This window comes from Copidosoma floridanum, unplaced genomic scaffold (genome assembly GCF_036245765.1).
Source record: "Copidosoma floridanum isolate Cflo_tuat_1 unplaced genomic scaffold, Cflo_Japanese_pri ptg000001l, whole genome shotgun sequence".
NCBI classification, from domain to species: domain Eukaryota; kingdom Metazoa; phylum Arthropoda; class Insecta; order Hymenoptera; family Encyrtidae; genus Copidosoma; species Copidosoma floridanum.
In genome coordinates, this window is record NW_028321878.1 from 13,212,177 (window position 1) to 13,500,534 (window position 288,358).

Consider the following 288,358-nt stretch of genomic DNA (forward strand, 5'->3'; position numbering starts at 1 on the left):
TAATAAACTAGAGTAAGAAAACTGGTCACGTACTGAATGATTATCTGATGAGGGTCAAAGACGAAAAACTAGCTGCTAAGGTAAAAAAAAATTATTTATTTCTATAACTAAAAAATTTTAAAACTTATTTAAAAAATGATTTCTTAGGTCAATCAGTTTTCTCATTACTTGTTACATACAACAATTAAGTTTTCTGTTTTCGATTTATTTTTATTGGATAAATCTTTATTACTGTCTATTGCTCAATCCATTGCCACGTATCTAGTAATACTTTTTCAATTCAAATCATAATATTCAAATATTGCAATAACGCTAAGTTTTAAAACTTTATTCGATTTGAATTTAAGTCCATGTTTTCTAATGTTTATACAAGGCTCTCTGTGTACTCTGCTTGTCAACCCCTGCAATTGTAATTGAAGAAATAATAAACGAATTTTTAACTGATTGGTTTTTATTGATTTTTTCCTGTGTACGGTTGTTTAAAAAATCAATGTGTGAACATTGATCTATTTATTTAATAACAACATTTATCTTGTTGTGAGTATCACTATTTTTATCTCGTATTTTCATGGTTATATCGTGTCTTTATTTCTGTATCTTTTATACCTCCATCCTTTATCTTCACTCTTTTATTACATTTGCTTAAGTATTTTCTTAACTTATATATGTGTACCTACATCTCTGAATTTATTTCACTGTTTCGATATTAATTTCTGTGTGTTTATTACTGCATTTGAGCTAGTGTCTATAATTCTGACTGAAATTTCCGGCTTTGCTTTTTTATATGGTATTTATAAATGCATACACTAAATACATGTATTTGAAAGATTTAACTCCTGATTTTTGTGATTTCTCTTTATATTCCCAATAATTTTCTGCAATCGTTACCTATTTTGTTGAAATAATAAATAATGTAAAACAAAAGTGACGGGTTAATTAGTAATGAATCAATACTAAAAAAAGACTTTAACATTTAAGAATTTTTACTGTCGAGTTTTGTTTATTTATTTCATACAATATTTTTGCGTGAAACAAACTTTTTCTAGATTTTTTTATCTTTAAATTAATTAACTAATTTAGTCTATAAAACGTGGGATTAATTATAGTTTACATTATTGCTAAGTATAAAACATAATATCTCTTAAATTTAACCGAGAATAAATAATAATATAATAAATACTGATGGCTTACGTGCGATTTTATGTTTAATTACCCTAGAGTTCGGTTGAAGTACGATAACACTTCTCCTCGAAATTAATATGAAAGTAATACACAATATTATACAAATTGCAAATCTGCGACGTTTTCAAACTTAGATGCATACAACAATGCTTGTTTTTCATTGGACACACGATTCGCCTTTTATTTATTTGATGTTATACTATTTCTAAGAGATAAATTAAATGCAAAAGAACAGTACGATAGATTATTTTAATTCTCAATGGTCTGACTTGCTGTACTATAATAATAAACACGAAAAAAATTTGTTTTTATTTTAAGCCTATTATGTCACTTGTCTAGCCTTAATATATTATTATGTCGCGAATAAAAAAGGTTTTAAAAGATAAAAGTTTAATTACAGTCATTTTTAATGTACATCGCGATCATCTCTGATAATATATTATTTTTAAACTAGCTACGCTTCAAAACGAGATCCTTTTGATTGTGAGACTTTATCTTCATCATCAATTGGACTACACTAGTTATAAATTTTTTTTTTGTTTAATTATAATATGGCAGTTTGTTAGCATCTTTTGGCTTTGATAAATCTTTAAATTTTACACATTTTTAATTTTTTGTGTTCATTGAACTGGACACGAATTCAAATGAATGTTGTAGAGCTCGTACATATCAGTCCAATCGCGTCGTTCGCCACCAATCTGGACGTTACGCAGACATCCGTTAAAATAATCCCGCGTCATTAAAGTTCCTTTAGGCGCAGAATCTGAAAACAGACGAGAAATTAACATTTTTTACAATACAAATGTGAATTTTTGTAAGTACTTCTAAGATACAACAAATCCTGTACCTGGTATTCCACCGATGTAGAGAGCATTTGTGATAACAGATCCAATGAAGTGACTGCTGACTTCAGTTGGCAATCCATACTTTTGTTCTAACTCGTCGACCTTAAGGGTGAGCTCTTCGTCGTTGTAAATAGCTTGAATCCTGTGCCACCGGTTGTCGCATACTGTGTACGGGTTCTTGAATTCTTGTTCTACGTGCAATACTTGATTGTATCCAAAGTCGCTGGACATTAAGATTTTCCCGTTGTACAACTCTAGAGATAATGAAGGCGTGCCTTCGGAACTCGTTATGGACAGCAATACACCTGTCAACTCCGAGGTGCGAAACTCCAACTGTAACTCCAGGATGGGTCCGAGTTCAAAGTTTTTTTCTAAACAAGGACATTAGCATTAGAGAGTGGTTTAATAATTTTACAAGTTTGTTGAAATATATTTGCTTATCACAAGTCCAAACTGCACATTTTTTTTGTTATTAAGAATTTGAGATACGTTTAACTTACTGTAAACGGCATATGCTTCGTCTTGAAAATAAGCGCCGCTCTCGACATTTGGAAAGCATTGGCCAACATTAACTGGCCTGCTGGTGGAGCCTACCATGTCATAAATGTTGCCATTGACTTTCAAGCCTCGTATGCATCCTTTGAGAGTTTCTAGCTTAGAGACAATCTGTTCCGGCAACGGAGTTCCACTTTCTGGTATACCACCGATGTACATGACGTTGGTTAAACCAATTTTCTTCGGCACTCTTACAGACATTGGCGTTTGCGTGTCGACGATCATCGACAGTTTCTTGCCATCGTGACCGATCGTCACGTGATGCCAGTTGCCATCGTTGAACGGAGTTTTAAATAGCATTTCCTTCTTTTGTTTACTCTTGATTATCAAAAGCAGTTGGCTGTCTCGGATCATCACTACCAAATAGTTTTTAATACGAATTCCCTGAAATTGAAGATAAAAGCCACCAATGAAGCAAATCGAACGAGATTTGTACCAATGAATAGTAATCGATGCCCATTTCTTCTTCTTTGTTTCACTTACCGGAGTAATAAAAAGCAGACCGTTAGGGTAGTAAGTTCTAAAATCGAACTCTATCACTTTCTTCTGATTCCAGAAATTTTCGAAATTTAAGTACAATTGGGTGTGACTTTGAGGTTTGTCCCCAAATTTAAGCGCACCGGGTTCCAAAGAATAGTAAGGGATCTTTTGACAACCCTCGGGTTGAGTAGACAATCCTCTGGACAGAGATGCCGATGATGAGTATGCTGGAGAATCCTTGCCCATCAGTGGACCCGCACGACCAATGTACGCGTGTTCGAATCTCAAAGCCTCATCGAAACTTACGATTTTACTGAAAGATTCAAAAACACACTCATTAGTGTGAAAATTTTAGTTTTACCGTAATTATTTTGTAAGGAAAACACTTACTCTTCATCAAAAATGATGTCTTTGATCGCACCAATCAGTGGCGCATTCGTAAATACCATTTTTGTATTGTTGATAAGGTGTGGGAGCCCGCCAATGTACAGACCACCGGATTCCGGTGCCTTGACCGCCGCACTCGTGGGTAGTCTTCGATTCACTTGATAAGCGTCATCTATCCTAAGTTCAACGTCTTTTCTTCTCTTTGTCACGGTTACCATATGATATTTACCGTCGTCAAATGTTCCGTTGGACAACAGGATCAGCTCACCTCTACCTCCGTTTATTCTAAATTGCACGTGACCGTCGACTACAGCTACAGAGTAATAATTGTCCTTCTGCAGAAGACAATCAAGTATGTGTTATTTGCCAGTTGAAAGTGCACATAGAAGTTTTTGTAGTATTAATTTATTTATATTATTTACATTAGTATTATTAGAACTATCAGTATCCATAAGTAAATCTTGATCAGGATCGGGAATGCCAAAAAGTTTCTCCTCAGGTCCCTGGAACGTCGACAACAAAAGCATGGCATTGCTTTGCAACGTTCTAAACGAAAAGCTGATGGAAGAAAATTTTTTACGAAGCTGATGGCCAGGAAGTTCCAAGTAACCATCTCCATAAAAACCAACGGTATTCATTCGCTGCGAGAAAATTAAAGACCATTTTAGTAGTGCACCTCGTTAGGTTTATTTCATGATTAACTTTCTATTTGTGATTAGTTTGATGAATATTAAACTCTTTAAGACCAACCTTACGCCTGCAGCCAGGCTCAACGCCGTAATAATGCTCAGCCATAGGATCGTATCCTTCTTGCACAACAATGTTAGACATGCATCCGAGGAAGGGGAAGTGCGTTGGCAGAGAAAATCCATCGATGCGAAAACTGGGTGGTACACCACCGAAAAAGTATTTAGCATTCGATAAATCAGGTATATCTTCCTGTCGGGGTTGAGGTGTCGGGGCTCCGATCTTTTTGTCGTACTCCCCGTCGACGCTAAAACTGCACTTTTCGGTGTTCTTACGTGACTGGAATTGTCGAAAGGCATCCACTTTCGTCCAATTTCCAGTGTTGTAGCGGGACGACGATGTCATTTCCATACTGATATTGTTACCATAAACTATGTGAAGGACTACGCGACCGTCCCTCAAAAATATCATGACATGACCATTGGGCTGGTGAAAACAATATATATTTTTTTAATGAAACCGATGTACGCCAAATGTTATAAGCTACAGAAAAAAGTAACTTCATTCTTACATTATCGGGATCAATGGCTAAGAAGAGTATGGCATTCTCATCGTACGTCTTAAAGTTAATGGAGACTCCAAAAATATATTTGTTGTAAGGACCAGATATCACTCGTGATCTTACCGCGTAGCCTTCGCCATTGAAACTATATGCAAGATCATTACCTATGTTTTCAACCCTACAAAGAGATGTACGTGTATAATTACATCAGCTCAATCATACAAGTATATTTTACGAGAAGATGTTATAAAACTGTTAGCAAAATAGTAACACATCAACAATTATATGAAGATTTGACTTTTGATACCAAAGTACATTGTATTACCCTTCAACACAAGGCCGGCAAGCATCGTCTGGCTCGTTGCTAATAAAATTCCACAGACCGATCTGTTTTCCATTGAGTAGAAGTTGGTGAACACATCCTGGCAAGCCGTTTGAAGCCAGCAATTCCGGTGGTTTCATCTGCAGTTCTGGAAGACCGCCAAGCCACACACGATCCATGCTTGTGACATCGAAGAGTCCGAATTCCGAGCTGGTTTCGTTGATGACTGCAGAATACTTGCTTGTTTTGGTCAACTGCTTTATCACACTTAACTTGCCAATGTGCCTAATCCTGAAACGACAATTTGTGTGATGTTTCGAAATAAAGGTGCATTTAATGAATCATATAAATGATATACCTTTCGGCTTCGATGCGATACCACAATGAATCGTTTTCAGGACTCCCAGTTTCCAGAACTTCAGGATGAATGATCATTCCAACGCCCCCACCAACGTTCCATACGAATCTTATTTTTCGGTTAAACATTTCCAAAGCCATAAAATCATCCTGAAAAACAGATTTAAAAATTTGCAGGTTTTAATACAGTTCAATCCAACGTATCATTTGCTTTAGAACTTCAATAGTTTTCTTTTACATTTATACTGCTTGCAAGATAAAATAATATTCCTTCTTTTCGATTGTGAGGAATGGCGAACGTCATACTGATCGTTGTGGTAGACGACGGTTGCAAATTCCTTACTCTATAAGACCTAGTGCATCTTTTACCCTCAGCGGATTTTATGGAAACTCGAATCTGAAAAGTTATTCTAGTACACCAACAATTCTCTCGCAACAATTAAAACCTTTGTTTTTTTTTAAAATCTTTTTTCAACAACGCATCTTTAAGTTTGAAATTCTAAGATGGTAGGAAGTACATTTTTAAAGATAATTTTTAACTTACTCCATCTGCCGTATTTCTTGCTTCAGCAATCTTATCCTTCAGAATTTGCAGTTTATTGGCCAACGTTCCGTTCCACTTATCAAACTCTTCTTGCCGTTTTATGGCAGCTATCGTCATACTTGTCAGCTTGGCATCAGCTTTCTTGATATTGCTCTGAGCTTCGGCGACTACGGTTGCAAATGTATAAATTAATATACTTTTACTGCCTAAATGATTCACCACTATCTAATACTCTAAGTATATGAACTTACGTTTTTCACTAGCAAGGCTTATTTTAGAATCCCCTTCGCGTTTCAAATCCTGCAATTTTGGATTGAGCACGTCGATAATACCTTGTTGATAATCCGAAATCAGCTGTCTCGTTTGGACAATGGACGCAGCTGTTTCCTGATTTTCTTTCAATATATCATTTAATCTTTCTTGTACTAAAAACAAATTAATGAATCGAATGAATTTCACTATTAGCTTTTCAGTTGTTTCATAACTTACTCCTTCGACTATCGCTCTGTAATTCACGTAGTTTGAGGTTGATTTGATTATCTTTCGTGCCCGAGCTGTTAAGGGATATTTTCAAGTCCGAAACAGCCTGTTTCTGATTTTCCAATTGTCCTCTTGCTTGAAAAATTGGTTGATAGTGATTTCGAGTCCTTTCCACTTGTTCTGTTGATCGTGCTGCTACATCCAGAGCATTATCCAACAACGTATCGGAATCTGGACCACGAAGATATACCTTCGTGTAGACGAATCAAACATTATTTCAAATACAATAATTAATTACGCGAGTAGTTGCAAAAATAATGGTTGCACCTTTCGATGAACGTTGTCAAGTATATCGTTAGCATCGTATGCTGCTTGTTCAGCTTCCATCAGCCCATCAACTATATTTTTGTAAGCTTGACTTGCTTTCAAAGGATTGGCTGCTTGAGCCCTTGTTTCGGAGAATAACCTGTGCAAAAGAGTTTTTTTTTTTAAACAGTTTTCTCACAATACTATATTTATATTACAATATTTCTGAGAGCATAATTTACCCCACATATTGATCAACGTAGTTGGAAAGATTTTGAGCGTGAGATGTTGCTGGTATCACGTACTTATTTTTATATTCGTAATTCAACCTGTATAGGATTTGTTCTTTAGTAGAAAGGTTGGTCGTAGCTTCTGATAGTTTATTTTTTATTTCTGGTATATCCTACGATGAAATTATGGTAAAATATTGAAATAACATTATTGTTGTAGTAGCACGCTAGGAGTTTCCAAAAGTTACCTGTATGTTATTTTCGCTATCGACGACACATCCTTTGGCCTCGACAATGAGATTTTGTCCTTTGTTAAGTGACCCATTGATTTCTGAACTTTTGTCACTGATTTCTTCTTGTTGGTACGACAGTACTTTGTAAGTCATATTAATTTCATTGTACAATGTATCGTAGCTGAACATAGTTTCCATCGTATTCTCCATTATTTTCATCATATCCTTCATTTTTACCGAAAAATCATGAGCTTTCTCTTTCGCACTGTCCAACGGTTCGATCAAAGCAAGCAAGCTATCCAGCCAGTCAATGTACTCGGTGCACTCGCTATTATTTACAAACAAAAATTTTGGTAATTCTGTTGTGTCGTACGTAAGAAAAAAAAAAGCGTTACGAATCTCAAACTTACTTGGTTAAAACCTCGAATACTTTGGTTTGCTTCGGCAAATCGAGAAGTTTTATTTCATTCAAAATCTGCTTCGCTTCCTTAACAACCTTTTTAATCTCAACCTTTTTATCATCGTTCCCGTAGTAAACCACTTCGAAAATCGTATCTGAAAAAAAAGACACGTATACATCATCCCCAACCATCCATTTTTTTCTCTCGCAGCATCCTTACCGTTAATATCTTTTTTCAATCCCTCGATCTCCATCTTCAAACTGTAGGCGTTATTCTGAATGTCACCGCTCTGCGACTTTATTATCCTGGCGTCGTTGACCTTCTCAATTACCTTCCGACACACGTGACAATGTTGTCATACATAATAATATAATCACGATATTTACCGAGTTAAAAATTGACAAGGAAACTTACTTTACTCAACAGAGATTCAGCCCGTTTCGCCATGAGCTTGTAATTGTCCCAGGGAATACTCCTCACTTCGTCCTCGATTTGCCTCCTGGCTTTTATCTCCCCGTACAAGCTCGTCACATTGTCGTCCATGTAAGCCAACTCTTCCCAAGGCGGTGCTATGTAACCGGCCGAAATGTGGGTCGTCGCGTTTATCAGCTCGTACTTCAGGTCATCCAAATCGTCCAAGAGCAAACCGGTGCAGTTGTCGTTGCATGCTATTTTTGGATGAAAATAAAAGTAGACATGTTATTTTTACGTTCGGGCACTGCTGTTGGGTAAAAGATGCAAAATCTTGTCTTGACGTGGGAACTCACAAACGCAGTTCGGGCCAACGAAGACGTGACGCTCGGCAGTGCATTGGGAGCAATCGCGCCCAGTCGATCCGGGCCTGCAGTTGCACTGGCCGGTCTCGGTATCGCACTCGTCGCTGGCGCTGCCCGCTTCGTTGCAATTGCACGGCTCGCAGCGTCCGCCCGGTGTACTCGGGTAGCCGTAGTGTCCATACGAGCAACGCTCGCAACGTGCCCCTGCGTACCCTGCGTTTGACGGAACAAGGATGCTTTGTTTTATTTTATTTTTTTAAATTAGGTTTGGTTGCTCATTTGGGATATTGGAATTGTATAGCGTTGAGGCCATGAGGGAAAATAACTGATGATCTCACTTTCTAAATTGTGAAATAGTACTGTTTCAAAATTAGTGGAACTTTACTACTTTATCTTATCGCTATACTTAGTTTACGCTGACCAATACAGTTAGCCTTCTCAAGTGGATTGTCAGATTTAAAGTCATTCTACAAGATAATAGTTAAAAAAGTATTTTCGGTATTACTAAAACATTCAAAAGCATTATCAAACAACTTGTACATCGTTTACAGAATTAAAAAAAAAAAAAAAAGGGTGAAAACCTGTCCTTACTACTTGTAACTATAGGAAATAGCGATTATTCACTGTTTCATATTTAGAGTTTACTTAAATTTATGACGTCTCGTGATTTCTCTAGAACATATATTTCAAGAAGGTGATAATGAAAAAAAAGTTAGTTTTAATTGATTTTCATATAGATTTATTTATTTCGTTTGGAATATCGTTATCACCTTTTCATTACGGACTTTCAAGTAAACACCAATTCGATTGATTACATTTATTTCGTTACGAACCTGGTTTGCAGACACAAACAACCTCGTTGTCCGGTCGCAGGACACAAGTGTTGGAGAACTTTTTATCGGTTTGGGGACACGGGCACTCCTTGCAACCACCAAAGTTTGGATCGCCGTAAAAGCTTTCAGCGCAGATCTCGCAGTTGGGGCCCGACGTGTTTTCCCCGCATCCCTGTTGCAATAAAATTCTTCGATAAGTCACAAAAAGTAAAAAAAAATAACCCATAACGATTCCATTGTGCGAGAAGATTATGAGCGTCATACACACCAGACAGTGTCCAGTCTCGGGATCGCAGAGCTCGGACCTGCCGTTGCACTCGCAAGCCCTGGCACGTCCGACGAGCTCGATGTAGCCATCGTAGGAGCCGCTTATGACACTGGTCACGTTGACCTCGACCCATCTGTAGTAGCCCTGGCTCGGGTCCTGGCAAGAGGTGCCGTTGTAGTCGGTCGGACAGTCGCACTGCTCTATACCATTGGCAAGGGGTTGCGAGAACGCTGTCGGCACTGCCGTGTCGATCGAAGCCTCTAGAAGGCTGTTGGTGATTCGGTGATTCAGAATTTTTGTTTTAATTGAAGAAAGGTAGTGAAAAAATACTCGTAAGTAAAAACACGCGGTAGTTTTGTACAGAGACTGTGGGGGTGTGCTTACGTTGCTCTGGAAAAGTCCGTGAAGTCGGATGTCTTGACGAAAATGCGTTGAACATTTTGAAGGGCCACCATGAGGATCTCCCGCGTGACCTGTACATCCGCCCTGTTTTTCAATCGCCACGACGACTCGTGTAACCTAATGGCAAAAAATCGGTATCAAGAATCGCTGCCAGTTCTTGTGGAACTTCATTTTCTTACAAAGTACAATTTCAAATTTTTGTTTTTAATCCAATTGTCCATGATCAAGCGTAAAGTTTTATCAAAATTGTTAAAAGACACGACAACGGTTGGTAGTTTCGTGTTTCGATTTTATAAAAGCAACTCCATAGCTGACATTGATGGCCGAAAAAAAAAGATTCATTAATATCCCTATCGAAATTTATAGCTGTCAATCTATGGACAGCATGGATTTTCACATAGATCAAATGTGTTTTCCAAGAACACGTTCCTTTGTGAGAATAGTCATCGTGTTCGCAATTTGCAGCACTTGTATAAAATTCATAGCAACATCAAAATAAAAGGACTTGGGAGGACCCTTTTAACGTAATACAAAAACCCTAGACATATCCTAAGAAAGTTTCCGAAACAGTTGACAACCAAACTTGTGAAATAGCCAAAAATGAGCAAAAAATCATCAACACCCACTTTATATTTATTAGAGATGTATAAAAGCTCATTACCTCACGGCGTGACCATTGTCGTTGCTCGAGTTGGCCGGAAAGTGTTCGAGCACTATCCCGTTGCCCTGCAATTGAACGAGCGGAAACCGATGGCTCGATCGCAATACGTATCCACCGTCGGTTATCGTAGTGAACCGAAGGAATCCACCGTACGACGTGACCTTTGAGGGGCAAATTAATCATTATTTTCGTTGATACTTCTTGACGTGATTAAAACGAGGTAAAAAAGTGTCCATGTGTACTACCTTGTCCTTCAAAAAGAAATCCGGCAGTTGCCAGTAGATGGGACACTCGCGGTAAAAGTTGACGGGCAGGGTGACGTCTCCATCTGTACCGGGCACGACGTACAGGCCACTCGTTTTGTTCAAGCCGCTGTTGAAGTACGGCAGAACCAGGGACGAGCCGTAACTTGTGATCTGTACACCCAAAGGGGTACGTATATTATTCTCAAAGGCTTCCCCCGAAACGATGATCGTTATCGCGTGGCTTCACGCACGATTCATCCACACCATGCATTTTCATTCATACGCGCGGCTATCGATCATCACACACATATTTACATTCGCGAGTGTATGCATACGATGTCGAGTTGTATTTTTCAAGGGAAAAGCAGAAGAAGAAGAAGAAGAAGCAGTCTGGAAATGACGAAGGAGGAGGAGGAGGAGGAGGAAGATCATGTATATGCATCGGGACGCGCTTTATGAGCCCCAGGAGAGCGAGACAGGAGTAGCGAGGGTGGAGGGGGGGGGGAGAAAGGAGATATAAATCAAGTAAGGGCTGATGGCTTACAACGACTTCGTTAACGGTATCGTTGACGTAGAGGACCCGAGGCCGGGGCAGCCGGCGTTGGCCCCAGCTGAGGCTCGCCTGGCGGCACTCGCTCGTCCGGCCGAAGCAGAAACACTCGGTGCAGCCATCCGGGTTGTCGGCCGACAGGCCAAAGGTACCCTCCGAGCACTCGTTGCAACGTCGCCCGACCGCGTTCGTCTGGTGCACAAATCGTCGTGTTGTAGTTCAATTTTGCTATTCAATTAGTTTTTGGAACAATGTGCCTATCGTTTAACTCTTCGAAGCATCGGGAGTTTGAGTATTAAAAAATAGCTTCCACTGACAAAATCGTTAAATTTTTTACTGATTTGGCTGGATTCAACAATTTTATTTCAAAACAGCTGCACTTAAACGGTACCTATGTAGGAAAACATTGAAAAACCTGGACTGTTTGAATCGAATCAGTGAAAAACGTATTGATAATGTCAGCGAACGCAATATTGACTGGAGAATTTATTTCAGCCGACTGTCACAGAATCACCAGCCAACACCAGTTAAATAAGGATAATCACCGATTCTACCACTTGATTATCATTGACGGTTAGTTGTGGCGATGGCAGCATCGAATTCCATAAAAAAAAAACAAAAAAAAAAAAAAATCGGCGCTGAAACATCAAGCCGTTGGAGGCTCACCTTGCAGGGACACTGCCCAAGTCCGTCGCACTGTCCCACCGTGCCCTGTGGATCACACCCGCAGGGCCGGCAGTGCGGATAGTCGTAGTGCCCTGGGGCACACCTGTCGCACCCACGGCCCTCGAAGCCTTCCCTGCACGGGCACTGCCCATCCACCTGGGCGCACTGTTGCCTCTGCGACCCCGCCAAGCTGCAACCGCAACTCCGACAACCCAGCCCAGGACGTAGGTCGTAGCTCCCGGGTCTGCACCTGTCGCAGCGCTCCCCGGTGCTTAGGGCCGGGCACGAGCACCTCCCGTTGCTCTGGTCGCAGATGTGACCCGGACGATCGCACGGCTCGCACGCTGTTTTAAAACAAATTTCTTTTTTAACCTTTGGTCCGCGAAACAAAGGGGGAATATGGTATATAATATCTTCGGAGCTTACGCTGGCAACCGTCTTGAGAGAAACCATAGTAGCCGGGTAGGCACGAGTCGCAGCGCAGTCTGCCTATTCCGGGTTTGCAGTGGCACTGTCCGTTGGCATCGTGGCACGTCGCGTTGTGAGAGCCCACGGGGTCGCACTCACAAGGCGAGCAACCGGCGCCTGTCACGAGACCCCAGTGGTTTGCCTAAAAGAGGTCGTGTATACACTTGCAGGGGGAGGACAGTTTGACTATTTACTGCTCGAACACATTGTTTTACTGGATTCGGGCACATAACAGCTTACGTTAATGCATACGCGGCTCGTACTTTACCATCAAATTGTACATTTGAGATTACCAGGGTATTTTTAATGAATAAAGAAAATACATATCTAACCAACGGTTTCATTCAGATACCATGGTAATCCATGATGGGTAAATGCCACAAATAAGAATTACCAATAGGATTTTTGTTTTCCAAGGTGCTCCGTGAAAACATTTATTTTCAATGGCAATTTTCTCTTTCGTGTGATTTTTCAGAGACATGAATTGACATAAAATTTAAAAGTTTGTACAGGCTTTTGAAATGACCAATCTTACCAAACAGCTCGAGCATTGTCTGCCAATTACGTTCTTTTTACACTGGCACTGTCCTGAGACGATATCACAGTGGGTTGTAACCGATCCGAGTGAGTTGCAGTTGCAATCTGTAATGAATAAATAAAAAAAACAATAATTTTTTTTTTTTTTTTAACTCAATAGTAAAACAAAATTTGCTAAAAATAGAACTAGACATATTGGACGTACTTTGTACGTTGTAACGTACATTTCGATAAATAATCATTTAAAATTTGTGTATATATTGCATCTATCTAAATTCATTTATAAAACCATCTAATTTTTATTTTGATCATCGTGTAAAGCACGAGAGAAGAGAACGTGCGCCCTTACAATAGAAAATGTATGTTACGTTTCAGAAATAGCTTATATTAAAATAAAGAAAATACAACAGGTATAGTCTGTTCAAGGGTGGAGTTGGATCATTTGACAGTTTGCTAGTCACAGAGACAACGTTTTTCTATGAGATAGAGGGTGAATAAAGATATTTAACGAGATAACTACAATGAGAGTAATAAAATGTTGTTGGGAGATTTATTTTTGTGACGAAAACATTTGATGCAAAACAAAAACCGAACATCAAATTTTTTTCCACATACTCCTATTCAGCTGAAAAAAATTGTGTAGCAAGTTCAAGCGATCATACATAATAAAGTTTAATAGTTAAGTGTTAAAAAATTTAGAAAAAATATTGAAAGTGGTTGAAAAAACAATTACATTAAACAATAAAAATTTGATCAACGAAGCTGTAACTCTACCACTGTGCCACCATGACGGTATAAACCCGTTTATAATTAAGACAAAAAAAAATTGATAATTTCAGCCCTTCAAAATCTGTAAATGAAATAAAAAATTTTATTTACCCAAAAAATTGTGTGCTTACATAATTTAAATGAATAAAAAAAAGACCAATGTCACCACAGTTTGATAAAGGGTGATCTTACCTATACATCTACATAATGAGAATATTGTAAACATACTTCAATTTCAGTAAGTTGTGCGCCTTACGAGTATAGCATGATGAAAATAAAAATTGCACCATGTAGATAATAATAATCACAAAAACAGACATAATACATAAAGTTTTTCGAATTTATTAATCAAGTACGATGAATATAAAAACATTAATTCGTTCCTTTATTTCTTCATTCGCATTTTGAACAGCAAACGTGAACTATATTATTTGAAAAAAAAGGAAAAGTTTTCAATGCATAAATATTAATTTTTCTGAGCTCTGTATACACTAATAAAATAATAAAAAACAAAAACGTTAGCTACACGAATATTAATATTTTCGCATCCCCTGCTCTAAATAAAAAATTAAATTAATGAAAAAAAAAAAAAAATAATAATAATAATGACAATAATAATAACGATAGTAATAATCTAGGTTGTAAAAGGAAAAAAACAGCTTCTATAATCAAGATTTATTTATAATTTTGATTACACACACATGTACCTAACAGAAAAACAATAAGATCGTGTAGAGCGAGCGTGCCACAAACAAAGATTAAAAATGACACTAGCAATCTATTTGTTGTCTATACATAGCCCCTTTATCATTTGTTTTTTTCAATAATACGATGCAACAAAGCATTTCATATAATTTGGAAATTATAATTTAGTAAAATAATGTGGAATACCATTTCACAGATGTGACAATATGAGCGATTGTAAGATTAGTATCTTGTTACTTGTAACTTGTTACTCATACGTTATACTAATGACGCCAAAATATGTACTTCACTTAATTTATTTCGTACTTTGTTGTAAGGGAGTCAGAAATTTATTGAGGTATAGTAAAATAAATCAATAAACATTCTCTATTATTTTTTTCTATTTACCTAATAGTAATGAGGACATTCGTTGAACATCACAAAAAAAAATTTCAGTTGATTTCTTTATCAAATAAAGTAAATAGAAAAAACCTATGACTTATGTTAATCTTTTGGAATACTTTTTATAAACAGTCTGCTTTGGAGCTTCGAACAGGTTAGATCTCGATGTAATATTTAGACTCAATAAAATAACATTACACACTCCCTTAACTTTTGTTGGAATCAAAATTCTTCGTATTAGTCAGATATTTATTATTTATGAAAATGATCTTATTTTAGATATTGTATCGGATTTTACATGAAAAAAATTTTTTTGTTCTGTTTTTGAAAAATTACTTCGTTTCTTTCAGCCCACAATTTTTGCTGTTACGATGTTCCAAAAATTAGGAAAAAGGAGCAGATCGAAAAATTTCTCGTTTTTAAAAAAGTTATCATTTGTAAAACTGCTTTACTTCTATAATCGAATAATTGGATCCATAACTTTTAATTTTAAAGAAATTTCAATTAGAAACAATAGTTTTAATCGATGGTTATTTACATTTTCTTATACAGGAATAATTTATAACGTTTGTCTATTAACATTCCGACTCGTAACTCAATATTTGTACCTAAGGACTTTTGTTGAAGTATTTAATGTATACCCAAACCTAGTCACTCGGGTGTTTGCATATATTTATAATATAGTCTTTTTTTTATCAGTTAATTCAATTTTGGTTCAAAGTATTTTTAATCAAAATACGCTCATAACTGTTTTAAATAAATTCAATTCCGTGAAAGAAGCAGTAGGAGAATTTAATGGGAATATGTATGATAAGAAATGGATTTTACAAATGAAGATAAAATATACAGATTTAATATTTTTAAAACTTATTCGTTACGTAATTGTATCGGTATATTTTAAGTTAAATTTTGAACATTCAGTGAGACCAATGTTACTACTAATAAGAGTAACAAACTTAATGATCATAGATGGAGTAGTGTTTCAATACATATTCTTTACCATCTTAGTTAAGGTTTTATTTAAAATGATATGTTGTCAACTGCAAAATATTTTTGAACAGTCTCCTAATGTGGCACGTATTGATTATAATCTCGTCAGAGAACAAGACAAACTACTGTTCACATTGAAACTGCGGAAAATATTCATACCATTGATTGAAATAGCTCAAGATGTATTAAATTTGTACTCTACCGCGATATTTTTATGTATTCTTACGTATTTTGTGAGTATATTGCGTTATGGTCAAGTTGTTATTAATTTTTTTATTCATGAAAATATTGAATCTCCCAAGTCAAAATCAATTCCCTACATAACAATGATCTTCGATCACCTAATCATGATTTTTGTATTAACTGAGTCTGCTGAATCTGCTATTGAACAGGTAGTAAATTTTGAATACTTGCAATTTCATTACTTATTTCCAGTATGAAAATTTCATAACACTATTATAATTTACTTAGACAAAAAGTGTAAATACTACTTTGATCCAGTGCATGATGAATAATGACAGCATAAAAATCAATAGCACCACATATCAAGTAAGATATAAAGCTGATGATGAGTAAAACAAGGAATTACAAAGTTGGAATAAATATGTTACGTTCCAGCTTCTGCTGTTTTCACATCATTGCAAGACTACGGATCTCCAATTCCAAGCCTTAAATGTTTTTTCACTAAAAAGAGCATTATTTTTATCGGTAAGTTTTTATTTAATTTTTTAAAGCTATGTCCTAAAACTTACAATATTTAATGTACGTAAGGAGGTAATTTCGTATTAAATTATCTAAAGTTGGTGTATTTAATTTTTCAGATAATGAGTGTAATTTCAACTTATTTAATAATCTTATTCCAACTCCAGCAACCGTACGATAAAAAAGACATTTGAAATAATTGTTAGCTGTTTAGTGTCTATGTGTTCTTTGAACTGATGTTATATATCTTTAACAACTCATGATTATAAATAACTATTTTCTTAAATCTGGGATATTCGCATAAATATGTAGCTACAGTCAGGCCTTCTTTTATCACAAGAGAATCACTGTAGTATCACCTTGTTAACTATTTATCTGCAATCTATGCGCAATAATAGGCAACTTTTTTTGTTAAAAAAAACTGTTATGTAGTTTACAGTTTTGATGTAATCGCATTAGTATTTAAAAAATATTTAGGACACCGAAGTTTATCTTCATTGATTTTGCATGAGTATAAAGAGTAGCAAGGTGGAATTTTTAGTTCGATATTATTATTTCTGCTATGAGTAACGTATAGGAAACTTTACATGATATCGTTATTATTGCGACCTCTTCATCAGAGGAACCTATTATAGTTGCGTTATTGCTAACTTATTTGAATTATTTTATTAATTCTGAAGTTTTTTTTGATGCAAATCTACAATAAAACATGAGTTTTATAGTAAAATTATCTAATTTTTAAATAATTATCGTATTTATTATTACATTACATTGTGCACCTATGTGTATATTATGAGTACTACAGCTTACATGCAAAAGTATTGGAAACGTAGTAAAAAGAAGAAATTTAAAGGAAAGAAATTAGTCTTATGTATTAATGCGTTCGTATGAAACGTGTAGTACATAAGTGTGGATACATAAAAATTAAAAAAAAAAAAAAAAAAAAAAAAAAAAACAATAATTAACGTGTAATTACTCACAGAACAGATTATATACTTTAACAAAGAGAATTCCAGTAGATAAAGATAATCACTAAAGTTTTCTTATTTGGCAAAGATTAATTTAGTATTTTGTTATTATTATAAACAGAAAAACAATGAGACAACGTAAAGGCTTAACTGTTGGTAAAAAAAAAATTAAAATAACATTTCTTTTACATGTTGCCATTTCTTGGTACACAATTTCCCCTTCTCACCCTTCTAATTAAAAAAATCATGTTTCCCTACAACAAAAGATGTGGAACAATAATTTTTAATTAATGATTTTACTTTCAATAAACATTTTATACTCTATTTTTGATTACCTAACATAATTTATCCAAACAGTAACAGTTACTGAATGTTTAAAAATATTTAAAAATTAGTTTTGTATGTTGTCGTGTATCATCTCCGGTCCAGTGACTCCGACTATTGCCAGTGGTGGCGTTCTTTCAAACGGTCGCTTGGTTCGAATGTTTGTAGAAGAAGTTTTCAGGACATAAACATTAATTGTACAGAGCTCTATGTACACTATTAAAATAATAAGAAATAAAAACGATAGCTCTACAAATATTGATGTATCTGTATCGAAGTAACGAAAAAAAAAAAAAAATAAATAAATAAAAAGAAATCTTGCTTACAAGAAAAAAATATAAGATTATTTTAGAATTTTGATTATAAATATTTTTATAACTGAAAAACAAAATGACTGCGTGGAGCGAGTATGACACTAGCAAAAATTAAAATTGACGCTAGCAATCCATTTATTGTCTATGTCATACACATTTGTGTTACTTTGTTCATTGTCCAGATATCTTGTTCACAAACTTTGTATATGAAGTATATCGAGTTTGTGTACAAGAGGAATTAAATTTAGTCTATTCTTGACAAAAAATGAATAAAATAATGTAAAATAATTATAACTAATAATATAATTTTTATTATACAATTAAATAAGTTTCTTTCGAAATACTGATTATCTTAAAATCAAATGTATAGTTAAAATAAAAAAAACAACGAAACCATGTAGAGGATTACATACCAGTAACTAGAAGAAGAAAATAGCAATTTCATTACATATTGTCTATAGCCTCTTTCTCATTTCTTCCTTTCAATAATACGATGCAGCAAAGCATTCCATAAAATAATTTGGTATACCATTTCATCAAAGTGAAAACATGAGGGGTTAACAAATGGGTGTCTTTGACTCGTAACTTGCTACACATGTGTTTCACTAATGAAGTCTAAATTAATATGTACTTCACTTAATTTGTTTTGTACTTTGTTTTTGGAACACGTGACGGGCTCCGAAATTTATTTATCTATATTAAAAAAAAACAACCACAAATATAACTTTATTACTTTTTACTGTTTACTTAACGTCAATGAGTACATTCGTTGAACATCACCGAAAACCATCGGTGGATTCCTTTATCAAATAAAGTAAATAGACTTTTGTCAATCTTTTGGAATACTTTTCATAAACAGTCTGCTTTGGAGCTTCGAACAGGTTAGATCTCGATGTAATATTTAGACTCAATAAGTTAACATTACATACTTCCTTAACTTTTGATGGAACTAAAATTCTAAGTATTGGTGGGATATTTTTTATTATTAAAAATGATCGTATTTTAAAAAGTTTTCTTGTTCTCTTTTTACAAATTTACATTCATTTATTTCAGCCCACAACTTTTGCAGTTACGATGTTCCAAAAATTAGGAAAAAGGAGCAGATCGAAAAATTTCTCGTTTGTAAAAAAGTTATCATTTGTAAAACTGTTTTTCTTTTATAATCGAATACTTGGATCCATAACCTTTAATTTCAAAGAGATTTCAATTAGAAACAATAGTTTTAATCGATGGTCTTTTACATTTTCTTATGCGGGAATAATTTATAACGTTTGTTTATTAACATTTCTACTCGTAACTCAATATTTGTACCTAAGGACTTTTGTTGAAGTATTTGATGTACACCCAAACCTAGTCTCTCGGGTGTTTGCATATATTTATAATATAGTCTTTTTTTTATCAGTCAATTCAATTTTGGTTCAAAGTATTTTTAATCAAAATACGCTCATAACTGTTTTAAATAAATTCAATTCCGTGAAAGAAGCAGTAGGAGAATTTAATGGGAATATGTATGGTGACAAATATATTTCACAAACAAACATAAAATATATTTTTTATATATTTTTGAAAATTATTTATTATAGAATCATTACGTTACTTTTTTATTTACTTTTCGAAAATTCATGGAAACCAATTTTAACTTTAATAAGAATAACAAACTTAATGATCATAGATGGAGTAGTGTTTCAATACATATTCTTTATCATCTCAGTTAAGGTTTTATTTATAATGATATGTTGTCAACTGCAAAATATTTTTGAACAGTCTCCTAATGTGGCACGTATTGATTATAATCTCGTCAGAGAACAAGACAAACTACTGTTCACATTAAAGTTACGGAAAATATTCATACCATTGATTGAAATAGCTCAAGATGTATTAAATTTGTACTCTACCGCGATATTTTCATGTATTCTTACGTATTTTGTGAGGATATTGCGTTATGGTCAAGTTGTTCTTAATTTTTTTATTGATGAAAACATTGAATTTCCCAAGTCAAAATCAATTCTCTACATAACAATGATCTTCGATCACCTAATCATGATTTTTGTATTAACTGAGTCTGCCGAATCTGCTATTAAACAGGTAGTAAATTTTGAATACTTGCAATTTCATTACTTATTTCCAGTATGAAAATTTCATAACACTATTATAATTTACTTAGACAAAAAGTGTAAATACTACTTTGATCCAGTGCATGATGAATAATGATAGCATAAAAATCAATAGCACCACATATCAAGTAAGATATAAAGCTGATGATGAGTAAAACAAGGAATAACAAAGTTGGAATAAATATGTTACGTTTCAGCTTCTGCTGTTTTCACATCATAGCAAGACTACCGATCTCCAATTCCAAGCCTTAAATGTTTTTTCACTAAAAAGAGCATTATTTTTATCGGTAAGTTTTTATTTAATTTTTCGAAGCTATGTCCTAAAACTTACAATATTTAATGTGCGTAAGGAGGTAATTTCGTATTAAATTATCTGAAGTTGGTGTATTTAATTTTTCAGATAATGAGTGTAATTTCAACTTATTTAATAATCTTATTCCAACTCCAGCAACCGTACGATAAAAAAGACATTTGAAATAATTGTTAGCTGTTTAGTGTCTATGTGTTCTTTGAACTGATGTTATATATCTTTAACAACTTATGATTATAAATAACTATTTTCTTAAATCTGGGATATTCTTATAAATATGTAGCCACAGTCAGGCCTTCGTTAATCACAGTAAAATCACTATAGTATCACCTTGTTAACCATTTATCTGCAATCTATGCGCAATAAGAGGCAACTTTTTCAGTTAACTGTAATGTAGTTTGCAAGTAATTGCAATAGTAATTTTTCCATGTAATTAAACAATTAAGTGAGAAATTTCTACGAACATTGGATGTCTCACAATCAGTATTAGTAATAGTTTTAAATAGCAATTACTGACAAATATAACGATTTATACTATTGTAATTGCACTTTGCAAGTGATATCTTACAAGGTTGTTTTATTTTATTTAATTATTTTAATCTTTTTGGAGCCACTTGTATGTATAAAGAAATGAATAAATAAATAAAATTAATCAGAACTTTAATATCTTACATTTAGACTTTCATTAATCCTTGAAACTAACATAATTTGTATATTACCGTCCGAAACATCATATGTGTCCTCATAAATTACATTAATGTACCATAAAACCGTATTCAAAAAATATAGTTGTAACAACGAATTATATCACATTGTTTATACATAAGTATTCAGAGTATGTAGATGTAATTTGGTTTAGTATCATGGTTATGTGTTCTATTAATTACGTAAGAGAAACTTTGCAAGATTAAGTTATTATTGTTACTACTGTGTCGGAGGAATCTTTCACAGTGTGTTATTGAAAATAATTATTTGAATTATTTAATTAATTTTTTTGCATTTTCTTGATGCTATCCTGCAGTATGACACGGATTCAAAAGTGGAACTATTCGTGTTTTATCATTTACATTTTTATAATACTTTATGTAATATGTGTATATGTGTACTACATCTTACATGGCAAGCGCTTTGAAAAGTTAGAAAAAAGAAGGATTGTACAATATAAGGGAAAAGGATTCAGCTCACTTTTTAACACGTGTGCATGTAAGGAGTTGTACCCGTAAAACTTATCATAAATACATACACACACACGTGTGATAATTATTATTTCCATGTCACATGGTATACAATAACAAAGAGATTATCAGAGTGTGTCTAATGGACTCGTATGGATTTTTGTGTTCAAATATGAAGGAAGTTAGATAATTAATTTAGATAATAAATTAATTAAAACTAAAAAAATAATTTTTATAATAAAAGTAAAAAATGTTTTATGGTAATACTGATTATTTGAGAACTGAATGTATATTTAAACTAAAAAAAAAAAATAATAATGAGACCACGTAGAACGAGGATTACATACAAGTAAATAAAAGATTAATATAGAAATTCCTTTACATATTGTCTATAGCCTTTATATCATGTCTTTCTTTCAATAATACTATTTCACAGAAGTGAAAATATCAGGGCTTGCAAGATCAGTATCTTGTTACTTGTAACTTGTTACTCATACTTTTCACTAATGAAGTCTAAATTAATATGTACTTCACTTTATTTGTTTCGTACTTTGATTGTGGAACACGTGACGGGCTGAGATATTTATTGATGTACAGTGACAAAAAATCAATAAATATTCCCTTATTACTTTCTACTGTTGACTTAATAGCAAAGAATACATTCATTGAACATCACTATAATAAATATCAGTTGATTTTTTGTTGGGGTAAAGGATCTTTCTGTTAGTGAGATAGTGTCACTATAAAACTTACATTTTATTACAAATCAAATCGAATTGAAAAAAAGGTTAGTTTTTTTTATCAGTTATTTTTATTTGTTTCAGTTCAAATCACTTGATCGTTATCATGATCAATAAAACATTGAAACGAAGAAGACCAAAGAAGATATCGTTTATGAAAAAACCATCGTTCATAAAGCTTTTTTACTTCTACAATAGAATATTTGGGACCATAACTATGAATTTTAAAGAAATTTCAGTAACGAACAATAATTTTAAACAATGGTCTTTTAAATATTCTTAAAAAGGAATAATCTACAACAATTGTTTACTAATACTATTAATCACTTCTCAATGTTTTTACCTACAACATTTTCTGAAAATGTTATGTAAAATTAAACACCCAATCTTCCAAGTGTATGCATGCATTTATAATATAGTTTTTTTTTTTCGGTCAATTTTATCTTGATTCAATCTATTGTTAAACAAAAAAAGTACGTTGCTGTTTAAAAAAAATTAAATTGTATAAAAACTTCAGTTAAAGGATTAGAAAACAATGAAATTATAATAAAACAATTTTTCACAGAATTATAAAATATGTTTGCTATATTCTTTTTAAGTATACTTCATACGTGGTTGTGGTAATCTTTTGTTTTTTGTATTATGATGATTTAAAAAAACCAGTGTTAATTTTAATAAAAGAAATTGATCTTATCATTATAAATTCAATAGTATTTCAGTATATATTTTTTATTATTTTAATAAGAGTTTTATTCCAAATTATTGATCATTATTTAAAAAATATTTTTAAACAGTCTATTAATATGGCAAGCATTGATTACAACCTCGTTAGTAAACGCGAAAAATATGCAATCACATTAAAACTACGAAAATTGTTTGTACCATTGATTGAAATATCAAAAGATGTATCAGATTTGTACTCAACATTATTATTTTTATGTATCGTTGCATACATCGCGGCACTTTTGCGTTATTGTCAAGACATTTCAATTTTTTTATTAATGAAAGTAATAATACTACCGTCTTCACTTCAGTAGTATCGTTATTAGCAATATTTGGCATCTTAGTTATGATCTTATTACTAACTGAGTCTGCTGAATCAGCCACTCCACAGATAATAGATTAATAATTGAAAATTTTCTTATCTTTATTGCAATTTTTAATATTATGTTTATTATTATAATTTTCCAATACTTTTATGTTCGATACAGATTAAAAAGATAAACTCTACCTTGATTAAATGCACGATGTATAACGGTAACATTATATTTGATAGCTTGACATATTAAGTAAGATTTAAAGCTCATAATCTGAAAACTGAAAATTATGTTATAAAAATAATAAAACTATGTTTAAGCTCTTATTATTTCCGCACCATTGCAAGACTGCAGATCTCCAATTTCAAGTCTTTAATGTTTTTTCACTCAAAAGATCATTATTCGTGTCTGTAAGTATTTTTATCAATACACGAAAATTATCATATCCTAAATAAATCATAATTCATTATATTAATTAATTATTATGTTTTCTAAATAATAAGTTCAATTGCAACGTATTCCATTATTTTATTCAAATTACGGCAGTTATAATACAGTAGTAAAATGTAAAAATAATATCCAGCTGATTACTGTTAACATAACTTGCAATTAATTTCAAATCTCTCAACCACGATGATTATAATTAGTTTTTTAATTATAAAATACCTGAATTGTAAATGGTTGTAATGTTTTTCATTAATATATATATAAAAATGTTTCTGTTATCCCAATAAAAGGAAAAAAAATGACAAGTATGCTTACAATTTGACGAAGTATGAACTAATTTATACATATACAAAATAAGAATATTGTGAGCATTCTTTAATCGTAGTATGATGTGTGCTATATGTAAGTATAAAACAATGAAAATTGAAAATGGGATTGTGTAGATGTTAATAATTACAAAAACAAGGCTGCGTAAAGAGCTTCAGACAGATAACGAAGTAGATTAAAAAAGAATATTTCAATGACTTTATTTATTTTCTACAGCTCTCCTTAACATAATTTGATGTACAGTTTCACAAAAGTGACAATGCAAGAAATTACAAGGTTGGTATTTTCTATCACATCACTCGTGCGTTTTACCAGTAGAACTCAAACATACTTCACTTAATTTATTTTATTTTTGAAATCCAATAAGCTTTTGATAAAGAGAATAAGTTAAAAAAAAAATAAGTAAAGGTATGTATGTATATGCTAGAAAAGCAACGTGGCTTAGTGAGATCTTCGAGGTAAACCTACCATCACAACAAAAATGTGTTTTTGTATTATTTTTTCATTTATAACGCAAGTCCTCATCATTTTGAAGTCCAATATTGTTTTTAAAAATTTCTGTTGTGGATACAATTTTCTTCAATATTTGACACAATAGCGAGGAAGCTTATAGCCAACTAGAATGGAAGGAATTATGATTTTAGTTTATGAGTTTTTACGAGCTTGTACAGATAGCAGGAAAAATTTATCTGTAATGCAGTAAATTATAAAAAAATGTTTTCTTAAAACACACCTATTATAAGATCATAATCATTAAAGCTTTAGACACCTGGTGTTGTTTACTATCTCAAATATATCTATTAACGAAAAAAACACAATAGAACGAGCATTGAATAAAAGTCAGATACTGCTTAAATCCAAACTATGATTTTTTGGCACTGAATATGTACGAAAAAATTCTCATTATTTTCTTGACCTGTCAAAATACCAGATATCAGGATAAAAGTAGTAGTTAGTTCTAATATTTCGGACTCCACTCTACTACTAGTGCAAAGAACGTAGGACAGTAATGCAACTAATTATACATTGGAGCCAAATAGTAGTCATGGGCCGTTTTTTACGATTTTCTGCTCGTGAAAACATATCTACGGCTATGCATTGCTTGAGCAGTACACCATTAGCATTGGTATTTGGACTCTATATTTTAATAAGAACTACAGCAGAAAAAAGAAATTTATTCTATGAGCTCATAAGCTTTCATTAAATAATAATTTATTTTTATAAAAAATGTATTGAATTTTTACGAAAATTAACGTCACCAGAAGTTTAACAGTAAATTTTTTTCCAAAACTTTTCTTTAAATGAGTTTCTACTTTTCTTTGCATACTAGGTATAAAAAGAGTTTTCTAAGATTAAAAAAGCTAAAAAAAATTTGAAACTATTGTTTACAAAGTTCAAAATTATTGTAAACAATCTGGTGCTGGAACATCTATTTCACTATTGGTATGGTGTTACTTGTCGAATAATTGGCATATGGTACTTATAGCCAAGTTGTACAGATTGTGAAAGAGAAGGGCCAATTGTCAAAACAGCCCTTCAGATAAAAAACGTGACTAAAAATACGATCGAAAAATACCAAGTACGTAAGAATATCTCAAAACTGTATGCCGATTCAAATATAAATTTAATACAAACTTGTTATACTATTTTGTATAAAATTAAATTACTTTTTAGTTAGAACATATGGATTTACTTTAAATTATTTTTACTTTAGCCACTAAGTAATAGCAAAAAAAATTGTACATCAAAAAAAAAAATTTTTTTTTTTCATTCTCTTTTTTAATACCGTTAAGATTTGTGTAATGAATTAATCTCAAATAATGTTTAAAAAGTACGTTTTTCGCTCTAAATTTTATGGTATACAGTCATTAATTAAGAGCCTCAAGTACAAATTATCTTGCTTATATTAGTATAGTAAAAATCAAATGTAGATAAAAGGTAATTATGAATTTGAAATACCTATATTCGTATTATAATAAAACCTCATGAATTGAGTAGCAACTGTTTTAAATGTTGAAATAATAGTGATGTTTCAAAGGTTCATACGCAAGAAATTTGTTTTATTGAATAGTTACAAATAATAACCACAAATTCAATTGTGTTAAAACTGCATTAACAGATTATTCAAACAGAGGCATTTTTAAATGCTTGTTAAACCATACTTGAATTGATTACCAATATATTTATAACAATTATAAAAAAAAAAGTTTTTTTAAATATTAAATTGAAGAAAAACTTAGAACCAGCTTTGTCCGAGATATTAAGTAGAATTTATCAATCGAACACGACCAAAAATTGATTTTCGAATCTCTTAAAATTTGAGAGACGACAAAAACACGCTGTGTACTTTCTTTTGCATTCTTTAGATGCATAAGTTATATGATCCACGAGTGCAAAATGAGTCAGTGCGTTAACACGATAATAAACACACGCGCCCTTACGTACAACAGTACAGTAACCCAATGATACTTGAAGGAAAAAAAAACTCGCCGTGAATCCACGTTCGCAGGCCCAAAGCGATAAGATCACGTCGCGCGCATTGATTAAAAGAAAGTAATAACAGCAATGAAACCTAGAAAATTAATCTGTGGGCGTTTATCTATGAATTTCTGCATCCTGCTCGAGCTGTCTAGCACTGCACTGGATAAAGTTGCACGCACGGCTAACATATATTAAGCACGCGCGTCTGCGTATGAGATGCTGCGCGAGTTCCCGAGCGATAAGTCCCCTATGTGAAATTTCGTGCATGGAAGAGGAGGAGGAGAAGGATCGCTTTCTTAATAGCAGCGCGGGAGACGGAGATAGGGCTCTCGTTTGCCAACACGGAATCACCCGTGGGTCCGAACGAGATAAAATTCTTGGCGCATGTACTTACGGCGTACATGTGTACACGTGTTGAGTGTGTACGTACAATATTCAAGAAGCGCGAGAACGCGCTTACCTCTTCAAGCACTTAGTTTTCTTCCCTGTTTCACGTTTTTTTTTCTTTTCTTATTTTTTTTTTTTTTACTTTTTGTTCTTCTACTTACGTGGCTTGCCTACAGAGATACTCGAAACGTGAAATCTTTCCACTTAACTTACTTTGAGCTTTGTCGATTAGCTTTTTTCCGCTTGGGGGTGGCGGCGTTCTCTGTGTGTACATCCGCACGTACGTTATACGTGGGAAGCCTGTATCCGTTTGACAATGAAAACTATAGACATTGTTTAAAACGATAGTAAATTCTTATAAGAGTAACAAATGTTTGTATCTTTAATAACGGAATATAGTGCCGTACAAGTCATAAACTTGTTTATTTGAAAAACTTTATTTAACGTTCTCCTTTATGGTAGTGTCCACAAATTTAGAATGTAAGAAAATTTTTAATAAATTACAATTTGTGTTCCCATTTGTAAATAACTGTCTCATTGAAGCGTGAAACAAAGTTCACCACTAATAGTTTGAGTTTTTTATATATCATATAAAAAAAAGTTGTAAACAAACTAAATAAAGTAGATAGAAAAAATACTCTTTCATGATATCCCAGTTGTTGGATAGGATTATTATTGAAGAAGGTAATGTTGGACCGTCGGAACCAGTTTTTGGACACACATTTAAAATAAACGAATGTCCAATGATTGGGTAATGACAAAGCAAATGGAGGTGATTTTGTACACCTGTTATGTAAAAAAAAAAAAAAAAAAACAGGAATCGTATAACAATTATATAACACATGTTGTATATCCATAAAAATAATCATGCTTCTCACACTGTAAAAGTGTCCAACTATAGGATCTGTACAGTCAAATAAAAAGGAGGTAATTATGGATACAAGATTATGCAGTGCAGGAGAATACTTTTTTCTGATGGTGCATTGAGAATATCAACACATAACTTGATTTATTATGCACTTATGATCCTAGGTAATGTAAATAGATTTGTTTCTGACTATTTTTGTACCATGATTTCTTTGGGATATTATTATTCTCTTACTGCCCAAGAATTGGTCCTGACGATGCCTGTGTCCATAACTTGGATACTTTACCTTACAGGCATTCATAGGTAAATAGTTACTCCAGATATTTTGAAGTTTAACGCGATTTTAAAAAACCTCTTTTAGAAACTGTTTTATATCATCTTGAATTTCATGGTAATATTTTAATTTATTTAATAAATTTTAAGTGTAAATCTCTGCAGTGTAATCAAACATTAATTTTATGTAATTAATTATAAGTATGTAACAATTTTATAGTAATTAATATGTAACAATTTTTTTTATTCGATTTTTTCAGGAACATAATATGTTTTGTTTTTTCTTTATTTAATTAAGAAATGTTCATTATTTTTACTTTTTATGGAGAGTGTAAAAAAATTTTCTTTAATCTTTATCAGAGTAGTGTAAAAATTATTATTAAGGTACTATTACTAAGAATTATTATTAAGGTTCGGGTGAGACATTGATTCGTAAAAAACCTTTTTTCATTCTTACATGGTTAGAAGATTAATATATGTAATATACATAAGAACTAGACGAGTGATTGCTGAATTTTATTATGGCTATAAAAAACCATAAAATAATGTCACACGATTATCTACTTGATGACTTCAACTTTCATAGAGAAAAAATAAAATGTTTTCAATTATTAGATTTACTAATTACTCAATTCAAATTTAATTATTTTACGCTAGTTTTTACCCCAAAAAAATTCCTGTTAGTGATTTTTAACTTCGACAAAATATTTTTTAATAAAATTTTTTAAATACAGATTGAGTATCTAACAAATTTTTTGATATTGAAAGTTTCAAATAAGTAACGAATTTATTTAAATGTTTGAGAAAACTTCACATTTCTCCTTTCAACTGACAGTAGATATTCAGCGTTAATAAGGCAGAAATTGGTCTCCTTACACATAGCTAAGTTACTAATTCTATGGGCTCTGTGCATAAAAACCCCCCAGTGCCAACTTGTGGCTGGATGGCGAGTCCACGTGGTTACGAGAATACACGGAGAAATGTAGTTGCCTAAAGTCAATAATTCTTTCATTATTATAAAGATATTTCATAGTGGACAGGGTGGCGCAACGGTAGAATTGCAGTTCCGTCGATCTCCGAGGTTAATCTGCATTTGGTGCAGTTAGTACTCGGATGGGTGACCGTCTGGTGACCATTCAGGTCTCGCCGTTTCGCATGTGCTCTTAATTCTCGAGGGTCGATTAACTGATTCTCTGACGCTCCGTCTACGTTATCATAGGTGTGACTAAGTTGGTCCAAATGTTAATATACCTATGTAAACCCCTGAGCATAACTCAGGTGCACCAATGGCTAATTAACACTATGCTTGTGTAAAAGAATGCCATGTCTGAGTCTACGGGCGATAATGAATAAATTAAAAAAAAAAGATATTTCATAATAGCTTAATCATCTCAAATAGAATCCCTAACTCCTTAACTTTACGATGATATTTTTTTCAGCATGAGATTTTGCTTAAATAAGTTGTAAATAAGATATACATGGCTTTGTTGTTGTACGTGTGAGCTGTATTGCATGTGTCAGTAAAGTATGTGAGAGAGATAGAGAACACTTAGTAGTACAAACACATGCAATGTGCTGTTGGACGATAGTAACTCTGTAACTAAGACAATATAGTAACAGCGCAAAGTTGGCCGCGCGGTCTGAGCGACTCGTCTGCATGGCTGCTAAACCACCCGCGTCGAGGTTCGATCCTCCTTTCGTGCTCGCATGGATGGAATGGCCTAACACCTGCGGTGTGAAAGGACTCTCAGATAGAATTTTTTTACCTTTTTTTTTTTTTTTATTTTTTTAACTGTTTTTTTTATTCATCATTTTATTTTTTACTATATTCATTACTTTATTTTTTACTATTTTATGTTTTCATTTTTTTACTATTTTTTTATTTTTTATTTCATTTTTGCACTTCTTTTTTTTTTATTTTATTACTAATTTGTTTTATTTTTTGGATATTTTTTTAAAAATTTAGTTTGTTTTTTTACAATTTTTCTCATTTTTTTGAACTTTATTTTTTAACAGTTTTTTTTAATTTTTGATTTTATTTTTTTACTATTATATCTTACTTTTTATTTTATTTTTTTACGATATTCATTATTTTATTTTTTTACTATATTTTTTTCTTTATTTTTTTACTATTCTATGTTTTTTTTTAACTATATTTTTTACTTTATTATTTTCCTATTTAATGTTTTTTTTAACTTTTTATTTTATTCTTTATTTTTTTTTTTTAACTACTTTTTAAATTTTATTTTATTACTAATTTGTTTATTTTTTGTTTTATTTTTTGACTATTATTTTCTACTTTTTATTTATTTATTTTCACTTCTTTTTAAAATTTAATTTAATTGTTTTTTTTTATCAGGCTGTACTACAAATTTAACAATCCACATACAGCTTTATGCTTGCATCACAATTGCTTTCATTAGCTTTCCCAAATGTGGGCGATTTTGATCCATGGCCATTTAAACCATGGAACACGTAGCTCTACAACAATTTTTTTATTAATTTAATGTAGAAATTACTTTATCTTTAAACTCATGAGTATTTTTTTAATTTTTAAATAAATTTTGAGTATCGTAACCCACAGAGTATAAAACGTGAGTGTTTGTCAACCCAAGTCCTAATATTTTAGCTTAGGTACGCAGTTTTCTTGTTAGAGACCCTGGAGGTGAGTTTCGTCATTTATCCATTTTCAGATGTCATGATGGATATTTTTTATTTCTTAGCTTATGTGTATTACTTGCTTACTGAAACTTAAAAAAAATGAGCGTTGGTTACTTCAGTAGAAAGGCTTTTTTAATCTCTTGTTATGAGGAAGTAAACGATTTTGAGTTTTAAACTCATCGAGTGTCTTTGGCCAATCTGGTAATTTTTGGAATATGGTGTCACTTATTATGATGCAAATACAATTTATAAGGCAGATACTTTGTATTAAAAAACGACCTTGGTAACGGATAGGCATTTGGTTTTAATCTTTGATATCACATCCATTCAGTTCATAGGATAGGCATTTGGTTCTAATCTTTGATGATACATCCATTTAGTTCACCAGTCGATACCATAAAATGTTGTATACGAGGTAAATGTCCTGTTTCTATGCGAAAGCTGGGTTTATCAATAGATGTTGAAAGTTATATTATAAATTTAATATTTAATACTACTTTTGTGGATTTGATTGTGTAAATGATATGTGGAAAATTATTATGTCATCTTTATTCTTGCTGTGTACATTAGTAAATGATTTTCATGTACTGTATACATTGTGTCTGGTTTAAATGTCGTTTAATTTTGGATGATGATGTTTTGCTGTTGCGTAAGACCAAAAAAGGTTGAGGGCATAGTTTAATTGCAAATCATTTTTTATATTCTTTGCTCTATTCTATATATTTTTGTGCTCCATGTCACGTAGGTACGGGTTTTTTAAATTGTAGAGTTTTTTTATGTTGAAATCTTTAGTTCACACGCACAAAAATATGCATTATAATACTATTAGTATTTTTCTTATCGTATACTCGATTATAAAAATATCCAATCTCTTAGATTCACTTCCATTTATGACTTTAAGTTGTGAATGTCTGTTATTTTATCAGCAACACGTTAATTCGGCCGTCAAAATTTGTGCAGTTATATTGGAAGAGCGTACTACGTAGACTCGTGTGTGGAGATATGTTTCTTAAATAAAAGTAAAAGGTAAGCAGTTCAAGTAAGAACCAAATTTTGAAGTTGTGACACGAGGTGATATCGATTATTTATCGACTAGTTGAATTTAATAAACTATTAATTATCAAAAAAACAAGGAAAATATTTATATAGAAGATTACGAAATAAAAATAATAATGTTATCATGTCACTGAAAAATTAAGGTACTGTTTTTTTTTAAATTTTCAAACGTTTTTTATAACGTTGTCTTTTTTTTTAATGGAGTTACAGTAGGAGTAGCAGTATAAAAAAGTTTTTTAATAACCGTAAGTTAATTGGCTCACGGAATAGCCATAATTGACTAACAAAAAATTTTTTACAAATTGACAATTATGAAATGACAATTACTCATGATAAGTTTGTAAGCGAATTCAGGGCACAATCAATGCATAATGACTGTTAGTATAACTTGCTATTTATTATTCTTTTTTCATCAACAGATACCAGACAATTAAACGAGTATCCTTTTGATAACATCGTCACGTTAACCAACTTCTCCCTTTGAAAATATTAACAACCCGAAGTCTATCAAGTCGCTGTTGGTTTACATCCGTGGCACATGATTAGCCAGTTCAAGGTTGGAAGATGCCTTTTAGTTGTAAAGACAGAAAACTCAACAACTGTCGGTACTGCTCAAATTCTTTCTCCAACAAAAGGGATGTTAAGAAGCATGTCAACACCTACCATTCGTACTGCTGTATTATGTGCTCAAAAACTTTCGTCCAAAGCACCGAACTTATAAACATCAATTATGTACCCTGCTCTGGGCACACCTCACGTGATTACATTTTTAAAATATGTTTGCTATGTGACTACCATTGCAACTTCTCATAAATAACCTTGGGTGTTAGCAGAGCTATGTGAAAAGATGATAGTCTAGTATTTTCTAATTCGATTAAGATGCTGCTGATTTCAAGAGCATCTAAGTACGTTCTCTAACTGCTAGTGGTCATAATGGTCAATAAAGCTAATTGAATATTTCTCTTAATGCTCAAAGATTAAAGAATCAACTATAGAAAAATGTTGTATCGTGATTATCATTGTGTATTCACTGTTGTGTATTCCTAATGTTTAATCTTTAAATATCCAAATTGATATGAATTAGGAATAAAAACTTAAGAGAAAAGAACTTGTCTAATAAACGTTACTAAATCTTTTTTTATTGAATTTCTGAGTGCATGACTTCAAAACAAATGTTTTTGGACTAGATAAATATTTATATGAATTTATTTTGTATGTAACCTAAAATTGTAACGATTGTTACTTATAAAGAAGTATTATCAACGCATGAATCTTATTATTCAACTTAATCTTTATTTTCTTTAAAAAAACTACTTTCTTATTGTAATTTGAAATTGCAAATTATAAAAGACGGATTTTTGTAAGACAGTCATTCTATTTTACTAGTCAATTCGAAGGAATATGCAAATATCATTATACGTATTTAACTGTACGACTTGATATTTATCTAGTGATTGGCGTCTTGGTAAACTTTTAACTAAGACTTAAAGAATTATTTTTTGTGGGATGTGTGATAAGAATATTTATTTAATAATGGATTCAACAATTTAAACTTAGACAACGTTCAAATAGTTTTTTTGATCAATACATACATAATATAGTACATACGTACATATATCGAGGTAAGTTTGAGAAAGCAGACGAAGCCTTGGCGACCGTGCTACTATTAACTTTAGATTTGCATACTCGAATTTTTGAATACTGAAAAGTAAGTATATTTGCCGGTATGCCTGATGTATTTATGTATTTTGTATTTATGTATTTATGTATTTTGGTTTAATTAAGTCTCCTTAATTCTAGTCTACAACTGTACCAAAAAATATAGGTCAAAAAGGCGTAAGAACAACGAAAACGAGACATGTGTATCTCGAAATAGTCGGAACAAGATTTTTTCATACAAAATGTATGCTGCACAAAAAAAACTTAACCGTGTTTATATCTTGATTTCAAAACTTGTTAAGGCTACACATTCATTAGGAAGAATACTATTCATAGCCAGTGTGTATGAAGGTTCAGAAATTCCTTATGAAATATGAACTCAATACATTAAACTTACCTAACGTTTAAGGTTTGTAAAAAACTATTTTTACGGGAATATCATAACTTTTCAGGAATAGTAATATACATACGTACTAGACGAGTGATTGCTGAATTTTATTACGACTATAAAAAACCATAAAATAATGTTACATGATTATCTACTTGATGACTTCAACTTTCATAAAGAAAAAATGAAACGTTTTCAATTATTAGATTTACTAATCACTCAATTAATATTTAATTATTTTACGCTAGTTTTTACCCCAAAAAAATTCCTGTTAGTGATTTTTAACTTCGACAAAATATTTTTTAATAAAATTTTTTAAATATAGATTGAGTATCTAACAAATTTTTTGATATTGAAAATTTCAAATTAGTAACGAATTTATTTAAATGTTTGAGAAAACTTCACATTTCTTCTTTCAACTGACAGTAGATATTCAGCGATGATAAGGCAGAAATTGGTCTCCTTACACATAGCTAAGTTACTTATTCTATGGGCTTTGTGCATAAAAACCCCCCAGTGCCAACTTGTGGCTGCACGGAAAGACCGAGATTATTGAAAATTCCCTACTACAATAAGGTAAATGTACGTATTATGAAACAAACGCAAAAGCTGTACATAATATGAAACAAGTATGTAAATATGCCTTTTTTTTGTACATAGTCACTAAATGACGTTAAATAAAAATACCCTAAAAATAACTAAAATACGCACTTTTCGGAAAAATGAAAATAAAAATCATTGCATACACATTAATATTAAAAATAATGCAAACCTTCTGTCCCTTACCAAAATCACTCGAAATCGACGAAAATTACGAATGATGACGGCAGGAACAAGGCAGTTTTTGTTATTGTTGTATTCGTATTTCAAAGTCACTAAAGGTGATAAAATTTATTTGTTACTATAAAATAGTGTCCCTAAAGTATTTATTTCCTGAAATTTAGTTTAATAAACGAATAGTAAAGTTAATAACATACGTGTTTCAAATTGTGTACCATATTTTTAGTGTGTGCCATATCTTGAAATGACCGCTTCTATGCGTTTCATATTATGGTCATCTTACTAATATATAAAGCAAAGTCGCTAAAACCGTTGTAATCGCTAACCGCGAAAACTACTGAACCGATTTTGCTGAAATTTTGCACACTGATTTATGATACTTTCTAGATGGTTTTAGTATAGTTTTTATCTTTAAAAAATTAATAACAATAGCAATAAATGAGCTCAAAGTTTTTCAAAAATACGCCAGCTTTTCACTTTAGTTCAGTAAAATCCGCTAGGTGGCGTCGACATAAAATCAAAGCTACCTGCAACATAATTAAATAAGTGTGGTTATAATAGGCCGGAGCGTATCGATAGCTGTACAGTCGAGCTTCGGCAGCTCATCAAGCTGTTCAGAGGATGCTGGTGATAGTCCTGCAGCTGGGTATCCCGGTTACGGACGACACTCTTCTCCAAGGGGGAAGGGACCTAAGTGTTCCTTCACCCTGAATCTCGACGAGTGTGATTAAAGAATAATAAATTACTTCCAACCGATGCCGTCTCTGCCAGAATACCAGGAGACATATTTAGCCAGAGCACAATCTGCACCATTTCTTCAGAGTTGTGTGGCAGTCCCACCATCCCACCTGTTGTAGTTAGAGAATTTGTGGCTACAAATGTAAGCAAGGAAAAACAGCTCTGAGGGTCACGGGAACCACAACGGCTTTCTTCTTGGTCGTCGCGTCCCCAACGCGCTTACCCACATGTTCCCGTCTAAAGATGAGCAATTGAGCAGTTGGTTATCCGGGGAACGACCCGAGACGAGATATTCTTTGGTCAGCGGCGTATCTCCCTCCATCACAGTCTCTGTACATCGAGACTCCCAGGGTAAGAATCAAGCAACCCGTAGCCAGCTCTTCATCATCAGGAATAATAATGAAGAATAGCCTGGAAGTTTCACCACTGGCGCTTTTTAGGGCCATTATAAGTATTTACGTTCCCTACTTAACCATTAATTTCATCGGTTCTTTTTAGGGGCCACCTAAGTCTAAACTACCTTGCCAACTAATACATTTTTATTACCATTTCCGGAAGCGATTCGTCGACTAAATGACTATATTAACTAAAGATGGGCACTATTAAACCAAGTCAGCTATTCACTGGCAGACGTCACCTGCGGAGTTGTTCTTTGCAAGGCTGGAAAGCCAGAGAAGATCACCCTGAGGTATCCAGGTCACAATTTCTGTTAACTGCAGTCAAGAAAGAGTTAACTTAAGAAGCTCACCGGTCTTTTTTAGGGCCATCGGACGTCGAACTACCTTGCCAACAAATGTATTAAAATTAACAAAGTTGACTGAAAATAGCCTTTAGGGGTCATAAAAGTCGTAAGCATGCCAATAGTCGCAAAAGGGTATATTGGAAAGAAAACTTCAAATGTATCTAATAAATACAATTTGAGGCGTCAAGAAACTGACGCAGAAAATTCATCGAGATTGAAACAGCAGCGTCAAAATCGACAACTTAAGAGTCCATTACGTGAGAGATCAGCTTTCCATTGTACCCTTACAGCAATCTCTGAAATCTTTAAAGATCCTACTTCAGATTTTTAAATAAGTAGGAAATGTATTTCTGTTTTTGTGGCAATAAAAATGTTGGGTTAAAGGTCCAGGACTTTGTTGCTCTGGTAATAAAATAGTGAGATATGAGAAAAAACAATTTTTTTTTAATATAAATTTTTTGGGGGTTTAAAATCTTAACAGCTTTAAAAAATAGCCCTTTTCGAAAATTACACAGAAGAAACTAAATCAACAACTTCTTATAGCCATCGATTATTTTATGGCATAAATTTTCAGCATAATTATTTTTTTGAATTTTCACACCTTATTATTTGACCAAATAAACTATATGGATTCCGAAAAAATATTTTTTAATAAGAAGATTTTTGTTTTAAGATGTATCGGGAGTATGTGTAAAATTTTCTAACTAAAAATGTTTCACATTACATGTCAACACACTACGGTGTTTTATTTAGTAAGTCTCGGGCGAAGCCGAGACGGGGGGGCTGCTAGTGATATATGTATGCTCTGGTTGTGTTGTGATTGGTGCTTATGTCATAAAATTTATTATATTAATTATAAAAGCGAACCGTAAGTGCCCCAGGTTGTGTAATTATTGGCACTTGTGTTATTTTATTTATCATATTAATTAACAAAGTGACCAGAAAGCGCCCTGGGTTGTGTGGTAATTGGCGCTTGTGTCTTTGAATTCATTTTATTAAGTAATAATGGAACCAGTAATCGCTCCTGGTTGTGTGGTGATTGGTGCTTGTGTCATAAAATTTATTATATTAATTATAAAAGCGCACCGTAAGTGCCCCAGGTTGTGTAATTATTGGCACTTGTGTTATTTTATTTATCATATTAATTAACAAAGTGACCAGAAAGCGCCCTGGGTTGTGTGGTAATTGGCGCTTGTGTCTTTGAATTCATTTTATTAAGTAATAATGGAACCAGTAATCGCTCCTGGTTGTGTGGTGATTGGTGCTTGTGTCATAAAATTTATTATATGAATTATTAAAGCAAACAGTAAGGGCCCCAGATTGTGTGGTCATTGGCGCTTGTGTTATTTTATTTATCATATTAATTAGAAAACTGTCCAGTCAGCGCCCCTGGTTGTGTGGTGATTGGCGCTTGTGTTATTTTATTTATCATATTAATTAAAAAAGTGTCCAGTCAGCGCCCCTGGTTGTGTGGTAATTGGCGCTTGTGTTATTTTATTTATTATAATGTTTAACAAAGTGACCAGTCAGCGCCCCGGGTTGAGTGGTGATTGGCGCTTGTGTCTTTGAATTCATTTTATTAAGTAATAAAGCGACCAGTGAGCGCCTCGGGTTGTGTGGTTATTATTGCTCGTGTTATTTTATTTATCATATTAATTAACAAAGCGACCAGTAAGCGCCCCGGGTTGTGTGGCACCAAGAAAAAAAGAAGAACAAGCAGCAGAAAAAAAAAAATTACAAGAAGAAAAATAACAGCTTACTGAGCAAATGAAAAACTTGAATAGTAAAATACGAAATATTAAAAAACAGAAACTTTAAATAGATATGGTTTAAAAATTTCTTTTTCAACTTAACTTTTTGTTAATAGTACATTTAAATCTCATTTTATATGACAAAAACAATAATTTTCGTGTTTTCCAAAGAGTATTCTTTAGAAATATTCTTCGTTGTATCAATATTTTAGCAATAAAATCTTTTAATTTTGTATTTCACACTTTATTTTTATTCCTGTAACATTTTCACCTCATTATTTCATGCGTATTTATGTTTTTTGACATTTTACTACTTATTTTTGCATTGTTTCATAATATGGACTTTCATTATGAAACACCCGGACAATGATAAAATAAGTGTTCCATACTATGTACATAAAGGCATCGTTGAAATTATTTAATTATAGTCAATAGAATTATTCAGTTAAATTCTAATTTTAAGCATTTACTAAATCGAAAATTTCCCTGTCAAATAGTACTCATTTTATTTCTCCACGCGTAATTATTAAAAAGATAAGAGCTATTACAATAATAGTAACAAAATTTGTATTCATAATACGTACTTTGACCTTATTTGCTCGTAAGAAATACTACACCAACGTTATATTTGTTGCTTACTAACACAAGAATTTTTAGTGTCACCTTAAGTGGTCTTGAATTTCGTGCCATGTATATAGGTTTTAAGATATCAGTACAAGTATTTAGTGACGGTGGTACGATTTTTTCCCTTATCAACTGTAGCTATGAAAAAAAGATGTATTTAGTAGATGTTAACGACGTACAATAGTGCGCAGAGCATTTTTTTTTTCTTGAGGTATGCATTTTTAATGTACCTGTAGGTACATTAAAAATTATCCATATTTATTGTGATATTATTTTTATCATAATAAATGTATGTACCAGCGTTAAAAAAATAAGTAACAGTTAATTAGGATACTGGTGCAGTGATGAATTGTTAATGTTGTTACTATAAATATCAAAAGTAACCTAACAGTGGATCATGGATGACTTTGTTAAAAATATTTTAGTGAGTTGGAAATTACAATGTCTCACTTATATTTTTTTATGAGAGTAGAATTATTGAATTACTTATTTATTTACATGAGATAATACCGTACTTAGTGTTCATATAAACTTATACCTAACGCAGTAGAAGGAGATTTAACATAACATACTTGAGCGTAGGTTTTAGACAGACGTAGTACGGGGAAAAACCGTACCAAGCTATGAAAAACTCATAACTAAGTATAGTAAAGGATTTTTAATGAACTCGGTCATTCCGTGTGGATGGCGAGTCCACGTAGTTACGAGAATACACGGAAAATATGGTTGCCTAAAGTCAATAATTTTTTCATTAATATCAAGATATTTCCTCATAGCCTGATCATCTCAATTAGAATCCCTAACTTCTTAACTTTACGATGATATTTTTTTCAACATAAGATTTTGCTTAAATAAGTTGTAAATAAGATATACATTGCTTTGTTGTTGTACATGTGAGCTGTATTGCATGTGTCAGTAAAGTGTGTGAGAGAGATAGAGAACACTTAGTAGTACAAACACATGCAATGTGCTGTTGGACGATAGTAACTCCGTAACTAAGACAATATAGTAACAGCGCAAAGTTGGCCGCGCGGTCTGAGCGACTCGTCTGCATGGCTGCTAAACCACCCGCGTCGAGGTTCGATCCTCCTTTCGTGCTCGCATGGATGGAATGGCCTAACACCTGCGGTGTGAAAGGACTCTCAGATAGAATTTTTTTACTTTTTTATTTTATTTTATTTTTTTAACTATTTTTTTTATTTATCATTTAATTTTTTTACTATATTCATTACTTTATTTTTTACTATTTTATGTTTTCATTTTTTTACTTTTTTTTCATTTTTTATTTTATTTTTTCACTTTCGCTTTCCCAAATGTGGACGAGTTTGATCTATGGCCATTTAAACCATGGAACACGTAGCCCTACTACAATTTTTTTATTAATTTAATGTAAAAATTACTTTATCTTTAAACTCATAAGTATTTTTTTAATTTTTAAATAAATTTTGAGTATCGTAACCCACAGAGTATAAAACGTGAGTGTAATTCAACCCAAGTCCCGATATTTTAGCTTAGGTACGCAGTTTCCTTGTTAGAGACCCTGGAGGTGAGTTTAGTAATTTATCCATTTTCAGATGTCATGATGGATATATTTTATTTCTTAGCTTATGTGTGTTACTTGCTTACTGAAACTTGAACAAAATGAGCGTTGGTTACTTCAGTAGAAAGGCTTTTTTGATCTCTTGTTATGATGAAGTAAACGATTTTGAGTTTTAAACTCATCGAGTGTCTTTGGCCAATCTGGTAATTTTTGGATTATGGTGTTACTTATCATGATGCAAATACAATTTATAAGGCAGATACTTTGTATTAAAAAACGACCTTGGTAACGGATAGGCATTTGGTTTTAATCTTTGATATCACATCCATTCAGTTCATAGGATAGGCATTTGATTTTAATCTTTGATGATACATCCATTTAGTTTACCAGTCGATACCATAAAATGTTGTATACGAGGTAAATGTCCTGTTTCTATGCGAAAGCTGGGTTTATCAATAGATGTTGAAAGTTATATTATAAATTTAATATTTAATACTACTTTTGTAGATTTGATTGTGTAAATGATATGTGGAAAATTATTATGCCATCTTTATTCTTGCTGTGTACATTAGTAAATGATTTTCATGTACTGTATACATTGTGTCTGGTTTAAATGTCGTTTAATTTTGGATGATGATGTTTTGCTGTTGCGTAAGACCAAAAAAGATTGAGGGCATAGTTTGATTGCAAATCATTTTTTATATTCTTTGCTCTATTCTATATATTTTTGTGCTGCATGTCACGTAGGTACGGGTTTTTTAAATTGTAGTGTTTTTTTATGTTGAAATCTTTAGTCCACACGCACAAAAATATGCATTATAATACTATTAGTATTTTTCTTATCGTATACTCGATTATAAAAATATCCAATCTTTTAGATTCACTTCCATTTATGACTTTAAGTTGTGAAAGTCTGTTATTTTATCAGCAACAAGTCAATTCGGCCGTCAAAATTTGTGCAGTTATATTGGAAGAGCGTACTACGTAGACTCGTGTGTGGAGATATGTTCCTTAAATAAGAGTAAAAGGTAAGCAGTTCAAGTAAGAACCAATTTTTTAAGTTGTGACACGAGGTGATATCGATTATTTATCGACTAGTTGAATTTAATAAACTATCAAACATCAAAAAAACAAGGAAAATATTCATATAGAAGATTACGAAATTGAAATAATAATGTTATCATGTCACTGAAAAATTAAGGTACTGTTTTTTTTTAAATTTTCAAACGTTTTTTATAACGTTGTCTTTTTTTTTATTGGAGTTACAGTAGGAGTATCAGTATAAAAAAGTTTTTTAATAACCGTAAGTTAATTGGCTTACGGAATAGCCATAATTGACTAACAAAAAATTTTTTACAAATTGACAATTATAAAATGACAATTACTCATGATAAGTTTGTAAGCGAATTCAGGGCACAATTAATGCATAATGACTGTAAGTATAACTTGCAATTTATTATTTTTTTTTCATCAACAGATACCAGACAATTAAACGAGTATCCATTTGATAACATCGTCACGTTAACTCCCTTCTCCCTTTGAAAATATTAACAATCCGAAGTCTATCAAGTCGCTGTTGGTTTACATCGGTGGCACATGATTAGCCAGTTCAAGGTTGAAAGATGCCTTTTAGATGTAAAGACAGAAAACTCAACAACTGTCCGTACTGCTCAAATTCTTTCTCCAACAAAAGGGATGTTAAGAAGCATGTCAACACCTACCATTCGTACTGCTGTATTATGTGCTCAAAAACTTTCGTCCAAAGCACCGAACTTATAAACATCAATTATGTACCCTGCTCTGGGCACACCTCACGTGATTACATTTTTAAAATATGTTTGCTATGTGACTACCATTGCACATTCTCATAAATAACCTTGGGTGTTAGCAGAGCTATGTGAAACGATGATAGTCTAGTATTTTCTAATTCGATTAAGATGCTGCTGATTTCAAGAGCATCTAAGTACGTTCTCTAACTGCTAGTAGTCGTAATGGTCAATAAAGCTAATTAATTATTTCTCTTAATGCTCAAAGATTAAAGAATCAACTATGGAAAAATATTGTATCGTTATTATCATTGTGTATTCACTGTTGTGTATTCCTAATGTGTAATCTTTAAATATCCAAATTGATATGAATTAAGAATAAAAACTTAAGAGAAAAGAACTTGTCTAATAAACGTTACTAAATCTTTTTTTATTGAATTCCTGAGTGCATGACTTCAAAACAAATGTTTTTGGACTAGATAAATATTTACATGAATTTATTTTGTATGTAACCTAAAATTGTAACGATTGTTACTTATAAAGAAGTATTATCAACGCATGAATCTTATTATTCAACTTAATCTTTATTTTCTTTAAAAAAACTACTTTCTTATTGTAATTTGAAATTGCAAATTATAAAAGACGGATTTTTGAAAGACAGTCATTCTATTTGACTAGTCAATTCGAAGGAATATGCAAATATCATTATACGTATTTAACTGTACGACTTGATATTTATCTAGTGATTGGCGTCTTGGTAAACTTTTAACTGAGACTTAAAGGATCATTTTTTGCGGGATAGGTGATAAGAATATTTATTTAATAATGGATTCAACAATTTAAACTCAGACAACGTTCAAATAGTTTTTTTGATCAATACATACATAATAAAGTACATACGTACATATATCGAGGTAAGTTTGAGAAAGCAGACGAAGCCTTGGCGACCGTGCTTCTATTAACTTTAGATTTGCATACTCGAATTTTTAAATACTGAAAAGTAAGTATATTTGCCGGTATGCCTGATGTATTTATGTATTTTGTATTTATGTATTTATGTATTTTGGTTTAATTAAGTCTCCTTAATTCTAGTCTACAACTGTACTAAAAAATATAGGTCAAAAAGGCGTAAGAACAACGAAAACGAGACATGTGTATCTCGAAATAGTCGGAACAAGATTTTTTCATACAAAATGTATGCTGCGCAGAAAAAACTTAACTGTGTTTATATCTTGATTTCAGAACTTGTTAAGGCTACACATTCATTAGGAAGAATACTATTCATAGCCAGTGTGTATGAAGGTTCAGAAATTCCTTACGAAATATGAACTCAATACATTAAACTTACCTAAAATTTAAGGTTTGTAAAAAACTATTTTTAAGGGGATATCATAATTTTTCAGGAATAGTAATATACATACGTACTAGACGAGTGATTGCTGAATTTTATTATGACTATAAAAAACCATAAAATAATGTCACACGATTATCTACTTGATGACTTCAACTTTCATAGAGAAAAAATAAAATGTTTTCAATTATTAGATTTACTAATTACTCAATTTATGTTTAATTATTTTACGCTAGTTTTTACCCCAAAAAAATTCCTGTTAGTGATTTTTAACTTCGACAAAATATTTTTTTATAAAATTTTTAAAATATAGATTGAGTATCTAACAAATTTTTTGATATTGAAAATTTCAATTTAGTAACGAATTTATTTAAATGTTTGAGAAAACTTCACATTTCTTCTTTCAACTGACAGTAGATATTCAGCGATGATAAGGCAGAAATTGGTCTCCTTACACATAGCTAAGTTACTAATTCTATGGGCTTTGTGCATAAAAACCCCCCAGTGCCAACTTGTGGCTGCACGGAAAGACCGAGATTATTGAAAATCCCCTACTACAATAAGGTAAATGTACGTATTATGAAACAAACGCAAAATCTGTCTATAATATGAAACAAGTATGTAAATATGCCTTTTTTTTGTACATAGTCACTAAATGACGTTAAATAAAAATACCCTAAAAATAACTAAAATACGCACTTTTCGGAAAAATGAAAATAAAAATCATTGCATACACATTAATATTAAAAATAATGCAAACCTTCTGTCCCTTACCAAAATCACTCGAAATCGACGAAAATCACGAATGATGATGGCAGGAACAAGGCAGTTTTTGTTATTGTTGTATTCGTATTTCAAAGTCGCTAATGGTGATAAAATTTATTTGTTATTATAAAATAGTGTCCCTAAAGTATTTATTTCCTGAAATTTAGTTCAATAAACGAATAGTAAAGTTAATTACAACCGTGTTTCAAATTGTGTACCATATTTTTAGTGTGTGCCATATCTTGAAATGACCGCTTCTATGCGTTTCATATTATGGTCATGATATATATATGCTCTGGTTGTGTTGTGATTGGCGCTTATGTCATAAAATTTATTATATTAATTATTAAAGCGAACCGTAAGTGCCCCAGGTTGTGTAATGATTGGCACTTGTGTTATTTTATTTATCATATTAATTAACAAAGTGACCAGAAAGCGCCCCGGGTTGTGTGGTGATTGGCGCTTGTGTTATTTTATTTATTATAATGTTTAACAAAGTGACCAGTCAGCGCCCCGGGTTGTGTGGTGATTGGCGCTTGTGTTATTTTATTTATTATATTAATTGAAAAAGTGTCCAGTCAGCGCCCCTGGTTGTGTGGTGATTGGCGCTTGTGTTATTTTATTTATTATAATGTTTAGCAAAGTGACCAGTCAGCGCCCCGGGTTGTGTGGTGATTGGCGCTTGTGTCTTAGAATTCATTTTATTAAGTAATAAAGCGACCTGTAAGCGCCTCGGGTTGTGTGGTTATTATCGCTCGTGTTGTTTTATTTATCATATTAATTAACAAAGCGACCAGTAAGCGGCTCGGGTTGTGTGGCATTAAGCAAAAAAGAAGAACAAGCAGCAGAAAAAAAAAATTACAAGAAGAAAAAAAACAGCTTACTGAGCAAACGAAAAACTTGAATAGTAAAATTCGAAATATTAAAAAAGAGAAACCTTAAATAGATATGGTTTAAAAATTTCTTTTTTAACTTTACTTTTTGTTAATAGTACATTTAAATCTCATTTTATATGACAAAAACATAAATTTTCGTGTTTTCCAAAGGGTATTCTTTAAAGATATTCTTCGTTGTATCAATATTTTAGCAATAAAATTTTTTAATTTTGTATTTCACACTTTATTTTTATTCCTGTAACATTTTTACCTCATTATTTCATGCGTATTTATGTTTTTTGACATTTTACTACGTATTTTATCATTGTTTCATAATATGGACTTTCATTATGAAACACCCGGACAATGATAAAATAAGTGTTCCATACTATGTACATAAAGGCATCGTTGAAATTATTTAATTATAGTCAATAGAATTATTCAGTTAAATTCTAATTTTAAGCATTTACTAAATCGAAAAGTTCCTCGTCAAATAGTACTCATTTTATTTCTCCACGCGTAATTATTAAAAAGATAAGAGCTATTACAATAATAGTAACAAAATTTGTATTCATAAAACGTACTTTTACCTTATTTGCTCGTAAGAATTACTACACCAACGTTATATTTGTTGCTTACTAACACAAGAATTTTTAGTGTCACCTTAAGTGGTCTCGAATTTCGTGCCATGTATATGAGTTTTAAGATATCAGTCCAAGTATTTAGTGACGGTGGTACGATTTTTTCCCTTACCAACTGTAGCTATGAAAAAAAGATGTATCCAGTAGATGTTAACGACGTACAATAGTGCGCAGAGCAGTTTTTTTTTTCTTGAGGTATGCATTTTTAATATACCTGTAGGTACATTAAAAATTATCCATATTCATTGTAATATTATTTTTATCATAATAAATGTATGTACCAGCGTTAAAAAAATAAGTAACAGTTAATTAGGATACTGGTGCAGTGATGAATTGTTAATGTTGTTACTATAAATATTAAAAGTAACCTAACAGTGGATCATGGTTGACTTTGTTAAAAATATTTTAGTGAGTTGGAAATTACAATGTCTCACTAATATTTTTTTATGAGAGTAGAATTATTGAATTAATTATTTATTTACATGAGATAATACCGTACTTAGTGTTCATATAAACTTATACCTAACGCAGTAGAAGGAGATTTAACATAACATACTTAAGCGTAGGTTTTAGACAGACGTAGTACGAGGAAAAACCGTACCAAGCTATGAAAAACTCATAACTAAGTATAATAGAGGATTTTCAATAAACTCGGTCTTTCCGTGTGGATGGCGAGTCCACGTAGTTACGAAAATACACGGAAAATATGGTTGCCTAAAGTCAATAATTTTTTCATTAATAACAAGATATTTCCTAATAGCCTGATCATCTCAATTAGAATCCCTAACTCCTTAACTTTACGATGATATTTTTTTCAGCATGAGATTTTGCTTAAATAAGTTGTAAATAAGATATATATGGCTTTATTGTTGTACGTGTGAGCTGTATTGCATGTGTCAGTAAAGTATGTGAGAGAGATAGAGAACACTTAGTAGTACAAACACATGCAATGTGCTGTTGGACGATAGTAACTCCGTAACTAAGACGATGTAGTAACAGCGCAAAGTTGGCCGCGCGGTCTGAGCGACTCGTCTGCATGGCTGCTAAACCACCCGCGTCGAGCTTCGATCCTCCTTTCGTGCTCGCATGGATGGAATGGCCTAACACCTGCGGTGTGAAAGGACTCTCAGATAGAATTTTTTTACTTTTTTATTTTATTTTATTTTTTTAACTATTTTTTTTATTTATCATTTTATTTATTTACTATATTCATTACTTTATTTTTTACAATTTTATGTTTTTTTTTTTTTACTATTTTTTTTTTTTTTTTTTTTTTTTTTCACTTCTTTTTTTTTTATTTTATTAGTAACTTTTTTATTTTTTGTTTTTTTTTTCTTACTACTATTTTTTACTTTTTATTTATTTATTTTCACTTCTTCTTAAAATTTAATTTAATTTTTTTTTTTTATCAGGCTGTACTACAAATTTAACAATTCACATACAGCTTTATGCTTGCATCACAATTGCTTTCATTAGCTTTCCCAAATGTGGACGATTTTGATCCATGGCCATTTAAACCATGGAACACGTAGCCCTACAACAATTTTTTTATTAATTTAATGTAGAAATTACTTTATCTTTAAACTCATGAGTATTTTTTTAATTTTTAAATAAATTTTGAGTATCGTAACCCACAGAGTATAAAACGTGAGTGTTTGTCAACCCAAGTCCTAATATCTTAGCTTAGGTACGCAGTTTCCTTGTTAGAGACTCTGGAGTAGAGTTTCGTAATTTATTCATTTTCAGATGTCATGATGGATATTTTTTATTTCTTAGCTTATGTGTATTACTTGCTTACTGAAACTTAGAAAAAATGAGCGTTGGTTACTTCAGTAGAAAGGCTTTTTTGATCTCTTGTTATGAGGAAGTAAACGATTTTGAGTTTCAAACCCAACGAGTGTCTTTAGCCAGTCTGGTAATTTTTAAAATATGGTGTCACTTATCATGATGCAAATACAATTTATGAGGCTGCTACTTTGTATCAAAAAACGACCTTGGTAACGGATAGGCATTTGGTTTTAATCTTTGATATCACATCCATTTAAATCATAGGATAGACATTTGGTTTTAATCTTTGATGATACATCCATTTAGTTCACCAGTCGATACCATAAAATGTTGTATACGAGGTAAATGTCCTGTTTCTATGCGAAAGCTGGGTTTATCAATAGAACTATTAAAAAATGTGGGTTTCAGTTTATTTCAGTAACTGATGTTGAAAGTTATATTATTAATCTAAAATTTAATACTACTTTTGTAGATTTGATTGTGTAAATGATATGTGGAAATTTATTATGTCATATTTATCTCGTTGTGTACTCTAGTAAATGATTTTTATGTACAGTACATATTGTGTTTGGTTTGAATGATGTTTAATTTTTGAAGATGCCTTTTAATTGTAAAGACAGAAAACTCAACAACTGTCCGTACTTCTCAAATTCTTTCTCCAACAAAAGGGATGTTAAGAAGCATGTCAACACCTACCATTCGTACTGCTGTATTATGTGCTCAAAAACTTTCGTCCAAAGCACCGAACTTATAAACATCAATTATGTACCCTGCTCTGGGCACACCTCACGTGATTACATTTTTAAAATATGTTTGCTATGTGACTACCATTGCACATTCTCATAAATAACCTTGGGTGTTAGCAGAGCTATGTGAAAAGATGATAGTCTAGTATTTTCTAATTCGATTAAGATGCTGCTGATTTCAAGAGCATCTAAGTACGTTCTCTAACTGCTAGTAGTCGTAATGGTCAATAAAGCTAATTAATTATTACTCTCAACGCTCAAAGATTAAAGAATCAACTATGGAAAAATGTTGTATCGTTATTATCATTGTGTATTCACTGTTGTGTATTCCTAATGTGTAATCTTTAAATATCCAAATTGATATAAATTAAGAATAAAAACTTAAGAGAAAAAAACTTGTCTAATAAACGTTACTAAATCTTTTTTTATTGAATTCCTGAGTGCATGACTTTAAAACAAATGTTTTTGGACTAGATAAATATTTACATGAATTTATTTTGTATGTAACCTAAAATTGTAACGATTGTTACTTATAAAGAAGTATTATCAACGCATGAATCTTATTATTCAACTTTATCTTTATTTTCTTTAAAAAAACTACTTTCTTATTGTAATTTGAAATTGCAAATTATAAAAGACGGATTTTTGAAAGAGTCATTCTATTTCACTAGTCAATTCGAAGGAATATGCAAATATCATTATACGTTTTTAACTCTACGACTTGATATTTATCTAGTGATTGGCGTCTTGGTAAACTTTTAACTAAGACTTAAAGGATCATTTTTTGCGGGATAGGTGATAAGAATATTTATTTAATAATGGATTCAACAATTTAAGCTCAGACAACGTTCAAATAGTTTTTTTGATCAATACATACATAATAAAGTACATACGTACATATATCGAGGTAAGTTTGAGAAAGCAGACGAAGCCTTGGCGACCGTGCTTCTATTAACTTTAGATTTGCATACTCGAATTTTTAAATACTGAAAAGTAAGTATATTTGCCGGTATGCCTGATGTATTTATGTATTTTGTATTTATGTATTTATGTATTTTGGTTTAATTAAGTCTCCTTAATTCTAGTCTACAACTGTACTAAAAAATATAGGTCAAAAAGGCGTAAGAACAACAAAAACGAGACATGTGTATCTCGAAATAGTCGGAACAAGATTTTTTCATACAAAATGTATGCTGCGCAGAAAAAACTTAACCGTGTTTATATCTTGATTTCAGAACTTGTTAAGGCTACACATTCATTAGGAAGAATACTATTCATAGCCAGTGTGTATGAAGGTTCAGAAATTCCTTACGAAATATGAACTCAATACATTAAACTTACCTAAAATTTAAGGTTTGTAAAAAACTATTTTTAAGGGGATATCATAATTTTTCAGGAATAGTAATATACATACGTACTAGACGAGTGATTGCTGAATTTTATTATGACTATAAAAAACCATAAAATAATGTCACACGATTATCTACTTGATGACTTCATCTTTCATAGAGAAAAAATAAAATGTTTTCAATTATTAGATTTACTAATTACTCAATTTATGTTTAATTATTTTACGCTAGTTTTTACCCCAAAAAAATTCCTGTTAGTGATTTTTAACTTCGACAAAATATTTTTTTATAAAATTTTTAAAATATAGATTGAGTATCTAACAAATTTTTTGATATTGAAAATTTCAATTTAGTAACGAATTTATTTAAATGTTTGAGAAAACTTCACATTTCTTCTTTCAACTGACAGTAGATATTCAGCGATGATAAGGCAGAAATTGGTCTCCTTACACATAGCTAAGTTACTAATTCTATGGGCTTTGTGCATAAAAACCCCCCAGTGCCAACTTGTGGCTGCACGGAAAGACCGAGATTATTGAAAATCCCCTACTACAATAAGGTAAATGTACGTATTATGAAACAAACGCAAAAGCTGTCCATAATATGAAACAAGTATGTAAATATGCCTTTTTTTTTGTACATAGTCACTTAATGACGTTAAATAAAAATACCCTAAAAATAACTAAAATACGCACTTTTCGGAAAAATGAAAATAAAAATCATTGCATACACATTAATATTAAAAATAATGCAAACCTTCTGTCCCTTACCAAAATCACTCGAAATCGACGAAAATCACGAATGATGATGGCAGGAACAAGGCAGTTTTTGTTATTGTTGTATTCGTATTTCAAAGTCGCTAAAGGTGATAAAATTTATTTGTTATTATAAAATAGTGTCCCTAAAGTATTTATTTCCTGAAATTTAGTTCAACAAACGAATAGTAAAGTTAATTACAACCGTGTTTCAAATTGTGTACCATATTTTTAGTGTGTGCCATATCTTGAAATGACCGCTTCTATGCGTTTCATATTATGGTCATGATATATATATGCTCTGGTTGTGTTGTGATTGGCGCTTATGTCATAAAATTTATTATATTAATTATTAAAGCGAACCGTAAGTGCCCCAGGTTGTGTAATGATTGGCACTTGTGTTATTTTATTTATCATATTAATTAACAAAGTGACCAGAAAGCGCCCCGGGTTGTGTGGTAATTGGCGCTTGTGTCTTTGAATTCATTTTATAAAGTGATAATGGGACCAGTAATCGCTTCTGGTTGTGTGGTGATTGGTGCTTGTGTCATAAAATTTATTATATGAATTATTAAAGCAAACAGTAAGGGCCCCAGGTTGTGTGGTCATTGGCGCTTGTGTTATTTTATTTATCATATTAATTAAAAAACTGTCCAGTCAGCGCCCCTGGTTGTGTGGTGATTGGCGCTTGTGTTATTTTATTTATTATATTAATTAAAAAAGTGTCCAGTCAGCGCCCCTGGTTGTGTGGTGATTGGCGCTTGTGTCTTAGAATTCATTTTATTAAGTAATAAAGCGACCTGTGAGCGCCTCGGGTTGTGTGGTTATTATCGCTCGTGTTGTTTTATTTATCATATTAATTAACAAAGCGACCAGTAAGCGGCTCGGGTTGTGTGGCACCAAGCAAAAAAGAAGAACAAGCAGCAGAAAAAAAAAATTACAAGAAGAAAAAAAACAGCTTACTGAGCAAACGAAAAACTTGAATAGGAAAATACGAAATATTAAAAAAGAGAAACCTTAAATAGATATGGTTTAAAAATTTCTTTTTCAACTTTACTTTTTGTTAATAGTACATTTAAATCTCATTTTAAATGACAAAAACAATAATTTTCGTGTTTTCCAAAGGGTATTCTTTAAAGATATTCTTCGTTGTATCAATATTTTAGCAATAAAATTTTTTAATTTTGTATTTTACACTTTATTTTTATTCCTGTAACATTTTCACCTCATTATTTCATGCGTATTTATGTTTTTTGACATTTTACTACGTATTTTATCATTGTTTCATAATATGGACTTTCATTATGAAACACCCGGACAATGATAAAATAAGTGTTCCATACTATGTACATAAAGGCATCGTTGAAATTATTTAATTATAGTCAATAGAATTATTCAGTTAAATTCTAATTTTAAGCATTTACTAAATCGAAAGTTTCCCCGTCAAATAGTACTCATTTTATTTCTCCACGCGTAATTATTAAAAAGATAAGAGCTATTACAATAATAGTAACAAAATTTGTATTCATAATACGTACTTTTACCTTATTTGCTCGTAAGAATTACTACACCAACGTTATATTTGTTGCTTACTAACACAAGAATTTTTAGTGTCACCTTAAGTGGTCTTGAATTTCGTGCCATGTATATGAGTTTTAAGATATCAGTACAAGTATTTAGTGACGGTGGTACGATTTTTTCCCTTACCAACTGTAGCTATAAAAAAAAGATGTATCCAGTAGATGTTAACGACGTACAATAGTGCGCAGAGCAGTTTTTTTTTTTCTTGAGGTATGCATTTTTAATATACCTGTAGGTACATTAAAAATTATCCATATTCATTGTAATATTATTTTTATCATAATAAATGTATGTACCAGCGTTAAAAAAATAAGTAACAGTTAATTAGGATACTGGTGCAGTGATGAATTGTTAATGTTGTTACTATAAATATTAAAAGTAACCTAACAGTGCATCATGGATGACTTTGTTAAAAATATTTTAGTGAGTTGGAAATTACAATGTCTCACTAATATTTTTTTATGAGAGTAGAATTATTCAATTACTTATTTATTTACATGAGATAATACCGTACTTAGTGTTCATATAAACTTATACCTAACGCAGTAGAAGGAGATTCAACATAACATACTTGAGCGTAGGTTTTAGACAGACGTAGTACGGGGAAAAACCGTACCAAGCTATGAAAAACTCATAACTAAGTATAATAGAGGATTTTCAATGAACTCGGTCTTTCCGTGTGGATGGCGAGTCCACGTAGTTACGAGAATACACGGAAAATATGGTTGCCTAAAGTCAATAATTTTTTTATTAATATCAAGATATTTCCTAATAGCCTGATCATCTCAATTAGAATCCCTAACTCCTTAACTTTACGATGATATTTTTTTCAGCATGAGATTTTGCTTAAATAAGTTGTAAATAAGATATACATGGCTTTATTGTTGTACGTGTGAGCTGTATTGCATGTGTCAGTAAAGTATGTGAGAGAGATAGAGAACACTTAGTAGTACAAACACATGCAATGTGCTGTTGGACGATAGTAACTCCGTAACTAAGACGATGTAGTAACAGCGCAAAGTTGGCCGCGCGGTCTGAGCGACTCGTCTGCATGGCTGCTAAACCACCCGCGTCGAGGTTCGATCCTCCTTTCGTGCTCGCATGGATGGAATGGCCTAACACCTGCGGTGTGAAAGGACTCTCAGATAGAATTTTTTTACTTTTTTATTTTATTCTATTTTTTTAACTATTTTTTTTATTCATCATTTTATTTATTTACTATATTCATTACTTTATTTTTTACAATTTTATGTTTTTATTTTTTTACTATTTTTTTTTTTTTTTTTTTTTTTCTTTACTTCTTTTTTTTTTATTTTATTAGTAACTTTTTATTTTTTGTTTTTTTTTTTTACTACTATTTTTTACTTTTTATTTATTTATTTTCACTTCTTTTTAAAATTTAATTTAATTTTTTTTTTTTATCAGGCTGTACCACAAATTTATTAATTCACATACAGCTTTATGCTTGCATCACAATTGCTTTCATTAGCTTTCCCAAATGTGGACGATTTTGATCCATGGCCATTTAAACCATGGAACACGTAGCCCTACAACAATTTTTTTATTAATTTAATGTAGAAATTACTTTATCTTTAAACTCATGAGTATTTTTTTAATTTTTAAATAAATTTTGAGTATCGTAACCCACAGAGTATAAAACGTGAGTGTTTGTCAACCCAAGTCCTAATATCTTAGCTTAGGTACGCAGTTTCCTTGTTAGAGACTCTGGAGGTGAGTTTCGTAATTTATTCATTTTCAGATGTCATGATGGATATTTTTTATTTCTTAGCTTATGTGTATTACTTGCTTACTGAAACTTAGAAAAAATGAGCGTTGGTTACTTCAGTAGAAAGGCTTTTTTGATCTCTTGTTATGAGGAAGTAAACGATTTTGAGTTTCAAACCCAACGAGTGTCTTTAGAAAATCTGGTAATTTTTAAAATATGGTGTCACTTATCATGATGCAAATACAATTTATGAGGCGGATACTTTGTATTAAAAAACGACCTTGGTAACGGATAGGCATTTGGTTTTAATCTTTGATATCACATCCATTTAAATCATAGGATAGGCATTTGGTTTTAATCTTTGATGATACATCCATTTAGTTCACCAGTCGATACCATAAAATGTTGTATACGAGGTAAATGTCCTGTTTCTATGCGAAAGCTGGGTTTATCAATAGAACTATTAAAAAATGTTGGTTTCAGTTTATTTCAGTAACTGATGTTGAAAATTATATTATTAATCTAAAATTTAATCCTACTTTTGTAGATTTGATTGTGTAAATGATATGTGGAAATTTATTATGTCATATTTATCTCGTTGTGTACTCTAGTAAATGATTTTTATGTACAGTACATATTGTGTTTGGTTTGAATGATGTTTAATTTTTGAAGATGCCTTTCAATTGTAAAGACAGAAAACTCAACAACTGTCCGTACTGCTCAAATTCTTTCTCCAACAAAAGGGATGTTAAGAAGCATGTCAACACCTACCATTCGTACTGCTGTATTATGTGCTCAAAAACTTTCGTCCAAAGCACCGAACTTATAAACATCAATTATGTACCCTGCTCTGGGCACACCTCACGTGATGACATTTTTAAAATATGTTTGCTATGTGACTACCATTGCAACTTCTCATAAATAACCTTGGGTGTTAGCAGAGCTATGTGAAAAGATGATAGTCTAGTATTTTCTAATTCGATTAAGATGCTAATGATTTCAAGAGCATCTAAGTACGTTCTGTAACTGCTAGTAGTCGTAATGGTCAATAAAGCTAATTAATTATTTCTCTCAATGCTCAAAGATTAAAGAATCAACTATGGAAAAATGTTGTATCGTGATTATCATTGTGTATTCACTGTTGTGTATTCCTAATGTGTAATTTTTAAATATCCAAACTGATATAAATTAAGAATAAAAACTTAAGAGAAAAGAACTTGTGTAATAAACGTTACTAAATCTTTTTTTATTGAATTCCTGAGTGCATGACTTTAAAACAAATGTTTTTGGACTAGATAAATATTTACATGAGTTTATTTTGTATGTAACCTAAAATTGTAACGATTATTACTTATTAATAAGTATTATGAACGCATGAATCTTATCATTGAACTTAATCTTCATTTTCTCTTAAAATACTACTTTTTTATTGTAATTTGTAATTGCAAATTATAAAAGACGGATTTTTGAAAGACAGTCATTTTATTACACTAGTCAATTCGAAGGAATGTTCAAATATTATTATACGTATTTAACTGTACGACTTGATATTTATCTAGTGATTGGCGTCTTGGTAAACTTTTAACTAAGACTTAAAGGATCATTTTTTGCGGGATAGGTGATAAGAATATTTATTTAATAATGGATTTAACAATCCAAACTCAGACAACGTTCAATTAATTTTTATCATCAAACTCATCATTTCCTTAAAAAAATGATGGCTACTTTAATACAACGCTACTCTACTTTACATGTACATATTTTAGCAATTATTAAACTATTAGTGGTATCTCTCTTACCGTAGACAAGAAATATCAAAACCTCTCTCTTCAATGCATTGATACTACAAAATTTTAACTGTTAGGACCGTGGTTCTTTGCTTAAACTCAAAGAGTAAGTAATTGGAAGATCAGTTACAAGATCTTTGTTAAAATTATTTGATATACACTGATACACACACGTACAGGAATATAAATACATCTATTGGATTTAAGTAAAAGGTAAGTCGTATAAGTCAAGATTCTTAAGCTGTTACAAATAACAAGTTTATAATATATTTGACCAGAAAATTAAAAAAAATCTGTTTTTTCAAGATATTAAACTTTCTCAATTTTTAAGAACTATAAGAATTATAGTTTGAGCACTAGTAACTTTTTCTTCGTGACGAAACTTGTCTTATTCAAAAAAATTAGGCTGCGTTGTAAATTTAATTAAAAATTAATCGTTAGAAGGGAAGCCTCATTAGATATTCACTTTAGAGATACAGTGCATGCTCGTGAACATTTCTTCATTTACATATGGAAATGTCTAATTACGAATATCAAATTCATGTCATGCTGCAATTAAATTTTTAATATTTAGTCGTGCAGGTACAGTCGTACCTGAGTATGACAATGGGAGGATGTCTTAAAAAAATTTAAACCTGTTCCTAATATTCTAAAGTATTATGTAATCTAGTTTAATACTGTCGTTAAAAAACCAAGTAGTTCTAAATAAATTAGCCTGATTAAAGCTGTATTAACCATCAAACAATTTTCATAGGTAGTAGTTGATTGTAGAAAAGAAATAAAAAGTTTGTTTACCAAACTATCGTTTGCATGATAAGGAAAGTTTTACAAGAATAATAATCATTCAGGTATTTAACAAATAAACATCTAAAATATAGTTTAGTTTTTTGATTGTTCAATGAATTCTTCGGTAAACTTAAATTTTCTTTCTTCCATTGTCAACAGATAAACATTTTGGATTAAATTATCTCTTCTTCAAGTGACATAACCACTACAGCAAAAGTAATCACGTAGAACCATAGCTGAATCATAACTTCTACGACACCAGAAATATGTTTTCAAGAAGTGGAAGCCGTAGGCAAGAATACAACTCAACAGGTGGAAAGCTTAACCACTGCCCATACTGTTCGAACTCTTTCTGTCGCAAAGAGGATATTCTGAGGCACGTAGACACCTACCACCCTTACCACTGTAACGCGTGTCCGGAAACATTTTCTCGAAGTGAACAATTGGATGCTCATATGGCCACTGAGCACACTTTTCAGTGCCCCAACTGCTTGTCAGTATTTGTTAGCCAGGACTGTATTGCAAGTCACTATTGTATTAAGAACGAATACTCATGTACTTAAAGTCTTAATAGAAAATTATCATAAAAAAAATTACATCTGTAATTTATGTTTTTCACGGTATTATGCATAACAAGAAACTATTATTTCATCACTTATTCTACGATATACGATAGTTATGTTGTTTCTTTGTCATTGTTTTACTTGTGTTTTATATCAGTTAAGTAGAATATGTTCTCTAAAGATTTAAACATTAAATTTGTGCAGTTGAGAAATATACTAAGGACAACATGTTACAAGCTACATTCGTGCTATGTTATACTTTATTATATGTTTGATGATTACCTTTACTATATAAGTTAACTTGCAATTCATTTATATTGTTGCAAAATTTTGGCAGAAAATTTTTCACAAAAATTATTTGAAATTCGCATAACTCGCAGAGAGGGGGTCAGTTTTATACGAGCCACTTCTACATAAACATTTTGTACACCTATATGACATCATGATAAAGATGTAGAAGGGGATCAGGTAGAACTGAACTCCTTTTAAATTGAACAAGCAGAACAATAATATATTGTTCAAAATAAATTGTAAAATATTTTTATATTTAACCAAAAGGGATTACAATAATAACAATAAAATACAATCGTATATTATACGCAATAGCGAAACAATGTAATAAAATATAATACATACATTTCTCTTTTAAAAGAATTTCCCTAACTATGGTGTTGCTGTAGCTAACTGTTTAATATTATACAAAATTGTCGCAGTGTCCACATCATTGTAAACGTAGATAGTTTTGAAGCTGTACTAATTTATATGATAAAAAAATACAAATGATTTAAGTAAAAAAATTACAACTTTATGTTACGACTTTAATATTTTTCCACTAATACCGTATACCTGTATACTATGTATATAAAATAGTATATCACTATGTATGTTTAATAGATTTGATATAAAATTTAATTAAATGTTTAAAGCAATCATTGATATTTTTACACATTAAGTGTTAAGAATATAATTAACGAAATTGCAGGATAAAAATAATGTTGACTAAAATGATGATTTTAAATTATTACTAGAACAAACCAAGTTACGGTATTAAATTTGGACTAGTATAGTGAATCTACTATACTATAAATAAGAAAAAATTATGAAAACTGTAAGGAATTCATTTACGATGTATGAAAGGTGATGCAACAGCAAGGCGTAATATGATTTTACTTAAAGCTATTATGGTGTTTCTAAGCTTCTTATAATGAGATAGCTTAATGGAAATTCTTTGGCATGTGCCTCATTCGAAGTAATGAGGATTACTCTATTTAATTTGGGATATCAATACTTTAGCTTAAAGTTTATGGAATGAAGGGTGGGTAGCCAAGATGCTGGGAGACTCAATGATTTGTGCGATCTTGACTTGTGGAAAAATTTTGTGGACACTCAGGACATTTGAAGGTATGCACAATTCGTTTGTGGGCTAAAAGATGGCTGATTTGGGTGAAATGTGTTTTTGAACAATGTTTATTAACTGTACACTCAGTGCATACTTGATCGTGTGGGAGGCTCATGTGATTTAATAAATCGGAGTACCGGATGAAAATTGTTAAACGATGTGGGCAGTGAAAGGTATGTTGGGATTTCCGATGTGTTATATAATTGTTGAAACCGGTAAAATTTTTTGTACAATAAGGACAACGAATGCTATGCTGGGAGACCATATGATTAACAAGATCATTGCCATACGCAAAAGTCTCTAAACACTCTGTACATTTCTCTAAAAGTATCCCAGTATCCTTTTTGCTGTGATTGGAATTTTTTTGGCGACGTTTGAATATATTAAATAATGGCATGCTGTAGAAAATTCAATCCAGCTAAAATTTTATGGGCTACGTTCGTTGATATTAGTTATTTTATAATCGTGCTAGAGTTGATATATATTCCATACGAGGGTAACTTGTCAATCTGTAGTTATCTGTTGGCAAAGTAAATAAACAATGTTAAAAATGTTGAGTAAATAATACATTTTCAAAAAGATATTTATACAATATCTTTATCTAAATTGATTGTTTATCAGTATAAGTAATCCTTCGTTAACTACGTGGTTCATGCACAAATGGTTACATCATATGATTTAGTGAATCACATAAAAAAACATCGATAATAGACATGAGTTTACAGAAAAAATAATAACAACAATAGTAACAATAATAAATAAATGACAACAACCATATTAGACAAAAGTTCATCATAGACAAAGTACTTTTGATTTATTCAGAATAATAGAAGACCAAACGGCTACTAGGTGGACAATAAAAGAAAATCTTCTACCTATTCAATAGGAATTGGTAATGACAGAAAGATCGCTGGAAAACAGAAAAATTTATGAACTCAGTGGCATACTTACCGATGGAACTATGAAGATGTCTGCAGCAAGATACCGCAATAGTTATCAAACATCTACAACACACATCTTCGAAAAAAGATATTTTTCACCTTGGGAAATAATGCACATCAGATCTTAATGAATTAAAGTGAAGATAGTGTAACTTTCCAACAGTACACAGACTAATTTGTAGCAATATATAAAAAAAAGATATTTGACAAGACTTTAAGAAATTCTATTACATTGACAATACAAAACGTTGCAAACTTACCTGAAAAGCAGTAGAGATAATAGAGTCAACAGTAAAGGTTTAGTAGCTGTAACGGTCCTTGACAACAGGAATATGTACTGTTGTGTGAAATATTTAGTTCTGGTCAATTTTCGATGAAAAAAATGCGTTCAGTTGAGTCAAATGTAAGGATATACTACACATTTTCGAAAATACATCCTTCCACCATACTATTTTTTGCATATACTGAGAGCTTTTCCACGAGACTGATACTTGAAGTATAATTTGAAACAATTTGCAGGAAAAGCAGAAAAAATCTACAACTGAGTTATTTCAGGAATATATACGAAGATCTAATTAGATAAAAAACTAAATTTTAAAAAAATGTATGGAAAGAGAAAAACTCAGTTACCTTGTGTTTTTAGATTGTCATACAACCATTGTATTAAATAATGGTTATGCTTGATTACATAATGCTGAATTAATTTTGCTTCTAACTGTTTTGTAATAATTGTCTGACTTTTACTAAAATTATATAAGGGCTAATATTGCTCACTTTTCACTCAAATCCAATAAAATACTAACATATGTGTAGTTTAATAGTTTTAATTTTATATCAATTCAAACATCTTGTCAGGAATGCCTCAAAATCCATTTACTGAAGATAAGTAAAAACTGTGGAATGCAGTGTTCGTATGTATTAATGAGATAGAGAGACAGAGAAAGATAATATAGCCGATGGCAAAAGATTAAATATAACTAGTGAAATCAACTACGCAATAATAATAATAATAATAATAATAATAATAATAATAATAATAAGTTATACTTAGTCGAATCGGGAATTCTATAATTTTGATACGGATTACTACATGCAGAAGAAACACAGCTCAAGTTTCTCATTTCAAGATCATATTGTTAGAAATAAAAATGTAAATACGCTATAAAGAAGTACTTAACCACGAAACAGATGGCTTGAAAAAATTATTATGGTTTGAAATACCGTGATACACGTAAATGTTTTTCAGATTAAAATATGTTACTGTAAGAAGATTGGTAGTGCATGAAACTGAAAAATTATTGTTTCGATAAAAGTAATGATTTACTTTTTTAGCTGCAACTAAGTTGAGTATGGTAAGAAAATAGTTTGAAAATATTAAAAAAACGTTTGTTTTAATTATTTTTAAGGTTGAATATTTTTAGGGCAGTCTGAACGTTTTGAAAGCTCTCTACCTTACTGATCGCGTTGTTTTGATATGATTTATATTATAAAAGCATTAATTAGAAAAATAACTATTTTATCTAGAGTTGATGATGATTTAATCTTAAAATTGGATTTATTTATTGAAAAGTGGAATAAAAACGGGAAATGCAATTATAGATGAGTAATAAAAAATACGAGTTCCTGTTTTTTTTTCTCCACAAGTTTTTAATCGATCATTCAAACTTGATTTATTCGTTGAAATGCACATAGAATCGTCGTCAAATATTCTTTTATAATGAAAGTAGCTATTTTTTGAATTAATATTTTTATAAGACAAGACGAAACTATGCGATCGATAAAGAAGGAAGCTTTGATCAAATGAGTTACAAGTACTGAAGTTTCTCATGATAAAACTTTTTTAAATGAAATTTATCATGTTCTACACGGAAAAAATTTTTTTTTTTAATCAGACGAATAATTTATGAAATTACGTTAATACATAATTTTTATTTGAGCTAAATTAATATATATTTGAACCAAATTAGATTTTAATTTACTTTGTATTTATTTTGTTTATTCAAAAAATTGTATTTCTTTGCCATTCATATAAGTTTTGTGTTTAATAAACGTATATTAAAACCTAAAATGCTTTCACTTACATATAGGTGGATAAAATTTGTTCGTTGTTCAACAGGAGTTATTATTTATTAATTAATAGTTTTCAATTTTGCATAAACATTTATTGACATTTGTAATTAAATTTAATTGGATATCCAAAAACTTTACTTCTTTGGATTTAATGTATATTAAAATGCAAAAACAGTTTTTTCTAAAAATGAATACAATAAATTACTGAGTAAGAAATGATTTTCAAATAATAAAAAATTTGTTTATTTAAAATCAAACAAAATAAAATATTGTAAAATAAGTATTAAAATATAAACAAAATCTGCAGTCAGACTGTATTTTACGTTGCATTTATTATTATTACAACATAATTTACTGAAAACAAATACATTTTTTTCCTTACACCTCCGCCGAAAGTTCGTTCCATCTGACCCGATTTTGAGCTAGAAAAAGCCTCATATCAGTCCTGCCATATATGCGCAGAACGAAGTGCGCAGATATATATAGTTAAATATTCAGCACCGAGAAGCAGCAGTAGTTATACAATACATATATACATATACGGCTAACGGAGTTATAACCTTTATAGTTTATACAACACAGAAAATCATTGGATATTTATTTACATAAATTATTGGATGTATATATATATATATTTTTTGCACAATTTACATGTATATATAAATTTATTAATTTTATATGAACAGAGTACACAACACAAAATTAAAACTACCAAATTAATGTTTTTTGATCAGTTACTTTCACTTTAATGATTTATTTAGTATATAAATGTAGTATATACATGTCATATTACAAAAATAAACTATGAAATCTTTTATTTAATCGAATTATGCTTATCACAATTATAATAGTTATTGATAATAACCTGATTTATTTTGCACTTACGGATATAAACATTAGGATTTTTAAAATGATCTTTATAGGATCCATGATTCGAATTTAAACGGATTTCTCTTCCTCTCGTTTTGCCAGCACGACCAACCTGCACAAATCCTCGGCCCAATCTGATTCTATATAGTATACTACAGTCTCGGCGAGCGTATATATATAGGTATACCTATACACATGTACACTCATCTACGTGCATTTAAGTGGTATTGTTTGAGCAACCGATCGATCAACAATAATGCATAATGCAATAAATCTTTGACTGGATCTTTAAACCATTATTTTTAACAAAATTAAAACCGTGGTGACGAACTTTCGGCGGAGGTCTAAGGAAAAAAAGTATACGTACCACGGCCAAAAAGTGGGGCTACATCTGACCGCGCATTACCGGCCTCGCCTTCGGCTCGGCCGATAATATAGCGCGGTCAGTAATAGCCCCACTTTCTGGCCTAGGTACGTAATATACTATTTTTTTTAACATATTCATATAAATACTACGTTTGTTGCGAATAAATCGTGTATTTTATTGCTGTGTACTAATAAACATTTTCATTACCAAATAAATGTTTTTTGACATGAAGAATGTCAGTAACTTCATGATTTGTTTAATATATTTGAATAAATATATCATCTAATTAGGTAAGAATTTATTTAATTTAAATAAATAAGACTCAAATAAATGTATTTATTAGTATTGACTAAATTTTTTTTTTAGTGTATTATAAGTACTAAGTTGTGTTCTTAATTGGATGTAGGTTATTATATCTTTTTTTTGTGTACATAAAAAATGTTCATGCATGAATAGTCTATAAAAATTAACTAGTGAATTCCATACAATTAATTTATAATGCGGTCATGTGCACATGGTTTAAATACGATAATCTTTTGCCAAGAAAAATGAGTTAAAATAAAACACGTATCCTATTTCAATTTCCGGCATTGCGAAACGATTTATGTTACTACATGTCGTTACTGCATGTGCGCAAAAATGGGTGTATATAATTAACTGGCGTAAGGTTACTTCTGTGCAGTCAGTAAGCTAATTGAATTTGATAGGTGCTGCGTCTTTATACTTAAGTAAAGGTACGTATATGTATATGTTAGAAAAGAAACGTGGCTATAGGCGAGATCTTGGAGATAAATCTACTGTCAAAGCAAAAATTTGTTTTACTATTATTTTTTCATTCATAACCCTTCATTTCGAAGTCAATTGTTATTTTAAAAATTTTTTTGTAGACACAATTTTCCTTTTTCAGTACTTGGCACAATTGCAAGGAAGCTTGTAGCCAACTAGAGTGGAAGTATTATGATTTCCGTTTGTAAGTTCTGACGAGCTTTTACAAATACCAAGAAAAATGTATCTATAATGCAGTAAATGGTAAAAATAAGTTTGTTTTTAAATAGATCATAATCATTAAAGCATTGGACACTTGGTGTTTACTATTTCTAAAAAACACAATCATTGCATATTCTAAAAGTCAGATACTGTTTAAATTTAAAATATCATGTTATTGGCTTCTAAATGTACAAAAAAAATTATCTCATTACTTTATTGTCCCGATAATATCTCAGATATTAGGATGAAAGTATTAGTAAATACTAATATTTCTGACTCCACTCAGTAAACTCAAACGAATCGTTGACAACTTTATTCTGAACTGATTCCCCCACTTAGCGAAGAACGTAGGACAGCAATGCAATTAATTATACATTGGAGCCAAATAGTAGTCAAGGGCCGTTTTTAACGTTTTTCTGCTCGTGCAAATGTGTCTACGGCTATGCATTGCTTGAGCAGTACACCATTAGCACTGGTATGGAAAATTTCCGGGATTTTACCGCTTCCGCGTGTAATTGTTTATGCATTATTTTTATCTCGAGCTCAATGAGCATTATTTGTTTTTAATATTCGATGTTCAAATAAACAAATTCCGTTACTCGATACACTTACATACGTTTAAGACTTCTAGGAATTTTCACGTCAAAACAAATACCCGACTATGGTCTACATTCTTTTTTCGATTCTCCACATTGTGAGTACATAAGTCAGTGACGCGTCTCATACTCGAGACTTGGAAAAAAATCAAGTACAACTTGAAATAATGTGCAAAAAATCCGAAAGTTATCACGAAGCCAAAAGTATGAAGAAAGAGCCCAAAAAATTTTCAAGATCTCAAGCGACGAGTCCAGCAATTTTGTGTACCGATATAAGTACTAAGTGGAAGTGCTGGTTTGACGCCTGTGCCCACACTCTTAAATTGTATGGTTTAGATAGTCGCTCAATTTTGGCAATTTGCAGGCGAGAAAAAAAAAGGCAGGAAGAAAGAAGAGGAGGAGAGAGGGAGACAATCGATAATCGGTACAAAAGGAGTAACAAGTTCGGAGCATCGTGTCAGCAGCTCGTACGGTTTGATATAAGAAAGAAATAAGGGCCCAATCTTGTTAGCCCTTCCACGCGATTTATCGCTTTGAAATTTAATCGCGGCGCAAGCTGGTCAACTCTGTTGGACACCATTATTTCGTCACCAGAATAATCAACCAAATAATAAACTTTTCTATACGTGTTAACAAAAATGTGAGTTTAAAGGAAGCTGCGTTTTGTTTGTGATTACTTTTTTTGAGATAATTTTCAAAAAAAATGGTGATGTACACCTTCTTAAATGCTTTGGAGTGATATTTATTAACAACTTGATGGAAAAATATTTTAAAAGGATGTGTGCTACCATAGGGATTTTCTATTAAGATCCATGAACCCCCTCGTACGAATTTTTCTCATTACGGAGTCCAGCCCCGAGATTTACAACTACCATGTCATCGTCTGTCATAATATTTCTCAGGACTATTTTCTCTCTTTTTCCTTATCTCTTTATCTTGCAAACATTACGTGTAATCAGCCGTACTCGGCGTGTACACGTGCACCAGTCAAAAGGCACTGCGCCTTCGACTCTCCGAAACAAATCTCCCGCTTCTATCTACATCTGTAAATCTTCCCTCTGCGCTGGGCACTGCTCGCCTGCATGATATCCCGTGGCCGGGGCAGATTAAAATCGCTGGCTGCGAAAACTCTTCGGACTAATGCCCGGCGCGTTTCTTAACACTCGGCAATTTGTCCTCTCGGTGGGCCCATCAGAAATACAAATTGACTCCGCATAAATGCTTTGACTCCTCTTTCCTTCCACGTATACTCGCTCTTTCACACAGTCTCCTTACAGTTGGCGCGTGTGAATTCTCAAAGCGGAATTGATAAATTTCATTCGTACTTTTATATACGCATGTACGGTACACAGTGTATAAATCAACGTGTGTGTAAGCACGTATGGGGTGAAAAAAACCTTGGCTTTAGGAAGCTCAAACAGATCTTTTGTCAATTTCGTTTACGCTTACGGTTCTTATTTGGTCAGATTCTAGTTTGAAATGTTCTTGTACATTGGGTATTCAAAAAAGTTTACGAGAGATGAATTTCAGTTTTTAAAAATATTTTTATGTTCTTTTTGTAAATTAGAGGAGCGGTAGTTGACTTGATGGCTCGTACATTAAAAGTTTCCAGATTTTCCCAGTTGACTAATATACTTTTACGTATTTTTTCCGATCCCATGTAATAAACTAGGGTCACCAAACCTATATGGAGCATGGATGAACCCAATAAAACCCCGTCACAGAAATTCATCCGTAAAAGGTCTGGTGGGCTTTGGGTAAAAAAAAATTTTGGTTCTACATTCAAGCCTCAAATGTAGGTGAAGCTTTCCAAGGAAAAGCCCTGCGTATCGTTAGTTCTGAATAAAACAGGACAACAGAAACAGTTTCTTGGTGGTGACCACCCACCTAATTACAAATGGGATGGTGGGTGTGGGTTTAGCCTTGAAATCCAAACCTATACGTAATTCGAAATATTAAGAAAGAAGATAAATCAATCAATCGAATCACTCGAGGGTTACCCCAAAATTTCTTCCAATGGATTTTACTGCGGTCTCGCTGACCCAACCTTGGCGAAACCCTGGGTGAAAAGTAAGCTGTGCGGATTAGTTGGATGGGGAATATCAAAAAGTAAAAAAATGAAAACAAAAATAAATAAAATCTTCATGCCACTTGGCACATTACATGTTAATCAACAATTCGGCCCACGTGATAACTCGATCGCTGCCGATCAACTACCGTACACATATTACGTGGTACATTAATACAAGACGTGACGATGAAAGAGGGCGAGGAGGAGGAAAAGAAGCGCAATCGCTTGTGTATGTATATATGGATGAAAAATAAAGAGAAGAATCAAGGAGAGAGTCGATTGGATGCCGACACGCTCAAGTTATTCCAGTTTGCACTCGCTTGCACGTCTTAACACACTCTGTCGCAGGAACCGGTCGTTTCGCCGGGTCGCTCTTTCATTCATGCGCCTGAGGTGTATGTATACTTGTATAAACGCGCGCGCGTGTGTGTGCCCCTTACGCTTGTACATTTGGTTATGCTATATATAAGCACTCGCTTGGCTTGCTGTTCTTCTTTGTTATCACAGGAGCTTTTGCGTGTGTCTACCGTACAATGTATCCTGATGGGCACACTTGCAGGAGGGAACTACGATTTCGAAAAGTGTTATCGATTCACATCTTCTCGGACATAAACTTGATATGTCCTGTGGATGTGTCGTTGCTTTTTAATTCGTTTGCTCCACAAAACACACTTTTTTATCCTCAGCAATGATACGGAAGTACGGGTGGTATAAAAACCAGAATTTTTAGTTGCTTGGGACAATCTGTTTGAAAATCAGTGGGAAGCTCTTGCAATTAGTTTTAATTGGAGCACTTATGGAGTTGACAATGTTTATTAGCAATACTGTACTATTTTTTATTAGCAATCTCTACTGTACTAGACAAAAACTTTCTTATCACAGAACTTATACATACGAAAAAAAATATTTGCCATGCAAATCTCAATTCCTCTGTAAAATTTAATACCTCACCAAGCTCTCCCAACAAAGTTACAGCAGCACGTTACATCTAAACTCACGAGCTCGCATACCATGTATAAGCGCGTCGTAAATCACCGCCGACTCTTTGGGAAAAAACGACACAACGACATCCCCGATCCCGATGATTTTTTAATTACAAAACTTAATCGGCAAATTTATTGTCCACAACGCGCCAACATGCGGGTCCCTATACCCTTTTGGAATTTCATTACGCGACCGATAATTTCCGCGCGCCCCCCCCCCCCCCCGAAATTAAATTACACACGCTCGGTCGCTCAAAATTGCACCCATCCACCGAAATAATTAATCGCCGTAACTCGGTTTTCTAGCCTCCTACCTCCTGCGGGCGAGTGGGTGCGTGTGTGTGAAATGTATATTCGCGATCGGGAAAAGAGAGACAAAAAATAAGGTCTTAACCGTAGGTAACATGTGAATACAGATCGCGAGAGGGGCTTCGTTGTTGTATTGTTGCGATGTATATATACTCTCGAGGGCTCACTCGCTCGAGTGCGGAGGCCTGATTTTTCACATCCGCGAGAGATACCGCGTAATATACAAACGATGTGGGCGGCGGCGAGTGGGTAAGAGAGGCTCCGGAGCCTTCTGGGCCGTAATGGTACAAGACGGGGCTCGGACGTTGAGTTGCGACGCGAACGAATAGAGCGGCATAACGATTTCTCGATGCGCCTTAATTTACATCTAGCCCCGGTGCTGTATACATGCATAACTATACACACGTGCTTTTGATAGCTCTGCTCGATGTGACGTAAAAATCTTTTTGCATACGCGCACGTGTACGTTGTACCCGTCCATTGTTGTGTAGTCCGCGCTGCGGGCAATTTGTAATGCAAAAAGGTATTTCATATCGGTTGGTTTTCGAATGACATTTAGATGGGCGTGGTCCAAACAGTATTGAAATTCTTTTTTTTATAGTTGTCATTATTATTAACTATTTCAAAAAAGTTGTTACAACGTTTATACAACTGTTTCATAATAGTATTCAAGTTTTGCGTTTTAACAATTTAAAAAAAAACCTTTGATGTTACCAATTATGTAATAATTGTAGCAGTTTTCCTACCAATTCACGTTTAATTTTTCGAATTTCAGTTGACCAAAACACCGTCTCACGTGACGTATTCATTCGCACGTTTGTATAATAGTTTAAAAATCATATACGTAGGTATAAAAAAAAACAAAGAATAATACTATGCTCGATATCTCGATGCAACGAATCTGAAAACACAAAAGACGATTGTACGCGGTAGTGGAAAAAAAAGTTTCAATTATTCGAAATTGTAGTCGGGCACGAGGGATCCTGATCGCATGTACCGTTAAAATGGCAAGTGGAGAGATCTTGCCTTTTGATAATCAAGTTGGGTTTCCTCGCCAAATTGTCCGTAGATATGTACACACAAGTAAATGTATGATGCTGATACCGATGTACCTATCCGAAATAAGACTGGGATGTATAATTGTCGGGTACTACTATTGCCGAGTTTATGGATTGTAAAAGCACATTTTTTCGTCGTTTCATGCACTGTTGGGCCATTTAATAAATTAGGCGTGTCGTTCTTTGCTCACTTGCCGAGACGAGGATGATAATTCATCGGATGCAGATGCGGCAAGCACAATATTATGCATACACGGGACGTCGTTGTGACCTCATTTTGCGTTATTCGGACTTTTCTGGAGAACAAGCTGGCTTCTTGAGTTTGTGATGTCTCACAGAAACGTATCATGCACGGTAGTGGGCTTGGAAAAAATTTACGGGCATTTAAATTTTACACGTTTCCCTTAAGCCAGTGTTGCCTTAGGATAATATTTTATTTATAATAAATATTCAATCCGTGCTAGAATCGTTATCAATATTGTATCCCCAAGACCGGTGCTGAATCGTCACAAAGAACAGGTTTTGTAAACAAGGATATGCAAGTCAAACAAATGGAGAACTTTTCGCGGTTACTAGTACCTCAAGTGTAACTTATTTTTTATAAAGTTTATAATGTTTGTGAAACGTCTAGTATAACTTATTATTCTAGTCCTTATGGGTAATGTTGTAAAATTGGTAGGCTATTTTTTATTCAAAGTAATTATTAGTAAATTAGTGTAATAGATATAATGACTATTTACTTGGTCATTACAGATTTCGTTACTACTTATTGGTTGTATTATCTAAAATTTTTTTTGCCCATACATTGCTGTTTTATACTCCTGGATAGAGAATATCTATATCCTTTACTGTCATAGTTGTTATTTTTTTATTATTTAACCTAATCAAATACTAAAAATTTCCATTGAAGTTTAACTTTAAAAGTCTTTAAAATTCAAAGAAATCAACGCTACTAAAACAATGACAGACGAAATATATAACTATGTTCTGTATGGTATGCAAGAAACTCCAATTTTGTGTATAGTTTAGATGTTTGTTCCACTTCCGTCAATCTAAAAAGTGACTGTATACGCTGTTAACACTCTGACAACTATTCAAAGCGATGGACATGGAACGTTTACCTGTTGTGCGACTTACTTAAGGACACTTGGCATTCTGTAACATTATATTTATTCGTTCGGTGTAAATGAGCTACTTATACATACACCGTAAATATGTTAAATGTTTACCTCACGCGATCCTCCCAAGAAATACCCGTTATTCTATGAGCTTCCGTTACGAGATTATCATTATTACTGTTATTAAAGCTACAACTTTATAGCGAGAAAGAAACATCCTTGTTAGATTGACAGCTGTTATTTCGATATTGAGTACAGTGGATATTTACCAAGATGGGTTTGTTTTCAAGTGGATACTTTATTTTTTAATTTTTTTATTTTGAAAAAGTTGCTTTGATGCTGTGTTCTATGTGCGGGGAAATTTTTTTGTTATACGTAATGCTTTTACGTTTATGTCCAGAGAATATAATATGAAATACATTACATTAGTAGTGTCAATAGTTGTTTTGAAACATCTTGAATTGGTAGTACAACTCTTTTTAACGCATTTTCTTTCGAGATAAGTCTTTACACGGAAAAACCCTTAAAAAAAAAAAAAACCCAAAGACTATCACATAATTTTTGTATGGACCTCCTTCTCACCATTTTTACTTGGCTGATGTTTCATCTATATATTATGTATTTAGCAAAAATGTACCTCCCAACATCTTGTTAGTCTTAAAAATGATCTGGAAAGCTTAGTATTTCTTCCCGCGCGTTCGATATCAGCATTTACACGCCAATTGATTTTCATACGCTGTTTCCTTCTCTCTTTATCCTCCTCCGACATAATATCAAGAGAAATTCGAGTCACAAATAATCCTCGACCAACTCGCAACGTTAAGAGATTTTCAGTCGATAGCACGCGTAGAACATGGTTTTCGCGAACGGAGAAAGAAAAAAAAAAAAAAAAAAAAAAAAAAAAAAGGAAACGAACACAGCCAACTGCAGATGTAGATTAGTGAAATCGAATAACTTGCAGTCGACGTAGGATCAACGCTTAAATCACTTTGTTTATTAACTCTTCTGGTGAATGGTAATTCCAAATGAAGCCGTGGTACGCAAGTTAAATTTTTACCGTCAGTCAGAGCAAACGTTTGGAAAATCACGAGGCTGTCGGTGGATACCTGGCTGGTAGTAACGTTTGCAATATAACAGAGTGTTTATCTAGCTATGTGTGCTGGCCGCGCTCGATTGCCAGAGAGCCAACTGGGAGAGTTTAGTGGAGGACATGTAAGATGTTTTTATTCGATGTCCAAAAGTAAATGTTCGTTTTTTCTGGTGTGTACGTGTACTTAATTATCATGTAACCCACAATTGTTCCTTGTTTGTGGCAATGAAACGAGTCATTGTGGGTTTGACCCCTCGTGTTTATTTTACGTGCCCACAGTGCTTGTCTTGGCAGGGGTTCCCGTATGTTTGTATAGGGACAGGGATTTCAAGTGAACGAGTGATGTAATGTTATTCAAGCGTATACTAACAGACTTGGGCCCAATTATTTTATGGATTTTAACACATTTCACTTCATGACTCAAGTAAATTTTTTGCCAAAGAATTTAGTTCTTTCTGGCAGGTAGGTGCATTACATTAAATAAAATAAATTATATTTCAAAATATTTTATGTCAAATATTTAAATAATTTTAATCTCTTTTTTTTCCAACTTTCGTTTTTTCTCTCAAATTGTGTTTCATTGTTTTTATTACCAAAAAGAATTATTTTTAATCACTGTATTTAAAAGAAGTAACTATTTTAAAGCATAAATGTAACGCATTACACTTTTAACGAAAAATATCAAACTAATTGAAAAAATATCCGTGCTCAAGTCTGGATAATGTAACGTATGGGAGTACCACTCGAACATGTAAAACGAGAAAAAAAGTTTAAGCTTCGAGATGTATATTGGAAGAAAAAACAGAGATAAAAAAAAAACAAAATTTGAAAGCTTCGCGTACAGAAGGGAAAGCACTGTATACACATGTACGGAAGTGTGACCACGGATATTCAAAGCTGGTAACTGCTTTGGATGTTGGGTAAAGGATTGATTTTTCACGCGTCTCGATCGAAACTTTTGAGCTTCGGTTGACCTCAGGATTATCGGTAGTAACGGATCGGATGCACTCGGTTAAACGCAACCGGTGCCGAGTGCGGCCAAAACTTTTACTTGCGGTGAATTCCTGATTGGTAATTCGACGCCTCGCCGCGATTTCACGTATCGAGTTGTGCTCGCGGACATGAACAAATACCGCATATTTATTTTTGCACGATCCTATTATTATCAATATACCGTCACTGAGAAAAGTATAGAAGAAAAAAAAAACTTCTGAAAAGAAGTTACGATAGAAGTAAAACTTCAATAGGTGAATGGTAACTCTTTTGTTCCAACCATTTATACATAATGGCTTTTTCACAAATTTATGTATCACACTCTCTTAGTCTACTACACTACCCTCATCCAAAATTTTGTCTATTACGCCTTACAGACAAGAGTTGTGAAGAGATGTGATGAATTTAGAAATCACAAGGAAAATACCGTACATAATGAAATTAAGAGAACAAACAATTTAATAAAACAGTTATGATTTTAAAATAGTAAATATAACACCTTAAGCTATACTTCACGCTTGAAATATAATATGGAAAAGCTCGCATGGTATTCGATAGAAATTCTTAGAAGTAACGTATGCCAATCCTCAAATAACGTAAAGAATCATATATAAATGACGAAAAATCAAAGATTTGCTCAATATCTCCTGTATGCTTATAATCACAGACGCAAACACCTGCATTTTTCCTCAATTAACTTTAACTTCGAGCGTCTTAAAAAACGCCCACGCATTAGGTACACGTTTATTCCCGATGCAGCGTACGCGCAACATTGCGGAATGTATATATACGCGTTAAAAGGAAGAGGATAAAACGGCCCAACGCCTGGATTAGAGGCTCGTTTCCCGCATCGGCAACGCAGTTTCGCAAAGCTCACGGGACGAGAAACGGCAATTCCTTCGCTTATCATTCTTCCAAAAGCTGCTACGTGCGCCCGTAAAAATTTCAGTACTCCTGTAATACTTATTCCGCTTGTGTATCTCCTTGGATTATATTATAACTCGAGAGAGCAAAAGGGGCAAGCTCTCGTGTGTGCACTTAACGTGTGCACGTATAAAGCCCAACCAATTAAATGGCCATCGACGAATGCAAGCGCGTCGTGTTTAACTAGCCGAGCTGTCTATCTCCCAGTGCTCGTGGCGTGCGGTATATTATATTGGTGCCTACCTATCCTCCTCTCGTTTAACGAAGGTAGAATGCGCGCAAGAGACGGAAAATAATTTTCGTTCTCAAGGAGTGGTAGTGGTAAGCAATGTTTGCTCATTCGGTGAACGTACTCTGCTTACTTGTGTAATTTTTAACTCAGTTCTGTTTTAACTAATAAATTTTTTTCCAGATGGTAAGAAATTAGTCGTATTGTTACCTTCACAGAGTAACTTCCTCGTGGACAACACAACGTCAACTTTTTTTCGATGTCTTAGCATTAGTTTTCTATTTTAACTATTACTGCTTCACTTTCCAGCAGATGACACAGTGTCAGTTCCATCGTAGTTATACAATAGAGGCACTTCTTTGTCGACGGTAGAGCATCAGTTCGACAATAGCAGATGTAGTTCCACTATTATGTATTTTCATCATTTTTTCATGAACAATGCAGCATCATATTAATTTCAGTTATTATCACGTAACTTTATAATGGACAACATTGCATTCATTGTATCATAGCTGTTACATATTATGTACTTTTTCATGGGCTGTTGCCAGTGTCAGTAACATTGTGACTTTGCTGTAAATTGTAGAACGCCAGTCTTATTATACAGCTATTGTAAGGTCACTGTCACGTGGAAAACACAACGTTAGTTCTATTGTAATTATTACAGTGTTACTTTTTCATGGACCATACAGAGTATGATCTATTTTAATTATTGTTGCACCACTTTCTTACGGACAATCTATAATTAATTCCACTGGTACTATTACAACGTCACTTTTTCGTGGGCAATACAAGTGGATTTTCAATTATCAGATTATCACTTTGATGTAAATGGTAAAACATCAGTCTCATTGTAGTTACTACAATGCCACTTTGTCATTGGTAACACAATAAAGATTCTAATGGAATTATTACAGTACTACTTTTTCGCGGACAACATAATTTCAGTTCTTATTTTACTGTTACAAAATTATATCTTAATTTCATGGTGAACCTTCACAAATATTTGTTACTCATAGAACTCATTTAATAAAACAACGAGAAAATCTTCAATGAGAAAAAAGTGATACAGTGCATGGATATTCAATGATACGAAGCTCTTATCGTCGATCCATTGGTACATTGTAAGCACCAAAATGTACACAGTGTACGCGAGAAGCTTATGACTCATTTGTGGTAGACCAACGGCGTATGCTTATGATTATGCGATGATAAGACCCTCCGGTAGTTTTTACAACCTGGATTCGATAAGAGACCACATACCATGTTGTATCGTTTCTCCAATGGGAAAAAAAGAGAGAGGTCTGGAGGTAAAGCTAACTCAATCGAATCATTGTAGTAGAAACTGTTTTTTTTTTTTTTTTTTTCCCTGGCCGAGTTTCAGGAAGACAGACGCCCCTGGGGAAAAGAGAGCGAAAAAGAAGAATAAGAAGAAGAAGAAGAAACAGCAGTGTCCGCGGTACAAGTTCCGCGAAAGTCGCCCACTACTCTTGTGTACACGTACCGCGACTCCTGTTGCATAAGACCGCAAAAGCGATACGCGACTCCGCGCACACGTACACATGCGAAAGCGCAGTGGCTTCTCCTCTGATATTACCCTGGCGAATCTACATGTATATATAAAACGGACGTGCACCACCACGAGGATACACACCAGAGAAAAAGGTCAGAAGCGGGCGAGCAAGTACGTATATAGGAAGAAGAGCATCAGCACAGGAAGGAAGTGCAGGGCAGCCAGCGGGGGGAGGCATATTGCAAGCGCGTATATGGAGCGCCTCTCTCAGATATATATATATATATGTATACGTATGTGTGCTTAAACACAGAGAACCGCCGCCGCCGCTGCTCCTCTCGTTTCGTTCTTGCTGTATCTTTTTGCCTCAAAGGACGCCGCTCTCGGAGCCCGCGGGCGCTCCACGCGCTCAAGAATTTCGAGCGCTCGGTTGATCGTCCTTTGGCTTTTGTGCCGATTTTTTTTCACCTATTTTCGGCTCTTTTCCCTCCAGGTGTACGTGTGTAACCTCGTCGATGAGCGCCGTCCATCGGCTCGTCCCAACATGGGAAAATAGAGGCTCTTTTTTTTTTTTTTTTTTTTTTGTTTGCAACTACCCGCACAGTATATACATTTATGTGTGTTGGAGAGGATTGCGAGCTCCGATTCCGGGATTGGTTTTTTCGCTTTTGCCTGGATTTTCTCTCGTTCTCGTGACCGCATTGTTCGCAAGGGAGTCCGCTTGTTTTGCTCCAGTTTTTTTTTGCTTCCACGTTACACAGAGCTGACACAGAGCTGGGAAACGTGATTATCAGTCTTGGGTGAAAAATGTAAGAGAGTGACAACTATTTTTTTTTTTTTTTTTTAAACATATAAAGGATTATAGTGTGCTTTGCAAAATATGCCATTTGACGAGAAATTATTAATAATGTTATGGTACATGGTTAAAAGACTACAAGATTCACTATGTTATTATGCAGTACGCATTGTAAAAGCTCGTGGTGGCTCGTTAGGAGTAAATGATACTTTGATTTCAGGAGAAGAAGATTGATATCAGAATTTTTAAATTGTTTTTTAAGTGTACACGTTTTTTCTCGAAGAATCGAGTTGCTTCTTTCTTCCAAAAAATTTTAAGTGCTACCTTCTTCGCTTCGCAAAGCCGAGCTAATCAACCCCTTTTCAATGGAGAACCGTGTCATTATTTCGTTCCTTCCAAGCGACAACGCATGAATTTTCTTGTTGTATTGCAATAGTTCGTCACTCTCTTAAAAATTAAAAAAATTTAGCCGCGTATTTCAATGGCTATAAATTATGTAAATTATTTTTTTTTATCTGTGTGGAAAACAACTACCTCACGGGATATTATACTTTTGTTCTCATCGAGTACATGGGTCGTACACAAAAAGAAGGCAGAGAAGTAGACCGGGTGTTTTTCTGAAGTATGCGAGGATTACGAAAATTGTCGAGGATGAACACGTCAATCAGATGGGGGCAATGGATTAAACCAGTTTGGAGTTGCTTAACAGAGGCAGTCATAGTAGGAGTATAGGGTGTGCTGGAAATCAATGAAAAACGGGAGGACAGTGACTTCTTTTAATTCTTTTTAATAATTTGCCAACAAGTTAATTGAGGTTTCGAATAAGTTATAAATACATGCATATATACTTTAATATTTACTTTTCAGTAAAGAAAGCAATTTAATCTAGTCATTATTCGTTAATAGATATTTTAATCACCGTTTTTTCGGCTTTTCCCATATAAATGCATGGTTCAAAATAATACATTAAAAATATTTCGACGTAGGTATGACGATTCGAATTCATTAATCCGGTAGATAATAAATTAATATTTTTTTTTTTAAATCCTTATGCAGATAAATAAATTTTACGTTTATAAAAAAACTACATAAAAGTAAATAATAACAAAAAGTCTTTGTCACAACAAAAATCTCACAATCTTTTTATGCGACAATCAGCTGCTTCAACATGAAAAAAAAAATCCTTTCACTCGACGAGCTCGACAAACCAAAAAAAAAAAAAAAAAGAGTTGACACGCGGTTGCATGTTCAGCTGTGATTCTCGGACGATACAACAGTGCTTAGAAGAGCTTGTATAATATCCTTCAAGTATGAGCTAACACTCGAGTTTCACCAAGACGAAGAAATCAGATGAGAGAACCGGTAAACACACATATACAAATACGAGATTTATCGCTACATCTTCCGCTAATGTACTGAATCCATTTCTCGCGAACGGCCTTGGATGATATCCAGAACGACCGGAGCTGAAATCATTTAGCACAAGGGAAGGGGATGGAAATCTTGAGCTTTTTTTTTTCTTTGTACTTGCGAGAGGAAAACAAATTTTTAATGCGATTAAATAAAATTTTTTGCCCTTTGCATTGTGAATGTGAAAACTCAACTCATCAGTAGAATGAATTAAAACAAAAACCACTTGGCTTGAAGTGGAAGGAGCTCTTTAGCACAGGTTTTCATTTAAATTAATTGACACCCAGAAATGCAAAAGACTTGCTTCAAAACCTTTTATTTTTTCCCCATTACTTATCTCACTTCAATTTGTACCACATTATGTGACTTTTTTTCTTCTTTATTTATCGAGTTAACTCGTAGTTTGTCCTTTTTGAAATGCAGCCGAGCAAGACTCGAGCTGCTTTCATTTTTAATTAAGAAATATCTCACTTGTTCCGTTAAAAGGATTGCATCATCGAACGAGAAACTTCAAAAGAGTTTTCTTATATTTTTAAGATTAAGTTCTCAAGGAAGTACAAAGCGATCTACTTTAAGTACCAACAAACTTCATATAAATTAACTTTCTGAGAAATGTCCAAAAACTGCATGCCGATTTTCTTAAAAAATAAATAATAATTATCTTTTTTTTAATTGAAAAATATTTTTTTATGTTACAAATATTTTATAATCATTGAATTTCGTTTTCTATTTTAACAAATGTATAAATTTTTAATCCATTTAATTTTTTGTACTTACACGTAATTATAAAAATATATAAATGTATTTAGTATAAATCTAAATGTATTCAAGAAAAAAAACGTTTGCTTGTATTTACACATTTTATATTACAACGTATTTTAAAATACGTAAACACAATACTAAACATTAAAGAATGTCTTAATAAGTAAGAAATGTTTTTAGTTAAAATTCCTAAATAACTTTTGAAAAGTAATAAATACATCGATCTAAAAATAAAAAACAAAAAAATCTGCACAACAGAGAGCTCTGTCCGATGTCTCGGTGCGTCTCTAAAATTTATTTGGCGAAAGCCACGTGTGCTACGTACATAAGAGTGTGCCGAGCGCGTGTAAGGCATACATACGCGCGATATAAAGGGAATACCTATACCGAAGGCCCGATCGGTTTGTTTTCTATTGGAAGCTATGAACGACGGCACGCAACGAGTGTGTCCGCGCTCGTACACTAAAGAACGAGCCGATAACCGCGTGTGGACGTATTTTTAGAACCACGTTTTCGCGTCCTTTTTTCTCCTTTCGCTGTACGAGCATCTGAATTTTCGCTCTCCTATTTTCCCTTCTGCTCCAAAGCCTTCCGTTCGGGACTGAGGCGCGTCGATGATGGTTTAACCGATCGGATTTAGCGGTCACGTCGATTTACCATGCACGTACGATTATTTGAGGCGTGGATGTTTTTTTTTTTTTTTTTTTTTTTTGTTACAAGTAGCATGTTTTAGGTGTGGATGATGCGTTCAAGGAAAGTGGCTGGATTGATGTCGGAACGTAAAATATTTTCTTTTCTCTCGTCTCCATACTAGTGGTGTACTCTACGGTTGGTTCAATATTTTTTTTTCAATGCTCAAATGAGTCATGGGTCACTGGGCGAATACTCGACATGTAAAAAAAAATCAAGGGGTGATGGGCTCCTTCGACATACGATACACCTATGCTTGTTTATTTCTCCAAGTCATGTCGAGTACAATAATACTCGTTCGTGGCTCACATTTATACAAATCAGACGGTCGTGAATCAGAGTCCATTCAGAGTGTTCTGATAGAATTCAACTTTAGCACAAATTGACATGGACAGAATTTATTATAAATTGAAAAACATTTTTTTAATGATATAGTGCACTATTTTTGTTCTTTATATGTAATTTCAGAAATTTTGGATTTTTTATGTCATAGTATGTTTTATGAATATTTTGTATGGTGAATGATGCATAAATAAATAAATAAAAATAATGCCATATATGTGTGATAAGAATTTTTGTTATAAAATTTTTAGAAAGTATTAAAATAAATAATTAAAATCAATAATAACAATGAATATTAATGAATAATAGTTATTTTATTCTTAAAGGTGATATATGAAATTTTTAATGTATCAAATGACACAATATGTTTTATGTAATAAATAATAGTTAAAATTGATTAATAATTACGTAAAAATACTGTAATATTCGTTCAAAAATATTATTTATCGTAAAGCATGAAAAAGGTATCTAAATAAAGAATAATATTAATAGGATTTATTAAGTTTGAATAATTACTATTAAGGCTAACAATAAATAATTATAAATAATATTTAATATTTAATAATATAATTGACTTCTTGTTGTTCAAATATAAGGTAATTTCAGAAATATTTATCTTTTCAAATGTCAAAATTTGTTTTGTCTATTTTATATAGTAAATGATGATTAAAATAAAAAAATAGTGCAATGTATTTTTTTTAAAACAGGATTAATTAAAAAGTATCAACAATTGTTTGAATAATTAATATTAATTAAACCAATAAATAATAATAAATAGAATATATTGCCATCTTGTAATTGCAATGTAACTTCATGAATCTTCGTTTTTATATGTTACAATATTTTTATGTATATTTTATGTTGTAAATAATAATTAAAATAAATAAATAAGAATAGTGCAATATTTGAAAAAAATTATGATGTACTTTCAAGTATTTAAAAAATATTTAAATTAATAATCAATAATAATAATAAAACAATAATAATAATAATAATAACAATAATAAACATTAACAAACAATAACTATTGATTTTTTGTTGTGGAAATATAAGGTAATTTTAGTAATTTTTGTTTTTCCCAATATCATGTTTTACGTATACTTTATGTGATGAATAATGATGAAAATTAACTAATAATAATCGTACAATATACGTTTAAAAAATAAAAGTACAACAAATATCATAGCTTAAGAAAATTTTTTTTTAGCTCCTTGATTTTGTAAGTAGCGATGAAAAAATGTGAGAAAAAGACACATGTGCCAGTAGGCATACTTCCAACAGAAAACCTTGATAACAATTTTAACACAGCAGTTACGGGGTAAAAAAATTCTATTGTCTTTAATATAATCGTGTGCGATCAAACGCGAACATCCTGTAATAGCATAATTACGATGCTGAAATCAATTTCCGCGATACGATAACCTACTTAAGTTTGCTAATAAAGCCTCGGCTGGAATCGTAAGACAAGATACACTGCGCTCGGGGCGACAGGTATACGCATATAAACATTGAAGAACAAAGAGGAAAAAGCAGCTGTGCTGCGTACCGCAAGTGGGTATTATGAAGGTACAGGTAGACATTTTTCCACCACAAATGAAGTTCTTTATGCGCCCCTTCGATGCTCGCGGGCTCATTTTCCTTGGGAAGGAAAAATATGTACTCGCGTAAGTATTTTTGTGCGCCCGACTCGTAAATCATCCGAATGATCGAAGGGTGGAGAGGAATTCACGTGGGGCACGCGCTCGGGCTGTACACTGGTGAGTAATAAACCCGGTGAGGAACAAATTTTCCCATAAGTCTTGCCTTTCTTGCGCCGTGTGACGGCAAATAGAGGGATTTTCAAAGTCCGCGTGCGGTGTTGTTGTAAATTTCGAGGCTCTTTGTTTACCGAGACACTGTGGGAGCAGCCTCGTAAAAGCTTGTAAAAAAGAGGTAAGGATATTAGCTAAGACTTACAAATCGTTTATCCGGGCTGGTACATTCGTACGAATGCGGGAAATGCGATACACGTTGGTCGTATCGATGATTTACTCAAGTATTGCGCTGTCGTTGGGTTACACGTTGTGTCACTTCGATTTTCGGATTAGGATTATTTTTCAGCCTCGTTGCACAACGCTTTTTTGTTTCCTTTTATGGTGTATGAATAATTGCTGATCTGCGGGGCGTTTTTTTGGTGTTGGTTACCCGTACTTTACCTGGAGCTTTTATTTCGTTGGAAAGGGTTCGAGTAACTCTATTGTAAAGAAAAATTCGTTGGATAAAGTTTGATAAAGGGAAGCAGGATTCACAGTAGATTTTGGCAACCTAATAAAATAATCGATTACTCCTTACGTAGAAACTTCTCCTAAGCTCAAATTTATTGCTATTTTCATAACAATAACGTTCCAAACAACTTTATAATTAATTTTTCTTATACAATTCTAAATATCATCGTAGGTATACTTCTGTAGAGGTTAGATATAGTCACAAAACTTTTCCTCAAAAAACTTACATAAAAAATTAAAAGATCGGTATCTTAAAAAAAGTGCTATTATTATTTGCTCTCTAGAACAAAAATATGATTTCCAAAATTTTTTTTTTTCGATATCGAAAATTAAGTTTTTGTTCATGTATTTGAAGTAACAATTTTTTGTATTAATCGTATCTTGTAGATTATAAAACGTTTTTTTTATACTTAAAATGTTGCAATCGGTTTAGTCATCATTTCTCTGGTACAAATGTCTAGAAAATATATTATAAAGAATTGATTTGAATTTATTAATGATTACAATAAGTTGCAGGAATCCTGAGATCTAACTGATCAGACGTATAAACAACACCCCCATTAAAAAATAAACAAACAAAATCACTTTTACATAAAATAATACTTTTTTGAGCAGATTTACGTAAGACAAAGAATTAAGGAAACATTTAAATCATGAGGTCACAAAATTCAAATCTTATTCCGTGATAAAAAAGAAAAAGAAAAAAAGAAAAGACTACCAAATTTACAAATCTGAAAATCAAGAGCAGATTTAAATTTCAACAATGAGCTTATTTTTTTTTCAAGTCTGGCGCTTGCCACACACTTCCGAGAAGAGTAAGAGAGCCACATTAGCCAGTCAAAAGAAAAAAAAAGAAGATCCTAGAGGCCTTGACAGAATTTTCGATACGTACCGTATTAGATTTCCGTGAGTCTGTCAACGGCTACTCACAATGAATCATGAGCTCGTAAAAAAAAAAAAAAACAACATTACTTCCAGAGCTACTGTTTCTATAACCATGCACCATGCGACATTGGTACAATCTCAAGTTTCAATGCTGCTGATACGAAAGTTACGAAATCAACCTTAAAGTACATCAATAAAATCAAAGGTCAATTAAATCACTTGAAACATCGCCGTAGTAATTGCTCCTATTACCAAAAATCTAAATAAACATATAATGTATGTATATCCGAGGGGCTACACATTTTTGTGTACAGAAAGGGGGTCCAAATAGTTACAGATTCCACAGAATTTGTAATGATTTCAAAATGACCTCATTGTACAGCTAAAGAAAAGCCCCGTAGGTTGTTTGAAATGAATTTATGATTTTTTTTTTTGCGTTGAAAAATATATCACTCTCTTGGTAACTTTTTACAAATAAAGTTAAAAACATTTTTTCATACTGAGATTTTATTTCCAAAATGACTTCAAGATGATTCCTAACTCTATTTGAAGGGATCTTAATTCATGCCCATCAACGAATGGTTTCAGTTAATTTCGTCAAGGAGGGCCCTGCGTTAGTTACCGATTTCAAAGTAATGAAAAGAAAAATCAGCTCGATCAAAATCTCTCGCGCATCTTGGCACGTTTAATGCGCTTACTTCCCGCAAAAACAAGGCTCCCTTACCGTGCTCGCGTCCGGGCCAGTCGATCGGCGGTCGTCGATCGGCAGGTGGGTAGCGATACCTGGTGGGCGACCGATCCCGGTACGGGCACAGGAGCGGCCTCTCGTACACGAGCACGCACCGCAGGCTGCACTTGCGCCGGGGCACCGCGATCTGCTGGCCCTGTCGCACCTGGTAGTGTTGCCGGTGCCGGTACCTCGTTACCGATTTCGGCCTGTAGACGCGAGCCGGCGGCCAACCGATGCTTCCATCGATACCAAACGCCCTCGCGTCGTCCGTCTGCTGCCTTTTCGTCGCGTATCGGAGAGTTTTTGCCAAACCGAGGGGCGAAGTGGTCGTGGAGTTGTACCTCCGGTGCGAGAGGGACTTGGGATGCCGCCTGTGTCGCGACGTGTCGGGCGCCAGGGCACTGGAAACCGACACCGCGAGACAGAGGAAGAGGAGCAGAGCCACCGTCACGTGGTAACCGGGAGCACCCGGGGTTGTGGCCGATGGCTTTCTCGGGTGATGCATCTCATCGTCGGGCGAGCCCCGTCATCGTGTACGTACCGGCCTTCCTCTCCCTCTCTCTCTCCTCTTTCGCACGTGTGTACTTATTTGCATGTAACGCGCACCTCTTGCGCGGGCATTAGTACCGATTTGTATGCCGATCGGTACTGTCGAACCTAATTGTACACGAGGCGCTTATTTCGACGGATTTGCTTTACGTTTCATACACATTTGCACGTGAGCACAGCTTCAATTTGGACCGCAGTAATTGCACGGTTGAAAAATATACTGCATAATTTATCTCCATAAATTATAAACAATGACTATACACGTTTATAGTGAAAAAAAAACAACCGATCGTAAAATCACTCGCACAATCGATTGAATTACAAGTCGCGTGCAAAGGTGACTTTAACCGAGGGATGATTGCAAAGTGCGCGTGATAAATCGCGGGTTGTTATGGTGCACCGGCGCGAAGCAGAGCTCGCGAGTCACTGGCGAACTTGAAGTCGCGTCCGACTGATGTGATAGTACGTAGTGCTCTTGCGATTTCTTTTCTCTCTCCGGAGCACCCCACTCTCGCACACGAGCCTCTATGTTGCATATACAGGTATAATGGTGTAAGGATGCGCGTTTGCGAATATATATATATATATATATATATGTAAAGAAAGTATACTCTCTTTAAATACAAATAAAGCGTGTCCTTTGATAGGTGATTGATAGAGGGGGTAAGGATATTGAAGGTAAGAAGTGAAACAATAGAGAAGAGAGAGGAAAAGGAGTAGTAACAGATATAAACTCAGAGAGAAAGGTAGTGCGAACAAATAAGGATCAAGAAGCAAGTGAAATATAAAATTACAGTCTTCAGTGTAAAATATAAAATACAATAGAGATAATAGACTTATATTTTCGTTCCTCTACTTTTTTTCAGAGTAACAAATATTAGTTTATTTTTCTCGTATCTATTGTTATAAATATAAAACATTATAGAACGAAAATATTGTCTCAAGATAACAAAAATGCCAAAATTAAGATTTAATTTTGAAGTTGTTTCCTCACCGAGTGATAGCAAAACAAACATAACAAATATAACCTTCATCGAAACGGAAAAAGGAATACAGTATGCTATACCACGGCAATATCAAAATATAGACAATCACACAGAAGTCAAGAAAACAGAGGTATTTATTAAATTTAAAAGTAACGCTAAAAGGGGTACACAACAGAAGTTATGGATAGGATTAGATGATGAGTTAGCAAAAGTATATATAGATGAAATAGGAAATTTTCAATTTAAGAATGTATATTTAAACGAAATTGAAAAAGAAAAAAAAATAATAGAAAATCCTGTAGATATAAACAACTTGATAGAACAATTATTAACAAACAAACAAAAAGATAGTAGCAAGCTTAACTTAAAAAATATATCAGAAAAATTTATTTTAGAAAAATTTAATGAAAAACAGACGAATATAACTCAATGGATGAATACATTTGAAAAAGAATGTGAAAGATTTGAAATTATTGAAGATAATACAAAAATTGAAATTTTAAGATTATTTTTAGATAAAGCCTGCATGGACTGGCATTATACAGCACAAACAGAATTAAAAATAAATAATAACTGGCAAGAATGGAAAGAAAAATTTCTAAAAACTTTTGCAGATAGAAGTTGGAATTCATCTATATATGCATTGTCCTATAAATATTATGAAGGTTCATTAACGGAATATGCGATAAAAAAAGAAAGATTATTAATAAATGTGGACCCAAACATGGGAAAAAAGACAATAATAGCGTTGATAGTAATGGGTCTGCCAGAATGGATAAGAAATAAATTAGATAAAGAAGAATGTGTAGATTCAACAATATTAATAAATGAAATAAGAAAACATGAAAGTTTGAACAAAAAAATTATAAGCAAGAAAAATGATAATAGATACAATTATAAACATAAAAATGAAGAAAAAAAACCGTGTCAAATATGTGAGAAAATAGGAAAATCCAACAGATTCCATCCTGAAGAAAAATGTTGGTTTAAGAATAAAGATAAAACAAGAGTAGTTGGGGCAAATGAAAGAATAAATGCAGATTTATATACAGAAGAAAAAAACGAATAGAGACACCATTGATTAAAATACCAATATTGTTAAATAATAAATTGAGGGTTATAGGAACATATGATTCCGGGGCTCAGATATCATTAATAAATAAAAGAATAGTTAAAATACAAGAAGAAGAAAAAAATGTAAACAAAATATATTTGAAGTCAGTCAATGGTGTCAGCGAAACAAAAGGCTTAATAAAAGTGAAAGTAAAAATATTCGAAATAGAAGAAGAAATAGACTTAGATATAGTGGAAAGAGAAGACTTTGAGGATATTATAATAGGTTTAGATATGATAAAAAAATTTAGACTTATACAAGATGAGAATTTAAATATTTCCCAAAAGAAAAAAATAATCAAAGAAAAAGATCAACATATAAAACAGAATTCAACAGAAAAGGTTACGGAAGTAAAAATAAACTTTAATGAGCATGTGACAGAAGAGGAAAGCGATTTACGATTAGAACATTTAGAAAATAGTAAAAAGAAAGAGATAAAAAATATAATTAGGAAATACAATTCAGTCTTTGCAAAAAACAAATATGACATAGGGACAGTTAAAGATTATGAAGCAAGAATAGATTTAATAGAAGAAAAATACTGTAGCAAAAGACCATATAGATGTACAATAGAAGATAAAAAAGAGATAGAACAACAAGTAGCAAAATTACTTGAAAAAAAATTAATAGAAGAATCGTACAGCCCTTTTGCAGCACCTGTTACTCTAGCATTTAAAAAAGAAGAAAATAAGAAATCAAGACTATGCATAGACTTTAGAGACCTAAATAAATTAATTGTACCGCAAGCACAACCTTTCCCACTAATCGAAGATTTAATAACAAAAACAAGAAACTGTAAATTTTTCACCACCCTAGATATAAATTCGGCTTTTTGGTCAATACCTCTTAGAATTGAAGATAGAAATAAAACTGGTTTTATTACACAAGATGGACACTACCAATGGACTTGCCTTCCGTTTGGCTTAAAAACAGCACCAGCAATATTCCAAAGAATACTAAGCAACATTTTAAAAAAAAATAATTTAAAAAATTTTGCAGAAAACTACATAGATGATATACTTATATTTTCACCAACTTTTGAAAAACATATAGAACACATCAAACAAGTTTTAAACGCAATATTAAAAGAAGGATTTCGATTAAAATTTAAAAAATGTACATTTGGTTCAAATTCTGCAAAGTATCTCGGACACATAATAGAAAATAATACCGTTCGTCCAATAAAAGATAATTTAATAGCAATAGAAAACTTTCCACAACCAAGAACCCAAAAAAATATTAGACAATTTTTAGGCAAAATAAACTTTTATCATGAATATATTCCGAAAAGTGCGATATTATTAGACCCACTCCACAAATTACTTAGGAAAAATGAAAAATTTATATGGACAGAGGAATGTGAAAAATCATTTCAACAAACAAAAAAGTTACTGTGCTCAAAACCAATTTTAGAGATATTTGACCCAAACTTAGAAATAAAACTGTACACAGATGCATCAATAGAAGGAATAGCAGCAGTGTTTAAACAAACACAATTTGATGGAAAAGATAAACCGATAGCATATTTTTCAAAAAAACTAACAGAAACACAAAAGAAAAAAAAAGCAATATATTTGGAATGTTTGGCTATAAAAGAAGCAATAAAATATTGGCAGCAGTGGCTTATTGGAAAAAAATTTATAGTATATTCAGACCATAAACCATTAGAAAATCTAAATATTAAAGTAAGAACAGACGAAGAACTAGGTGATTTAACTTACTATTTATCGCAATATGATTTTACAATAAAATATATCCCAGGAAAAGAAAATATAGAAGCAGACTGTCTTAGCCGAAATCCGGTATTAGAACCAGAAATAAATAACGAAGAATTTTTAAGAATAATAAATTTAATAGAAATAGATGAAATCAAAATAGATCAAGAAAAAAACAAAGAAATACAAAAATCAAATAAAATGTTAATAAAAAGAAATGAAATTTTTTATAAAAAGAGTAGAAAAAAAGAAAAAATAATACTATCAGAAGAGTTTAGTAAAAAATTGATTAAAAAAATACACAAAGAATGGTTTCATATTGGAATAAACTCAAAAGATTTCAAAGATTTTTTGGAACACAATAATATCAAAATAGTTTTTACAGCTGTTAATGCGCCATTTTCTAACGGATTAAATGAAAGACTCAATCAAACAATAGTTAATAAAATTAGGTGCAAATTAAACGAAAACCAAAATAAAAAAGCTTGGACATCAATAGCTCATGAATGTATAAAAAAGTATAATGAGACAGAACATTCTGTTACAGGATTCACACCGCAATATTTACTAGATGGGACTGATGTAAGCATAACACCTCAAGAATTAATAACAATAAATAACAAAGACATCTGGCTAAAGAATAGACAAACAGCAATAGAAAATACCATTAAATCGCACAATTATAACAAGAAAATATTTGATAAAAACAGAAAAAATCATATATTTAAAATTGGAGATCTAGTATATATAGAAAATGGAAACAGACTAAATAGGAGAAAAATGGATAGATTACGAATTGGACCTTATGAAATAATAAATAAAATTTCAGAGTCTATATATCAAATAAAAACAGAAAAAAATAGAAAACCAGATTTATTTCACATAACAAAATTGGTTCCAATGAATATGGAACTAAATGACGACGATTTTAGTGAGAAAGAAATGTAAATAAAACAAAATGCAATGAGATGTTCCAATTTTCGGCTAATACGGAGGGGGGGAGATGTAAAGAAAGTATACTCTCTTTAAATACAAATAAAGCGTGTCCTTTGATAGGTGATTGATAGAGGGGGTAAGGATATTGAAGGTAAGAAGTGAAACAATAGAGAAGAGAGAGGAAAAGGAGTAGTAACAGATATAAACTCAGAGAGAAAGGTAGTGCGAACAAATAAGGATCAAGAAGCAAGTGAAATATAAAATTACAGTCTTCAGTGTAAAATATAAAATACAATAGAGATAATAGACTTATATTTTCGTTCCTCTACTTTTTTTCAGAGTAACAAATATTAGTTTATTTTTCTCGTATCTATTGTTATAAATATAAAACATTATATATATATATATATATATATATATATATATATATTTATATATATCTATAACGTGCATGAGCGAGATGTATATCTGTACGGAGCGGGCGAACGCGTGCCGATCGGGTTTATAATATATTTACTGGGTGCGCGGTATTTTGTACTGTTGACTATTTGGAAATTTTCATGGCGTGAGAAATTTAATTGATGGGGAATTTTCGACGAATAAAAGCCTTTAATTTGCTTTTAAATGTCTTTTTATTTGGTGAACCTTGTGATGTTGGTACACAGTGGTTGTGGCGCGTTGATAATTTTTTTTATTTCAATTTTTATGAATGTCTATAGGTCTGTACAGTGATTCGATCGCAATCGTGTCCGTACGCGTAAATAAAGTTGATGCGAGCGTGCAATCTGGTACTATTGATCTATCACCCTCGGGCTACGTGACATTATACGATCGAGTAATCCATTACGTGCTAAAGTTAACATTGGAATATATCATGCACGTGTGCTGCAAAGACATCATTAAAACTTTGATGTAAAATTTTCACCTGATCGACAAACTTCAAAAGTAAAAGTTGAACTCGATGGGCTTGGGTGAGTGCAATCGAGGCTTGAGGTGAGGAAAGCGAAAAAGTAGACAGATCGGATAATCCGCGAGTCATTTCATCCTGGATTGTGATAACGTCATTACTGCCAAGATTTAATTAAGATTTTGATGAAACTCTCTTTGTTCCTTTGAACTTGTACTTGATTATCATAAACTTTAAATTAATTCAAATGACTATTTGTATCAAATTGCAGCTAATATGAGATTTAGAACATTTTCCTTTATCCATCAACTTTAGTGTTTTTACAAGATTTGTCAAAAAAATATATATTTTTTATCATTTGCTTCTGTGTATTTTACAAAAGCAAGAGTGTCGTGAGGGATAGTTCACCTACAATTCTAAAGGATTTTTGCAAATGGGATTTCGATGAGACCTTACACATTTTGTTGCTTTAAAAAGTTCTTGTAATTTTAACGATGTATTTGACGTTGAAAAAAAATCCATGAGATCTGTCGTCAAAAAATAATCCATTAAAATAGGAAATAAAGCTTTTTTTTTCAAAAATACCAATCAACGTAAACTCAACGTAAAATCTAAAGCAAATTTTCAATACCCCGTGATTTATGGCTCTGCCGAACAAAAGGAGTACATTAGCCGACTCGAGTATGATTTTAATGAGCTGTTAAGAGAGAAAACCCACAAACAGAAGCGTAGGAGTAAGAGGAGAGGCCGCGAGTAAATACATCATACGAGCGAGAATTAAGGCGTATACGGTTTCGTTAATCCCCGCAGGACCTTATCCTTCCTTTTTTTTTTTTTTTTTTTAGTGGTTCTCTGGCTTCGTAATTACCAATTATTCGTTCGTACATTTCGTATACGTACCCACAATATGATTGCGCTTATCACGGCCTGTCAAGCGTTATAACGCATGGCCCTCCGCGCCTTTAATTAGCCGAGTAATTTATATACATAGCGAGACGCGTTTTCGAGAGAGGCCGCTTAAACTGTTGCATGCGTCGCTAATTCACTTCCCCCTGGCCGTGATAAGATTCGCGTGTCTGATTTTTTTTTTTCGTTTTCGTTTCGCTGATTCTCACCAGAATAAAACGCGCTTCGATTATTACAGTTCGAGCGATAATTAGAACCTTACGTGCGGGGTGCAGGTTGAGCAAGGGACTCCTCTAATTACTGCAATAATTACACACATAGCGTGTCCTCTTAAGGAGCTCAATGGAAACATGAATGGTTTTTTTTTTTTTTTTATTTTTTCAATCCGACTCGCGAATGAACTTCCTTGTCCTGCTGTTGCCAAGCAACACCCCCCTTCCTAGCTTGCGTTGGCGAGCAAAGATCGGATGCGCCACCCAGTTCCGTTCAAGCTCCACCTATCTAATGTGCACAAAAGCGTACAATATGGGAGTGGAGGGTAAATGAATTCCTTTTCGATTCGTGAAAACGACATCAGATAAACTTGTTCTTTGGATTTATCAATGATATCTACCTGGTAACTCGCTGGATAGGAGATTCATTACTAGTCAAGGCGCTACTAAGTGAGGGGTTGAAATAATTTCAAATGGATTCCTAAGTGATTTTACGGTGATTTCAATGATGATTTTGAATGTGTAAGTTATGAAACATAGATTGTTTAATGATTTTATAATGTACATTTCAAGGATGGAAACCGTTCATTCAAACATCAGCAATTTTATTGATAATAGTTGTGATAAAAAAGAGAAACTAAAGTAAACTTTAAAAATACGTAAATACTCCATAGCATATTGGCTGATTTGACTAGTATATGCTCTTTAGAATTAAACCAAATTTTTTTTGTTTTAAATAAAGCCCCAAACGTTGGCTATCCTCATCGCATACTTGGATTCCATACTGATATTACCGATTCCATGAGATTTATAGTGCCATTTTGTGACATTTCATTGTACATTGTTTCAATGATTTCACTTGATTCCAGATCGATTTCCTGAGGGGACGTCCAAATGACCCGTCAAGTGGATAGCTTCTCTTAATTATTTGTGGAGCGATGAACGCAAATATCTGCCACCAAATCTAGAACAGGTGAGTATACGTTAGAGAAGAAGCAATAAAATCTGGAATCTTTCTCACGCTTATCCTTCCACGAGTTCCTAGAAATCGTAAAAGTATATATTATGCACAGGTTGGACCAAAGTCTGCAATATGTAACGGTACAATACGTGCGCACAAGACACTCAATTACCGCAACTTAATTAGAAATGCACGAGCTGCGACTTTTTCCTAACGTGTATATATTATATGCGTTCTCGCGGGTGTACGATGTTTGTACAAACACATTTCCGACCCGACGAGTGTTATCTTGACACATAATCGTCTTGATTTCGTGGCCATGCATATTACACACACGGGATGCAAGTGAGGGTACCATATATGAGATTCGTCGATGCTGCGCAAAGATGTTGCACGTATAAGGATACTTCGTGTGTGTACGAGGTACGTAAGTACATGTAATATATAATAGGTAAGTATCGAAAAGCCAAACGTTTGGACCGCAATGGCTCGATGCCACTGACAGGGAGAAAGATAAATAACCGTAGAGCTGATAATATATTGATTATCCCGTGCGCGATGCGAAAGAAACTTTGAGAACTTTATTACAAAGATTTGTTCGGGGTAAGTTTTCGTCAGAGGTACCATTAGGCCGACGATTGCGTGACGACGGTAACGAGGTGCAATAATAAGGGATTTCTTGTGCAAAAAAATCCAGCTGAGCTGCTCGTATCAAAGAAAACGCGTTTGCATATATTCGTGTGTACACAAGGTGCGCAGTAATTGCCCCAGCGCTCCGGAGTCATTTGTCACGACTGCGCGTACGGGGTATACCTGCGGCTTATCGAATCTCGATCTGTCCCGATAATAGTTGCGTTTGGTGGGTATACACATATATATTTATCCATGTGTATCAATAACGTTTGTGTAAATTCTTGACTCGCTTTGCTCGGGCAATGTCGCGGTTTTCCTCCAATAGAAAAGGTAAAATGAAACAAAACAAATAAAGAAAACATGTGTGCCTTGTCGTATGTATATGTATAAAGTTTCGTTTAGTGCAGCTGATTTCGCGTTGCGCGATCCAACGTGACTTGGTCCTTACATGCATAATGTGCGCTTAAAAGTGTCGCACAGGTTCGTTGGTTTGCAAATATATTTTGAATAATAACTACAAACGTACTGTATCTTTTGAAGTACTGAATAGTTAAACACTTTTTAATTAATTTAATTTGCATTTTATCTTGTTTTTATTTCTTCAACTAGTCGGTACTTTTGTTTATTTAAGCTATTTTTGTAAAGTGACACGTTTAAATCTTGGGAGTTCAAGGTTGTTCTTTTCCCATTGAGCTAAGATTTCACATAATATGATGATGTCTAGCTTGTTAATATGACGATACAAGTCTCAGTACTTACTTGGAAAACGGAAAACTTAAGCAGCTCCAACTACAATCCTCAAACTGATTTTGTTTTAGCTAATTTTAAATTGAAGTTAGCTCATCACATGAGCAAAAATCTCTAGGCAAAAACTCAGTTAAAAATTTATAGCTATAATTACACCTATAAATTGTAGTTATGATTATAGATATAAGTACCTACAATACAGCTATAAAAATAGCTATAAATTACTCAATACTTGCCTTATTATCAGTACGATAACGTCAAAACTGATGGCCTAAAGTATTATTAAACAATTTTGAAAAACTTTAAATTGTTTATGATTTTTTTTTTCTACTTATACAAAAATACGTGAGGCCCCTAGTTTTGATGTTATTATACGGATGATAGCATCTGTGATGATCGATATATCTTTAAAAAAAATCTGATTTTAAACCTACTTTAATTAAAAATTTGAGAAAAATTTACAACTGCAATTTATAGCTATATTTATAGCTACATTGTACAGGTAATTATGACTGTTTTATAGGTAGTTATAGAAATAATTATAGCTATAACTTATAGGTGTGATTATAGTTATACATTTTTGACGTATTTATATTGTTTTGGTTAAACTTCTAATCTTTTAGACTCTACACGCGAGACACTAGTCAGGCACATAATTTATCACGCAATGACTCATCTATAGGTATTTTACTTCATACTCCCCGTATTACTTAGCATTTTAGGGATTTCCTTTTGGCCAAGGGTATCGTGTAGATTTTCTAAGATGTTCATTTTAATAAATTGAACGTTTTCTTTTAATGGTTGCTTTCGTCGAGTCAAAGTGAAGAATTAAGCGTTGCCTAATCGCAGTACGACTTAATGTGACACGCCAATAGATTAACCATATCTCTTTTGTTTCCAAGTATGTATGTGTAACACCTTTCCAAAGTCCTCCATATTGTAAATGTGTCAACGATTCGTGCGTCTACGTGTTTTACGAATCACAGTTCAGTTTGTGTCCGTGTATATTATCCCGCAAGACATCTGATGTAAAGTATAATTACTTAAGCTTCGATGCATCAAGTTTTTGGACAAGCCAACAATCGTAAGATCCAGCTATTGCAAGTTTAAGTGTAGAAAACAAAAAGGTGAGTTCTGTTTGGATTTTTTTTTCATTAATTTTGACAAAAAGCTTATTATAAGCTATTTTCAATACACATATACTTTTTAAATGTTTGATAAGTTAAAAACCTGTCAATAAAGTCATATACCTGCTTCAATAGCCCAAGACTTGCACGGTCGATCCTCTACAACTATGGCCGAAGGAGGGAGTTCTCGCAAGGGTAACCTTTATATTTATAGATGCAGTGGATGCCGACAAAATTTTGACGAATACGCATTGGAAAGACACAAATGCATTCCCATTCAGGAGAGGGTGGTGTACTGTTTCTATTGTTCAGAAAATTTTGGCTCATACGAAGAGGTTTTATTCCACTGGAGTGCCACCCACTTTAGGTGTGGTACCTGCCATGAATCTTTTTCCGAATCCATCGCTCTGGCGCGACACAAACGTGACTATAATCATTACCATGGAGCGTGCATTGTAACTTTTTCATTCCTAATTAGTTTGTTAAGCAGATTATATAATAATAATATTAAACATGTAATTATCATTTTTTTATGTCAACAGATGAACATTAATGAAGATAGAATTGGTTGAAGCTCGGGAATGTGGGGTGGCCGATTTCTCCAATCATTTTCCTGATAGACCTAATAAATTTTCTTGTGAGAACATACAATAATTTCTAATTATCACAGACTTGCAGATAAATTTGGATAACTGTTCAGGAGACTTGCTTGTACTTCTACTGATCTCGTAGAAATTTTCAAAAACTACTTAGAATACGCATAAAAATCAAAGCTCAACATTATTAGATTGTTGTTGAGAAAAGAAAAAATAAATCATTGTTTTTAAGACCACCTAATGTAAAATTTATTAAAAGACACTCATTCTAAAACTCGAGCAATAATTTTGTAAAAAAATTGTAGTACGTCAGTCTGTCTATAGAAGAGAAACACTACTAAAGTTTTCTGCTTTTCAGAAATTTTCACTATTTTAATAGATGTATTTGTTAGTTAAAAGGTAAAAATGTTAAGACATTGTTTTGATCAAGTTTTCTATTGAGAAACTAAGAAAATGTATTAGTTCACGAATGTATTGTTTGTTAAAGTTCAAGTGTATGCATGTATGATTTTAAATTGAAGTATTTATTTAAAAAAAAGCAAACAGGTATAGTAACGCATTGTGACATTTATTTCGTGACATTAACACGTTTTTGTTACTTGCTTTGAAAACGTTTTATCTTCCTTTCATACTTTTAAAGTGCTCATACAATTACAGTAGAGTATGAATATAATTTTCTTAGAATTTCGTGTGGAACAGTCACACAAATTTTAATTTTAATGATAACGCTCGGACTTCCAAGAATTTTTAGTCAATAGAAAACGAACCTCTTTATTCTAGCCCTTATCCAAAAAAAAAAAAAAAAAAAAAAAAAAACCAGTCCTAATTTTTCAACCAAAAAACATATAACTAGCGCTCTATAGAATATAATGTATATATAAAAAAAATATATTTTCTACAGCTATAGTTTCAATCTGGAGAGGCCAGCTAGTTAGCTAGCTAGCTTTTCCTCTCCCTCTCTTGCGATGGGCAAACACGATCTAGCTTATATACCTACCAACGAACAAGCTCGCGATGTATGTTCCCTCCACGGGTCGATTGCAGATAAGCCTCGCGGAACTTGTCTGGCCTTTATTGTTATTCTACTCGTTAATAAACCGACAACATAGAAGTAGGAGGGACTTGTGCTGCTTGGGACTTGTAACATATAGGTATCCCATTCACATAGAGCATACAATTCGCGTATGGATTCTCGTGAGGATCTATTTTATTTTTCCCACTGCGCCCGTAATCGTCTACAACATTTCTAGGAGTATCGTTGTGTTTACAATTATTCATATTATTTCTTACCTACCCGTTTGAAATTATTGAGCAAACCGTTCAAATCACAGCTATGGTCTACGTGCAAAGTTGGAAGAAAATTTATGTGGATTGGTTTAGTAAAAATATGAAGCATCTCAACGCAAATTAATACAAAGTTATGTTACTGTTTTAATAAGCAAGATAGTACCCACTATCCTTTTAGCACAACAGTGAGTTATTTTGTTTACGACCTTTAAGTATAAAAAGGTGTACTTTACGAATGAAATACTAAAACAAAGTTTACTTTTAATATTTTTTCTATTTGTATCAACACCTTCTGTCCTATAAACTAAGCAAACTGATCAAGAGAGAGTATGATGTTAATACAAAATAACTACAGGAAATCAAAGTTAATTCATTAAATACTTTGAAAGTAGGCATGTGGTTGACATTTTATAACAAAAGCATTTAAAAGCTATATTCTACTTCCACTTGGTGTTTGGCAAAATATACCTGTAACATAAGCTTCAAAACCCTATCAACTTAATAATTAAAACGAAAATACAAGCTCAAAAATCTCATATCCTCTAGTACGAGTTAGCTTTCCCATCCTATGAATCTTTCTAATATTATTAACACTTATGTCCTGATTATTTTTTAACTTTCTTAGCCGTATATTTTTCAAGTAAAAAAATATTTCCTTAAAACTATACATCAAGAATATCTTGTGAATCAACAATAACTTGTTAAATTTTTGAAGGGTTTTGGTATGTATCGAGTCTTTTCAATGAATAAATATTTTTTATAAGTGAGTGACCTTCCGATTACTATTCTCTCATATTGTTTGTACCGATATCTTTTCAAAGACCACTAGTCAGTAAAAATTCCTATTTCAGTCACTGACACCTTTTTTAATTGTTTTTAAATCGTCGTTACTTATATAGACCATACTTAAACAAAGTTTTTAAAATAGAATCTGACAAGTAAATAAAGAAAGTGTCTTTAGACTTATGAGACTTGTTTTCTATCATAAATTTAGTTCCGTTTGCATTACTTCGTTCGTGGTTTAGGGATTTGAAGACTGGAATTCTTTGACTTCATTTTAACATCATTGTGATGTTTTGTTTCTTAAACTGATCAACACATACAAACGTAATATCAATTCGCAGGATGGATGCTTTATAAAGAGTTTATCAGCTACATTTGAAGATTACAGTGTTTTATAAGTATTTAGGGGGCAATGTGATGTAACGAAGTGAAATTTCGAATGAGTTTGGAATTAATAACTCGAAAATCACTGGATCTTGGCAGGATTATTTTTAACATCTTCGTGGTCCTTTGTAGCTTACACTAATTATGTTTAATCTTAAGTGGTATAAAGGATCTTACGTATTCCTTGCCACAAGAGTCTCAGGTAACAATGGTATTCAAGGAGTATGATCAGAATACATGAGTAGTGCATCATTATATTACTTACAAAAGCGAAGCTTATCGAGCATCACTGGTGAACTCACCTGCAACAAAACACAAGTATAATCCTTAATTAAAAATTACAAGCTAGATACTTATAATAAATAATAAACGCATCGGTAAATCATTAAAGTCTGGACATTTCAAAGCATTTTCGTGGTGTAAATAACACAATTGAAATTCATGTTGTTGTACATGAACACCCAAAGAATATTTATAGACTGTCTGAATCCCACATGCTTGTAATGGTCGATGATGAATTTCGTAAACAAAACTCAATGACGCTCGATAACTTTCACTATCAATCCTTAATCCCAAGAGACGAACCATTTTCCTGAAAAAAAAAACTAGTCAATCCTACGTGTAATATTGTATCGAAAAATTGTCTCCCTCCCACACTACTCCCACGAGCCGAAATCAGATAACCAATCAGCACCTCCTCTCGTCATCGTCCTCGTCATATCGGCATTATCGTCAGTCTCCACGCGGTATATGCATAACCCTCGCCCGCCCAACCCCTCATAATCCAGCTCGACGTGTCCGCCTATCATACGTATTATATCCACAACCGTTATACATTTGACTCTGCTTCTCCGCGTCCTCGGCTGCAGTACCACCATACAGCCCGTTAGCGGAGAGAGAGAGAGAGCCCGACATCAAATCGCATCTACGAGATTCAATCGTGCATCTCTCGCGCGCGGCCTTTCATTACCGGCGGCCTGCCGTGCCACTCAGCCATGCACACGGTTTGCTCTCCCTCCCTGTGCCTTCTTTCGCTTCCTTGGCGATTTATTGTCGAACGACCGCCATTACATACATGCACGCGAGGGCCTTCCTTTTTTCACAAACGCTCGTGGGATATAGTTCAATTTTCATCTCATCGGAATGGATACGTTTTTTTTGTTCTCTATCTACGTATAAAGTAGATACCCTTTTACCGATTCGTTTGGGTTTGGAGAGGGAAGCAAGGGTGTTGTCCATTTGTGTGATTAGATAGGATTGCTCTAAAAATACGAACGATAAAATTGCATTATCTCACGTTGACAGGCTTATGGCTTTCAATGCAAGAAATACAATACGTCCTTGGCCGTGTTCTACCGTCGATTCCACGCTTCTAATATTCCAGGGAATTAGATCTGAACGACGCTCAGACCATAAGGACAATCATTATCTCTATGGCGGCTGCAAATACCCGATCTTGAAATAATCAATTGCTATCGGTATCAGAGTTTTTTTTTATACATATCACGTACGATAATCACGCCAGGTCCAAAAGCAGCTTCGAAACCAGAGCTGTATCGTTGGAGTTCGTGTGCATATTCAATTAATACTACCACCCCGTGGCTTGTTCGCTTGTAAGTATTACGTGGGGCGGCGCACTTTCTTGCACAATTGAGACTTGACGAGTTCAGCTCTCAGCTTCTCTATCTGTTTCCTATCGTCACGCAGATTATTGTACTTACAAAATTAGCCTTTTTTTTCCAACCGAAGCGCTGAATTTGTTTCATTTGTCAATCAAAGTTGCCGTGTTACGGTTCAGCTCTTACTATTACTCGGCAACCCCTTGCATACGGATATTAAGTGTAAGCTATATGTTACGTGTCCGTATTATCTGAAGGAAACAACGTGCCCCAGAAACAGTGAAATTCTAGACGGGCAAGCGCGCGCTTATTAGAGATTACATACTTTCATGGGTGCACGTGTCGATGCCTATCTGCGGCAGTGCCGCGCGTGTGATATACCTTTGACGTGGTTGGCTTTGTCATTATGATCTTGGGAGGCCGATTTTTCGAGCCCGGGAGTATCATGGGCGTACCTACTTATGTATCCACGTGGAGCATCGGTTGTTCTTGGAAAACAATCTATTATGATACCTGAGTCTATGTACCTAGCTTGTTTAGAGCTACGCTGGATTGGGATTTCTGGATTTGAATCAAAGATTGTTTGAAAAGGAAAAATATGGTACTTACGTACGGTGGATTAAGGTGGCTCATCACCTTTTTGAAAGTCGAGTCATTGCACCCAAATTAAAATCTGTACAATTCAAATTCTAGCGCACAAGTTGTCGACCAAAATCGAAAAAAAAAAAAATACATTCAAAATTCGAAATTTTAGCATTGGTCTTATGAGGCATTTTGATTTTTTCACCAAAAGTTTTAGCTTTTTTAGGCTAAAAGTCGAGCCACATGCTACAAAAACTAGGAGCAGGTTATTTGAATCATCTTCTTTCTAATGAAATCGCGAAAGTCCAAGGCTGCCGAACAATAAAAAAAAAAGGCTTGTTGAAAGTACTTAAGAAAACTTTTTGTATGTTTTATTTCTGATATAATCATTTTGTGAATTGATTTTTTTGTAAGCATATACTGGTCCTAAAATGGATAGTCACTGAGTTACTAAGTTATAGTTCGAACTCAGTTATTGTGAATTCAATATAAATATTCAGATTACAATAAAGATTATGGACAATGTAATAAAAAGTGCACGGATTCAAAAGCTTGTGTCATGAAGTTTTTTAATTTAATTGGGGCTGAAATTTAAAAACTTGCGCTATACAATTATGACGTTAGAAGATCTCATATCTTAAAAGGTTGTTAGATCGAAATAGAGGTAATTCAAGTATTATCTAATCTGATTACGCTAAATTGTAGCATATCGTCGCTTGGAAGAAATAAGGTACCAATTCGATAATCCTCTAAGAAATGTACCAATTCCAATGTAATACTCCCACTATTTGAAGTCAATTCCGAATGGATTTGTTGAAAAAGCTTTCACCTCGTTTCAGACTCACCTGTACAGCCGTCAAAAGACAACCCGAAATGGTCAACGTCACAGGTATCGCACTTGGACCCGACGACGCCCGAATTGCAGCTACAAAGCCCGCTGCGGGGATCGCAGTTGTTGTCCGCCGCTCCGATACCGCAATCGCACTCGACGCAACCCGCCGTCACGTTGCCGAATCCCTCGATGCAAAGGGAGCAGTCGCGACCCTCGTGCAGCGGCCGACAGATGCACTGGCCGCTCCGCAAATCGCACAAACGGGAGGTGCTGCCGAGCGGATCACAGGCACAAGCTGTTTGAAGCAGATCGTAAACGTTATATTTTATAACGATTTTTTTAAAACAATAAATAAGAAGATTGTGCGAATTCGAGTACTCACGGAGACAATTGAACTCGGTGGGGTCGCCGTAGTGGGCCTCCTTGCATCTTTCGCATTGCCAGCCTTCCGTGTTTCCTCGGCAGTCCAAGCACCTACCGGTTTTTTGATCGCAAGGGCTGCCAAAGCACGGACAGGGCTTGCAACTGTTTCCCGGCTCGAGGGGATTCCCATAAAAACCAACGTCGCAACTGTAACAGAAATTAATTGCTTATAGTAGTCATATTTAGAATTTGGGCACAGTTCAGAATCAAAACGAGCACATCCGTTGGATTTTTATTTGAAATTTTGAGATTTGTTCAAACAGTTTGAATTGTTTTGAGGCGACAGTTGATAAGTACCTCTCGCAGTGATCACCGGTGTATCCAAGTGGACACTGAGTGCACACGTAACCGCTGTCTATATCGTGTGGATTGTCAACTTGACAATTTGGACTGAAGTTGTTGGTTGGGCTGTCCAACGGACAGGCACACTTGAAACAGTCTCGAGATGTTCCCCGCGTCGCATCGCCGTAGTATCCCACGGCACAGCGATCGCACTTTGGTCCAACTGTGTTGTACTCGCAAGGCTAAAATAAATGAAAATGGAAGGATTACTTGAGGAATTGTTTAATATAAATGTTTTAAAAGTCATCAGGTATATTATAAGAAGCTTATGATGATTGTGGAGAAAGAATCGCTACTTTAAAGGAAACGATGACGAAAATTCAGATGATTACTTGAAAATGTTTACAATGTTTCTTTTCAAGATTTAATTAGTTATTCCAAACGTATGATTATGGCTTGGAAACGCATCAAAGTAGTATTACAATTAGCCAAAAGTATAAACATTTGATAATATAAAAAAAAATTTGGCGATAGTTTAAACACTTTTACTTAATTTTGGACAAAGTGCGGATTCCAACATAAGTATACAACGAGTCGCAAAGGAGTACAAAATTGTTTTCTCTTTTAAACAAAAGAACCATCGATAGTCGCGGTAAAAAGGCACAACGATTATCATGGTCTGGCAGTGTTGCAGCCAGTTGTATACTACAGTCGATAAGGTAAAAATGTACGTTGTCAACATACGGTTCTACATAAAACGCATATAACTTTGGTTGGGAATCCCTAATTTTTCAAAAAGCGCAATTAGTCGCGTTTACAAAATAAAAAATCCCGTCATATCTATGCACACTGGTTGCTCATTAGTCAGGATTTTTTTCAGTCAGCATCGATACCATATAGGTGTTATCGTATTGAACAGTTCTTTTTTGAACTAGACACATCGTTAGTAATTCCGACGCGAGTCACCTTGCAGTCAGTGTACCTCAATTACACTAAATCTCGTAACTTACACCGCATTCGCCCATCAACAGATTGCACGTGGCAGCGTGCCCATTGCAGTCGCACTTTACGCATTCATGGCGAATCTTGTGATCAGTCGAATTGACAGGCGCCCTGACGTATCCCCAATCACACAATTCACAAGACAAGCCCGTGTAGCCCCTGGGACATGAACACATTTCGACGACACTTCCTCTTCCATTCTCCATGGCAACTTCCCCGACGGGCAAGACGGCTGCTTTCAAGCTGCGAGAGAAAAAGAACAATTCATCAACTTTTACAATACTCATTAATCCACCTTTGAATTGCCACGCATTACCTTCCCTCATTTTGTTCGGTATGGTATTTTGCCCTCAGGAGTAGGTACTCGACATCAGTGAGCACCTCAAGGAATTGTTGGCGCGTGACAGGATCGCCTCGATAGTCCGTTCTACGGAATCTCGTTATGCCGTCCACGATGTCGGGCCGTAGTTTGACGTGGTACCAGCCATCCTCGAGCAGCGGTACTGTGATTTCGGCTTCCTCGCCGGAATGGCCTCGGTCACCGTAAGCTATTCGCACACCGTTTTTACCCTGTGAAACAGTTCACGACCGTCAAGGAATTTACTACCAAATTTGATCTTTTAAATTAACCACAACTTGGGAGTTTTGGTCGAAATCGTAAGTGCTCGTATGATCTCAAACATTGGCATTGATATTCGACAGAAGAACCTTTCAGTTGCGGCTCATAGATTTGGTTGAAACTTTGGAATTCATACACTCGTGCGGAAAAAAATAGTTATTTGCACAACGAGTGCTGTAAAGACAATTTGAATTGGTGATGGATTCGCACGAGTGCAGGCAGGAGTTACCGATACCAGCCACAAGCGCGAGTCTATTGCACAAGTATGGGAATTGTCAGCACGAATTACGTATGCGATTTTCTACAACGATGTTGCTGTACATGTCAAACGAGCGATTGTAATATAATCGGTACATTCCCGATTGTTTGTAACTTTCATCAAACATATATACATCACTAAAACCCTTCATTATTCAGGGGTTGGAAAGTTCTCCTGGCTCGTATGGTCAAAGATTAAGAGGAAACAGAAAAAAATGTAAGCAATTATCGTGGGTCTTACAATGAGCACAACATCGGGCTCGGAGGTTCGGCTGTCACTGGTGTCGCCTCGCATGATTTTCCAACTGACTAGAAAAGTTAAGTTGCTGCCGTAGGACGAGAGACGATTGCCGGTGTAGCTTTTGGGCGCGAGCCAGTACGGGCTGCGATACTCGACCTCGAACCTCGCGATTGTCGGCCAACCGTGCTCGCCCTGCAAGCTCGGCGATAACGCCCGCGAGGCGTTTATGTCGCTCACCTGCCAACCGATCAGCGTGGAGATCTGTGAAGCAAGACAATAATCTTCAGTTGTGCACGAATTCACGTAATTTTTTACTGTTTCGTGTACTCAAAATGGAAATTATCGTACACTGAGTACCAAAAAATAATAATGCCTATCATCTTTGCGTGATCTTCGCTATTGTTTAGCTAAGACTGTAATATTCACATTCATACAAAAATCACCTGATTCGCGGAATTGTTGCGAATTGTATTTGTTATGTTTAGTTAAAACCTTTATGTTGGCTAAGGCCGGCGAACCCCTATTTATTTCAATCGTGTCGTTTAACTGCGGTCACGTATTCGTAGTAGCTCATAAAAGTGTGTTTATCACAGTGTTTATTTATATAAATCTACTTGAAGCAACAGAGAGACTATGCTGTATCTACTACCTTTCAAAACAAAGAATCTTGTCTATATTTTATACTGCCTTTGTCTATAACAATTTTGAATTTGATACTTCCTACGTCCTACGAAGGAGATTTTTTACACACAGAAGCTCAGCACAGTCAGTCTAGGCATCGATGCTTCACTCAGGATGGCTTACTTATAAATACACTGTTCGATTGTAAATAAAACGTTCAGCCACTACTCTCGAGAAGGGATGGGTTCAGCAAGATACGAAAAAGGCCCACTCCACCAACAAATTGAGCTCCCATTGTACTACACTATAAAAACCTTAAAAAAGGCAAAAGTCATGATCCAGAACTCAACAAATGAGCAATCATATATACAATACACAGTCGGCTATCGTTTGTATATACGTCCACATTTTGCCGATACGAGCCGGATAAACACGAGATGGAATCAAATCAGCCAACCGTAACGCGATTAATCATCCCGTCGCCTCAGTCAACGATCGCTAATGGTCCTCCCGGACGCGTATCGAAATGCCCGCACGCACGCGATACGCGACAAGATAATTAGCCATCAGTGGCAGGTTCGTGTATGGTCCAGCCGCGGAGAGCGAGATAAGCATCGTGCGACTTTGCTCGTATTATCCACGACGACACGACACTACAACCAAATCCCCCTCCCCCCCCCCACCACGTTAAGAGACAAGACGACGGCGGTAAGTCGATCGCGCGCTTCTTCTTTCTCCCATCCCCCTTTCCATGTATATACATACACGTGTAAAGAGTATCGCCGGACGCGAGCATTAAGCCAACCTGTTTTTCGATCTAATCTGCGACTCGAGCCCAAGCCGAGGGGGCTCGGAAGACGTTTCACGTTGCCGGTGTATGAGGTTTTGCGAAAGGGCACACACGGGGCCTATATACTCCTACACACATAATCCAATCCGGACCTTATAATAGGATCACCCTGGCTCTTTAGTAAAGATTTTTTCACTGTACTCGCAAAGATCGTTAAAAAAGTATGGCTCACCATGTTGTAGTCGATTTTGGCGGAGGAGCAGTCGTTGGAGAGCCCGGAGCAAAAGCAGGGCAGGCAGCCCTCGGGGTTGGCAGTTGAGAGGGCGAAGTAGCCGGGCTTGCAGCGGTCGCAAAATTCGCCGTCGACGTGGGCCTTGCAGATGCAGTCGCCCTCGCAGTCGTGGCTCGGCAGTACGCCCCGTGAGTCGCACGGGCAGGGGAGGCAGTCCGGGAATTGGCGGAAACCCGCCGAGCACTGGTTGCACTTGTGCCCGGAGTAGCCGAGCTTGCACTCGCAAGCTCCGGCCGCCTGTTGCGAGGATGGACATTGTGAATGATTATCGTTGAGGCGGTCCGGGACATTTTGCTTTTGGACGTACCTTTCCGATGTTGTTGAACGAGTCGTCGGGGATACAAAATCCCGTGCTACCGCGTGGGTGACACTTGCACGGGACACATGGCTCGGGGTCGCTCGCGAGTACTCCGTCCGGTCTGTAGTACCCTGCCTCGCAGGTTTCGCAGTTGATCCCTGTTGTGTGGTCCTGAAAAACCAACCATGGAAATATTACACGTGCAAAAGGGTTGTACTGTACCCTAAGGGACCAGCTTTCGAGCTTTCACGAGAAACTATCTTACAAAATTCCATCATCGCCATTAGGAATAATTGCAACATTATGTTTAATGAATGGCCAGAAGTTTTTACTTTTAACAAAGTGCAACCCTTTATCTAATACGTGGCTTGGAATCAATAAAAAAAAAAGGTCTTAAAAAGTCTCAAGTACGCGAGAACAAATATATGCCAAAAACATTGCATTGTGGTGTGTGCACCTGCGTATAAAGAAACGTTTTATATACAAATAGAAAGTTTTTTTTTTTTTTTTTTTTTTTTTTTTTTTTTTTTTTTTTTAAGAAATAACACATCAAGTCACGAATGACAAAAGTATAGCACTTTCTTTTTTAGGGTCTAATTTATCTCGGAAATGAAAGATGAATATGGCAAGCTTTGGAGAAACGATGCCGAATTTTTGCTTCGAATCATTAATACGATTTTTCGCCTTTATCTGTTGAAAATACAATGTTTTTATTTGAATTTCAAGGCTGAGAGTACAGCTACGCTGAGGATAGAGAAGAAAAATTGGTAGCTTTGTCAGAGGTAGGACAAAAAAATATTTGTTTTTATGGGGATGCATCCGTGATGGTCGTACTATCTCATGACTCAATGCTGAACCACAATCGTGATGAAAATATATGATTTGGGTGGACAAATAATTTTTTCAATAGTTTTTCTAAATATTTTAGCAACATTTTGATGAACATCAACAATCGTATTTTAGGAATTTAATTTTTTCTGGTGCTTTGGTTAAGAGATACTTTGCTAAGTTGTAAAATACATTCTCACCTACCTCCACTACCATCATACAACCTTACGGTGATACAAGTACACTCGGTAAGCATAGCTAAATTCACGAAATTCAAAATGATAGGGCGGACAAAACGTTTTTGAAATGGCGGATGTAATACTTTCTTCCTGAGTATTTACTTTATAGCGTCACATCGCAAGAATCTAGCAGTTAAACTCTCCAGTAGACGTTATTCATCGTTATAAGACCTCAAACTGTATTAACGATCTTGTCAGCCATACTGCATCCACCATTTATGATTTGGATGATTAGCAGCAGTGAAAAGACTCATAAACGGTAAAAATCAGCACATGGTTGCAAATGTGAGTGTGGTACAAAATCACGAGCCTTACCGAGCAATTGCTGCACACACCACCGCCCCTGAATTTCCCTCGAACGTCCATCGACAGCTTCTTCTCAGCGACCTCGGGATCGTATTGGCAGCTCGTCGCGTGTCCGTGGCAGTTGCATTTTTCGCAGTGAAAACCTTTGCCCGAGGTCCCGGGCTTCCACGGCACTTGGTTGTACATGGGACAACATTTATCGCACTTTTCTCCGCAAGTGTGTCGTTCGCATTCGCACTCTTGGCGCTGAGGAAAAAAACATAGTTGTCCTGGGTAAAGTTTTTGCTTGCACGACAATTTTCAACGGTACACCTGATACTATTTAGGTAATTTTACTTTGAAAAAAAGAAAGAAAAAAAAAAAAAAAACAACAAAAAACAACAAAAAAAAACTGGCAAATAAAAATAAAACGTAACAACGGCTTGGTGTCGTTTTTTCCCCCCCTTTTCTCCTCTTACGTTATTCTTCCTTTTTGTTCAGCGCGTGTACTTCCTTATGTAGGGGGGAGGGGGGGTTAAGAACACACGAGGTATAACGGGTGCCGCACTGACTAATGGCCGAGCGTGCGTAAGGAATTTTCTGCGACGAGAGCCACGCGCGTTCTCGAGGACCGTATACACACGGTCGGTGCCGCGTGAACGCGCTCGGTGAGCCTCATCAGGGAACTTTTTTTTTTGTACCCGCGAAACGTTTGTGGTAATAGTTTCGGTGGGGTAATTTCGGAAAAATTTCACCGCAAAAATTGGAGGAACAGTTATTCGCGAACTTTGGCGCGGAATGCAGGAAAAAGAGAATCGTTGTACATGTCACTTCTGATGGTATATTATATATACCCATGCGTGAGAAACAGTGGATACATATCGAGATGCTGCTAGGTTAATTTTAGGTACAGCTAAGAAAAATATGTTTTGTTTCTTTAAATAAGTACATTAAAAATGAAAAAAAATAAATAAATAAAAAAATAAAAAATTGCACGTAGCAATTTTTACAATCAGGTTTTAGTACATTATACAAGTTAATTATCAATAATGAATAGTATCTAGCGATAATTGAGCACATGACCTTATATCCTATTTGATTTTGGGAAATGATGATTTTTGCATGCTTTCAACACTAAAAAACAATATACTTTTGTTGTTCAAATTCAATGTAATTTTCCTCATTAGCAACAATCTTTTTTTCTCACAATTTCATTCGTTAAGGAATTCTTAAATTATGCAGACTTACTCCACCAAGTTTGGCGACGACCGAATAAATTCTAATTTCCTGTGGCACCACATTAAACGCCTCGGAGATGTAAAAAGACAAATTTGACATTTTTAAACCAGAAGCTCTAAAAACAGCCAATCATCCCTTACATGTTAGCGTGCATAAATTCGCTCAACCAGACCCATCAAGCACCACTGCACGACCAATAATTACATTCGTAATCAACCCATCATCGCTCCCTGTAGCCATAACGCGTTAAAGCTCGAGCTTTTTGTCCTCCACAGCCCCTCGAGTGCCACACTTCGTATAGCAATGACCATACACTCACGATTTCTGGTTGCTTCAATGGCGCGCGCGCACGTGACTTTAGAGTTCCCGCATCGCGCGTATAAGTACTCTCGTTAAAAACCCCCACAAGAAAGTGAACTTGCACACGTGCAGAGCCATAAGGGACGATCCCGATTAAATGCCGATGCGCTTTTATACGCGTACTTATGGCTTCACGTATATTATATTATATACGGCGTGCGCTTATCTCTCTCTCTCTTGGCTCTTTATGTGTACCATTGCGCGGCGAAGAAAGCGCGCGCGCGAGAGATGGGATCCTATAAAAGGGCACAACATGTTACATATAAATATACCCACGCGTCCTCCGTTGCTCCTTCTTCTTTGCGCGCTTTATGCGACGTTTTTCTCGCTCGTATGTACGGATAAGTGAGCGCGGAGGCGCGATTTTCCAGGTATGCGGGAGAAAGAGCGACGCCAAGCATTGCTCGGATGCCTCGCGGGACCCGTGGAATCCGCGCCCGAGTGTTTTCTGGCTCACGGCGAGTCGCGGTTCACGTATATTTATATGTACTTCAATGCGCATACGGTGAAAAGGGCCCGAGGTGTATGTGCGTTGATCGGTATGAGATTTTATTTGGATGCGTGTCGGATGTATTTGTGGGATCTATGGGGTTTATACCTTGTGCAGGGGACTTGATTTGCATTTGGAGGCGTGTCCGGAACAGAGACACCTGCCACCAATGTTTATTTCTCGTATCGAGTAAAACGCTCGGTTCTTTTCGACTATCGCGTCGCCTCGTCTCCTGAAGCCTTGGAGGCGTATCCTGACGTAGCGCGCCTCCGTGAAGTCTTGGATGGTTTGCGAGTGATTCAGGGCGCCGGGGCGGCCGTTCACCAGTTGAGTGTGAATCTGCAAAGAGAGAAAGTGGTCGTTTGATTCGTTTGGTTGAGGATTTTTGTGGTGTTGATTTTTTAATTTTTTTTTTTTCGAATTAGAGATGCTTCGCAACAGATAGTTATTTATTTCACTCGATTACATGGTTTGTGTGTCGATTGGGGTGTATTTTACGTACTATTTCATAAAATTTTGAGAAAATTTCACATTATTGTGGTTATTCAAGAATAAAAGTTGTACCTTTAAGTTATTTTACGTAACAGTAGGAACAACTGATTACACTTTTTACTCATGTAGATCGATTGCACTAGGGGGTGACTGTTGTTTAAGAAAATTTCTAAACATTCGGAAACAATTGAAATTTGTAAGAGTAACAAATACCATGTCAGAAAAGTAATATTGATCAACTGATAGTTGCTACATTTTGGAGTATTAAAAGAGGGAAATAGGAACAAATAAATAAATAGACCTGAACTATCAAAAAAGTACTTTACTTCCTTTTCTACAAATACACTATGTACCTGAGTACACGCAAAAATATAGTACCACTTGTATCTTGGAACTGACTCGACTGTTACTACTTACTACGCAATATATTTTATTAACAATAATTATGAGAAATACGATAATTCCGATACTGCCAATTTCATTTACTGGTTGCAAAAACGCTTTGGCCAAAAGTATTATATTTTCAAGATCCTCATCAGGTTCAAACAATGTGTATGAAAATAAAAAAATTATTGTAACATTAGTAACATTTCAAAAGTACGAAATATGCTATGATTTCCTAATGTTTGCAGGTTAATACACCAGCTGGCTTAATTTACTAAATTACTATCAATATAATTTCAACATACTTACGAATAAAAGATTAAAATTTTTTGTACATAAATGATTTGTCACAAATTTTTAAGTGGTTAGACATACATTGTTGAAATTCACATGGACATGTGAAATTTTTAGCAATAATTTTTTGAATTTATTATTCTGTAAGTAGATTATTTTAATCATTATCAAAATTGAAGATGTGTAATATATTTTTCACCTATTTTTCTAGTACTGGTTTTTCGTGCTATTATTAGAACTTATTTTTGTTATTACCTCCATTATTGTTTGAAACTTGTTCTTTACCCCGTTAAAAAATATAGAAAACTCATTTGTGCAATTGAAAATGACAGTTATTTTGTCTTTGGAAGATTTTTTTATCTACAAAAGTAAAATCTCTGTGAAAAGCTAGTAGTATTAGATTATTAATAACAATTTTCTCTTGATTTTCAGTCCTTTTATCGGTGCGTAAAATTGTATTTCTGATAGTTTCTGACGTTTATACTATCAAAAATTTTTGAGACATAGGGTAGTGAGAAGAACAATTCAAAAAACTTTAAGGATGGATTAGTGTTCTATACTAATCGGTGGCTATTGAGTAATCATTTTGAATAATTAACTTAAAAAAAAAAAAAAAAAATTATTTTCGCTTTTTTTACATCTCCAACCGTAAATTATATTAAATCGTTTTGTCAAATTTATTTAAAACTTTTAGAGTACGACCGATCGAATTTTCACGGCTAAATCACACACGAACTGACCGAGACTTCCCATTGTTGAGCCCAAGGTTTGATTATAGAATTTTTTTTTAACCAAAAGGAAATCGAATATAACACAAGAAAAGTGAGATGTCATTATAAAATTGTGTGCAAGAGGAATTGATTTTATCACAAAGTTACTTCCGATTGGCTTTAATAACTTTCAGAATAATTTTCTCGCTAGCAAAAACATTAATTACATTGAAACTTATAAACGTGTAATCTGAAGGTATCATAAGTGAATTAATTTTTTTGTTTGAGTTGGTTACTATTTTTTATGCATTTGTTGGTTTTCGGAATATTATTTGTTAAGAAATATACCTAAAAATGTTGAAAAAGTATATCTAAAATGATTAATCGCATGTACAATGATATTAATATAGTGTTATACGGGGTGTGATGCAGAACAACTAATAGAATAAACTGAATAGAAAGGGTTCCCATAGGGTGAGAGACATAATTACGTACATTAGCTGATTTCCGAACTTTTTTAGATACCTACATTGAACGATTGACATACAGTTTAATTGCATTTTTTATTAGCGCTTATAAAATTGTAGGTAATAGCTTCTGCAATTAATGACAGCTTGTTGCTTCTACAACAAATGAAAAAAATGTTCCTGTAACGATTTTAAAGCAGCAATAGAGTAAATTATCTTTAGGTTTTAGGTTGTAAATAGTAAGAACAAAAAAAATTTAGCTAGAATTAATTTATAAAAATACATTTTCTTTCTTTTGAAGAACTTTACATAATGAGCGATGTATTGGTATGTGGATAATGTACATTATTGTTGAGAATTGATAACATTATAAGTCGTTAATTGTTCATAACGTAACAAATGAACGTTGGGAACCCATCTTATGGTATAATTTTAGTCCATTCTCATAAATATAAACTGGTTAACTTTATTATGGTTTACACTCGCGCTTGTGATGAAAAAGACTGGTTATGTCGGGAAAACTTTTCCAACAAGAACGGCAGATGTGGCTATGATAGGCAGTCCGGTGAATATTCAAAAGTATGGGTCGGCGGAAACCTCGTCCACATCCTGTTACTGAACACTTGTAAGGTCTCTCCTCCGAATTTTCGAATTCATTTGACGAATTGGAACTCTCCGTGTGCAGTTCAACGTCGGACATCTTGAGCTTATGATTGATACACTGTATTCCTTTCTAACGATATTCGATTTCAAGAAGTTGGTGTGGTAACTTGGTTGTTTAAGAACACGATGAATTCGATGGATTTTTTGAGATTTGACGAGGAGTGTTGTTAGTTTAAAAGGTTGATCTTCCAAGGCAGGAGCAAATAAAGGTAAATACTATAACGAAGATTCGGATACGGTATAGTACTTTAATTCAGTCCACTCTTTTTGTTTTCACTAGAAAAATTACATAAAATTATTTTTCTACCTATTAGAAATTACTTTTTCAGACAATTCAACAAATTACCAAATGGAAAAGTCTTTTTCATTTCAAATCTATTGGAGAGATATTCGCCTAAAGTTTAGCTACAAAGATATTAACAGATTGAAATAGTAGTTGTTGAAACAAATTTAATTATTTATAAAAATAATAATCAGAATAGACCATACATATGCAGTGCTAATTAAATGAATGCAAAGTATTTCAGGTCTATAAATTATAGTAACAATAATAATGTTAAAGCTTTAGTTTTATTGCTCGATAATTAGTATACAAAATTTAAAACTATCGATTATGCTACAAAGAAAAGAAAGGATATTCTTATCAGACCTTCATTAAAAAACATTGAAAAAGAGAATTAATCAAACACTAGCAAAATTATTTAATGAGTGATAACCAACAATGTAAAAAAATAGTATAATTAAAAGAACAATTAAGGTTTGGCTTGACTGATAGTACTTGACAAAATAAATTGAAGTTTTTTTGAGCCAAGCGTCCCCTCTAAAGACTTGCACAAGGCTAACATATCTAAGATAGCTCGTACGGTGTGCAAAAATTGCACGGTGACGTTACAATCATCAAAGTCGAAGTTAAGCACAATATGAACGGTACACATTTTTAATGTGGATTGTACTAATCATAACAATTAAACTATTTGAAAAGTTTAGTTAATGTGCTTATACACGGTGTTGTTGTATAATACAAAAAAATTATTATTCCTTAAAAAGTTTATATGAGTTACCTTCTGCAAGATTTTAAATCAGAACTATTTTTTTAAACAACTGCATAAATAGAAAAACGAAGCTTTAGATTGTACAAACTCTACTTTTTATATGATGTTATAAGGTTATGTTGAGATATTTTTTGCCATCACCGATTCTTCAAAAATAGTGACGTCACCACGCAGGTTGTAAGTACAGTACAGCAACTTGAGCTGTGTTAGGTTAACGCGTTTTATTTAGTGGTCCACGTAAACTTCTTCTATGAAGGAAGAAATCACATAGATCGGTAAAAGTAGTATTAATTCTACGTAAAATTGTGTTAATCCCCGCATTGGTCCAAGTTCGGCTACATCTTCATTTTAGCAGTATTAATGTTTTAACGCACCAGCAGATTATTTGTTCAATCAATTTTATTCCGGGAGTGTTTAAATATCATATTCCCTCTTGAGTAAAAAATTGCATCAACTGATTACAAACGAATGGCTATTACCTTGAAATTAAATAAAAACATTCTCGAAATCACACCAATAGCGTACTTTTTCTTTTATGGCATTGCATGTACTAGCATACGATTTTGCCACAAGAAAAAGAATAGTTGACGGTTCCTTCCTGTGTGAACCAACATCTTAACACAGGGTAAGGGTGTAAAATAAGAATTAATTTTTTTTGGGTAAGTGGTACAATTTTTTACTCTTGAGAAGAAATAAGATACTTTTGTTTATAAAATTAGATAAAAAGAGTATTGGTTAATTTGTTAAAAATGACAACTTCGTGCACTGCACTAGAATCCAGAGTAGGGGCTAAAAGTCCAATTTTGCCCATTAAATAGATTTTTGTGCTGTCAAAACCTCTTTGCATGCAATGAATTATATCATACACTATACATAAAACACTTGACAGACGAATTTTTCCCGCTAAATAAATTTGAAATGAATTCTTCCACATAAAGTTTGTTTAATAAGTAAAAGAAAAAAAAAACTTACATGAGCATTTATGAATTTCGACAATTCATAAAATAATTCCGTATTGTCCGAGAAATTGCGGCTTCAAACTTTTCTAACTGACGTAACTATTTTTTAAAGTATTTATTGAATATCGTATTGCTTAAGATCTTGACGAGTTTGAAAATTACTTTTGAATCCACTTTTTGTTTAGTTCTCTTAAAAAGCGTGACAACATAAATTTTGACAATCTATTATTAGAATGTATTTCCGGTAAAAACTTGTAAAAATGTGATATGCTTCGGTAAACGTTCACCACGTGAATGCACCTTCAGTAGAAATGATTTCCGTATTTGTAGTGTTTGTCGAAAAAAAGATATCGTTAACGTTAACGATACAATAGTTTGTATTAACTATGCGTTGAAAGATAGATAGCGTATAAGCGGCACTTTTTCAAAACGATAGCACAAAAAAAGCTGATACGTACAATACTTAGCAGTAAGTGAAAGAATTTTTAAGAGGAATATTTTTTAAAATAGTCTTAAATCAAATTTAAGTTTGCGGAGCATTAATGGTTTTGATAAGTGAAAACAAACGTTTACCAATTGTGTGCCAAGCCAACAAATAAAGTTAATTTACTTTTATGTCTATAATAATAAATTAAATTAAATCAAAAACATTTTGAATAGGGAAATTTTTAATGGAGTAGAATCATTAATAAACAAAAAATTTATTTTCCAAGAAAAAGTATCATGAGACCTAAGTATTGCAATTTATTCTTGAATATTTAATTAGATTATAAGAAATATCACGTAGTACACAGTTATCTAGCTAAAATTTTACAGGTTGATTCCAAATTACAAAAAAGATAGTCATATATAAGGTTTTTGGATGTAAAGCCCATAAAATTATTTTAGATTTGCAAAAACTGTAATCTTATTGAGCCATAACTTATTTTTTTCATAAGAACATGCAAAGAAAAGCGGAGTAAAGTGCGCAAAATTTGTATTTCTTGATTTTAAAGTATTCCAATAGTAAAATCTTCTAATGAGCTATATATTTTTAACATGAAAATATGCATGATGTTTTTGTTTTTGTCGTGAAATATCTCTTACAATTATAATGACTTTTTTAAAGAATCCACTAGAATAACAAGTCATTGTCATAAACACAATAACGAATCGGTACAAGATATTTGTGACCTTCTTGGTGGATCATTAAACGTACATTATGGAAAAAAAAACAAAATCATACCAAAAAAAGATTTTTTCACGTTTAGACAAGTATTGTCTATGAACTGTTAAAACGATAATACTCTGTAAATTTAAGTGTGTTCAAGTCCACGTTTGAAGCGTGTAGTCAAAATTGCTTTTTTTATAAAATGTATTGCGGTTATCTTGGTAAGCGTTTCAAAAACCACCCAATCGATATTTCTTGAATTATCTTTTTTTTTTTTTTTTTTTTTTTTTTTCTTTTTCAACGACTGGTATGAGAGAGCTGTGAAAGAAAAATTTTATATTGGGCGCTTTTTGAAACGTTTATCAACACCTCTGTAATGAATTTTATAATAATTGTGAACTTTAACTTTAAACCTGTTCTTTAATCTACTTATACTTATATACTACATTTTAGTCCTGATTCTAGTAGTATAATTTTAAGTACTTCATATGAGTAAGTACTGTTTTTTTATCCCAAAGTTTCTAAAAAAAGGCATGGAAACGAAGATTTTTTTTGACAAAAACCAGTATAAAAAAAAACAAGTGTAAAAAAAAAATCTACAATCATATGAACAGCGGTAAAATAAAAAATACGGACTTAGGAATAGAGAGACGTAAAATAATAAATGTAGATATGAGAATGTGAATGCTACGGCACTAAAATTACAGTGATTGAGAATAAATTTTATGTGTACCAAGATTATTGTAAAAGTATTGTTTAAAATTAACTCATTGTGGCAACAATAAAATGGTAAAGACAAAAAAAAACCACGAGAGTTCTTACAATGGTGGCGATAGAGATACTATAGTATAAACCATATGCCAGAAAATTATCAAGTCAGATTTATTGATAAAGGAAATAAGATACGGACAAAAATTATAAATGAATTCAAAAATATTGATATAAAGGCAAACGTGAACCACTACTGCTAAAATATAATAGATGTATTAACAGAATCATTACTGTTAGGCCTTCTATAGAAAGTTTTTGAAAAATTTCTCTAAAGACAAAATCTAGTACTCACGACTAAGAAAACGAGTAAACGGAACCGTGGCAAAAATTGTTAAACCTTTTAATTGTATGAAATGCAACACTATTATTAACTAAAATTATTATAAACTGTGATCTTTTAACTCTCCAGCAATAGAGTGTTTTGTGTATTGATAAATATCCATTTTTGTGCTTTTTTTCAAAGTTTTTCTGTATATTTATCTTGACATTCCTTTACTATATTTTATCTTCATTCTGGATTGCTTTAATATCAAAAAACAGTTATCGAGTTCAATACTATAAGAATGACGTATTCTTGCTCTGTCTTGAAACTAATTACTTTATCTCAGGCTCGGTTTTACAAATTCATTTTATCTGAATTTTGTAAGTATATGCTTCTGCATTGTCTTGATTCTTTCATCCTATTACATTTGTCTCCATCTCGAGGTCCATATTTTTTTTTTTATCTTTCATTACATATAAAATAAATCTTAATTAATGGTTCTCTAAGGAATTATAGACACGATATCATTACGTAATACAAATAATTGTACATATTACGTAAATACTAAATATTATTAAAGACTATTTCATTGTTATTTTTTCAGAACATTTTTCTTTCGATATTTTTGGTTAAACGAATGCAAAAAATTATTTAAGGTTTTGCATTGCTTTGTATTAACGCATACATGTCAAAAATAAAAAATTAAAATTAAAAATGGATGTTGGTATTGCATCTAAAAACAATATGTCTAAAATCACTTTAATTTTTACTTCTCCTCATAAAATTTTCTAATATTAGATACTTGCAAGTATATCAGATATTTTTGTCTTTGATAGTTTCGCGGACATTAAGATTACTCATGAAGCTTAGAGAAAAAACTTGCTTTTTTACAGACATAATGCTTTTTTCTCAATTCCATTGTATAACATATTTGTTTCGTATTTATAAAAAATAATCATTAAAAAGTAATAACAATATTTGCATCACCACTATTTTATTTTTTATTTATTTTTATTCCCAATTCAACAAAATTTTTTTTTAAAAGGTAAGCTTTAAAACAGTGATATTAATTTGAATTGACGAGTCAGAAATTATTTACTTAGCATTATGTTTAAAAGTTATTATTCATATTCCTAAAATATGAGAAATTGGTGAGCGTGATTTTCGTGCTTAATTAATTGATAAAAAAAATATCAATAGGTACCGTCATGCCATAAGTCATAGTAGATTTTTTAAATTTTATTTCTAATCTTAATGAGTTTGTTTTCATTTTTTAAATCATATTTCTTACAACGCTGTGTGCATGATAAAAATCTGGGAATCAATTATAAAGCAGTGCTTGAAGCCTTGCGTTCAAATATGACCCTCCACTTCCAGAAGTACTTAAGAAACAATCGAAACTTTAGAAATATATTTTATTACTATTGCTAACTTATCTTTTGCTGCAGATGTCTACAGTATACTACAATAATATTTGCATTTGATTATCCGATTGTTAACACGGCGTTGCAGAATAGTGATATTGAAATAAACGTGATTAGAACGTATCTAATCAGCAAAAGCTTTCACGATTCAACGACACATTTGTACTTCATGTATGTACATTTGATTTTCTGGAAAATGATAACTCAGTAACTTTTCAAAGAAAGAGACTCAGATGATACAATATGTCTAGCTATATTTTCCTTATTCGTGAAAACTCGCGTTCCAAAAGACCTAATATCATTATTTCTACCAGGAATCAAATGAACAAGAAAAGTAAAAAAAAAAAAAAAAAGAAGAGATTTCCTAAATTTTGCTTAAACTTGATTGAAAACGTTTGTTCAATAACGTATCCAGTTTTCTTATCACCTGTTGCGAATACACACGATAGATCTCAGAAAGCCTGATAAAAGTGCGTTCTGATGAAAAAACCCATACCAGCCCACTGTCCATTTACGGCACGGAAAACATCCATATAAGGCCCTTCGGACGCTGGAAGCCCACAGAAATAACGCGCAGACAAGCAGAACGTTTGGCTTGCGAAAAGCGTAGAGCTTGTATTTTTTCCTACATCACGAAGATCATCTCCCGATAACCGGTAGTGCAACCGGTATCAACGCTTAGTCCTGGTAGTCTTATTGTCAACGGGGGTACACTCGTAAGACAAGTGTGTCTGCCATACCTCTCCGTTTTCCATGGGTGTCAGCCTGGAGTAAAAACTCGTACATATGACCTCGTCGTCCTGGCTGTAAGTTGGTTTTCCCAGGGTGGGGGGCATCGAGTACCGCGTCCAGCATTCCTCGTCGCTCGGCGCGTAGTACTGCCAAGTTCGAAAATTCTCGCCGTCTACCGATTTTTCCAATATCCATGCCGCTGGTCTCGGGGAGTTGGCCGCTTTTACGATGACGTATTCGATTTGGTAAGTCTGGACAAACAAACAAACGTGCACATTGATCATTATTATTTCCATATGAGAAACTGATGAAAAAGAAATGTAGTCTAGTGATGATTAATGATTAATTGTCTAATTGGTAGTTTTAGTGTATATATCTAGATTCACATATTTTAAATTGATGAATGCATGTATCTACACAAGACGGTGTTGACTTATGATAACCGTTTTACGAAGATACCTGCATGAATAAATATGTATGTGTAATAGCTATAGCTTTGGAATTGGTAGAATTCGATCATTGCATAATTTATCACATGAACAAGCTGCTTGGTCCTGAGGGACGCACATTGTACACATTTAGTATACGAATCATTTTGATATGATCAGGTACGTGAGTCATTGTGTATTGTATAGTAGTACACAAATGGATATAATATATATAATTAATATTACATGACTCTTGTATAATTAATATAACATCACTAGGACAGAGAATACTAAATAATAAACTTTTACAGCATGATGTGTACAGCTCTATTTTAGAAAACTTGATATTTTTTTAGTAAAAGATTACAGGATTTAACGTATTTAATAGTCTAAAATAAATGAATGATTTCACTATTAAATATATAGTTGCAGTGCATAATTATAGAATTTAAGTTAAAGCAAGATTGTTAACATCATGTTGCTATATAATCGTCTTTTTATTTACAGATGATGAAAAAAATTTCATCAAAAATGTGCCCTACGCTTTTCCAATTAGTAAAAAAAGATTACACTCTCAAAAACTATAAATAGTTTGTGGTACACTGGTGTGGCAATTTGCTTGAATAAAATTCAATACTTGAGCTGATAACGAAAATAGAGAGTGAAAAAAGACGGGAGTTTAATGAACAAGAGAGAAAACAATCATCGACAGCAGAGATCACGTACTGCGTCCCCAACGAAAGGGAGATTGAAATTTCAGGTCATCTGTCAGAAGATGGGTTATTGGGTATAAGCTCCCTTCAAAGTAAAGAGGAAATAATCAACCCTCGTACTTCTTTTGCGGCGATGATGAGTCATCTCCCACGCGCATGTCGTATGATTTCCCTCCAAGTGTTCAGCCAAATTGGCTTTTATCGAGTTTGTTCGAAAAGCCATGTACCTATACATTCTTTGCTGAGAATAAATGTTTGAACACGTACGACTTGTTAGTACGTGTATGTACGTATCGACATTTCAATTATTCATACATTACTTTTTTATTGGAATCTTATTTTTACTTCGGTATACCGATGGTCCACACGAAAAAATGGCTGTAAAGTATTTTTCAATGAAAAACAAACATCGATATTTTTGTTCCAAAAACATTATTGACACAGCAAACAACTTTTAGTTTTAAGGTGTTACAGTAACTAAAGCAACTAAAAAAAAACTTTAATGGAATTCAGTACAACATGATACTGAGATGTGATAAACAAAACACTCGATATTTTCAGAGACCATTAGTTTTTATGTTTTTTGTTTAAAAAAGATTTCGCTTCCAGAAGAAAACTCGAAACCCACCATATTTTAAGAAGGTTTATCTACCTCAAAGAATTGATTGACAATATTTTTGCTCTACAGATCAATATCTCATGAAATAAATTTGTGTATAGTTTTAAGACCTTTGGTTCCCTCCAACTCGAGTAATTGAAATTTTTTTTCACCTTGAAAAGGTCTTTTACGGAAAATCGTAAAAAATTACTCTTTCGCTATGAAATCTCTCCATATTTCGAAAAAATTTCTTTTTGCTCAATATTTATGTAAAAGAGGCAAAAAGACGAACCTCTATTCTCTCCTCCCCCTCTGAAGGTACAGTTAACCTTCTTATATTCATTTTTAATGAAATTTGTTTTTAATGAACTGCTGATCATACATGAAAAAAAAAAAACAAAAGAATTGCAAGGTGTCTAAATAACCTACTAATAACCAATACCATTACATTTCCTTTTTGATAATAATGACATCTTGTTCCTAGAAACTTTATAATGTACTTTTGTTTTCGCTAAAAACATTGAACGATAATGTTGTTTTTCAAATATTTCTAAGTATAATTATGATTAATCATAATTTCAAACCTGTACTGTTTTAAAAGTTTTGCATTGTGATGGACGGATGTTTTTTTGTCAAAAAACTTCCAAATGATAATGATATCCATCGAGAATTCAGAATAGAATGTTATTTGTCGAAATTCATATTTATAATACCTTTTGTTTATGTATACCTTAGCAGAAGCACATGCAATAACAGAATTTACTTTTAATAGCACTTTTATCCCTAAAAAATGTTGGAGATATCTTTATAACTAAGTTTTCGGTTTTAAAATCAAAGAGCCGAGTTTTGCATTCAATCGTCATGTACATTTTATTTTTGCAGCCCATTTCGTATTGTTATTGAGCAATAAAACATTTAACTCGTACGCCCCAATCCTATGGCCTGAAACTTTTTATTAGAAGCCATCAATGGATCTACTTTCCCGACATCCAAAAAGCCCTCCACCCTCGCGGCTTCAAAGGAAGAAAAAAAAGCAACACATAAATATTTTCCACCTTAAAACTTATCGGCCATCATTCAAATCCACACTCCATGTAATGCAGGTTTAATCACCGCAATTACAAACCCAAACATCGTATTTCGCGGCTAAAGAAAACAACTGTAAAAAGACACACGCCCGACAATGATTGTGCTCAGCGTACGTATACGAGTATCGTTGAAGAAAACCACTCAAGCGATTTATTTTTACCCCACCTCGAGATTTAAAGGCTTCCCATCCCCGTTCGAGCGTAGCTTCCTAAGCTCACACGCAAACGCATTTAGACCAACAAATTCGACAAGTCCTAAAACAGCGTCTTTTTTGCTCTGTACGAAAGCACACCCGAGAAATCGTATCCCTCGCGCACTACGCCTCAATTTATCTTGACGGGAATCGAGTCTTCAATGGAATACAAGCGCATACGTTATTTTTAAAGCCCAAGTGTAGCAGCTCGTACACACGAGGACTAAATTAAAGGTTTCTGATGTCGAGAAACAAAACAAAAAAAAAAAAAAAAAAAAGGGACGAGTTTTTCAGCTCGCTAAATGATTGCGTTAATAAAATATCTCGTTCTCTTGTGACCCGAATATCGGTGGGGCGGAACGCAGTTTTTTTTAAAGCTCGTCACCTCTTGCGAAACACAACAAGGGGGAAAGAGAAATTTCAAAGAAGCACACGGGCTTCGGACGATTTTTACATTTTATTGCGCGACGCGTTTTTATCTTGACGCCAATTTTCCCTTCGCATATGCGAATAGCTGCACGTCGGAGCGATTTGGCTACATAGGATTGCGTGAGGTATGTGGTAGAGTTTTTGGTTTCTTTTTTCCCCAAGTACCTCTCTTTGGGTAAATACAAGATAAAACGATCTTAATGGTGGGAACAACCTGATGCTATTTGTAATGAGGAGCACTAAACTTGAAGTTGCTTCTAAAAGCGGGAAATAACTTTTTTTTACAACTGATATTTCTTATTTTGTTTACTTTGGATCTTTTTTACCACCTGTGTCGTTTTTAGTGCAATGGTCAAGAAATGGCCAGAATAGTACTAAGAATTTATAAAAAAATCAAGGTCCCGATGAAATCGTTCCTTCACTCGGAATCTCTCGATAATCATGTCGTTTTCCACCCAAGTAAGTAGTGGTAAACGCCCTCGAAGTTTCTGCGAATCAAGGATCGTTACTTTGCTCTTTTATTGCAAGCACGTGTGACCCAACATTTATACGTTTGGCGAAGGGACAAAATTCGTTGGCCAAATTAATCATCGTGACCTTGATTGCACTTTACGATTATGAGTTCTGAGACATGCCAACGTTGCAGTTGATGGACTGCGCGTTTCTTACCGTCAACTTTTTTTTCTTGAAAGTTCATTAAAATAGTTTGCGATATCGCGTAGTCGTGGACAGCAAAGTAGAGGCATACAATTCACATTTGTCGGAACAAAAACTTGTTTTTTAATTAAAAACGCACGTGCTTACTGGATTCAGTCATCGTCAGAAATATCAACGTTTGATAGTAAAAAATAGTAGTGTTTTTGAGTTTATAAGTTGAAAAAAAAAAAAAAAAATTTTTTTCACAAAAGATAAAGCTTTTGACACTTTTGTTATCAAAATGAATTCCAGGCGATACAAATTTGTTTCAAAGTGAATTAGAAGAGTACGAAAAACCTTCAGTAGCAAACCACTTATCACTTCATTAAACGTTGGGGAAAAAAAAATTTTTTTTCATCTTATAACTTTACGGCCACGTAAAATCTTAGTTTGAGAAAATCTTAAGGCTTTAGCAGTGATCATCCGCACCTTCAAAGAATTCGAGTAATCCATATAGAAGTGATGGAAAAACACTCTGACAAAGAGACATTTTTGCACACACTTTACCTTCAATACTACGTATTTGAAGAGAATTACACATTTTTTAATCCCAATCTTTCATTATATTTGAACTAAAAATGAAAAAAATAAGTATTTTACTGGCCTAATGTCTGCGTCATAGTTTACATTTATTAATTTTTTTTTTTTTTTTTGTCATTTTATTTCAAAAAATAGCAAAAATAAAGCTGCTGGTAGGAGAAAAAAATAAACGAAAATTCCAGCAGCTTCAAGAAGCAGAAAAAAAAAAAACGCCCATACACCCGTACGAATCTACTTAATGCCCTGCGCCTCCTCCATTCACGGAAGGTAGCACCTCTAAACACTTAAAAACACAACGCGCCGGCGTCGTCGCAGGTGGCACGAGCGGGGCCATTCAGGCGTTTTATTCCTTCGAGATTTCCTCTCTCCCTGCCCATGTAAATACCTATACTCTGCGCTCTGGTATGGTCTTTCCGCAGTATGGTCAGCTGACTGGAAAAATTTCTCGCTCACCTCTCCCCTTCTCTCGAAAAAACAAAGGGGCCCCGGCGCTGGGAAGGGACGCCAAGGAGAAACTTTTACAGTTTTCACGGCTGTACGCACATACCTGCGCCGGCGTTACAAAATGTGACCCTTGGCGCTGCAGAGAGAGAGAGAGAGAGAGACGTGTGTACAACGAGAAGTCGCTGGGTCGCTGCTGCCGGGGGTTCTTCCTCGTTAGAGCCGAGCTTGTACGCAATTTGTTAGAGAAAGAGAGCCGAAAGTGGGACCGGCCGGCGCGTCGCATCTCGGGTTCTGGGAACACAGCTTCGCTCTTTGAGCCGGCCTTTTCCGTCCTTCTGTTCCTACCTCGAGCGTCTTTTCTCTTTCTCCTCCCCCCCTCTTCGCTCTCGCACCTCTCGACCCTTAATGCATCCTTCAATCCTCTACTTTTCTTCCTTTTTTTACAGACTTTTTTTTGTTTTGTTGCGTAAACCATTTTCATAAGACACTTTGCATATATGTGGTTAGAACCGGCTATTTTCATGGGTTTTGGAACTATTTTTGCGAGAATTTTCAAGTTGTGCACATGTCCTTACGAGGCTTGATTCGGTTTATTTCTGAATAGATGGTCCTAGTAGACCGCGCAGTTCAGTTATGTTTAGATTGACAGCTGGTACTCCAATAGAGTGGCGTTATGAATCAATTGTTATCAAAAGTTGCTGTTAACAATTAATTATGCAGCTTTCTAATTCAGCACAGTAAGAGTTAATCTGAAAACTAGATTTGAGAAGCAACGTTTTTTTACAGAACGTGTACACATCTTGTGGTTGATTGCTCGTTTTACTCTGGTAATACAACCGTATGGAGAAACAATTTTCAAGAGTACATGAATGTTTGTATACATCATTTGTTTAATTATTTTATAATTGAAATTAACTGAATTTTTGGGTATTAGATTATCTTAACTAAGGGTAAAGAGCAAAACTTGAATTACTCTAAAATATAGACGTATTGGTCTTGTTACATAAAGACAGAGGCATGGTAATAGAGACTTTAAAAAAGAAAAAAAAAAGATAAACATTTAACAACAGCAAGATACGGCAGATATAGAGAAAAAATTACAAATAATGAAGTCATAAAAATTTATGTAATTTATTTTACAAGCTATAATGACAAAAAATTGGAGACTTACACATTTAGGCATCGACATAGGGATTATGATTCTCGTACACACGAATAAGAAGCGTAACTTAACCAAAACAGAGTCGGAGAAGTTAACAGAAAAAGAAAGAGACACAGTGATTCAGAGAAAGTGACAATGATAACGATCTTACTTTTTTTGCAGAGGCATGCAAAGATGTAGAAAAAAATAGATACGTACATACTAAGGCGTATAAATAGATAAATGAATTGAAAGATTTATGGGATCATAGGATATACTTAAAGATGCACAGACAAGAAAAAACGAGCACCGATAGAGACTTAGCATGGAAAATAGTTTATAATAGATACACATTTTTCACGATAGGGATCAGAAGTAACAGAAATACTCTAGAACGTAAATATGCAAAAGAATACAATTTTAGTATTAAAAGAACGAAAAAAAATACTAAACAAGTAACTTTACGATGGAAATACTGACGAAAAAACAAATCATTTAGGTACAAAAACCATGAGACTTTAAACCAATGGCTTTGAGACAGAGATGTGCACATATAATGTTGAAACACAAGAGATGCAGAGTCATTAGTTATAAATAGAGAAAAAGTGGCCCAAACATAATATGATACAGTGGCTAAGATAAAGAGACCAAAACGTACAAATAGATGCTGGAAGATGGAGATAGGCAGTACATGCAACTGTAATGTTATTATGATTTTGAGTGTGAATGGACGATCTGATGAATTATAACTTATTTGAGCAATGCTGCACAGTATGTGGATACAAACGAAGGTTCAGGTGAGTGTATGAATTTTTTTTTCTTACATTAAATTCGTTTTCATAAAAAATTTTATATTTTTTACTTGAACATGTACTTTTGAGACTCAACTGTAGTATCTCTTCTAATGAATCAAAAACGTTCTGAGGAAAAATAAAAAAATGGCTCAGTGGTTACTTTCAGTTCCCGCGTGCTGTATATTTGCAAGGAGATATAATTTATAAATGAAATAACCATGGGTTGCTTATTTCTCCTGAAATATTTGCCTCACGGACAGAAACGATGGCTCGAAACACTTGACAGTATCCATAATAAATACTTCTAATCGATATAGCGTCATAACTTTTCTGTATCTATTCAAAGGGAAAGAATAAAAACAAATTTACGTTTATGACCCTCCTTGCAAAAAATGCATCCCAAACAGCGATAAATATTTCTTCAAATATACCTTCCCCGAAGCGACAAATACATCATTTATTTTTTCCACATTTGTTATTTTACTCGTGCAACAAACCGACCAAGACATTCAATAGCACTTTCAAGCACAGGTGAAAAAAAAAAAAAAAAAAAAAAGATTCCCTACGCAGCTCAGCTAATGAGCCCTCCGCTCGAAATTTTCCAATACCCTTTCACCCCTTCTCCTCCTCACAATGCTTTCAATTATTTTTTTTTTTTTATTTTTTTTTTCCTTTCAGAGTCTTTCTCCGGTTTCTCGTCCATCTCCATCGCGTCTGCTTTATCGCGCGATCCTCTCTCTCGCTCATTTTTCCTCTCGCGCGCACCGCCCCGTCGGACTCTTTGTCGGGCCCATCTCGGCGTCTTCGGACAAGGCCCGGCACGAAGGACCGAGGGACGTATACTTAAATCGGAGGTGCGCAAGCCAGGCTACAATACCGTCACCTACACTGCCCAAAAGGAGTCCGAGAAATTTACGATACACTCTCTCTCTCTCTCCTTCTTTCACTCGCCGCGGAGAAAGGCCATCGCCGTGTCTTTCCAGGCTTCTTCCTGTTTTTCTTCTTCTCTCCTTATTATTTTCGAGGTTTTTTTTCCCTTCCTGCGGTCCCAACGACTCCTGTTTTTGTAGCCTCTCTGTTTTTTATCCATCCTCCGAGCCATCGTTTGTTTCCTCAGTGTTTTTTTTTTTCATTTTTCTTTTTTAATTGGGAACGTATTTTAGGCATGTCCATCACAGCTTTTAAGAACCTCAAATTACGTACAAAAAAGAAGACTATAGTGTATAGATAACCCACAGATTCGTAAAAAAAAAAAAAAAAAAAAAAAAAATATGTCCTTATCACTATCTTTTTAAAGTGAAGCTCTGTTATTTTTGTGGTACAGCATGTCTCGTGTGGATCTGTGGATTTGTGTCTCTAAATTTAACATGATGCACGTGTGTACTTTTTGCTATAAATACGATCCATAAACGATTATCATTTCTACTTATTGCGTTCGCTATGGTTCAACTATCAAATACTCGAACCGACCAGTAGGCTCGACAAAGAGATTTTGAACCAATTTTTTTTTTTTCTGGCACGTGAAAAACTTCCACAATACGTCTATGAGAAACGGAGAAAGAAAAAATAGTAATAAAGATTAAACGAAAAAAAAGTCACTCACCTGCTTAAGATCAAGCAAAATCGTGACAAACTCGTAGTCGTCGCCCTGAGCGAGGGTCGGACTCTGCCACCAGCGGCTAGGATTCGAGTCAAGGACGAGATTGACGTGATGCCTCTTGTTGGGATCGGGACTGCGGGAGTCGCATACGGAGCACCGCGACGTCTCCGCGGGTTTGCAATACGTCTCCGGGCCGTCCTCGCCGCAAGTCGCGTTGACGCGCAGCTCGGCTTTCGCAGCTACGTTGAACACCGACGGAAACAGCCCGCCGTTTTTCAGGCTCTTGCTCAAGCTGTACGGGCCACCTGTAAATAAAACCGAGCAGTGAGCTATACTATACGCCTTTACGGCACTTGATCAAGTATAAATTGTAGTCGATACAGTGGGAGCTTTAATGTAATCGTGTCTTACTGCTTGGATCAAAAAGCTCGCGGGTCCGACATGTGTTAGAGATAAAGTAATTTCAATGACAAGTTCAATGCTCGTGTGAACGACAAAGTGACATGGGTGCGGTGTCGTTAATATCCTTCTGTTTGTATAATGTATATATTTATTTATTTGTGTTATGTATAATAATGAAAAAAAAGTAGTCATTGCGTAACACGTATAAATAATGGGTGCATTTATTTCTCGTGGCTCCCAGCGTGTAGTCTAATCTTGTCCTCTCTCGTGCATTACGTGGACGGATAGTTTATTGCGTTTTCTCGGAGCCGTCAATTCATGACATCGAGCCTCTCTCCACCCATATACGCCCGATCGTCGTCGAAATGGGTAAAACAGGTTACACGATGCCTATTCTTAATTTTTGCCTCACCAAAGTACCCGATACATAGCAAACGTATGGGTATGTAAAAGAGGAGATGGAAGTCAAATTATTTCGACCCACCTTCAAAAAGTGTATTTCAAATCAACTGAAATCTTGGAAATCATAAATAAAAAGCGTTAATAAAATGATGTCTTGTGACATTAATGAAATGAGGAAATCGTCATGGGACTTGAATCGTAATACACCTATAGCAAATGAATAAATGGTCTAGAAGATTATTCGTAATAAAATGAAGAATAATTTATTTTTCAAGTGCTCAAAAGTATGAAACATAGTAGGACAAACAGCTACGTTAAACAATTTAAAAGTTTGGAAACCTTCCCAACGTTTGTTTTGTCATGATTTCTTTGTATCCATCTATTCGAAGATTATTAGGGTGTGCGTAGTGATTGTGTTATCAAGCACTAAAATATTTATTAAAATATTTTTAAGCTTTGAAGAACTACACAACTTTTCTATTCGCGATATATTTTTAATAATGTTAAATTACTGTATCGATTCACGTTTAATTACTTTTTAGTAAATGTTATAATTCTGTCATAGACACAACTGATATTTTCTCCAAAAATTTGCTCCTTTAAATATTCTAACAGCATTTATTTTCTGTACTATTTGTTTTCTTATAATAATTATGATAAACATTGATGCCAATGTACGTATAAATTATTCATTCACCATTTTACGAAACAAAATGTCATAGTAATTTATGATCCTAAAGCAAGTCGAGTGAAATATTAAAATATTATTCGTCGGGCAAATAATATAATCATTGCGAAATTTAAAACCCATCATCTCTAGAAATACGTCACCAACAAACACTGCCTATATCTTGAGAAGCTATATACGATGTGCCCATTTAATATTATAATTCCAATAACCAATCAATGACGACTCAGCAAACAGATCATGATCCTCTCGATTCCGCGGAGCCTCGAAAGATTCATCTCGATCCGCACAAAGAAACGAAAGCTCGAAAAAAAAAAAAAAATCGCGAAATTTATCACCTCCAACGAGCATTCTCGCACTGCACCATCTCGTGTTTCACACACACACACACACACACATGTATAAAGTGTATTCAAATAAACAACCGTACGGCGCGGGGCCTCGCACCCACGGGAAGAGAGAAAACAAACAATGAGAAAGGGAAAAGAAAGGCTGCAGGCAACTTTATTGTTGTGGCCTTCTGTGTGTACGATCTCCGATGATTTGTAGCTCGAGATATATCGCGCGTGTGCGAATTCAATCGAGAGCCAGAACCCCGGAGATCTTGACCGTGAAAGCGTGTGCGCTGGATGAGGGTGGGGGGTGGGGGAGCCGAGTGCCGGGAACACGAGTGGCCTGAGAGCGATTAGTCAATATTCGATATGTGCAGGGTAACTTTTACCACGGGCCTCGTGTGAATTATGCCCGAGGTGCTGAGAAATGTGGGCACGGAGCTTGCGTTGCACGCGCGGGTTGATAAATGCGAGTGCGATTCTGGCATTTCTTGGGTATGTACTTTTTCTTTTTTTTTTTTTTTTTTTTTTTTATTTATTCTCTACCATGGGTATGTACATGATTGATGGGTCGAATATTCGATTCAGGAATGAAGTGAGCTCGTATGGCACAATGACACGCTGATTGCCGTAATTCACGCGCCACGTCAATTCTAATCGGCGAGTAAAAGATTAGCTATGCGTGACAAATATCCATCGTGGGATATCGACAGCGCAAAATTTTAGAAAAGCTCTGCTGATCTTCATTCCAGTCTCTAGGATGAGTATAAGATATTCGATGCAAAATTTTTCTACAGCCCCCAAAAACTCACTCTGGGAAAAAGACCTTGACCAAAGTGTCGAGGCGCATTGTACTTTTTATAGTGAGCACACGCGAGCCATAATTCACTAATAGCCCACAGCAAAGTCGTCCTTCGCATCACTCAGGGCTCTATTCTTTCTCGCGTTTCCGCGAATCCATGGAGATAATTCAATTCGCCATAAAGCACGTAAAAGGTACGTGGTGTGTATTACATGCAGCGCGAGTCGCGAGTGTTGTGTCTGGCGGCGAGGGAGCACCGGGACAATGCACCTTTTTTTTTTTCTCCTCTCGGAGCTTGCGAGACGAGTGGTTGACTTTGCCTCTCGTACTCGCGACGGGTATAGGTACTTATGCGTGAGCGCGCGCGCGTGTGAATGACGACCACGAAAATAGCCTCGGGCTCCGCGTTTGACGCGCACGTGCGTGTGTCCACCGGAGAGAAAAGCTTCTCTCCGTCCTGTTTCTCATCTCGGGCTTTTCTAATGCACGGCTCCTTGCTTGTGTTTTCTTTTACTCCGGCCCTTTTTTCTCTCTTTCCTTTTGGCCGCTAGACACGGCGATTATCGTTTTAGTGGTCTAATGCTCACTTCGGTCCTTTTACTGCTGCTTATGGCTTGTTTTACGGTTTTTGCTCTCTACGCTGTTGATTCAATTTTTTCCCCCTCTCTCTTACTGTTCAGTAAAGAAGAAAAAAAATATTGATCCAAGTATATATACGTTGCAGTGGTCGAAAATTTCGGTGTTATGACCATTCGTATTCTTTGACGAGGGTTGATAAACTATCGAGTGAAAGATACGTTATATAAGAGACGATCGACGTACTTATCCGAAAATATTTTTGAAAAGAAGGGATGACTGAATCGTGTGATGATAATAAGCTTTGCACTGGTAAATGATTCAAGTACGAAAGACTTGAATACCCGAGGACGATAAAACGAAATGGGAATAGTGGGGGTTTTGATAAACACCCCCTACACAAACACCCCCTTCAACAAGGATGGTGAAGGATGGTGCCATATTAACTATTCAAATGTTGATAAAACGTTGTAAAGTATGATTATTAATGTTGTCGTTGGACTTATGGAAAAATATTTTTTGATACTTAGAAGTTCTATAATTAGACATCTATGACAGAAGCAAAAAGTATACATCTATTGCAAATTGATGCTTCAGCAAGATTAATCCGTCCTTGTGCAATAGACTTGGCATACTACGTAAAAAAAATTTATTGGGCTACAAGTCCGTTGTAACTTTATTAAAAAAAAAAAAAAAATTTAATACCAATGTAACTATCTTGCCATATCTGCAAATGCAAAAAATTAAACAAGCGTGTTGGCACTTTATTTGTTCGTAATTTTTAGATTAAATATAATGGAGTGAAATCAGTAGAGCTTTTTCATTGTTGTTGAAGAATTTCCAATACCGTTGTAAAAGATATTTTAAAGTACTATTTTATTTCGTTTACAACTATCCAACGCATGAACCATCTTAACTTTATTCAGAACTCGAAAATAATTTTCCATATCGCATAAATATTTTTTTTCCAACTGAGCTATTTCACCACTTTAACCTTTTAACTTTTACAGAAAAATTCTGAGAAAGAAAATTGCCAAGTAATATATATTCAATGAACTCCCGATAATCGAAAACCATTTCCATAATCAAGATAACTGTACGTCAATTCTCCTGCGCCGATCAACACAAACCGATTCCCCCATCCGCGAAATATACCCCTATACATGGCCCTCGACAATCCACGTCCACCTATGGCCATAATTAATAATTCCTTTGCGTAATTGTAAAAAAGTATCGATCGCGGGCCGGTTGCTCTCCTAATTAAGTTCCCCCAAGAGATCGGAACTTTTTCGCAAGCTCGTTACATCCCACCATCAAGAGTCCATTGTTCGGGCAAGAGGCCTCGCCGGCAGACGGGTATATAGCGGCACCGACGACGACGAGAAAGCCGCTTCATTTATTTTGCGTTAAAGGGCATACGTGCACGAGGAGCGGAGGAAGAAAAAAAAAAAAAGAGACCGCACACGTATAAAGGCTTCAGCTCCCGATGGCACGCTCGAGATATATGTATATACGTATACGTATATAAAGAGAGAGAGAGAGAGAGAGAGAGATTAAAAGTAACCGGCTTGTCCTTCTTTGGTAGCGGCGCGTCGCTCGAGTATATATGTCCACCCACCGGTTGCTGCTGCTCCTCGATTGCGAGGAGCCGAGCAGAGAGAGAGCGCTAACCGCGAGCTTGTTACGCGCGTCGCTCAACGTAAAAACGTATAAGTTATCGTACACGCACATATATATGTATACATATATACATATGTGTGTGGCGGGGGCGCTATATAGATTTAAAACACGGGCGCTCTTTTACGGGGAGTATGTATATTTATGTTGTCCATGTACACATGGGAGGCAGAAATGGGGAGGAGAGAAGAACATCGACTTTACAAATACAGCGACGCTTAAGGCCTTGTTCTGGGCTGTTTGTGGATGTATATGTATATATATACATATGGCTGATAGTCATTTATCAGGGCTGTCGTACAGCGATACGTTCAACCAAGGATTAAGAGTACGGTTTTGTTGGCTAATGATGCCTTTTCGGTTCTCCTCTGTGGTATTGTTTTATTTTTTTATTTTTTTTTATTTCATTTCAAACTTTAGATTACAGCGTTTTGACAGCAGTGTGAGAAATTGATTGGTTTATAGCATAAAAAAATACTTTTTGATGAAGCTCCAAAATCTTCCGAAAGAATCAATCTATTCACGATTGCCCAAGCTTTTGCCGATTATCATTACTTTATGTTCTTGCTGGAAGTAAATTATCCTTTCAAGCCCTTTTCAGGTAGAACCTTATTAATATCCAGAACTGTATAGCTTAGGTATTGGAATTCAATCTCTTGGAATTCAAGACTAATGACTAGATGGTACCTACAAAGGGCCATCTAATCAAGACCAAGACTAAACTTATGGCATGGTAAAAAGTTAATTTTTTTTTCTGCAATTATGATGTTTGGTAATAAAATTTTACTGTCTTAAACGCAAGGAAATAATTTTAATAAAAATTTTCAATAATATTAACTGTTGCAATGGCAAATCTTTACTTGAGTCTACCAACCATCGTTACTAATACTTCTTTGTCAAAAGTAAAACCACGAAAATACACTATATGATCTTACAAAATTTTGCCCATTGATTTAACATTTGACAGTCATGCACGAAAAAAAGTATTTTTTTTCTCTCAATACACCACAATACAGCATAGAGTTTTATCTCTAATCCAGGCAAAAAAAAAAAGAAAAAAACATTTTGAACACAAACTCGAGATCCAAAAACACCCTCTGTTCTCCGCAAGCTCTAGCCCAGAGTCCGTATCGTAAATACATCACACGGTACACTAACTTTCCTCTCTTTCCCTCGTCGTAATCAGTCCTCTTACGTACACGGAGCGCAGGGACTATCCCAAGGAAAATCCGTATAAATAGCATCTGGGAGGAGAGAGAACCTCCTGATGCACAACCCAAAGCCTCTTGTACAGAGAACGAAGGGCATGTATAAATATACGACGATACCTACAAACATGCGCTTCCAGATCTAATTGCGCGGGGCCGCGGTGTTGCTGGACGCAGTAGCTGTTATACATAGCAGTCCACGCGCTCGTACCACTGCCACTTAAACGTCCCATCGTACAAGGCAGGGATCCACCTTGGGCGCGCGTGTATACGAGTTTTATCGCGGGCGCGGATCTCGTCGCGAGCCGTGTTGGCTGGGAAAGGGCCACTTATTGCGGCCAGCATAGACTCTAAACGCCACCTGCACGTGTATACATGCACACCGAGATCCTAGTACGTAGTACCTTTTAACCCTCCCACCCCTAAGGGTGTGTAAGTGCAAGGGAACACACGTACACGCGCGTGTATGCATTTAGAGCCACCGGAGTAAACAATGAGTTTGATCATAACGAGGTGATAGAGGAGTGCGGGCGGTTGTTCTACGAGACACAGCTCGTCGTTATGTACCTAACTGGGAGGGGGGGGAGGCTTTTCGTTTGTTCACCGTTGGGGGGAGGTTTTTTTGTTTTTCAGTTATTCATAGAGGAAAAAATGAATATTTCAGAGGCTTGGGATAAATTGGTCCCGATAGAGCGGTGATTGGTGGAAATTCCGGGGTATTGTTTAGTAACAACGCGTTAATTTGCCTCGGCGATTATCAACGTGGGATTTCGAGTGCGTGGGGTGCGTCCGGTGACTTTGCGGGTGCGTGTATAATGTCTGGAAAATATGCCGAAAAGTTAAGCAGCCGTTTCAGATCTGGCGAACGATGATTCTCAATCACCACTCGAATCCGTAAGTGGAACGTGTAAGTGTAACGGCGTGTTGATGCTCGTGGTAGCGTGACTGTGTAAAAAAAAAAAAAAAAAAAAAATAAAAAAGAAAAAAAAGATAAGAGCACAAAGTGGTCTGCTCATCAGCTTGTAATCTCACGTGGGAAAGGACAGCGTCCTGCGCCGACAGATCGAAAAATACAACAGGGCTGGAATAAGACGATTTTTTTTTTTCATGCCTCGCGCATCGAGAACGTGAGCGTACAAGTGCGTGCATCTGATTCCTCTTCGAGCGGCGTCCCGCGGTGCTGAACTGATGCTTCTCTTCCTTGCTTCTTTCGCGTCCGTGGCGGGACCGCGTGAGAGAAAAAACTGTACCGATTAATCGGAGATGCTCTTGAGTACGCGTAACGAGATACAATGACACGTCTTGCGAGTTTGGGTACGCAAGGTCTTTTTTATTGGCATGGCCGGCTTATCGTTGCATCGCCGTGCGAGGCAATTGCAATTACTTGGTGAGATCGCAAGTCTCGTAGGAGTTACATGGTAGTTGCAATCACGAGAGTAATGCACGCGAATCATTTTCACGGTGACTCAAATCCCTTGAAAGATCTGCTGTCGTAATTAAATTAGCACTTTGATCTAGATGTACTTTTTATTGTGTTGAATTGTGAGATTGTGCTCTTCAGATGCTCGTATTTTGATTTATGAATTGAGGTTTTTTTTTTTAATTTATATCTCTCGACTTCTCGTAATTTTTATTATGTTATATTAGAAAGTCGATCATCTGTGGTTAAATGTATCATTTTACATGCCTCTGAATCTTCTGCTCGTATGTCTCTGTCCATAATATTCTTTAGCTCTAATCTTATATCTATTTGTCTCTTTTAATATTCTTTGTTTTTTTTTTTAAATCTTTTTCTTCGTTCTTATAAGCGCGTATCTATTTTTAAAATTTTTTTAATGTTTCTGCAATGAAATTAAAAAATCAATGCCTCTATTGCTTTTTTTCAGTCACTGTACTCTTTCTCTAATTTTTATTTGTGTACTTATTTTTTCTATTCTTTTTGATTGAGAATTTTTCTTTTTTTACAAATTCATTTACATCAAATTAAAAAACTTCTACAAGTATCACTAAAACATAACGGCATTGGGAACACTTGAAATGACGTTTGTATCGAAGTACCCCCGAGACTGTAACCCAAGTTTTTTTACACATTTGTTTTTTTATCCTTCCACGGCCATAGCCTGGAACTGAGAACGACTTACACAAGGGTCTTGATAGACTTGTGTTTTACCTTTCATTCAATCAAGGAAAACCTCAAGCTAAAAAATGCTGTTTTCTAATTATTTTTTTACTCCCTTCTTTCTTTCCATTTCTAATTCAAGTTTCTACAAAATGAGACAAACCCTGTACATGTAAGTGAGCTTTGTTTATTCTTCTTTCAATCGATTCGCGACTTCTGTTGGCAGTATCAAGCTCATTTTTATCCTTTTCCTAATGAACGGTAGTATTTCACAAAGAAAGGAACTTCTGATTCTAGAAAACACCCCATCACGACGAACCAAGTCATTGAGTCGTGCACCTCAACCTATTAGTAAATATAAGAATAAAACGTCTCGGGCAAAAGGACTGTGCACCCGCGGTAACGTGTAGGTAGAAAAAAAAGAGATAGAGAGCAGCAAAGGTTTTGCAGGAGAAGAACGATGTCCTTTTCTGGTCATAAAGCCAAGCCTTATTAGCCGGCAACTGTAGCGGCAGAAGGGGCGAGAGAGACCGGACAAGAGGATACTTCCAGGTAGGTACACTTACGGCAAATGCAGGACAGAAAGCGAGTTTTTACTATCTCGTCTTGTGCAGTGGATTTCTTCTTCTTTCCCTCGTATTTTTTTCTACTGTTTCTGTACCTATATACTAAAGTACTTCACCAACGGTACATAGAATTACATGAAACTCATATTAACTTGATAAAGCTCGATAATAAATGTATCCCGTATAATATGTAACAGCTGCCACTCTTTGATTCATTTATTATTATTAACTATAGGGTTAAAGAGTCTCCAAACATTATGAATTAACCGCTTCTGTGCAGAAGCAAAGCCTTTTTTGTTTTTTACGATACACCCAATGAGCTAGTTAGTTCATTTATTCCAATCTGTTAGCAGGTAGATTATTTTTACAATAAATCATATAAAATTAAATTGTGAACTGGTGCTTTCATAAAAAGCAAAAATTATTTTCTATCTTCAAAAACATTTTTAAAACATGCAAAAAAAACTTGATTGAGAACAACAATATTAAAATCGACCATCAGCCAATGAAGATATTAATGAAGATGTAGAGAAACAGAGAGATGAAAAAAGATCAGCTAGAGTTAAGCTTTACGTTCATACTTGACGTTACTTCCAAAAAGATGCATTGTCTCTTTCGAGCATATACTATACATTCAAATATCATCTCTTTTCTTTCTCTCTTGGGTCGGTCAAATCAGCATTTAGCTGAATTATGAGAGATACAGAGCTGAAATTTGATATGCTTTTCTAGTCCTACATTGTATCTCTTAACTGGAATAGAAAGAGATCTGATTGAAATCATAAACCAGTGGAAAGCTCTGGTTAAACCAATCACAATCAATCGCCTAATTTCAAGTAAGGTGCACCTTGAGTAAACTTATATTTCTATACGGATTAGTAATAAAAATGCAAGTTAACAAACAAGTTTGCGTTGGCAGATCTAACTAGATGGTGTAAGTTCTCCCCAACAGCTGATGGCGATGATGGATTAATACATCCACCCAACGAGAAAAGGATTCGTAGACTCGGTGATGTCAAAATAGTAAAAACAAAACCAACTTCTCGAATGAAAAGGTAGTTTACAATTTACTTTGCGGTGTGTATGCATCGGGAGAGAAAAATAGGAGCGATGTAGACAGGAGTCAAGAAAAAAAAAAAAAAACAACGTAAGCTTTACAATGCTGATTTCCCCTTTGAGTCACGAACAGTCCGCGCGCAGAGCTCATGTGCATGCGTGTTTGTAAAGGGTGTTGTAAATCGTAAGCACTGGCGGTGGCGGCGGTCAGGGTCGTCGTCGGACATCAGGCATCAGCCAGAGAGGAAGTTTGTCGGCATCAGCTATAGAACGCGCGATAATTTTAGCGCACGCTCGGTTTGTATATGCACACCCGAGACGCGGGCGCTTGTGTTCCGTGTCTGTAAGTACACTCGCGTGATACAACTCTCTTGTCTGCCTCCTCGACGTCGGCACGGTGTGATGAAAATATCGTTCGGACAATCCCTCGATCTCGTCTGTTGCTCGATTGGTTCTTCTTCGCTTGTCTTGTTTGGACCCTCTGTGTTCGTTTTACCTATACGTGTTTGTACACAAAAGCAGGACATGCATACACTGGGTCTTTTTGCACTCTGGATATTTATCATCAGTTTATATTTTTGACAGTTTTAAATTTTCTATCGTATCAATCAAAAGTTGTAGTCTAAAAAAATTTGATAAAAGAATATTTTTTCAATTTACGAAAATTAACTTCCAAATACACAAACATTTTTCTTAATTTTTGGCACCAAATTAAAATTTTGGTTTGAAATTTTTAGAAAATTCTCAACGAAGCTCTTTTTCAAATGGTACAACGAATATATATATACACATAAGTAAATGGATTTTTATCATTTTTTTGTAAACCAAGATAAAAAAATAAAATAAAACTGAAAAATATATTACTAACGATGATTAAAAACTATTATTATAAATTTATTCATAGGTGAAGTTTTACGGAGCTTTATTTACAATTATTTGTTGTAATGATATTGTAAGAAACTTCCGCAAATTGCAGCTTATATTTTTTTAGACCACTTTCATCATTTTTAAAAATTAAAAAAAAAAATTTTAGTCGTATAAAAAATGGCAGTGTTTTTACAAGAATATTTTTGTTATGCTACAAAAAGAAAGGATTTTTCTTAGGATTTTTTTGTAACTTTGAACATCTCTGAAAATTAAAGTAGAAAATCAAAAATCAGGAAAAAATTTTAAACGTGTTTTTGTCTAAAAATGCATTAAAAAAATTTTTTTTAGATTTTTTTTGTATACTAAGTCGAGAAAATAAAATAAACTTGTAAAATAAATTGTTAATGATCATTAAAAACCATTGTTAAAAATTTATTTTCAATTAAACTTTCACAGAGCCTTTTTTATATTTATTTTTTCTAATGTCATTACGATTAAATTCAATAAAACCGCATTGTTTTTTTGGATATGCTCCACCACTTAAGAATCTAAAATAATTTTTTGTAATTTAAAAAAAGGTATATGTAATAAAAAAAAACATTTTTGTTATATTCCAAAAAGGAAGGATTTTTTCTAGGATTTTTGAAAGATTTTGGACATCTCTACAAATTTAAATTGAGGATCAAAAACATTCAATAAATTTTAATATATTTTATACCTAAAAAGGTATATTTAAAAAAATTTCTGATTTTTTTTGCATACTAAGCCAAGAAAATGGCAAAAAACTGTGAAACACATTATAAATAATCAATAATAACCATTATTAAAAATTTATTTTTATTTCAAAATTTACGGAGCATTTTTAACATTTATTTTTTATTTTGACAATGCGAAAAAATTCCAAAAACCACATCGTTTAATTTTTGTATCTGTTTCACCTTTTGAGAATTTGAAAAAAATTTTTATTAATATAAAAAAGCATGTATACATTTTTCAAAAATATTTTTGTTGTACTGCTGAAAGGAAGAATTTTTTAAGAATTTTTTTTTAACCTTTGAACGTCTCCTTAAGCTTTAATCGATGATAAAACATTTAAAAAAAATTTTCATGTATTTTAAATTAGAAATACATTTTTTTAAATTAAAAAAAATTCTGTTTTACATACTAGGGCTATAAAATGAAATAAAACTGCGTAATATATCATGAATGATCATTAAAAACGATTATTAAAAATTTTCTTGTGTTTAGAATTTTACAAAGCATTTTTACATTTACTTGTTGTAGTAATATTGCAAGAAAATTCTAAAAACCATTTTGTTTAATTTTTTTGTATCTGTTTAACCTTTTTAAAGCCTAAAAAGAAATTTTATTAATACAAAAAAACATGTCTATATTTAAAATAAATATTTTTATTTGACTAAAATAAAGATAAATTTTTTTCGAATTTTCTTAAACCTTCTAACGTCTCTTGGAATTCAAATCAATAATCAAAAATTATGAAAAATTTTTAAAATATATTGTACCTGAAAAAGCATTTTTTTAAATTTTTTTCAGATTTGTTTTTGTATATTAAGGCAGTAAAATGAAGCGAATCTGCATAATGCATTATAAATAATCGTTAATTACGATAATTAAAGATTTATTTTTAATTAAAATTTTACGAAGTCTTTTTTACATATAATTTTTCTTATGAAATCGCGAGTAAATTGAAAAAACTGCATTGTTTTATTTTTTTTTGGATCTGCTCCACCACGTAAAAATATTTACAAAATTTTGGTAATTTAAAAAAAGGTGTAAGTATTTGTTAAAAATATTGTTGTTATGCTACAAAAAGGAAGGATTGAAAAAATTTTTTTTTCAACCTTTGAACGTCTTCTAGAATTTAAATTGAGGATCAAAATTCATAAAAAAATTTCAGTATATTTTATATTTGCAAATCCATTTTTATACATTTTTTCAGATTTGTTTTTGCATAATTAGGTGAGAAAATGAACTAAACCTGCATAATAAATTATGAAAAATCATTAAAAAATATAATTAAAAATTTATTTTCAGTTAAAATTTCACAAAGCTTTTTTTACATTTATTTGTTGTACTGACATTGCAAGAAAATTAAAAAAATTTCAGTTTCTATTTTTCTGGATCTGTTCCACCTTTTTAAAATCTGAAAAAAATTTTATCCATACGAAAAATAGGTGTGTGTATATTTTAAAAATATTTTCGTTATTTTAAAAAATTATTCAATGAAGTTTTCAAAGATTTTGGACGTTTCTACAAATTTAAATTGAGGATTAAAAACACTGAAAAAATTTCAAAATAATTTATATCTAAAAATGAATTTTTGTAAATTTTTTGAGATTTTTTTTGCATACTGTAACGTACGATATGCAAGGCATATCATACTGACTCTCCCTAGTAACAGCGAGGCTTCTTTATCAAGAAGGCATCGACAGGTGGAGAACAAGCTAATATAAGGTCCAGCGAGCCTCAAATCGCGGCACTCAGGGGGCACTCGGGCAGTCAACCAGTCAGAGAGTCAAGGAGTCGAGCAGTCGGGCATTCGCAGATTTGGGAGTTAGGGGTACACGAGGAGCCTTAGAGACCAAGCACACGCGCTACTTTGCCTTTAATTTCGGTGATTGAATAAAGATCTTGATATAATCAATTGTTGATCATTCTGGCGAAGCACCTCCTTACCAATATCTTCCCTACGTAACAATACTAAGCCAAGAAAATGATATAAAACTACAAAATACATTATAAATAATCATTAAAAATTTTTTAAAACTATTTTCCTTACACTATAAAAAGAATTTTTTCTAGAATTTCTTTAAAATTTTGAACGTTTTCAGAAATTTGAATTCACACCCAAAATATATAAAAAATAATTTTAATAATTTTTTTTATTAAAAAATACATTTTATAATTTTTTTTAGACTTTATTTTTTTAGAATTTATATAATTAGCTGAGGAAATAAAATAAAACTGCGTTTTGACCGATCATAAAAAACTATCATTACAAACATACTTTCAGTTACGAAGTTTAAAAGAAATTTTTTTTGTGGTAGTGACAATGCAGAAGAATGCCAGAAATTGCAGTTTTTATTATTGTTGGACATATTCCATCACTTTAAAAAATCCTAAAAATTCATGGCGATAGAAATAAGATGTGCTTAAAAAATAAAAAAGTATTTTGGTTGTATCACTCAAAGAAGGGTTTTTTAAGTTTTTTTTTTTTTTATTTCGATCGTCTCTAAAAATTTTCATTGAGTGTCAAAAATTTGCAAAAAATTTCAACATTTTTAAAAATTTTAAAGCGCATTTATGTAATTTTTTGAGATTATTTGGAATACTTCAAAGTGAGAAAATGAAATAAAATTGACAAATACGTTTCAACTGACACACTTACCAGGAGTGGTCTTCATACTGAAATTGAGCATAAGAACATCTTTTTATAGTATTTTTTTAATTCAAAAAGTTTGAATGAAAAAATTGTTTGAGGCATTTTTACTTCTCTTACCCGGCTAAACCCTTTAGACGTTATATTTCAATGTGGACGTTTAACCAACGGCATGTAAGCTTTTTGTCAAGTGCTTTATTTTTATTTTTTAGTGTCTTATCCTTACAACTTTCTAAAGTAAAATTCTGATGAAAATAGTAAAAAGAGTAGAGAAATTCGTTGGCATACAAAAAAAGCTGAACAAAAAATGTAATTACTTCCAATTGGCTTATCTTAAGTATTTTATTTGTATTTTACACTTTAATTAATATTAAGGATGAGTTTTAAGGTTACATGTGCTCTTTTAAAACATTGCAAAAAAATTCTTGCTCATCAAATGCAAGTCTCGTGTCGAAAACGTATTAGGCACAAACATAAAGCCTCTCATACAGGAGGTAAGCTATTATGATAATTACGATGACCTGCTCTCCCACTTGATTGATGGAGAATCTCGTGGGACTCCGTAATTTGCCGGAATTGCTCTGATGCAGGTATATTATACCTGTGTTAGACCTTTAGTTCACTAGCTCGAGTTTTTTCGAGCTGCTGTAACGACATGGTACCTAATAGCCTTGCAATTATTGAAGGATGCTAGTTGAATGGTATAAGAGTGTATTAATAAACATGGATGAGTAACTATAAGAGCAGTGCAATCATTAATTTATGCATTACATATCGAAATTGGGTTGATTGTTATTATATACATATATATATATATATATATATATATATATATATATATATATATATATATATATATATATATCTGAAATGGTGATAAGCAATGGAGAGTACTGAGTGTTTCATCATAAACGTAGTGCTTTGCCCCTTCAAAAATTAGTTTTTTATTTCATGAGGGATATAAATTAAGAGGAGAAATGAGCAATGCGATTCTGGGTTGATTGTATTATAAACTAATTAGATTTAATCGTCTGGCGTTGTATTAAAACTGTCTAAATATATATTTTATGAATCCTCTCTAATTGCAAGTGACATCAACGAAAAAACTGTCAGGTTTTCGAAGTATTTCATTTCACCTCAGTAAACGGTGCACGATGTCGAAACAGGCGCCACTTTGCAGTCCCTGGAGTTCGAGTAAAAGTAAAAGGATCTCATCAGGTGAGACGTGACGGGAAGATTATTGTGCTCGTCTCGCGTGAAAGCCCGCAATTTATTGCTCGTGTCTTTTTCGCTTTTGCGTGATTTCGATTCTGGATGCTGCTGGATTTTTTTTGCAAAAGACACACTGACCAATTTAGCTCGATATTTCTCTATCTTTGAAGAAAACTAGGTCCCTGCGGTATATCCACTGTTTTTTCGGGGAAAACTATTTTAAGTCGCACGGACGGAATTAACGCGTGCACTCGTCGCCTATGTGATGTACCTAGACTCAAAGCTTAGAATATTAGGTGCACGTTGTGCTATTGTATAATTATAACATCGATGTAAATTTCTAGAAAAAATTCGAGTAATGATTCATACATGATCCAAATGATTGACCAGAGAAAAGTAATAATTTAAATTATTAGCATCTCGCGTTGAGTATCATTTTTCATGAATCACAATGAGCTAATCCACTTTAAAAATTAAAAATTTACTTACTAAGAGATCCTCCCGAGTCTACTTTAGCATTTGACATAACACTCAAAGCCCCCTGGTTATTTTCTCATCCTCCATATTTTTGCACAGCCCCATTTTTCTACCTCAATAATGCGCTCCCACAGCACACGTACACACAAGCCCGCCCACAAGAAGTGGGCATGTTGGTATAAGCTTTCAGCCACCGCTAAATTCTCATTAATCCTTTTATCTCATAAGCTGATCAAACGCGACTTTCTTCGAATTAATACTTGAAGCTCTCGCGGCTGAATCGACCGCGATTACGTATGATAAATATTCATAAATCCGTCGCTCATTCGATTTGAAAGATAATATGCAAGCTCGTACAGCTGGATGTAACAGTATTAGCGGCATTAGCATTTTTCCTAGTTCCTATTACCATTTAAATTGGCAATGGACTCGGGAAGATCCACCGCGGAATCTTGTTTAAACGAAATTTATGCAATCACGGATGGAAAAAGTGTACTCTCCAAAGAAGCACCGTCCATCAGTTCACAGTTTCGTAGATGGAAAGAAAAAAAAAGAATTCAAGCTTCGTTGACCCAACACTAGGTCGTGCATCTGTGCGCGCAAAACTCGCAGACCGCGTACCGCTACGCGTAGATGAGATGCGGTCTCGCGCATTCCACGTTTGTTTTTTAAACCCCGATCGAGCACCCATGTTATACACGAGAGGTTTAAGTTATACCTCGGACGTTTTTCTCGCTAAATATTATTCATCGCCCGTGAAACCACAGTGCAAAGTTTCTCGGTGCGAGCGATTACAATCGGAGAAACCATTTGGAAATTAGCACCACGAGCCGGTGATACGGAGCAACCGATCCGGGCAAAAGAGACACAATAATTGGCGCCGTTTGATAAATCTATAGTCCCGCAGGCCCCGTGCGCGTAATATCTCACTACGCGGTTGATTACAAAACCGGTGTACACACAGCACACGTACAACGGAGGCTGTTGAACCAAGAATCATAATTTTCGCTTCAGATAAGATCGATGATTATAAACAATGTACACGTGCGAGTGTATCGATTGTGTTCACGCCCACGCGATCTCGAAGTATAGTTGTACGAAAAAAAAAAAAAAAAAGATTCTCATACCCCTTGGGTTACACTTAAACAAAGTCGAGGGGAGGGATGAGACCTTTCACTGGAAGAAGAATAGCGATAATGAGGCGTGCAGATGACTCGTATTGTTCTCTACCATCTGCGTGGCGGGCACCACCACGGGAAGTGCATGGGAGCGCGGATATGTACGCGCTTCTCTCTCTCGAGTGGCTACTGTCACGTGCATATGAACACGAGCTTTATGATTATGCCACTTGAGCGGTCGTGTACGTGTGTGCGGTACTACTCGCAAGATTTGACGGATGAGCCTTGTTTTTGCGTTGTCTCGATTGGGGCGTGAATGCATGGGCGCGAGTGTAGCCTCTCGCTGTCTTGTTTGGAGTCCCAGAGTGAGAGACGTTTGTTTGAATGAGCGTTTTGAGAGTACATAGATCGAGAAAGTCCAACGATTGTTTTAAGAAAACTGAACTTCATCTCGTCCCGTTAGTAATTTTGAGTGATCTTGAAAGTTAAGGGTAGCATCAGCCCTTAAATTTTGGCTTTTAAAAATAGGAGGTATTGATAAAGCCTCTGATTATGTTACAAATTTCACTAAGGTATTCAAAATTAATTCGATAATTGGTACCAAAAACTGAAACTTTCATCATTAGTATTTACGTGTTATTAAGTACTGCATACAAGTACCACTTTTTGTTTCATAAACTTCACTTTGTAAGAAAAAAGTATTTTGATTAAAATGCAATAATAAATAATATTTTTATCCCTACCGAATCGATCAATTGGAATAGTTTTACCTTAACTTCGCTCAAAGTGGTAAATTTTGTTTTTGTTAACAACCCACTACGTGCTGCATCCGTAACGTTACCCTCCCATCTTCGTTAAAACGACCACAGTAACCCCAACGATGAAGAACAATTTTAACAGATCGCGTGTCATAAATAAACTTTTATGTAAACTGTTCACGTTATGGACCGCGTGGAGATTACGAGGTTCCCAACACCGTAGGTGACGATTAAAAATAAACCGCAATGCTCACATTTGCTGCACGCGACGGATGATTTTTTCCGAAACGTCGGTCCCGAAGCGTATAATAAGTGTGTGTCTTTTTTTGGGTCGGAAGGTGCCGTAAATATCAACCGCTGAGGAGACACTATATATTACTCGTGTAATAGACACAAAAAGTGCGGAGCGAGGGAGCGAAGGAATAGAAGAGCGCGTGGATGGTGTGTATGAACTGTGCGAGCGCGACACCGTTTTTGCCTACTGTACTTAGAGGCCGGAAGGAGACGAGACGAGATATCGTCGTAAATGCAGGGAGACGGTGAAATTGCGCGATATGTGGGTGCTGAGCCACACCGAGGAAACGCGCGCGAGGCTTTTCCTTTTTTTTAGGGAACTCTATACATTATGTTGCTTGTATCTCACGAAAATCGAGTTTATCGGGGTTTTTTCGATATCCATTCCGATCGCAGATTTATCATACCGATTGGCAGTGGAATTGCTTCGAGTCGGACTATGATACGCAAGATTGAACGATTCACACTTGCTTTTCATAAAATACACAAGAGAAAAAAGTCTATGAAAGCACGGCTAATCGATAATCAGTCGTCGTCGCTGACGTCTCACCTGCGAAATTCGAGGTAAAATTTACTGGTTCACATTCCAAATGATTTCCTCCGAGTGTGTGATTAATCGGAACTTCTCAGTCATCGAAGAACTTTCACAATAAACGGTGGCTCGATTGGTGCAGTGTTACGTGCGTGCCCGAGAAATAGATTCTCACGAGGAAAAAAAACCGTCGAAAGAAAGTACGGGTTTTTGCGCAACTGTTTTCGTCAGCTCAAAGTGTTCCCTAAACATGTAGGATCGAAGCATTTGGTAACATAGTATGGTTTGTAATTGTTAATGGGAGATTTTTTTCTTAGTAAAAATTTACTGAAAATCACTGCATTGCACAGATTTTGCGTATTTGATGAAATTACCAAGCTAACGAATGAAAGTGCAGGCAGGAAAGAGAGAGAAAGAGAGATCGAGTAGAATAAATAAAAAATAGAAGGCAGAAAAAGATTGACAGAAAGGGACAGGAAGAACGAGAGAGAAAACAAGAGAGTAAGAGAGAGAGAGAGAGTCTCTATGGGAGCAAGAAACGGAGTCAAGTGAAAAAAAAAAAAAAAAAAAAGAAGCATCAGTAAAGAAGAGGAAGAAGAAGCAGTCGTCGCAACTCTCTTAAAATAATGTAATGTTATTTTTACACCGGATTTTCGAGGAGCCAAAACTGTCTCTCGGACGCTGCAAATTTTTATTGCTCCTAACTCGAATATTTCTCCTTCTCCGATGTTTACGCACACATATAAATTGTTCTTATCCGATAACAAGATGGAGAATAGCCCTGATAATTGAATGATGAAGAATTGCACTTATGCACGTATTAATTAATCAAAACTATTATTAGTTTATATCTATAATGAAATTGCACTTTGATACATAGAAAAAATTTAGAGCACCAGTCTGATCAACAAGTGTAAGTTGGGGTTGAATTTGTAATGAGATGTAAACTCCACGAAAACTTGCATGTTTTTATTTTAACTTAGCTTTTTCAGTATAACAAAATAACCATAACAATTGTAATGAATTATAACTAACAAGAAATATTTTTTAACTGCAAATAAAATGATTATTTGCAAAAAAATAAACAAATCACTTGCTACTTTTGTAGCTTGTAAATGAAAATAATTTTCTTAATAAATATATCTCTAATTTCTATCTCAAACCTTATCGATTACAAATTATAATAGTAAAAGAAGTAAGGCTTGTTACTGCACATAACAAATTTGACGGAACCACGCTTTTTCTAATTGCTACTGAACATATAAAATATATGATCATACTTTTAAAATTGGGGATTCAAATGTTACGGATGATGTAGGTATTAATTATTTACAATTCAAATTGTCACCAATGTACAGTTTAGTGGGTGATTTTTGCAACTTCATTAAGGCTTTTAAAATAATACGAAATAATTTGTATAAATTTAATTATTTGAACCCTTTTATGGTAGTAAAATATTTAATTGAGTTAAAATGTAACGAAAACAAACAAATTTTTTTAAATTTATTTATGTATTTATCCCATAATATGAATGTAGAATCATGTATTGTACAATTAATGTCAAGTGCCCATTAGTATATAAATTACTTATTAAAAAATATAAAGACATGTCGGCCAGAAGGCCCTGTATGTGTCTGTATTCTGGAGTGCTGTACTTGAATCTATGAATAAAAAAATAAATAAAAATGATGGAAAAATTTTAATAAACATAAAAAATATTAGAAAAGTATTTTTTTAGTATAGAGCTACTATTACAAATTATAAATAATAATGCAAATGATACGTTCACATACACAACTAAATAATTATACGTTATAACTAAATCATGGCTTATCAGTATTATGTAAGATAATGAGGGACAAATTATTTAATAGTAGGATAATAGGATAAGGAAAAAAAAGGACAAAAGTGGGATTATATTGTTTCTGGGTATTGCTTGTGCACCAGTTAACCTTTCGTGAAATTTACTATACTCATTAACTAGACATTTAAAATTACAAGCGTGGGTAATTGTAAGTGGTTTCATTTCAAGTTGTACATCACCATACCTGATATTAAAAATAATTTAAAAAATAATCATTTACCAAGATTTTAATAATATCAAGACATTTTGATTATCAAATATCTATGCTAGGATACTTGGTGTAATAAACTTATTATATCACTTGATAAAACTTAGTGGTAATAAACACAAATTTTAAATACTTTCTACTCTAGTTCAAGTGTAATTACTTTAATTAAACATCTTTATACGATAATATTTACACGCAATTTGCGCATTAGGAACAGATAAAAATGGACATTACAAAAAATTTGGTTCATCACGTTTATTTGTATCCTTACGCTATGGCAGTGTAATAATCTCACTTTGATGTAAAAAAAGCTTTAAAATTTTTGTAAAAGCTATTTCAGCCGTGTAAAATGCATGTATAAACAGAAAGGAGAAAAAAAAAAAAAAAAAAAAAGAAAACCAACAGAAGAGTAAAAACAAGCCGAGAAAGACTGAAAATACTCTTTACTCTGTAGGTGTGATTTTAATGCAATTACATCCACATGTGCGGCCTTGGCGCTGCGTGCCATTCACGCGAGGATAAGAAATTGGAAAAGACGCGAAGAAAAAGCTCCTGTGTGCCAGAAGAGAGCTTCATTCATGGAAACGTTTTACGTGTACGCTTCGCTTATTATCACGTGCGATCTTTTCTCCGTGGACTATACACGAGGCCTTTGAACAAGTATCTAGAAAATCGAAATTACAGCTACGAGCACAAGCCTGCTGTTCTCGAAGGTCATTTTTACATTAGAAACATTCATAAAACACTTTTGATGCAATATATATGGTACAAATAACAAAAATAGTTACGTTTAAGAAGTATGTCTCGGAGTATCAACGTTGCGCGAAGCGATAAAAAAATTTGGAGTCAAAGCCGCAAAACGGCTTCTATGATACTCCACACATTGCACGTCAATTTCTCTCGCGTAAAATATTCCCTGCGTTATACACACAAGCTCAAAATGAAGACACTTAAATCTGCATTAAGACTTGCACTCGCGCGCATCTTTGCACGTATACAGCACGCAAAGAATAAGGATGAGCCTTGAATGCATCGTCTCTCGTACCATCAGCCATTCATTGATTCTCTCTTTTTCTCTGAATGTATATACACACGCGCGTGCTACTTTGCCATGTGAATCTTGGAATGATTTACGAGCTCGACCAGACAAACGGACGGATGCCACTATATGAGGCAAGTCACCCTGCACCGGTCGATCTCTTATATGGAAGTAGGCGTGAGACGCGTTGCCTTTTTTTTCTTTTTTTTTCTTCGAGCAAACTTTTCGATGACGCATTGTGACGATGTCCATTGTTGTGGTGAATTTTCACCTCCAACTCGTTCGGTTTCAGAGTTTTTTAATTTGAGCTTATGATTGGTGTCATAATATTATTTCGTGTTAAAAATTTGAAAAGTGTAATGGTTTCATAAAACAATTCACCCTGTAATTTTCTGTTTGAAAACGAATAAATGTAACGATGTACCATTGGATGCGAAAATGTTTTCTGGAATTCAACAATTGAAAAACCATGTACTCGAGCCTTCGACAAGACATTTTTCTAAAGCCGCACATCTGCTATTCTTCGGGGAAAAAAAATTACTCATCCGTCGAGTCATTACACGTTGGGCTGACTATTACCTCAAATTGCTCAAGCTCTTATGACAGGTAAGTTTAAACTGCACTTCTAAACTCGCTTTACCGCTTGCACTTCTCTTTAGTCGCAAGCATTTATGGTTGTAGGTAAAGGCATTCCTATACCTCAACCCTTGGATATACCTAGACGCGTGTCATATTTTTCAATTTTCAGCGTCACACTGTAGAACTTTGTCTCATAGTTGCGAACAGCACAGAACAATGTAATATTTAAAATCTCGGTGTGGATGTTGTATTTTTAGTATTTAGCAAAAAGATAGGTACGTTGTTACGTAAGATGACGTTATAGTTATTGAAAAATGAAAAAATAATAGTTTTCACGCCACAAAAATGAAAACGTTGCAAGAGTTTCTTTTGTTTTTGTTAGTTTTGTTTTGTAGTAAACTACTGATGATAGCTGGAGGGCCGTTCTACTCTCGATTTAGTCGTTTCTCTGAACTGGATATTTCTCGGATCTAGCCGAAGGGTCGAGGTGGAGGAAAAAAAAAAAAAAAAAAAAAAAACAAGAATCTCAGAAAATACAAGTGAAGCGTCAAGAGAACCCGGAAGTAGGCGCATTTCCAAGTCTATGAATAAGCTACCGTATACAAGGGGCCACTGCAATTAGGTGGAGATCAGTAATTACGGGTAGGGCAGACGAGCGAAACTCACGTCCCGTCGCTCCCTAGTTTACTTCTTTATTTTATCTTTTTTTGTTTACTAAATAACTTTTACGTTTCATTTTTACTTAGTTATTGTTGGATTTTTTTAAAATAATTAATTTTTACTCAACCATTGTTAGATAGTAACGTGTGAAATTTTTTTTCATACAATAGATTATTGATTACTTGAATTAAAAAGTATCTTTCCTCTTAGTTTTATTAAAAAAATTATTTTCAAACTCATTTATTATTCTACTGAATAAGGTTTATTTGTTTTTATATTTTTTATTATTCTCCATTTTTTTATCATTAAATAATTTTCTATACAAAATAAATTTTTAACTGTAAAATTTCAATTTTTGAAGATTCGTGACAAAATATAATGGAGCAAAGTATCTTTTTACATTAAAAAAATGGTGTAACATAATTTTCAAGTCAAATGGTGTAAAAAAATCGTAATGAACGATTCATCAGAAACTTCATTGAATTTGAGACGCCGAGAAACGTAATATCGTTTCATCTGACATTTCTATTTAGGCGTTTTCAACACAATCGAATTCCCCAGAGGCACATCAACTCTTGTATGGTACACTAAATATACGCACACACAGAGTCTCGAATCTCGCCACCCTTCCATCTTTGGTCTCGTACCTACCGTTTCCGGTGCAAGACGTTTATAATAATACACACGAAACACGAGAAGCCAACGGTGTCTTGATTTTGCTGCGGACCTAAGATTATAATGGGCCTACCAACAAAAAAAGTGTGCCCCGTAATAATGTTACTTTTCAAACTTTTGTTCGAACGCATTAGAAACTACGCTTTTGACGAATATCAAATCTCACTTTGAGATCCACGAGGTTCTGTAGAAAAAAGTTGATTAAATTTTTTCTAAGTCACGTATAACTGAAAAAATACACTCAATGTTTTACTCGCAGTAATTACCAAGTTCTGATCGTTAGTGGGATTTATTTCTTTGACGAGCGATTAAATAAATTCTAGTCATTTGGCTGTCTTGAAAAAACCAACGAGCGAAACGAGGCGCGAGCTCATTAAAAATCCATAAAACAAACTTTCACGGGTAAACGAATGGGCACTACATCGAATGAAATTTCGTCAATCGATAACAACACCGTGTACCTTTGTAATTGAATCGTTACGACTCATTTCGAGAGATTTATCGCCAAATCTTTCAAGATAACGCAGACTTACCCTTTTATTCGACACGCGTAGGCTGAAAAGCTTGAGACAAGCGAGCCACAGCCAGTGGGTACATAAACAAGTTTTACGGGAAACGCGACGCGGATAAGAATCTCTCGGAGACGTGCACGACAGCATGATTTTATCGAGCCGTATTCGCGCAAAGTTACCAAGGCAAACTGCTCGTCTTGAGTATTTTCGCTGTTACTTGACTTTTTTGAATAATACGTTATACCAAGGCCTATAGATGAACCATGAAAGGTCAAGGATGTTTATTGGACAAGTGATTAGTTCTATCAGAACTATACTTTGTTACCTCTTGAAGAAGTAATTTTTTTACTGAAGTCAATGGTAATTCGCAAGGTAATGATCATCAATCAAAGATTTCGTTTTTTTTTTCAAACAGTCAAAAACTTTAACCTCGCATAAAACTTGAAATTCTCTGTCTTAGTTACTTTATTCAAATTTCGAAGTACGTAGAACTTGTAAACACATTGGAACATGGTATTTACAATAACGCAATAACTCAGAAAAAGAAATACATATTTGCCGTCAAATAATAAAAATTTATGCGACTGTGTTACGCGGTAATTATGAGCATAATAACCAATGGCAGAATGAAGGTTGTAGTAAATTTATCTCTACCTGACATAATTTACGTACAATAAATTTTGTTAAACGCCATAAATGTTAAGTAACGCGTTTCCATGAAAAATGGTAATTTTAAGATATTGGCGAAACGAAAGATCACTACTACATTCTTAGCTCTCCAAGAAAGATAACGTTAAAGAATGTTTTTTTTTTTTTTTGTTGCAAAATAATCAGTTTACTAGAGCACGTCATAAAAAATTATGTGATACAGTTGGGTTCTCCAACATCTTGCGGACGAAAAGATCTCGTAGCCCCGTTTCACAACTCATTCCTAACATCATCCTCCCGCCCGTGTATACATACACTTTTACGAACCTCTTGGCTTTTTATTTCAATTACCCCGCAGTTGTAAAGCAGCGTTAGGTGTCGAGCCAGCCCTTCCCCCCTCCGTTCTCCTTTCCTCCGCGCAAGGCAATTTACCACTTAAAAATTTTGGTACCCGCGCGAGAGTATGTTTGCGCGCTCAGTGGTTTCGGAATGCCCCGAACCGCTATACGTACCCGCAGCTCTTTCTCTCGTGCGCACCTTTCAAGTGGCTTTTCTCCTTCTCCCTCGTGGGGCCTTGCTCTACCGTGGGCAATTATCGAATACCGGCGCGCCAATAATTGCGGGAAAGGGAGAAAAACACAGCCACGCGGCCGACTCCACGGGGAATGACACGTTTAGCAACTTTATGTAAGACCCTTTGGAAATTAGTTGCGATGGTTTTTTTTCCTTCTTTTTTTCCAAAAAAATGAGTAACCTCCAACAAGTAAACGAATGGTAATCTTGGCTGTACGATGGATTACGAAAGCGTCACTTAGCTACCGGATAATTGCCCATAATGCGCGCACTTGATAAGCTCGCGTGGATGGCAATTTCTGTCCCGATCTTGTTTTAACAGTTGGCGTTAAAAATGTTAAGCTCCGCAGAGAATAATGTCAACCCTGAGCTCGTAACGACACCACAAGATTCTAGACATCGGACGTTTTGCTCCTACTCGGTCGTTTGGCGCACAACAGTGGACGGGCCTGGCTGGTAATTATAGAACTGTTGACAGCGCGATCGTGGCAGGTGACAAAATATACGGCATATTATTATGGGTGTAACGTACTATTGGAAAATTCGTTTTTATGAAAAAAAAGTAGAACACGACCACTGTTTTCGTTTTAATGTTTATCAACAAATCTGCGGAAAATTTATGATTTTTTTAATGATTCAGAATATTTGTGTCGTTGCTGATGCAAATGATAAATTTTTAATTGTAGTAGTGATCAGCAAAAAATTGCACTATGGACTTTGATTAGATTTCTTCTAGGTGTCATGGGCCTTCACGATTAAACTGTACTAATTCACCCATCATCTACAAGTTTTTTCCTAGGAGTGCGAAAATCTTTAAATTAGTCAAAATATTCATATTATTAACTATAAACTCATTTACCCGCGTAAGCTCTGTTAAATCAACAATCTTATAATATATGATAGTTTCTTTGTGACCCAATAACTCAGCACACCAATGTTTTTTCTCAGAGCTGGAAAACTCTAAGATTGTTAATCCTTCCCTTTTCTAATAAAACACAACTATACATTACGTTCTGGAAACTCAATCATCTATTCCAGGTTATAAGAGAAAACTGAGGGCCCTTGTTTTGAAATCCTCAAGTGTCGAGATTATTGGATCTGAAGAGATGACATGAAAACGAATCTATCTATTTATCGGTTTCCTAGCTTTTGAAGATATATAATATTATATTATCTATTGGATGATGTTATTGCACTCAATCGAAAGGGAGCACTTACTCATCTTGGTCGTGACGTTTCTTTTTTGCTATCAAAAAACAGCACAGCTGTAGATATGTGTCCAACAACTTTCCCTACCCCTATCGATAATCTTCAAAAAAAGTCACTTCGAATTATTTATTTTTCAAAACCACCTTCTTCACGATTTCAAGGTACCCATACATCACAGTAGCAATAATAATAGCGAACAGTTTAAGGCGATCAATGAGTATTCAAACACCTTCGTGATCACCATACGACGTGCTCTTTGGCTGCTCATTGCCATATTTAGAATTATTTATACAATCCCGCGAATACATGGCTCTCGAACGCACTTGGATTCACACGCATGATTCAGTTGTGGAAAGAGACGGTGGAGCTGCAATGGATGTGTTGCACAATGAGATTGTATCTGCACTTTTGCGTATATAGGTATATATATACACTGAGATCTTTGCTCGGCGGCTTGGCTTCATGCGGTACCCCTTTTCAGCGCCACTCTCACGCAATTTCGTTCTCTCTCTCATTTTTATTCTCGTGCACGTGTTCCACGTACACGTTGGTTGATACATGCACGTACAACAACACCCACAATGCGTCCGCCTATGAAGAAAGGCACGGGTTTTAAAAAACACTTTTCTCGGAGGTGACTGGGGCTGAAAGTAGAACACCCTGTGTTCTTTTCGCGTAGTGCCATTGTCACAGTTTCGACCGATCTCAGCCGATACATCTGGTTAATTCGAGCTTATGTAAATAATGCCCTTGCGAAATCATCAAATCAACGTGTATACCCTCAACACTACGCGTATTGTGGTTGATCTTAATTACGATAACGCGGTACTTACTTACCGATAGCAATACGCAAAAAAAAGGTACACTCAACGCATTACGAGTGACTGTATGGTCCCCGTGCATTGTACCGATACGAAGTCACGTTACGCAGCATTGCGCCATTGACTTGCTTGAAAAAAGGAAAACAAAGAACAAAGAACGATTTAGAATATATATATCTTTGCACGTATCGGTATGGAAACTGCGCCAAGAACTCGGCGGTGTAGCCCATTTTGGCACCATACATTACGTTTCCGGAGAAATGAATGAAAAAAAAGCCAAAAATAACTGGCATTGTCAAATTTTCACAGGGTAAAATGCGTTGATTCTTACATTTTGCATGAAAAAAAAAAAAAAAAAAAAAATTACGGGCAGTGATTCAACGCAATTGGAGCCCGATGACTTTAATATCTCATTTTTACCTCCATTGAAATCACGTGTAGTTCAGCGTTCACGTATATAGCTTCGAGAATGGGACGAGATCGTTATCGAGAAGTAGGCCCAAGAGAGAGATGCGCTCGGAACTCGTTCTTTCGTCTCTCGCGCGCTTATTTATCTCACGCGGCTGGCGCACACGCCCTGGTTAATGAAAAACTGATTAAAAACGTGTTTTGCCCTCGTACTCGCGGTGCGGTGATGCTACGTGGGTGGAGACCCCTTTTGATAAAGCCGAGCTTTGTTTTTTTGGGGTCCGTGCGAAAGATGCGAGTACATTTGCGGTGGAGCGCGAGTAAAGAGTATCGGAATGGAAGTTGTTTTGAAAAGATCGGCAAAGATCGTTTGGACTAAATTGCGCGAATAATATCGAAATATCTTTCAGATGTAAGTTATTTTTCACAAGTTGATAATACCTATATATCCAAGACCCAAAAGATCGGTAAGGATCGTTTAAGCTTCACTACGTTTTTTGGTCCTGTTAAACAGTGCTCGTTGATACACAGGGATTGTAACCGCAGCGAAGAATCATATAGGGCAACGAAAAAAAAAAAAAAAAAAAAAAAAAAAAGACGGACAAAAGCGACCGAATAGCGGGTTTACTGTAACGACCATATGTAGGAGCGAGGATGTATACATTGTGCACACTGTATACATCTCTAATGGATATATAGACACACGGGATAAGAAAAAAAAGACCACATCTCCGTGAAACATACAGCCTCCCTTCCACACGTACCCCCTTTTGTGTATATAAGTGCATCAAGTACACTGTAGCCACCTTCCCTCATCGGTCTCGTGCACGTATATGTATATATATTGTGGTGGTACCCTACCGACAGGGCCGTTCTTCCGAGATTACTCTTAACTTCGTGCGCGCGCGCGCGCCGTCTCTAAATATAAAGCCAAAGAGAAGAGTAGAAAAAGGAAGAGGAGGAGGAGTCGGGTGGTGGCAGGCGTCGTGGTATGCCAGGGGGGGCTCCCGCGTACATGGTATATTTATATATATATTTTGTATACAGTATACACATATATGCATACTTGCACGCGCTCCTTTCGACGACGTCCTCCTCCTCATCTTTCTATTTTCTCTTTTATTTTTATTTAGTTCTTTTTTTTGTTTTTTGTTATTTTTTTTTGCGTTTCCTCCACACAAGACGCTTCGCGTCTCGCCTCGGAAAGCGCCGAGAGAATCCATCGGCTAATCCCGAATGGAACGGGGATGCGGAGAGAGAGAGAAAGAAGGTTGATTATTTCCCCAATTTCGTGCGTATATGAAGGAAGACCACCCAATCGCGCCCTGGCCATATTATAATACGCATAAATCAAGTAGCCCGAACTCTTGCTTTCTGTATGTGCCGATTTGCATTTTTTTTTTTTTTTTTTTTTTTTTTGAAGAGGAGACCACTCGCGGCTATACGCGTGGTGATGGGTTACCACGCGCGCGTGCGTGGTCTGCTTCTTTCCATTCAACGATGTACGAGATATAAAAGGGGACCTTTTTTTTCTTCTGTCAAACGTTTTCGGCTCGTTCTTTTAATTGCCTCGTTTGTAATGTGCGCGATTTTACAAATCTCAATGATGCGGGGGTCCATTCAATCTTACGTCAGAGGGGACTTAGTCATTTGGGATTTCAAATTAACGATTCCCTAGTGACTTTATAATTAATGTAATTATGATTGTGAAACCGTGTGAAATAAAAATTGCAGGAAATGTTATTTTTCGTACTATATTTTGTAAAATGATGCGAGGGGCCAACATAATAAATTATTTTTCATCACAGTGGCAATTAGAAAAGATAAAATCATTGTCAACCGTTCAATTGGGGGTTTGCTTTGTTAATATAGTTGAGCGTATCTGGTGGCTACACACAAACTTTTTCGTTTAACAGGAATAAATCATTTTTGGCACACACAAGAGTAAACACGTTTATTCACTCACGATGTACTTAAATTTTAAAACCAAAACGATTCTATAAATTAATTTATCCTACGAGACTCTAGATACAATTTACGTTGATGTTAATTTATGTAAGCTCATAAACGATTTCAGCGACGTCCTTCGATTTAAGATTGATTTCGTCAACAAGATGCAAATGATTTCATGGACTAATTCAACTCCCATAATAATCACCATCAAATGTATTATGCATTTGACCTGTATACTACTTATTGATGCAAACCTACATCGTTTTATAACCAGAAAAAGTTTTACCATTCGAATTTTTAAATTAAAAGCAATAAAATGATTAGTGGTAAAAAAACATCCCAATAATCAACCCAAAAACCTATATTTACTCATCGAATTTTTGAGACATCAGAGAAACATCTGCAAAAGACACTATCATTGCGCACCAGCCTGCGTCCAGTCGTAAATACACACGCAGGCCCAAGGAATCCCTCTCTATAAATACGCAGCACCGGTTTTCCCTGCCTCGATCTTGCGTTTCACACGCTCGAAAATCGCGTGAATGAACAACACCCCCTCGCACCCCCTGTGGGACACCGGAGAAACCCTATCAACACCCAAATACCTTGTTTGAGCTGTTGTTGTTGCTGCAGATGCTGGTGCCTAAAGCCACGCAGAGCAAACGCCCGTTTTGGTGTCCAGGACACGGTAATGAGCAGCAACAGCGGCAGGATCCAATAGCACTTGCGTCGAGCCATGGCTGATCTTCATTCACAGCTGAACCAAGTGACCGTCGACTCGAAAACAACCGCGAAAGAACATCGTCCACTGGCACTGGCACTACCTATGCATGAACACGTATACCAACGCACCCACGAACACTTCAATTTTTTACCGATTTTTAATACATCACAAGCCCCACCCAACGAGCTTTCCGTATCCCTCCAAAGCCCCGGAGCTGCTGTCAAAGCGTCGAGAGCACGTGCGTCGAACCGTTCCCGCGCGCGCGCTCGCCGATTTTTACTTTCCGAGAGCCACAGCCGGTCCACATCCTGCCATTCTTTTTTTTTTTTTTTTTCCTTTCTTCTTAAGCACCGGGAAAAGGAAAAAGGAGAAAACGGGGGTACTACCGGATGGTCAACAACTGCGTTTTCCGGCCCGGCTTTTTCGTTCGATTCGAGCGTATCGCTTAAATTACTATATGCTACACATTTGTGCGAAAATTCACGGTCGTTCGGTAAAGAGAGCGCGCTGCTCGCCCCCCCGGTCTTCGAGCAACGATCCTGACTCCGATTTGCCGATTTTCGAGGTGGACGTCGTCTGGACAGATCGAGGGTGACTGCGCGGAAAAATGAGGCAAAAAAGGCAGAGCTTGTAGCGCACGAGGTCGCGGGGAGAGATGGGAGGCGAGCACCGGACGAGTGCGCGAGTCAAGCGCTCTTAGCGTACTGAGGCTGGTCCGGCCGTCTCGGGGAAGAGAAAGAGAGGAACAGCGGAGATGCCTATAGGTATATCCCTCGGCTGCTGGTACACTTATAAAAGCCGGTACCCTTCTTTCTCTCTCTCTCTTTCGTCCCAAGAGCTCTCTCATGGGATGCTGGCACGCGGCTCTACGTGCCCCTCCTGCGCCAGCCCTTGCATCGGTGTAGGTGTCCAGGTGAGTTTGTGTGAGTAACCGGCTCATCACGGCTCATGGTGAGGCGTGTGAAATTTTTCCATGTACCTGCACATCTCCCTGTACGACGTGCGTTGGAGCTTTTTGGTTTATAGGATGTGGGTAGAACGAGGACACCCCGTGGCAGTTTGGGGGGTGCGTGCCAAGTTTAATATGGTGATAATGACTCTGGACTTATCTGGAAACAACACGTGTGGCTATCGGGGTAGGTTTTGATAAGACGTTGAGTCGGTTTGATTACCTAGTGGTAAAAATTACTCTGAAAATTGTTGAATGAACAATACATGTGGCTATCGGGGTAGGTTTTAATAAGACGTTGAGCCGGTTTGATTACCTAGTGGTAAAAATTACTGAGACAGGGTTTGGTGATTGAATCATCAATCTGTGTCTCAGGAAAAGGTCAACTCAAACGTGAATTTATAGGAGTATGATAGTCATGGGTTTTGGGATACTTAGAACTTTTCGTTGAGATTGAAAAATTTTTTCTGTACAGTGTGTAGATTATCGTACAACTGACACATAAAATTGATATTTCATCACTAGTAATGGTATCAATAATTTTTTAACTCAAAAGGTAAACATTTGTTTTTAGAATCTAAATTGCAAAGTACATCTTATTACAATGAGTTCAGCAATATTTCCAAAATTACAAAATTTACAGCCTTGATACTTGCAACATTGTACATCGTCAACATCCTTATATACATGGCCATTCTGTTACAGCTTGTATAGGAATGTCATGGGCTTTTGTAAGCTTTTGATGGTTTGATTTTTTTTTTCTTCATTTTCAAACTGTTTAGAAAATGCATTGATACATTTGAGTTACTGAGCCATGTTATATTAGTTTTTGTGTTATAAAAAGGTACGTAAGACCCATGTTATATTAGTCTTTGTGTTATAAAAAGGTACGTAAGACCCGTTCTAACAATTTAAATACATCATCAGACTCTGATGTGAACTATTGTGCTTCTAGCTTGGAAAATCTTAAAAAGCTTGCTTGATAAATTCACATACCATAAACAAATACATCAAATTTTTTATGATAGAATAATTTTTTTGGGTGTATGTTTCAAAGTACGATTTTTTTTTTAGACTGGGTTATTTTGACACCCTAAGAACAAAAAACGGCTCATTAAATATCTATTTTTTAAACTTCACTGAATTTGTAATACGTTATGTCATTACAAATTTTTTTCTGTGTGGTTTTGCCATGTGTTATACCTGATGGTTGTAAAAATAAACAATCAATAAATTAATCGATTAACATTAATTTTTGATTTTTCATTTTTAAATATTGTAAATTGTCACAAGAATCATTACAATAAATACATTGATGCAAAATATAATTACTGTTTCAAAAAATTCCGTGGATAAATTCTTATTCCATCAACTTGTAGCTGGCGTCATTGTTCGACTTCAATTGCGGTTGTGCTGAAAAAAATTTAATGTTTCATTAAATAAGGTTTAATGAATAAATAAATAGATAAACAAAAAAAGTAATAAATGATTCGACTTATTTATTACATTTTTTACCAAAAATAAAGGCGCAACTTGAATTAATTTTTTTTTTTTTTTAATTTTTTGAGCTTCCTACAATCTTGTTTATAGCAAAACATTGTTTTTGAGGCAACGAATAATGTTAAACATGTAAATGATCGACGTACAAAAAATTTTTCCTAATACCTGGTTTATGGTGATAACTTATTTTAATTTCATCCACGATTTGGAATATTACTAGTAATAACTCTTCAAAAAAGGAAAAAAAAATCCAAACTATTCAAGTTCACTGCAATAAACAACAAATAAAGTTGTGTTGCACAGTTAATAAATGTATGAATAAATTTTAACTGAAGGGTATATGTACACGTACATGATACTCATCTTAAAGAAATCATTTGTTAATTAAAAATAAATGGCACATCATTTTTTTTATCCAAATAAAAAAGTTTTTGAAATGGATCAAAAGAAAAGTTTTTCTAAATGCATATTATACGTAAACTACTAAAAAAAATTTTTTTTAAAGTTCAATAATAAAATATGTAAAAATCGGACTATACTATTAAACAGATTATTTAAAATTAAATAGCATACTTACGTCCACAGTTTCCCCAGCAAGGGCAATTGTGTTGAGAGCCATTGCAGCGGTGACACCAATCTGTAAAGAAAAATTTTTGTGTTAAAATAAAATACGTGCTTTCTTCTAGATAAGTAATGTAAATTATTTTAGCTTCTGAGTCACTTGAAGTTTGAATCTACAAGCAATATTAGATATAAATAATTAAAACTTGGTAAACAAAATTACTATGATTGGATATTGACTTCAGACAGATTGTAACAGCTTTTGATGAAAAGGAATTTGTAAAAAAATTAGTACTACCATAAAAAAAAAAAAATTATATAACACCAATTTGTCTATCTATCATCAATGAATGTCTTTAATTGTATTAATTTATTATTCTAAAAACATTATTTAACTTTTATATCGCGGTTCAGTCCATATGACCAGTTAACTGTAATAATAAATTGTAATCTCATATCTAGTTGTTCAATTATGTTAGTGATACTAACTAAACTTCAGTTGGTTTTGAGTCAATGATGAACATATTTGCAAAAGGTTTATTTTTACGGCTGTTGTTGCTGTACTCTGTTGCACAGAGATTTAGTGCTAACTCATCTATTTGCGAATACTTAACTAAGGGGTGATTATGCTTTTAAGTACTGAAAAACTAATGAGGTGGAGCCACCAAACAATACTGTCATGATTTGGAGTTAAAAATTTAGTATGTGCCAAATATACATGTGTATGAATAAACTTTTATTTCTAAGCTCATACCGATATAAGAAATATAAAATTTCGTTTTATCTTCCACTTAACTAGTAAGTATTCATTTCTGGATAGTTTTGCTTTAATTGTCAAACTGACTACTAAGATAAAATATTCTCGTGTAATACGTATGTAAAAATATAAATCGTTTCATAAATATAAGCAATTTATATGTAAGAATATATTTGTTTACCTAAAGATCTCATCTCCCTCATAGTAGTATTATTAATATGTAAAAGTCTGAGAAAAATATCTTTATTTCGTAGAATTATACATGATCGATTCATCTGCAAGTATAACAGAGTTAACTAGGATGTAATATTATAGAACTTGTACATTTTAGAAACGTACCATAACTTAAAATCGTATCATTGCTAAGGATATTTTTATTAAAAATTAACGCACACCGTTATTTAAGAGTACTGGATTTTTTAAATTATGTAAAGACAAAGATTTTTTGTGTCTTTATTTCAAGTTTTATGAAATAAGTTAAAGAAAATTAATCTTTGTATCCTTAACAAACATGAATATATTTTAATGTTAAGTAAGTATTACTTAGAAATGAATAGAAAAACTGTTATTAATTTTTACCTTTACAAATGCGACACAACAGAGGCATCTTAATTTCTATAAATAATAATATATGTCTGATACTTCGACTGCAGTTTGTACCAAAAACTTTGTCGTTTTCTGGAAGCTTTCTTGATCTACTGATTTTTTATGTTTGTTCTTTAATTTTCACAAGCTCGAAAGGTAAAATTGTACTTCTTCTGACATATGTTCAATATCATGAATTCAAATCAAAGATTAAAACAGTTGATAAATGCATCAAGTGACAAATAGTACAGTTACAATGAAAAAATATGATACACAGTAAATTTACAAAACTATCAAAAATTGAGATATTACCCTTTTAACTTTATCTCTGGTAATAGAAGTCTCTTCGCGTTAACATTGAGACGTACAGGCTTTTTCATGTTTAGATGGCTGTTTTTTATTAGTTAGTTTGAAATTCAACTGTATAGGAGGTGTTACTGTTCTCTAGGTGTTACATTCTTCACGTTAAGGTATAAAAAAAAGAAAAATATCAACTTACAAATCATTACTAGTTTTATTTCAATAATATTGTAGTCAAATATTTCAACATCTAGAATGTACTTTATAATCGAGTGATTCTAGGAATTAAAGAAATAAAATTACACCCTGGGGATTTAAAGAAAAACGTTGCTTTTAATTAGCTATTCTTATCAGAGTTGATGATCATTATTTTGGACTTTAAAGGTAGAAGAAGTGGAAAAGTTTTACATTGCAGACAGTCATAATTATTTCATTAGATTGTTCGGCGTTACACCGTACGGACTCAAATTATTTTATATTGACAGTAGTTACGAGAATTTCTTCGTAGAATCTTCTTTTGTGTGCAGTAACCGTGTAAGCTTGTATAAATATAATGTAAGTAAATATAAAAAAAACCAAAAATAAAAACAAATTACTAAGTTTTCTTTTAAGCTTGTAATATAAGATGACGCATTTTAATGGATAATTATTTGTAAAGTTCGATACAAAATTATTTATCAAAACCTAAGATTGTCAAGTTTGATGATTACAATTTAACAAAGATAACAGTTTGTTGTACATTCAAAGATATACTTTCTGGAAGATAGAGGTAAGTTTGGCTGTAGAAACTCTGGTGTTACAAATACACCAATTTGCGAGCATATGTGTATTAAAAATTAAACTATCATAGTAATAATGTATCTATTCAATCTGATAACCAATATTGATAATAGCCAGTCACTCGCTTTCACAAGCTATAGTTTTAAATCGTCAAAGAGTTGTTTCAAGAAGTTATTTACAAGCTAGGTTATAAATAAACATATCTATATTTATTATTTTTTTTAAAAATCTTTGAGTCCTTTTTTTCACTTAATCACTATTTCATTAATTATTTTAATTTTTATTACTATTCAGTGACTTACAAACATATCATCGAGCCGTTCGCATGAGCCAACTAGTGACTTATTAACGCAAACGAGCCAATTAGCAACAACATGGTTCTTTTCAAAGTTCTTGCTGTTCTTCTAATCATTGGAGGTAAGTGCTTTTTTCTATCGTATATGATCTCTGAACAAAGTCAATTTTTGTGTTGAAAAAATGCTTTGCTGATGATCGTGATAATTTTATCGAACCATTTGTGTTACGAAAGAAAAAAAAATATTCGTACAGTAGATGATTTTTAAGCTATTTTTTCAAACATTACAATATTATGCAATTAAATCATATTAACAATAAAGTTTATAATAAATACAAGTACATGCAGCTCAGGTGTTGAGAAAAATTTTGGGTCCAGCGACATGTGCCAGACTTGTAACGGGGTTACTTGATGTTAAGTTTTGAGATATAACTAAGTAACGTGATTTTGTTTTTTCCTTTAAATCATGCTATAGTCTTTTTTTAAATAATAATGTAAGTTAATCAACAGTAACATAGTAAAGCAAATAATTTCTAAAGTTTTAAAATTTTTCTAGGCATAATATAGTTTCGATAGTACGGAGATATGCACACATATGAATATATACACACAAATTTATACATACTAACAAACATATTAAATAAATTTTAGAAATATTAAAAACTTTGTTAAATTACTTGTTGCATAAGCTATTAACGCTGAGCAGTGGATGGATGTAAGGAAGTCGGATTATCCATTCCTTGTACATATTTACACTTTCTCTACCAACCAGAGTACATACAAATGCACTGGTGCACTTATAAACAAAAAATATGTAATAACCTCTGCCACATGTGTATATCCCCCATGGAGTGAGTTTGTCCTTAAAGTTGATAATCATACGCAACTCAACAGGACAAGTGACCAGCTGACAGTTCCCATTACTCATATTGTTATTCACGAGGAATACAACTCACTGTGAGTCATGTTTAAGAAAATTTTTGACTGATTATTTAAAAGAATCGTTTCACTAATATACATGAACATTTCGACAGTCGTAACCAACATAATATAGCTATCCTTGAGTTGCAAGGACATTTAAAGCTCAGAGAAGTTTACGTTACCTTGAATTTTCCTGTGTCTAATGCAAGTGTTATTGCGGATAGTGAGAATATCGTATTCAGATATTATGTTAACGAAACAGGAGGCAATCTTGAAACATCCACTATGGCTCGAATCATTGATAACGAAACTTGTGAACAGGGATTAAAGAACGAGGATAAAAAATTAAACCTATACTCATCGCAATTTTGTGTCTCTGACATTAATTTTACAGTTCATCACCCGGTAAATACTAAAAGTGTGCATGTGGTTTACAAAAAAATGAGAGAAATTCAATTTGACTATTGTATGTTTTACAGTACGAACCATTTTTACCTTTAATTTAAAAAGATGGTGACAACTATGTGCTTATTGGTATTGCCTCTAAAAACACAAATGTTTTTACTCAGGTGTCTTCATATGTGGACTGGATAAATAATAAAATGAATGATAGCGCAAAAGGTAAGAACTTGCTGTTTTACTCCCACATCATCGAAAGTTAAGCCACGTCTATTCATTCAATGAATTGTAATTATCTTGCTTTTAATCAAAACTGTTCGTCTGATATAGATAGTTTATATTTATCGAGAAACTTAAATACGTACTTGTACAGGTTGAGTTAAAAATATAAAATAAAATATTCAATACATTTTCAGTTTAGGATACATAGTTGTTATTTAAAATTACAAAACTAGATAATTTCAGTTGAGTTGGATTTTTGCTCTAGTAAAATCTAGTAAAAATGAAAGATGCTCATTTGAAACAGTAGCTCCTAATAACAGATCAGCCCAGTTGTGTCCAAAGTATTTGAAAAAGTCAACTTTTACATATACATCCACATACAGTTAATAATTTTTTTTTTATCAACTTTGAAAATTGAGTTTAAAAAAAAAACAAAAAAGTTATTGATATTACACAAACGAAACGTTTAATTGTTATACATTTAAAATCATTACATCCAAGGAAAAAAATTTTTAATCTAACTCGACGCTTGGTAACTGTGTTACCTCTATTGTTTTAATTAAACTGAACAAATTCGTTTTGGATAGTTTAGTAATTACGAAATTTTTAACTCAAGTCTCGTTTTCTAAACGTTAAACTGAGGAACTAACAGTAAAACATTTTTTTTTTTTTTTTTCCATGCAAGTCATTGAAATCACGAAATGTATTAATGTCAATAGAGAGTACCTCCCGTACATCGTAGATGTCGCAGTAGCAACTGAATCAGGTGGAATGGGAGGTTTTGTGTGGCGGTGCGATCATTAACAAAAAACACGTTATAACTTATGCCCGTTGTGTACATCCTACGTGGCTGGACTATGTCATTGTGGTTGGCAGTCATAACAAAATTTTAAATATTTTTGGTGAGACAAAGATTACTGTTCTTGATATTATTTTGTATGAAAATTACAATACAACGTACGTATTTATGCATAGTTATATGATTGACTCCTTTTAAAAAATAATTTAAATATTAACCATGTCATTTTTAGCCGTAAAGCGCATGACATAGCTATTTTGTCACTGCAAAAAAAAATAAAATTTGAAAATAATTATGATGCCTTGAATTTACCTGTATTAAATGCAGCTGTTGATACAAATAAGGAAACTATTCTAATTAATTATTCCAATGATAAATCATCACATAAGCAGATGAGGTCTGGCATAGTTCGTGTCATAGATAATAATTATTGCAAGGAAAAGTTGAAGATTGAGGATGAAAATACTGAACTAAGTACATTCAAAGTTTGCATTACTGGTGTTGAACACAAAAATACTAGTTCAGTAAGTATCCTATTTATATTTATTTTTTTTTACTAAATCATAGTAAGAAAAGTATATTCAAATTATTTATTTTTAGGATTATTTCTGGCCTCTGGTTCAAGTTGATAAAAACAAGACTGTGCTTATTGGTCTATCTACTACAACAAATAATGTTTTTAGTCGGATATCATTCTATGTCAACTGGATAAACATTTATACTGGTCATTTATAAATTACTAAACTTTTCAAGAACATACATTTTCATGATCCATTCACCATGTACCTGTCCCTCATCAAAATAAAATTATTAATATCTTTTTCATTGACTATGTTTCGTACAAATTAAAAAAATTTTTGTAAAAGCATGAACAGTTTTATATTAGTTTTGGTACTTATCGTGTGCCAACGAGGCCTGTCAGCGTATATTCCCTGCAGTCTCTTGAACTTTTGTTAAACTGTAGCTTTATTACAACTTTGTTATGAGTAGTTTTTTATTTATTCTATAAAAAAATGATCAAAGAATAATATTAGACTTGGGGATTTTCTGATCGCAAGTAAAAACTATTCCAAAAAATGTTTTTTTTAACTTCCCCCCCCCCTTTTTTTAAATTTAACTGCCTCTAAAATCAAAACTTTTTGTTCATCAAGTTGCGCATGTTGCGTGATGGACCGACATCGATGAAAAGGAATCAACATTTTTCGTACGCGTCCAAGTGTACATCCGCTATCCTACACCAAACAAAGAATGTGGTGGCGCGCTTATCACTGAAGAACTTGCTGTGACTAGTGCCAGTTGTATAGTTTCTGATGATTATATTGCGAGTCAAATAAGACACAGTACAAATCGTCTTTACGGCTATATACTTGTAAAAAATCGCATTGTTCATGAAAAGTATGATCCAGAGTAGGACATTTTCTTGCAGCTAAATATTTGGTACTGAATAAGATTACAGTCTAATACCAAGTCACGCATGTTTTAGTTCTGGTGAGCACGACATTGCTATATTACACTTAAAACGAAAATTGAGGCTTAACTTAGAAGTATGCCTCGTAAGTCTTCCTGTATCCAGTGCAATTATTAATGCCAGAAGAAAAACTGTTTTGCTAAGCTACCACGACTACTTTTCGGCGTTTTCAACGAAATCTGTCAATGCCCTCTTGATTGACAACGAATCTTGTGAGGAAAAACTGAAGCTCAAATATGTTACATTACAAACATCACAATTTTGTATCTCTGGCGTTAAATATGGACCCAATCTCGGGGTAATAAGTTATAACTTTAACTGATTTTTTAACTCATGTCTAATGAAATTTAGGTATTGTTCATTATGTTTTACAGAACAAGGACGGCTTGCCTTTAGTTCAAAAAGATTACCTTCTCGATAGGCCTCTGCTTATTGGTATTTCTACTAAAACTAAAAACGTTTTCACCCAAGTGTCATTGTACGTAGATTGGATAAGGAAAAAAATTAACAAAGTTGCAGAAGGTAAATAGTTGATGTTTTTTTAAAGTTCCGTAAAAAAACTGATGTTTTTACCAATTTAATTTTTAAATTTGCATAAAAATTGGTAATAGTAAAACTTTACTCAGCTTTTTTATGTTTTCAATATCATTTTATCAACCAACCGATATATTTTTTTTACTACAAGGTGCCAAGGCTCAAGAATGGATTCCTATTGAGAATGGAGAATTTCCATTCCTCGTTCGTATCTTAACAGCCAGCTACGATCTTAATTTAGAACCATTAGATTGTGCTGGCGTACTTATTAGTAAAAATCTTGTGGTTACTAGTGCCAGCTGCGTTGAAATTAAAATGCACGATACAAGCACCATTAGATACTTTGAACATTCAAACATCAAAGAAATACGTGTATTTTTAAACCTACGATTCAACGTACGATATTTTTTGCAATAAAATATTTGATTTAAAAAAACGTCATCCTCAAATCAGAAAATTTTTTTAGAACTGGCACAAATGACATAGCTGTATTGTACTTGATGGAAGAAGTGAGTCTCAGCAAATACGCGAATGTCATTAGTTTGCCAGGGTCAAATGCAAGTGTTGATACTAATAGGAAAAGTATTATGATCAGCTATCCCACGTTTAACTCTGAGTATTCACTAAAATGTACCGCTGTTCATTTTATCGACAACGAATCTTGTAAGGAAAATTTCAAGCTCAAATTTTTTGCTGCATTGCATAAATCGCAGTTTTGTATCACTGACATCAAATACCTTTTCGATGAGGACGATGCCTGGGTAAATTTGATAGTTTGCATTTATTCTGCAATAATTAAGTTAACAAACTTCATTTACAGTATTGTATATTTCACAGAACAGAGACACCTTTAACGTGAAGATGCCGTTGGTCCAAAAAAAAGGTGACAAGTATGTACTTGTTGGTTTTGCTACTAAGACGAGAAACGTTTTCACCAAGGTGTCATCATACGTCGACTGGATCAGGAGCATGACGTGAGGAGACATATGATTAGAGATTTTGGTTTAAGGGGTTCAACTATTAACAGCTATGTAATGTATATTTTTTATGCAAAGTAATAATAAATACAATACTGTAAGAAATATGTAGGTACTGAATACGAATTTTATTAAAATGAAAACGAATTTTATTAAAAAATCAATCATAATTAGACTTAACTCTTTCACTTTGGTGTTGCAATGGTACTGTACCTTTGAACATTAGTCACCAGATAGTTTCAAAAAAACGAACGACAGTTACGAGGGTTGTAGCGAAAAAAAAATTTTGACAAGTGTGTATATAAAATCCTATTCTCTCCTTCTGATATTCTCTATATCTTATTAAAATTTTAGAAAAGCTAGCTGTATGATATTCTGAAAATTCGATCGTAAAACAAGTTCAAATCGAAAAAACAATCAAACATAGGCTCTTTATAAAGTTGTGGTGAAATGTTTTTTCTCGATTATAGTTTCAAAAATTTTTGTCAAAATTTATCAAAAAACTAGTATGTGAGGCCTTGAACTTTGGTGCTATCCTTTTTTTAAAAACTGATGATCTTATAACTTAGCTTTTATATTCGTTGTGCGATTGTTCAAAACGAATACTTGGTTTATTTGAAGGATTTAAAAAAAAATTATTTGCACTGAGTTGCATCAATGATTAGAATAAAGTATATTATACAAAGATGGATCTGAAGTTATATTATTTGATTTGTTTGTCTTACGAAAATAATCTTTGAGAATAAACTGTACTTAATGAAAGTAAAAGTAACTTTAAACTATTTACGATGAATAATTTTATTTCATAGTTTTTAAAAATAATTTTAGATTTTCTGTAATAAACGTTGCATTCGTTTTTAACGAACAAAAATTTGCTCAAGTGTAACTATCTTTATTATTATATCAACTGAACAAGGAGTCGTCTGTAAAAATACATCTTAATTTACGTATAAAAAAATACAGAGAAAATTTAGTGAAAAAAATAATAGTATAAAAAAAAAATAAAAATAAAACAATTCAAAGTGCATTGAACATAACCAGTATCAATACAACATTCATGAAAAAACGTTCTTGTTTGACTCGACAGCTATTATTTTCATCTCTTAGTAATGTGTATTCAAGTAATTGTAGTATCATTTGATGTTATTCCAAGTCTGGCTGATCAGATAGGTAACTACACTAATAATTATTTGAATGGTATATTTCTATTAAAAAATTTCACTTTTTTTGCTCCATTCTGTCACATTAGTATTAAAGCCAACGGAAAAATGGAAGATAAAGTAATAGTACAGAAGTACCACAAACGATATAGATTTCCAGATATCTAAAAGACGTAGACTGATAATACTGTAAATTATTTTATTCAATTGTTTACATTTCGTTAAAGTTTCTTGTGTAACACCCACAATTTAAGATTATAATATTACAAAGGTACATGTTAGTTTTAACCATATAAAAAGTGTGTACACGTATGTTTGAAAAAAAAATTTGAATTAAACATAACATAATACGAAACGTTATATTTTTTTACAACCGCACAACAAACAATTAAGTTTATTTTTAAAGCCCAAGAAAAATATGAAGTACTTTATAAGAATATCTTGGAATAAGTACCGTTTCATTTTGAAGCCTGAAGACCACAAAGATTAATTTTTATCTACTGAGCTTAATCGACAGCTGTGCTTACGGGACATGTGAAGTGAGACATCACTCTGTTGATTAAAACTTGCAGAACAAACAGAGCAGCGGTAAGAGTGATAAGTCTCAACGTGTCTGTCAATATCCTCTTTTCGGGAAAAAGCATTTGGACACTGTAAGCAGTAGTGGAGCCTCCTTCGTGTGTTTCTGGAATCTTTCTTGCCACTTTCAAACATATTCGCCAGTGACGAGGAGGACCAGCTCCGACTTTATTTACTATTTTTGTTATTTTCTTTTTGAGGTAGTAGTAGTAGTAGTCTGCTGTAATTTGAAGACAACAGAAATTCGTTAAAAAGGTAATTATCGATGGACAAAGAATATCTAAAAATTGTTGCACCGATAATTGTAGTACACACAACCATATATTTTCTTATAAGTTATCGTCTCAAAATAATATGGTACGGAATTGTTTTTCAAAAAACAATCGAATAGAATCTTGAAAGTAAAAAAAAAATCTTTAACCTTGTCAAAAAAATGTATGTTTTATTTAAAAAGACTTCCATTTTTTTTGTTGGATTCCTAGCAACTTTTGTCAATACTGAATTTCATTGTCGTTGTATAGTTACAAATAATCGGTAGAAGATTTTTTCTTATTTGCTTACACATAAAAGCAATTTGAATTCATGTTATTGTGTAGACATTTCTTGATAGTAAAATTACTAGCAAATAATTTTGACTATCTTATTTGATGATGATTTCATCATTACTACAAAACAATTTTTTTTAAACTTTTTTTGTCTCAGTATTTGTATGTCATACTTTACGCATACATTCATTGCATTTTTGGTGCAACTAACTGTACCTAATTTTAAAAAATCACAACATAAAAAAAAATATGTTAGATTTGTACATTTGATGTTTTTTCTAGTGGTTGTGTTTCAAGTTACACTAAAATAAAAAAAAAAAACACTGAAAATTTTAAGTCACCGTATGCAATGATTAAATGAAATATACAGTTACTACTCAAATCTTTTAATATAAGAAATTTTTAAAAGTATTTAATGAATTTGACAAAGACTTACTATAGAATTATACGAATAGTTAGTTATAATGACATAATAGTAACAAATAGGATGGTAAAATTATTTTCCATTCACACTGTTCAAAATTTATCCTGATCTATATTGCTTACCCTTCCTTTTAATAAGATAATAATATGTAAAAATACGTACATTGTTTGTGAAATGTTGGTGTAAAAATTTGTAGTCAAGGTAATATTCAAATTTACTTGAAAAAAATCCTGCGATCCATTCGGCTAAAAGTCCAAAGTATCACTGTGTTTACAAGAAAAGGAACTTTTATTTTTTTCATTCATGACAGAAAAAATGACAGTAATAGTATTATAATTGATGATTACTGACTATGTTTAATTAAGTAGTGTGTAAACCACATTTTAAAACGAAATATTCAGCTAAAGAGAAAAGATAATACATTTCACAGAGTTATAAAAAAAGAATTCATTTAAACATGTAACATTAAATTAAGATTACCGTAGCAGAGAAAGGAAAAAAAAAAGTTTAATAATCATTTGAGCTGAACTACATGTAGTGGTAGCTTTTTCCATGCGTGTGCTTTCAGATATCGATGGGTAAAGATTGTGGAAAGCAACTCCGTTAAGTGAAGTTATGAATCATACCCGAACGAGCAAGTGCTGTTATCTGTCGTCAGATGAAGGGAGTAATGGTTTTTCGTCTTGTCGGTACATCCAAAGTATACATTAAAAAATGTATTTTTTAAGCTTTGGTTTTAACTGTTTCGAGTTTGACATTAAAGCATCTACAAAAAGTTTTTTTATACTACAAAAATTTCAGTAAAAACTAAAAAATCTTAAATTGATTAAAAACTAAATGTTAAAGTTGTGATTGTAGTGGTTGTGCCAAAAAAAGTCCTATCTTATCAGTAATTTATTTTTTATCAATCACTGTGACATAATGTTGTTTGACAAACTTAAAAAATTGACAGCATCCTCACTTTAATACCTACCTATAGAATAAAACACTTCATACTTTAGTATGTATATGTACCTTTCTTGACTAAATTTTACTGTCTACAAAGTTTGTCGACGGCCAGTAAAGTAGAAATTACATGGTTCATAAAAATCTTTATCTAATTTTGTACTTTTATGCAAGAATAATTGATAGTTTAAAAAAAAGCTTACAATTCTCCAGACCTGATCTATTGTCTCAAAAAATAAAATTATTTTGGTAGTAATCGCCGATATCAGATAAAATAAACAAAATAATTATAGCTGCAAAAGTTTCAGAGGACATGCAGACAATAAAAAATAATATTTATCATACAAGTCAATACATGAACAAAATGTTTTTAAATGGTTTGATTTTTATAAAATGAAAGTAAAAAATGAGTCTTCAGCAAGTAAGTCATATATTGAGTAATTCCCCTATAATAAAAGAATAATTCTATTTTAACTTTAATATAATACGTTTTGATAACTGTCGGAAAAAAATTAATTCTAAAATGTTTTATGAATAAACAACAAAACTTTTGTATCTATTTTTTCATTAAATCCACATTTAATCTAGTTTTCATAAATCCTTTCACTTTATACTTACGCTAGCTAACTTAATTTACTTGCTTTTTTAATATCTATTTTTTTGAAGTTCAATTTAGATTAATAATTAATATTCGAATTGATTCAACTATATCTAATTTATTACCTTTCTATGAGCTTGTGGCAAGCTATATTGAAACTCATCTTATGATCGGCATAACAACATTTATGTATAACAATTTTGTCAAATTTAAAAAGGACCAGATCTTTAGGCCAAAAAAAAAAAGTAATTACTGGTAGAGATCAATTTATTTCTAGTGTAGTTTTTTAAATAATTTATTATGCTCTTTAAGATCAAGATATATTATTTACTTCCATTTTAACTTTTGTTTTTAACTTTTTAATATAAATGATAAATTTAACTTTGACCGAAACTTGAGGTACTAATTTTCTAAAATTTTAAATTTTTCATGCCTTTTAGCAGTACTTATTAACCAAATTTGTTTTAGTTAGTAAAAGGTTTTTATAACTATTTGTCAGTATCTTCTTCCCAGCTTAAAATAATTATATTTAGTTTAGAAAACTGATTTAAATTTTTTTGCATTTGTAATAAAAAAAAAAAAAAAAAAGGGAGTAAATTCAAATTAACAATTAATGTGCTATCTAGACATTATGTTATGTGTCAATAAGACACCTAATACTTATTCTTTTCTTTGTTTGAATATTTAAAAAAAATCCTCAACTTAACTATTTAATAACTCTTGGGTACAAAAAATTATGATGTAAAAACAGAAATAGTAAATAATATTTTTCATCAATTTCATTCTGCGAATGATAATGAGTATATCACTAATATTTTATTGTTGTTACAATTATTCATACGTAAATAATTTGTTTCAACGATGTATTTTACATGGATGAACAGTTTTTATGATAATCTTTTCTGTGACGTCAAATTTATCAGTTGTGATAATTGTGTAATGTCGTACGTACGTAAAGCAATGAGTAGGGATAGTTGTAAAATAGTGTCATAAATAAATAAAAATTATTATAACTCGTATACCTTAAATATTAGAATTGGCTATCTGAAATTTTGTTGTCTCGTTTATACAACATACAGATGTTATTGATTGGAATAATTCATTCTGTCCATCGAAGAACTTTTTCTTAGTAGCATAATCGTAAATTGTTCATTTAATTATTCGTCATTAAATTCTTACCATGGCAGTTTCAGAGCTAGCTTTTTAGCACTTATATAGTGAGATTATTCTCACACTATTATAGATAATTCATCAATCTGTTTTCTTGTGCAACCGTATCAACGATAATAAACCTCTCCTAAGCACACTCATTAAAGCAACATAGTTATTACACTCCAATCTCTTTTCTTACTTGATTTTTCTGAATATCATCATTACATGAATTTTAGTATATTTTCTACTCGTTAACCAACATTTTTAAATCTTATAGGATTGGAAATAATTTTATAATTAAATTTTTTCTAATTCATGAAACTCCAATAAAATCCCTCACACATAAAAAATTAACCATAATGTGTAGCGTAGGGAAAATAATCCCATGAAAACCAAAATATTAATTCTAAAATAAATGTTTTTAGGGTAAATGGGAATAACTTGAGATAGTCGAGATTGATATATTTACGGAATAATTATAGCCAAAGTTGTAAGTATTTAGTTTAGTAACATTAGTAAAAACCGCAATACCTTTAATGTGACAAATACCTAATCATCGTACTTCTCTCAAGTTATAAAGTAGTTAATGTAAAAGTTAGCAATTAAACATATCAATTCAAACACTATGATAACCATATATACTTTTTATTTATGTATATTTATTTTTCTATTCATTCAATTATTTATACGTTTGTCGTTTTATATGATCGCATTCGTAATTCTTCTATTAAAGACGGCACAAAGCTGAACGGCTAGTGTTAAATACAAGTATTTTACAAGTATGTTTTGCGTTTCAGAGATTTCGTCATTATTATGCGTGAAAACAATGTAGATGTATATTTTTCTTTACTTAAATATTTATCTAAAATTGTATGGTTTAGTCTTGATTGTTTATACACTTTATGAAGATACAAAGATGAAGTATAGAAATGATATACGTCAACGAATGAAGGCTAGCGTACAAATGATTCTACGGTTACCTTCTTACAAATATATCAAGTATTGTCAAGTTAGATTTCTAATTTTTTTTTTGTATAATGAAATGAAAGGTCTCATTCCTAATGGTATATAATTTATCACTTGTACTAAAAACATCGTTGAAATTGTGATTTTTCGGATCGGAGTCTTTTCACTGATGGTAAGTTTTTCTTTATTATTGACGCTTAATTGATTTTATCTAGGTTAAAGAAAAAAATTGTATAAATTATACCACAGAGAAAACTTTGCAACAGAGAACATCATTATTTTCATCGTTTACACTGTATAATATGTTAACATTGTTTGATATGCAATTTTTCTACTTTTTGAAAGAAAAAAAACTGTTCTTTTTGTTACATACATTCAACTGATATGCTATAATATATACACTATTAAGCTTTTTTTCTGTGCAATAGAAAACTTATAATGACAAAGCTTAGTATATTTCACTCTAAAATGTAACTCATTGTGTTGATACAAGTCAAGAAGCGATACGGTGATCAAGTAAGGATCGTAGTGCTTATATTACGTGTAAGTATATTAATAATTTTTTTTATTTTTTATTTTTTTATTTTAGTCACAAGTGTATAAAATCAGTCTAAAGGAACGTATTCTCTGAAACGACAGTTGTGTTCAGCGGATCATCGCTCTATTTCTAAGAGTCATCAATATAAGATTGATATACTTTATTTTTTGATGAATACACAGACGGCCGGTAAAGCCTCAAACGAGATGACACTCGAGTGCAGTCGCTGACGTACATTTATAAAAATAAATAAACCAGATGACTACTGTTGAATTTGTCCATTCTTTGTTTCTAAATTTTACTGTCGTGCATTGATTTTAAGAGAGCAGCATTGGACTTTTGCGAACGAATACAATAAAAATCACTGTGTGTGTTCAACGACTTGCAACAATACTTTTTTTGCTTTTTTTCACGAAAAATCGTTTGCATTTGTGCTTTTATGCTTTGCAGTAGTAAGAAATACGTTTAGAAAAGCATGTCAGTAGAAAAATGGTCAAGTGTAATTAGTACATGGAGTTTGTTAAAAGTTTTTTTTTTTTTTTTTTTGGTAAAACAGCAATTGTGATGATTATGTTAACGATTGTTGCGAATCGTTGCAATTATATAATGCTCTAATTCTACAACATGATCAATATAATTCAATAAAATATCTCACAAAACTCACATTAAACATAGTTTTCTTTTTTTTATTTCGCTTTTAATTTTACAATACGCCATATCCTCCAATTGTATCGTATTATTTTAAAGTTCATTAAATCTCATCAACACGCATGCATGATAACTTTCGCGCACATTAATTATGGCTAGTACACTTTGGTTTACTTCTAATTTTTCAATCGATCTAGGTATTTAGCGTCATCACGTGGCAATACTCGCTTCGTAGGTCATGACTATTTTTTTTTTTTCTTTTTTTTTTTTTTTTTTCTCTCAAAATTCGATATTTTGCGGAGCTTTTGCTCCATTGATACGATTATTCTCAACTACATAGTGATAAAAGACTTTTCGAAAAAATGTATAGAAGATCCATAAAAAGTTAGAGGGCTTCAGAGTAAATATCGCAGTTGTCAACGATATGAAAAAACCGTTTGGAAGATATGCTTCAGCTCAAAGTGTCCACTTTCCTCTTTGCTTATTTTTTGTTCTTTTCATTGTAGATTAGTTTTATTTTTTTTCATTTTTTTTTTATTTATTTTTTTTTTACCTGAATCGGCTATATAAAAAGGGGAAAAAAATTGGTCGTTAAAAAATATTTTGGTTCATGTACCACGTATACCTCCCCCTCCACTCCCTTCTTCTCTTTGCGCTTATCCAGCTAATCTGTCTTTCGATATTGTTTCTCTACTTTTTTTTCTTTTTCTTTTTTTTTTTACTCCGTGTTCGCGATTCACGAGTGCAAAAACTAGGACGCTCGTGTTTTTCCGATGGTTGCTTGATATGAGTAGTAAAGGAGGGAGTCGAGGACGGGGAGGAGAGGAAAAGTTTTTTGTTTGCCCACGTATGTGCGCCGTTCGCTTGCCTGAGCCGAATTACGGCGTCACTGGTGGAAAGCATAGTAGCCACGGGCGAATGGGGCACGTGTGCAATATTGTGCGTGCTTTTCCGTGCGTTTCTCTGTACATCCTCTCTTTTTTTTTTCTCTCCCGCTTTTATAAACTTTAGTTGGCGTCGGCTGACGTACACCGCGAGAGAAACGACAAGATATTTTTTTTGTTCGTGATATTTTTGTAATCCGACGATCGACTTTATAATTGTATGGTTTTTAATTTAGTTGTATATTATTTTTTATGTTGCTTTGCTAGTGTTTCAGAGACGAATCGAGAGCTCGCCTACGTTGACGAAAAAACGACAAAATTGGAAAACGGTGAGGGCACCACCGCTCTCGTACACCCTGCGGACTTTGGTCCAGGTCTGCCTCTGGAAAAAAAACGGGAATACAATTGTTAGAATAAATCTGAGGATGCCATCCGGAAATTTCAGAAGTAAAATTTTGTATGCTCAATTGGAGCATAAAGAAAAAAATACTTAAAAAATTCAACTAAAAATTAAAAATGGTCTCTGTTTTCCGTACAGTCAATTAATAAATATACTTTTGTAATTTTAATTACAGATTATAAAAAAAATTTTACTGGATTTATTATTTTAGAGTATGTGACACAATCGCTTCACTTACCTACACAAACCACTCATCTTTCTGACCAGAAGATATGTCACTGCAAAAAAAAAGAAAATTTACGTTTAATTTCAATTGTATTTTTATTTAAATACTTTATTTAAGAATGCAGTGATTCATAAAAATAAGTTATTGCAGTCGTTATTTTTAAATAAAATTTAATTTTTTTATATTTTTAAGCATGGATTATCTACAAAAATTATCAATGGAAGTAATTAAATGAAAAACGCTGTGCAAACGAGAAAATACGCAATAGATGTACTTATAAATTAAGGTATTCGAGACTTGAAAGAGGATATTTAAGAATAATAGTAATATTATTAACAATAATAACAATAACAGTTACAAAACGGTAGTGATAAAAATAAATATCAGTATATAATAAGTGATAATAACAAAACCATGGAGCCTTTTGATGCATTTTTTTGTATTTTGTCAATTTGTTTGTGAAACACAAAACAATATTATGATAAACAGTAGAAAGAAAACGAAACAGTTTCAATAAATTGCTTTCTTACTAAATTTTGATTAAGTTTAAGCTTCATTTTGAAATTAACAACAAATGTTAAGAGCTAAAAAGTCATGTTATTACGAATCAGCAAGATTACAGTAATTTTTTATTTAATTTCGTTATCTCTGTAAGTATAAATGACTGAAAGATTGAAGAATTAAAAGTGGGGTGAATGTATCTCTTGAGATATATGTTATACCTGTCAGAACCGTGGTTCCTCACTCTGCCTGGCAGTAGAGGCGGACCCGGGCCGCGCTGTGCCCGTGCCTGAGGCCCGCAGGGTGCAGCCAGTTTCCCGGCCGGGGTAGTGTCGTTGCCCCCTGTATGCCGCCCATCATCGGGCCCATCTTCAAATTTGTCATGCCCATTGGCATGCCCGTTGATGCACCGTTCGATCCGTACATTGGTTGCACTGCAACGGTGAAGAAGAATTTTTTTTTCTAATTAAAAACATTCACAGAATGATCAATTTGAAAGTAACATTTGTACGCGGAAAAACTAATAATTTTCATTCTGCATATGCTTAGCATTTTAAATAATCATAAAATGAGCAAACTATTAAGGTACGTTTTTGGAAAAATAGAGTTCCTGTGTTGCCAAGTACCATGTTTAATTATTACTAATCATTTTTCAAAGACAATGATGTACGAAGTTGGTACGAGAAGGTACTCTAAGGAATCAATCGTAAAATATAAGTTATAATTGGTTGTTATTTAAGATGAAATAATTTCACCAGGAAACTGTAAAAGGATTATAAAAAATCCATTTCACAACGAAATTTATAAAAACCAAGTTTTCAGAAAAAAAAAAAAAAATTATTTAACGAAGGGAAATTAAAAAATTTAATTTTAAATAAAAAAAAGCTAACCTATGTAGCTATTTATTGTTAATTTCATTAAATGAATACATAAATTAAATGGGAATACGTCATCTAAGTTTTAAAGAGTAAAATAAAAAAATTTTTTTTTTATGTACTCCCTCGTAAACTGGTGTTCATTTCATATTAAAAACTTAATGTTTTTTAAAGCTTTTAGTTAAACCATGTATAGATTCAAAGAGTATAACGAGCTTCATAAAATAAACATTAGATGAGAGTAGACAAAAATTCGTATAAAATTTTTCCAGTTTCCTCCTTGAAAAACAAAATAATTTGTAATGCATTGATTATAACGCATCAATATTTTTGTCATTAATTTCCAAACTTTGAACAAATAATTATTTAAAAATAAAGTTCTTCCTGCAAAACCCTAATCCCAAAATAAGATAAGCACGACGTACGTGTTTTGCTGTCAAGATGAATACAACGCACGTTCCCGTTGCGTTCCCAGAAGTAATATCGAGCTAACGTCTTATCGGCCCAGCCCGTAGGTATATAGCTGGCGTTGTCACTGTGCGCGTCGCATTCAAAACGCCCCCACTCATCGCCCTACGTGTACAGGCATCCTCGACTTTCAATATCCCCGTGTCTTTCCCTATACATGTGCCCTCCCATCCTTTTTCTTTCCTCTTTCTTTCCTATCGACGTTTGCGTCGAGTCGCCTGACAAGATACCGATGGTATGTTTCGCGTTTGTCTTATCTCTCGTGTAGGAATTTCAACCTTTTCTATGGAAATTTGTCGTTGAATGTTTAACAATAAAAATAAATACAGGTTTCAGTTGTTGTTTTATTTATAACAATTTTTAATTGGTATGAAAGTTTTGTGATTAAGATTATTGTGACGAAATAAACAGTTTTGGTAACTATATTATTTGTCCTCCAAACCTTTTTTAACTATTTTTTAGTCTGTGTTTTTTTACCGCATGTGCACCTAGGAATTACAATTTGCATAATGTATTATACTAAACGAATGAGATTTAAAAAAATCATAGAAAATAGTTTAGCTCGTGATACAGAGTTCAAGTGTTTTCCAAACGAACGCACGTGCGCTCCACTTAAACCAAAGAGTAAAACTAGATCCTTCGTCAAGTGATTAGCGATTTCAGTAGAAATGAGTTGTAAAAGTTACTCCGCGTCTAGGATTTTTTCCCGACAGTGTTGCCGTGCGTGGGTGATAAGATAACTGGTGGAAAACTTTTCCTGTTAATTTGAACGAAAGTACTGCCAAAGAAAAGCCAATGCAATCGTTCCGATTGTTTATTTTATTAATTTTTCTTCTCTCTGATACTTGAACGTACTGGATGATCGCAGTGGTCCCTACTTTAAATCATTGCACCGATGGTGAGACGAGAAATTGTTTTTTTCGCACTATACTCACACTCTTATCGACTACCAAATATTCATTATCACCCAACTACACACGTCTTGCTTGGACATAAAAAGGCACTCGGTTCGACTTGATCGGAAAATCTGTCAAAGCGGTGCACGGAAATCAATAACAGTATTGCTGCCCGGAAGGTCCACACAGAGGCAGGAAACTCCTTGGACACACGGCCCTCTCCCCCGAAACTCCGAACTTGCGTTACACGTCCCCCCTCGCAAGCTCCCGCGCGTATATATGTACACACACGCGCGCAAACTTACGCTCGGCTCCACAGCGAGGGAACTACTCGCGCTCCATTACTTCAGCATAAAATGTCCATCTATCGATACGAGGCGGGGGAAGCCACCTTTGCAGCCCGAAGGCTGTCAGTAGCACCAGTCCCACTCGAGAGATTGGCATTCTCGGGGCGAGGCGCCGTATCCAGGGGTCCGCTACAACTTTTGGATGGCGATATAAACTGCTGCAAGCGCTAAGCTGATGCTACGGTTGGCTATACACTACGCGGCAGGAACTTTAAATTGCGCGCCCCTGTTGAGAAACAAGCTTTATAAACAATAACCACCCTCCACTTTCAATGGTAGCTGATTTCCCCTTTTTTTCCTTCCCCAAGCCACGTTCGCATTTGCGTTACGACACTCCTGGCGATTTTTTTTTGTCCATCCTCCTTGCGATACCTACTTCGCTTCGTTTACCTCCCCCTTTTTTTTGTTCTCTCTGCGGGTTGTTGCCTACTACGTTTGTACCGTGGAGAAGAATCGGCATTAGCATGCAATGCTGCTTTTTAGCTGCAGAACATTGGGTTACTGTAATTCCTCTTTTCTGCGTTATTGTTTTTTTTTTTTTTTTCAGGGTTTCCCGAAGCTATACACGATGGTTTGTATTGTCTGAACTTACATTTAAGCGCGTTTTTACAAAAGGAACTTTTTCAGAAATTTCGTGCTGTGGTTTTTAATGCACCTGCATGATTTTGATATTTCTACGTAGAATAAAGTTTATTTTTTTGTCGTTGTAAAGGTATCAGAAATAAATAATAAAACCAATTTTTATTCTCATGCCTTTGCCAAATCAAGAATTTCCGTCGTAAAATAATTGGCGTTGTCAAACGAAATTTTTTAATGGATTTTCTTGCGACCACATGCGTCAGATAAATAAGATTTTTGTATTTTTACGGTTTTTGTTTTCAATTCCAATTTTGTACATTGGCAGGATTTTATTTATATAATAAAGAAAACAATTACTCATTTTATTTTATTAACGATTTATTTTATGTACATCGCATAAAATGTTTAATATTATATGTTATATGTTACATATTATAATTTAATTTTGATGTTTAAAGTATTAAAACGTATAAATATTCCTTCAAATACTTTTTTTTTCCTAAATTGTTTTTTCTTTCAAATTGTAATTGATTGTTTCTGCTGTGAAAAATTTTTATATGCAGTTGATCGTTGTACAGCAGTGCTTAATAGAGCCTTGTTTAGATAATTTCCATAGTACAAACCTTTGACACGATTCTCGTTTTTTGATGGCAGTATGTACACAATTAATCATACATTTAAAATATACATATGCATAGTTAGGACTTATCTTATTGCTCAAGGTATCATTCTCTCAGTGCAGTTTTGTACAATCGAATGATGATCATGTTGTTGCATGTTAAAACAGAGACTATAAATGCTTAACTCATTACGATAACTAGCTATGATATACTTTATACATACAAAAATGAGGATGTCAATAGTTTTCATTTTCGTATTTTTTTATCAAACAATGAATATTAAAAATCTTAAATAAAAATTATACTTGCATTTAACTAGAATAAATATCAAACGAAGCATACTGTTTTATTTGATGACGAATCAAAGTGACACTTAATCATGTCAGTTTCATTCACGATAAAACTTTGGGATCATTTTACGATACTTGACACTGGCGCTTTTTTTTTTTTTTGTAGCGTGAAAGTGCAATATTTGGTATATCTGGTAGGTACTTTTATCTATTTTACGCAATCAATGACGTTAATGCAATATCACGTGTACAACAAAAGTTTTATTTTACTACAGTAAACTATAGTGAGATGTTTCTGGTTCATGTATACATAGGAACTCGGTGATTTAATTTAATACATAACGGTAATTTTATCGTGGTCACGTACAATTTTAACTCGCTATTACTTCCAAACGTCCGCTAAATATATAACTCGTACCAAAGTTCAAAAAATTACGGTTGATAAAAAAAAAACTTATATTAAGAAAAAACAAAATTACTGTTTAAAAAGTAGTAACAATTAACACAAAATAAAGTGCCTTGTATGTATTTATAATTTGAATAACTATGCTACTGTGCACTTGGACGGAGATAAGTTTTTTTTTACCGCAATAACTGTTATCTTTAAAAAAAATATCGCTCAGATTGTAATTTTAAAAGTTTCAAATAACAATAAAACTCTTAACGTCACACAAGTACTGGTGGACTTTAAAAAATCGTATATTTATTTTTTGACGACCAAGCACCCGATAATCACGATCCACATCCAGTGAAAGCGCAAACAGTGGACTATTCAATTGCGCGTCCGGTTTGTCGGAGGGGGTCTTTCTAATCAGTTCACGAGAACCATCCGGTAATTATACACAGCTGTTCCGATTTTTTTTTTTTTGCTAAGGACTGATTTTAGTTGCGGAATTTCACCAGAGTGCGCCGATGTTTTTAAAACTTGTGGCGATGACGCTGAATTAAAGGCACAAATCAATAATTATAGAAAATCTTTCAAGCATCAATGTATTAGTTGTGTAAATATTTACAATAAACCAACGCATTACAAATCCAAGTGTCACTGAGGAAGCAAGTTTTTAACCAAGTGTTGAGTTTAAATAAGATTGAATTTTATCTTTATAAATAAAAAAATAAAAAGTCATGTACAACTATACTTTTTGATTTTTTTTAAATATTCAACGCTCATGAAAATATATTTATAATAATTATTTTGACAAAAAAGTGTGATCAATTAAGAATTTACTGATCCATTTGACAGTCAAGACCACAATATGCACTTTGTCAGTGTATTATCTTTTATCTTAAAAACTTCAAAGGAAGTATATCAACCTATGGATTTTTGTAACCAACATAAATCCTTCTTCAAGTAGTTTATTAGCAAAAAAGAAAAAAAAAAAAAAAAGTTACGAGTAACCCTATGAATTATAAAATTTTCTTAAAAAGCTAAAAACCAACCAAAAAGTTTGTTTCCACCCGCAAGAGCACGAGAACCGTGAATATATATTTTTTATCGCGCCAACGAACGTCCCAAGCAGCTTCCAAGGCTCAATACAGACACGTAACCCTTGAAAACCCAAAGGTCGAAAAGCGTCATAATTCACGACACCGCACGTTGCGCAAGAATCACAAGTTCAGCTGATAGCCGGGCTCGACGGCAAAGATGCCCTCGGCAAAGGGGCTCGTTGACCTCGTCCTCACGAGGTAGAAACCCCGATAACTCGTGTCGACGGTATCCCCCGCCAATATGGCCGGGAACCTCGGGGGACACAGCCCCAGCAGGTAAGACAGGAATCCTGGACATGGCCAGCCCCAAAAGCCCGTCTTCGTGTTGATCGACTCGGCAAAGTACGCGGCCGCCCGGTTATGGTTGCACCCGAATGGGTTACGCTTCTCCCAGCACCCCGGCTGGTTGATACCGCCGTTCATGTAGAAATCCACGTGACCGACCGCCTCGACCTTACCCTGGATGAACGCGTTGGTGTGAAAAACATCGACGAACTCGGCGTCGCTCGAGTCGAGCTTCTCGTCCTTGCCCACCGTGATAAAGAAAGGCATCGCCGGATCGAGGCCCGTTATCCTAGGCAGCTTGTAGGGCCTCAGATGGTTGGCGCTGTACGCCGGCACGTGGGCCCCCAGGGAGAACCCAATCACGTGGATGTCCTTGGCGCCGTACTCCCTCAGCCGGTCGATCAGTTGTGCGAGGCACTCGCCCACGTGGGGCACGTTGTGCACTGCCACGGGGTAACACGGCCCGGCCGCCAATCTGTGCCAATCCACGGCCACGAGGTTGGCCCGGGACCTGTTCAGGTACTCCCGGCGAATGTCCACGAGCGAGTCGAGGCTCATGTCCGAGTTGTAGCCGTGGACGATGAGCTTGGTCGGGCTCGTTGGATCGAAGGCCGTGTCCTCCAAGTTGGAGCCCGTCTCGTTCACCAGGATGCGCCTGCCCGCGTCCGGATTGTCCCGGGTGTAAAGGAAAAACGAGACCTCCTCGTCCGGGCAGGTCTGGTTGGTGTTGACCAAACAGGGCCCGATGAAATAGTCTTTGGCCCTTACCACCGGTCCCTGCACTGCAACCCCCCCAACCCTGCCCGACGAGTCTCCGGGGTTATTGCGCGCCATTATATGACTTTCCAGTAGAGTCATCCAGCCGAGCAGCAGTGCCAGTGTCAGGACGAGTCTCTGGGCGCTCGGCCCACCGTCCCAGCTCATGACGTTATTGTCGTTGCACTCACTCGTTGGGCTGGTGTTTTCTTCCTCTTCGAGCGGAACTTTTTTAAAGCTGCTCGGCCGTCGCCGCTGTAGTGGCAGCAGCTCGTCCCGACCGATCCGCGAGTAAACTGACAACGGTGAGGTCATTTTGGGTAGCATCGGTGCAGAGAGAGAGAGAGTCGTTGTACGGTGGTAGGGATGGGATGGGAGAAGAGAGGGCGTTTTGGCCTCCACTGCAGGCGGCTTCGGTGTTATACACTCGTAGGAACCTCGAGGTACGTACACCGTGGTGGATCGTTATGCATTTTTTTTTTGTGTGCGTTTTCAAGCGCAACGCGTTGGATGTATACCAAGATCGAGTGTACTGCTCGTGGCGAGAGCAAAGAGCCGGTTTTATAGGGTGATCGGTGCATCCGATCGCTTATCTCGGCTGTGGGAATTAAAAATGCACTTTTACGCGATATGGCCGAAAGGGAGATAGTGGAGCTGTGCTCCAGTCGAGCCAAATGGAAGGTATGTAGTGATAAGCCACAACAATGTGTGATTACGTGTAGGAGTAGTTGTTTCTTTGGTATAAAGTAGTGCAATGCTGTTGCTTCGATGACAGCAGAGTATTATTAGAGTGTCGATTTGATGCTTCAATTTTCTCACCTATTGCAGAAATTTAACTTTCGATCGATACATTGGATATTGGTGCGTATTGGTGTTATAAGAATAAAATGTTCACTTTTTGGATCACTGTGATTCATTTTCTCATGGAATGATCTTTAGTATGCATTGAATAACTGTTAACGCCTCTTGGGGAGTTAATGAATAATCAATGCAATAAAATAGAAATCAACTCATGGTTGTTCTTAGTAAAAATTGAAAGTTAATTGTTTCTATTATAAAAGTACTTTTCATCATCTCAAAAAACTAAATATTATTACGAATGAAAATAAAATTTTAATATTTTCGCGTTTTAATTTTTCTAACAATTTTTAATAAGCGTTAATAATAATTAATTTCTAATAATTATACATGATATAATTTTTTTAAATAAATTACTCCAATTCCCAATGAAATATAATTTACTTTTAATACGTTTAAAAAAAAAATTTATTCCTATTGATGAAAATCTTTGACGTAAAAAAGCAGTCTACTATTCGATCTAATAATTTCCAATTTTAAATTTAAATTTTTGATTAATTTTATCCTGTTAAAATTATATTATAAAAAAACAAAACAAACAAAATTAATATACCTGTATGCTACAAAACTTTTTTTACTTTTGAGTATTCCATCCAGTCATTAAATAGTTTTTATAAAATAAATTCAAATAAGTGCATTAATTTTTAAATACATTCTTGGATAATATCACGAAACAGTAAAAAAAAATTTGATACTTTTTTTTAGGATTTATTTCATTTTGTTGTAAAAAAATATTCGGGTAATGCTATAATAGAACTTGAAATTAAACTGCAAGATAGATAAGTACCGGCAAAAATTATTCATACGCAATCACGAACTATAGCGTGACAAGAGATAATCAAGAGCTCAAGTGAAAAATAGGTTTTTCTCAGTAATCTTGGATAAAATTGCAAAAAATAGGTAAACATTGTTAAATATCATTCACAGGTTATTAGTAATCGAAAAATCGTACTTTCTTTGTTGTCAATGATAAGACCTGAGGATAAAATAATAATTTTCGATAAACGCCTTCGTTTAAATTGGGATTGGCAGTCGAAATGGAACAACCAGGAAGTCGCATCACGGACCGATTTAGAGCTAAAGATGTTAGAAAAATGGCATTCTGAAGAATTATCACCGTAAGTTAACGTATACACAATAAATTAATACCAAGTGGTAGTGAACGTTGATTTGTGGTATAATATTTAACTAGACACTCGGAGGGATTTTTTTCCAAGTATACACTGACATCAGAAAAATAAAAACTTCTTACAGACATTAAATATTCTATCAGTCACAAAAACTAAACTTTAAAGCCAAATATATATATATATCTGTTTAGGTGGGAGATAAATTTTCAGATCCAATTGGTAGAAATTATACGAGTGAAAAATATTCATACGCGTCGACGCACACAAATCACTCTGTTTTTCCCTCTCCTACTTTCATTCGATCCCCTCAGATGACATATTTGTATTGTTCGTCGAAATGTATTACTCTGCGCGGGAATAGAGCCCCTAACGCCCTAAATGGCCCCGTGAGCTGCGTATACGGAAGACTAATGTTTAACGTACGGTCAGTATGGTTGAGCTCGCGCAGTAAAGATGAACGATGGGAAGAACTCAAATTTAATTATAGCGACGAATAAAAAAAAAGCCATGTGAGCGATGGGATTCTCATTTGCGTGCAATACTTAGCTATCGAACGATATTTTTCGAGTCTTGTAACTATGAATTTTTTAATAACCATAAAGCATTTTTTTTTAAGGTTTATAGTGGTCTAAGATCTTACACATGTCCTCATATTACTGACATCAAATTTACCCTAGAAAAATAGAGCAGAAAAATTACACTATTGTTCCTGTCTTTCAAAAAGTTTTACACGAGAAAAACAGATTCTCTCGATTATTTATTCCAGAAGTGTATCGACCGCATTTTCTCACTTATTTAAACTAGACTACTCAAAAAAGGCCATTTCCTGCTAAATCGAATTAACAAGGAACACACGTTACGTTCCGAAACATCAGTGCAGCATGAAAAAAAAACCTCTATTATGCAACTACAAAACAACGGAAGCACATACGTATCACGAGGGCCCGTATTTTTTGAAATCAATCATTCGTAACTAATTCACCACACGAGAGCTATACTTTTTACTAATTCGCTGAGGGGGAACTGGGAGGTGCAAAATAAATAATTACAGACTTAGTATACTTGTACTTTTGCTCGTATCCTCTAGACAGTAAGCTCATAGTTACGGAAAAATAATTATATGAATAACTTTTTTTTTTTTTTATAAATCTCTGTAAAATACACCGAAAACATCACCACTGAGAGATTTTTCATGCTCAAAAAATTTCATGTGAGTCTCTTAAAAAGGGTATTTTTAAAAGATTTCTTAATGCTTACCTTGAGTAAGACCTCTTGTTTAAGGAATCTCACAGAATTTAAATCGCTTAAAGATTTTTTCAGCAATTCTTACGACGAAAAAAATTTAATGGCTATTAAAGCTTGACGCAAACGATCGTATATTGTCTCTTATCGATCTCATCACGTATGCATACTACACTTCCACCTCGAAATAACCCATACCATCACGCTCGACTTTCGCGCGCACTTTCGGGTCTGCTGAATCACTCTTACTCTCCTTACTGCGCTCACCAAATTAATAGTACGAGAGAATTTGTTTTGAACAGCGTCACCGAAAAGCTGACCCCATTAGCGATCGCGTGTGCACACTTGAAACATTTTAAGATGTGCGCACGTGCGGTTGAGAATATTAATTGATTGAACCGCGTTTTCACACTCGGTGGTCGGCCTTTTTTTGGCTAAACGTGCCAGTGGGTCGATCTTTGGTAGATTTTTATTAAAAATGTTGCAATGTTGGCCTATTCAATAAAAACTATGTGTTGATTGAGAAATTCATACTAATTATTAAAATCTTTATTGAAGTTGTTTTAGGAACTATTGCGATAACATAAGTAATGCACACCGAGACAACTACTACTCGCTTTTGTTTTGTACCACTTTAAAGTTCTGGGTCGAAATTTCATCTCATAATTCTGAAGAGTACCACAATAAAAGTTGTCAATTGTAAAGTTAAACGACCATTTAAATTTTTAATTATAGTTTCACCAAGAAATAATTACATCGTGCTTTCACTGTTTCTCCAAGGTTTTTTAAACCCGAGCCTCAGACTCCAAAAGAGAGTACCAAATGAGATCCTCAAAGTTTATGTTTACGGCTTAATTAAACTTGCGAATGTGTTCCACCCGAGACTTGAATGCACCGCTGATTAAAAAATAAGCTCTCGCGAGTCCCTCATTTAATATATTGTGCATCAGCACACGCCCCAACTTTTAATCGGCTTTGAGGAGTTTGTGAATGGACAAACAGATTTTATAAAACCTCATTGACGTTGCGCTTGTCGTGATATATAATTCATGCTCTGAAAATGTAAATCATCGCACCCTAAGACGTGAACGTGTTAAAATTATAAAATACGAGTGGAGTTGGAAAACCACAGCTACTAACAAACGAGACAAAAAAAATTTAGCACCTTCTCCAACGTGATCCTATGATTCAACTAACGAACCCAGTATGCCCAGAATGGATGGCTGGTCTCTCGTTTCAAACGTGCAAACTGTACGTTTCCTAGACCTTTTTCTGGAAAAAAACCGCGATGATGGATCCCCCCTAGTCCGAGCGACATGTGATATCAACAGCAGTCAAAGGAAGCACCAAAACACAGGCGTGAAAACAAAAAATTGCCACGAAAGACCGAGTGGTGGACGACGAACCACACAGCGAGGGGAATTTTATTTCGTTGGCAAATGGCCAAAATGTGTCCACGTTTTGCCTGCAGATCTGTGGATTATGAATTGCCATCTCCTTTGTAACAAATAAAACCTAAAAATGCTTTTATTACATCTAATTTCACATCTATCATGTGTTAAGAAACTCGCTGGAATACACGACATAGCGGGTAAAGCACCTGTGGTGCTTAATTTAATCGACCAAAGTTTTGAGCCCCAAGACCCTTGGATTGCAAGTTTCCAATACCGCTGACCAATAAGTTACCCGTGGGAATAATTCGATAAGCCACTTTTCCATCCCGGGGATTTCGGCGAAAACGCAAGCGACATCGGGGGGGGGGGGGTCTAAAGTAACCAAAAACTATTGTCCAAACCATTTGCTTTCAATAGGAGTCGCGAGTTTTCTCGCCGTCGCGTGACGGCATAACGTGGCGGAGGGTCTGGAGGATAATTAATCTTTTAAGCCATTAGCACGCGAAATCGATCGGTCCCACGGAGCGACGCGTTTTGTAGAAACAATAGTGCCGGTGAGGGGTGGGTGAGGGGGGCCGGGCTCTCTCGGTATCATTGTCCGGGGTGTAGGGGGAGACGATGGTCTATTCGCGGAATCGCTAACGACGTCTTTGAGACGCGATTCGTCTTGTACTGTGGCGCGTCGGCGAAGAACGGTAAATTACCTATTAGCTCCTGGGTGCTGCATTGCTAATCACTACTGGATTGGTGTTTTTTTTTTCTTTTTCATCCAGGCTTTCTTTTGGCACTCTTGGCTGTTGCTTTTTTTAGAACATGGGTGCTCATTTACCATTTATAAATAGAAATGGCACTTTATGTTTAGTTGTGTTTTTCAATGATTGGATTTCAGATTTTGCGGTAATGATTGAAGTTGTCCATAAAATAATGTTAAAAAGTGGTAAAAAAAATTTCATACTCCCTAACATATTCTTTCAAAATGCTCACAAGTAAGTTTTAACAAAGATAGTCACTTGGAAAGTTATCCAAAGATGTGACCATGTTTAAAATAATTAAAAAACCGTGGCAAATTAAAAAAAATCCTAACATCTCCGGTATACTATACATTGTTCTTCTACTTCAAGAAAACGTGAATGAATTTACATTCAAGATTCGTTTTTTTGCTTCACAATATTTACGTATATGCTTCAACATAAATAGTAATAAAAAGCCAAATGGCAAAACTTGATTGTCCTGATAATCATTAGGGCCCAAACAGAGGAGATTGTAGCAGCATCAAGTGCATCGGACAGACGGGCAAGCAAGCATAATTTGTGGGAGCAGCAAAACTCACTTGGATAGCTTGGATAGCTGACGGGCAGGTGTCCCTGGGCATTGTGCGCGTTGTGCGGATGCCGTGGCGTCGTCACGCGCTGCCTGAGGAAGCAGACCGCACCAGCTGCTGCTATACCGAATACGGTCAGCACCATACACACCGTCATCACCGCGAACCAGGTGCTCTCCATCCCCAGGATCGTCGACGCTTCCGTATCTGTAATGAAGCAAAGGTTTTATCGTCGGGGGGCTTGTGTCATTGTGTCCAGGGGTACAGATGTTTACTTTTTGATCCACAGGTCTCGAAAGAACAAATAATATTGTGCGATTAGCTTGGACTACGTTTGTGTGGTTCGTTTGTGGGTCTTTTTGTAGAAAATATTTTTAACTTCCTTGTTGACTATATTAAAAAACAGGAAACGAAAATGTGATTGCCCTCACTGTGAGACGATTTATTTTTTACATCTCTCTCTAAATTACGAGAATCTCAGTTGATTTTTTTTTTTATTTCTTAAACATATGTACCTATCGTTTGAATCATTTGTAATATTAAAGGTATATCAATAAAATCTAGAGATATAACTTTGTTATCTTAAAAAAATACGATAGGTTGATTGAAATGGTTACTTCTATTTAAGTCGTGCCCAATTTAGATATACAAATAATTACTCAATCATTATTTGTTGATAATTGAAGAATTAAAGTACAAGTGTGATAGAGGTTAGAAAAATAGATAGTAACATAAAAAAATATCTACTCATGAAGTGAAACAACTCGGCTTTAATGTTAAATTGTACTAAATTACTAAGTAAACATTAAAAAAAATTTGGTTTTGATGATGATAACTACAATATTCATAGCGTCCCTGACGTGCAGAAGAATTAAAAAATGGAGTAATTTATTGGTGTATATTAATTACAAACGAAAACAAAAGTGTACGTAAAGTGGTTATTTGTAAATTTCATTAAGTTATTAAGTAGAAAATTCACGAGCCAAAGTGAAACAATGTTGCCCCACATCTATTTTTTTTTAAACACGTTATCCGAGTAAATTAGGGTTAGAAAAAAAATTTTTCTCTGATTTTTATTCCAGTTGAAACATAATTTTTAACGACAATTTTATACAATAGAGATAAAAACATAAGAAACAAAAGTGATTGATTTTTCACATGAACATTACAGAAACGAGATAACATTAGAGATCAACCGTGAATCTGAAAGTGGATCTGGCCTAATGCAAAGTATTGTTTCTTTAAAACTCCTCTTTTGGTATGTTTTTACTGCTACTACTATACTAAATGTGTATTTTTCAGAAAAATTCTAATACTGCTTTATTTGATACAGTAGATAACATCTCATAATTTTTAGGTTTTCATGTGCTCAATGAGTTGAAAAATGTCAACATGGAAAGGTGCACTTCCCAAAATCAAATATTGCTTGAGCAGAGAAAAAAAATTATGTTTCGAATTCCTTGAGAGAAGTGATTTGTTTCGAAACTTGCGAGAAATCCGTGCCCTTGGAGCTCAAATCAATAATAATTTTCATGATTTAAATGTGACAGAAAACTAGAACAGCAAGATAATTCAGGCCGAGTAGTAGCCTCGTCGCGGTTCGCCGAAGGCTACCAAACGATATATAACCTGCAATAAAAATCGCAATGCAATTGGACACAATGTACGCATGTAATTTTATTATGAACCATTTGAACCCAAGTGCGAACTAGCTCGTGATTAACGAGAGTGATATATAAAGCGACACGGTGCATGCACGACCTCGGACTATGGCATTAGAGTTGGTTCGGTATTAAACTAGTGGAGAAAATTTTTACTAGGTGTTGTACCATTGTCGGCCTTTTTACAAGCAGCATTTAAGCAACGATTGTGATATTGTAGGTACTGTGAGGTCGTATGGCACTCGAGTGGTCAATAAAACGGTTTTATCCATACAGTGACTTGAACGTGTGTGCATTGGTAATATTTTTGAGAAAAATTGTAGTACGCGTGGAAAAGTACTTCCAAGTAAGTAGAATGGAGTAAAGAGCGAAAGCTTCTTATCAATAAATTTTAAAACTGTCATGTTTGTCTAACCTGAATATATATTACTATTATAGGATTTGAGATACAGTAAATATGTGTTTCTGCCTGTGCCTGTGCGACTTTGTCCACTTCTGCCTGATTTTTTGTATAAGACTATGTAAGTGTATGACTAATAGTATTCGATTTTGCGTATGTAAATGCGCCAAATGTGTTAAAAACTAAACTTGTCTGCATTTTTTGGATAAAATAAAAAGATTGTATCATCGCCGGCTATTTTTAGTTGTATCATTCAACGTCATTTTTGTTTTTATTGCAGTTTGCTTTGAATTTAATGTACAATATTTCATTGTTATAATTTTTAAAAGTGCGTTATGGAGTCATTCAATTCGAAATAACATATTATTTCCAAATTTCGTCAGACTCAGACATACGATTTACCAAACATTTTAAAAAGCCGATATGAAATGTAATGAACAATTTATTTTGGATTCTTCTTTTAAAACGTAATTGCACAATAATGAGAGCTAAGAAACTTACGTCTTTTTTAAAATCACATGATAAAGCTTTTTATTAATAAATTTTTGTTCAGACTAATCAAAAGGTCTTTTCACAGCAGGTGATTTACAATTTTTTGAAGCTCAAGCAGGCATTGTATTATTAGTTGTACTAGTAAAAGTACGATTTTCAATTACGATTTTTTTTACAATTTATGTCAAATTCAAGTAATTGTATAAAAAATAAAAGACAATCACATATGTATAGGGTAAAAGGTGTGTATGCACATATTTGTGCTGCAGAAGATACGGAATGTGGACTAATGAAATATAAAATAGATAATAAAATACTGTTTTGTTTTAAAATACATTGAAAATGTGGTACTTTGGACACTTGTCCATCCAAATGTAACTTAAATATTTAAACGTACAAAGTACAACAATTTTATCTCATTTAAAAAATACCAGCATCATAACAAGATTGAACAGCAATAATTTATGAAAACTCGTCAAGCAACAGAATTCATTTAATAAATGTCAGGTATTTTTAATCACTATTAAAACTATTGTTACCGTAACAACATTTAAGAAATCGAAACAATTAATTTTGTGACTGTAAACAAATAAACATACGAGGCTAATTTAATTACATCGTCAACTATTTTAAATTGTCGAGAAAACGAATTTTCATTTCTCCGAAAAAGCAACTAGAACAACTTCATTCACCAGTAGGTGAGCATACAACACGCAAGTGCCAAATAAAAGACGATACTCACTGATGCAGACGGTGGAGGTAGACTCGTCGGAGCCGTCTTCGCAGTGGCTGACACCATCGCAAACTAGCTCGTTATCAATGCAGAATTCCTTGAGAGTGCACTGGAAATCCTTGCAGGCGTGTTCTGCAACAAACATCGAATTGTAATTAGAGCCCCTTCCGAGAAGTGGAAAGTTGGGGGGGAGGGGGGGCTACGGCCAAGCTCCAAATAAATTGCAACACAAATTGAGGAAAGCTGCCTCGAAAGTTTGTTTGGGAAATTTAATGATCTGAATACGTTTGGATTGAACAATGCAAAGCTCTGCTCGTTGGAACTTTAACGGGCTTGTGTTGTGGGGGTTTTTTTTCTGCACAAACTTGGTAAAAAATTGTCCAGAGTGCGTGTTTTTGTTTTTCAACATTTTTTCATCTCTAGTAGAGCTTTACAGGAGTTTGCTTCTTATTTTTTTATGCTATGACTCGACTTTCAACATTTTACGTCTTGTATTAATTATTTAAAAAAAAGCAATAAACATGTTTGTCCTTTTAATAATTGTACTGAATATCAAGGAAATATTTTTTTTTTAATCATACTCTACATGAGAAATTCCACGAGGTTTCGAATAAGCCTTGATTGGCGTACGTGTCGAATTCCGAAGTGTAAAACAGGTGGGGCATTTAAAAGGTTAATTATAAACGAGATGACAATCGATATTTAGTCATAAAACTCACAAGATGGATTCGGATCCACAAACACCATATAGTATAATCAATTGAAATGACTGATATTTTCACTGTGATGCCTTATTTATGGTTACCCTTCATGCAATCCGATTTTAAGATGAATTTCTCTCCAATGTCAAGACAAAAAATGTTTATTTCATTGATATTTTTTATAAACAGCATACAAAATAGGCCTTAAATTTGTTATGCCTTGATATTATAAAGTCCTATTTGATGCAGTTGGAGAATCGATATTTAAATCCTTTTTACACCATTTAAACATTATATCCAGTATAAAAAACACGTTGTACAAGAGATAAAACAAATAAATAATGACACAGGAGAGACTTCAAGTGAATCAAGTACCTCGTCTATAGAAAGACAGCCTATCCCACTGATCCACTCATCAGCATATACCATCATAATTTCATAAAAAAAAAAAAAAAAAAAAAAAATATCACACGAAACATTCTACGTTTGCAAAGCACGATCCAGAGCGTAAAGCGAAAAAAACTTCGTGGAGCGAATAACGCACCGAGTGAATTCTCGTTGTTACAGTCGAGTTGGCTCCCAAGGAGAGTCTCGAGCGTACTCGCACACCGCGTCCACGCGCAACGAGATCCGGAAAAACTCATGCACTCACGCTTGCATGTGTCCGTCTATACGCACGTATATACGTGCAATTGCTGCTCTCGCGCGCGAGTAATTTCAGCTCAACTTCATTATTTTCAATTTTCTCGTCGTTTTTAAAAAGTCGTGCATTCACATTGTTAACTTGGCTCAACTGCGCTGATACGAAAATTGGGCTCGTGTTACTTTTGATTGCACTGATTACTCGGCCATTTTGCGATCGGAATACTAATCGAGGGGTGTGATTTTGTGCACGAGCGCTACTGCGAGTTTCGGGTTTCATCGGATGAATGGAAATTTTTTGCAACTTTAGCTCGCATTTCGTAACAATTGTTTATAAATTAATGGTAATTCAGGGATTGTTATTCCGTTGACCGATGAATAAATCGCATCACCACTTTGCCAGAAACAATTAACGACAGATAATCGACCCAAAAAGGTTTTTCATTATTATTTTTCTCTCCCTCATCAATAATGCCATCTCGTTAAATATATCGCGAAAAACAAACCTCTCAGCTTTTTTTTTTTAAAGTAAAACAAGAGCCGCTGGAGCTTGCAATCACTTTTATCAAATCAACGAATCCACACTCGAGAGTCCGTCGTTACTTATAAATAAACACACGTCCACCGCGACTAATTCGCGAATCGCATGATGTCCTTGTCAAAAGTACACACACCACCGACGTCCACGTCAATTCGAGCGAATTTGCATGCGCGCGTGCGTTGCGTGTGTGTACCTGAATAATACACACACACACCCGCCAAATCATCGTCGCGATCCCTCGGAATTAGTCATCCACGTACGGGCACTTGTACTCTCTTGGGTAGCGATTAGTCGTAACGAGCGAGCGAAATTGCAATCCGAGAGATCTGCTGCCGGAGCTTTTTGCTCGACAATCGCAGCCAGAGGGTCAGTGATTGTTATCTCTCGATGATTTTCTGCCATATGTATAAACGTTCATGGGCCTGTGCACACACTTAGAAATCACGACAAAAAAAAAAACTTTGAGTCATTTCAAAAGACTTTTTCAGACTTTTGATGACTTTGAAAGTCTTTTTTCATTGACTATGAGAATGTGACGTGATGCATTTCAAAGATACTCGGGATATCCTTCAATAACTTCGTGTACTGAGAGAAAAAAAAAAACTGTGCTAGGACATGGTAATCTGGTACTATTCGGTCGTCTAGAGACGTTTTTTACGATTTGACCAATAATTTTTATTGTTTAGAACAGTAATTTTTGTTGTAAGTACAGTGATTATTACTGTTTGTACAACAGAAATTTAAAAAATTAGATTGGCCAAAGTAAAAAGTCCTTAGACGACGGAATGACACCAGATTACTATTCTAGCACAGTCATTTTTTTTCTCCTCACCGCTCAAAAAAAAATGTATACACTGGTAAGAGAAAAGGATCTTACTGCTCAGCGATGAAAAAAAAAAAAAAAAAAAAAAAAAAAAACACAGAATCAACCAATCCAAATTACTTGGTGGACGCGTGCGAAAATCATCTGTTGGTGTGTTACCACATTTCCATGAACTTTCTGTACACTGCATGTGTACCCTATATCCTTGGTATCGACGAGCGGCTTCGTAATTCCGTTTGGCTGGGATTTTGCGTCCGGGTTTCTGCGACTACGTGAGCGCGTCGCGGCTTTGCACCGCCGGGGAACTCAGGAATGGCGATATAATGCAGCCGCGGCGTGTACATTTCAATTTAAAAGTTCGACGCTGTAAAAACGGAATAAGCAAACTTGGGGCGAGACGCGTGCGTGCGTTCGTAGATCCCAAGTATAATCCGATTAGAGGCTTCGGGAGGAATAATAAATGTTCACGCTTCGACTCCCGTCCCGTTTCGGCGAGCGAGCCGAGATTTACGAGGGAGGAGTCGAAGGCTTTGTGATTTTAAACTCGAATTTATATCGTAATGTGGGTGGATACGTATTTTTTTTCCCCCCAACGGTGTTGTACAGATTTGAAAAATGGATTACGGTTTCATGGTGGAGTTGGAAGATCGATACAAAACCTGGACGACGTACCTATATACATAGTATTTCAACAAGATGTGAAATTGTATATTTCGTTAATGACATTGTAAAAAGTTTTGCATTATATTGCATGTGTTTTGTGAAAATGGGAAAAAAATTATTTGGAAATGTACATTATAATTAAGAGTTGATCTCACTATGGGTCCAAAAATAAGATACAAAAGCCCATATCGTACACGTGATACAACCTTACATATTTGCTTTGATTTCGTGCATAATGTGTACGTTTAATTGGAGCCAGAACTTCAGACGTCTATGTTAATTCCCTCGAGGAAGAATATACCTGAAAAGGTACAAAGCACCTCCATTAGTAGTTCAGAAGCCGAGACTCAGCAGTGGCAATAATTCTCCTTTCCACGAGACACGCAACGACAAGAGCCGGTAATTGAGAGAAAAAGAGCTGAGAGAAAACACCGATGTACGTACATTGTATTACCATATTGATGGCTTTCGTGTGTGTACATGTGCACAGGTAAATCACTGCTTCGGTCAGGGGACGGAAGTGCTTGCATTTCGCTTGCTGCTGCGACGTCAGATCAAACGACGCGTTTGTGTGTGATCCTATCGTCACGTTGAGTAATGCCAAGGAAAACTGGGCTCTTCACCGTATTGGGCTTTTCCATTTTGTCTTTACAATTGACTCAAAAGACTAATCTGCATCCAACCACTTGTCCACGGACACAAGATTAATTTTTTTTATAGGTGCTTTATAAGCCACAGTTTCGAAATTTTTAGGGGAAACTGCTGGTACTCGAGACAACTGGTACTTCAGAGACACTTGAGAGATTTTTTAAGGATACTTTTTGAGGACTACAGTACTCAAGTAATCTCGGTTATCGATATATCGAAACAGGAGATACAAATCATATCGATTCAGTGTCGCTGTAACATATGTAATATACTATACAAAATAGATAATGAAATCGTAAAACTGAGGAAAATCGCTTGAATAGTATGCACCAATGAAGAAACCCTTAAAGTAAAAGAAATCCCCTCACCGATTCAAAAAGGTGCTTTATAACGTAAGTTCCAAGGAGTTAAGCTTTCACAAAAAAAAATGTTTTTCATTCCTACGTTTTCATATTTAATAAAATACGGATCACGTGAAAGTACACCTCATTAAAAAAGTATGAATGTGCACTGTGCTGCCGAGGTACAGGCATCATTCCGCTGATAAATAATTGAAGTGCAGGTTATCCACAAAACAGCGTGCCATATGGGGTCACGTTCTATCATCTTATCAGGTAGGGAGTAAATGTACGTGAGTTTAGCCGACAGACGGATGGAGTCCAGTGGCTAAAGTTAGAGATGTATTGTACCACATCAACTGATGCTGCCGTTACGGGGAGTCACGCTAGTGAGAAACCAGCTCTGCGTTTGGATTTTAATATTTATAGTCCTGGGCTGTCATCCGATATCACGTAATAAAGAAGGATTTTCAGTCTATTTAGCAACTGTGACTGACAACAACGACACATTTTGCTCATTCAAGGTATGGTAAGATATTTTAATTCAGAACATTAGCAAAACCTTCTGAAACGTTCACTAATGAATCAACAAACTGTCTAAATGATTCCCTAAAGTGATTTAATTAACTTTCGATGCAAACGCATTTTCATCAATTGGCGATCAAGTTAAAAACAACGGATTCTGCAAAAGAAAGGAGCAGATGGCTTGTAGAAATAGGTACAAGCAAAAAGAGGTACAAAGAATTTATAAATAAAACCAACCAGAGGGGGATTACCTGCTTAGCGTTTCTTCAATTTTTACTCTACGCTTCCCTCCTTTTTGCCTACGGCTTCGGCAAGGACATGAGTATTAAAGCCACGCGCCACGATAACCACGTTATTACGATTTTCTCGTAGAAATAAGTGGGTTACTTATGTATACATGTATGATATACGGTCGCAGGAGTACAATACGTAAGAGTCGATCGATGCCCGTCTCTACCTACAGGCAAAACACGATCGTAAAAAAGCTACTCCTCTTCGCTTCAACATGTATATAGTGAGTTACGTATATATATATCACCGAAGCGGAAATTATATTCACGGAAAAAGTGCCGCGTAATGCGTTTGTGTGCATGAGACTTTGGCTGTTCTGGTAGAACTATTTTTCGAGAAAATTGGACGGGAGGGAATATATATTCCTCGAACCAATGAAAATAAATTATCCGCTCCTGCGCGGGATTTCGTTAATAGACCAGGGGGATGTTGATTGACGTTCAACGACGATTTACTCAGTCATGCCTCTCGGAGTATACTCAAAGTTACATCAGGCATGTGTAGAATCATTGGGAAATTGAGAGATCCCCACGCGAGGTGTCAAAATTTTTTACATTAATTTTCATTTTCCGCAAGTTTTTTGTTTTGTCAGACAGTTATTTCGCTTCCACTACTATTACACAGTGGTACTGAAGCTGCTAGTGTAAAACATCATTCAACTTACGCAGATAAGGGCTAAATTTGTTTCGGTTCTAGAAAAGTTTATCAACTTTTTTTTAGCTTTGTTCTGTAATTTTCTCACTTTTGCGATAGAAACTGTATTGTGTTTATTTGTTTTATTCATTTTACGGGAAACTAGTCCCTTTATACACATTTATAAAATAATACAACACTTTTTTGAAATTGGCATAAGGATTGAGAGTTTCTGTATTGAAGGCATGATTCGTACAGTTATAAAAAATTTGTGGGGATAACGACAATTTTTTAATGATGTTTTGGATTCAAGTAGAAAAAATTTTTGTAAACCAATATTAAAAAAGGCATAAGAATTACAAAGAACCTTATTATCGAAGATTATTCCAGAACTAATAAAAATGTTGAAAATCCAAGCTCCCCCTCCCAAACCTATGTTATTTTCTTAATATACAGCTAATTCTCCTTGCATACATAGTGTATACCGTAACAACCTTTTTGAAATCCTTTTAATACTTGAAGATGAGTTTTTGAAAACCTTGATAAAGTTAGCATAGCATTGACTATCTAACGAGCATAGTTTTACGGACAACATACAAAAAATAAATAAATTATTAGTGAATCGATAATCAATTATCGATGAAAAGTAAATAAAATTAAACAGACAAATAATATGTTTCATTAGCTTTTATTTATTAATTCAGAAGTATTGTATACATAATAAGCTTTTTAACTCTAACGCCACGCCTTCTTCTGTGGATTATGCGTGATATTGCTGCATCTGCAATTTTTCCAAGATTTTCCGAGACAGCTTTAATAAGGGGTAGAACCCCCTGAATCGGTAGAAGACGGATCTATTGATCGACAAAAAAAGTGTAATGTATTTTTAACATATTTTACGATTATTTATAATCATCGTTCATGTGCGTAAAATTAACTTCACGTGACTGTGGGTGTACAATACTGCTTTTCCAAACAAAATTATTGTCTAGTTGATTGTGCGCACAAAAGTAATTTATTTTTCATAACTATAATTTTTATAGTAAAATTTACGGATCATACAGTTATTACATAATGATTTGCAGCGTCAAATTATGAAGGTAATCAGATTGATGATAACACTCTTGACAACGATGTCAATGGCGATGATGACAAGGACAACCAAAACCATGATGTTGATGACGATGATGATGATAAAGATTCTAATAGTTGTTGATATGAATTTAAATCTTATACGAAAAAATTTACGAGCTATACCTTTTGACGTACAAGTTTTACAACTTTTTTGAAAATAAAGCTCATTGTGGCGATTGGGCCTATTTTAATATTTTATCACTTGTGTCAGTGCTACAGTTAATTTTTCAATCATTGATGAATAAATCACAGAAAAAATTATGATTCATGAAAAAACGCAGAACTAAAAATTAAACAAATATACATCAAAAATACTCCTCTGAATCTAGATTATCAACGGAAATTAAAAAAATAAAAAACAGAATCCAACACTATTTGCTTTCTTCAATTTCACCGAAGCACGCAAAAAACTCGACGCTCACCCCTGTAACAACTTCCCACCCCGTGGATGGAATTTTCAGCTTCGATCACACTCGTTTCGAAAATGTGTGGTACACACACACGGAACCCCGGGGGCGAGCGGTGCCGGTAACCACGACCTGTTTGCCAAATAAAGCGCATCGTTACTCCACTGCCGTGCACAACTGACGCGCGTATTCTCGTCGTCGGGGTGTGTGAAAAAATTCCAGCTACAAATTGATTGGCCCAGAGCAAATGGAACGCAATACGCGCAGGTATACCTCCCGAAGCGTGGAGGTGCGAAAATACCGATGGCAAACACACCGTATACGCCCGCTGTTGTTTCAAATCCCTCCAACCAGATGCAGCGAAATGTTTTGCCGTCCAGTTTGCTTTATTCATTTTTTTTCCTCCCCCCCCCCCACCACCCACGAGAATCCATATCGGAATTTGTTTTTCAAAAACATACTTCCCGGTATTTCTCTTGATGAAATTTTTCAATCGAAAGCCACTCTTTGCTGGACACACACACACACACACAATAGGTCATCATCAAGCGGATCAATCGAAATACGGATCAATTTCACTTTGGCGCAACAATGGCCAAACCGCACTCTCGCGCGCGAAACCCAACGATGATTAATCAGCCCAAATCAGGGCTCTATAATCCAGACCAAATAATTCAGAGCTCGTGTACGATTGATTTCGGGAATTCCACGCTGCACCGAATAAGGAGCCGCGCAATCGAAATCAATCAAACGACATGGTATATCATACCAGCGAGAGATCGGATCTGGCGTGTCACCTTTTCGCGCTCGGAGGAGGACTATGGGGGCAAATATTGACAGCTCCTCCTTGCAAAGTATATGTATATGTTGGTGTGGTATCAAGTCGGGGTGGAAACGGGCATCTCCCACGGGAGCCCTGCACCTTCCCGAGGGGGTCAATTAAACCGAGAGGGAGTGGAGGATCGCTCCTCCCGAAACTCGATCGGTTTGCGATTGGGCTGCTGTACGGATGATGCAAACGAGATTTCGGGGGAGAACAATAGCCTCGTGGCTTATAAGCGTCTTGGGGGTTCGCGCGGGTACGAAGAGTTATGTGGTGTGGAGGGTTTTGGAATGCTCGAAGAGAACGTTTCCTGCTGAGTTTGGGCCACGGAGAAATTAGTCGATGAGGCTTTTTTTTTTTTTTTTCCTCTCGAGTGGTGTGTGTCTCTACGACTCTCCGGGGAAAAGAAACATCTACTGCACTCACTAAATTTAAAATAGTGAAAATTTCATTATTTGCGTAAGTGGGCGAGATTTTTTCTACGCACCCTCAATATTTATCAGTAATCCAATAACCGATTTTGATCCAAATGAAGATAATGGTATCACCGATACATATCATTTCGAGTAGTACCAACTAATTCAAATAGTGAGCCGTTAATTTGGTAGAAATGATGAATATTCGCTAGTTCAAATGAGTTATAAGTATACAAGTTTGAAATGGTGAAACCGCCTGTTTGTATATATTCACTATTTTACAGAGTATAGGTATATGCAACATTTATACAGAGATTAAGTAACAACTTACACCAGTTCGTGCTGGATGTGTATACTAGTTGGGTTCTTACATGTGACCCATAGTTGTGCACCAGATTGGCTAAAAGCAGTAACGTGCAAAGGGCATGTTTGCAATAAAAACACGGAAAAGTCCTCGATCCACAAAAAGTATCTCTATATGTACGGGCACACAAAGCGCACGTGTGAATGGCTACACGCACGACAGCTGAAAAATTCACGTGCCAGTGGCAGAAGTGGAGTGGAAAACCTACTGTCAAAAATATAACCACGTGACGATGGAAACCCAGGGAGGGCAGGGAAAAAAGTACCCTCTCGCCACGGAGACGCGCCCAATGACGATTTGCTCGGGAACCATGTGTTGTATACTACGCCCCTATGACATTCCGCGTTCTTCGGACGTAAAAGCGGAGCTAAACAATTCTCGCTCCGCATACATGCGAAACTAACACTCGCCCGGAGAGCACGAGAATGGAAAATTGCCGCGATGAGCGGTGGTCTGGCCCGTATGGGGAGAAATTTGCGGGAACGCCTGGGAAATGGGTTCGCATCCCTTGGCGTATACCCGTACATGTGCGTGGTTATCTTTGTTCGCGGTGTTGTTATTGCGCTGCGATTCTACACGCTGCTCTAGTAACGAGATGTTGTTCGAGCGGAACACCCTTTTGATTGTTTTAATGTACGAACGGATTTGCCTTTCATGAGTTAACGTTGGAGGGGAGTTTGATTTGTTTAACTTGAATGTATTTGATAATTGGAGGTTGGTGTTTCATGTTTCACGATCTTCTTTTTTTTTTCTCGAGTGTTGTAGTGACAACATTGTCGTTTCGAAAAAAAGCGCCAACTCTTGTGCAACTATCAGACAGTTATTAGGATGACATTGCGTTGACTCTTGAAATTTAAATAAACATGTCCTCAGAGATGGAAAATGGAGAAAGCCCTTTCTCGTCCCCGAGCGTCTATCTTTGGATCATCGATGGACTGGATTAGACATGAGGTGCGCTTCACGTGTTTGCTACGCTCCCGTTGAACGTGCAATATCCAATGAGGTCTCCGATATTTCACAGAATTTTCATGGCTCCGCATATGGTACCAATATAATTCATAACGAGTAGCGAGAAAACATGTTTCGCATCACCAATAAAACAGTCCTGTAAATTATTCACGCACTCCGTCTATAAACGTGCACTTGTATGCATATATATGCAATAGACATTACGTTGGAAAAGAAAAATTCACACAATAATAGCATATACCGTTTGAGTAGCGAGCATTTTGTCTTTTATTGACAATTTGAAAATAATGTAATTTTCATTCCCACCCCCTCGTCAGCGAATGTATGTGAGGCGAATCTCGGCGTGTACTTTTGCATTTCGTCGGCATCCCTATATTGCCATTGATACACGTGTGCACATGTGCCTGGAAATGCAGATTGAAATCAAAGAAAAGGAAAAAAAAAGATGCGCGCGAGACGAATAAAAGAAAAAAAGGGGAAAGGGGAGGGCGGAAAATGTTGGCGAAAGAGAATATGGCTGGGGAGAAAAATAGGCCAGTGAGTTGTGCGCCGGGAGAAAACTCTGGGCGGCGGAGAGGGTATGTAGGTGGGTAGACAGAGAGAGAGAGCGGGTGTACCAGAGTCTGAGGGAAATGGAAAAAGTGAGGGAGTAAGAGAGGCAGTAGAGAGCGGAGGAGAGAAAAGATGCAAAGAAAAGGCGGAAGTACGCGGATGCTGGAGAGGAGGGAGCGACGGAAGAGGCCGCCTATGTGTTGGGGGTGAGGGGGTTTGGATGGGAGGGATGGAAAGAAAGAGGCAGCGCATGAATCAATGTTTCCAGCGCATTTCGCCCTCTTCCACCTCGGGGCCGTAACAAATAAAGAGATACGTCATGACTCGGGCTCGGGTTTGTGTCAAACGCGAAGGCGCTTTTTTTTTTTTTGTTTCTTGTTACTTTAACAATGAAATATCTGATGCTTTTATTTTTCCGCTGAGGAGGGAAACGATTCGACGGGGTGACGCGTTTGAAGTAACGTGAAGTTACATCGTAAGTTTGCACGTTTGCTTGTTGAGAGCAGAGTCAAGCTTGCATGTAACTCGAGTGTTCGCCGAAGCGAGATTATTTTTTCAGATGCAACCCACGCAATGCTGTTAAAACGTTGAATTTTGAAGTTTTAAGTATTCGAAAAATCAAAACTGTTCAGATAAATTAAACCTCTGCCGGTTTTTATGCAATAGACTGGTAGATAAGTACAAGTATACCTTCACGATTTTTACAAAGCACAGCAGTAATATGCACTCACAAAGGGTCGGTGTCTTTTGTAAGAAAAGTTTAATGCGATTGAAAATAGAAAGTTTTGAAATGCTCAGTTAACAAAAACTCGAGGAAAACATATAATTATGATTTTCCGAAAACGATTTTTCATAAGTGACTAACACTTATACTTTAAAGTCAAAAGCCCGAAAAATTATATCTATATAAATATATTTAATCTATTATTGCTGTGCGTCATTTCAGAAATTTTACTCATAAATTAGTCATTCATGACGAATTGTACTAGGAAAAAAAAAATGTCTGCTCATGTCAAGTCGTTCATTAACAAGTTACAATTCTTGTTGCAATCGAAATTTTCACTTTTCTTTAAAAAGAAACTTACTCATGCTCGTTTGGTCAAAAGAAAATCTTTTCGACAAAATGTCTTTTCTGTAACGTTAATGTTATTTTGGTATACTCATCAGCACCAAATATTTTGAAAAATGGTTCATCCCGTTGTTGGTGCTCGTATCAATATTTACAAGCTACTGTTGAAATTACATGGTCCAAACTCGAGGACAGACACCGAGACAACTTGATGGAGGCACAAAGTAAATTGTTGTTCAACAAATCTCCTTGAAAAAAGGGAAGTCCCGCCACGTAAGAGCGCCAGTGCGAAAACGTCCCGTTAACCCCCAAAAAGCTGGCAGGTAACAAATGTGTCCCACGATCCGATAAAAGCAGTCAATGTCCTCCGACCGATATACATACCAGGCGGGCACTCACCGCCGCAGTCACGAAAGGTTGTTTGCGATGCCGAAACGTTTCGCGCCGCAGTATAAACTCCAAAATAGTAGGTTCAGTCGAAGAAGCAAGATAGAGGGTGTAGATGCAAGTTCCGCTCGGCGAGGAGAGGGAGACCGGGGCGTCGTCGCTTCGGTGGAGGGTATAAAATCCGTAACGCCGCTACTGCCGCTTCTCCATGGCCGAGCCAATTTCTCACGTCAAGATGCGCATCGTAAACCGTTTGCCTCCTCCTGTATACCTACTGTGCACATGTACACCCCGTCTCCCCGAAGATACTACATCCCTCGTCCGTGCGTGCACCCTCTCCGCTACACCGATGTGCTGTATACATATATGTGCGCACGAGTGCAGGCGAGGAAGAGGCCTCTCGGGAAGACACGTATACTCCACTGCCTATTATTCCCCTTTCCCGGCGAGTGAGCGTCTGAAAGGGGAATTCCGTGTCATTTGTGCAAGTATACTTGTGTTGCAAGAGGCGCGATGCCACCACCACCAACGCTGCTATACGTTCTACTCTTGCTTATTTTACCCTTATTGGGCTCGTGTACTCGTTATTTTTTTTTTTTTTTTTTTTTTTTTTTTTGCTACCCACACCACTGGGTTATCTTTTTAGAGATTTGTGTTTTCAAAGAATAAATTTTGCTTCACAGGGAATAATGTTGTTTGACTTCCTGATGTTGGGTATTCCAGTTTGTGTTTTTTGATTTTTATTTTTAAACCAGCGTCAAACGAGGGAAAATATACGCGTTTTTTAAAACGTTACCATGGGATCAAATTTTCATCCTGTCCATCGAAAATCAATGAATTTCATCAGACCGTTCTCGGAAAGCTTTGAAAAAGTTATCTGGAATTTCTTTACTGATTTTAATTAAAAATCATTTTACAAAGTAACTTTTTTTTGTGTTTTTTTTTTTTTTTGAGAGCTTCATTTCGTAGTATGATATTCCGGAAACATTTTCAGAATACGCCGTACAGGGTAATAAATTTTTCGTGTAATCTTTACCCTGAAACTGTACTGTGTAGCTGAGATACGGTGAAAATACAGCAATTTTTTCATAGAGCTACGGTAAGGATTACGTCAAAAAAAAAAGAGGAAAAATTCAAGTGAATAAACTGGCGTCCATAGTTTCATGGTAAAACTTACTACAGCCCTTTTCTCCATTATGCGAGAGACTAGATAAAGACGCCATGAAAAATATATCAGATTAAAGTTAGTATGTTGGTTACGTACTGGGATCTTTGACGGCCGTAAGAACAAGCTTGAATCCATTTTGATCCGTGCCCCAGGCATCTGTTACATATTTCAGTGTGACGAAGTTGGTGTGCGTGTATATGGCTCCAACGCTCTGCTGTGTATTTCTGCAGGACAAGTCCGCCTGAAAATCGATAAAAAGCATTAGTTCAATATTAAAATTTCCACTCGGTCGAGGAGTGCGCTTATAAACAAGTTATAATTATGCTTATTCTATTTTAAAACTGTCATCTGTACCATTTTTTTTTTTTTTTTTTTTTTCATCCGAACAAACATGATATTCGTTACGAAAATGAAGCTGCAATTGATGCTTTAAATCCCCTCTGTCACCCGAGTGAACAGCGTCATTTCAAAAACCGCTTTCCCAATCCGGGGGGAAAATTCAATTTGAAATTCCCGTCCGTCGAAGGAAATCAGCGTTAAACGTCGATAATAATTTATCGAGGAGTGCCACGAGCCGTTTTTCCCTTTGGGCGCTTCAAACGGGGCTCAAGCGATCAATAAGAGCGTTATTCACAATACAAACAAGTATTTAATGAAACGACAAAATGTAAAAAATTACCTTTAAGCAAACACGACACGAAAGTCACTTCAAATTGGTGTATTTGTGTGTCATTGAAAAATTCGATGAATATAATGAAAAATGATAAAATGAATGTACGAGCTGATAATCAAATTTCAGCTATCGCGTTTAATTAGCCATTTCGTTGAACAAAGTGCAAGAACGTTCTTTGAGATTGACAGGAAAGTCGATTGCCGTGTTCATAAATTCATTTTAAATAATTTCCTCTGGCATTAAACAATGATTTTCATCCAAAATACAATATCCCCTCGTTTCCTCGAGCTTTGGGCTTTGGGCTCGTGCAAAATTGGCTCCGCAACGAAATATCAAAAGCACGGAAGATCGTCGACAGCCTTTAATAAGCATATCTTTCTCCCTCCTTCTTAATTAACGGGCCCCAACGAGCTTCGAGTTAATCCATATTTAATTATCCACAGGCCTTCTTCAATTGGGCTTTTTTTTACCTCTTACGTTTTTATTTAATTTATTTATTTATTTATTTTTTTTTGTATTAAAATAGTTGGAAAATATTAACGAGCTTGTGGGGCACGAAAAAAGCGATGAATAAGCATTACCACGCCATGTGCTTATCAGATGTATAGGCATCCATGAGATGAGGAGTTGTATGGAATATTTAATACTTGTCATTATTTTACCTACTAGACAAACGAGTATGATGGGAAAAATAGTTGTTTATCACCCAACATTTTCCGATACACACCAATTGCTTATTTATATATATTGAAGAGTTTTTCATAAAAGACAAAGTTTTGTTAGCAGTATATTCTTCACTAATTTATAAGATAAGAATAATCGTAACTATGGTTATTTGTGTACTGATAAAAATAATTGACTTTATTTTCTCTGAAATTAAAACAGAAAGAGTAATTTTTTAAAATTAAGGTGAAAATAAAACTTATTTAATAAGGTTGAGACTACCCGTGTACCAATTTTATAACATTGACAGCATGAAATACTACTCTTTCTTTCCAACTGGTGATTTTTCAGTGGTATTAAAAAAAAAAAAAAAAAAAAAAAAAAAAAAAAACACATAACACCTGCAATATCTGGAACCTAGAAATGAATTTCAGAGTCGTGCCAGTGGTTGCGTCAAAGGATTATTTGTTCCATCAAGTCTCGATGAAAATACAAAACGACAGCAGTCGGTTATTTCCCTCTTCTAACAACCCTCCGAGCTCCCTTCGTTCAAGTAGGTACATTACACACGAAAAATCCCCTACTCCCCGAACATTTCAAATTCCCCTGTTTTTTTTATCAGTACAACAACAAAAAAAATAAAATAAAATAAAAATAGGAAAATAGTTTCTTACCCATGGCAACACGCGCTCAGTGCAGTTCACCGAGTTCTACACAACTACAGCGTCGATGAAAAAAAAAAATAATAAACACGCACGGATCCTCGATATACCGCATGGACTGAATAAAACATGAAAAAAAAAGGAGGACGGGTCACCTCATCGCGTGACCGAGTCCAAATTACGGACCTCGTCACAGGGGCACATTCGATACTCCCGCGACTGCACGAAACACAACGAGCACCGTTTCCCGCCGTGTGCGAGCGAGCGTTAAAAGTACGCGTGTACGGTCCACTTTTTTCCCCGTCGAGCGAGTGGGAAAAATTAATTTCAAATAGAGAGAAAATTCACCCTCCACTGACACACTACCCTTTCGGCACTCCATTTTCGTCTCGTTTGCCACGGGCTTCGACACCGAGAGGCCTGTTATCCCCCGATTTCCCATATCTCTACGTATTTTTAAAACTGCACTCGCGCGTACGGATTCAAAAAAATCCTCTCCCATCAGGAAAAATAATGGTATATATACGTTCAAAGCTCCACGGTGCACGAGGGCGAGCTCAAAGGAGTCCTAAACAGACAAGTAAAACGCTCCTCTGGCTCGATCCTGAGAGCATTTCCCCGTATACCCGTGCACAAAAGTACCTGTACTCCCACAAGAGCCAAGATCGCGCACGCGACGGAGGTAGGGCTCACAATGACGCGGGGGTGGGGGGAAGAAGACTCGGGGCCAAAGGACGAGATTAGATACATCTTCCGGTATTGAACGGCTCGGCATCAGCAGCAGTCGCGCTTACAGGACACGGGAAGAGTGAAAAGGACGGTGCTTTTTGTCCCCTAACTTTTTTTTTTCTTCCTTTTTTTCCTTCTCTGCGCGCGTTGTATTTCAGACGGAGTTGGTAATCCGGGGATCAAAGGAGGGCCGGGCGATCCTTCGCAGAGGACAGCGCGTATATATACGTATGCAAAGTCGGGACACATACGTGGGAGGTAAATCCCCGGGATTTGTTAAATTAGGTGCCCGTAGCTCTCTGCCACCAGGTACTTAAAAAACGAACGGGGCTCCTTTGGATACGCTTTTGTGTCCCCGGACTTGCGTGGAAGGGTAGCACGAATCGATCGCCCCCCTTTTTTCCTCCTCTAAAACATCACTGAATAGAGAAAAAGTACTCGTATCTCAAATTGTTTAACAACTGCTCGAAAAACACTGGTACGATCGCGAAATATCCAAGGGTTGCGCCATGTCTGACCACACGCTGGTGTATACTACTTGAAAATCAGCGAGCGGTTCTTTGTTATATCTACATGCAACTTGGAAAAGATGACTTACTCTCACAACAGCCCAGTGAAAAATAACAATCAGAGTGCATAATTTTTTACTCGTTAGCGAGCCTTTGTATTTCAAAAGAGACCGCTTTCGCATTTTCGTTTTTCCCGCCACGTAAACTTTCGTACGGGGATTTCCAATACCCTGAAACGTTACGAAACGCGATACTCCGCAAGAGGCTTTGTCGGTCGAAAGCTCTGAAACCGAAAAAAATCGAAAAGCCAAGGGGGAAAAGCGGAGCCTTATTTAAACTCGTGAGCCAACAAAAACGTGAACCAAACCCACAAAATCGAACCGGGCAACTTGTACACGGCCCGTCGAAAGCGCCAACGAGCACAACACGTATACAAATACACAGTACACCCGCAAAACAAACACGCGCCACGCGATACCGCACAATTCTCTCGTCACGGAAATGCAAGTGCAGCAGGCGGTGTCTACCGAGCCATATGTGCACGTATCGTATATACTGCAACAACAGCGATAAATGGCCATAGGTAAGGTCGACGGCCGTCTGGAGCTGCTTTGGTGGGCGTGTACGTGCACACATGACGTACACATGTACAAACAAGCGAGTCTCGTCGTCGTCACCTAGTCAGGGATGAATCAACCCTTAATGCACGGATCAATATGACCCTCCTCCCTCCCTTCCTTCCTTCCTTCCTTCGTCCTTCTACTATATACCTTTACTACCACCTCCCATACTCTATTTCATCACGGTATCGTCCATCCTCCCACTCGTTATTTCCACCTCGAGAATTTTAATCGCCGTCGTCAGTTTTCCCCATACCGTTTGCTCCCCCCCTACCCGACGATTTCTCATTATCCACTTAACATTCGCTGTTCTCTTTCGCAGGTGTGTCTTTTTTTTCTCTCTCTCTCTCTCTGATCGGCACATGCGTCTCTCTGCGCGCTCCACGAGTCAACCTCGAGGAGGAGGAGCGATTCTCGCGCGCTTATTGAATCCTAATCGCTGCTCCCGTCCCCCCGCGGGGGCTCATTTGAATTTGGAATCGGAGACCCGGGACTTTTCATTCCGCTGCCTCCATTGAATTTTCCCATTAAACGCTCTTTCTCTCTCTCCGGTCGTAAATTACATTTTTTTTTTTTTTTTTTTTTTTTTTTTTCATCCACTCCGAGCGTGCTCTGTTTGTTTATGCTACGGCTGTTAAGATACGCGACGGGAGAATTTTTGCCCACGGTGGACGCGCTTTGGTTTGCAGGAGGTGCGCGTCGCGCGAATCGATTTTAATTCCGGGCGAGAGCTTCGATTTGTTTTATCTCCTTTCGCGGGGGAATCGATATGGTGCAGGTGTATATTGATCGGGTCCGGGCCACTTGGCGCGGATTATTTTCCCCGATAAAAGTCTTCGGTCGGAAATACTTTTGGTTTTTCGATCTCAGCCTTTTCACGCGAACAATTACATTGTGAGAGAAACGTTTTTTTTTAAATTTTTCTCCAGACTGTGAATGTATATTGAATTATTCCGAAATTGTTTAGTAATTAGCCTCGTGAAAAGTATTTCTATACACCGACAGGTCGATCGTTACAACAACCATCATTCGTACGCGAGACAAGACGTGTCAAACGGAGGGAAAAAAACCTCGAACGTATATGAGCTAGTTCAATCTTCATCAGCGCGCCCATTAGCCCGCGTTGGTTGTTGTAAATATTGACTATGCGGGGGAGGGAGAGGGAAAAAGTAAGGAACTTATCGTCATTTCATCACCCGCGCAAATACGCGTATACGTACACGTAGTGACACACTCAAGCGAGAGGTGAACGAGTACAGGAAGGAACAAAAAATAAGCTTTGTGTTGTTATGCGTGAGACATATATGTACGTGCGAGAAGAGCGTGAGGAGGGGGATGGCTCTGTTCTGGCTTTCTCCGCGCGTTGATAGGAAAACTCTTTCTCTCGGTGTTTATCATAATTGCATCTCAGTCCTGGTACCGTGTTGACCTCTTTTTTTCTTCTTTTTATCGTTGTGTACAAAGGGGAAACAGAGTGTGTGTGTGTGTGTGTACCTACTGTTTACTCGTGGAAGGAAAAAGATGGCAAATTGGTTGGTATTTCCGAGCAATGCTGGACAGTTGAATCGTGCATGTACGTAATGGCTTGTATATGTGGACTTTGGTGGTGTGTATATGAGTATGGGTGACAAAAAGTGCTGAAAGGCGTATATATATAGTTACGTGTACCCACTGCCGTATATGGGAGTTCTCATAGGGTTATGGATCGTCGCTTTTATGCTCGATAATGGTTGTATTTGTGATGTAGCAGTTTAGGGTGGGACTACTCATGAGTGTGCGCTTTTTCAAAGAGAAAAATGTCGTTATGGCTTCAAAAATAACAAAGGGTGAATTTTGTTTATTTTTTGCGTCTTTTCACATTTATTACACGAGTTTTTCTTGTGTCACACGTTCATATGAAAACATGTGTCACCTGGTTACTCAGTTTTTCTATTCATCCAATGAAACGTTCATACGTGCCGATGGACAAAGGGATGGATTGCCTAAGTGTAATTGAGGAATCATTGTTTCACAATATTAATTATGTTGCTTAAGAAGGTGCGTCCTTGCGTTAAAAGTGAAAGTGGGAACATTTTCAACAAGCTTACAAATATTGTGATGTAAAGGATAAAATCGCAATTCGTATCGAGCACTCAAATTTTTTTTATTTCCAGAATTGGAATCGAATCGTGTTGGCTAAGTATCGAGAAATCGTCCTTTTTTTCCAAATTGTACCTTTCTATTACACTCGATCGAATTGGTACTTTTCTTAGAGCTTGGCCTAATTGGTACCTTATTATACTCTCAAGCGACAAAACATGCCTGGTACTTTGTTTATCTTCAGTCTGAGCTAATAAATTATCTATCAAACCAAGTATTTCATGGATACCACAATAGAACACACATGTGATCCACGTTAGGTATAGATGCCACAAAGGCGATTCACCAGAGGTGTATGGTTTTCCACCAAATACCTTGTTTTTTCCTTTATAAATCTTGAAGACATTTCGACTAAAACTCCATGTAAAACTTCTAAAGAATCTTGAGTTGATAAAAAAAACTGCTCAGAGAAAACCCCACGAATTCACTGAAAAAAAAAAAAAAAAAAAAAAAAAAAGACCAAAGTCACCGTAGCGCAAGAATTTCCAAGAAAACAGCAACACTCGCGAACCTCCCCGTTACCCATAACAGTTCCAGGTTTCTGCTTTACTTGTAATCTTTCGCGAGGCGTGTAATTAGACTTGGACTAGCGCACACACACGTAATCTTTCTCGTGGCCTTCCAAAGCTACGCGCGGCGACGTCAGCGAGGCCTGACGAATGAAATGCGGTCGGAGCTTAAATCTCGAGGTGGTATTCCCCACGTGAAAAGTTTCTTGCTCGTCTGGCTGCTGCGAGAGGCGCAATATTGCGTCGTTTCCCTCCGGAAGACGAAGTGGAGGAGGTGCACACCGTATCGGGCAACGAGTGTAGTGGGGCCACCACGTAATTACCGCAAGCACCGTGCCCCGGATTAATGTGGATCTACTCGATGTGTGTGTGTGTGTGTGTGTGTGGATGGAAGTGTACGCGGAAATGGCGAAGGACGTACGGGAGAGCTTTGGAGCTCCACTGTACTTATACACCGACTGCCGTGCAGCTGTTGGGGGAGAAATAAAAAAATCATCGGGAATTGCTCTCTGATGAAGTTGGTGGTGACGCCAAACTATGCAGCACGCGCGGAAAATGAAGATGGCCGGTGTGGCTTGGGCTGTCGACTTTGTAATTTGGGAGCGCCAAACAGGATACCTGAGCTGTTTTATCTGGGATACTCTTGGGATGGTAATGACGTGACGGTGATTGAAAAATTATTGGGGTAAGAGCACCGGAAGACTCGATTATGAGGGTATGAGAAGAGGTTTTAATTTACAGTTTCCTTTGGAAACGCTATACGTTTAACGGATATTCCACGTATAATAGTGTCGTGTAGCATTATCATTTAATGATATTAGTTATACTTTAAAAAAGTAATTTTTAATACCAACAATTAGGGAAATTGTTGTTCTCATTTCGTTGTGTAAATTCCTTTGTAACAAAACACAATTTAATGCTGGTGGCTTTTTTTTTGGCCGTTCCGGGCCAACCATTGAGTATGATGAAATCACTGATATATTTTTTAATCCAATGACTGATTTGGTAACTACGAAGAAAATTTATTTATTTAACATAAAGTAGATTTCTTTAAAAACTTACGCATATATTCAACCCAAAATTAGCCATAGAACCTAAACTATAGAAATACTAAGCCAACTATATGTTGTATGCTAGATGTTTTTACAGGTATTCTTTAGTCAACTTTAGGGATGAACAATATTGTTTTGGTAGAAAATTATTTGAACATTAAAAAATTACTGTGAACATCTTTTCAAGTCTGATGACTACATTTTCGTAATTTATATAATTGAGACACAATTCACAATGAAAAACTAATAATTCTCATATGACCTACGGCAATTTGCGTTAACATCAATACTTAAGTTTTTGCATCGACAGTAATTTTTCACACGTACGACAAACCATAGGAACATTAGTTTTAGCATTTAATTCTCTAAAATCTTACACGGTAAATTTTATCATTGTACACAAATTTTTTCCTATTTTATTATTTTGGTCACTACTAATGAAAACTATTATTTCCTGTAGCACCATCTTGATAAGGAAGAAAAACAAAATAATTAGAAGGCCCCCAAAGGTAAGCAAAACATAATATGCTCCACAACGACAATCCACGTCTTTGTTAAGATAACAAGTTCCCTTAAACAACACGACCAGCAATTCTAAACAGTAGCCTTATTAACCTGCAGATAGTTTCCACTACTGTGTATAAGCCAGCCATTGCCATGTGAATATAATACATAGACAAATAGACGAACGTACGGATGCAGGATACCTTATTACTCGGTATAAATACAGCTTCTACGAGTCGAACGATGAAATACCTTTATTCCAAAGTTGCATCGTTATGGAAAACTTTTAACATCAGAAAGCCTCGCGTAAATCGATATACCCACCAACTACTCAATAGGAAGCCATTTCTATGTAGTAAAGTACATAACTTTAACGCTGACTTTGGCTTTTATGTATACGAGCCTAGATACCGGTTGGTTGAAGTATTCCTAACTGTGCACATGAAATCGGCTCACTTGTATAGTTACATGCATTCTGATTTGGTAAGCTCATATATACCTTCTCATGCGCGTTTAGTGTGGTCAATTTGTGTTGTCAAAAGAATTCGTCTATGCTTGAGGAGTACACGTACTTAAGTGGGTTAAACAGTTGATAACTGATCCAACGTGACAGAATAGAAGTTTCAAGTGCTCCGAGGTAGCTCATACGGACAATGGATGTGGCTTCTTTGCGACGTACAATTGATTCAATACGCTATTAATAGAACAAGTGGGATATTTTTCTATAGAATTGTTTTGTTTGCGTTTGATGATGCTATAATTGGTGAATTTTTCAATAAAACTATGCCTCATTGGTAGGCTGATTGCCATACGTATTTTAAACACGAAAATTTGTAGGTCATTTTATGCGTGACACTCATTATCAGTTGATAAAGCTGGGATCGTAACATTGCCATGTTTTTAATTGCTCATAAACCAGACTGGGATCGATTGGAACTAAACCATCTTGTTGTTGCTTTTGTGGCTAAGAACAGTACAGCAAAAAAAATTGGGGGTTCCCAAGATCCATCCCAATGGTTATCCAAGACCGTGCATGTACCACTCACTAAATTCTGCTCTATAATTTATGTTGACTAACTACATCTTGTTTTTAAGAAAATGTTGGTATTCTTACAATAAAAAAAAAACGAAATAGTGTGACAGGATGTTTTGAAATAGAAAGTAGATTTATGACTTATTACTCACTCACTCACGTACAAATAGAGACAGAGACATACACATATTTCCAATAATAACTATTTTCATTCCAAACACTATAATGGCATATTCTTGTGTGGATAACTTACAATACTAACATTAATTACTACGCAAAACATACTAATAACTAGCTGTATTTTGACTTATGTGGTAGGTACAATAGTACCTTTTTAAAGAAAAAATTTAACTATGAGCTATAATACACTTTTTTTTCTTGGTACATTTCGAAAGCAAGTTTCACGTCTTATCAAAAAAAAAAAAAAAAAAAATTTCCTTTAAATTTTCCTATAGCTTAATGGAGTTATTCATTTCTTGGAAGCTCGTAAAGCTCACTCTGCTCAATGGAAACCATATGTACTTTATCAGCAAACTATTACACTGCACAAATTTATATAAGTTATTTATTTAAATTAAACAAGTTAGACTGTCATAACTGAGCAGCATAAAATACCTACTACTATATCATCAACTATATCTCACTATCTTGGAGAAATATACATACTGAATACAGATGTAGAAAATCGTGACTTTGTGTTTTGCGTTATTTCAATATCCACATCCACATTCAGCATGTGCAACTCTTTAAATTTTTAACCCTAACTACCTTAATTTTAAACCTACCCAGATAAATGGACTTTGGAAGTTTGTTAAAAAGTTGCTTGAAATGGAATTTATAAAATAGTGGGTACGTAGGTATAAATGTACGTAAATATAATGAAGCAAATGTTCAAACAAAGTAGCAATAAGTTACTCTAATTAACAAGAAATGTGTCTAATTAACAAAAAACCACTTGAGAATCTATCGTCAAAAGTGGAAAAGAACTGTAAATCTATTCTCCTGAGAAAAAACTTTTTGGTAACGTTATCTATTATGCGAGTTTACGAAAAATATAGTAGCTCTAATTAGCAGGTAATGACAAATGTGTGGTATCGATAAGCACGATATCTATTGTGTATGTGTGTGTTTTCCGAAGCTCTTGTATCGCACAACTTTTTGGGGCTTGTGCATTAGCGTCAAGAACTTTATTCCTCTTTCTCTTCGTTAGCTTGTAAAAGCAACAGTACGCTACTGCTCTTCGTCCATCGCTGACCACTCGGACACCGCCTTTTGTTCTCCGACCATTCTCCAAATTTTTTAGGAGCTGTACTCCGTAAGTGGTAAGTGTTTCTTGTTATTAGGTAATCCAACAATTATCAGATTTTACTGATCATTCGTGGATTTCTTATTTATTTTTATAAGCGAGTGATTTTCGAAATTCCGACCGATACTTTTTAATGACAATAATTGGATATAACGGTGACTACATTTTTTTTTTTTTTTTCAATTAATGAATACTCGTCTCACTTTGTTCATTCCCAGTTTTTCCACGACTTATCAACCTACGCTCCTTCCTCTCCTACATGTCGTTGGTGGACAAACATCTAGAATGTTCATGCGCATGAAAGTTGAAGAAATAATAAGGCATTATGATATAGTACATTACGTACCTAGGCCAGAAAGTGGGGCTATTACTGACCGCGCTATATTATCGGTAATGCGCGGTCAGATGTAGCCCCACTTTTTGGCCGTGGTACGTATACTTTTTTTCCTTACACCTCCGCCGAAAGTTCGTCACCACGGTTTTAATTTTGTTAAAAATGATGGTTTAAAGATCCAGTCAAAGATTTAGTGCATTATGCATTATTATTGATCGATCGGTCGCTCGAACAATACCACTTAAATGCACGTAGATGAGTGTACATGTGTATAGGTATATCTATATATATACGCTCGCCGAGACTGTATTATAATTACTATATAGAATCAGATTGGGCCGAGGATTTGTGCAGGTTGCTCGTGCTGGCAAAACGAGAGGAAGAGAAATCCGTTTAAATTCGAATCATGGATCCTATAAAGATCATTTTAAAAATTCTAATGTTTATATCCGTAAGTGCAAAATAAATCAGGTTATTATCAATAACTATTATAATTGTGATAAGCATAATTCGATTAAATAAAAGATTTCATAGTTTATTTTTGTAATATGACATGTATATACTACATTTATATACTAAATAAATCATTAAAGTGAAAGTAACTGATCAAAAAAACATTAATTTGGTAGTTTTAATTTTGTGTTGTGTACTCTGTTCATGTGAAATTAATAAATTTATTTATACATGTAAATTGTGCAAAAAAAAAAAAATATACATATACATCCAATAATTTATGTAAATAAATATCCAATGATTTTCTGTGTTGTATAAACTATAAAGGTTATAACTCCGTTAGCCGTATATATATATATATATATGTATTGTATAACTACTGCTGCTTCTCGGTGCTGAATATATAACTATATATATCTGCGCACTTCGTTCTGCGCATATATGGCAGGACTGATATGAGGCTTTTTCTAGCTCAAAATCGGGTCAGATGGAACGAACTTTCGGCGGAGGTGTAAGGAAAAAGAATGATCTTAGCGCTCCAGACTAGTATACAAAAAATTTTTAACGAAGTTACAGTCTTAGTAAAATTTGCGTGCCAAAAATCTTCCAGAAAGTATTAACACTGTATGTTTTCTTTTTCCCGCAGAAAATTAGCTAGCCAGCGCCAACATAAACGCCTCTAAAAACCAGCTACAACTACAAAACCCAAGCCCATAGAATCACAGTTAGCAACGACTTGTGTGGGAACATCTCTAATAATCATGGACGAGTGTCAGATGAAGACATTTAGTTGTTGCTCAACATGTTCACATCCCTTTACCAACATGAAAGACTTCAAACTACACCTTCAATCCAAGCACACCTATCCCTGCTACAGTTGTGGAACATCTTTCATCCAATGGCTCGATTTCGTCAAGCACATGGAGTTCGAGCACACCCTACACTTCACCATGTCTCTGAAGTATTACTCCCAAACTTGTGAGCTTACAAGGTATACAACTTTTAAATATACACCCCGCTGTCTCTATTGTCAAAAAGATTTTCAGCAAAACGAAGATCTCGAGAAGCATATGAACTTGGAGCACAGGTACAACTGCTCCGCTAATTGTTCCTCGATTTTCAACAAGTGGAGCGATCTTAGGAAACATGTTCAAATCAAGCACGTTTTTCCCTGCTTCGAGTGTGGGAAAGCTTTTATTCTAAAGGATGAATTTACAGATCACGTGGAATACGAGCACTTAAGAACTACTGCTTGGTAACGCGTCAAGCCCATACATTGCTGATGGAATTACGAACTCTTATCACGATAAGAGGATGTAATAAAATTATATTGAATAATAAATTTTAAAGACCAACAAACGTTTGAAATATTTTTGTACCAATTACGTGTTGGGTTGATTCTTTGAGCATTCATTCATGTGTTAATTATACATTTGTTTATTCAAACAAGTATTCGTTCGAAAAAAATTATTGTATATGTTTAAAGAAAAATTACTTCTCACCGTTATTACCAAATGCAGAATAAATACATTATTTTGATAGAAAAGAAAAAAAAATATACTGAAATATTGAAGAAAACAATTTTAAGTACAAAAAAAAATCATTTTTCACATCCATTAAAAACATTTTTACCACAATTTTTGGTTTGTTATATGATCCTGATAACATTAAAGTAAAATGATTGAAAGGTAAATTTAAAAAGTAATTGTTCGCCCATTACAGTAAGAAATTGATACTCAATAATGTAGTAATTTTTTTTAAATCAAGAAACAGAATTGCAAAATGATTAACAGTAACCAAATATCACGATATTGACGACGTTATTTAAAATGTAATTATACTTTTTTCTCTGATTAGAATAATAATTACCATGCCGTAAATGAGATTGTATTGGTTGTCACTACTTTTGAACATTATTTTTATTATGATTGTGGTTGAAATTTTTTTTTAAAAAGTGCGAACACTTTTAAAAAATCATTAAAAATTAATAAATAACAAAACCTTGACAATATACATTCTGCAAACAGAAAAATAACATTAAGAGAACAAACTTTTATGCAAGAAATATATTAATGTCCTATCATTCTTGTATGAATTCTCTTTTTTTTCTTGTAAATTAGGGAACCAGCATTAGGATTCACATAATGTATATGAATACACAAGTTGATCTGTAGTAGTAATAGTAAAAAAAAAAGATGACTCACTGAACAATTACAGTCCTTTTCGATCATTAGTATGATTTTCCGTTCTAAATCTAAAAACATTGTCCCAGTACATGAAGTGTAACTTCAAAAAAATTATAATTTTTTCAGACTTAGGAAAACACCGTTTAGAAGGATAAAAACTCGATGCTACTCAATCAATCCATTGATTATCTGACTCGAGTACCGTGATGCAATGCATCCCCAACAACGCACACCATAAGCACTGGGCTTGAAGTCAAACTTCAACATCGAAGCGACAGCGTGTAATTGCAAATCCCACCCCCGCGATATCGAGTAGCAGATAGAGAGAGCCAAGCTAAAATAAGAAGCGGAATAAAGAAAGCCGGTGGTGAAGGCAGTATTGTAGGACGAAAATCGCACGCAGCAGCCAGAGGTTGTGTAATAGGAAAGGCGGGGTGGATGGCGTCAGCCGGCACGGCTCTCGAAATGGTCCATCTTCTCGTGTAAGAGAAAGAAAGGGAGAAAAGGAGCGTGGCGGCAATAAAGGCGCGCTTAACGGCCCATTACGTGGACCATAAAAAAGATTAAAGTTAACCCACACCAGTGAAATCGAGAACCCAGGAGGAGGAGGAGGAGGAGGAGGAGGAGGAGGTAAGGGCATTATGCAAAACTCGGGGACTCTTTGCTCTCTCGTTCTCGACCTTCCGTGCATGGGCTGTTGTATACATACGACATGTATGCCATACCAGCCCCCACCCCTTTTGTTTGCTCGCGTGCTGCTCGAACCGGTAGATATTTGTGCGCATCAGGTACGTAACGAGCTTCTTTTGTTCCCGTATTAACGACTCCGCCTACTTTTCTTCTTTAGCGGCGAGCAGGATGTTCGTTGGGACTTTGGACTTGCGCGTGTACAAATTGTTTTTGGTTGTTGTTGTTTCGCTTACCTTATAATGCTCCGGTTCCGCTACCTAATGTATTCAACTTGGTAATTACTATTGTGTTGGCGAAAAAAATAGTTTGGGTGAATTAAATTTGACGATGTTTGTGATGCAAATATGGGGAAGTTATATAATTTACCATGATGTGAAACAAAAAATTTACTGATTAAGAATAGAGTATTTTTCCAAGTCAAATTTTTTGTATCGACTGCGATTGAATATGGCTACTCGCTAAATCTGAAAGCAATAAAATGCGATGGGCATTTAAGAGATTGTTGATGAAGTTAAGTCACTCAACCTCGAACTCAGCCATGTGAAAGTTTAAAAAAAGTAAAAACTAACCAGAAAACTTGTGAATCGTCTACTATCAACCTGATTTTTCACGGTATGCTTCTTCGCTAAATTCATTCGAAAAATTTATCCACATATAGTTTAAAAAGTTAAAACTTTTTTGACGAGTGTTTCACAAAAATTTTAGATAGTCTTTTATCCACTTTATCTTTTACCTTAATTTGGGATATGCAGCACAATTGGGGATTTTCATAGTTTTTTTGAATTGATAAAGAAATATGTCAATTTTAACTATAAACTTCGTAAAATTGAATTTTACCAAGAGTACCTGGTCAATCATAACTTTTTTCAAATAACTTTATCCACCTTAATTAGAGTACCAATTAGTTGAAAATTACCCTTAGTTAAAGTCACGTCTTTAACCTCGAAGTCAGGGACGAGCAACCTCATTTACCCCCAAATGGTTAGCAGATGGTGGATAAGTTTTTCAAAAACCCAGAAGAATCTACTCGTTCTGCACGCAAATGAATAAGTTAAAAAACTAAATCCAAAGGCTTTCCATTCGATCAAATAATTTATTCTTACGTCCCGAAGATACCGAGCATTAATTACCATTGGAGTTGAATCACGTACACTTTCCAACGTAAAATATTCCTTTCAGGCGCAAAATCCGATAATCAGCAGCGGATGCGGGCACGCGAGAATATATTTATTATGCTGGCGGTCGATAATTCAATATTTTCATAGGGAGTACCTTTCAGACCGCGAAAATAACTTATTACGCTTTTCCGATGCCGGACAATCGTATCAATAATTCATGAAGCTTCATTGTAAGCGCAAAAGAGATCCATCGGGCTTTGCTCATTCAGTGCGAATATTAGCTTCCTTCGCGATGGAGCACAAGTAAAAAACGGCACTGTCCGAAAAGTCGAGTCCTTCGCCGTGAGTATTGGTATTCCGTGGGATTTTTCCCGCGGAAAAGTTGGGCCTTCAAAGGAAACAGATAGAGCCCAGGGTCCAAGCTGATGGTATTGGATCGAAGGCTAGAGAGGGAGAAAAAAGTCAAGAAGAAACGCTACTTGATTAATGGCCCAACTTTTGGAATTTTTAATACACGGGGCATTAAAATTCAGCTTTTCGAGCCAAAGTTCCAGTCACTGTTCGCGCGTAATTGTCGGGTGGAAAAATCGTCCGGTATTTCAATATCTCCAGGGACTACTGTTGCCGGAGTTACGCTGATTAATGAAGCGGGTAACGATTGCATGCCAATGACCATGTGCGCCTGACGCGGTGCGTTCGTGAACGTGACGCTTAAAGTCTCAAGTGCTGACGAAGATTGACGTTTGCGAGGATGAGTGTTGGATTGATCGAGTGGAGGTGGTGTTGTCATGAAATTTTCATCAGTTTAGTTAATTTTTTTTTGGGAGGCGTGGACTTCATTTTTTTTAGTTATACTGTGTTAATCCAAGTGTTTGGGCACATTTTTAAACTTACTCTAAACTTCAAAGGCCGGAGTAAAATATTTTTAATTCCCTTTTCGTTAAATTACTGTATATTATACTCTGATATTGCTGACCCAGTCCATCTGATGCATATAAACTATTTTTGCTTAATTTATGTCTCAAAGAAGCATTTGATTGAGAGGACAAAAATCTTTCGAGCTGAGAGAAAAAAAATGAGCGGAAACAAAAAATAAAGAGATCAAATTATATATATATATAAATCTGCTCACGTGGTTTAAAAGGAGGGTCAAAGTTTCAAAACAATTTTGGACGCTTATGTGAGTGACGAGACAAGATTGTTCATTAAACCTCATTCTGTTTAACAAAAATATAAGTATTTTGAATAAGAAAAAGAAGTTTGGTTTAAAAAAAAGGAGAAAAAATTGGACAATAACAAGTGCATATCGTGATATGTAGAAGAAGAGGATTCTAGGCATACACTAAAGATACGTGAGAAAATAAGAAAACAACATAAAGGAAAAATATTAAATTACTAACCAATTGAAAAAGACAAATTATTATACAATATCTAAAGAGAATGGCATATGTAAAATCTACATTTCAAAAATTATATTACAAACTAAAAGTAAAATTAGACGCTACAAATTTTTAGAGTAATCTGGTACAATAGAAAAAATAAAAAAAAATTGGAAAAAATATGGAACAGACAGACTGCAAGAAATTAATACAACATCAAAGAAAACAGTGGTTGTACGAGCGATGATCGTTTTCATATTTAACAGCAAATTACTTCGGCTGAATCTCTATTTTAGCATAATTAGTATGATAACTAAATTTGGATTCCGTTTTTAGAAATGTGTAAAGTTAGTAACATGCATAATTTTTATAACTTTTCACAAATAATTTCCATAGTTTCAGGGACTTTAGGTGTTTTAAAGCTATTAAATTATTTCTTTAATGTTACGATTGTTTGCATGAAAACACGTTAATACAAATATAAAAGTAATTCAGCAATTCCTTGGATGAGAAAATTGTACGATTCTTTACCCTTTAAGGTACGATGATAAGCTCAATCAAGTGAAACATTTTAAAGTGTGAATAATTCCTATTTCTAGTCTCAATTTTTATGAAGTTGTATACAGACATATTTTGTATTGGATGTATACTTCATCATATATCATAATGGTGGGTGCGCTTCTCAACTTTAGAGATTATTTTGTTGCTGCACAATTTACATCTTGGTTAAGCTGTTGCTAGTGAAATATTCGTAAAAGTCTCAAAGCCCATTCAAACTGCATAAACGTAACAAAAAAACAAATAATCAGACAGTTTCAAACCAGAAATTTTTCTGAATGAGATATAAGCAAGGTATACGTAAAAAATTGTACAAAAACTCACTTTGAAGCTGCCAACCGAGTGAGCACCGTCGTAAATGTAGAGATGATCGTTGCAGTCCAGCTGTAGCTTATCGAACTTGAGCATGAACCGCTGGAGTATGCTGTTCGTCTGGAAGGTGATGGCGCAGTCTAGGTTCCGCTCGTTTTGCGAGATGAGCACCGCGCCCTCGATCTTCCGGTAGATATCGCGTAAAAAGTGATTCTTGCAGATCGTGCTCATATGATCTGAAACGCAAAATCCCCGTCCGCAAAATATGAATTTCAAATGTCCACAGGATATATCGATATATGTGTGTGTGTGTATATATGTATGCATATCTGGTAAAGGGCATCGCGTGTGTCGTTGGGGTAAACTTTCAAATGAGTTGGTGGAGGGATTTCAGAGTCACGTCAATTTTTTTTACTCCTTTTTTTCCTCCTTTCAGTTCATAAATATAAATCGATCCAACTTTTTAAAGGATATGAATTTAAACGTCTTTTTTATATCCAACTTTTCAACGTCTAACGTGACATTTTTTAAAAATATCTTTTTCGAATGCACTTAACCAGTACGATTATCTAGTCAAATGATGGGTATTACAATAAACTCGGAACTCTTGAAAAATTTTTCACGAAAGCATTTACCAGAAATAATTTTAAATGCAAACGTTGTAGGGTTCTGATGACTCAACTTGGGGGTGATCACCACTGTGAACCTAAAGTCTTTTTTAATGAACACGTACCAGATATAATTTTTTTTTTTTTTTTATAAAGAGTCACGGTATTTGTGTACCACAAGCTGCTTCAATCCATTGTCATGCAACAGCCAATCGAACACCTAAGCCGCAAAAATCTTCCCAAACTCCCCACCTATAGTTTTCCAACAAAATTTCTCATCCCGAAAAATCCACCATACCCGTAACACTCGATTCATCAATTAGCTCAGTAAACACAAACTCCCTATCCCTCGCCACACAGCGACCCTCCATGCAACCCAGAGGTGAGCACTCGACCGTGTGCTTTCTATTCGCGAAAAATACCCCCCGCCAGATCCACGTGTCTATCAATAACATGGGACAATCAGAAACACAACACCCCACGTGTATAGCCGCACTCGAATAAGCCACTCGTGCCGATCAAATATTTCTTCCTTCCCGGGCGCGTGTCCGTCCATCCCCTCGACGGTCCCGTGATATGAATTACAAGCTGGGGAGTGCAAAGAGGAAAAAGCAGCCACGAGCAAATAAAGAACAGAACCAACTGCATCTGGCAGTGAAAGAAAAAAAAAAAATGAAATAAAATAAAAAAGAATCATGTATACAGAAGAGAAAGTTGGTGGCTCTCATTAGAGGAGCATTAACGGAAACGGAGGTTGTGCTGCTGCCAAAGCTTCGGAGTTTTGTGTAATCGATCGCGAGGGGAAGGACTCACTTGTCGTACGCAGGGAGCTTTTTTTTTTCTTTCTTTCCACGGTGCTTTTTCATCCTTGCCACGTGTCACTCGGGCTGTCGTCGATTTATCGATGTCGGTTATTGTTGCGCGACGGGGACCATGTGAACGAGGCATCCTTCTTTTTTTTCTCCTGGTTTTTAAATACAGCCAGCCTGCACCATCATTATCGCGGACCGGTTGATGCCCCATGGATACTTCCCTTTTTTAACTTCCGACTCGATATCTTTTTTTTTTTTTTTTATATCCCAGGGATCACGGAGAAGGAAGAAAAAGCGGATCGCACGATTTGAGGATCAAGAGTGGATCGCCGGGATTATTCGGGCGGATTTTCCGGGAGGCGAGTAATTGGTCGTTGTGTGCGGAGTTGATGGAAAAATTATGTATTCTTGGATGGGAATTTACGAAGGGCGTATGGAAAAACAATTATCGAGACGGACGATCTTGGCAGCGTACTTTTTTTTTTTTTTGCTTCTTTGTGTCTATAATGAAAAGAAAACTATGGTACCATTGATTGGTTTTGTGATACGTGATACGCCTATGTTTGTGCTAGTGGAAGAGTGGAGCTTTTCATGTTATACTAGTTGTTTTTGTTTGTTTGTTTGAGTCCTGAGCTTGACAAGCGAAAAAGATATCAAGAACAAAAAGGTATTAGGATCGATTGTATCAAATAATTAAATGTCTCGTCCAATGAAGTACAGATTTTTTTTCCAGTTGATTGCGTTGCTATTCGTAGATAATAAAAGTAAGCTGTTTCCTTTGAACATCACTACAATTAAAAAAAAGAGGGTGTGAAAAAATATATTTCATTCGGCTTTTACGGATTACTTCATTTTTGTTGGGTATTCAAATAAGTTTGGGGCAAAAATTTTCTCGAATGCGAAATAAAATACTGCAATCACGGACGATGTTTCATAAAATTTTCCAATGCATTCGATAACGCTTTTTCATTTTGAATGCACGAAACGTTACTCGGAGGGATTAATACTGTTTGTTTTTGCATGTGCATGGATTATATAGGGTTTTCGCGTTGGACTTTATTGCATGTCGTAAAAATGAAGTTTGTTGCCATAAAAGAATGTTTGCTGGGTAATATAAACAGTAGGAGTACAAGCTTCGTTGTTGGAAAAAAATCAGACCCACCGTTGATTACGATTTGTATGAAAATATTCGTGGAGGGCTATTGTATGAAACGTATCTACAAATCAAACGTTGAATATTTCAGCGAAACCTCGTCCAAAACTTTGATACATTCAAATCAGAGTTTCAACGATATGTATACATTGCCATTATCGAGATTAGCGTATAATGGTAAAATGCATAATTACGTAGTCGAGTTAGTTTTACGATGAGGACATGTTGGACTATGACAAAACTTTGATGGAATGGTTCTTTTTTCTTATAAAATAATATTTTGGAGAAATTATTAATCCAAGACTATATTAAAAGGAGGCTATTAGGATCAGATTTGAAAGAAAAAAAAAAACTGATAAATGAAAAAAATGCAACATCATAACATTAAAAGGCCATTTCTATTAGTTAAGAGTAGAATGAAACATTGAATAAAATAAAAAGTAGTGGATGGATCATTTTCTTGAGACGTTTTTAAGTATAGATTTCCCTCATTTCTAAAGTTTAGACTCGAGTTTGGCTCTTTTGCTTTCAATAATTAAAACTCACAGCAGTACCAAGTTAAACAGCATTTTTTTTTTTTTTTTTTTTTTTTTTTTTAATACGTATACATCTACACAGGCTTTTGATCTTCATAGCATGTCTTTGATTATAAATGATTTTTTTTCGAAAACAACGATATCGATGAAACGAATTTCTTTCCGAATTATTGGGATAACGAAAAAAAAAAAAAAAAAAAAAAAACCCACCGACGCGTAAAAAAACCATTAAAAAAAAACAACAACAACCTTGTAAGTCACTTGAAAAATCTGCAACCTCGCGTGCAAAAGCGATCGCACGGCTCTTTAAACTGCACCCACGTATAGGCTGTCACACCACGATATTTCCCAAGCACGCACGCAATCATCCAGTGCAAGCACGCGTTGCGCAATTAGTCCATTCAAAAGCTTCGACGTCTCTTGATGCACCGCTTTGACGTGCACATTTATATAGGCATTACACGCGCGCGCACACTCGCGCCTTTCGTGCACACGAGGTACACTTGAAAAGAGCACGCTTTAGCCAGCCGAGTCATTCATAAATAACTCTCGCACTTGCGTATACGTACACATCATGTGTATAGGTGTATATTTATACATATATACGCACGCGATGGGTACTAAGTTGGTGCTGATTTTACGCTTGCACTTATTCGAGCTGACTGAAGAATTGCAGCGTCGCTTGAATTTATACCTCCTCCGCACCTCCCCCGCGGGAAACAAGAGCCGCGTTTAGTGTGGTTTTTTTTTTTTTCACATTTCGCTTCGTGCGTCGCAAGCCTTAATTTCCCTTACAAGCGCACGCTCCTATCATCGTCCGAACTTCGAAAGGGATAATTAGCAGTAGGGGTGGTCCAACTGCAGCGGGCGTAGCTCCTGTGTATACTTTCGGCGAAAGCGGCTTGTCGTCCACTCGAAGCGGGAATTCAGGAGCGAGCCGTGCGCCGTGTATTACCGAAATGGACGAGAAGTTGAGGGCTGGGCGTAAACGGTTCCGCGCAATTAACAGGTCGGCTCTCTCTGATGAGACGGGGGATGCGAGCTGGGAGACTGTGCTTTTTTTTTTCCTTTGTCGAGTGTACGGATGGTGGAAACGATGGCTGGGTTTTTGGGATCCGAGTATACATATACATACGGTCCTACAAAGTTTTAAAGAAATGAGGTTTCGTGGAGTTTTTTTTTTTTTCAATGTTCGAAGCAGGAAGTAAATCGCTCGTGGACCGAAAGGAAACTGATTACAGTGTGTATGCTAATCGTGAAAAAGAGCCTTGTACTGCGTGCAAAGTAATTTGAAAGAGGGATTTTCAGTGAAAAAAAGTAACTTGAGCGCGTAATTAATATTACGAAAACACGCGCTCTTTGGCAGTAATTAAATTTCACCTTTGAGCCCTCCACGGCGAAAATAGTCGGGTTTTCTTTGACATGAGTGCACGAGATATTATAGGATAAAAGAGTAACGAAATTTTTGTCCCAAAGGTGAAATTTTTTCACGAGCCTAAAAAAGGGTTAGTAAAAAAGTAAAAAACTCAGTGTAGGTTGAAAAAAAATTTACCTCCGATAGATCGCCTTTCTGATGTATCTACAATGAAAATTTTTTATATGTCTTTCAAAGAAATGTTTTCGTGTCTGATGTTTAATTTATTCATTACATACAATAGCTAAGGCTCAAGGTACACTCGTTATCCAAAATTTTTCAAGAAATCACCTTATGACGTACCACTTTGAGGAACAAGATTTGTGTTACAAAACATATTATTAAGCCTTTGGTAACCTTGTCGTGTCAAAAACATATTTGTTCGTAGCTTCTTTACTATTGAGAAATACGAAACCATTTTAAACGAATCTCAACTCTCTATATTGACCTTATCTTTATCTATATGTGTTTGACAAATAGACTGTCCTTGTCAATGAATTTTTGGTCAAGGAAGTTCCGTTAATTATGTTTTCTCGCGATCCGATAGCACCTCTTTATATTATTTTTTTAACTGCCTTTTTTTTTTTTTTTACTTTTTTACACGGCAAGTACAATATTAATACGTCACAATAATATAGTTAGACAATTTTAACACGCGTGTAAGAAATATAACAATACGAAGAATGAGTTTCATCTATGTTCCCCTACACTGCCCCACATTCTCCTCACGCTTTTTATTTGAATTCCTCATACCCTCTGTCACCCTTACAACATAACAAACAAAAAAGCTCTCACAAGATTTTTACATGTTTTTCATCCCCTCACATTCCCCAAATTTAGGTGATCTCCACAAATCCTAATTGCCATTCTACATGTCTTTCCCTACCCTGCATTTGACATTTGCATTTTTAATCAATTCATGATAAAAAAGGAAGCAATAAAACTACGTGCATATATTTAATTTCACAAAGATATAAAGAATGTAACTAATTTGAAGAATACGAAGAAACAACAGATTCATAGAGTAAAAATCACTGAAATTTGAAGGCAAATATGTACTGTGAAAAGATAGAGAAACACAAACAAATACTTAAAATTAAATTCAAGGGCATTATAAACGACACATTTGCAAGTACAAGAATACAACCTCATATAATGTGAATACAGAATAAGAGACGCAGATACGAAGACACAGTTACATGTTATTAAATGACATGAAGAAATTCCCATGGAAAACACAATTGATGAAAAGAAAAAGCTTAGTAAGAAATTCGGTAATAGATATAATAAGAAAAAAAAAAATACTTCAACAAATGCGTGGAGAAAAAGATGTGAAGACGGAGTTTTAAACCCATGAAGAAGCATCACCATAAATTAAGAGGAAAACGTTATGAAGATAAATGTTACGTATAGTTAAGCGATAAAGTGATGGAAATGCAGAGACTTATAGCTTATAGAGACTAATAAGTGCATAAGGGGACAGGGAAATGAAGAAAGGGACAAGAGCATCACGAATAATCTTAATTGAAACAGAGTGGAAAAGTGAAGCTGAATAAAAGACAGTGAGGGATAGAGGCCAAGAGACAGTAACAAAGATACTGATCGTTCCAATGACATTTAAAGGTGGGAAATATTATATAAAGACCCATTCGTGAGAGCAAAGCAACTGATGCTTCAAATAAAGTGAGACATACATACACCCGAAAACGAAATTATAGAGAAAGAAGCAAAAAGCTAGAGACTGTGGGATGGGTGAAATAAAAATGAAAAAATGCTGAGACGGATACCCGCAGACAGAAGCGTAAAAGTTGAACAATAGTTTTAAAAAAAGTCGTGCATTGTATCGTAAAGGGTAATTAGAGTGGAGCAAACATGTTAATTATACGTTATAAATGCAAGGATTCATATAAACATGTAAAGGAAAATTTGCTACTAGTCCCAAATTGGGTCATCGAGTTTTAGGGTCATTGAATATATAATCACGAAGGGAGGGAACTAATACCCACGACTCGTTGGAACTTGGAAGAAAAGTCTTATGGAATTCATGTTGCCTCATCCCTACTATATTCGAAAAAGCTCGGACAGCAAAAACAAGCCTGGCTGCGCGTATACGAAAACTTATTACACAGAAACACGTTGAAATTTCGCTGACAGCACACCCACACCGACGTCCACATACGCATTGCGCAGTCCCAACTTCGTAACAACATGGGGGGGAACTTCACTGGTATATATATACACGCGGAGTAACGATGATCGTAGCGAGTGCTTTTTCCTGCTTCGCGCACCTATGCGAAAAATATAGAAGAATGCTGCGGGTGATGGGAAAGGGAGCAAGAGAAATGTCGAGAAAAGAAGCGTCGCCGCGCGCTCACGTATGCTTGTTCGGTCAGACGCCGCAGGCGCACGTCAACGCGGGTACACACCCCCCCATGTATATGCGTGGGTATATCTTGCACACATGTGCGCGAGAAAACGAAACATCCTGAGGGAAGACTCGGCGGTCGCGTGCGCTCGTTTTTCTCACCCAAGCGCGCGGCGTATAACTCATCCACTTATCGTCCTGACTAGCACGTACGAACTTATACATGTATACGTGGTGGCGCGTGCATGCGGACGCTGATTAAAGTTTGTACGCACGCCATAGCATGACACGTGTTATTGTTGTTGTTGTTTTTTTCTCAATCTTATTTACAGTAGGGGAGAAAAAAATAGAAAGAAGAAGAAAAAAAAACATCGCCGCACTTGTGATTTCAACGTTTGCGCAAAATTGCTTCGGCAACGGGTGATTGATGGCCCGTGGGTTATACGCGCGAGAAAACATTTTTTTTTCACGCGGTTGAGCGATTTTTTTTCAGTTCAAGGGTAATTTAGCGTTTCGGTGGACCCTAAAATATACCATATCTCATTTTTCGGCCGGGAATATAATGCCGATCAGGCGACTCCTCGGCGTAGAATAGCGCGAAACATAATTTAACCCCTGCTCGCAACACGGGCATGGTGGGTATAGGGGGAGGATCGTGGTATGCGAAAAACGTGACCGCGCAAGGGGATGGAGAGAGAGAGGCGTTGGGTGGGTGAGGGTAATGCGTCACGTGCGAGCGGTGCCGTTTGGCATTCTTCCGGCGTTGTCGTATCCGCGAGAAAACGAGATGGGGAAAAAAAAGAGGACGGTATATATATCGGATGATCCGGGGGACGCTTGTGGGGTGCCGATTTCATTTCCGTGTCCTTTTTTCCATGCATTTTTTTTTTCTTCTTTGCACCTCAGAAGCGTTGGGTTTTGGCTGAGTTGGTGTTTGCACATGTTTATTTATATTTCGTGGTGTAGAATATCGTGTTTTAGGATAGCCGTGATACGAGGGTACGGGTTTTCGTGTTGAGATGGTCGGACAATGCACCCTCGGGGAACTGCTGAAGCGATTTTTTTCCCCCTCCGATGGATATCTGCTAAAGTTTCCGAGCCACGGGATGATATCTCTGACCATCATTGTCTTCTTGGACCTCTAGTGTATGTATACATATACACGCGCTTTGGTACATTTGATTTCCGATCGAATATCTTTATGGCTTTGACCCTTCCCTCGGCTTATTTCGCTGGAAGGAATTTTGGGGTGATATAGACAAGTTTCGATGAACACTGTGGGTGAAGTATTGTTTTGTTTGGCTCTATGGTAAATGAAAAAATGTGTATTAGATTACTTGATCTGAAAATCAACTTTGTTGTTTTATCAAACAGACTACATTTTTAAGATTCTTTTTTTTTTTGAAAACTAGTTGTGACAACTGATTATACGACATTGTTAACGCGATTAAAAAAAAAAAAAAAAAAAATTTATTAATTTTTGGTTCTCTAACTTTCAAAGGGTTGAATATAACGAAAAATGAAAAATAAATAAAAAGAAACATTCAATTATACCAGTAAGTGTTCGAAACAGGATGGAACAAATGGTAAAATTTCGTCGAAGAATAATTTTATCTTTTTTTTTATTATCATTTGAAGTCGATGAATTTTGCTGCCATTTATTATGAAATTCAGGAACTGTTTAACATTTTCTCTTTGAAAGTACCTGCACAAAGTAGCATAGCATATTTTTACTCGCGTAATAAAGTTAGGTACTTCAAGAAATATTTGAATAATTTGAAGAATCCCTTTTTCAGCAAATTGAAAAACAAAAAACACTCAAAACATAGTATAAATACTAAAAAAATACGTAACGAGTCTTCCCTTGAGAATATACCGTTGAAGTGTACACCACGATATTATTTTAAATGATTCGTAACAGTTATGATATTTTTTTACACGTACAATACCATCACGAAAAAACTGTGTGATTATAATAAAATAAAAATTTGCTGACAATTTTCTAATCCTTCATAAAATATTGTTATGCCCATGAAATAAATAAAAGAAAATCTCCACGTTTAGTTATCGAGACAAACAAGCCTACACGTTAAACCCATCCTCTTCACACAGACCCTTTTTTATCTCGACAAACACGAGCAGAAAAGAAAAATTCAGTTCAAAGCGGATATATACGTACAGATCCAGCTTGGAATTGGCAGCGATCGTTTTTAATATCCCCCTCTCTTACCTTACATAGCCTTCTCCGCCTCCTTTGCCAAAGCGACGAAACAATCCCGGAGTGACAACGACGACTGCCGGCATTTAATTTTCATCTCCTTCTGCTTCTTCTCCTCCGTGAGTTTTTGATTTCGGGGCAGCGCGATTATTTGCTCGCCCCCCCCCCCAAAGCTCTTTCCTCCTTTTTTTTCCTACCTCCCCCAAATGCGACTCCCCTTATAACCCGTAATCTTTTTCTTGTTCATCTTCTCTTCCCATTGTGCTCTTTTAAACCCGAGAGCACTATCTCACTCCATCTCTCTTTTCTTCAAAGCAGAGATAGCTCCTTCCCCTAAAAAATTTTTTCTTCATATCCTACCCTCTCGAATCATGATTGCAGTCATCGTCATTTACGCATTAGTACGCTTCAGTGGTTCCGAAGGACCCCTCGTGAGCTTTTGACTGTGCTAATCTCTGACTCTTTTCTTCTTCCCCATCGACGTGTTCTCTTTGCTGCGATTGTTTTTTTTTTTTTTTTTCCCATATTGCAGACTGCAAACGTGAATTAGGTTCGCAGAGTGACTATTTCTGCTCCTTGTGCACGGCGTGCTTTTGTTCTTTGAAACATTGCTGTACTTGTATAGAGGCAAAACTGTATTGATAGACATTCAAATATATTTAAGTAAAATATTGGTTTTTTTCTGAAGTGTATAAGGCTTTTGATTTGCAGAAATTCTTTTTTCCATTTCTACTCATATAATATAATACTATCTGAAAGAATATATTATTTTGCAGGAAAACAATTCAACATGATTGTTAAATTTCGAATAAAGTATACTAAAAAAATTACATTCTTTGCACTTTCTTTCTCAATTTATTTTTCTTTTAAAGTACAATGCATTATTTCTGCTAAAAAATTCTTATTTTGGATAGTATCAAAAAATGGGTATTGTGAAAAAATAATATATTAAAAATAAAAAATAAAAAATGTGTTATGCAAGGTTATAGTTTCAATTTTCTACCTTATATAAAATTATTTTCAGTTTAATTGCACAAATTTTTCTCGCCTTATTTTTTTGTAAATTTTTTTTTTAATTCAATCCATTTCAGATTTTATTTTTTCATCAAATCATGAAAACTTTCATTTTTTTATAATTTATCCAGAATATTGCACATCCTCATTACTATTTTTATAAATTGTATCCAAGTACATTTTTTTACAAAAATATTATGGTACTTATGATTTTTTAACAAGGAATACCCTTAAACAAAAAAAAAAAAAAAACGATTTTCCAAAATCAAAATTGATACAAATATTTGATTAAGTAGAAATTTTATTATTAAGCCATGATGAGAACTCAAGAATAAAAGAAATGATCCTAGTTGTGTTAAAATCTATGAAGGTAATCCAAAATTGTGATTAATTTTATACATATGCCTACTTACACTGATACACACCCACATTTCTAATTTTTTTTTTAATTTTATCAAAACACTATATTTTTGTAGAAAATATCATGATATTTCGGATTGTCTACAGTAAAATATCTTTTAAAAAAACACTTAAAAGCTGAAATATCAGTTTTTATAAGAGAATCGACTTTTAAAATTTTCAAATGAAGATAGGTATCTAAAAATAAAAAAAAATAGAAACAAAACAAATAAGCCAAACTTTATTAAATTCGGTCGAGTGAATTCTGAGATAAAACTGATTATACTCACACACATACATTATCACCAGAATACCCCACTTTGATTTTAAATTACAGAAACCATAGTTATGTCATTTTATCTCAACATGTGATTTTTCATCCATTGCGAAGCTAAATCATATAAAATGTTTTAGTTGTTTGTCGTATCATTTTGAAAATGGTAGTATTCATCTGGATGGGAAAGATACTTAAATTATTTATCGTGGTCTTCATAAAAAGGTGTACCACAACTCATTAAAGTAAAAACAAGACTTTTTTTAACGTAGTGCAGTGTATTCGTATTCACCTCGTACACAAATATTTTACGAATTTAAAAACTAAACATCCTTTCTAGTCAATGAAATTCACCTAATCAATTAACTCGTCGGCTACTTAAATTTTAAATCCAAAACAATTTTATAATTGATTGACTTGATGAGACTGCCGATGTCATTTAATTATATTGTAATTTGTGTACATTTATAAATAATTCCAACTATTTCCGTTGATTTCACTTTGTTTTTCGTATACGAAGAGCTCAAGTGGATTTTAGGAATCAAAATTCTTAAACCCACCCAAAGCTTCAAATTAATCACACCGAAACAGCTGTTAAGCCACACCCACGGTATTGTACACCCAACTGGTACGCAGTACAATTACCATTGTCAATTAAAAATCTCGCCAATAGTAAACGCTCAATGAATGGCGATAAATCACACGAGGACGCGCCCGAGAAACATATTCAATAAGCGTCTGCTCGGAAAAATATACGCCTACACATCCGAGCACCGTCGGATCGTAAATCTATCTATTCAACAGCGAGTACACAGCATTATATACCCAATCGGGCTGTACTTTGCGCGCGTAAGCAGAATATTTCGAGCCCCGGGAATTATTTCACCTGCAAACAAGATAAATCAGCTTTAAATCAATACTTTCCTGTTGGGCTGGAAGGGATTTTCATGGTGTACGAGAAAAAAACACCAGGTTTTCAGTGAAAATAAGCTTGGCACGAGACGTGTACGCGGAGATGGTGTTTTTTTTTTTTTTTTTTTTTCTATTTTTTGCCGGTAGAGCCATCCAGTTTCATACGCAGTTCCGTCCGCCGGGCTAAAAGGATGAAACTGCACGACACGGTAAAGAGGGCGAAAGTTACGCCGAGCGTAAAAAAAAAAAAAATAAAGCAACAACGAAAACTGCACTAGTGGAGGCTAAAACAGAGCTGGGTGGCGAAGAGAGCACGAGGGGGTAATTATACGCTGGTCTTTGTGCGAAACGAAAAAGTTGCGTCTGCGAGGGGAAAAAGGGATTTTCCTGGATTTTTTTTTTTTCATTTTATTCCAGCCGAGAGTTAATCGAATGAAGCGTGGCTCGACGTTGCACTATCTCGTATTAAAAAGTATCATTTACCCGATTTTCACGTATAGCGCGAGTTTCCGTCACTTTGAAAATTAATACACTCCGTCCACAACACGCCGAGTGCGATGTCGACACTCGTTTAAAAATAGTATATGCTACGTCATGAGTGCGTACAATTTTTACCACTCTGCCCACAAAATTCAATTTCTCGTATACAAATATCGCTTTAGCACATTGATTTCGTACACGGCTACGCGTTTATTTATTAATGTTTTGCGCTAGTGCAGAAACTAAGCACTTTACACCCTCTATGAAGATATGCGAAAAATTGAATTTTGCGCACACTGTTAAAATTGTCCGGTATACGTAACAAATGCGCAAAGTAGGTGATTTTCGCACGACTGTAACGATAACCGCGTGCACGCCTTTCGTATGGTATTTCTCGATACTCAGTGTACGAAGATGTATAGGACCTTTTCGTTTATCAGTGCGTAAATACCCGTACCGGTAAATAGATAGTTTTAACATGAAGTTGAACTTCACGAAAACCACTTTGTACTAGTCCAAAAAAAAAAAAAAAAAAAAAAAAAAAGTCCAACCGAGCTTCGTTCAATAGTAAGCAGATTTCGAACTGGTATATCTTTCACGATATACCTTACGTCATCTTTAAAAAAGAAACCGGAATATATGTCGCTCACCCCAAGCGTAAAACACCCCGATACACAGATATACCGGCAGATAGACGCACACGCCATATACATATATATACATTCGTCCCCTCCGAACAAGGGAGCGAGACACCCCTATGTATATACAACCCAAGCTCTCCTCCCCTATCTTTCTCTCGCCAAATCCTCACGAACACACACACACGCACACAGAGCAGGTATAGGGGGTCCCACTCGCGTCTGCCCTTTACCTTCTGTTCGGCTCCCCCCTCCCCCTCATAGGCTCTGTCACCCGCTGCCGGTCGCTTTCTCTCTCTCTCTCTTGCTGCCCCCTCGCCCCTGCTCGCGATCAATATTACTCTCTTCGAGTTCTCTCGGACTGCCGCCGGCGCGCCAACGTAGGCTCGATGCTCTCGCCGCTGGCCCGTCTTTCTTTCGATTTTTGTCCGAGTGATGTTGTGGACTCGCCGGGGCTTATGATGCTTCCGATAACCCGCTCTCTGTGCTAATCAAACCCCCCCCCCTCCTGCCAAAAGCAAACATTATTACTTTGACGAGTGTCTGGCGGATATGTGTGTTTTTTCCTTCCTTTCCTTTCTTCACTCTCCAACTTCCGATCGTGTGCCCTTTATTTCTGCGGGGATGGCATTTTTGGCTTTGGGGGAGCTTACACCGTGTAAAAAGCTACGTATAGAGTGAAATTTGGTGGTTCAGAGCTTACAAACGAACGGCGGAGAAGAGGACAGTTGGATGTTCGTTTAGCCGGCTCATTAAAATCGGTCTTTCGCCGCTCGTTGAATCAAAGATAAATGTGTATGGATGGAAATGTCGAGTTTACCTTGAATAATCGTGTTTTCTTTTCTTTCTTTTTTTTTTTTTTTTTTTTTTTTTTTTTTTTTTTTTTAATCGACAGAGCCATGTCCAATGATAAAATTGTGGGCGTAGGGTTGTTGGGCTGATTGACAAAGTTACTTTGTACAACTAGATTTCGATTGGGTGACGCACACTTTGGTGGAAAAAAAACTTTTCTAACGCCACCCTGATTCGATGAAACTTTAATTATTGAGGGAACTCTATCAATAGGGGTTGGTTGTACACAGCTTTGCTACTGTTTTGTGCAGAAAATTGACATCCTGACGAGGGCGAATGTGTTTGATTGCCCAAGTGGATGGAAAAAAAAAGTTATACAACATATTTTGAAACTACGTGTTGGAACAAATGTTATGGATAAAAAAAATGATGATGCTCACTCGGCCAATTATGTTGAATAGCAAACGTTTTACGTTTCACAAAAAAACCTTGCCCGCAAATTTTCGATGCAGCGTGAGTGCAAGGTGTCCCTTGTTTTTTTTTTTTTTTTTTAATATCCAGCGAAACATGGCTGCCAAAAGTAAAAATTTTAAATTCCAAATGGCCCTACCCTGTTTTGCAATAATTACCATCCAGGCGGCTTTCAACTGATTTTTCGATCCACCCGCGAATATTAAAAGTCCACAGTGTATTCAAATTTATGCCAGTAAAAAGGAGGGTGTGCTGGCCTTCTCGAAAGTTGCATCAAACTTTTTAATATTTTGGTGCCCAAACATGCCTTTTCCCGAGGCAAAAGTTGGCTCGCGTCATCGATTCGGCTTTTTATGACTCCGACGCGAGCTCTGCCCCCAAAACGCACGTGACACTAGCGGGTCACGCACTGACACTCCAGCCGAGCATTAAAAATCGAGACGAGTAGCCTCAAATATTTTCATTCCAATGGTATACAATTTTTCATCCAAACTATCGTCCGTTAAAAACGAAAAGTACCCACGCCAGCGATATTTTTCACAAAAACCACAAACAAACAAACAAGAAAAAACGTACAAACGAAAAGCTCATTTTTCCGTCTGCCCGCAAAAACCATCACTCCACGTCGGGCTCGTACAGAAAAAAATAGAACCACCCCCTCCCCAAACGCCTCCTCAAACCTACCCCCTCCTGGCTACGTACGGGGATGAAAAAAAAAAAAAAGAAATAAAAAACAAAATCTCACTCACACTCTTCGTTCTTGGCTTGCAGGGCAGTTGGCAGAGCCACGACGAGGAGCAGACCAGCAGCGAGTCCCAGATGCAGGGCCCACTTGCCAACGGTCTTGGGCATCCTTGGGCAGCGTTCAACGTACCCCTATTTGGGCACAAACACACGACGCACACGCACAAAAGAAAAAACAAAAAAAAAAAAGCACCCACACAACAACACTACGACGAACCGTGCATTGTAGCAATATACGATCAGTGGCGCGCGCGCTGGGTATAACTTGAAGCCGGAGACATCCGCGCCCCGGGAGTACTCGCGCGCGACTACTACACCGCCGCCTCCACCTCAGTAAGACTCGGGGGAGGGCGGCTCGTACCGTAGTGGGCTCTCTCCCCTTCTCTCCGCGCTGCTGATGCTGATTCACGGAAGCCGAACGTGCGTGGGGCGAGTGTGGCAGCATGAGACACGGCGCATGCGTGCGTATACTACAGTTTGTCTATACATACCATGTGTGACTTTATATATATACATATATAACCGGGAAAGGGTGTGTATAACGAGCTAGGGGTAGGATGCACGAGCGGGGAGTATATCGCGAAAATAAACGCGCGTACATTAACGTGGGGGTATGACTGACGTGCATATAGGTATAAGTAGGTGTGTGAGCAGCGAGAGCGAGTGAGTTATATGTGGGTGCAGATGAGGTTTGTGGCTCTGAAATGTCAAATGGCAATCGCTTCGTGATTTTGTTACAACGTTTTCGATGATTTTTGTAGCTTTATCGACTGGTATAGAGGAGGAGGGAGGATATTAGGGGTGTGTACAAGCGTGGGTTTAATGCAAAATTCGTCTCGTCGCGCTGAGGCGGATCATTGAGCTTTGATCGGGCGTCGAGAGCTTTTTTCAAGTTGGAGCAAGGAGTTGGGTAAATCTAATGGAAAAGGCGCGACTAATGGAGCTGTGGTGATGGGCGTTTTTGTGTTTTTTTTCCTCCTTACTGTACCGTTTGATGTCCATACGAAGTTGAGCGTTTTATCGAAAAATTTTTGTAGAAAATTATTTAATTTTAGAAATACAATTTCTCCTTTTTTTTCAATGGAAACGACGCACACGAATAAGTTTTATCAAAATCCATCAGCACACAGAAAAAAAGAACAACAATAATGTTTATTTTGAAAATACAGTAATTATTAAAAATTATCCTAGTTGTTTTTTCCCCTCATTTTTCCTTACCTATATATATATATATATTGACTAATCACAAGTAGTAATAAAAGTCCATGAAGTATACCAAAATTTTTTTTTTTCCATTTTTTAAATCAATATAGAAAATGTGAGTTTTTTTCTAACATTCCAACGGTCCATTTTGCAAAACTGATGTAAACTGCAGTTGAGAAAATTCACATGGAAAAAAGTGTCCAGTGTGAAAAATGTCATACTCTTGGAGCAAAATTTATGGAGCTTTGAAAATCGTACGTAAAATAAGCCCAAACTTTTTTTTATCTCAAAGCAGGTGATCTGGGTTTTTTGGGGGCAAGGCATCTTAGGTGAAATATGATTTTTATGACTCTGCAGTTGACCGTATCATGTATTTTTTCGTGATGTCTTCTAGAAGGTGTTATTTGAATTAGCTTGATGAGAAAATTTGACAAAATTAGTGTGCAACATCAATAAAAAGATAGTGTACATAATGAAATGAATAAACAATTTGTTTTCTTACCAAATAAAGTGAGTACATGTACATTTACGTTTGAGGGAGAAAGTTTGAAATAATTGAATGTAACATTCTAGAAAATTAATCGCACAGCCATTACAATTAGTGTATTACGGAATGGTCTTGGAGAGCATCATTATGAGGCCGAGTGGATACAATAATGGGTAACATCTTGGGGAGAGATTATTACATTAGTTGCAGTAGCCGAGCTCATTAATGAAGAATGAGTTCGTGGTATAATAACTTGAGGAAGGGCACATGTAGGTCGCCACGAGCTTTTGAGTGGAAGTCGTATCGCAAATGAGTAATTACATCGATTTAATAAGAGTCTGCGTGATTTTAATCATTATGACGAATAAAATATACGGATTGACGTCTCTTAATAAAAAATGTGGAAATCCAACGTATATGGTTTCCTAGTAGAATGGGTGAATAATTTTTATACGAAACACAAAATAAAAAGAATAAGAAAATATATACAACTTTATAAATTATATGACACATTTTTTCGATGATAACATATTATTGATAGAAATGAAACAAAATAATCCTGCAAAACAGAAAAAAAATATTTCTGTACACACGTGGCAATAATATTTTCACATCTTTAGATTTTTATTATTTCTTGTAGTGGTATAGGGTCATGGATCAGCGTACCCATAAATGTATATTTTAATGTATCGATAAACAAATAAAAAGGCTGAAATGCTAAAAAAATTGGATGTATGTATCCAAGCGGATGGGGCGTGTGAGGGAGCAGGGAAAAAAAAGATAAACAAAGGAAACTGTGAAAGTCAGCGAGTTAACTCATGCGAATACGGCGAGATAGGAATTTGGAGGAGACGAGAGTAGGCAGTGTATAGAGTAAATACGTATACCTAGTAGGTAACATTATTGTATAGTATATACTATGTGGTCAGGCTGAAGCATGGGTATTTTTATTTTTCAACAAAATTTTTTTCAAAAATATGCGTTATTAATACTACTGCATACATTTTTTTTAAATTAGCAATTATAATATATTACTTAACACAAACATTTTTTTTCATAGAAAACAATGCAATGTGAAAGAAAACAAATTATGGTATTTAAAAAAATATTACTAAATATTTTATTTTAAATACTTTGCAATAAACTATATGCAAAAAAAAGTTTATTCTTGAAAATTCATAATATTACTATGCCCAGTCTTTGTATGGTCGAAAAAAATAAGTGTGGCTAGTATTGAAAGTATAAAAATTTACAAAACAAAAAGAAATAAAATTTTTTAATTTAACGCACGCATATCTTATATTTAATCGTTTATTTACTCACTCACTCATTTATTTACCGCATTAGCCACTTATAATAAAATATTTTTAAAGCTTTGGCACCAATGAATTTTTTATTTACGTCCCGTTTCGTTATAGCTTTTAAGTTCAGAGGATTTGAGCGAGAAAGTATTTGCAGAAGTGAAAGAGTAAAGAATATAAATATCGATTTGCTATTTGTATGGATATGCAATCTTTTGAAAATCCGTTTAACGTTTTAATTATATTACTTGGAGGAGTCATAAGTCGTTCTTTTATAGAAGCATCGTAAAATACGTTACAAGAGCTCGATCCATTTAAAGCCGAAAATCTATATCAAGGTAGTTTATTATTTTCTAACAGAAATATTGAGTTTAAGATAACCGTTATCCCGAAAAATATTCAGTATTGATATAATTTAAAAATAGATTGGACTGTAAGGCCAGTATTTTCCCGAATAAAAATACATTTATTAAATTTTAAACGTGATATAATTATAAGTACAGCCTGGAAATTAGAGATTTTTTTATAAATACAAAGAAGGAGTATTTGTAACTGATGTAACATTTAATCAGTTAGGAATATCTATTTATGGCTTTAAGAAATTTCTAGAAAATTATTTAAAATCGCTCTCAGTTCCTACACAAAAAATATGCGATTCATGAAGGTGAATGGTTTCTCAAAAATACTTATTTTTATAATTGTTACACGTATGATCGCTTATAAATCTAACTAAAAGAGGTTCTGAAGTAATTTAGCACTAAGCTTGTAGTATTTGGAAGAGCAGATTTTTGACATTCAATAACCAAAAATTTTTTTGAAAGAGTACTGTAGGTGGAAAAAAAATTTTTTTTTTTAATTTTTATTTAAGGTCGATTCGAATACCATTCAATTTAGTAATATGAGTTTTCATACAAGAAAATTTTCGTCAAAATTACTAAGACAAAATTGAAAATTAATTAAAGTTTCTTAAAATATTTATCCTTTTTTTGATAAATTAAAAAAAAATTTCGCATCCACCTCAACTACTTTTATATTCGGCTAAAGTATTTTTTCAAAACATTAAGAAGTATCATTCGATGTAAATGAAAAGATTAGCTTGAAAAACATAGATTGAAGTCTGGTCATCACAATATATTTTAACTATTAAATAATTTTCTTAAAATCTCCAAAAACTATTTTGTTTAAAATATTCTTAAAAGTACGAAAAATATGTTTTACTCTTGACCTCGTCAAAAATTCATATGAAATGTCTTTTTTAACTACCACACAATATTAATAGCTTAATTATTTGATCCATAAATCTAAAGATTTAACCCACGTGATGGGAAAGTCTTATCCGATGAATTTTCAGACAACATAATGTGGGTGCCCATCAAATACTTTTGTGAAATTTTATTAAACCCGATCCGAGATCGCCTTCAGAAAAAAAAAAAAAAAAAAAAAAAAATCACCAAATGTCCTCCTCAAATGCACTTTTTCACCAACCAAAGAAATCTGACGATTTATAGCACAGCCACCGTGTCCTTTATATCCTCCCATTCGAAATTAAACCTCACAGTCCATACCTTTGAACGACAATATTTATAGTCGCCCGAGGAGGATCATGAAGAGGACACGGAGCCGAGGAAAGGACAGTAGTCGCGGGGTGCAGGTCCCCCTCTTCCGTCCTGATTCCAAGCTTTACTGCTCACGCAAGCAGCTGCCGGTGGTGGTGCGCTGGAAGCTTTTTCCCCCTCGCCCAGAAAACCCACAATCGTCGTCAAAGGAAGAGACTGAGAGAGAAAAGGGACTTTATTGCATTAGGCTGCAGTTATTCCGTGTACGAGTGTAGCATAATATCTCGTGCAGGTGAAGCAAATTGGTGGAGAAAATATTGGATCAAGCTTACGTATGGGGATCAAGTCTCGTTTCTCTTTATGACGACTGGGATAGCTCATGTGGCTTTTCGCGTAATACCATTTAGGTGATTTTCATGCATCTGTACGTTTATGTATAAAATTTACATAATCGTAACTAACTGTCTGATTGTTGTCATTCATTGAAAAATGCAATTCATGAGACTGGCATAATATAGTTTTACATAAGTGTACGAAACAACAATTGATTCAAGAGGGCAATTATTTTTAAAGTTGAGCTGATAACATGCTTGAAAAATTGTTGAAGCAGTCGTGATTAGATTTGGATTTTAATCAGTTAATTTTTTATTTAATTTGAATTCAATTGTAATTTTATTAATCTCAATAAGTTATTTGATTAGAAAAGTGACATAATTTCATTTTTTAATTGAATAATACATCAAGGAACCAATCACTTTAATATAATTGAAGATACTCAGAATTCCCGGGTTACTTGTAAGGAATAAACAATGTGCCGTTACAGAGAAATACCTGTACCAACTTATAAAGTCAAAAGATATAGATGGGTCTCTTTGGTCGAGGAAAATATGTCGACGGTGAAAATTCTTATAAAGTGATTTGGAATAAATGCTATTTTTTTCTAGTCACATGATTCTAATTTCATCAAACAAGATAATGTTCAGTACTAAGAGCACGAAGACAACCAATTACATTCAATATTTACCATGAACTAATGGATTTCACAAATTCGAATTCGGAGAGTGTTTAAATAACACCTATGCTCGCATGAGTTTGTAGATATAGCATAATGTTTGTTTTGCTCGGAACTTCGTTATAACAGTAATTCTCTCCCACCGTATTTAGCACTATCGCAAGACACTCCTCGCAGGGAAAACTGCCTTTTTCACGTCAGTCAGTCAGTACTAACTACACTCGCACTTGTCTCGATTCAAATCAACAAAACAAACTTATCCACTACAGTTAAATTTTCGTATGAAAGTAATAAAAAAAAAAAAAATAAAAAAAAAGTTAATGTAATAAAACCAATAAACTCGTACCATTATCGTAAAATACTTTGGCTCAAAGTGAGTATTCCTGTATTTTTGTATTAAATATTAATATTGGGTGTGTAAAAACAGTCTAAAATCCCTGTGTTTCCTCCGAAGCTTTTCCAACAATGGCCACCAAGCCCATCAAGACCATCGAGTCCAGCATGAAGCTTCCCTCCTTCAACGGCAACCAGGAGGACTGGGAGTCCTTCAAGGAGATCTTCGAGGTGCTCGTGGTGGAGAACAGCAACGTGTCGGCGATCGAAGCCTTCCGTCACCTGATCAATTGTTTGGGCGGCGAAGCCTCCGAGTCGATCAGAGGCATCCAGGTGATGGGCGACAACTTCCTGCTCGCCTGGAACACCCTGCAGTACCGCTACGCCAATAAAAACCTGCGACTCAGGCACCACCTGCGAACCCTCAACGATTTGCCTCGGATGGACTTGGATACTAGTGGCAGCTTGCAGTACGCGCTGAACGTCGCTCGCAGCAGCAGATCCGCCCTCGAGGATCTTAAGTGCCCCGTGCAGCATTGGGGCAGTGTCCTCATCTTCTTCGTCGAGAACAAGCTCTCGCTCGAGCTGCGCTCCGAGTGGTGGGTGGCGGTCGGCAATAAGAAGAACGACGACTTTCCGACCTTTGAGGAGTTTGAGCTGTTTTTGGAGAAAAAGATACTCAAGTGTACCGCCGTTGAGCAGGTCGATGCTCCAGCCGACAATGGTACATGAAGTAAATGAGTGATTGTTCTTTTTTTTTTTTTTTTAACAAAATAATTAAATAAAATCTTCTTTTGGTCTTTGCGCTCGGACTATTTGTTATCAATTGAGCTTGAAAGTTTATATAAATTTTATTTCCGAAGAAAACAATATCATTTGTTATTTACTGCATTTTAAGCAATATATATATTGAAAAACTAACAAACTCGACGAAGTCCGAGAAAAAAACGGCTTGAGCCACATTCCTCGGTCCACGTCGATTCTCACATCGGCACTCGCTTCTCCCCGTCTCGTTATCGTTCCGCTCTCTTTCACGACCATCGCTCTTCGCGTATTCACGCCAAGTGGATCTCTGGGCTAAAATCAAAAAGCTCCCTCGTGTCTCCCACGTCCTGGTCCAGCAGCTGCAATGACCCGGACGTGGACAAAATTTTCCGAGAAACACCATCTCCAAGTCAGATCCTGTTTGCCACCCCCCCCCCAAAAAAAAAAACCACCTTCTTCGACTGAAACGTATATATGTACATACGTGGTCTTTCTCGAGTGCTCCGTCTCATTTCCTCTCACTTTGTTTATTCGCGTCTCTTTGCTCTTTCGTCGACTCGGTAAGCTTCTCGATCGCTTTCTCTCTGTTTTTCACACAGTGAGCTTGCAAGAGCTTGAACGAAAGTTACTTGACGTCCCAGAAAAGGGTTGGATTTTAATTGAGGTAACTCTCGTGTGCCAGCTCGACTCCTCATGTTACTTGTGTCCTTTTTGTGGTAGACGACTTTTTTTTATCTTTCGCTTGAAATCCAGTTTCTAATTTTCATCATTGGGACAGCAAATAAGCTCACACAAGTCTAACAAAGAAATACACGAGTGCTTGCGAGTTCAATCATCGCTATACAAAAATGCTGAGGCTGAAGTAGCTCTTACGACCGCAGATTTAATTGGAAATTGATGAACACTCATTTTTTTCTTTAAACCAGAAATGCGTGATCAAGAAAAAAAAAAAAAAAAAAAAAAAAAAAGAAAATCAGCCACCCAAAGAAACAAGGGTATGAAAAAGCATATCCTCCGCATTACCCAGGACACGCTTTTTTTGTTTTTACGCGTGGGGAGAGCGAAATAGAGCATCGATTGCACTCGAAACCGAGGAAACGAGTACACCGCGTTTCCGCACGTATAGGCAAAAGTCTTGGCGGTGCATAAGGGTTCCGGGGCTGGATTGTAATGCACGTACACACACACATACACACGTATATTTACGCAGAGTTTCGAGCGGTGTACTTGGCTTTATTGGAAGTGCGCGAAAAATCGATAACCCCCCGCGTACAATGTACTCTCTTCGACATAGAGACTATTTTTCTCGTCGCGTATTTTGTTACATATTTTTGTTTTTTTTTTCTTTCTCGTTTGGTCAACAATGAAAATTCACGATACGCATAGAATATGCATACATTTTCGGGGGATTACAACTATACGGCCAAAGTTTGATAATTCGCTCAACTTCCAACTCTCGCCTTTAAGGTGAGTCGTTACATCGACCGAAAGTTTCGGTTTTACCCTCGAAGGACCGGGAGGAAAGTTTTTTACGGAAAATTTACCTTTCTGCTGTAACTTTCTGTGAAATTAACTTTTTTAATCAGCGCTGCCTGCGAAGAAATCATTTTTGAGCGCGTTACGTGGGCTGGTTTAACGTACATTTTGTATATTGTTCGAGCTACGTTGTCCTAAATATTTGTCTTCCAGAATTTTCATAGCAAATACCACGGGAAGATGTACTGTAATTTTAAATTTCCTCTTTACACAGTAATTAACTGTTACTCAGCTAGCAAAAGTTGGAAATTTTACATCGAATCATAATTATAACGAGTTGCTGGCGAAAAATTGTGAAACAGAGCTTATCATGGTACAAAAGTTTTTTTTGCTCATTACACTGAAAACTACAGCTAACGCAAATAAGATTGCAAATGAGGAAAAAAATTTATTAAAAACTTGTGGCACACCAATTTTCAACGTTTTGTAAAAATAAGCGTATTGTTTATAGTAATTTCATCAAAAAGGGATATTATAACTGTAGCTTTTCTTCTGTAGCTGCTTCTAGATAAGTCTACGTGTGCAATGACACATACAGGTGGATTAAAGAGATCAATCATTTTCAACTTAAAAGTCAACTCAAAACTTTACAACATAAAGCTTATTATATTCACACCCTTTCTTTCAACATTCATGTCGAGGAGCTTGCAATGAGGTAAACGAGCTATCATCTTGCGATGTGAGCCACATTGGATACACCACAAAGATGTATTGTCTTTGGAACCGAAGGTGTGTTTATGATTCCTGAATTTTCAAATATCGGAAAGAGGTCAAAAAATACAATATTCCAAAGCTTGCCTTTGCCAAAAAAGCAGATAATCAGACAGTATACTAAGCTAAACCTAAGCTTACGAAAAGTATGTTTGTTCTGCTCACCAACATCCAACAGGATGACCTGTGCTTCTTCGAAAGGTAATAAATATGGCATTATTTGATTCTTCGACGTAACATACAAGTAATCGTAAATCGTAAAAGTACAAGAGAAAATATTTCCCGTGTCACGGTTCATTTGCTGGTTACGCTGGTAGTAAAGGCACGAGACGAAATTGTACTTATTTTCCTTTCATAAACCACGACAAAGGTAAACTCCATCGCAGTAAAACTTTATGCCCCAGATATCGTCGAAGCTCCGGACACTTCAAATCGCGCGTACGAGAAATAGAGCTTTTTCCACAAAGTAAAAAAAAAAAAAAAAAAAAAAAAAAAAAAAAAAAAAAAAAACCGTAACTCTCGGACTTGGCTTACAGTACCGGACATCGTTACGGCGCACCTCTTTATCGTAACGATGTAAAACGAAACGAAGGACTCCCGATAGGTTTTACGGGGATACGCTTTTACGATTCGAGGCCAAGGACTGTACTTGTTCCTTTCTTTTTCCCATCCCCAGCTGCCCGAGGAGGGAACAAAGTTTTGCGGTGGAAAATAATAAAAGTGGAAACAGGAGAAAGTACCGCAATTGGAATAATTGCTTCTTCGAATGAGAATGCAAAAACCTGCCGGTGAAAGAGGATTGAATCAATGGCCTTGTAGCCAGAGCTGGGGCGCGGCGGTGGTAGCTCGAGGGAGGCAAAAGTTAAACGAGGATAAAAGGGTATCCGAGGGAGAGAGCGCGTGAATAATGAGGGCAAAATGACTGGGAAACGCAGCGGTGGAATAACTTTTTTAGCGCCCGCGTGTACCTCTCTTTCTCGTGGCAAGGAGTTGCTTGTAATTAAAGTACTTCGGGAGACTTTTTACGGTCCTCTCCGGGTGCTGCTACAAAGTGCGTGCACCTTCGAAAAACATAATTTAGAGTTTTATTAAAGGCAGCGCGGCTACACGCGCGACACGTGTGTATACTGTAAATAAGTTTTTGGAGACAAGGTTGTTTGTCACTCCCTTCTTTTGCTGATGCCGGAAACTTTCGATGATTTATGAGTCATGAGTATTGAATTGCAGTGAAACGAAACTTTTCATCGTGTACGTGCGCGACGGCAAACTGATGCTCGTTCGGTTTGTTGTTCTTTCGAAAGTTATAAAAGTTTTGCCATCGGGTGGTTTGATCTTCTTTTAAAAGATACTTGTTTCGTTATAGATAAATCAAAGTTTTAGATCTTCGACGAAAGTACGTATGTGAAAAATTTTTTTTCATCACTGATGACATTTTCATTTTCAACGATGTATTTCTTTGCAATTCGCTTTTATAACTGGAAAATAAGACTACGTATTAAACTTTTTTCATGCCAGATGTTTATCTCTTTGAAATATTAAATGAAAGAATGCCTTTATAATGCAGATAATTAGTAATTTTATAGGAGATGTGTATATACTTTTTCCAAGATGAGTTTTAGAAATCATAATAATTCATTTTTCAAATTTTAAGAAAATTGTAAGTATCATTATTGATTCGTTATTATTTCCAGACCAGACAAGTAATGAATTATCGAAACTGTCAATAAAGTACCAAATGAGTACATGTAACTGGTAGTGTTGTTATGCTTGTTAAATTCAAATTCAAGGAAAACATTTTCCACCCATCAAATCATACGAAGCGAACAATTTTTCCATCCCACACGAAAAATCCCAATGAAAAAGGTGTGTAAAATTAATTTTCGCCGGTCCCTCGTCTCATTTCTAATAACCAAGCTTTCCATTTGCACCGACCCAAGAATTCCTCCACGACTCTCGAATTTACATTTTCAGCTCTCCCTCTTCCATCGCTCTCGTAATTTTTTCCATAAAATACCGACATCATTTCGCGGGGCCACTGCACAGAGCAATGCTATACACGTACACAACGGTGGCAAAAAAAAAAAAAAAAAAATGGACGAGCAGCAGGAAAAAATAGGAATTTGTGCCCTGCAAGCACAAACCCATACACATACACACAAATGCTCGTCTGTAAATGCGAAACGCTACAGAGAATAAATACCGTGCACTCGTCACGTTACTATCATTGCTCTCGTTTTTTACGATCAATTAATTTTTTGCCCTCCCATTTTTCACGAGGATCCAAGCTGCTGTGATGGTTGGAGTGTATGGGACCATAGAACCTCGAAAGTGAGTGCCTGTACCAGATAACATTACTTTCATCGATCCAGGCGTGTATTGCAAGATTTTTTTTTCATTCTTTTCATCTTTGATCTGGAACTATCAATCCATGAGCTCAAACTAAGGATAATCCATCGATAAAAAAAAAGACGCAATTAAATTAAAAACTCGAAAATACATACTCGAAAAATGATATCCAAAAGTTAAAGTTTTCTCATTAACGAGAACGATGTAACAACTTTGCCATGGTGAAAAAAAAAACTAATTTTTATTTGCTTAATTCTGAAAAAAAAAACTATAGACAACGCATGCTCCCGATACTCTAAGGATTAACAGATCCTACTATTCTTGAAAATCAAGTAGTAGGCTAAAGTAATCTCGTCAACACAAAAAAAAAATCAATACTAAGGTATCATTCTCTCGTACAAGCGCGTAAACGATCCTACCCAGCCAAAGATCTTCTCGCAGCGCATAATCACGCACCGCGAGACCTTCCCCAAATTGGCCCGAGAAAGAAGTTACCCAGTCAAATATCCCCGACTCTTGGTCTCAGTTAACAAAAAAAAAAAAAAAAAAAAAAAAAAAATACCCACGACGTTATTAGCAATGCAAAAGACATCCCAACACTGCCCCCCCCCCCCGGGGGGATGAGCCCCAACCTTGTTCCACTCGGAGATCGCTCCTCTCGCAGCAGCTACTTCCAAAGTCGAATTTAAAACGTCGAACTGGCACTTGAAAACTTTGGCCGACGACGCCTGCACTCCCAAGGAGAAATAGGAGAAGGCACCCCCCACCCCCGCGTATACAGGTGGGCGAAGGCTTCCGCAACATTTCATCCAGAAGGAACTTTCGGCATCGCGAGGAAAAAGCTGGACTCGAAATGTTTGCAAAGTTATTCGCAGCCCCCCCCCTTACCTCCTCGTGTCCGAGGTAAACTCGAGAGTGAAAAAGGGGTAGGAAAAAATGGTGCACGGGGACGGCGAGGCGCGTTGTATGGTAACTCGGAGTCGTGGAATTCGCAGGGGAAATGAAATCGGAAAATCTTCGGGGGGAGGGGGGGGGCGTCATGCCTTTTCCTCGAATGTAAATCAGGCTCTTCTTTTGCTTCCGCGAGTAAGTGTTTCTCGACGTCGTGGGGCGAAAGAATGTTTTGGAGTGGCTCACCGACAAATAGCCGGGGGGAGGAGCTCGTAAACTTGTTTGCCGTCGGTGCAATACGTGTACGATGTTGACTCAAAACAGACCGGGGTACATACTAGTGTATTGATGGCTGCGCGCGCGGGTGCACTTTATTTTTGTTGTTGTTGCCAGTGGAAGGTGATGGGGGCGATACGGGCGAATGCATTACTTTACAAATTTATACGTGGAACAAGGTGTTGAGTCGAAGTATTAGCTTGTGAGTAGAACTTGTAAGAATGCAAGTATTAAAGATTTAAAGAGAATATTTTTATCAAAAAAATACCACTAGATAGTTAAATGGTTTAACAATATGATAAATAGAAAGAAGTGTCCTTATAACGGTACAATTGTTTGATCTTTGCAATTGTGTAGGGTATTCCTGAAGAATAATGTCGAAATGTAGATTTGTCAAGCATTTAATTCAGATAAATATAATACAAATTTGTCGAAGGAGTAAGTGCAGTCGGAACTTTTAAATAAATTGTATTAATTGCTTGTATGTTTTTAGCAATATTACATAATAACTTCTTAAACATGTACACAGGTTTTTGAAAATTTAACATAGCTAGTGGATAGACGTAACAGCTGCATATAATATCTACATCACTGATCGGAGTTGAAAGTTTTCTTTATTATTTTCGTATAAGCACCGATGTTGTTCATCAAAGACAAGGGTTGTAAAAGACACTTATTCACCAGTATTTTTTTTTTTTTTTTCATGTTTTTTGTACAAGCATCCAAAATCTCTGATTTTTAGTAAGAATAAATAAGTTCGTGACCATAATTTATCATAATATTTACAAGAGAGAAAAATAATTATGTTTGTAAATACGCCTTCAATATTAATAAATGCATCTTCAACGTTAATAAGTTATACATGTATTATATTAAATATAAGTTATAATTATATTATTCATCTCGATCTGAATCTTTTATTTGACATAAGCGATCATTTACTATCGGCGAGACTTTTAAGTTGCTGGACAACTTATAATCGTTTTCGATGGTTTTGCAAAGCTTCAAAAGTCTTTTTCATAAGCCTTTAGAATCGTACCGCTAAAAAGATCTTATTAGGCAAAAAATAACAGCACCTCGTCCTCAACACCCCACACCAGTAACCTATACCTACACCTTCTCCAACTTCAGAGCCAAAATACAGTTAATTCCCTCCAGTTCGCTAATTGTATACACGAAGCGACACTTGCCGAGATACCCTTGTGCTGCACGCACGTATCCCTGTACTGCTAATGTACTACGGAGTGTTGGTAATTCATTTGATTTACATCAGCAACGAGATAGCGCTTCGACTCGCTGCACTCACCTATTGGCCCAAAGATTTGGTTTTATATAGCTCGTTGTTTCGTGCAGGAAAGTGTCGTGCTTTAAACAGGTATATCAAGAGCTAAACTCAAAATTTTACTCTCGAGACTTGATTTGACTAGCGCAGTGTATCATCCACGCTTATGTATAAGCTCGAAACAAAAACCACAGATTTCAGGAAATAGTTGTTGATGTCTTAACAACAAATTTTTCATTAAAAATTTCTGTTTTCATAAAAATTTCTTTATGAAAACTGAGAGAAACAAAAATTTTTTATTAGACTCCATAGTCATTGAAAGACAAAATTCTATTTAATTCATATATTGACTGTTAGTTGGCGTATCGTCTTCACATTTTGTAAGAACGATTTCTCTGTATTTTTCTAAGTACACAAATTTTTTCGTTCAATTTTTTCTGTTCATAGCTTGACCGGATATGCCTTCTTATAGTTATGCGTGGAAAGTATTTTTTCGCCATAATATCAATTGAAATAGTGAAAACTTATTTTGAGCCAAGGGGCTTGCATTTTCAATATAATACTTTGCTTTTACAATGTTTAATTTACAAAAAAAAGTATAATAATGTACATTGTAAAGAACTTTTTCAGTCTTATTGATTAAAACTGATTTGTTGGTATGTGAAAAAGATGAAACAAATTTATGTGACAAAAAATTTTTAAATATAAAAATTAATAAACATTAATAATATGTGTTAGAAATTGTATCTTATAACTTGTTGACACATTACTTTGAAAGCACTTGTTGTTGTCAGTTGCTTTTAGCTTTTAACACTTTATAAAATAAAACACTTTTGAGGACGTGGAGCTCTTCTGTAGAGCGAAAATTAAATCCATCAAAACGAGAGGGAGAATTGTGCAAATAAATTTAACCAACGTTGAATGAGTTTTTTTAAATTTATTAATTATGAAAGTTTTGAAATTAAAATATCTGTTCCTTATGCTTTCAACAATTACCAAACAGTCAGTTAATTGATACGTACAACGGAGCTGTTGACAGAATTCTTGTTCACTGCAGTGCAAAACTTAAATTACGTTTAATTGCATAACAAAAACAAAAAAAATTTCAACTCCACTATCTTTATTGCAATTTCCTGGCATCCATCACAAACTTAAATGAGCCTTGTCCGCCAGCAGGGTGATTAATTGAGATGTAACGCAGTAGAGAAGCGAAAGGCAGGTGCGTTTTATCAAAAGCAAGGGGAAGAAGAAAAAAATAACGCTGGAAGTGCAAGTGGCTAAAGTCCACTACGTTGAAAAGAGAACTAGTGTAAGTTGTACAAAATGCTTTTAAAGTAAAATTGAAATAACAGCGAAGTACGCCCAGTTTTCCTTTATTTGATTGGAGCATAAAGATAGGCAATGTTGAATCGCAAAAGTTCATCTTAACAATTTCAACGTGACAACTGAAACTTCCAGAATGAGTCTCGAACACTGCGAGATAAAGTTTGTATGAAAGATCCGTGAGGATAATACCAAAGGGGAGGATCGAACTCTTCCCAAATTACGGTAACTAACGAGCAATTATCACGCTTCGTGATTCGTTCCCTAATAGCTCCTCTCGTGATGCAGCGTGTATACGTGATTTTCACTTCCAGCTTCGTGGAAAGAATCAAAACATTTTTTTTTTTTTTTTTTTGCATCATTTACAATCATATTGATAGGATTATTAAATGGAAAAAAATTGTACATGTCCTAAAATACATACTCAACGTCAACCCAACTTGACTGTAATTCATACAAGAGCTTTCATAATCAAAGGTTATTTTTGTTTGTACATTATTTTCATTTAGGGTGAAAATATTTTATCAGCTCGATGTCTCGGGATGGTGTTCTCTTTTTAATTAGATTCATCACTATGCGAAAAAGAACAAGTCACGCTCGAAGTTATGAATTTTTCATACGAGCGTCGTAACAATTAGTACAGCAACAAAAGAGAGCAATTTGAGCACCGGTAGAGAAAAAGAGCGAGCATGAATTATTAATTTATTTTTGTTATTCATGGGTTATTATTTTCAAGTAAACGCGTGAAAAAAAAAAAAAAAAAGTTCTTCAACAACGACGCTGCTCTACAGGGTCTTTCCGGTTAATTTTATGGGCACGAATTATGCCGTGTTTTCATTACTTTACAGTTTAATGGAATTACAAAGTTATAATCTCCCATCGCTACATCAGACCTTGATAAGAGTGGAAAATATGCGTATTTATCGTACCCAACTTTTTATCAGTTAGGCGAAATAATGACACCTAGCAGTGGAGAAGCAATAACAAAGTCAGTTCTAATACCGAAATTTGGGAGAAAAAGGTATGGAGCAGAAATGGGGTTGGAGGAGGAGGGGGAGGATGCAAGAAAGCAGAGACAGCTTGATAATGTCGTGAAAAGTGAGTCGGTAATTTGATTGCAGCCTAAGATAGCGGCGGCCCGGCTGCGAGTTGATGGAGTTCGGCAAAAGTTACCTGCCGCCCCTTCCGAGCTTTCAGCCACCACCTCCTACCAACAATCTGTCGGGCGAGTCCGTACCTGATACTAGCGTGTACCTGATTTTTCGTTTTTCTTGACAAACAAGTATGGACAGCGGAAAATTCATTAAATCTTTTTTTTCCTCGCTGACTATATTGGATCCAATTTTTTAAGTCAAGCCTTGAGTTTGTGTCTAGCTATAAGCTAAACGAAAATATTTTACAAGCATAAAACAGGCTTGAGTAAAATTTAATCGATTTTTTAATTCTTTAAAATAAAATTATTCACCAAAAAGTTTCTTTCATCACTGATTGTAACACAGCATACAACGAAATTTTTTTATTCAAAAGTAAGATGCAGTACTAGATAAAAAAAATTTTGTACATGCTATATTTTAAAAAGTGACGAGAAACTCGATTTTTTTTCATAGATATTGTATGTCTGTATACAAACAATAGGTACAGTCACATTGTAACACAAGATACTGACAAACAAAAATTAATTTTTTTTAGTAGTAAAAAATTGTGTAAAAATTTTTTCACGATCTCTTTACAGTCTTTGCTTTGCTTATCTAGTTATTGTTTATTAAAAAAATTTCCATCGTTTCATTTGCACGTAAAGGATTCCAATGAGCTTAATGAACTGACATTTTTTTTGCAAAAATAGCGAAACTCCGACGTCAAGGGAACTTAACTTTTGTAAAAATGGTATAGTTGCCATAAAAGTTTTCTTGTGTTTCATCGAGTGGCACCTAGAGAATCGTGTACACCATATATATGTATATGAAATTCGAATAATACAAATTCAAGTGCTCGCCCATATAGAAGTGCAGTAACAATTGAGGTCAAGTGCCAATATCACGTTTAAGTTTTACGCATCTACATTCGCTGCGTTACGTGGTAACGTTAATTATGCAGGTGCAGTTTACGGGGGTTATTACACTCTACCGATGCGTAACATTAATTAATTGCATGCTTCGAATTTTCGATCAGAGGACTTTGAATATTTTGGCATTGTCAGTAATTAGTTTGCGTTATCCTCGAATTCCTCGTATCCTCGAGAGTGATTGTTTGGGCTCTCTTTGGCTTTAATTAATTTTATAATTCGAGACAACGTTATCAAATTGTTCGAGGCGTTATTAATCGGGAAAAAGCCACTCGGCAATAACTCGGTAGTGTCATCGAGTAATTTTCTCTGTTCAATTATACTCTGGGTGATTTATTAAACGAAATGAGTAGACGTTTTCTAGTTCCGGTTTCAATGTGAGGGACATGAGTTAATTTAAAAAGTACTTTACATCAATCGACAGTATAAAATTGCACGCGTGGAAAGTTTTTCATGCCTTTAATATTTATAGTCAACAACGTCCAATATTTAGAACAGTAACTGAAAATTAGTTCGTCATTCATCAATAAAGAACAAACAATGGTTGCTACTGAACTCTTAATTACAATGCTGCTGGTATCATGTTGATTTTGAAACAAGCCGTGCTTGAAATTTAAATTTAGAAAACTTTTCAGGATTGAATATCGTAAATTTGACTTTAAAGTTACGTCTGTGTTGGCTGCAGCTGTTATTTCTCTTTTCATCGACCCATAGTTAAAATATTTTTAGTTACATTTCATTCTTAATGTAGAATTTTTTCAAGTTTAAAAATAATTGTCTGATGTTCCAGATCTGCGCATTTTTAAAATAAAATTTGAATAATAGTAACATTGAATATGAGCTGCAAATTTGTGCGTCCAAAACAGAAATTTATCAGTGTAGGGCTGACGTAATTCGAATAATACTACTGATTTCACAGGTCAGGGTGTAAATAGATGGTCGATGAGATCGCTTATTCTTGGTAATATAAAAAAAAAGAACAATTATATTTCATTGCTTTTTACAATAGTAAAATTTTCATTAATGCAGCATGTGTATTATATTTTTTAAGGTTTTCTATACTTTTTTTGCAAATTTAGGTGGATTTCATAGCATATGACTAATACTTTATAATTTTCAGATCATCCACATTTTGTAACTTGGACAATAAATTCTGTAAAAAAAATTGTAAACTGAACGGTAGTTTTAGACAAAACGTACGAAAAAGTTTGTTTTCTATAACTCCTTTTCAAGATTTATTAACTGACTAATCTGACTAATGGTTGTTGTTTTATAAATCGAAGGTTAGAAAAGTTTGATGAAACCGAGGAATGTACTTCACTTAACGAAGAACTGCATACATTTTTAAGAAAAATGTATAAAAACTTCAACGTCTTCGACCAACGTGTCCCGGACAGAACGAGTCTTTTCTACTGTAACCATAGTTGATTGTACCAACTTGAGGATACTGTAGTTTAGCTTTTAGGTGAAATCAACTTCACAGCATTCGAAATCCAGTAGATGAGTTTTACACAAAGATAAGGACGGTAAAGGCATACAAACCCTCTTTACAATGCCCTAGACAATACCTCGAGGTGTACACGGCGGACAAATCAAGCAACGCGCACGCGTGTGTACGAATGTGCTTCCATCCCCCTGTAGTGGTTCCCGCGCCGGGCATGCCTCTGGTTTGGCTATACGAACACGCGCCAAGAGAGACGGAGGAAATGACCGTAGCTGGCTGGCCCTCCACTGCGACCACCTGCTCCAATTGTGCTCGATTGTTAAGGAGAGCCTGGCACCAAACCCTTCTGACTCTCCTCTTTGTATTATTCCTTTCGACGTTGCGGCTAATGCGTGGATATAATCACCCGATGGTACTGACCCAGACAAGACCCAGAGGCATACTTGTGTACTCGCTTGGTGTGTCCGATCGTGACAGCCGATCGTAAAGAAGGACCTTGGCTGACGTGGCTGTGGGGAGTTTCTCCCGAGTCGCCAAGGCCTCGAAACTCGCCTACTTAGTACGTGCCAGGGAGTCACAAATGCGAGGGCTCATATCTGTAACCTTGCGAGGGGCAGTTGTTTCTCCTGCTTCCTCTTTGCTCCTCTTCTGGCTTCTTTCATGCTTTATCGGTTTTCGTGATCTCTATGTTTGACTCTCAAGGTGACCCCCTGGAAGAGCACTTTAGACATTACAACGTACATTGCCGGAAAGAGACTAGACATCGATTTTGGATTCGCGATTCGAGACTATTGATCCATACAGTAGTTATCTAGAGCCGGTGGATTGGACTTTTGGACATGCCACAATTTTTTTTCTTTTTTTTGTTAAACAACATCCAAGTTAAAGATTTTATAGAGCTCAGATACAGCCCAATATTTTGATGAAAAATGAGAATTACACCCCGCGTAGATAAAAAAAAAAAAAATGAAAATACTTACAAGAAAATGAAAACAGGAATGATCGATATCTCATGAGAAAAGGTAGCGAAAGGTGGTAATTGGTATCACGAATCCTTGGTGTATACGGAGAGTGAGCGTAAGCACGCGAATGTTGTATCGAGAAGACGTGTGTCGACAGGGTTGGTGAGACACGTGGTTGACTGCTGCCTATATATGGGACGAGCGCGCGTGTGTGTACTCGTGGACATCAATCAACGAACCTCGGAACCGAACAACTTGGGCCTGTCAAGATTTCAAGAAGAGTCTGAACGATGGTATGGATTTGCTCTCTTGATCGTCGATTAGATAATGAGGTGGTATCGCGGAGTAAACAATCCACACGATGCATGGGACATGGGTTAATTGTGAGCTTTACTAATTTTAGTAAAAGTGGTCTGATTGTCAGGTGATCACAAGAATCTATGTGTGTATACTTAAATGATGAATAACTCACAATGAAAATAACACCAAGAGACAACTTGAAGTGGTAATTGATCTCTTCAAGTGGTAGGTATATATTAAATACTAAACTTTAGCATTCCTACTGTAGAATCAGTTTAATCACAAGATGTATGCGTATACAAAATACTTAATAGGATAATTAATTAATGATCCTTAAACAAGGAATATGTATATATTTAGGAAATAGCAGTATTAAATGAAGAGTTTGGAAAATCAATAAACCGATACTTATTCTTGATAATGGCTAGTTGGCCAATAAAGACGACAACCTTGAAGAAGTAACCAATTAAAAATAAGAAACCAGCTCAACATTGTCAGTTTGTCTTGCTCCCGGGAAACTTCTTTTGCATCCAAAGTAGCCTATAAAGCAGAGCAGGGAAACTTTACCAAATCTTTTGTAGCACTTTGCGATAGGCTAACGTGAGTGGATTCTCGAGTGTAGCATTTAGAAAACTTGGACATATGACAGGCATATATATATATATGCAGGTGTTAGTGTACAAGGTGAACGTCGTAGAGCTCTTTCGATGCCATCCTCACGACGTTTTCGCTTTCATTCCTCGTGATCGTTACCAGCTTGTTTCCTTTTACTAGGGTCTTTTACATTTCTTTTTCTTTTCTGGGCCTATTGTTTGCTTTTTTTTTTTTTTTTTTTTTTGAGGGGGAAGGGGACTTACGTTTCTCTAACTGTATTGATTCGTATTTTTTTATAAAACTACTGTAATTTTTTTGCATAAATCCTTGCTTAAAAATTTTAAGTTTGTTGCACAAGTTCATGTTTGGCGAAACTTTAGCCAAACTTGGGCAATGAGAAAATTCCAAACTTGAGTTAATTCAAGTTTTCCAAGTAAAGATACATTGTATGGTTTTTTCAAGTTGTTAATCTAAATAATGGATCATTTAAACAATTTTTTTTTTTACAACAAAGATACATATGTTGGCATTTTCATCAGTACAGAACAAAGAAAAATATCCATCTGCTTTTCTGACCTCGTTTCAACGACTCTTTCAATACAATATGTGAGCTCGTGCAGCCAAGCTTTCAATACACACGTACAAGAGCGCAACTGACCACTTTCCGCTTCTTTCAAGAAGCTCGACTCTCACGTACTACAGAGAGATCAAACTCTCAAGCATCTCCGGCACATACAGTATTGAGAAAATGGGCTGACTCCGATTCTTTCAATGTCCGAGTGGGGATACAAGTGCACAATGTCTTACGCGTGTGTTTTATATCATACACTCTTGACCGTCTCCGCCATTTTTGTATACCCTCTACCGAAGGGATGAAGAAAACTTTTGTTGACTCGAAAATCCCGACAATTAATTGCTCGGTTGGACTCTTTGAAAAACGTGTGATTGGCATTTTTTGGAGTTGACATTGACACGAGTGTGAAATCCAAGAACTTTGGTTTCAGATTTTGCATTTTTGAAAATTATTTCCGAAAAGCTTTGATGGAAATGTCAAGAGTTGGAAGAAACCCGTCTTATCACTTCCCTCAACGATCCTATGACGATTTTCTACTCACGATTATTTTAGATTCCTTCGCTTTTGAAGGTACGAAACACTAAGTACTCAGTGTCAATGGAAACCCTTTTGACTATATTGTTTCTGATCTCGTCGAAGTCGGGCTCGTACCGTATGAGTTTTTACGTGTAGTACTACTCATACGCATGAGCTAATTTCTGGCTCGAAAATCCATGTATGTATGCACGACTTGAAATAAGGATGACGCGCATCAGATGACGGGGCACGTCTTTCACGTCAGCCCTTCATCACCGTGCTCGGAGGTGCACCACACCTTGTGAGTATATATTATATGTATAGTACATGCATGGGAAGAAAGGGGTGAGAGCAAAATTATTATCGCGCATGAACTGTGTAACTTCATTCCCTTGCTCTCCATTATCTCCTTGGTACCGCGCACACGTCGAGTACATCTGATAAATGCGCGTTTACGTGGCGTGAGCAAGAAAGCAGCTTTGTCTATATGGTATAGGTACTGCGCTTGTGGCGCCTAACGAGATTATTAAGCGGAATAAAAAAAGGAAAGAGGAGCCGGGAAGCTGGAAAAATTAATAAGACTTAAGAGCTTGAAAGCTCGTGTGTTTTTGTTGGTTTTTTTTTTTGCTTTTTTTTTTTGATTCGCGCCACACCTGCGGCACGATTTTTTTGAGCAAAAACAAACCAATGAACGGATTTTCATAACACGTGAGATGAAGATAAGTGGACGTCATAACGTGGATGTAGGTAGTACTAATTAGTACTTCAACGTTGCAAACATAGAGAGCTTTTGGTTTTCTACCGTAAGTACAGTAATAAATCTTATGTTCAGTGCACCGACAATAAATTAAAATGTGCTTTTAGCGTCTATAATGTTTATGTTTTCGTTTTTAAGTAAACATAAGAGTACGTCTTTTCGTCTTGAATTATAAAGGCATTGAAATGGACAATTTGCGAAATCATTATAATTTTTGATATTTTTCATCATGACTATTCGGCAGAAATGAGTTCTTTAGAATTTATTAGGATTTAATTGAATTTGTTTGAAGTTAAACTTCATACTCTTGAAAGAAATTAATATGTTCGTTAATCATAATTAATATCATTTTTTAAATAATGTTTTCATATGGTAAAGTTGACAAATTAAACGAAACTGAATACTTTAGTACTTATACTTTTTTTTTTTATCTTTCTCTCTGAATATATAAGTCATTATTCAATCATATTCTTACCACTGTCCATTCGGAAAGTAATAAATGCATAATCAGCTTACCTGCAACAAAAAAAAAATAAATTTATCAGTAATCAGTTGTACCATATCGATTAGTTTTAGCTCGTATCGAATAATTATAAGTAAAATAAGACTGTCAATATTTTTAAGGTCAATCATTGCAAGACGAAAAAATTGACTTGATTTTTCTATGGCATAGATTTGTATAAGGACATTTCTTTTATTTTAATAAAGTGTTAATAAGCATTTCTAAGTATGGGAAAGACACCAGGACAATAAAAATCCACTATTACTTCACTGTCAAAATTAATTAAAACTAATTAAAATCTTACATTATATAGGAATTTTTTATGGGTACAAAGAGCAATTTCAAGATAAATCACTGTAAAATACAAGGTATAAAATTAATTTATAATTAAAGGCATGAAAAGCAAAGGGTTGATTTTTTATTTTTTAATATTTATATATTTTGTAAATTTTATATTCTTGTTTTTCTTTTGCGTGATTTTCAATTAACTTTAAAAAGTAATAGACTGTCAACACACACGTTGTATTACTCAAGGCAATTGTTCATTGCACTCTGCTCTATCTTATTTTCTTGTATGCATGTAAGTACTTAATACCGCATATGCATGTCTGGCTGCATACTAACAGCGATAAATCGATTATTTCAAGAACAAAACGTACCAACGCTGCTGAAAAAACGAGAACTAAGATATTATATGGTGATTTTATTTCAGGCTTTAATGCATTATACACACTGTAGATCAATGAGTCTCGCTGAGATTTCTACATAGTAAAAAAATGCATAACTGCAATGTAAGTAATCATTCAATAAGAAATTGTAATGTATTGATTATCAAATTAACCATCTCTACTAAACCAAATAATTTTTAATGGTAGTAACTAACGCTTGTAGGATCTATGGCGCAAAAAATTTACTACGACTCTTTGTACGCTTACAATAAATCATTTCTACTACACATTAGTTTTCCAAATAAATAATTCTCTAGTTTAATTTTACACAAGGAATTCTTAATGAACAAAAATGCTTCAATCAAAAATCGATGAAATATATATTTTTTAATAACAAAGAGATACGTCGTATTTAAATACTTTAACTTGAAAATCTGAATTACAACTAACCAAATTGTTGTGATAGTCTTCCATGTATAGTGCTACATTATATTATAAATAGTTAAATAATATATTGTTAATTACAAAAATGACTTTTAAGATGACTGGAGATAAAAAAAAACACCAATTGTATTGAAATGTATTAAATTTATTTGTAGTAACATTATTTAGAAAATAAAAATTTATCTAAAGACATCTTATCCATTAACATATAAATTCATAAATATCCGTACATGCGCTTACGAAAGATGTTTTATGAATTAAAAAATTTCTTTGTCAATTACTGTAAGTTGGACACAAAATCTATTTACTTCGTCCAGAATTTCCCAAACAACTTGCCTCTCTTGTCCTAAAAAATTAAAAACCGTTATATATCAATATACTAAATAATTTATTTCGTAAATGAGTACTTCAAATAATATAAAAAAGTGTCATTCAAATTATTATTTTTTCAATAAAAATAATAAGTTAAAAAAACAAGAGAAAAAGACAGTTAAAAGTATTATTATATTAATTAATAATTAATTTAAGATATTTATAGTAAAACGTGTATTTAAAAAGGAAGAAATTTTTAATGTATCAATGTGATTATAGCACTTACATTGAAAAAGCTTGAATTTGTTCCAAACTCTGATCTGACCAGTAGTATGTTTGAGGCGAAGTGGTATAAGGTTCCATTAAGCTTCTACTTGGAGACCCTCTTAGGGGATTTTTGCTGTCATGACTCAAACCAAATCTACGATAACAAAAATTCATAACATTGATAATCATCAAGCACATTATTTCAAGATCAACTCATATTGTAGAACACCAATTTTTTTTTCATTGTAATTCAAAAACTTAAAGTATAAATTATCGTACGAAAAGACGCTACCAACTAAATTTGGACCAAATCACACGGTCATTCCATCGTTCTATTTAGTTTGAAAGCTCGAATATATTTATTCGTTTATCTTGGATCACTCTAATAATATGTTAGAAAAATTTTTACCCTTTAACAAGTAGTTTTTATGGTAGTTCTACCGACAGCAAACCAAGGAAAAAAAACCATTAGATTTAATGTAATTAGTAAATACTTACGAATGCGCAAGTTCGTGAATAGCTTTTGCGATTCCACCGTAATTGGCATCGTCAGAAACGTAGATGATGTTCTTATTACAAATTTGACCTCTGATGGTACCTCCTGGATTACAAAATTAATGATTCAAGCTGTATCAAGTAGATATTTTTTTTTTTTTTTTTTTTTCATACGTACCACGAGTTGATCCAGCTGTGAAACTAAAAAAAATATTATTTTAGTCTTTGAAATAGTATTTGATAAATGATAACTCAAATTTGTTACTTCGTCATTAAAACTGCAGAATCATAATTTCTGAAGTTGGCTTCTTTTTTGAATGTGCGACCAAAATATTCATTCCCAAGACTAAGGAGTTTCAATTCATCAAATTTTTGTGGATTTTCTTTATTACGAGATCTAAGAATAAAGTCTATTGCAGCATCATCCTAAGTAATAAAAAGATTTAATTATCATTCAGGGTTGGTTAACGAAAACTTTTTTTTTAAGATTAACCATTTTTCTCTCCCACAACAATAGATAGTTACAAAAAATTTTAAACCAACCTTAGCTATGAAAATTCCAGTGATAATTACTTTTACTTGAGGCGTTGAAATTTCTTTGTACTTTAAATTAACAGCGTTCCAAAATATAGACAAATATTTTGTTGCATCAGAAACGCTTTCATTTAACATTCTAGTGCATGGAAATATCAAATTATATCTTGTATTTTATTGTAAAAAGTGATTGTTAAAAAATTAGTATACATACTTAAAGTAGTTCCATTCTATTATCAAAATAAGTTTTGGATTTAAGATTTCCAGAGATTTCTCCACTTTATGAAATTTTACAAAATCCTGAGTTTTAACTAATAAAAAAAATGATTATTGTTTGTTATTTAACTTTTTTTAAACACCCATGGCTCGTCGTAAACATTTCCTAGTATTTGAAAGTAAAGATATACTAACGGGATTCGATCGATGTAACATTTTTTTTTCTGGTTTGCAAAGGCATCTGATCATCTAAATGTACTTTACGTGATATTCCTGGAAGAGATTTTATTGTTTTTTTCTTGCTACCCTCACCAAAAACCCCGTCCTAAAATATTTAAAAAATATGATAAGACATTTTTTGTCACTGTAAAAAATAAAACAATTTGTTGTATCCATTCTTTTTTTTATCATCAAACAATTAGTTGGATTCAGTGTTAACAGGAAAGCTGAACATACATCAGTTACTTTTAAAATAAAATTACTTACATAATAATTATCATTATATTCATACACAATTGCCTTATTTTGTAAATCTTGATAAAACTGTTTGTTCAACGTAGTAGTTTCCTGAAAGATGTAGAATGAATACAGAATTTAAGCACACCTTGTATGTCTTTCAGTATAAGGTATAATTATCTTGTGCTATATACTTTTTTAAAAATACGGCCAATTTTTTCATGCACATCAGATTTGACGGTCCATATGGATGTATTGAGAGAATAAACATTATGACTCAGAGGAGTCAGGTTTAACAAAAGAAAATTATTTTCCAACTCAAATGTTACCTCCCTCGCTTCCTGCTTTTTTTGAAAATACTTTGAAGTTAGCAAGTCATTTAAGTTTTTGTCTAAGTCTGAAAAATTTTATAATTAGCTCTGTGGAGTAATCATAGAAAGAAAACACGTTTCAAGGTTATTTACAAGCATTATGTAGCAATCATTCGAAGTTGAAAAATTCTTGAATAAGTTATGTAGTCTTACTAAATTTTTTAACGTCATTTCTTCGATTGTTAATCACAGAAAATTTAGAATGAAAATGTCTATTTAAGTTACAGTTCAAAATATGATTTTTTTTTTTTACAATAATCGTATCATGGTTCAAGTTTATGCTTAATGTAGTTCTGCACTTTCAATTTATTTCGTTTGTAACAGTGAAAAATGAATTACTTACTTTTATCATCGTTTGACAAAAAATTTCTTTTAAACAAAGAACCTGTTGGACGTGTGATTAGCTTTTCCTAAAATAAGCATAGAGATAAAATAATTTTACAACACAAAAAAGGTAAGAATGATACTGGCAGCATGAGTAGTATCCCATCCAACACAAATTTTTTTCTAATTTTTGCATTCTCTCAATTATTATGAACAAAAAACATTACAACTAATGAAAAATTTACGTAACAATTACTTTTAACACTTATAAAAAAAAGTATGCAATTTTGTTGAATCACACAATGTCTGAGCAAAAACGTGAAAGAAACTTTAAAGCAATAACACTCAGATGATTTTTAAGTTTATAAACTCAAGTGAATTTTTTTCCAACTCAATACTTATACTACGTTTGCACAAACCTAATGAGCTTGGAACAAACTGAGAAATAAAAAAAATGAAAATAGTAAAAAGACATTCGTACCGAAAAGGCAGGTCCATTTGATTGAATAATGTAAAAACATATGGCAATGTTCAATAGTTTGAGTAACATTTTAATTGCAGAACTCAACTCGCGAGAAATAATTTTTCAAGACTTTGTAGTTACTTTGCAGCAATTTGATCGAGGCTTACTTATATATCTTACGATTCGAGAATGTAAATGAGGTTAAGAAGTAAGCGTTCTATAAAGGAATTTTAAGTAAGCATTTATCAATACAACGATATGATAAACTATTGATGTGTATGTGTGACGTTGAAAAGACGAATACAAATAAGCGAACACCAGTGTCATGCTAATGATGATGAAAAATTTTTATTCTTTTTATGAATTTTTAAATTTATTATACTTTTTAACGGTTTTTTATATATGTATATTGCAGCTTGTTTTTTACACGTATAAGTCATTAAAGTCGAAAAATTATTTCGTACAATTTATAAAAGTTTTGAAAGAAAGTCAAAACAAGGAAGAAGAATTCTGTAACAGTGTTACGTAACACTGTTAGTTAACGGCATCCGAATAACGAGGCAACAAATAACCTGGTAATTTTATTTTTTATATACAATGCCGTATAATTTAGTGCCAAGTAACGTAGACGACATTCAATATTCGCCTTATTTTTCTGATCTGCGCTTTCCTTGCAGAGAAATCGCTTTGTGTCTTCGTCTTTTTTTCGAATTTTAATTTTTTTTAAACGTTTCTTAGATCCGCTTTTGTTGCAATAGTCAAACTTGCCACAACGCATTTGTAAACCTGTGGTAAAGATTTCAAAAGATAAGGTCCGGATGATAAATCTTTTTCATCTTCATGGCTGCTTCGTAAACTACTCTAGAACTTTTGAACTTTTCTTCGTTTATTTACATTATGCGCACCAAAATAGGATAAGTTCCAGAGCCTTTTATGTACCAAAATTTTTGAGCCTCCAGGCACGGTAAACTTGACACGGAAAAATTATTTGATAGTCTTATACATATTGTTCAGTCAAAATTAGATACAAAAACTTATTGAGCCATGCTTGGGGAAGATTGGACGAATTTATAACTTGATTCAACATTTACACATATTTTTTTCTCGAATAATACGTGATCTATACGTTTTGACACTAGATGCACCAGAAGAACGAATTATTCTTAAACCTTCTGGTTTATTCAAGTAGACAACCGTAAGTGTTATGTACTTGTAGGTACCTTATCGATTTGGCAAGATATACATATGTAAGATATGTTTTAAACATATATCTTATTAAATAAATTTTACGACATTTTTTTGAAACGACAAGTAAATGTTAACATACGAGGATCAAAACAATAACCAAGTAACAATATTTTCTATTTTGTTTATTAAAAATCATACCTAAATTGGTGCTTTTATTAGGTGGGATAAGATGCTAATTCAGCCGATTGCAAAGAAAAGTTACAATTCTTCTAACCACTTAGAAAGATGCCTATTCTGTCGAGCTCTTAGAAAGGTACACCGACTAAACGTGACCCAAAGTAACATCTTGAACAAAAATAACAATGTCTCAATGATTATCAGCGAACTAAATGAGTCTCATAACTTATAAACACAGTAAAAATTTCATTGGTCAATATAAATTGAGATTCTGTTCTTTTCAACAGAACTGTTACTTCTATCACTCTTGGCCGAATTGACACCTCACTCCTTCCAAGCGACAATTTAATTTAATTTATCTAGCTGTATTTACAAAACTACTAACTATAATATTTTACAGTCGTTGTACATTATAAATAACAATCTCGTTCTTTATCATTCACGCACATTTTCAACTCGTACGTTTGGTTCTCAAGCACTCAGCTTCCTCTGTCCTGAAAAAAAAAGAAAAAAAGAAAACATATTTAACTGTAGGAAAAATTTTTTAACACAATTCAAAAAGTGTTTCTAAACTGATTATGCTTACGATGCAAACTCCTCCAACTCTCTCAAACTTTGTTGTGACCAGTAAAGATTTTTGGCTGACATGACATAAGGTGCCAAAATAGTGGCTTCATAAGGTGGTTCAGAGATAGACGCATCATCGTGAGTTAGACCAAGTCTGCAATAAAAATACGTTCAATTACAGAATATTTGAAAAACGTTTATACTTTTCATATGATAATTCTTGAAATCGTTACTTACGAGTGTCCAAGTTCATGGGTAGCAGTGAAGATGGCATCATAGTTAGCATCGTCATTAATGTAAATAACATTTTTTTCGCATATCTGAGCCACCATTGCACTTCCCACAACTGGTCCTGATTTCAAACTAAAAATTTATAGTTTACTTGTTATTTAATTTTTAAAATCACTGGGTTCGTAAAAGTTGACATATACTGAATTGTAAACATATACATCACCTCGTCATCACTACGGCAGAATTATAATCGTCGAAGTAAGTTTCGTGATAAAACTGGTTTTTAAAGTACTGCGTACCTTTGTAAATCAAGGTCATATGATTGATAGAGTCTGTACTGTTCGGGTCACTAGCGGCACGGATGTATGATGCAGCTGCAGCTTTCTAAATATTTATTTTAGCCATTAAAATTTTACTGTCATTGAAATTTTTCAAAAACTCTTTTTACCGTTTCTATGATTACACCAGTGATTCGAATAGTAACTTTGGGAGAGGGAATTTCTTTGTACTTCAAATTAACTGCATTCCACAATATTGACAGGTATTTAAGAGTTTTTACTAAATCTTCCCCGAACATCCTAAAATATACAGTGGCCGTTACCAAATTGGTTCTCAAAATCACAAAAATAGTCAAATTCGTTTCCGGGTCAGTAGAATGCATAGTCAAATTGATTTCCTAGTATTTAATGCAACAGAAGAGACACGGTCATTGATCTCGTAATAAAATGTTTCAAAACCACTCGAACGGAAGCACGGAACCTATACTTAAAAAAAAAACTTTTTCATCACCTTTCGTCAACATCAGTGGCTGTCAATATTTTTTTAAACAACATTAAAACGACTGCCAATTAGAGGTCTGAGCAAAGTGTGACAGAAAAAGTATTGTCGTAATCTTTAAGTATAAAAGTTGATGTATGTTTTGTCTCCCAATGGGGTTTTATCGACTGGGAACTAATTTGACCATGTTTATATCAGTAGAATAGAAACCTATTTGACAACTCTGTCAACAGTTACTATTGATTTCAATAAATAAAATTACGAAATATCATTTGTTAAATGAATTTAAAACTGTAAAGAATTTGAGTGCAAATAGTCTTACTTGTAATAGTTATATTCCACAACCAGTAACAACTTTACATGTAATTTTTTTAATGGTTTCTGCAATTTCCGCGTTCGTTGAAAGTAACTGGTATCCCCAACTGTGGAAAATGCTACTTTACATCTCAACTCAAAACGTCATTAGAAAATTTATTAAAAATGGTACCAACGTTGCTCCATGATTTTATCTTTGTTCTCTCCCACTTTAAAAACTATGTGGTCATTCAATCCTACTATATTCTTACTGTACCATCTTTCAGGAATAGCTCGAATTATTTTTCTATTTATACCCTCTCCAATAACACCATCCTAGAAAAAAGACCATTGAAATCAGGTTTTCAAGGTGATCATGCGTTAATTTTTGAATAATATATAGCAACGATGATAAACCTAATCAGGTGAAATAATTTACTTACAAAGAAAATTTGGCCATTCCTGTAAAAGCCGAGCATTATGGCCTTATTGTGAAAATCTTGATAGAAGATGCCATCAATATTTCGTTTGATCTAAAAACAGTAAATTTATAATTGGTTAGCAATATAAAATATTTTATGTTTCTTAAAGTTGAATAAAAAAATTGAAAGTATACTTCTTCAATTTCTTCGTAAAAATGATATTCTTCAGACTCATCTACTGGTCTCAAAGTCCACACTGGCGAACTATGATGCATAACATTATATATCATGGGTCTAAGGCGTAACTTAATGATTTCATTACCAAATTGAAATTTTACCGGTCGAATTTCTCTCTTTAGTCGAGAAGATTGAGAAGTTATCAATTTACCAAATGTGTAATTTAATTCTAAGGAAAATCATGAAAATTATTACTCAGAACTTTTTATTGCCATCTTTATTACAAAAAAGAATCCCTACTTGCATCAGAAACCTCAGGGAATGTTGTTTGAATAAGAGAATCGATCAGTCCACTGTAAGACTATTGATAAAATTAATAAATATTATATCTGTCTTATGAAAAAATTAATCGCTAATAACAAGATACTTCATTGTACTATTGTAATATTTTATAAGAGCCAGTACAGAAAAATCTAATATTGTACTGACAAATTTATATACACAGATATTTACATACCTCACTACTATCGACAAACAATTGCGTGGTGTGATAAAAACACACAGAAAAAATTAAAATTTTACTTAACATGATGATGTGATGAATAGGACTACATCGTTAGTGTCTACAGCAAATTTATAAACATACCGTATTTCATTTACACTTGTGTTACCTTTTTATCGCGTTTTTTTCACATGATCAGGTAAATTGTGATAAAAATCCGATTATGCTAATATCATTATTTGTATGACTTCGATGATTAATTTTTTTCCCTTAAAATCTTTTTTGTTTCTTTACAAAGGAAGCTATGTATCGGTTAAAAATAAAATATCTTAATAATGTATCAAAAATTTTTTTTAGCTTAAAATAAAATAGACGGATAAAAAAATTTTGGTCTGTGTATATTTATGTGTATATGTGCATGTAGGATTAATCATATCTCTGAAACCCTTGTACCAATTTCAATGACCCAAGGCTTAAAATTAAACTCTTTTTCTCATTTGGAAAGCATCTGATACAAAAATTTAAGTTTTATAGTTAATTAAGATTGTTATTACTTTTTATTATATACATATACATATATTTAATAAATGTAATGATTATTTGATTCATATTAGGTATAATAGTTTTAGTTTAATTCCTAAAATGATTTTCCCACATGGAGCACAATAGGTTAATTTTCTGTTTGAAAATCTCGTTTCATTTTTTTTTTTTTTTTTTTTTTTTTTTTTATACTAACAAATCACTAAAATTAAAAAAAAAAAAACAGATATTGATCAACAAATCTTAATGGACCAGCGTTTCGAATGCTTATTTTTTTATTTTTACAAATTGTTTTTGTGGATTTCTCAGTTTTTTTTTCTTGACTGCTTCATCTCCCTTCAAGCATAAAAAAATCTTTTAATCTAAAAACAAAATTTGTGTGATCAAAGATTAAAACTGTAAAGCTAAAAACATTGCATTTATCATGGATCTCGATATTTTGAACATTTTAAAAATGACTAACAACATGTTTGAAAAATAATGCTATAGTAAAGTACGAAGTAAAAACTATTTCAAAATATGTTATGAAAATTTTCTTTTGAGTGCAAAGAGTACAATTAAAATATAGTAGCGTACAAAATTCCTACCCATAACTGCTGGTTAACTTGAAGCCAATTATAAAATATGACTATAGCTAAATAACTCTGTTTTTTTTTTTTTTTCAGTAAAAAAGCGGAAAAGTATAACAAGTAAATTGGTTGTTTATTACAAGTCATTAGGCAGCATCATTTTACTCAAATAAAATGTAATAAATTTCTTATAATAAATTGTGAGATAACGTTCTGACAAACATGTATTTAGAATTAAGGGTTTTCACGTCATTAAATGCATCATCCACAACAGCACTTATTTTTGATGATGCATATGCAAACGTACTCTCATAATCCCAAAAACAAATTTTTTTTTTAACATTACGAATAACGTAGATGAGCTTTAGGTGAATCCATCAAGATTTTATTCCTTATTTTATTTTATTTTTTTATAATTCCCCAACAACTTTGAACAAACAAAAATACACTTTAACCCCCTGGAATCAAGTTAATAATAAATTAAGTCTTTGGATCTTACTCGACTTAAGGTTAACTAAGCTAGACGTATTCCGAAGATCAGTACTGAATTTTGGATGAATATGGGAAGCGAGAGAGAGAGAGAGAAAGCCGAGCTTTGGTTTACGGGTGAATTGAAGGTTATGCTTGCACCAGCTCAATACACGTAGTCCTTTTGCGATGAAGGACCCTACCCTACAAGAGAGATAGAGTTGATTCGTCGCGAGCACGGATTAACGGAATTCCTTCCTACGGATATTAATTTGCAAAATGTCCTGTGGGATCATGGAATTTGCAAGGCTGGTTAGCTCCGAAAGAGATGTTTCACCTTTCTTTGTGTGCCGATAGTACTTTACCAAACCTTGAAAGACTTGTGAAATCAAATTTATTCTGAATTTACTCTGTATGTAAATTTCCAAGGTGTATTAGTCACTTGTTTGTACGATTTTTAAATACATCTTTTTGGTTACGTCCACGCATACGTCGGTTTTGCCCTTGAAATTTGTAATTTTCTTGGTAGTGTCTCTTTTGTTAATTTATACCGGAAGGTGTGTATGTGTTTAAAAGTATGAAATTTAGTGTATGTATGCGTTTAAATTGCGCATCTTTGCTAGATATTACTGTGGATAATCATTTTTAAAGTAAGTAAAAATTTTTTTAGAACGTGTAACACTATATAAATTATAAAATAATTTTACTTTTCTATATAACTATAAAAATTTTGATGGAGAGCCCCGATACCAAAGACTATATAAGATTGTTATTTGAAAACTCTAATTAATTTATTTATCACTTGAAATAATATATTTCATTGACTGATGCGTACAATACAGTTCTTGAAATTTTTTTACCTAGTAAACTGTATAGTTTTAAACACTGTTTTTACAAGATAATCTGGTGAAATGAAACCGTACTAAACAATATTTTCTAAGAACTAAAAAAAAAATTTGTTTCGAACGAGGAATCAAGATTAAATCTGTTATTCGATATTTCTTTGCTTTTCCAACGAGGGAAAAAAAGTATTGTGAAGGGTATCAGGCAATCTAGGTCCAATTTGTGTCCTCGACATTTTCAGGAAATATTAATGCATGTTTATTTTTTTCTGATGTCACAGCTCTTATCCAAATGTAAGTAAAAATGAAGTTGTGAATGAATATCAACATTGTTCAATTCAATTTTGTTTACTCTCAAGTGCCATTTATCATCCGAAGCCATGCATCATAGTATTATCTTCGAACTGAACATTGTCTTGAGCTTCTTGTAATGATGAAAAAAAAAACAAAAAAAAAACATTTTTCAAATCGATATCGTGTACCAATTCATCTTATTGTTTCGTTTTCGAATGAAATAACATTGAAATTGATTTTTCATAATGCTGCGTTAAATGTTGACCCATAAATACATTATTTTTCAACACTATACTGATTTCTCAAATGAGAATTGTGCATCTTCAGGCTGTATATTTATTTTTGTTATTACTCAATGAAGATAAAAAAATGTGGTGGTTTTTCTTGACTTGAGCCTTTTTTCTTGTACGTTGGATATTTGCTGTGCTATGGTAAGGAAAATCGTTGTTCTTATTCAGAATGTTTTTTTTTCACTTGCTTTTACTAATAATTGAATAAATTAACGAATAATGATTTCTTGAACAGTCAAATTTTCGTTACATTGGACAACGTTGTTTCGAAACATAATGATATACCATTATTTTTCAAGAACTTGCTAGGATTTTTTTCTGTTTTAATTACAACTTTGATAACAAATAAGATCATTATTTTTGTCTATCACATAATTACATGTAACGATTTTATAAAATAATGCATGAAATGACTAAAACTATCATTAAATTTTTCATTTAAACTTATTTAGAAATTAACGAAATTATCTTTAAAAGAATTATATCAAAGGAGCTTAAATTATCATTAATTAACAAAATACACCTATTAATTAATTATTATTTTATAAGGCAGCCTACAAAATCATTTAAACAGTGTTAAAATCATATCATTGAGTTTTCATTCAACCAGACGGAAAAACCCTTCGTCTTTGGTTGTAATAAAGGCTGTACTACATAAACAATGTAGCCATTGAAAGCTCCAATTTTAATGTGTAGAATGTAATAATTCAGTATGTAATTGAAGTATCTCAAAGTTATATTAAGGCCATTGCAAGATTTTTTTAACCAAAATTCGATAAAATGAAGATAGTAAACGAAAAGTTACGTACGTAGATATATTGAAAATTATTTTCTTAATATTGAAAATTATAAAACTTTTGTTAGCACAGTGCTTGTAAATAACGAGATTACAACAGTACATGATAACTTCATCCATTTTCTTAGCACTAGGGAAATCATAAATAAAACGAAGAAACAACAGTTAAAAAAATAATAATAATTACAGTAAATCGTTGTTTTTTATAAATAACATTAATTTAAGAACAAGATCTTAAGACCTAAGCTAATAATACACCAAAACAGAATGTATTACTTAGCGCTTTTTGCTGAAATTACTAGGTTAGAGCGAAAGAAAACAAACATGCAGAGGGAAATGCAGCGAACAAAATGAGTATGTACAATAGACTGTGTAATCCGAGAGCTTGCGAGCATCCACTGGCTCTTTTCTCCTCTGCTCTAAAATATTTCTGTAAGCTCGACACGCGAACTTAATGCTAAATTTTTATGTTACCTCTTGCTAAAGCCGTGCACACGGGTATATTACAATTTGCACTTAGTTGTACCTGCACAGCATGAATTTTCTTATTCTGCAGACTTTTGAGAATTATTAGTTGCTGCGTGCATGCATGAAATGTTCATTAAAAGGACTGTAATATTAATTGGAATTTGAGCAGTGTTAGGAAATTCTATAGTCGAGAGTGCAATCGTTTATTGTCAGAGCTTTAAATTTACCAATTAATTAATGTTTATTTAAACTTAAAATTTTTGGTAGGAGATTTACGAATAGAGTGTAGACTACTTACAAAATTTTTTTGTAAGTAGTAATTTTTTACACAATAAGTATATAAAGCATCGTTAAAAATCAGTACTAAAATGTATGCCCTACTCAAGTTTTCTTTCGACTCATTCGTACGGATAATAATATCATATATAAAATAATAAAATGATTACAAATATACTTCATATTCTGGCTCGAAGAATTAATTATTCCTTTAAGATGATCTCGTACAAAAGTATCTTAGTATTCAAAAGTTTGTTTGTTTCAGCTGATCACGTCAAGGCAGGCAATTTTTAAATATTTAAATAATGGATCTAACTTGATTTTAACAGGAGTTGTAATATTTAAAAATATACTATTACAGTTGAAGTTACAGTTACTTTAAAGAAAATGATACGGTTTAAAGAATTAATTTCTTTTCAATAAAAATTATAAAATCGGAAAAGAGAATTAGGAAGACATTACTTGGGGTGTACCCAATATGCTTATGTGCTATCTAAATATCATGGAGGAATGTTAAATACTTTATAAGAATTTAAATTCTATTTTTTGTCAATTTCTTGATGCATAAAATAAATGGGAAAACCAAGTTGCGAAAAAAAATGTTCATAACAAAAAATTATAAATCGTTATAAAAAAGGAAGATCGTTTTAAATCTCGAATAAATAAAAATGTACATATTGTTTGATTTTTAAGGTATGAAGTAAAAGAAAAAAAGGGGGTTAACAATCATAGTTTCAAAATATCTAAGCCAATCCTAGACGGCAATTTATTCAATTTATTGTAGACAAAATATTGCAAACGGGTCAGTGACATCCATACCTAACAATATGAATTATGAATGATCCAACAAAACCTACCAACGTGCTCTTCCCGTTACTTCCATAATCATTTGAAACCAATTTTGCACAAACTCCCAGGCTAACGTAACACCTTGGACACGTAAAAAAAAGTAGGCAAAATCTCAAATCGAAATAACCACATTCCGTGAGCATCATCAATCACAGCAAAACGGTCATTTCACCAATCCAGAAAATCTCCCAGTGGAAGCGTCAGGGCATGACGCGAAACCACCAAGCAATCGGCCCATCACGAGAAAGAGTCAAAAGTCCGCTCACGTAACGTATATGAACGAGAGAAACAAAAAAGCGAAAAATAGCAACAATAATTTGGCTTTGCTGTCGCACTCATTTCACTTTTTTATTCGTCAGCCAAACGTGTAATAAACTGCTGCTTCCGCACGTAAAAGTGTATCGTATGCGTTGAGGTAAATTGAAATATTTTCAAAAAATCATCAAAATACGCTATTTTCAATAAACCATTCAAAATAAAACTAAATAAAAAGCGTACATTTATTATTTTTATACATACTTTTTGTTTTATTGAAAAATTTGCCTGGATAAACAGATTTTTCAACGTATCCTGTCTCAGTAAATAGCACACACTTTGCTGTTCAAGCAGTTACATGTAGACACAATTTTTACGTTTTTGGCCAAAGAAACAAATATCTGGAGTCAGATATATTATTTATTATCCCTTATACTTACGTAGTCCACTAATAAACAGATTGAACCGATAAACCTAAAATTTTTTTCAATATTATTAAATCTAAGAAGCGCACACTAGGCTACAAAAGTAAGTAGAAACAGCTGAGTATGGTAAGGCGAGCCATCGACAGACAGACAATAATTTTAGCTTCATCTGTATTTTAATACTAAATTTAAAAAATTGGTTTGGTGCAATAAGTTAACGTTACGTTGCATCGCCAATAGACAAAAGAGTAGGTGTATACATACACAAGCGTAAATATGTACGTACATGGCTTGGGCTGCGATACCGGGGGACAGAGTAGAGGACGGTGTGGCCAGCGAGCGGTAATTTATCGGGACGCGACGGTGATAAATCAACCATCGGATTATCCAAATCGCGCGGTCAAGCGCTCGCGTAGGTGCTCGTACTGCAGCGCTACAGTTCTTTGACTCTTGCTCGTACATACATGTTCGTACACCTCGGCAGATAATGAGTCAGGGGTTGATAGTTTCTACATAGGCAATCCATTCCAGAATTTGTGGTTACTGTCGCCGTGATTTCACGCATCTTATACATGGTAATGTGATAAAGCCTCTCCATGGTAGTGCTAGTATTTTATGAGTAGATCATATTTTGTTACAAGTAACTTTATACACTTGGCGTTTAGGCGTACAGTTTAGACTTAATCGAATGAAACTTCTTTCAACTTCATCACATTTTGTGAAATGTGACAGGAAGATGTTGACGGAGTGAAATTATTTTCACGAATAGCTCAAGTTGTCCAAAGTTTTCAGATAATAGCGTTATTAATTTGAAAAAAAAAAAAAAAAAAAAAAAAACGTTTCAACTTACAGTTCTCGTTACAATTGTTCAAGCAACAAAAACTTTAAAAAATTTGAACTTAACGAAAAAAACAAAAAAAAAATTTATGAAACGATATATTTTCCATCAATGAAGTACTTCGATTTAGCATCAGATAATCTTTCCGTGGGTAAACCTTACAGAGAGACTCGATCAATACCACGAATGGAGGCCTTTTCCGACACGCGATACCCTCCAAGTGTTAGCTCCTAGACATATTTGTCTAGACTTCTTTATTTCAAGTCCATCGATGTCGTCATCATCAGCCTTGTCGTCCCGTATGAAGATAAAACACCCCATTTTACGCTCAATCAGAAGCAACAGTTGTTGCTCCCCGCCATCTCTATACCTCGGCACCAGACAACCAGCTTTCATTCATCCACCCCTACAATCCTCTTTTTTTCCCCCCGAAGCCACCCTCGTTTACTCGTTTTGTGTACAATGGCTCGAGTCAGCCCACACCAGCCTTTGTATTACGGCACATCAAAAACGTATCTTTCAAAGCAAACGAAGGAGTTCACGGACAAGATTTCACAAGGTCGTGTTGCAAATGACAGGACAGAGCTTTGAGTCATCGATAAAGTACACGTACCCTCGAGAAAAGACATCGACGCTAAAGGAAATGCGGGTCATCTGGAATATCTTTATTTTCCTCTTTCGACTACAGTGTGTATCGAGGCACTTTTTTGGTGGAGGAGCACCTGGGTCGAAAATTTGCGAGCCTCCATTGGACGGGAAAAGGGTGGTGACAATGCACGCTGCCCTTTTGAGTGGGTCTTTTGGGAAAAGGAGTACAAATTAAAGCACCAACTTTCGGACGTTTGGCCCGTTGGATGGGAAAAAAAGAAAAGTGGTGGCAATAATGTGCGCAAGTGTTGGTTGCTTGGTTGGGTGTGCCGCGTGTGAAAACCTTCGAGAGAGAAAAAAGGAGCCGAGGAAAAGGTGTTGGGGGGGCATGTCGTGCGACTCGGAAGATGGAACGCGAGGGAGGGTGGTCTCGGAAGAAAGTCACGTAGCCGAGATTGGGGAAAAAGTTGAGTAGCCGAGTATAGTTTGGGCCCGGTCTTCCGGCAAAACAGACGATCCGCACTTTAAAACAAGTTTGTATCTTTCTAGCACCTTTTTCTTTGAATTAGCGAAAAGTTTCCGGACGCGTTTCTCTTGACACCTCTTTTTCTGACCCGGTCCGGCGGCAATGTTGGCGAGGGATTTATGAAAAAACTTTGTCTCGATTTCACTATGTAACTTTCAATATTTTCTCACAATGCTGACACCGTTGTGTACAAAATTATTTCATGCTCAGGTCTACTTCTCAACTCGTTACTTGAGGAAATTAATTTACCAATTTCATCAAAAAAGGTACTGTCTCGATTGAGAGTTTAAAATGTAGGGAACACCAACTTGATTTTTAATTTTAAAAAAAGTTACCGTTTCATAAGTAAATTAATTCGAATCAATGTTAAATTTTGAGAAAACTTTATTTTTTATTGCTAATCCGAAGCATTTTATGCTGGAAAGGAAGGTCTTACAAAACGGATTTCAATTTATATCCTCGTACATTATACTATACAAAACATTTTGCATGGGTACTAAAAATTAGAAATCAAAACATCGAAAAATTACTGTCAATGCTTCGTTCATTGAAAATTAATTTTTTTTTTTCATATTATTATTAATATTGTTAAATTCCAATAATAATGAAAGTTCTAAATATTTCGGAGTTTTACCTGAAGTGATAAAAACAATTTTGCGCTCGAGTCTCTAATTCCGGGACAGACGAACCCGCGTCTCCAGTTCAAATAAAGTACACTCGATGAACTTAATTACCACGTGTCATAAAAGTTTCCGGATCGGACGAAAAGGACGACGAAAGATTCACCCTCTTTTTCCATCAACTCCCAACTTCTCCTCTTCCCTCCGTAAGCACATAGATACCTGCAATGCGAAAACTTTTTCGACCGTACGCCCCTGTTTGCATCCCCTCGTATATATATATGCGCTGCCTTCCCCCAACTTTTATTATACCTAATATGCGAAACTGCACAGCAGCAGCTGGACGCAAACAGATATTAAATGTGTAGTAGCATGTGCAGTGCAGGAGCTGCTTAATCCTCTTCATTTTTAGTTGAACGGCGCGTGGGAGAAAGCGTAAAAAAAAATTACGGTCTGAACTCGCTGTTTGTTCATCAGGTTGAGAATTTTCTGATTTTTAAACTGCATGAAAAATAAGTGATGAAGCTGAAGGAGGCAAGAAAATTGAGAAGAAGAACAGTGTGCGTGTAATAAGTCTCGAGACCATTACAATGATATCCCTGAAGGAGGCGATGCAAGGGGGTATACATAGATATATGGAACCGTTTGAAGTGCAGAGTTAGTAGCCATCTCTCTTGAAAGTTATCAAGCTGTGTTCGAAAGCCCTTCAACTTTTCAAGATGTCTTATACAGCCTCGCGCGCAGCTCAATCTTTAAATACGGCTTATCACTCGTTTTATATATATGTAGGTGTGTACCTATATAACGGGATAGCTTTTAAGTTGATTATAAATTCAAATGCACGTAGCTTTGATAAGAGCTTGTGTTGAAATTGCGTTTATTTTGAATCCTTATATGCCTTCTTAGTACTCACGTGAATTTTTCGAGTACATCAAGGGTGAAAGAAACGAGTGATTTATCGTGAGATATTATAAACACATGCTTACGCAAAGAATATCACTTTAGTAAATAACTGATTGACTTGGGAGCGCTTCGGAACTTTTGATTCTCAAGTAATTTATAGTTAATAATATATTAAGTTTCATGACTAATTGTGAAAAAAATCATTTTGTCAATTATCTCAAACTTCCTTTTCATTTTCATTTTTTCGATGCTCAATTCAGCAGAAGAGAATTTTGGTACGATCTCTCATGAAAAAATGTTTAAAGTAGCTTACAAGCCACTAATACTCTCACGCAAACAGTTGATTTTGTCCTTTGCACATTAAAATGTTCTTTAAAATATTTAAAACAAGTTTTTTCAACCCATAAAATAATGTTTTTTGTACAGATACCTTATATTTTTCATGAAGTAAGAAGCAATTGGCTGACAGTGGTAGCTTTTCACTAATAGAATCTCCTTCAAGTAGTTTTTCCGATCCAATTACACTGACAAACAGTAATTCCACATAAAAAATAATTTAACGGTAATTCACTTTGAATACTTGAGAAAAAAAAAAAAAAAAAAAAAAAAACTCGTAAAATCTTGAAAACCCGAAATTTTGCATTCTTCTTGAACATACGTAGGAATGTTAACGACACAGGATTATAAGAATGAATGTGTAATGATTAATACCCATTACATGTATTTTCTAGAGGGAGTGGGTGATTTGTTTCTTTGCTTAAGGTAACGTCTCTTGTACTCTATTAGCAAATAATGTTAAATTTTTACCAAAATGTGTGCAACTTGGACAACTTAATACTCCCAAAAGATGAATTTCCCATGTATGTTACACGCACGCAAATGAGTGGTAATATAGGGTACGTTCCAAACGTTCCAGTGGGCATTTCGAGTGAGAGTTTCGGTAATCTAGTACACACCCATCGAGTGCAGGGGACTGCCGAAAGGGCTCCGTTCCACTTCCCCATCTTGTTCTTCTTCTCCATCGCCTATCCGTTCCTACATACATCGCGTATCCACAACGCAGGTACAACCACAGAAATCTCCCAGCGAGGCAAACTCCTTCCCGAAGCAAGAGGCAGAAGAGATACAGGTGAGCCACGACGAAGGCTGCGGTCGCCAAGCGTTTTTCCAAGTAAATCTGCCTCCATCCCCTTCCATTACAATCAGCAGCTTTATTGTTCTCCGGGTCCTAGGGAAATAGGGGCTGGTGGGGGAGGGGGTCGCCCCGCAATGCACAGCAGTTAAAAGTCGAGGGAGGAACAATACCGGAGTCCAGAACAAGGGGTTTTCTTGCCAGCACGAGCTGCTGCCCTGGCTTGTGTTTTTTCCTTCGCGTGTGCTCTCGAGGGGGGGGGTGGAATGGATCGGCTGGGGCGGTGTGACAAATATCGGTCCAAGACCACGCTCGCGGCTTCTTGTACCGCTCTGCGCTTGTACAACGCAACAAACGACCCCGGGAGTTTGGAAAGTTGGAAGGACCGCTATGGGTGTACCATATGTGTATACACTTGTGAAAGAATCCGGTGTTTTGTGTCGATAAGTTCATTCATCTCACACCCCCCAACCGTATACGTCGTCGATCCGAAACAATAGCAATTAAATCAACGCGTGCCCTGTATACGTGTACGGTATTCGTCTCCCCTTGTACATTGTAGGGACAAAGTAAGTCTAAGAGTCGCAACTCACGCGACACACGGGGGCCTCGAGCCATCAGTTGTTGTAACCGACGGCAAACTTTGAAGCAGGTGTATACGTGTAAGTGTGTACATGTATACAACACGACAGACCTAACCAGGCCAGCAGTGGCGTCAACTTTGGTGCTAAGTGCACTTCCGGTGTAATATAATTATTGCTCGCTTCGCGGGTGAGGTGCACCCCCAGGGTGGGAGGAGGGATAATTCGATGTAAGGCGTGTATTATGGTATACGTGTGTGTCCTTAAGCACATATATACTGCGTGCACTTGTATTATTCCTTTACCCAGTGTTCACTGTGTACATATACATATAGGTACTCTCTGGGCACTTAATTCCACACGTACTCACTTTCTCGTACATTTTATTGCCTTATACGTACTTTATTACTTATCACTTCTTTTTTGTTACCCATGTTACTCGTATACGCCCTGTGATAGTTCTATTGGTTTTTCCCATTTATCGTATATATTATTCATTCTTATACATCTTTTTTTTTTTCGTTAAATTAGACATTCATTTGGAAATATGCCTCCAAGTAGACACTTTGGTGAGGTTGTGTATAACCGGGAGATTTTGGGGTGCTGTTGATCATGGATTCTCCAGACCTCCAAGCCTTTGATCTCAGTGAGTGGAGTTACTCCTGGCTGTATCTTAAAACTTCTAATTTTCTTCATACCGCATACCAATGGAAGTGAAAAGGATTACTCATTATGAACAAAGATTCGGGACTTGTGATCGGTAATAAACAAGTGAATAAGTTAAGTCACTGCTTTTTTTTCTTACCTCCGACACTTTTAAGCATTTACCTGCTAACGATTGAATGCTTACTTGCTCGTATACATTTAATTCACACAAAAGTGACATTTTGATTTTTCGTTTGGGTGTTCATCTGATTTGCCCATACTAGATAACCCATGACAGATCGGTAAAGTATTACAGTACAATCATGTTGTGTATTTTTATATATAACTCACCAGCTTTTCTACAACTCACCCGTACCGGCAATTTTCTTTCTGCAGCAAAGCAGAGAAAAATTTTTTAAATCAAATCAAAAACTGCCCGGTCCGATAAATTAGAGCAATAAATCACAAGCGCCGGCTGCTCGTTTATTATCCCCCGGCCGCAGCGGGTGGCCGCTCTCGCACACGCGTACATGTAACGTACAACTTCTCGAAATAAAATTTTCGCCCCGGAGAGGGTGACGCGCGTGCCGCACAAAAAAGCTGGCTACGCAAGTTTGTCGGTCACCCCTCGCGCGTGGTGTATTGGATGTTTTAACGCGATTTCACGCGAGAATTCAATTCCTGGGTCCGGCAAAAGTTGTGTTGGCGTACATTTGTGTCGGTTCCCGGTTTTATTGGGTCGGAAGTTGGCGCAAAAGTGGTGCCAAGCGAAAGAGATTCATCCGACTCGCAGGGGTGCGGTGTTTTTATAATACGAGGGGCTGAAAGGTTGGCTCTCGACGTACGGACGGCCGGACGTTGCAAAAGCTTGGAGTGGCTGTTACGGGGGAAACTGTCGAGCAAAATTGGCGTTTAACGAACGGACTTTGATCAAAGGCGCCACTACTAACTGGTGAATAAATTGATCGAAAAATACGAGGATTGACTCTTTTTTTCATGCCAATCGTGATACTTTTATAGTCGCGAAACTATGGATTCGTTACTTTGTATTTGTTGAAGCGTGTTTAAAGTCAATTTTTTTTCGAGGATAAACCATGCAGTTTACTCTTTAATTACAAATATTGTGTCAGTCACCGCGTAAAATTTTAAATATATCGAGGTATCAACGAGACAGTACGTGGTTTTATCAGCATCAACGGCCCTTCTAACTCTGCATCAATTATCTCATAGTACACATCGACGCGACATCCTGTCTACCAAACAATAGGTATAATATTTTAGTAAACCATGCCACGTAGTTCATCAGACATTCTTGTCAATCAACAATTTACAATACAATCAGAAATTTTTTCTATTACTTTTTGATATTAATGGCCATTGATGAATCAATTATCGAGTAGATGGTGCAGACTGTCGCATACATTATTCAACACAAATCGATTCCCTTGCCATCCCTTGCTTTCTAAGCACTGTGCTGAAATCTTGTACAAACAACGGTATATTTGATCAAAAAAAAAAAAGTAAATAAATTGCCAGTCCAAAGCATTTTTTTTTTTTTTTTTTTATCCACAAGACCAGTGTCAAGTGACAATGGTCAGTTGTTCAAGAGCCGAGTCTAAAGAACCAAAGAAGTGCCTTGCGTATCCTCAGAAAGAAACGAAGCAGGTGAAGGGCAAAAATGAAATAAAAAAAGGGCCATTGGGCGCGAGCAGGAAAGCTGTAATGGCCGAGTTCCTCTGTTTTGCTAATTATCCGCGCTCCAGCGCCACCAGCGGAACCAACCGACTCAACCTCCTTTTATCTCCTTCTCGGGTGATACTCTCACCCTCTGTTCCCTCACTTGGCTGTATACGCTGCACTGCTTCCGATACGCAGCGTTTTTCTCTCGCTTATCGTCGTTTTCCGTCACGAGACCCGGTCGTTCGTCATAATCAGCGCTTTTTTCTTCTTGCTCTCCACGCCTCTTCGATCCCGAACAAAATAACGTAAACAACGTCACAGCACATCCCGTACGGCAAGTTGAATTGGTACTTCTTTTTTTTCAATCATTCCATTTGGACTGTCTGGTGCTTGTATGTTCAACGATGGCACTGTCGCTGATGTCTCACCGTCACGTGACTCACTGTTTGCCCTGTTGTGGCTTGTGAAACCTCGTTATGGAAATGATATTTTTATGGGGCATCGCAACATTAAGATGATACTAATGTTTCGCAGTAGTTCTTTTGGAAAACACATCAGATATCTCCTTAGACTTGCTACATATGTGGTCTTCTCTATTATTATCTTCATATTTTTTACGTTTATTCAAATATTTTCCAAGTTTACTTGCCTCGTCGCTTCCTATAGAGCATTTCTTCTTCTAATATTTTTCAGTTAACTAGGACTGACAATAGAGACCCTTTGAAAAATGATGGGAGGAAAATACCAATTATTTGTTGAAATTCGTGGCCAAAGAGCTTATCAGCTCCAAAATATGTGAAGTTGATCCATAACTTTGGCAAACTAAGATTCGAATTCAATGTTTTCAAAGCTGCATCTGTTTCTTACCAAGTTTATTTTCAATTTTACTTTTTAACAAGATCATAAATATTGTAAAAGTATAAAACTGTAGTACAAAGGAGTATAAATGTTGGAACAATACTTGTTATTTCCTCAACAATACCGTCAAAGTAAGAATCGTAAGGCCATTATAGATGTGGTGAGTCGCGTGGAAAGCAATTCCGAGTATTGAATTGTTAAACACCGTCAAAGACGAGACACACGATAAACGTATCCTTCAAAAGTCACTCTCAAACTCGGTGAGGAGTTACCGTGCTACATGTGCGCGTGTTCATTTCCTCGCGCGGAGCACGAGATTAATCGCGTACACGATTGCAGGGGTATCTCCAGGCACTCGGGAGTTGGTTCGGAAACGAGTCGGAAAAGCTAACTGGGGACCTAACAACCTATACATGTAGGTTTACTGCATTTCCAGCGCGAGTTCCGGCACTGCTCCGACGACTTTAAGGAGCGCGGACGGTCAACTTTATCGCCGGCTGATGATGCATGTTCCGGCAATGCCTTGCTGCCGGAAATTCGACTTTGCAGCGCAGGCGTGACAAATGGCCTGGCAGATACGGGCATTTTTTTCAACCGTTCGACAGATACTTACTTTTTGCTTTGAGCTATACTTTTTAGAAATGGAAAGTCATTTTACCCATTAAAATAGAAACATGCTTTGGAAATGTTTAAAATTGTGCCATATGTACGACTGGCAAATGAATTTTTCCCCAATTTGTTTTAAAAAATTTATAAAAACTTTCTGGAGGTGGTCAGTTTATACTTGATCCCGACAGATGTGATGATTCCTCTTGGAGATACACTAAGTAACCCAATTCTTTGAAATTTCTTTACCCTCATTCCGTTAAATATTTCCTTTTAATTGAAACAAAATTTAGTCGATCCAAAAAAACATTTCGTACAACTAAATGAGAAATTCGTAATTAAAAAAAGAAAGTTTCAATTTAATAAAATATTATTTTCAATTAACGTATATTTTTTTACTTATAAGAAAGTAATTAACGTAATGAGGGTAAAGAAATTTTCTTTGATTCAAAGAATTGGATCGCTCAGTGATACGGAAAAATAAAACATCTGTAGAATACAATCGCGCAATGACATTCATAAAGGCATAGTTACCCCTGCTTATGCGCTAGTTTTTAGAATAAGTGATTTGGAGTACATGAATTTAAGTGTGAGGGAAAAAGATCCGCTGTCAGACTCGGGGACGGGGCACGACGGAATTTCTTATAGTGTCGCGCGTAGCCCAAGGATAGCACGTGCTCAGATTTTCCAACCGTTCCACGGTGGTATAACGACGACGACTGCGACGAATCCGAAACGTGAGAGCTGTTTCGAGGAGGAAATAAAATCTGAAAAAAAAATAAAAAAGACCGAGAAAGAGAGACAGTCGAGCTATCGGAACTAGCGAATGCGCGCGCGAGTGGAAATTTTCGTGAATTCGGGACGATTTGTTTGTATCTGTCAGTGCGGCTTTTCTCGCAATGATGTTGGCATTTACACTTATTGAGCCGAATCACTTGTATTTTTAGTACTGAAGAATTTTGAAGTAAAAATCTATCAATATTTAAAGTATACGCTATATTATATCCTTAAATATCAATACCAATGGACAATACCGATTGCTTCTAAATACAGAATGTAAAATTCATATAACGTATTTTTAAATGTCTTAGTTTACTTAGCTGCCTGTTTATCTATTTGTGGAATGTTTTGTTTGTTCTAAATCCAACGTAGTATAAACGTTGCGACAAAACTTAAAATGCTATGATGGTATTATAAATCTAATGTGAAAAGTTAGATGTATGAGACTTAAAAACAAGTGTACAAAACGAAATACATTTTTTTTAATATGTTTGGATGTAATATACATTAAGGTACTTTATTCACCTCATTCTTGCACATTATCTAAAATTTCAAAAGTCCGATCATGTACTAGAAAAAAAAGTTAAAAAAAAAAAAAACAACAACTTTCTAGGTCCTTGAACCTATCATCTGTACATTTTATGGTTCGATGCGATTTAGGAAATGGATAAGGGAGCGAGAAACCTACAATTTTGAAGGATATTGAGCTCGAAGGAAGTTAGGTTTGCGTACTACTGAAACAAGCTGGGCCAACGTCATCTCCGAGGGACGGGCTCAAGTTTTCGCTTTTATGATATGAAATTCGTTTGACATTGTCGGTTCACGTATTTTCGGAATTATCGGTAGTCACGTTAATTTCAAACAAGCAAAGACAGCTTTTAAAGGAGTTGAATAAGAATCTTCACGATTGAATTAACTTCATTTCGCGGACTAAAGACACATAATTATTCATGTATGAAATTCCGTTGTCAAAAGTACCAACGAGAAATCCCGCTTCCGATTCCCAAACGAACTCATGACTCCGAGTAGCATTGCCGTACTTATCTTTGCGAGGCTCCATCTTAAATACATTCGCAATTAAATTTGTAGGCAAGCGGAGTGTCTACAAAATTCTCGATCTGCCCGCGCCTCGCAAAAGCTCACGGTACACGTGTTAAATTAACCGTCCGCCGCATAATACCTCAATCAATTACCGCTAATTAATGCAATCAGCGCGCGGAAACCAACAACCCTCTGCCTCCCCAAACACGTGATGTCGAAATGAACTCTCCTCCACTCCAACCACGAAGTATCGCGCCCAACTTCGCGACGCCGGTCCTCCTTCCTTATCGCTGCGTTTCCAAACTCTTGCCGTTCACTTCCAGAAACACTTTGCTACGCAACTCCACGTGCTTTCTCGCCTTTTCCGTTTTCCATTTCGAAGACGGTACATCAGTTGCAACAACAAAAACAACAGTAACACAGGTCTCCCACCCGTGGGCTGCTCTCCCCCCCGAGTATAAATTTGCGGCGAAACCGATGCTCGGAATGGCGCAATTACGATTCGCCACGGCAGTTTCCCCGATTCTGGCACAGGTATGTAGGTGCGGTGCTTATAATTCAAAACCTCATCTCTGCCAGCGTTGTTGCGGCGCCGAGGGTACGAGGGACAGGTTTCATTTGACAGTCAGTGGACGAAAAATAGTGCCTACGCCCGCTGGGAGAGCTGCGATCGCACGACAGTAGGTACACATTATAGCTCAAGCCCGTGGCGCGTGTGCCGATGCTGTACTGCATCAGTTGGGCTAATGCGTAATTCAGAGACTTTGCGTGCAATATACGAGAATTTACAGTTGACAGTTGCTATGTGGGCATATATAGTGTATACGTGCCTCAGGATATGGAAGTACAACAGGAAATCGTGCGAGCTCTTCTCGCTTTTGGGCACCTTCATCTTTGGATTCTTAAATTTTACATGAGATCTGTTAGAAAAAAAAAACTTTATGATTTGTTTTTTCGTGGGTAGTGGTGGCATGGATTCATAAAATATGACCTCCTTCTTGCATGAAAAATCATCCTTGCAGTTGTATGTTATACGTTTACCTACAGTCTTGTTAGTTACGCTGTAGATGACTGAATCGGGTGTGTTAAGGCCTTCATCCTGAGCTCATGCAAAAATATATATATTTTTTTCAAGTATTACCAAGAGTATCCTTGCAAAAGTGAAACTTCAAATTAGTGCAGTGGGCTGTAAATTTATTTATTTGTACAAAGTAACTAGAAATTTTTTGAAATTCTCTTAATAAGGCTCAGTAACAATAAATATCATTGGTTCGCTTAATTGAAGTATGTAGAAGTTCCACTTCAAAATAAGTTGAACTTTGAAAAAAATTACTCACTATCTAAACTTTTCAAACATCACACTTTAGCTAATGTTTTTAAAAATAACTAAATTAAGATATCAATTAATCACCCTGGAGCAGTATTAAAAAAATAAAAGTATCTGCAACGAGAGATAAGATACGACTTTTTATAAAATAAATTAATGGTATGATTTCTGAAAGAAAAAAAGGCACTCGTTGTAGATTATAAAATGGCTTTTCCAGCTGGATGTGAGCAGCATTTCGATTGGTAGAATCTTTAAAAAAGAAAAGAAGATGGTGTATGAAGAGGAGGTGGAGTAAAAATAAGATCAATAAAGCCATGCCGTGCAATGTATGCTCTTCTAAGAGCACCACCTCAGCCTGTCCCACGTCTCGTTTCAAGTACACTCGGGTAAGTGTACGCCAGCTCACTTTTTCGCCCTATCTTGGCCTTACTCTCTGCATTGGTGGACACCTCTATTGTACGTAGTGCGATGAAAAGTACATACATTTTTCGGAGCTTGGCAGTTCTACTTGACTCGTAATAAATAATGTTGTGCAGCTCACTTTAGTGCTTGGGAGTTAATTTAACGTTAGATACGGTCACGCGTGCTGGATGAAAATTTTAAGACAATGCCTGGAGAGTTTAAAATTGTGTTTTTAACAAACGGTCAATTGAAATACGGATATTCACGGAATACTCTCTTTTAAACAAAACCTGTGAAAGACATCCTAAAGTTACTGGTTAACGACGTGTCCTCTGTAAAACCAATAAAAACCATTAAAACCACTGATTTTTGATAATCTTTTCATTTGGCAGCTATACGTCAAGACGCAAACTCTAAACTTATTGACATGAGATACGAAATTAGTACAACAGATTTTACCATTGCATGAAAATGATAGTAATAACCATTAAAATCATTTAATTAGAGCAAAAGATTTCTCGAGCCAACTGTTCAATGTGCCCTGTAAGACACCACTCGCGTAAGGAAAAAAAAAAAAAAAAACGTACACAAAAACGATGTCACATGCAAAATACACCATCGCAATAATACCAGAAACCCGACAAAAGTACACAAATGGAAGGGTATACACAGATAGCGCTCCAAAAACAATCAACGCACTCAGGTTCGAT

General features: G+C 34.9%; 5 protein-coding genes and 3 long non-coding RNA genes across 8 annotated transcripts; 2 read left to right on the forward strand and 6 right to left on the reverse strand.

The window, feature by feature from the left end:
• Window positions 1-1,753: 1,753 nt before the first annotated feature.
• On the reverse strand, window positions 1,754-155,707 carry wb (wing blister). The gene is made up of 43 exons (XM_089593899.1): window positions 155,512-155,707; window positions 125,275-125,576; window positions 116,615-116,857; window positions 107,355-107,585; window positions 105,188-105,424; window positions 103,815-103,976; window positions 103,448-103,744; window positions 101,805-102,065; window positions 101,003-101,256; window positions 100,695-100,929; window positions 99,700-99,926; window positions 99,362-99,549; window positions 98,993-99,274; window positions 12,976-13,082; window positions 12,399-12,582; window positions 11,973-12,316; window positions 11,301-11,498; window positions 10,757-10,927; window positions 10,512-10,672; window positions 9,833-9,967; window positions 9,449-9,716; window positions 9,181-9,352; window positions 8,339-8,560; window positions 7,986-8,239; window positions 7,791-7,902; window positions 7,581-7,725; window positions 7,186-7,498; window positions 6,950-7,110; window positions 6,729-6,867; window positions 6,411-6,651; window positions 6,173-6,346; window positions 5,922-6,088; window positions 5,616-5,774; window positions 5,379-5,527; window positions 5,024-5,311; window positions 4,708-4,876; window positions 4,200-4,622; window positions 3,903-4,090; window positions 3,453-3,785; window positions 3,066-3,375; window positions 2,528-2,966; window positions 2,030-2,398; window positions 1,754-1,945 (listed from the first exon to the last, which is right to left on the reverse strand). Exons 1-43 carry the CDS (start codon window positions 155,642-155,644, stop codon window positions 1,803-1,805), a joined length of 9,690 nt encoding a protein of 3,229 aa, XP_089450025.1. The 5' UTR covers window positions 155,645-155,707; the 3' UTR covers window positions 1,754-1,802.
• On the forward strand, window positions 92,620-93,663 carry LOC149376040 (uncharacterized). Its single transcript, XR_016293120.1, has 3 exons — window positions 92,620-92,896; window positions 93,032-93,351; window positions 93,439-93,663. It is a non-coding gene; the product is annotated as an uncharacterized LOC149376040 (long non-coding RNA).
• Window positions 155,708-172,764: 17,057 nt separating the features above from the next.
• On the reverse strand, window positions 172,765-178,799 carry LOC149376041 (uncharacterized). Its single transcript, XR_016292912.1, has 4 exons — window positions 178,788-178,799; window positions 176,465-176,677; window positions 175,755-175,794; window positions 172,765-175,498 (listed from the first exon to the last, which is right to left on the reverse strand). It is a non-coding gene; the product is annotated as an uncharacterized LOC149376041 (long non-coding RNA).
• A 2,130-nt stretch (window positions 178,800-180,929) lies between these two features.
• Window positions 180,930-237,675, reverse strand: LOC106640595 (lost and found). The gene is made up of 7 exons (XM_089589775.1): window positions 237,437-237,675; window positions 222,614-222,837; window positions 205,269-205,413; window positions 192,088-192,210; window positions 188,802-188,999; window positions 183,366-183,445; window positions 180,930-183,312 (listed from the first exon to the last, which is right to left on the reverse strand). The coding sequence occupies exons 1-7, from the start codon at window positions 237,537-237,539 to the stop codon at window positions 181,927-181,929; spliced, it is 2,259 nt and encodes a 752-aa protein (XP_089445901.1). The 5' UTR covers window positions 237,540-237,675; the 3' UTR covers window positions 180,930-181,926.
• A 5,615-nt stretch (window positions 237,676-243,290) lies between these two features.
• LOC106640585 (uncharacterized) lies at window positions 243,291-244,055 on the forward strand. The gene is made up of 2 exons (XM_014354663.2): window positions 243,291-243,363; window positions 243,445-244,055. The coding sequence occupies exon 2, from the start codon at window positions 243,456-243,458 to the stop codon at window positions 244,053-244,055; it is 600 nt and encodes a 199-aa protein (XP_014210149.2). The 5' UTR covers window positions 243,291-243,363; window positions 243,445-243,455.
• A 17,815-nt stretch (window positions 244,056-261,870) lies between these two features.
• LOC106640558 (venom metalloproteinase 3) lies at window positions 261,871-263,151 on the reverse strand. The gene is made up of 6 exons (XM_014354630.2): window positions 263,099-263,151; window positions 262,894-263,023; window positions 262,616-262,776; window positions 262,529-262,551; window positions 262,354-262,456; window positions 261,871-262,009 (listed from the first exon to the last, which is right to left on the reverse strand). Exons 2-6 carry the CDS (start codon window positions 263,020-263,022, stop codon window positions 261,871-261,873), a joined length of 555 nt encoding a protein of 184 aa, XP_014210116.2. The 5' UTR covers window position 263,023; window positions 263,099-263,151.
• Window positions 263,152-263,301: 150 nt separating this feature from the next.
• Window positions 263,302-263,893, reverse strand: LOC149376042 (uncharacterized). Its single transcript, XR_016293111.1, has 3 exons — window positions 263,751-263,893; window positions 263,587-263,667; window positions 263,302-263,425 (listed from the first exon to the last, which is right to left on the reverse strand). It is a non-coding gene; the product is annotated as an uncharacterized LOC149376042 (long non-coding RNA).
• A 2,768-nt stretch (window positions 263,894-266,661) lies between these two features.
• On the reverse strand, window positions 266,662-276,355 carry LOC106640557 (venom metalloproteinase 3-like). Its single transcript, XM_089589792.1, has 9 exons — window positions 276,173-276,355; window positions 268,565-268,723; window positions 268,392-268,481; window positions 268,146-268,284; window positions 267,977-268,076; window positions 267,326-267,455; window positions 267,101-267,261; window positions 266,884-267,009; window positions 266,662-266,800 (listed from the first exon to the last, which is right to left on the reverse strand). The coding sequence occupies exons 1-9, from the start codon at window positions 276,353-276,355 to the stop codon at window positions 266,662-266,664; spliced, it is 1,227 nt and encodes a 408-aa protein (XP_089445918.1).
• Window positions 276,356-288,358: the final 12,003 nt, after the last annotated feature.

Bases quoted from the DNA above. Each gene is read 5' to 3' on its own strand.
- LOC106640557 (XM_089589792.1), bottom strand. From the start codon at position 276,355: ATGAAAGCTGGTTGTCTGGTGCCGAGGTATAGAGATGGCGGGGAGCAA. The intron at 267,010-267,100 runs GTGATGTATATG...ATAAATTTTTAG, and splicing joins TCTGCCGTAGTGATGACGAG to TTTGAAATCAGGACCAGTTG. The intron at 266,801-266,883 runs GTAAGTAACGAT...TTTTTATTGCAG, and splicing joins ACCCATGAACTTGGACACTC to ACTTGGTCTAACTCACGATG.
- LOC106640595 (XM_089589775.1), bottom strand. From the start codon at position 237,539: ATGCCCAAGACCGTTGGCAAGTGGGCCCTGCATCTGGGACTCGCTGCT. The intron at 222,838-237,436 runs GTGAGTGAGATT...TTTGCGTTTCAG, and splicing joins GCAAGCCAAGAACGAAGAGT to ATCATATGAGCACGATCTGC. The intron at 189,000-192,087 runs GTGAGTATCGTC...GCTTCATTACAG, and splicing joins TACCTCCACCGTCTGCATCA to ATACGGAAGCGTCGACGATC.
- LOC106640558 (XM_014354630.2), bottom strand. From the start codon at position 263,022: ATGTTAAATGAAAGCGTTTCTGATGCAACAAAATATTTGTCTATATTT. The intron at 262,457-262,528 runs GTACGTATGAAA...TTTGTAATCCAG, and splicing joins CACAGCTGGATCAACTCGTG to GAGGTACCATCAGAGGTCAA. The intron at 262,010-262,353 runs GTAAGTATTTAC...TTGTTATCGTAG, and splicing joins ATTCACGAACTTGCGCATTC to ATTTGGTTTGAGTCATGACA.
- LOC106640585 (XM_014354663.2), top strand. From the start codon at position 243,456: ATGGCCACCAAGCCCATCAAGACCATCGAGTCCAGCATGAAGCTTCCC.
- wb (XM_089593899.1), bottom strand. From the start codon at position 155,644: ATGGCTCGACGCAAGTGCTATTGGATCCTGCCGCTGTTGCTGCTCATT. The intron at 99,927-100,694 runs GTAAGTTACGAG...CATTTATTTTAG, and splicing joins TGTTGATGGGCGAATGCGGT to CCTTGCGAGTACAACACAGT. The intron at 2,399-2,527 runs GTAAGTTAAACG...GTCCTTGTTTAG, and splicing joins CGAAGCATATGCCGTTTACA to AAAAAAACTTTGAACTCGGA.